General features: G+C 39.3%; 6 protein-coding genes across 13 annotated transcripts in view; 4 read left to right on the top strand and 2 right to left on the bottom strand.

Annotated features, from left to right (window-relative positions):
- The window catches only part of LOC137268252 (neprilysin-like), a 71,416-nt gene extending 39,418 nt beyond the window's left edge, over positions 1 to 31,998 (top strand). The window contains exons 2-22 of one of the 2 annotated variants that reach the window (XM_067802790.1): positions 5,201 to 5,328; positions 10,034 to 10,066; positions 11,292 to 11,453; positions 13,887 to 13,967; positions 14,663 to 14,865; positions 15,191 to 15,370; positions 17,027 to 17,113; positions 17,562 to 17,701; positions 18,195 to 18,288; positions 18,842 to 18,970; positions 19,227 to 19,325; positions 20,407 to 20,484; positions 21,886 to 21,989; positions 23,218 to 23,276; positions 23,549 to 23,600; positions 24,360 to 24,427; positions 24,893 to 25,023; positions 26,978 to 27,043; positions 28,204 to 28,302; positions 28,682 to 28,758; positions 29,128 to 31,998. In XM_067802790.1, coding sequence (XP_067658891.1) covers positions 5,201 to 5,328; positions 10,034 to 10,066; positions 11,292 to 11,453; positions 13,887 to 13,967; positions 14,663 to 14,865; positions 15,191 to 15,370; positions 17,027 to 17,113; positions 17,562 to 17,701; positions 18,195 to 18,288; positions 18,842 to 18,970; positions 19,227 to 19,325; positions 20,407 to 20,484; positions 21,886 to 21,989; positions 23,218 to 23,276; positions 23,549 to 23,600; positions 24,360 to 24,427; positions 24,893 to 25,023; positions 26,978 to 27,043; positions 28,204 to 28,302; positions 28,682 to 28,758; positions 29,128 to 29,227 — 2,170 coding nt within the window. In that variant the 3' untranslated portion in view covers positions 29,228 to 31,998. Of the gene's footprint in view, positions 1 to 5,200; positions 5,329 to 10,033; positions 10,067 to 11,291; positions 11,454 to 13,886; positions 13,968 to 14,662; positions 14,866 to 15,190; positions 15,371 to 17,026; positions 17,114 to 17,561; positions 17,702 to 18,194; positions 18,289 to 18,841; positions 18,971 to 19,226; positions 19,326 to 20,406; positions 20,485 to 21,885; positions 21,990 to 23,217; positions 23,277 to 23,548; positions 23,601 to 24,359; positions 24,583 to 24,892; positions 25,024 to 26,977; positions 27,044 to 28,203; positions 28,303 to 28,681; positions 28,759 to 29,127 lie in introns of those variants that run through there. The other variant, XM_067802791.1, reaches the window with a different exon arrangement.
- Positions 31,999 to 37,882: 5,884 nt separating this feature from the next.
- On the bottom strand, positions 37,883 to 52,197 carry LOC137268255 (cleavage stimulation factor subunit 1-like). Of its 2 annotated transcripts, XR_010955024.1 has the most exons (14): positions 51,893 to 52,193; positions 49,513 to 49,640; positions 48,396 to 48,473; positions 47,273 to 47,365; positions 46,766 to 46,806; positions 45,201 to 45,323; positions 44,645 to 44,767; positions 43,685 to 43,760; positions 42,379 to 42,458; positions 41,164 to 41,319; positions 40,159 to 40,303; positions 39,596 to 39,676; positions 38,407 to 39,337; positions 37,883 to 38,313 (listed from the first exon to the last, which is right to left on the bottom strand). XR_010955024.1 is itself a non-coding variant. In XM_067802794.1 (13 exons), the coding sequence occupies exons 1-13, from the start codon at positions 51,949 to 51,951 to the stop codon at positions 39,225 to 39,227; spliced, it is 1,296 nt and encodes a 431-aa protein (XP_067658895.1). In that variant the 5' UTR covers positions 51,952 to 52,197; the 3' UTR covers positions 37,883 to 39,224. The 2 variants fall into 2 exon arrangements, 1 of the variants encoding a protein (XP_067658895.1); XM_067802794.1 differs by having other exon boundaries at positions 37,883 to 39,337; positions 51,893 to 52,197.
- On the top strand, positions 52,071 to 84,743 carry LOC137268256 (uncharacterized). 5 transcript variants are annotated; one of them, XM_067802795.1, is made up of 6 exons: positions 52,071 to 52,328; positions 73,950 to 74,373; positions 76,258 to 76,358; positions 76,647 to 76,763; positions 80,149 to 80,280; positions 81,002 to 84,743. In XM_067802795.1, exons 2-6 carry the CDS (start codon positions 74,010 to 74,012, stop codon positions 81,308 to 81,310), a joined length of 1,023 nt encoding a protein of 340 aa, XP_067658896.1. In that variant the 5' UTR covers positions 52,071 to 52,328; positions 73,950 to 74,009; the 3' UTR covers positions 81,311 to 84,743. The 5 variants fall into 5 exon arrangements, with proteins under 5 accessions (XP_067658896.1, XP_067658900.1, XP_067658898.1 ...); XM_067802799.1 differs by lacking the exon at positions 52,071 to 52,328 and adding an exon at positions 52,440 to 52,510; XM_067802797.1 differs by lacking the exon at positions 52,071 to 52,328 and adding an exon at positions 52,674 to 52,749.
- Positions 84,744 to 101,452: 16,709 nt separating this feature from the next.
- Positions 101,453 to 124,290, top strand: LOC137268737 (spermine synthase-like). The gene is made up of 11 exons (XM_067803321.1): positions 101,453 to 101,542; positions 111,716 to 111,836; positions 113,213 to 113,309; positions 116,262 to 116,326; positions 116,587 to 116,768; positions 117,903 to 118,058; positions 119,074 to 119,165; positions 119,996 to 120,107; positions 122,055 to 122,140; positions 122,563 to 122,672; positions 124,216 to 124,290. Exons 1-11 carry the CDS (start codon positions 101,476 to 101,478, stop codon positions 124,256 to 124,258), a joined length of 1,131 nt encoding a protein of 376 aa, XP_067659422.1. The 5' UTR covers positions 101,453 to 101,475; the 3' UTR covers positions 124,259 to 124,290.
- A 6,195-nt stretch (positions 124,291 to 130,485) lies between these two features.
- On the top strand, positions 130,486 to 133,520 carry LOC137268259 (uncharacterized). The gene is made up of 3 exons (XM_067802801.1): positions 130,486 to 130,702; positions 131,376 to 131,748; positions 132,081 to 133,520. Exons 1-3 carry the CDS (start codon positions 130,532 to 130,534, stop codon positions 132,170 to 132,172), a joined length of 636 nt encoding a protein of 211 aa, XP_067658902.1. The 5' UTR covers positions 130,486 to 130,531; the 3' UTR covers positions 132,173 to 133,520.
- A 3,735-nt stretch (positions 133,521 to 137,255) lies between these two features.
- Positions 137,256 to 278,211, bottom strand: LOC137268253 (uncharacterized). 2 transcript variants are annotated; one of them, XM_067802792.1, is made up of 7 exons: positions 278,123 to 278,211; positions 217,501 to 217,546; positions 187,046 to 187,702; positions 154,643 to 154,730; positions 146,883 to 147,027; positions 145,334 to 145,540; positions 137,256 to 141,269 (listed from the first exon to the last, which is right to left on the bottom strand). In XM_067802792.1, the coding sequence occupies exons 3-7, from the start codon at positions 187,665 to 187,667 to the stop codon at positions 140,244 to 140,246; spliced, it is 2,088 nt and encodes a 695-aa protein (XP_067658893.1). In that variant the 5' UTR covers positions 187,668 to 187,702; positions 217,501 to 217,546; positions 278,123 to 278,211; the 3' UTR covers positions 137,256 to 140,243. The 2 variants fall into 2 exon arrangements, with proteins under 2 accessions (XP_067658893.1, XP_067658894.1); XM_067802793.1 differs by lacking the exon at positions 278,123 to 278,211 and adding an exon at positions 254,663 to 254,742.
- Between the last annotated feature and the right edge of the window lie 10,147 nt (positions 278,212 to 288,358).

Here is a 288,358-nt window from a genome sequence, read left to right as displayed (position 1 = left end):
ACCCTTCTGTAACCGTACTCAAGACTTTTTTCAGCTGTTCTCACACAACACTGAGCACAGTCTGGACGATATAGGTTAAACTGTTCCTGCGATGACGCTGATGGACCGCCTGTCGTCTCATCCGGATACGGCATCATCAATGCCAACAACAACAATGAGAGCAGCTGTGTCACCAGAGGGCGTGTGTTTACTGCAGCCAGATTCTTCATCTGCTCTTCTTCATGGTGGTGATGGTGATGATGATGATAATGATGATGATGGTGATGATGATGATGGTGGCGATGATGATGATGATGATGATGATGATGATGACTTCATTAACAATGATTCTTACTGAACTTCACGACATCGTCTACATACGCTAATTCTCTGAAAGTATATACACATCATGGAAACAAACAACTCAATCTAAACTGAAATGAGCCCTAGTCAGATGGGAGATTCGGGACCTGAAGGAAATTTGCTAAAAGCGGCGAAAAACTTAACTCGCTCACACATTTAGAGATAGATTTGGCATTAACTGAAATGGTATAATAACAAGACTAAGTTAATCCCGAGCTACTGGATGTGATCGTCAGCTTCGAGGACAGCAGCTGACCAATTTTCGCTGTCCAGTGACAGATTGGAGGGAAACTTACGAAGCTCTGGGCCTGTGAGACTGCTTAATGACACCGCTGGCTGATCACCTGGTTGTCTGATCTAGATTTAATTATCTATAGACCTCCGTCAGAGAGCTGGAAAATTGTGGAGAGCGACGTTAAAAAAACAATCAGACAAGTCCAACTCCCTCTGCTGCAGACGTCGGCCTGGAATTTGATTTTCGGCTTGTTTTAACATTTAACATTACGCGACCGGTTTTCCCGATCAACTCTGCAAGTAACAAATAACTCTTCGTTGAAAATAAGAAAAGTTCTATTTTCTCCCAGGACAAAATTAAAGACGAACAACTCTGTATGTAACTCTGCAAGTAAGGTTGTTGGTTTTATGTCTGTCGCCACACTTTTGCTGCGTGATTGTGGTCTTGAGATATGTCGGTTAGAAACACACAAAGGAACCTTGGAGACCACCTTTAAGCAAGTATGTCATTAAGAATACAAGTAAGCATACACCGGTACGTGAAAATGTTTACGGCAAAATGCCAAAAATAAAAACGCGAAGTCAGGAGAGGTGAAACGTGAATGCGAGCAAGCTTCGTTAGGGCTTAAGAACTCAACAATGTTCAGTCAGGGAAACGTTTTAAGGATTTTAAAACTATATCTTCTGTGATTAAGAAAAAACATTAGGAGTCTGGTATTTGATATAAAATATTTCTTTGGGAAACATAAAGTGTGTCGGTTTTCCCACAAGTAAAATGTGTGTCATTCAGTATTCAGAATATGGTGAAGCAGTTCCTTGTAAAAAATAAGAATTTATTTGTCATCTTAAACATTTGTGTGTCACGAAAAATCCATTCTAGTTTCAGAACATACAACTCTGTGGTGGAATTTGAGCGTGTATTTGTAACAGACAGCCGTGAAAAGGAAAGTATTGCCCCATGTTTGATGGTGGCAACAATAGTGAGTGGGTGAATTTGATTCACGTCGCTTTTAGCAATATTCCTCAACAATAGTGAGTGAGGGAAATATATTCACGCCGCTTTTACCAATATTCCTCAACAATAGTGAGTGAGCTAATTTCATTTACGCCGCTTTTACCAATATTCTTCAACAATAGTGAATGAGCGAATTATATTCACGCCGCTTTTAGCAATATTCCTCAACAATAGTGAGTGAGCGAATTATATTCACGCCGGTTTTGCCAATATTCCTCAACAATAGTGAGTGAGCGAATTATATTCACACCGCTTTTACCAATATTCCTCAACAATAGTGAGTTAGCGAATTATATTCACGCCGGTTTTGCCAATATTCCTCAACAATAGTGAGTTAGCGAAATATATTCACGCCGGTTTTGCCAATATTCCTCAACAATAGTGAGTGAGCTAATTTTATTTACGCCGCTTTTACCAATATTCCTCAACAATAGTGAGTGAATTTGATTCACGCCGCTTTTACCAATATTCCTCAACAATAGTGAGTGAGCGAATTATATTCACGCCGGTTTTGCCAATATTCCTCAACAATAGTGAGTGAGCGAATTATATTCACGCCGCTTTTACCAATATTCCTCATCAATAGCGACAGGAGGAATGGTCTACACACTCTGTAACAATGCTGGGAATGGAACCCGGGTCTTCGGCGTGACGACACGAAGAAATAGAACAAAGAGGAAAATGTTATCCGATGGGAATGTATGTCATAACTGTGTTGTCAGTTTGTGGTGTTTCGGTGACTGGTTTCAGTCCAGAAACGTCTGGTGACAATTCGTAATTTTCAAGTTCGATGAATACTTTTTGGCCTTGGAGTCCGCGCTTACAGTCTTTTCTCTGATTGTTGACCAGTCGGTTCAATATCCCTTTAGCACTTTCAGTTTTACCCCCCTTTTAGCAATATTCCAGCAATATCATGACAGGGACTTCAGAAATGGGCCTCACACATTGTACCTTTGTGGGGAATTCGAACCTTGGGTGCAGTTGTACAAAGCTAGCCGAGCGCTAAGGTGACCGTAACTCCCATACCTTAACATAGACTTATGGTAGTCCTAGCGCTAAGGATATTTAGTACAACGGCATCCTGGTCTTCGGCCTGAGGAGCGAACGTCTTAACCATGAGGCCCCATCGCCCCTATGTCCCTGTAAGGTCTGATAATTAGATTGGTATATACAGGGAGCCGATGTAGAGTATCCCTGGTATATATCGCATTGATCATTCGCTGGAACGTTTGATGTTTATTCACGTGTTCTCACTAATAAACAACCGCTATGGGGAAATGTTGATACCGGTAGGTTCCCGCCAGTGCAGTTCACAGCTGACATATTGTCATAGACTCTGAATATATAATGTGGATAGTAACAAACAAACCCATTTTAACTGAAAAGGAGCCCAAGGGAGATTCAGAACCTAAGGGAATCAGACTTGCTTCATTTAAAGCTTCAGCACTGCAGAGAAGGCTTGGCACTAGGCAAAATAATGTGGTTCAGGGACTGTGAGACAGACTAACATTGCAACACAGGCACTGTTATGATGTGACGGTGCAAAGTAAAATAACCCTAAATTAACTCCGAAATTTAAATTATGTTCTAATTCTGGGCTTCAGTCTGACGTTTAGACAAATTTGGGCCACTGAAGACATTTTTTGTCATAAAAGCATTTTGTCAAGTGAGTGAGCTTTGATCAGAATTTCCAATTAAATCACATCACGTGGGAGGAGAGTATAAAGTTGTGCAAGTCTGTAGGGAATCCCGCGAACACAGTTACTGCGCTGACGGAACAAGAAACAATCTCAACTGGGATTCGAGCCCACGACCATAGATTCTGACATACTCTAGGGACGCAACTCGGCAAAGCGAATTGCTGCGCTTGAGGCGACGGGGCGTACAATTCGTAATGTCACTTTTGTCTGGAATGTCCTTTCTGTGGGAAGTTAAGAAATGATACCCTCCCTCAATATTATCACACATATCCATCTGAAGTGAAATAGGCTCAATTGGCTGCATCAAAGAATACTCATATTATAAATTGTCTTGCAAAGTACCCCGCCCCTCTCTCTCTCGCTATGTTGATCACTGGATTGTTTGGTCTAGACTCAACTTTGAACAGACATGGACCGGGATTTTCGAAGCTCTCTTACGATAGTCGTAAGCTGATATTAATGTATGGCACTTGTGACTATCTTAGCGCTATGGGAGTCTCGAAAATCTAGGCCTTGCCAGAGTGCTGGAAAAGTCAGTGTTAACCAATAAACAAGCAAATTATTGTAGGGGCGACAAAAGACCTCCCCGTGAGCATGTCCTTCTAACACACTTTCTTGAACTGAATTTTTTCCAATGCTGATATATTTGGTATACATATGAAAAACTTGCCAGCAGAACACCAACCAAAGACGTGCAGCTGTTAAAGGGTCCATCATTATTTACAAGTTACTCGTCCTCGTTGCGAAATCATCTGTTAAACATGACTGAATTTGCACATTTAGGATGGGGCTTCAAACAAACTGACTACTTCCATCCTCTTTTACTCACATGAAGCATGTTATCATGCTTACATTTACATGCATGAAGGGTATTATATTCTCGCTGTCAGTGTGACTGATATCTGTCCAATAGAAACCATAACGTCCCAGGGCCCCTTTCACAAAGCTCTCGTAAGCCTAAGGTCTCGTAACTTTTCTCGTAGCATCGTACCTCCTGGGCCCCGTTTCACAAAACTCTCGTAAGCCTAAGATCTCGTAACGTTACTCGTAGCATCCGTAGCTCCTATATTACAGTATAGGAGGTACAATGGCTACGAGAAAACTTACGAGATCTTAGGCTACGAGAGTTTTGTGAAACGGGGCCCTGTACTGTAAAATAGGAAGTAGGAATGCTACAAGAAAAGTTACGAGACCTTAGGCTTACGAAAATTTTGTGAAAGGGGCCCCTGGTCAACACCAACGACCTTCTGGTATTTTACCGAAAGTGCCCTCGACTGAAACATATTGTTAAGACGGGGGAATCACATGAAACATGCCTGATTAGAAAAATGGAGCACAATTTCTTTCAACGACGAAATTTCTCCAAGCTTCTGACAAAAAATCGAGGAAGTTTCAGCCCAGTTGATCAGAAAATTTCCAAATTTAATACCCTTTATCCATATAGCTTGGATTCGGATTAGGTTATGTCTTCAAGCACCAGTTGGTCATGCTCCCTTGATCATCACATCATTTAATGATGCCAATCGGCATTTACTTCCGCATTTGCATTCCTGGTAAGTGAATAAATATCAAAGTTTGGGTCTAGTCAGCAAGTAACGCGACCGGAAGGTCAGACTCGCTGACTTCGTTGATGCATGTCCTCGTACCAAAATTGTGTATGTCGATGCTCATGAGATCAATCACCGGATTTTCTGGTGAAACTCGATCATTTGCAGACCGCCTATAAAATTTGGCAAATTACTGAGTGCGGTGTTAAACAACAAACACTGATTCACCTCTGTGAACATGGCTGACCGACGCCACGTTTCCGTTTCTCAAGATTTCGTGAGACAGCAAAAATGTCGGCACAGTAAAACATTTGTTGACATTGTTTCCTTCTATCACAAGAAATGTTTCTTTTATGTTTCAGATTCACAAAGAGCAAGCGCTCGACTTTAGAGAAATGTTTGATGATCGTTTCCGCCATCTTGCTTCTGGCCGCCATAGCCTTCCTCGTCGCCTTCGTCGTATATTACGAGAAGACGGAAGAACTTCAGAGTAAGTGAACGAACATTTATTCCTCTGTATGGTAGTGTTGGCATATATACTGTAAACTCCATGAGGGGAATGGAACTCGGGTCATCTGCGTGACGAGCGAACGCTTTAGCCACAAACTAACCCACCGCCCCGACAGCTATATGGACGGATGGGGTTCCTGTGGTCCAGATCCCATAGTGTACCGCTGTAATACCAACCAACCAACCAACCAACCACCCAATCAATCAATCAATCAATCAATCAATCGTTTGACCGTGTTCTGAAAAGTTTCAAACATTGAGTCTGGATCTGGGAATTAAAATGCAATGCTGCATTCGCGATATTCACGTCTGGGGAAAGGCGACAAGCGTCAACCCCCGCGGGTAGCCTGACCACAAAGTCCGACCATGTACTGACTACCTTCCTGCACTGGTCTCCTCTAAGGACAAACACGGGTTGCTCCGTGAAGACAAATTCCAATGCAGACCGACTGGTGGGTGATTACAGACGGTGTATGTCCCCCGGGGCCACGGATTGATCTTATACAAACGGTGATTCCCGCGAGAGCTGATTTGTGATAATAAAGCAATTTATCAGCCAAATATATGATAAATAGAGGATATTCGTAATGTCTTGTTGAAAACAACGACTATCGTTAACAGTGAATGATGTTTATTCTTTGATGTACTCTCATAACTTTTCCGATGTTTAGAACGTAGGAACTCCCTACTTAACACCAAGGCAGACGTTAGTGTGGAGTATACATGGGAATTTGACGTACAAGTCGCTCGGGGCTCTAATTATCCTTTCACACAAGAGACACTCACTAGGTCCTTAGAGCCTGTAAATGATCTACGTGTTGCACTCGAAATCTTCCAGGAGTTTCTTCTCTTTGTTGATTTGAACATATTTTATTCACATATGTGAAGGGATTTGGGACAGGTTATCCAACTTAAAATACCCGGTCACTATTATTTACATTCATATATTTTCAATTTAAATACATCTTAGAAAAGGAAAGAAAGACGGGATAGGAAAGTTAAAGAGAGAGTAAGGGACACAACGTATGTGATCGCTCAGAACGTTTTGATTGATGAATAAATGTTTGCATACATTTGAAACTATGTTCTTTCTATTGAGTAGTCATACCAGGAGTTCCAAATAACATTAATGACAATGTGATTGGAGAGTTACGTTTTACAATTTCTCGTTTTACGTTTAACAAACTTATTAGATTTAACATTAGTATCTCAGTTTGAATGTTGTACAGTTAATAGAAGTGATGTTCATTTTCACAAGCATTACCACAGTAACAAGAAGCAAAACCTTTCATGTTGACACGATGCAGATAATAATTTAGTCACTAGACACGTGTCAACTTTGTAAAATATTACATTTTCTAATTCCAAACGAGTAATATAAAGGAGCTACATGTTGCTCAGGCTTCAAGGACGACTTGACACTTTGTGATGAAGGTCGGCTTATTTCTTTTGTTTGATCTACTCGGTATCAATTTTATCATCCTATTGGTTTTGCTGTTTAAGTGCATGGTGGTATTATACTACTGTTGGTTTTACTCTTTACCGATAGTGTATTCTTTCACTAATTGTTTTACCTTTTATCAGTCTTGCTGTATTGTGTTACTGTTTATTGATCTTGCAATATTCTTCTTTTATTTGCTTTACGTTACCAGTATTGCATTTTTCCTGTTCGTTTTACTTTCGATCACTTTTGCAGTATTTTTCTTCTATTAGTTTTATTTATTACCAGTCTTACAGTCAGTGTGTATGAAAAGCTTATTCGCTATCGTTTACCTACTGGTACGCGGTATACCATATTTTAACATACAATGCGGTTATAAATCCGCTATATTATGAGTTATTGGCTCTTGAATCGGTGTGTGACGTGTCAGACAGGGTGATAAATATAGTTTGGTGTTTATCTCGGACTTACAACGACAGGCTTTCCCTGGTGCAGATGAGTTTATACAGTGTAACGGTAATTCATCTATGACGGTTTATCAACATAATAATGATATATTATCTTATATTATGAAAAAAAACACACTTTTAGCTGTGGTTGCAAAGCATGTTTTCTTTTCAAAATTATTACTCTCTTAAACATTGTATTACTATTTATGGCAAATATACCCCAGTGTATAAAATATGATCTTGCGGCAGGAAAGGTTAATTTACCTCCTCAAAATACAATATGTTCGCAAATCATTCCAATTTGCCCGTCGGCTTTATATTTTATTGAATTATAACCTTCCTTCACTGTTTTGTAGATTCTGACTATGCCTTGAAGCAAAATATCATTTTTAAAAAGACGTTTTAACTCCGTGTTATTTCATTCCTGAAACAAGACACCAAAATATACTTAAATACACGCGTTTATCCTGGCTGAATATTGGTGATTGTCGATTGTCCTGGGCATTATATATGTACAATAAAATTTGAAACATGACACTCACATTGTGGGTTAAAAGAGTGATAGGATCATTCTTGTCGTACGACGCACAGCAATGACATGTTGACCCGAGGTCTTTGTGCTCCGATGTGAAAACAAAATTGGCCATAAACCGTGAAAAAAGCGCGAAACGTACCAATCACGTGCAGACAGTCACATGGTCAACTAAGCGATCACAAGAGCACAGGAATGTAAGCAAACGATTGTTAAATTGGAAAATCACAATTGCAAGTTTATTCACACTGTACCCATGTGGGGAATCGAACCCCGGCCTTCGGCGTGACGAGCGAACGCTTTAACCATTAGGTTACCCCACCGCCCCTGATTACTAAGGAGATGACAAAGTATCGGAAAGTACGATAGTGTCCTATGATCGTGGATAGTAATGTACGTAGAGCAGTGGGCAGGCAATGTGACTGGATATCAGCGCCATATGAGCGGACAATTACAGGCATACGTCGGCTCTGTAACAGATTTGTAACAACACCTTCCCCGAGCGGACAGAGCTTCTGACAACCATACACAGCACCTGTCCTGACGTAAGGGTTTGCAGTCGTGCCAGATTTATCCAGAAACCATGGGGCAGTATTGCCTTCATTGATGAGTCACGCTTCTTGACACTGCGACTCGTGAAGATCTCGGTTAGAACTGATCTTCAGTAATCCATGGATGCTTGTAGGCGACTAATGGGAATGGGTTATCAGACTTGTTGACTTGGTTGACAATGTCATTGTATCCCATTTTGTACATTGATGCTCTTGCTGTTGATCACTGGACTGCCGTAACGAGATTAGATTATTTACAGACCGACACCTTATTGCTGGAATATTCCTGCTGCTGCTGCTACTACTACTACTACTACTACTACTACTACTACTACTACTACTACTATTGATCACTGTATTGTCTGGCCCCGACTCGATTATTTACACACCGCCACCATATAGCTTGACTATTGCTGAGTGCGGCGTAAAATTAAGTTATTCGCTCTTCACACCGCGCTTTGCCTGTGTCGTAGCAGCGGGAACGCCACACCCGGAATTGTTTTCACGGTGTCCAACTCCAAGCGGGTGGCGAAATAGTCTGGGAATCATTCTGCCCTCAACTGATTGCCGCCGAGAGGAATGTTACGGTCCCTCCGCCACACGTGCAGCTAAATGATACTGGACCGACAGTTTAACACGAACTAAAGTCGGAAATGATGTCATTAACTCGTCCTCCCGTTTCCCGGACTCTATCGAACACATTCGGGTAGACGAGTGCATGAGCAGGTAAATCAAGCCAAACCTTACAAGCTCTCCTTGATCAATGGCGACTACTTCCGGTTAGCATGTTCCGACAGGTTCTTCCGTCCTCAAATAGACGTTATGGTTCAGCCATGGCCGCCTTTAATTTGACATATTGTGCTGCATAAACAGTTTTATCAAAGTGTAGTTCGCGTGGTAGGGTCATTTATTTTAACAGTAAAATGATGCCTTTCCACTTTTCATCGTCTGTATTGCTACCTGAAGGTCAGCGGCTTGACACAAATTGCAAATATTACTTTCATTGTCATATTCAATTTAACAAGCGTCAGGTATGAAACATGACTGAGTATGTACATGTACATGTAGTATGTATTTATTATGATACATCCCTTTGACCCACCTCTATTACTTCGTTTTGAGCTCTGTTAATATAACCCTCCAATCAGATCACTATCCTGCGCGAGACCATTTCTAAGGAAATTGTGACGTCACATCCGAATCGAAGCTATGGTGACACATATTATGGACAGGTGCATGCTTATTCGGGGATGATTTACCATATAACCTATCACTTCAGTGCAATCAACATTTTGACTGGTATGTTACTGATCACATTAACATTGAATCGCAAATGTGTGAACGTTATGATTTTGTTGTCATTGAACATGTTAATCCATCATTGCAGACGTGTGAAAATTGCGATTGTGTTATTGAACACAATTACTTATGAATGCAATTCAACCATTTCTGTTGCACTTTGTGCTGGATTAGGACAGAATCTGTCCAGGATGACTGAATTAACATGAACATTACCACTGTTGTATTATTGAACATAACATTGCAAATGCGCCAAGATTCTGACTCTGTTGTTATTGCCGATGTTAACTTTTCATTGCAGATGTGTTAGTATTTGATAATTGTGTTATTGAACAAATTAACCATCCCTGCATATGCGTGAACATTGTGACTGAGTGTGTTGTGTCACTGAAACTATCGTCTTGTTATTACAGATGTGTGCACAACAGAGGAATGCGTAATGGCCGGTAAGAGAAACTTTTTGTCTCAGTCCAGCCATAAGCCATGTAGCCAAGGCGGTCTCATGACTGCTTATCTCTTTAAGCACAGTTTCGTTCTGGCTTTATCGATATGTCGAAAGGTAGAGAAATCTTGCATATTGTTTTTCAAATGTTTGACACGGATTCTACCCAACTTTCACCAACACTTTATGATTGAAATAACGTCTTGGGTTGCATAATTTGTATCAGCATCAACAACCTGCTGGACTCAAACTACAAATCAAGCCTTTCCCCAAGTCGAAAAGATGAGTGAGTGAGTGAGTTTAGTTTTACGCCGCACACAGCAATATTCCAGCTATATGGCGGCGGTCTATAAATAATCGAGTCTGGACCAGACAATCCAGTGATCAACAACATGAGCATCGATCTGCGCAATTGGGAACCGATGACATGTGTCAACCAAGTCAGCGAGCCTGACCACCCGATCCCGTTAGTCGCCTCTTAGGACAAGCTGAGTCGCCTTTTATAGCAAGCATGGTTTGCTGAAGGCCTATTCTACCCCGGGTAGACCTTCACGGGTCTCGAAAAGATGATCGAAGTATACTCCCTTATTCTGGTGTATTGTGGTCCTTAACATAAGGTCAACCAATAATTCTATATTTACATTGTCAACACGTTGCCCTTGGAGAATCCTTACAAAATCATCCTCAAGATTTGTTATTGATCGATATCATTCCTCCGTTATACAGTATACCAGTTATCCATTACTAGCATTTATTCGTTTGATTGTTCATATGTGGGAAGAGTTTCCTTTGCAGTCATTTAGTTAACCAGAGTGTATTTATTGAGTACGTTATCGCTGTCCTTATCTTATTTTATCTATTATAATTATATAGTTTTAGTTACGTAATTTCCGTTATTTGTTTACTTAACATAATCTAAATTATTAAAATATACAATTTATGTATTTGTTTCTGTTGATTTTCCTTATTTGTTTACCATAATGTAACAATGACAGCGACGAAAGTGTGACCGTTTATATGTAAATATAATTTGTTATGTCAACAGATATGAGAACAGTGAAACAATTTGCGTTTCTTTTGGAACTGAGTATATTAAAGGAAAATAAATCTCCAAGTGAACTCAGCTTTTTTAAGGCATGAACTTTAAGAATGTACTCACCTTTATGTCTCAGCTAACAAAGCTGACAAAGGCTTGATATAAGGGTCTCATGCCCAAACGCATGTTTCAGCTTCCCGCCTGAGCTCGGTGATGGACGCATCAGTGAACCCGTGTGACAATTTCTACGACTTCGCCTGTGGGTCTTGGATGAAGAAGAACGTCATCCCGGAAGACAGGTCATCGCTCGACATGTTTGGCGTTCTCCAGGATGAAGTCTTGGTCACACTGAAAAGTATGAAAACACGTTGAAACCTCGTGCTGTCTCGAAGGCCTCAGCTCCGCTTCAAAAACGGCTCACTTCCATACAACTGGCTCATTTCCATACAGAACTACCTCAGTTGCATTATTACGATCGCTTCTTTAAACAGTACAACCCGTTTCTCCAATAGACGAATGAATGGATGTTATTTTTTGAGGCCTTTACTAATACATGTCCGGGCGGAGAACACCAGATAGTGACTTACCCATTGTGTCCCTGTAGGAAATGAAACTGACAGTCAAACACTGTTTTGTCGAACTTACGGTTGTCTCGAAGTTGCCCCTTTGTATCCATAACCTACTCATACTATAGCATTAAAGAGTAGGGGATATTCCATTCTGCGAGCATACCGCTAGCCAATGCCATTGCATATGGGAAAAGGTAATATATATTCATACAGATGAAACATTTCCAAAGGAATGGAATAAATTTCCCTTAAATTCGCTTCATCGTCTATTTCCTCCTTGGTTTCATCATCTGTGTTCTATCAATCTTGTAAATCCAATATCCCCTACTTTTTTGAGTAGTATATTTCGGTAGTGACGAACCTCTTTTAACAGAAGTATTTGTTTGGGTCGCTTCAGCCTCGACACAATGTCTCACTGTATGTTCCTATCTGGACCGAGGAGGATGTTTGACCATACTGATCAGGATCACCAGGATATAATCGATCCCGTCGTATTAAACATGGATTTTGAGGTTTTCGGAACATAAAAAATATTAGGGAAAATTCCGAGGGAAATGATGGTTTGTCGTGACATGAGTGATGTTTACAGCACTGTGAAATGTTTTCATGTTAAACAGGCTTTGCTGTACAGTGAATAGACAAAGTGTGCGACTGAGTACGGTTTCATGCTGTTTTCGGAAATATTCCTTCAATATCACTTCGCCGGACACCAGAAATGAGCATCACATGTTGTACCATGTGGGGAATCGAACCTGGGTATTCGGCGTGACAAGCGAATGGTTTCAACACAAGGCCTCCCCAACACCCGCCGTTATAAGAAAAAAACCGTGCTTAAGTGTAATTCGAAAACACAAAGTCTCAGACGACCAAGTTGAAATGTCGGGGTCTCGACTATCGTGTATTTAGGATCATACGGGACAGCCTAATAATTTAAGCTTTCAACCAGGCACCTACTGTCGTAGTTCCTTTGCAAATAGTAGTTCACAACCTGTATTTTGAGAACTGACAGTCGTACCTTCCATAGGTTTCTTCGTTACCCTCTCGCCCAAGCAGACTGTAAAACTGGTCATGTGATCAAAAGAAATGATTTGGCCAATCGGTGACGTCGTACCTGAGGGCTTGAGATGTTGCAACTGGTTCGTCTGATTAAGACGCCATTATTAAAAAGTCGCCGTTATGTACGTGTCTCGAATATTGCTGACCTATTCAAACGTCTTTGATATGTCGTAAACACGCGGCAGCCGTAGACAGTGCTTTAGCAGGCTAACTCTTTGTCACTGAAAATACATGATTTTTACAGAAACGTGTCCGTTTCAATTGAAAAGGAGCCTCAGTAGTTGGGAGATTCAGATCCAGCGCCTGAGGAAATCTAAGCTTGCTTCAATTCGGACTTCGTATCACAGAAAGAGCTGTACAGAGTTTGAAATAATGTAGTTCAGGGACTGTGAGACAGACCAGTGTTTATGAGAGTAGCGAAGTTGCCAAGTCACATTTAGCAAACCTCACTCCTTTCCGTAACTGAGCGAACGATATCGACCGGTCAAAAAGGTGCCCGCTTCTTATGGCTGTGAAACACTTCAGATATCTATTCTCAACAGATATGGATGATGATATATGGATACACAGTGATGCACCTTACTAAGTTACCAGAATCAAACGAAAATTAAGGCAGTGAATGAATGAGCAAGTATGGTTTTATAACGCTTTTACAAGTATACCGGTAATATCATTGGAGAACATACCCGAAACAGGCTTCATACAATGTGGCAATGCAGGGGATCAAACGCTTTAACAACTGGGCTACTCCATCCTCCAGGGGATTAACCGTCATACCGAAGCCGGTTCCACCCCGAACCGACCCGCGAAGGTCCCGGGGTAGAATAGGCCTTCAGCAACCCATGCTTGCCATAAAAGGCGACTATGCTTGTCGTAAGAGGCGACTAACGGGTCAGGCTCGCTGACTTGGTTGACACATATCATCGGTTCCCAATTGCGCAGATCGATGCTCATGTTGTTGGTCACAGGATTGTCTGGTCCAGACTCGATTATTTACAGACCGCCGTCATATAGGTGGAATATTGCTGAGTGCGGCGTAAAACTAAACTCACTCACTCCACTCCGAACCTGGCACCTATAGCTGGATCAACATGCCCGTGGTATCCATAGTGTTAAAGTAAACGCAGTAATTGGTTGTCAATACTCCACCTTGTTGGTTGCAGATCTGCTTGAGACCGAGAGGGAGAATGAAATTGAGTCAGTGAAGAAGGTGAAGGCACTCTACGCTTCTTGTATCAACGAAAGTAAGTATCATGTTCATCATCACCATCGCCATCATTATCGTCGTCGTTTTCATCGTCGTCATGGGTGGTCAATGCGCGTCGTGTTGAGTTACGTTCCTGGGACACGCCTAAAGGTTATGACCATGGTTCGAACAGCCGTTGCCATCTTTTATCTTCATTGCTATTATGCTTTAAATAAATAAATGCAGCAAAAACAGATTCAGGTGATCTTATCTGATTGGACTCAACATTAAGCCAGGGCCCTTGCCCCCTCTACGCGCAGTACAGACAACGAATAGGACTTCTCACGGGAAGTCCTGTCCTGTCGAACCCACCAGTAACTCTCCGGAGAAGATACGACCCGCTGACAGTGTAGCCATCTACTGTCAGTAGGGTTGGGCCACGGGTGGAAGGTCCTGTTCTGCGTCAGTAGGAACCAAACCGAGGACACCAAGAATACTGGAAAGCTTGACGACAGTGTCCTTGGGATGCAAGTTTGACGTTTCAAAAACGAGGTCCGCATATTTATCATTCATGTCCTGAATTTTGCCAATCACATTGCTTTTAGACAGGAAACGCCCTGGTAAAAGAGGAAAACTAACTTCAAAGCTGAACGAAACAAAGCTCACTCAGTTAGCATCATCATCATCATCATGATGAATTATTATCGCCCTCGTGTTCACCGATACGAGCTACATGTTACGTTCTGCCCACAGCGCGGCTGGAGGAAAGAGGTGCTGACCCTGCGGTGCAGTTCCTTGTCACCCTGGGGGGCTGGCCAATGATAAATTCGTCGTGGAGGGAAGACGAATTCGACCTGGAGGGGTTACTCATCCACCTACGGAGGTACAACAACGCCCCTATCATCAGCATGAGCGTCGGCACCGACCTCAAGAACTCTTCTCGACGAATTCTTTACGTAAGGCATGGCTTCAAGAATCATGAACTTGTTTTATATCTCTGATGATATCTGGAGAGATGGTGAACATTACTAACCACATTCTTCTCAGGCACGCACTCAATCGCAAACTCACTCACGATTACACGCACGCACGCACGCAAGCACATACGCACACATATTAAGCGGACATAACTTACCTGACATCCATGGTAAATGCCCTTGAAAGCGTTCAACCAGTCATGAAGTCAAGAACTACCGTACATAACGTAAATGAAACACCGTTAATGCGGCGTAAATCATGCTGCTATTGTTATCACCCGATACTTCTTTGTTTCCGTGACAGGTTGATCAGGCCGACTTCGGAATGCTGGGACAGAAGTACTACCAGCGAGGTCGCAATGACGTCATGTTGTTGGCGTATGAGAAACTCATCATCAACATTGCCTCAGAACTAGGTAATCACACCAACGACGTCACCGCCGACGTGAAGGACATCGTGGACTTCGAGATAATGTTGGCCAACGTGAGTACCACAAACACGGCACCAAATGCCGGATTTTACACTTATGGAACGTAAATTATGCACTAGATTATGCACTAGACCGGATTTACGTAATATGTATGAACTGTCGGAAATAGAAAAAACAATTTCACATTTATCTCTACATTTTATGTAGCTGATATGCAAACGTGTGAAATATGTGCTAAACTAAGTTCGGGCTAAAACAGTTCCAGTGGTAGGGAGACTGGTAACGTAAGAAAAGGACTATATTGTGAAAATATAAGTGCAGAAATGAGCAGTGAGGATTTCTATTTTTCAAAGCCAAAGCGACTTATTTGGAACAGACCATTGCTTTATGCAAGTTATTGTGCGATGACATTGTTTTACAAAGGACACTTTTCAAATGCCCATTTGGGAGGGGGCGTCTCAAAAGCAACAGTAGGACGGATGTAGCAGGCGATGGTTGGGGTCAGGTTGGGGGACAGAGATATCTGTTAATATATGATAATCCCTTTGGGGAATTCAGCTGTGGAAGAACACGTCAAGAAGAATCTACATATAATATCTAGTCCTGTTGACCGTCGGGAGGTCATGTCGCCTATATATTTTGTGACATTTAACACGATGCCTTTCCGTGGGTATCATGTATCACACTCTTTTACATATCTCAACATATACTTTATGACAGAAAGATACATAAGACGTTAATCAATAGATGAGTTATATTTAACCCATGAAAAAGTACAAAATATCTTTGAGATGACCCCTTATGCCCGCGAGTGCATTTCATGCCAGTTGAGTCGTGCGAATCGTGTTGCGATGGTGTCTTGCTGAACTAAATCACCCGTCGTCATACCTGGGTGAGTGAATTAATTGCAATATATAGTTTGATGTATTGTTTCCTTCAGCTAAACTTATCTTTTCTAAGTTTCTAAGTAAACGTGCTTTTCTGGATATCCTCTTACGTATCCCACTGAATGCCTAGTCAGGCCGAAGTGAGTTATTTCCACATGTCCTATTTGCAGTTGTGTAAATTTTAGGGATACAGAGTAACAGCCTAAAACCAGTTTATTTCTTTTTCCGACAATACTTTAACTTCGGGCGTTGATTTCACATGATGCTACGGTTCATTCGAGCTTAACGTCCACACCAAGACAATCCCTCTTCAAGAACTTTACGGTCATAGAACCTGTGAGCACATTGGTTGGAATTGGTATTCCACAACCCATGCTTGCCGTCAGAGACGACAAACGGGATGAGGTGTTCACGTTCGCTGACTTGCAGCTGACTCATGCTTCTCATCGAATCCCAATTGCGGAGGTCGATGCTCATGATATAAATATCTGGATTGCTTGGTCCATACTCGATTATCTACAGTTCATCGTCATAATGCTTGAATACTGCTCCACATTGTATATGGCGTTTAGCAACAAAACAAACGAAGTTAGTTGTTTAAAGCTGCCCTCAGCAGTATCAAAACTATAATACGGAGATCTTTTTCTAATCGAGCCTTCGATAGGACTGGTTTGAGACTGACCTGATCGATATGCGCTGTTGGGCTAAAACAAAGTCAGCAAGCAAGAATAGCCTGATGACTCATTGTAGTCCGGATCTTCATGGATCGAATCCCGTTAGAGCGCGGTTATCAAGTTATCATGATGTTGCTTTCAACTGCAGATCTCAGTACCTGCGGAGGAGCGGCGTGACAGCGAGGATCTCTACAACATGTTCAACATCTCTCAGCTAGCAACCAGCTATCCCAAGGTATGAAATATGTTTTGTTAATTTTAAAACAAATGAGTGAGTGAGCGAGGGAGCAATTGATTGACTGAGAATGGTATAACGCCGTTTTAGCAAGATTCCAGCAATGTCACTGCGTTGAATACCAGAATTGGGAATCGAACCCGAGTGTTCAGCGTGACCCGGGAACGCTGTTACCACTAGGCTAACCAATCGCCCACAACAAGGCGTTAACTAACCAGGTCGTGCTTTGAATAGTTGATGTTTATGGACACTCTACAAAGCTACCAAGTTGTCTAATGGGTGCCCAAAAGACCTGAAGAAGAGTGGAAAGGGCATTTAGGTTACATAATTTCATTTTATGCATCAGTACAATTTGCAGTTTACGCATTTACTGAATATGAAACCTACCAAGATCGTTTTATCTCTGGGCTCTCTGGTATGAAATCGTGAATTTGAAATTCATTTTTAGTTCGACTGGTTGCGGTATTTCCAAGAGCTGATGAACATGACGGAGGTGGAGCTTGAGGTAGAAGAGGGAGAACCAGTCATCAACAGGTCGCCGAGGTACTTCGAGAAACTGATGGTACTGCTTGAGACGACGTCCAACAGGTGAGAGCATCGACGATGTGTTAATGTTCATGAGTGTGAGATCGTGAAAGGAAAACATTGATAGATATCCAGGGACTGGAAGACCCAACGTTACACGTGTTCAACATACGTCACAGTTGATTTCCCCTTCTACATTTGAGATGTAACTTTGTTTATTGTTTAACGCCCCGCTTCGTAATATTACAGCAACGAGTTGGCGGTCTGTAAATAATTGAGTCTGGAGAAGACAATCCAGTGATTAGCATCCTGAGCATCGATCTGCGCAACTGGAATACGATCACATGTGTCAGCTACGTCAGCGAGCCTGATACCGTTAGTCACCTGCACCTGTAGTTTAATTCCAACCCTGATATTCACGGGTCCGAGCTTTTACTACCATCTTTCACCAGTGTGTGTACAAAATGCATAATGATTATCATCGCATTGAGATTATGGTTAACATTTGGTTAATTTAGGTTATCACATATTGTGCATTTATAACGCCTTTTTGCAGGACACTAGCCAACTACATTGTATGGCGTATTATGATGAACAGAGCTCACAATCTGAACGAGAAATACCGAGATTTCTTCCAGGAGTACGACGAGGTACGTTTTTCCATTGAAATGATTCTTTTAAATGCTAAATTACATCACTTCGTTACAGGAAAGTTCTGCCATTAATTTTTGGTCCAAAGTTTGAGTGAAAACTGCCTATGTATCCCAAAACATACATTTCTGATGGAAACAAAGAACTCCATTTAACTGAAAAAAGTTACATTGAGATGTCCGATACATATTCCTGAAATCTAGACTAACGTCATTAACGGCATCTGCAGTTATGTAAGGGCTGGCTGGATGGAAAAGTATTGTGGTTCTTGGACTGCATTTTCGGGAGGGTTTTGGAAGGGTTAACTCCAGCGCTACAGAATACTTGGAACACAATTATGGTTTAACTTCCACATTAAATTAAAACAGTCACTACTTCAGCGGGCGGTGGGGCGACGGTTAAAACGTTCGCCCGTCACGCCGAAGATCCGAGTTCGATTCCCCACATGAGCACAATGTCTTAAGCGCATTCCTCATGTCCCCTGCGGTGATACTGCTGATATATTGCTAAATGTAGCCATGCTCACTCACTCACTCACTCACTATTTCATAGGTTATCTACGGAACGTCAACGTCGAGGGCGAGGTTCCGCACCTGTGCAGCATACGTTGTCAACAACGTTGGCCGGGCTGTGGGCAGAATGTTCGTAGATGCCACGTTCGACGAAGCGTCCAAAACGAACGTTAGTAATACCCGCTGCCTATGAAACAAGCGTTTTGAAGCCGTTTAAAATTGATTTATACGTGAATGTATCGTGTTTACAACAATTCAGTCTCATGCCATGATTTGTTAATAATACACTCAGTGTCTGAGCTCATTTGATCGGTTGTGTGGGAGGACTTAAGGTTATGCCAAGGTTTTCCGCGGAACGGAAGGGATTGAATTAAAACTTCTTGTTTTAGTGTTTATACAATTATATCGAATAAATCTGTCTTCAGGCGGACGAGATGATTGCGAACCTACGAGCCTCCTTCAAATCATTACTGGACGAACTCGACTGGATGGATGAGGATACCAAGGTGGTAGCCAGAGACAAGGTCAGAGTAGGACAAATTGATCACTATATCTCCTTTTCGGCTGTCATGTTTTTTATGGATAATACCGTATTTCCTCTATCAAAGATAAGGTTTCGAATAGGCGTCTGTCAATGGTAAGCTCCACAGTCTAATTTGCACTTCATGTCGTTTCAAGGATGAAACCTAAGGCATAATCAGAGGGCATCGCATATGTATCTTCTTTTCTCCTGTTTTAAAAGAAATACCGTATTTTCTCCATTCATGACAGTCATCGCGTCACACCGAAGTGCTGTGGCTTGCTCAACATGGCGACTCAACAGCTGCCGTTTAACATCTGGTTATTAAAATTTAAGCTATTCTGCAAAACTCTGTTCAAGTACTGTCTTAAAGATCAGGGGAACTTTCAGTCACAGTGAATTAACCTTACGGCTTGTGTATTTTAAAGGTATGACAATATGTATCACTATGCAATATACAAGATTTGGACACGTTTATGTTGTTAATTTCCATGCAGTAATTCTTAAAAGGGGAAAGCAATTATATCAAAACGATAAATAGAATTCACCAAGAGCGAATTCTGTTTATAATGGACAAAAGTAGGGCTTGACAAGTATTAGATGAGCCACGACCTGACAAATGACCCCGATTTGTATATATGGGAACATACCATTTGAAACAAGAGGGAAACAGGTTGCCGTCTAAATATTGAAAAGTTCAATTTCCTCGTGCGAATCGTGTTGCGATGGTGTCTTCCTGAACTAAATCGCTCTAAGAGACACTTGTTAAACAGTAGCGTGATTTCATGCCACGGTCAGCATGTATTGCACGTGCTTAATCGCCAATCTACCTGTAGCAACCAAGCGTACTCGTCCATATTGCTTGCCACGCTTGCTTCCCACAAACGCGTTACCTGCGCTTGCACATCTGCGCTTGATGAATACCTGTGCTCCTTGGTCCACGTAGAGTTATTTCCCTTTCCTGTCAGACGTCATTGTTCGCGCGCTCGAAACCCAGGAAATGCTTTTCTGTAAATAGTGAAAATACTAAAACCATTTCAAAGAGTTAGCACTAAACTGGTGATGAGGCGTTTCTTCTGTTTCAGGCAGATGCCATTAATCCCAAGATTGGCTACCCGAATGATATACTGAACAACACGCTCCTCAATATGCTCTATGAAAATGTAAGTACCACACATCGACTTCCTCTGAAGTTGCACTCTCCAACCCAGAGTTGCATGCGGCGAGCCAGCATAGTATCTCTGCCACAGGCCAGAAAGATGTGACGATTCGTCACATCTTACACAGTTCATTCAGTATAATGTGCACATTTCCTAACTGTTTTATTTTTATGAGTCTACACATCTAATTAAATATCGTTGTTAAAATTGTTCGGTTTCTTTGAGAAATTATCCTAAAACGTGTAACACTATTTCGATTTGCGCAGCGATCCTTTGTTTACATGGGTTGTACGGCTCCACGTGCTGTCATCGAAGCTTTATGGAGAAGAAACGATGTAGCCGGTTTGAAATATAAATACGTAACAGTAACGTAACAGTGTAAAATAATATGAAAACCTCGCCGAATCGCGTTATACCTGTCACAGCTTATTTATGAATATGCGCATTTGTTTACAAACAAGAGAAAATTCCGATCACGTGATATGCAAATTAGCCTGTGGCGGTGATTGTATGCTAAGTCATCGCTGTGCCGGAGCGTGCTTAGGTTGAGTAATCAGCTTCCGACACAATGATGGCGGCATTCATGCTTCAGAGACAGATGGTTATGCAATGATAACCGGAGGTTAGACAGGACCAAGTGCATTGCATGATAAAATAGACAGGCCTTGTCTGAGACAGACGACTATTTCAATCAGAGAAGTAGAACATGCACAAACTATTTTTTTATGAAAAATACCAAACAATTATTTCTCTCTCTCTCTCTCTCTCTCTCTCACACACACACACACACATTCCTACTCAGTATCCCCCCAGCCAGTCGGCACCAATAATCAGATAAGCCTAACCCATCTCCTCCTGTACTGACATAAAATTTAGAAACTCGAGCGTTGTGTAAGGGTACGCAGAACAAGGAAATTAGACTCGAAGTTTTACATAAACGTAGACCTAAATGATTTATTGTTTGGTCACTTTGGACAAAAACAAAATGAAAACCAGACATCAGCATAAAAAAATTGGCATGTGTGCCTTATGAACATTTCATGGAATTGAACCAGGCGCGTAGCCAGCCATTTTTTTCATGTAAGCCCGACAGGTCCCAAGCTTTATCGAGGACTTGCTCAACTTTCATTTTTCTTCACTGAAAGAAAGACATCTTTCAGATTTATGACTCGAAGAATAACATATTTACAGCACAGGCAATAGGATGCACACAGAGATCGCCATGTTTCTAAATTGTACCGAAAACGTGGTTCTAGGTAGACAAGTAGTAAAAACAAAATTTCTCTGCAAGAGGCATTTTTAACAATGTTAGTTACGGCCAGGTGTTCCATAAACTGGGTTGGTACCCTCCGACATGGTCGGTTCCTGCTTAAGTCCTGGAAAGTTGTAACCCTTGTGTTTCAGAACACATACGACCCACTGAAGTACTTCGAGAACGTTCTTCAGAACATCCAGCGGTCAACGATCAATAATCTGAAGACACTACGACAAAGGGTGGACAGAAATGTGTACGTATATAGTGTTCGTGTGCTCCTTGTTCATTAGCGCGGTGTAGAAGCCTGTGGTTAAAGCGTTCAGTAGTCACGCCGAAAACCCGGTTTCGATTCTCCCACACGGGTACTATTAGTGAAGTCCATTTCTGGTGTCCCCGGACGTGATATTAACTCACTCACCAATAAGAACATCCACACCAATCCCAAACGCCTTTCTCGTCATTTCAAGCAGTAGGGCCCCAGTCGTAACTGAGACTTTAAATCTAATGAGTAACCTACATTTTTAGAAAGCCCTCTCGGGAGAGGAAATACGGTATTGTGGGTGCTGTCCGTTTGCTGGTTATCCCCGCACTATATTCAAGTTGGATGGAGGGAGTCTGTAAATAATCGCGACTCCTGCAAACAGTGTGGTGATTGAGCAGCGATCAACGCAACTGCAGATCTGTGACATGTAATCGATTATGTATGTAATTGAGCCTGACCAGTCACCTTGTACCACATACGCTGCGACACTGGGCGATGTTATGCAAAGCGGCTTTATCACTAAGATTGTATATGTTAATGTACCGGAGGTATGGCAACTTAAGGCTGATTTGTACAACGGCGCACAAACCTCATCTTGTCATTCGAATTTAGACAGGTTGGGTCTTTTGTCCCTGTTTAATGTTTTACTCGGGTTTTGAGCAATATTCCAGCAACATCAAGGCGCGGTACACCAGAAGTGAGCTTTACACACTTAAACCATACTGGGATTAAACCCGTTTGAAGGGCGTGACGAGGGAACTCTTTGACCACATCACTCTCAACCGTTCCTTTCAATATGCGTAACCACCCACTGTGAGTGTGTTTTTTGCGCAGCTTTTAGCAATAGTCCAGCAATATCACGGCGGGGGACACCAGAAATGGGCTTCACGCATTGTATCCATGTGGGGGTTCGAACCCGAATATGCGGCGTGACGAGCGAAAACTATAACCACTGGACTAGCCCATCGACCCTCCTAACAACTCAGACACATATTACGCTGGTTTGTCTTAAAGGGCTCAATAACATTTTTAAAAAGGATCAGTTTCATTGCTTTACGGCTTCTTTACAACCACAACATTATGGCCAAGCTACGACGAACGTTTACAAGGTAAAGTTTGTAGATAATGAGCCACATCGGAAGATAAACTGATGAAATTCGGACACAGTGATGCACGTAACACGTGTCCATGGTTAATGTCGCTGCCGATATCGTTGCAGGTGGACCACGGCGCCGTCAACGGTCAACGCCTACTACAACTCGCTCACAAACCAGATCAGTAAGTGAATCGCATAAGTGTGCTGAAGCGCCAGTAAAATATATAGCTTCAGCCTGGATGAGTTTAGTTCTTCGGCAGCGTAATAGTGTTTGCTTGGTTGTTTAACGCACTCAGCAATATTCAAGAAGATCCCTTGACTGATATGAGCATCGATGTAGACAAATGGGGGCACGATTTAGTGTCAACCACGTCAGCAAGACGATTTCTAACTGACATAAAGCATCTTCACGGATTGCGGGATATTGAGTCTAATATATACGGTTCTGTTTCAGTGTTCCCTGCTGGTATCCTGCAACCACCATTCTACAGCAGAACATACCACAAGTAAGTGATGCATTACAGTTTCTTGTAATACTAAAGATAATAATGACAACCACTTATATGATCCAGGCAACCTTAAGAGAAACGGGCAGTGACTGCGAGAGAGCGATCTCATCTAAACGACCTGGGCCTAGATTTTCGAAGCTTTCTTAGCACTAAGATAGTCGTAAGCTAATGATAATGTATGACACTTACGACTATCTTACGAGAGCTTCGAAAATCTAGGCTCAGGGGCTCTTTTCACGAAGCAACCTTTACTAAGGTTAACCTTAACTCACCTTAGTGACTTACGATCACCTTGGTGCTTTGTGAAGGGAGGCCCTAGTAAATGTTAACAGAGATGTCACACACAAGGTCCCTTGCTGAAGATTTGTTTCAGAGGTTAAACGTCTATAATCGATATCTGGATCTGGCTATTTCCAATGATCATCCACATTGATCAACTTCTGGACTGGATTTCTAAATCACTGGTTGGGAGATTTTGTATATTGGATATGAGCCACGACAAAATTTGCTATGCAGAGTTGAATCCCCTCGCCAATCCAGGATCCGCCACCAACGTATTCGAATCCCAGATTTCCTGAATCAGAAGTTTATTGCAAACAATAACTACATCATGGAAATTATATGTGTATATTTGAATATGATTCTAGACACCGGTAATAATTCACATTGGTTGTTTTCATATTGAGTTAATTAAGAAACTCGCCATCCTAGGAAATGTTGATGGTTTCATTTTCATGTGTTTACACATTCTTTAAGGTCCCTGAACTACGGAGGTATAGGTGTGGTGATCGGCCATGAGATAACCCACGGCTTCGACGACAGAGGTGAGACCATTACAGCATAACACTTCACTTCGCTCCCATACTGAACAGCAAAAGAGACGCAAGTTACGAAAAAATAAATCTCACAAATGTAAGCGTTCATGTTTGTGTCTTCTGTTTAAACAAACTTGACAAAATAGAAAAAAAACAGCAAAAAACAGTCGCGATTCTCAGGACGGTAGGGTAGTGGAGCGGTTCGAGCATTCGAACGGGTTCGAAACCCCAAATGTCAAATGTGTGAGATCTGCTGTTCCGTTTCATCCATTCATTGACGAGACCTTTGGCAATATTCCTGAAATGTGGGACACTAGAAGTGGGCGTCACACAATGTATCCATTTCGGGAATCGAACCCTGATCTTTGGAGTGACAAGCACACACTTTAACCTTTACACTCCCTGACAGATTCAGTGGTTCCACAGTTAGTAAGTAAGCTTGTTGTAAAATTTGTCTGCTGTTTTCACCAACAGGGCGCCAGTACGACAAGAACGGTAACTTAGTCCAGTGGTGGAGCGATGACGCCATCGCAAAATTTAAGTCCAAGTCCCAGTGTATAATAGACCAATATTCCCAGTATACAGTGCCAGAGGCGGACATGAAGGCAAGTAGAGTCATTGGGAAACACCAAGTTCACATTTCATAGAACCAGAGACGGCAAAGGTGTTGATAAATATTTTGCTACATGAACTGAAGCTAGAACCAGAGACGGCAAAGGTGTTGATAAGTATTTTGCTACATCAACTGAAGCTAGAACCAGAGACGGCAAAGCTGTTGATAAGTATTTTGCTACAAGAACTAAAGCTAGAACCAGAGACGGCAAAGCTGTTGATAAGTATTTTGCTACAAGAACTAAAGCTAGAACCAGAGACGGCAAAGCTGTTGATAAGTATTTTGCTACAAGAACTAAAGCTAGAACCAGAGACGGCAAAGCTGTTGATAAGTATTTTGCTACAAGAACTGAAGCTAGAACCAGAGACGGCAAAGCTGTTGATAAGTATTTTGCTACAAGAACTAAAGCTAGAACCAGAGACGGCAAAGCTGTTGATAAGTATTTTGCTACAAGAACTGAAGCTAGAACCAGAGACGGCAAAGCTGTTGATAACTATTTTGCTACATGAACTGAAGCTAGAACCAGAGACGGCAAAGCTGTTGATAAGTATTTTGCTACAAGAACTGAAGCTAGAACCAGAGACGGCAAAGCTGTTGATAACTATTTTGCTACATGAACTGAAGCTAGAACCAGAGACGGCAAAGCTGTTGATAAGTATTTTGCTACAAGAACTGAAGCTAGAACCAGAGACGGCAAAGCTGTTGATAAGTATTTTGCTACAAGAACTAAAGCTAGAACCAGAGACGGCAAAGCTGTTGATAAGTATTTTGCTACAAGAACTAAAGCTAGAACCAGAGACGGCAAAGCTGTTGATAAGTATTTTGCTACAAGAACTAAAGCTAGAACCAGAGACGGCAAAGCTGTTGATAAGTATTTTGCTACAAGAACTAAAGCTAGAACCAGAGACGGCAAAGCTGTTGATAAGTATTTTGCTACAAGAACTAAAGCTAGAACCAGAGACGGCAAAGCTGTTGATAAGTATTTTGCTACAAGAACTAAAGCTAGAACCAGAGACGGCAAAGCTGTTGATAAGTATTTTGCTACAAGAACTAAAGCTAGAACCAGAGACGGCAAAGCTGTTGATAAGTATTTTGCTACAAGAACTAAAGCTAGAACCAGAGACGGCAAAGCTGTTGATAAGTATTTTGCTACAAGAACTAAAGCTAGAACCAGAGACGGCAAAGCTGTTGATAAGTATTTTGCTACAAGAACTAAAGCTAGAACCAGAGACGGCAAAGCTGTTGATAAGTATTTTGCTACAAGAACTAAAGCTAGAACCAGAGACGGCAAAGCTGTTGATAAGTATTTTGCTACAAGAACTAAAGCTAGAACCAGAGACGGCAAAGCTGTTGATAAGTATTTTGCTACAAGAACTAAAGCTAGAACCAGAGACGGCAAAGCTGTTGATAAGTATTTTGCTACAAGAACTAAAGCTAGAACCAGAGACGGCAAAGCTGTTGATAAGTATTTTGCTACAAGAATTAAAGCTAGAACCAGAGACGGCAAAGCTGTTGATAAGTATTTTGCTACAAGAATTAAAGCTAGAACCAGAGACGGCAAAGCTGTTGATAAGTATTTTGCTACAAGAATTAAAGCTAGAACCAGAGACGGCAAAGCTGTTGATAAGTATTTTGCTACAAGAATTAAGAGTATAATCGCGGTTTCTTATTCTTGGTCAGTATTTATAAGGCTAAGGCCAAAGTTACACTGGGCTTTCTTTGGGGACGTCTTTACGCACATTCAGTTGCCCGGGGGCTATGTAAGACAGGCCATAGATATCTACAACGGCGGGAAGTGTTGTGATAAGAAAACGAATTATTACAATGTAAATTCAGAGCAACTGAGTGATGGGAATGGCAGAAAAAAATACGGAGTCTGATAGCATTCTTGACAGTGATCATAATGTTTGTTCACAGGCCATTCAATCATTATCTGAACATTTCAGATTAACGGAATAAATACCCAGGGTGAAAACATTGCCGATAATGGCGGAGTTAAACAAAGTTACAGAGTAAGTACTATGCCAGAGTCTGAAGCTTACATACTGCTTGACAAGTATTAGCCGAGCCAAGACCTGACAAGTGACCCAAACCTGCATATATGGGAAGGCCCTCCAGAACATTCCACTTGAAAAATGAGTGAAACAGGTTGTCGCCTACAGCTTCACAAATTCAAATTCCTCGTGCGATTCGTGTCTGCGGGGCACGTGTTAAAAAGAAGCGGCATTGGGGTCAAGCCGCCATCAGCGTCTACTGCACGTGCTTAATTCCCGATCTACCTCACGTACCTGTAGCAAGCCAGTGTATTCATCTACATTTCCTGTCCTGCCTTCTTGTCACAAATGCATTAACTGCGCAGGTTCATCTAATACGTGTCAAGTAGTAACTGTATATGGTATGGGAAGATTGTACTAGTCCGTTATTTTACCTCAGCTTCGCTTTCTTTTACCTACTGAACATGAAAACGCACCGCCTCGGGGTTCTGAAAATTTATTGGCGATGTAAATGCATTTATGAAACTGTGCTCAGTCTCAACTTCCCCAAAATACACTGATAAAAACATTCGTAACTACTCGTCTCTTTCCATGACCAACAAGAAGACTCGTACCCTTCTCGTAAACCATCATTGCCAAGAATCGTGGCAAGCCAATCAAATCGCACGTAGTAAAACGCATTTCAAACCATGAAAATGGCGGGACCGTTGAACTTTGAAACTTCGCTAAACTATAACAAGCATAATTTAAACACAAACTTTGAGATTAAGGATGAACAACTGTCAACACTAAAACATATGTAAAAGTAATGACCGTATTGCTGTTTTGTCCACGGGATGTTTATATATTGTAAGAGCCGTATTTGGAAATTCAGAGTTATCTTTCCTGGAAATTGTACTAGACAATGTTTATCTCCATGCCCGTTTGCGCTTGACAGGACCCAGTCGTAAACATGGTCACGGTTTGCCGGAATGACACGAGTAGTTACGAATGTGATAAATAGTCACGATGCCTTACTTTTTGGTGTCAATATAAATCATAATAAATATACTTCACATGATCTTCAGGGTTTTATGATCCAAATTAGATTCAGAATTAGTACATTTACTACATTTTAGTGGAATCACACATGCTGCTGTTATTACTATGCCACAAAACATCGTTGCTCTGTGATTTAGGCGTATCGGAAGTGGGTAGAAGAGCAGGGCAAGGAGGAGCAATTACTTCCGGGTCTCAAGTACAACAATAATCAGCTGTTCTTTATCAGCTTCGCACAGGTGAGCTACTTGTGTCAGCAGTGTTTACCCTTAACCCTTAAAATCTGCAGGCCCTCAGGACCCAGAACCATAGAAAGATGTGGGTCCTGATCAGAATGTGTAGGCCATGTGTTTTTTTAATATGAGAATAATACCCTTAGTTTGTGGGGATGAAAAAAGATGTCAGCCATAAGGACAAGGACCTGTAGAAACAAAAGCTGTGGGCCCGAATGGATTTGAGTCTGCTTCCATCGACCCAATTTCAGCTCACCTACTCGTTTGAATAGCTGGATCGCATTCACTGTTTGTTTGGGTTTTTTGGGGTTTTTTTTTTGTTTTTTTTTTGTTTTTTTGTTTATTTGAAGCAAAATATGCTCACAAAGTTCTCTTTCCTCCGCAGATCTGGTGTTCTAACATGAGGCGAGAGAACGCGATTAACCGCATCCTTACAGGTGTTCACAGTCCGGGTAGATTCAGGTAATGTCCGTTTCGCGCATTATCTACTAATTCTTACCATCAGGGGCGGCAAGGTGCCCCTTTGGTTAAAGTGTACACTCGTTACGTTGAACACCCGAGTTCTACGCCTCATGTGTTTAGAATGCGTGAACCACATTTCTGCTGTTCTGCTGGAATATTGCTGAAAGCGGTTTAAAGCCATACTCACTGACACTTACTTCTACAACATGTGAGTTTGCGTGCGTGTGGGCGTTTTTATGTGCACGCGCGCACGCACGCACACACCGCCTTGGTCCACCAGTGCTGACACACAGTCGGAAAATGTGATGACTACTATCATGAATATTCCATTTACAATAGTTAATGAAGATTAATATTCTTGTCTTCCAGAGTTATCGGCACTATGCAGAACTCAAAAGAATTTAGTGATGCCTTCGGATGTGCCCGGACGTCGTACATGAACCCCGACAAGAAGTGTCATGTTTGGTAGAGTCTCAGGCTGGCTGGCTGCTTCCTGGACATACACGTGCAGGGAAAACACGTTACCTCATGCAGGTGTTGATGTCAGGTGTCAGTGATTTTCAGGCACAGGTGTTAGTGACAGGTGTCATTGTCACCCCGCTCAGGTGTTGATGTCAGGTGTCATTTTACCCCTTGGGGTGTAAGTGACAGGTGTCATTGTTAGCTTGTAGAGGTGTTAGTGACAGGTGTCATTGTTAGCCTCGTGGAGGTCTTGATGACAGCTGTCATTGTTACCTCGCACGGGTGTTGATGACAGGTTTCATTGTTACTTCGTGGAGGTGTTAGTGACAGGTGCCATTGTTATCTCTTAAAGTGTGACATGTTTTTACTTTTAGGTGGTAGTGACAGGTGTCATGATCATGTGCAGGTAAGAATGACGGGTGTCATTGTTACTTCATGAAAGTGACAGGTGTCACGGTTTCTTCGTGCAGGTGATAGGTGATATTGGCAGGTGTCAGTGTGACATTGTGCAGTGGTGGCAGGTGTCACCATATATCACTGTCACCTCCTGTAGATGTTGATGACAGGTGTCATTGCTACCTTGTGAAGGTGTAGGTGATAGTTGTCATTGTGATAATATGCAGGCGACAGTGCCAGATGTAAATATGACCTATGGCCTAAATATGTAACCATAACGACAGCTGTCATTGTGTCCTCGTGTAAGTTACAACTGACAGGTATCACCGTGACCTCTTACGGGTGGCAATAACAGGTGTCAACGTCACTTAATGCTGGTTTGTAATATAGTTTTCATAATTCTGTAAACTGTTGAAGTAATCATTATAATATGGAGCTTCCTTGACATTAGAATCAGAATCCGGATATTCTGATGGAAAATCGCATGAGTACCCTTCAAAATGAGCTCTTCATATCCACAGAACAACTCTGAATTCAATAACTAAAATGATCTGACATGTTTTGGATGCTCACAAAGGGCAATCAGTGTCGTGTATATTTATTAAGGTATATACTTTATTACTCTGAAAGCCCCACAATAAAAGCGTTTTATAAACATTTACCCATGTGTCCATGAAACCAAACATAATCAAAGGTTTCTGCAAAGGAACTAATTGAATGTTCTATTGTAAATAGATACTATGTACATTGTTTTATTTATAAATGTACAACTATGTAAATATCACTGAATCTTTTAAAGTTTATCTTCAGTTGAATAATTATTTATTCATTCTGTGGTTGTATCATTGTCCTTACTTCATAGGTGTTTACTCAATGTTTATGGCCTAGACTGGTTTGGGGCGGGTAAAAATGTCACCGAGGTCTAATAAGCCCTTGTACCTGCTTCTTGTGAAAATCCTCCTAGATACTGAAGCAGTGTGTTGAAGTAAATTGCCGAAAACCTACGACACGTGAAGAGAGATATTGTCGTTTGGACGATGAAATCAGGTCGATCTTTGGTTCGCATTCATAACTACTCGTGTCATTCCGGCAAGCCTTGAAAGAAACGAGTAGCTACGAATTCATTGGTTCTGTCACAGCCTTGGTTCCCTGGGTGTGTTGCGCATCGCTCACTACCTGGTTTCCTTCCGGTTGGGACGAAGCCTAGTTTTGATTTGTTGGTTAAATCAGTTGAATGTATTCATAGAATCGTAGATGAGGGTCGACTGTCTCCAGATCCAAGAAAATAAATTCTGGAATGAATAAGCAAGTCAAGATTCAGAAATATAGGATCGTTCTGGCCTCCATAATTTCATAAACATTTTTTATATATTAAAAACTATCTGTCTTGGGTGGATGAACAGTATTTTAGATCTCTCATGCACGTATTGCTGAGGTGGTTGTATTTTGAACACTGCAGGATCTTGTGACCGTTGTAACAGTTATCATTGTACTTTGGGGAGATTTTTTCTAAAAACGATGCTATGGTCATACCATCCCATGATCACGTCAGCCAGATCGTCATTGTACTTTTGGGGGGCATACAATTATCTCACATTTTCGCGGAGGCTATTGGAAATAGGGACTGATTATGATAAAGTATTAAGGATGGGATAATGAGGGATAGGTCATCCACATAATGACAAGCATTATGGGAGGGTAAGTTTTTTATGTGCATAATTGCATCAAAGCTTTCTGGTAACCCCCTTTAACAAATAACCCGTCCCTAATGAATCCACTCTTGATGACATCCATGTTTTGATGTCGTTCTCCATATTTGTATGCAAACTATTCTTTCGAGGAAATACTGTTTGAAAAATCCTCTTGTAAGAGCAAATATTTACATGACTGGAGATCCAAATACTTGACACTCGAAGAGCATACTGTCATACCGTTTGGATTGCTCGTCCGTAGTTGCAAGCAACTACTGCTCATAAGATTTATAGTGACCAATATCACTGATCAGTATAGATGTCAAAATACCGGACATGTTACCAGTGTCAACCCCAGAGGAATAACTGATTTCGGTAATTCAATTATACAGTGGAAGCTGTCAAAACCAGCATCTGTCCAATACGGCAAGTTGTCAACAACGGCATAAAATCTCAGTCCCGTCTGTGATTTTTACATTTATCCTCTACAATCCGGCACGTTGTCTAAACCGGATTTTCTCTTCAGCCCTGATGAGTGGTGGTTTAGACAGCTTCCACTGAACATTGTCATATAATTCTAATTTTACTTTTTTGACATTTCATTTTCGTGAATGATGGAAACATTCTTGCTAAACAAATGTGCTAAACGGATTCGTATAGGGGAAAAGCAAATAAAGCTTATTTTTTTAAAGCTGACATATTGTTTTCATATTCCCCAGAAACAAAGCAAATCCAACCTCAATACACAATATATCTTATAGAGCTGTGACGATATATCGTAGTATCAATACTCGTGATTATTTTTTCAGATGATAAATATATCGATACTTTTTCTTATCGTGATATGTATCACTGACCTTAAAATTGTTAATTTTCACTGGAAATTGACGGTTATATGAAACTTTATTCTGTTGCTTGGTATAAAAATATACGTTTTGAGGAAAATAACTAAAAATAGAATATTGTGAAATGCATCCAATCGAATCGTATCGTTCCAAGATATCGCCATACGTATAGTATCGTAAATTTTCTATATCGTCACACCTCTTATATCTAAACAGATTACAAATGTATTCAGATGTATATATTTCCAATGCATGTATTCGATATACTTTCCATGCAAAACAGATAAATGTTTCCCATAGTTAACTAAAGCTCATATTTGCAGAACAAAAATTCATATATTCTCATATATCATTAATGTCAATGCACAATAAACGTCTGTATTCTCATATACCTTATATATCTGTATGCTTGTCAAGCAATAACAGCTATATTCCCACATGATGTTAGTATACATGAATGATGTACAACAGTTTTTCCCCTATACCACTAACGTCCATATTTTGCTTATGTTAACCCTTGTATTCTCGTATGCTTCATATGTATATATCATGATTTATAATGTACATCTATATCACCACATGTCTATTCTGCTGAGTCATGAAATATAGTATAAACAGATATATTCCCATATGCTATTACTGTCTATGGTAAACAGTAAATAATATTACCCTCATATACATTTTTTATCCACATCTCTCTGAACAATATCAAGGTTTGTATTCTCGTTGCATTGTCCGCGAAAGAAGTTTGCCGTTTCATGCTGGTTTCATGTTTTACTGCACTGTTTATCCTAGTTTCAGCATACATGTACTGTCACATTTATCAAAATAGACATTTAAATAAGCATGACTCGAAGAAATCTGAAAAACTGACAACGCTTTTCATTGTAACGTGTTTGTTAAAGGAATGTATTATTCCACCTTGTACATAATGTACTGATAATGTCAGAGGAAATACACTGAAATAAGCTTTAAGAAAACTTCTATTTTTCTTTTTATCAAAGATTCGGTGAACACAAGTCTGGTTTGATGTTTGCAAAACCCGCATCCGAATGTAGACTCAGAGCAACTCTGTGTTATGAGCTAATTTCGATATGTTTTATTTTCAAAGTAAAACCGGAGCGGGGAGAAGTTCTTACAACTTATAAAATCCCTTTCCAAGAATATTTCAGCGCAACTCTGTATCCCATGCTAAGACAACCGGACACGTTATTGAGGACGATTCGTCTTGAAACACTATCTTCCAAATGAACTGCGTTTTCGTATCTTACATACGGTCCGTTTTTTCCTATTCATATGTCCCTGTACTTCGTGTTTTAAACACGTCACATAAAAATGAGCCCCCCGAGATTCGCCGCATACAGTTACGTCCCTCTGTCGTGTCAGAATCCAATAATTCCAGATTCGCACAGACCAGCATCATATACACATCCTGCTTGCAAAATATGTTTGGGTGTTACGTCGATTCATCATTTCCTCAATCCCGATTCAGATCTTGCGTTTGAATCAAAGTAACATGTGAAAAGGAATCCCACTGGCACGTGATAAAATTGAAACTTGAGCTTGAACGCGACTTAAACCCACCTCACACAATCACCTTTGAGTTATTGATATATTTACTATTCTGTTAGACACTGATAACCAGGTATATATAAAGGTATGATCTTCATACGACACATGTTGATAAGCCTTTGTTACAGTTAAGGGGCTGTCACCACCTGCTGCAGTTAAATGTGTTTGTTTGATCTGAAATGCCTGACTGAAGATTCACATTATCTGATGCAAATGTATCATAATTATTATCACCATAGAAGTTATATATCAGCTATGCGCGTACATATCATTATCACATAGTTTGTCTCGGTACAGTGAAACTTTACTAAATGGAAGTCAGTGGGCCTGTCGAGTCAGCGGTCACTCCTCGAAAAGTCCGTTAGCGTGTGCCGCGGCTGACCAGTGCAGTAATGTGAGCAGTGTAGCCAATATGGCGGCAGCTTAGTTTTATGATTGATCCCGGTTTATTTTCAACAGCTGATTACTTTCGCTCAGTGTTGTGATAACTGAAAAACTACATGTAGGAGATAAGTTAACTCTTCAGTCACTTTGTTTTAAGTCAAATAATTGTTATTAGTGTCAGTATTGGTACAGTAGATTTGTTGTAAATTTTCACGCCGGCATACCTTTAGTTGAAACGTGTTTGCAAGTAATAGTGACACTTTTATAACTTTTAAAAACAAAATTAGGGTGTATTTGAGGTGTGTGAACAATGTGACATATCGCCGATCTGATCTGATCCGCCATTCAAATACTGCAGTGCGTTGTTTGAGTGTTTTTAGTCATTGCTCTAAAACTTCTATCACACACACCTTTAATTTTTATGAGAGGAATATACCATCAGGTGAAAGATATTTGTAAGTAATGGTGATATTTCGCAATTTATAAGAAAAATAATTAGGGTGCATTTGAGGTGTGTGAAAAATATGATATATCGCCCATCCATTGATGCTTGTGATGCTTATGAGTTAAAGCTCTAAAACTTCTTTCTTTCTAGTTGATCTTAGTATTTTCAACTGAAAAAATGTTTACAGTTCTTTGTGATAGTTTAAAACTTTCAGTTAACAGGGTCAGTTAACAGTTTGCTAATGGTCATGCCATTCAATAAGATATATGAATTACTAATGTAAAACAAGTCTCAAAGTGGATTCTATAAAAAAAACGAAAACAAAAACAAAAAAAAACACCACGTGTCAGTATATTAAGGATGTGTACGTCATTGTCTTCAATGTGTACGTTATAAATACCATATTATAGTAAACATCTAGTGAAATGTCACTTATCTCAAACCTAACTCAGCCTTGGAGAGGGCGGGCAAAAAAATTGCAATATTGTTCACAAAATGATTTTAAGAATTTAGATAAGTCTGTATTAATTTATGATACAGATTGAGCCGCTTCAGAAAAGAACTTTTAACTATTTTTATAAGGAATGCGCATGGTTAAGGGTATTTTTTTTTTATCACGTCACGTAATTGTCTACGGGAAGTGGCAACTGAGATGAGATAAAAGATTCATGTCGGGCGTGTGATGGAAAATGGAGGAACAAGTAACCGTTTTATTTTATGCTTCAAAAACTTCATGAAGTATGTGTCCTCGTTTGAAGCTTATCTTGTGTCAGCTCTATTGGACTTGATATGTCTCACACTGGATGGGTGGGTTTGATGAACGCAGCATGTGACCAGCACAGTTCAAGTCGGAACAATCACTCCTAATCAACCGTGCTAGGATTCGGTTAGGATTATATGTCTGTTCACACCGAAACAATTTCCATTGCTAATGCGTTTTTTGGAAGGTTGTCGGTACGTTTCTTTCAAGGACACATACTGATAACCGGTTATTGGTCATTACGTTTATGTATAAGTTGGTTTCAGTGAGTTTCAAACGTTCTTTCACCAAGTATGAAATAACACAAGCATATGTTTAGCTGGAGACTGTGTAGAAAAACACTGTAGGTCTGAAAGGTACATTCATGATCTATTCTAAAGTACCCGAATTCAAGGCTTTAATAAGACAATGGAAACCTTATGCATAATGTGAACAAGCAGTATAATATGAGGATCTTTCACACGTGTCAAGTATGTATAGAAATTATCCGTGAAGATACGGATTTGAGTGAGTGAGTGAGTTTGGTTTTACGCCACACTCAGCAATGTTCCAGCTATATGACGGCGGTCTGTAAAAAATCGAGTCTGGACAAGACAATCCAGTGATCAACAGCATGAGCATCGATCCCGTTAGTCGCCTCGTACGACAAGCATTGTCGCCTTTTATGGAAAACATGGGTTGCTGAAGGCCAATTCCACCCAGACATTCACTGGTCAGATCCTTATTACAAATGGTTCTCAGCAAACCATGCTTGCCACAAGCGGTGATTAATCGTATCGGGTGGTCAGACTTACTGACTTGTGATAATGCTTGTCATCGCATCATAATTACATGGATGGATGCTCATAATATCAATCACTGGATTGCCTGGTCCTGACATTATTATTCACTGACCGCTGTCATGTAGCTGTAACTGCACGTTATAACGAAATCCCGTTGTAGCCGTTCCGTTTTTTCTCGCTGTCGGTATGGAGTCATTTTTATTCCTGCCACGTCTCAACAGTTGCATGTCAATACATAACGTCGACGTTGTTTCCCCTTTTATTTTGAAACACGTAGGTTCAGCTCACAATGATGTTGTCATTTCGTTTTTACCTTTGATACATAAAAACTTCATATCTTATTGGAGCCTATATTTGTCATTGTAAATATTTCATGTACCTGTGATAATAATAAATTAATTTAGTTTCATTATACATTGATGCACTGTTTTGATGTTGAATTGTGAAGATTACAAAGGTTCTTTCAGGTCTGAACAACAATGTCTGATTGACTGAGTTTGGTTTTACGCCGCACTCTGCAGCATTACAGCCACATGTCGGCGGTATGTAAATAATCGAGTCTGGACCAGATAATTCAGTGATTAACAGCATGAGCATAAATGTACACAAATGCGATAAGGTGACATTCGTCCACCAAGTCAGCAAGCCTGGCCACCCGATTGCGTGAGTCGTCCCTTACGACTAGCATCGGTTACTGAAGATAAGTTCTAACCAAGTGTGTGTGATGGGGTTGTATAAGACACCAATACAACTCGGGGTACAGTCATCCAATTTTGCCCACTGAACGTTCTCATATTAAAACACTTAGAGTGAAAGGTCAACAAACTCGTTCAAACTAATAACGGAGTTTTATGAATAATGGAATCTGCATTGACAGTGCTTGACATAATAGTGAGTGAGTTTAGTTTTACCCCGCACTCCAGCTATGTTCCAGCTATATGGCGGCGGTGTGTAAATAATCGAGTCTGGACCAGACAATCCAGTGATCAACAGCATGAACATCATTCTGCGAAATTGGGAACCGATGACATGCGTCAGCCAAATCAGCGAGCCTGAACACCCGATCTCGATAGTCGCCTCTTACGACAAGCATAGTCGCCTTTAACGGCAAGCATGGGTTGCTGAAGGCTTATTCTACCCCAGAGCTTCACGGGTATCTTGACATAATAAACATGACGACAATTTATCCACAGATTTGATTTGTGACAGGATGAAATGCATAAACCAAGTCAGCGAGTGATCACCAGACCTAGCTAAGATACATAGCGTTCACTATATGAACAGCGTTCATGTACCTTAGCTACACCAGACCCCGTTGGCCGAAACGACAGAATCCAGCCAATAACATCAAAGCTTCCAATCTACGAATTCCTGAGATGTGTGGTAAGGTAAATTCGTTGTCCATCAAACTTCCACAAGGGCCATAACTGCGTACATCGGCTGATCGGGATTTGAATATATAAACTAACACAGAGGGTACAACCAAGTTAGTGTCTACCAAGTAAGCTGGGGACAAATATATCTTACCTTCAAACCTGTCTTATTGCGGCGGAAGCATGCTTTTGTTAACCGGCAAAAATCCCAGAATGAGGCATACATAACCTTGCAGACGATACGTATATTCCATTCGGAAAACATCGTGAATACACGGAGTAAGGCATTTTACATCGTTAATCAAGAGGTCGGTATGTTGCAAATGTAATGTCAACAGTTCGGCAATTTAGCGAGTGTGTGTGTTTTATATATCCATAAACATCTTGCAACTAACATCAAAGGTCAAGATTTGATTGACATCTCAGATTACACCTTTATTTATACACTGAGGCATAAATTCAATTCACATAACTTTTCTTAACCATAAGGACGAACATTAAGTGCATGAAGTGAATATTATAATTACAACGTAACCTATAATAAAAATAAAAATGGACATCAAGTCAGGAACAGATATTACTTTCAAAATTTGATCCAGACTTTTGACATTAACTCGGAACAATTTTCTCCAAAAAGTTAACAACAGCAAATGTATAAACTTATCAAAAGAGTCAACATTGTGACCCATCTTTACCCAATTATATTACAGCTGTAACATGGCAAAAGGAAAATTCTGATAAACCAGTGGTTGTTCTCATGAGCAACTATCCAGGCTGGTGGGTGTGATTCAGAGATGCTAGCTTCAGTGGACCTTATAAGTAATCTTTTGTACTTTTGTTCAATTGTTCAGGAGAGGTAACACTACCAGTAGCCACCTGTCTGAACACACTAAGATCAATGATTAACAACTTGTGTGTGTCAATAATTGCTGAGTAATGGAATTTATCTACACATGCTGATAACAGCATGGTGATCATCTAGTCCCACTGTTGAGTGATTTGCTCCACTGATGTGTAAATGAGATGCTTAATTCTTATTCACCTGAATGATCTGCGAAACAAAGACAACTGAAATATCTTAGTTTGGGGCTCAAAATCATGATTGGCATCTGTGGTGATGACATGTTCTCAACCAGGGCACAACCACTTTCATGTTTCTTACATGTATTCAAGTTGTACATATGATGTAAACTTGTACCTCCCATGTCACAGAAAGTGGCCAGAGTGAATAAAGTTCAGTTTATTCATATTTCCTGCTCAGTTTTCATTTAGGCTGCCAGAACAAGTTCTGGTCAGTAAGCTGCCAGAACAAGTTCTGGTCAGTAACGGAATCTGCAGGTGTCCCTGATGAAGATTCTGAGAAACTCAGAACCAAGAACACTCCCTTTATAAAAACAATCAATATGTGTCAAACATGACAATGATGAATGTTGACACACTGAGTGCTGGAAATGAAGGATGTTGAATGATTACTAGAGCTGGAAAGTTTGAGAACATTACGATACTTTGTACTACCATACACTGAACCACAGAAAAGCACCAAAATATGTTGTATCATCATACATCAAAGCAAAACAATTTGGTTTGTAATGTTGTATGTACAATGTGGGCATGGTTTATTTAATAATAAGGCCAATATCAGGCTAATGGATTAAAGCCTACAAACAGCTGTCCCGCACAGCTGTATTGAGACAGATGATCATTCCAGCCCAAATGGTGCAGTTGTCCATGACGATGACGCCGATGATGATGTTGTTCAGTCTGTGGAAGCTTTGCGGTACCAGAAGCGGGCTCTGTAGTCATCTGAACACGTGACGAAGGCTGGCCCCGTTGGAGAGTGGACAATACTGCGAACAACACCATTGTGACCTGGAACAGAGACAAACACTTTCATCATGACACCATCAAATAACAACAAACCAGTTATAGTGATATTTGTGAGTTAGTGAGTTTAGTTTTACACAGCAATATTCCGGCTATATGGTGGCTGGCTGTAAATATTTCAATCTGGATCAGACAATCCGGTCATCAAAAGCATAAGCATCGATCTGCGCAAACAGAAACCAACAACCATAGGGCATGAAATGATTTGACCTGTTCAACACTGGAATAAGAGGTTATGCTCACCCAGAGAAAGGAGTTTCTGTCGTTCAGCATTGCGTGAGTCCCAGCAACACAAACTAGTTGTCTTCTCATCAGGGAATAACACTGTAAAACATAATCAGGAAGGAGTCACAAAGGAGATAAGAAACTCAAGTCTGGTACCTGGCTATTTCCATTCTATTAATATTCCACTTTTGGTAAACTTGACATATCACAACTGAAAATCAAAACAACAACATCTATAATGTTTTAACTAAATGACTACATGTTCAAAATCCAGTGATATGTACATCCATACATATACATACAGAACTGGGCCCATTTACATACAGTAATAATTGAAGTAAAAAGATGTAATTAAAGCTATTACAAATTAGCTCCAGACAAGAACAAATTGTCAAACTTAGAGAAAGAAAGAAAAAATTGAAAAAAGAAAAGGGAGGTAAGTCTGCTAAATCTGCCTGACCACAGTTTTCAAACCTTCAGTACGCTGAAGAAAAAAGTGCTGTTTAATATTTCTCAAAACTTTTGGCTTATGCTCTAGATAGAAGACAGAGCGACAGTCACACAGGCACTTGGGGACATACCGTAGTCCTCAGTGTGGTTGAAAACGGCCTGAGTGCGATGTTCCTGCTTCCCTGTGGCTCCAGCACCAGTGTACATGATGAGGCAGCGGTTAGTGGACAGCTCCCACAGCTTGACAAGCGAGTCCTTGCCACTCGACAGGATATACTGTAGTGATACACACAATGATTTACATATGGTAGTCAGGATTTTATGATAAAAAGGATTTGAAAAACTAACAGGTTGGTTGGTTTGTTGTTTTACACCACGCTCAGCAATATTCCAGTTACATGGCGGCAGTTTATTGATAATTGACTACAGACCAAACAATTCAGTGATCAACAGCATGGGCATCAATCAGTGCCACTGGAATGAGATGATGTAAGTCCGAGGCGACCACCTGATCCCGTTAGTTGCATCTTGCAAGCCTGGCTTGCTAAAGACCTATTCTAACCAGGATCTTCACGAGCCAGATGGACATGTACACCATGAAAGGCAGTCAGACATGTGGTACTGTGTTTACAAGGAATACCCCAGAATGCCAGAGTAACAGGCATGAGATTCTCGATTCAGTGGGTGCCCATTAGAGAACTTTAATTCAGCATGCTGGGAAAACACAACATTTACTGGGAAATATTTATTCCCGAGAATGTAAGTGGTACAAGAATGCAACTCCACATTCACTAGGAAACCTTAATTCTATTAGTCTCTATTCCTTGGAAATCCTTTTCTTTCAAACATATGCATGAGGCACTGTTTGCTCGAGAACTGTAATTCAACATTCTGTGGAAACAAGAATGACACACAACATTTCCTGGGAACTATTTATTCCCCAGACTATAAGCGGTACAAGAATGCAATTTCACATTCCTTGGAAATCCAGAGGCACAACCATTGGATTCTGCACTTAAAAATGGGACTCTTTTTCCCTAGATTCCCACTGTGACAGGAAGAAATCACTGAAGTTCCAGGGTAACTTTTACACGCTTGACAGAAGTAACTATGTTTCATGATCTATAAAATCATACCTTGGAATTTCTGGAGAATGTGACTGAGCAGACTTCATGTCCGTCATGGGCGTTCTTGAATGTGTTGATACATCGGTGACTGACTCCGTCCCACACCTTGATGCTTCCATCCTTGGAGCAGGTAGTGAACAGATTTGCATTGGGGCTCCAGTTTACCTGCAAAATAAGCCAGAGACTGACACATACATCAACGATAGCTAAACCTTTAGCTAAATGTTTAGTGTAGGAACCAGCACACGAACACCTTTCAAATTTCTTATGTGTCTGCAAGCCTACTAATTGTGCCGAGTAAATGTACAACTGAAATGATGAACCAAGTGAGTTTAGCTTTATGCTGCGCTCACCAATATTCCTACAATGTGAAAATAATCAAGTCTGACAAGACGATCATTGATCAACAGTATCAGTATCAATCTGCGACTGGGAACCAATGACTTGTGTCAACCAAGTGTGCAAGCCTGACAGCCCGATCATGTTACTCGGCTCTTACAACAAGAGTAGTCGCCTTTGGAATTCAATGATATGTCAGCCAAATCAGCGAGCCTGACCACCCAATCCTTTTAGTTGCCTCTTACGACAAGAATAGTTGCCTTTGGGAATCAATGATATGTCAGCCAATTTAGCGAGCCTGACCACCCAATACCGCATCTTGCGACTAGAATAGTCGCCTTTGGGAAGTGAAATGAAATTAAATGATGGATGTCATCAGTGAAGCGTCTGAACCTAAACACTTTAACTGCTCCACAAAGTGTAACTTGATAGAACTCTCCAAAAATCGTAGTGAAAATGTGCCACTGGAACAAAATTCTGAGGATGTGAAGAAACAGATTTCAAAGGCTGTGAATGAGTTTAAATTTTTGGCTGTTACAAGCAATAGTCCAGTAATATCACAGAATGGGACTTAACACACAGTTCCCATATTGGGAATTGAACCCAGGGCTTTGGCATGACGAGCAAGAACTCTATCCACTTGGCTAACCTACCATCCCTTTGAAAGGCTTTACCAGTGTTATCAGTGGTTGATACAAAGCATACTATGCTAGTGTGGTTTGAATGCAGACTGCATCCTACCACAAAAATGACAGAGGGAACTACAAAGGATTCCAATATCATTCGCATAAAAGAAAGAGATAAGCATAATAAATATGAGTCAGGATGGGGAAAAATCAGGATACTTATTAAAACTGAATCACAACACAGACTAAAGACACTTACAGATGTGACTGGTCCTTCATGCTGTCCACTAGGGTCGTGTGACACAAAACACTGGAATGTATTCACATCATACAGCCGTACTGAAACAATTGATGAAACGAGCCATATTTTCAGATGCTAAGATCAATGCATGTCATTCCTAACACATACTGAATGTAGCAAAACATCATATGCAGCCACCTGCATTTATGTTTGAATTTCACATTCCATTCATCAAAAAACAAAATGGAGAAATGATGGGTAATTCCTGGGTAAAAGAAATGTGACAACCCTTGGCATTAACATGTTTGATTGATTATTTAATGCCACGTACAGAAATATTCCACCTTTAACAGCTCTCTGTCAATTAAGGCTGGTACAGACAATCCAGTGATTGAAATCATGAATTTTGACCTGAGGCCATGGGAGATAATTCTATTGATATCAGGCCTACCATACAAATGGCACACAAATCATCAAAACTGAAGTCATATACACCAAAACAGAACAAAAATCACCCAAAACTGCAACAATATCCTCTTAAACCCCAACAAACCCTCTGTAGCAGAAATCTAATCATTTGAAATGGATACAAAACTCATGCATCAGCTACAACAGCGCCTGAGAATGGTCGGTGAGTCACAGCACCCAAAAACGGCAGCCATTCCATCCCGCAACAGCTTAAATATCATCAATGATGGTGGTGAGGGGAGGCGAACAGGCTTTAGTCAATAATGTTTCAAAATTTGATATCAGGATTAGCTCATCAACTCCCTATTGTATTAAGCTTCAAACCTTGTTCAAACGTCTCAGCATCAGGTTTGCAATTCTGCACAATTGGTTCACTGCTTGATCACCGTTTGTAAGGTAGGCCTGGATATGCAACCTCCATATTTCAGTGAGTGAGTTTTCTTTACATCACATTTAGCTATATTCCAGCAATGTCACAGCAGTTGACTCCAGAAGTGGGGTAACACATTGTACCCATGTGGAGAACTGAACCCAGGTTTTCGGGAAGTGAGCACTTGAACCATAAGGCTATCCCACCATTCCATATTTCAATGAATGTGATGCTGTAGATAGCAACACCACAGTGATGTACAGAGATGTGTATTTGGAACGTTCAACACTATTAATGAGGATACCAAACTGTCTAAAGTTATTGATATGAGCGATTAGGACACAAGGATTTCATTGAGTCAGCAAATCTGACCTCCTGATCCTGTAAGAGTTGCCTGTCATGACAAGCATAGGATGCTACAGGCCAGTTTGAACCCATATCTTCACAGGAAGGCATCACTGCAAGCAAACAGAGTCTTTTACTTACATGTGGGATGCTCAGTGCCGACAAGGACGTAGTCTCCTGAAGGATGGAAGTTGATACATCGGACTTGGGCTGCTTCCTGGAATTGGGGGAGGACACAGGGATGAATGAGTGAGTATGGTTTTATGCCGCTTTTAGCAGTATTTCAGCAAGATCTCAACGGGGTACCAGAAATGGGCTTCACACTTTGCACCAGTGTGGGGATTTGAACCCAGACTTTTGACGTGATGATCTGACACTTTGACCACTTGGCTAACTCACTGCCCCAACATAAGAATGGACACTGTGATGAAGAACTCAGTACATAATCAAACCTGACAAGTCTTCACTTTTCATTTAACAGGAATACTTATTTGGTAAACAAGTACTTTTTTTCAAATAAAATTTATATTTTACGATGACTTACGATGACTTTAAGCAGTCTGGAAATGAGATAATTGCAGGCTTATTTCTATCAGGCAGAGGTAGTATTTGTATCATTCACACAGTGAGTGAGTGAGTGAGTGAGTGAGTGAGTGAGTGAGTGAGTGAGTGAGTGAGTGAGTGAGTGAGTGAGTGAGTGAGTGAGTGAGTGAGTGAGTGAGTGAGTGAGTGAGTGAGTGAGTGAGTGAGTGAGTGAGTGAGTGAGTGAGTGAGTGAGTGAGTGAGTGAGTGAGTGAGTGAGTGAGTGAGTGAGTGATGGCATTTTTAGCACTTTCCAGCAATATCAATGCCAGAAATGGGTTTCACCAATGTGGGAAATAAAACCCAATCTAGCATGGTGAGTGAACACCTTAACCACTAAGCTACCCCATCTCCCCTATATATTCACCTTCAAAAGGTTTACTGTACACAATCACGTAACATCTTAATACATACTGTAAATGACACTGATACAATTTTGTAGAAACCATGCAGCCACAAAAGATTTCCTCCCATGTGATTGCCAGTGTATTTCATTCTGGAATGTGCCACATCCCCTACCTGCATACTCTTGTAGGCTTTCTTCACAGAGGGCTTGGAGAACTCGAAGAATCTGATGCTGAAGTCGGTGCTCCCTGACGCAAGGATCTGGTGGAAAGGATGGAAGTCCAGGCATGTCACCTCCTACAGAAAGAAACCAATGAACCAGTGATCGGGAATGTGTTTATCCCAGATGATCCACAGATAAACAAGGACAGTATGAAGCATGATCGTATGAACAGTCCTATCTCATCAAACACGAACTATCTCAAATATGAACCCCTTTTCCAATATCTGTAAGTCTGAACAGGTTAAATCTGAACACCTTTCTAATTTCAGTGAGTCTGAACAATTTAAATCAAAACCGCTTTCCCCTTTTCAGTGAATCGGATCCTATTAATCTGATCCTGTTCAGTCCATCATAGCTGGATGCTGATAAAGAGCGTGGAGTCATGTGTAAGCTCAGGTATGGTCGTGACAAACAAAACCAAAGTTAATCCTGAACTTAAACCCAGTGATAGGTTTCTGACACACCTAAGGGCAGCAACTCTCCATTTTGATGCATCTGATGTCTTACCCCACTGTGATCATACAGCGTCCTGATGACAGGGTGATTCTCCATCTGCTGTTGGGGTGTTTCCATAGCAATGATTTCGGCAGGTGTGGCACTTTTCGCCAACATTCTCTCCACGTCCAGGATCTACCAGAAACACATTACACACACTCATTTTTCTAATATACATTCAATTTCAACAAAAGAAAAGGCAGATCAAAGATAACAGGAGATAACACAACATAGATCAGCATCAGTACACTGGTCCAGCAGAACCTGTGAAGAACTGGTGGGTAAGAATTGCTCTTCAACAACCCATGCTTGTTGCAGGAGTCAACTAACAGGATCACTGACTTGGTTGTCATCATGTCCCAGTTAAGTAAACCGATGCCCATGTTATTAATCCAGACTCAATTATTTACAGACAACTGCCATATAGCTGAAATATTGCTGATTGAGATGTAAAACTAAACCCACTGACTTCCAGCAGAACAAATTCAGTCAGAATATAAGTTGATATTACTGGAAACAAAAGTTCCTGTTTAACTATTAATCACTTTTCTTGACAAAGGTAACCATTTCCTTTACAAAAATTTTCTTTGCAATAATGATTTTCAATACTGTGTGTATGTGTCTTAAATATTTCAAAAACATATCCTGACAAGGATATGCAAGGATAAGGATATGCCACCCCTTATGACATCATGAGCATTGATCTTTGATGTTGGGACACAATGATATGTATCATACATATCAAGTATAAGAAGAAAGAAAGGGGCATGTGCATCAAATGCAAGCCCCTAATTCTGTTGGTCATATCTTTTGATAAAAATGGTTTGCTGAAGACGGACTGACACAGATCTGCACCAGCCAGTGACTGATGGAAGACATGAGCACTGATCCATGCAACCAGGATGATTGGTATGACTGGATGACATATAATATACCATGTCAGACAGCATGACAAGCCTTCAAGAAATAGTTAGAAATACAAATAAATTTCAGCTGAAAGTCCAGACTACATACTTATGGAGACAGAGACACAACCAGTAGAACCAAACACTTCTCAATAACCTCTCTAAACTAAACACCTCTCTAAATTGAACATCTAACAATCACCTCTCTAAATTGAGCATCTCTTGATAAGCTCTCTTAAACTAAAGCTGTCTCACCGCTGTGTACTGAACATCTAAACTAATCACTTCTGTAAACCTAATTGGACACGATGATAACAATAAGATCCTTTTCACTATCTCATTCCAGATATACAGTGCTGAAAGCAACAGTTGTGTCAGGCAGTATGGATATTGCAACATGTGTCATATTTGGCATTTCACTTTCTTAGCAAAGTACACATTATTGTACCTTTTCTGGTTGAGTCCCGTCCGAGATTCGAACCCGCACCCTCTGAGTCAGGCACCTAATCGCCAGCACACAGTCAACTGCCTAGCCCACTCTGTGAAATCCTAAATATGACAGATGTAGCATTTGACCACTTTCTAAACGGCATTGTGTAATCACAGTGTTGATATTCGTTGTGCAGGTATATGATTCACAGTGAAGAGGTAAAGTAGGAATATTCAATTTACCTTAATGGAAGCATCTTCTGACCCTGTAGCTATCAGCTGACCTGCGAAGGATGCAGAGAAACAGCACATCATATGGATGACTAGCATTATCCAGTTTACTTGGATGGGATTAAGAGAGTAGTGAGTGAGTATGGTTTTACGGCGCTTTTAGCAATATTCCAGCAATATCATGGTGGGGGACACCAGAAAAGGGTTTTCTGTCAGATCTTCGACCTGTCAAGCAAACACTTTCCCCATTAGGCTTCCCCATCACTCCACATATATACAGAATTTCTTCGCTGATTGCATATATCGGCAATCAATAATTGTTTCATATGTATATTTCTTTGATCACTTAGCTGATTATTTAATGAACTGGTCCCCCGTCTGACAGCCTACAGAATTTATCCACTGATTTGCCTGATTGTGTATATCAGCAATCAATAATCGTTTTGTAAGAATATCTTGTTCAACTTTTTAGCTGATTATATAATAAATTGGTCCCTATCTGAAACCATTTTAGCTGACCTGTGTGGTGGAAGGCCCCTGCTCTACATGGCCCCTTGTGAGCTGTTACATAGCATGTCTCGTACAGTGCAGCCTCTGCAGAAATTGTCTGAACTGAAAACAACAGAGAGTGACTTTTAAAACCATGTCAGATTAGAGTCAGAAAACTCCACTGTAAAGCATGCATCGAGGTTTTGTTGCTAAGTATCATAAGATTGGAGAATCCAGTTTGAACCCTTGATGAATGGCAAAGGGAAGCAACTCTTCACAACTTATGCCACATATCTGACCACTACAAAATGCATAAACTATGAAAACATTCAAGCAATTACAATTTTAAGAGTTAGTTTAATAAATACAATACATAATACAGACATTATTGCTTGCCTATATGTTTCTGCTTTGTAATGACACTGGCAGGAACAAACAAGCATTAGGAGGAAATTTATGAAAGTGAAATTCTGTAGCATGACATTTCAACATATATTCTAACTTCTTCATCGAGCAAATGAAAGCTTGAAAGCAGAGATAATATTTTTATGCACATATGACCCCTCATCCTCAATATCTTCAGGGTATACGTTCTGACAATTCTCCACTATACACTGGATGCATCAACGGCTTGGACTGATGATTTTATTACCTCCCTTGGCTGGCTTTCACACAGCGTCCAATCAGGTGTCCATACTGAGAAGTTGAGCGTACCAATCACAGCTCACTTTCGCTTCTTAAATTATCAAAATGATAAAACTTGGCAACATAAATCATGCAGAGATACTCTGAAAGAGGTAGAAGGAATTCTTGGGTATATTTTCCTTATAGTTTCCGACCTGTCATTTTCTCTGTATGATTTCTAATAATCTGAGCTGCACTGCAAACAAACCTTTGTGGCTGCGACCACTATCCTTCGAGACACCAAGCTCACTTGTAACAGCAGCTTAGCTGACTGGCTACTGTTAAAATGCCAGCAAAGGGAGGTAATAAAATTATCAAGCTGTAGATGCATCCAGGGTATAGTTGAGATTTATTGGAACGTATATCCTGCAGATATCAGGGATGTCAACCATTCAACCCCTCTCCCATCTGATCACTTTAACTTCATAAACCTTTTTGTGAACCCACAGAAAAGCACATCATTCCTCACCCTCGGTCTCGAACTCGAGATCAATGCCAGAACCAGGGGCAACCATGTCCGGGTTGAGAGAACGGGATTCATTTTGATCTGGAACAGAACCACGACCATGGTTATCATGTCTGTTAACAAAAAAGTCATCAACATCGCAAAAAAACAATTCATATCTGGGTCTAACACCTAAAAGGCACATCTGGGGATCAAGCTTGAAATATGTACCAAGTTTGATGAAGCTACCATGTATAGTTTAGGAGATCTGTTCTGGGCAAGATGACATTCTCATAGTCACAGCCTAAGTCATGTTTTCATGGAAACTGCAAAACATAAAATTCATTTCTTGCTCTAACCCTCAAAAGGCACATCTATTGATCACACTTGACATGTGCACCAAGTTTGGTTAAGTTATCATGAATAGTTTTGAAGACATGCTTCGGAAAAATCATGGCTGACGCAAGGACGGACGGACGGACGGAACTTGTTTCTATATCCCCTGCAACTTGGTTGTTGCAGGGGATATTTTACAATTTATAGGAACCTGTTTAGATCTGAGTAAGGATTCAACATCTCATGCTAGTTGTAAGAGGCAACAAACAGAATCAGTGGTCAGGCTTGCTGACAAGATAATGCATGATACTGAATGCCAATGGTAGAGATTGATGCTCATGATGAAGATCACTGGTTTGTACCATGTCTGGTAATGAGTTGCTATTTACAGACCACTGTCATACAACTGGAATAGTGCTGAGTGCAGTGTTAAACAATACACTGGGCCGTGGTGGACAAGCTTCTGATCCAGCAAGCCTGGAGGTGCCAGGATTAAACTCACTTGTGGCTGGGTGTAAAACCCTTGGCAGGGGTTCAATTTTGTTTTAAACTGCCACTTGCCACTGGGCAAGTAAGCTTAAGAATGTAACTTGGCCTAACTTGGCCTGACAAAATCATGAACATGACAATATTAAAGAGTAAATCAACAAGGTATTTGATGTTATTTCATCGTGAAATTTAATAGCCCATGGACAAGTAAAGATACCATTATTTGATTGCCCGAAATGAATACTGACTTGTCCCGGGGATGGGGTGATGGGATTTGTTAACCTCTGCTTGGAGTCAACTTTGTGTGCAGACTTACCATCCTCCACTTTGAGTCCCAGCTTCATCAGCTGCAGCAGTCTGTCAGAGGGGGGGCATGCGGGGTGGGGCTTGATGACACTCGCAAATGTTGCTGCGAGTTCCTTGTGCCCATCATAGATAAACTGGCTGAAATCGCACCAACACAGGTGATGAGGTTTAGAGGAAACACAACACTAGATGGTCGCATTAGTAGAGATTGAACTGTGTGGACAACTTTTCCAAAACATGTCAAGAGAGGTATGAATCTTTATCACTACTTCTATGGGGACGTCTTCAAATCGCAATGTAGTAATAGTAATACCACACTCCATCACTGTACACATTGGGACTTTAAAGCCAAGGGAGATAACCTGTCAGGGCTCACTTTCAGAGACATTACCTACTTGCACCATGTGCAACCTAAGATACTGACCAGGCTGCACCAGACTTACAATATAGGGTGGTAAAATGTTTCGGTGAACATAAACAGAGTTCCATGATGCAGTGCCTATGAAAACATAGCAACACAGACACAGCTGAACCCTGTTTACAAGCACGGTCATGCCAAGATGGGTCTATGAATAGCAAGTTTCAGTATAGAAGAAAGACGAGCTGACATATTTATGCTTAGAATGTTATATTTACTGTTGATTTAGTTCTAAAAAAACTGAGAACTTTCGCAAGTTTTACCCATATCTTGGTTGCACTTTGTCATATTGGGTTGCACCAGTGTAACAAAGCAATAAATCAAGCACTGTCTGTGTTGTCTCTTCGCAATATGCTTGAATCTTTGTTGTTTAACGCTGCTTAAGCAATATTCACCTATATGACTTGACAGTCTATTGGTTAATGCCAAGAGTTGGGATGTTATAACATGTCGGACTGACCACTCGATCCTGTGGTCTCTGTATCACTAGTATCAGTATAAAGAACAATAACAAAAAAAAACAGAAATATTTTCATCAGATACAATAAACATGTAAAGCAGAGAAACAATCAGGTTTCACCAAAGATGAATTAAGTTTTAACCTTATTCTCCAGCAATGGAAGTTTGGAATGATCTAATCAGACTCCAAATGCAGGGATCAGACCAGACTTGTTCAGAGAACCATCTTCTACCCCATGGGTTTCCCCAACAAAACTTGTCATAAATGCTACAGTAAGTTATTATCAATACACTGTTTCCAAAATTTATGAAAAGTACATCTAGCTTATTGTGATCTACCACTGATGACGTACCCACTCATCATTATGAAAGTAATCTGAAAGCACAAACCACATATTATGGCTGAAGGAGTTTTGTTGGTATGGGTACCTGCTCAGAAATGATCTAAAAACAGAATACAGAGCTGTAACCTAGGAGAAGTCTGTTCTGCACTGCACTGGTTTCTTGACTGCATAGAAACTACCATACTGCTATGCGAGAGTATACTTCATGCTGCCGCTAGCAATACTCCAGTAATAACACAACAGGGGACACCAGAAATGGGCTTCACATGTTGTACCAATGTGGGAAATCAAACCCAGGCCTTGTGTGACAAGCTGGCACTTTAATTTTAAAACAATTAAGGTTACCAAATTGCACCATTGTACGAGATGCATACCAGCATGTTATACAAAATGAGTGCATTCAATAACATTAACCTATTCCCATTCTTCGTGTTGGACATTTTTTATCCAAAAAGCACTCATGATCAGGTGAGCAGGAATAGCATAATGATTCAGCATGTTTTCAGTTTGGGTTGAGTAATATGGATCAGGGTTTGGGGCACTGTGTGCTATTCTTTATTACAAATTGGGCTAGAATGGAGTTTTCCAGGTGCAGCACCAGTCAACATGCAGAGCAGTTATCTCCACCCATTGGGATCATTAGGGTTAGGCGCCCTTTACGATTTTTGGGGCTAGGGTTAAGCACCCTTTATGATCCTTAGGGTTAGGATTAGGCTTGGGGTTAGGGTCTGGTACCATTTCTGATCTTTAGGGAGTGCTAATTAATCTGAGAAAGTGTGCTTGGTATAGCGCAGTATTCTCCCAATTTCTCTGGTGTACATTTCTGTATGCCGAACTATTTTTTGTTCTCTGTCACAGACATGTCTGTGCTAAACAGGCCAACAACGACCCTTCTGTCTGGACACATCACTGTTTAGCATTCATTAACAACATTGCTATATTCAATAACAATGTTTATAGGCCAGCCCTTTCACTTCCGAATCTCTTTATCTGTTCTTCATAAATTGTTTTGAGTGAAATTGTCGGAAAGATCCCAAGACATAAATAGATGTTTCTGTTGGGGGAATGACCAGCAACCATGCTTTGTGAAAGGGGCTACAAATACACCTTAAATTGGCGGATTGATAAATGCAAATAGTGCGAGTTACTGATCTAACGAAATGTCACACCTGATAATCAGTCTGTACAAGAGGTCTCTTTGTTTAACTTCTAATTCAGCTGTCTTCATGTTGCTCGTGTTGGGGATTCCCTTACGACACACAGACGGAAGTACTCATCGTTGATCAACGCCGTATTTTGTGAACCAGTTTGCTGAACCTGTTTCAGTTTATAAGCACCGGCAACTCTATGCGCATGTAAATGCCTCACAAAACCAACAACAATTACTGCATCGCCAATTTCATATCAATAACAACCAGTATATGCAATATAAAACTTTTCTAGACATGTAAAATTGAATATAGCGGAACTATTTTCTTTATCGTTCAATGCGGACGAATACTGTCACTTTTCTCAGCGTACCGGTTTCTATTTTTAGAATCCATGAGGATTTCCCTGGATCTGGCCAGTGAAGAGCTGACGTGTTTGCCTGAGTTTGCACAACAGGTAAGTTCATCTAATTCATTATTTTAACTCATGTTTCGCATCACTGATGACTCTAGCGGACACATATCAGTACATTATGCAGCTGACACCAAAATCAAAACTAGCTTTTCAAATGAATATTAACAGTTTGTGACCGCGACATCAGGTCAAACGTCATGCATGAATGATCAATAAGATAACAGGTAAGCTCCATCCAGCATAAATTACCGTCACGGTCAACCGCCCACAATGGCGTTGTTTGTAAATTCTTTGATATTTAGGGTGTTATTTTCGATGTGAAGTAGTATGTTTTATGTCCGATAAGGAATGGGGCGGAGATAACCAGTACTGTTACAATCTGCATACATTGAGACAACAGCTGTGCAGGAAATGCAGCTGCACACTTCAAGGCGTATTTTTACACCAGGGGTGATTAGAACAGGTTTGGACAGCTTTAGTGCAAACATGTTAAAACTATTATCAAAAACATTTTATTAATCTTTTATATTTAGATTAATACAGTGACAGAGAGTGAGACACTTAATCAATTGATTTTCAGTCATGGCCGATAAAATCATAATTGTATCAGAGCACACACAGACACATTAAGGTATGTAGGCCTCACTGAAAATCTATCTTGCATAACTTTGGACACTAGTTTTATTTGCAAATTGTTCTAAATGTATAATTATTTTATCAGTTTCCCATATATATACACACACACTGCATTAACACTGTACATATGAAATTGTGAAGATATTTAATTAATTTCTTAATGGCACATATACACCTGTGCTTCATATTTATGTCATTTGATTTGATTGAATCTGAGAATATATCTCATTTCACACACAATTTGTTTGTATTTGTTAGGGGTTTTTTTTGCAGTAGTCGGTAATATGACACCTGAATCACAGCAGTCTCTATTGAGCCTGAAATATGGCATACCAGGAGTCGATAGTGAAAGCTATATTAATGGTACGTGACAGTGGCAAGGTCACAGCTGCATGATGGGATTTCTTGGTCACGCTGGGGTCACTGGCACAGACTGAAGCCTTAGACATTTTAATCCCTTTCCTAGGCTTACATTTAATCTGAGAAATGTTGTTGTCATATTTCAAAATATTTATATGAAAAACGTATTCCAAAGGAGCCTAGAGCAAAGTTTATTTCAACGCCCTAGGGAACCTATACTTAATTATTCTGCACATTTTCCAAATGTATTCCTCAAGGTCTTGGATAGAATAATATCTAGTATTTGAAATGAACATATTTTACAGAAAAACTGTTCATAAAACTAAATCATAAAATGTAATGAAAACTAGCCCAGAGACTTTCTTCTTTTTCAGAAACTTTGGAAATCTAGACTTGCCTCATACTCAAGACTTTGTTGGATTATGAATATATTTGTTGTGTTTTATTTGTTTGTTTTATTGGTGTTATGTTCTGTGGCAAGTCAAACAATGAATCTCATATCTAAAAAAATACTTATGTGCATTCAAGGATTTATCAACTGAATGCATTTCCCAAACAAATTTGGAAATGATGAGAAGTAATCAAAATTATGTTTCTTTTCAAAAAGTCCTTTTTTTAAGTTTGAGAAGTCTTTGTGTACCCCTGTCATAAGTGAAAACTGACATAGACCCCACAAATGAAAGATTTGATTTCACAATGCCATTTAGAAAATGGTCAAATGGAACATATGTTATATTTTCGGATTACACATTCTTAGCAAAATGCAATTCTAAATCGCATTGTGTAATCAGATCCATAAAAACAGTTTTATGCAGTAACATCATGTTGAAATGGGAGATTTTTGATGACATTTGCTTTAGTCATGGGAAATAATATTGGCCTCTGAGCATAATGCACAGTGTTTCTCATTTTCATACCTGTGAAGGTCTTGGTTAGAATACTGACCATCAGTATCCCGTGTTGTAAGAGGCGACTAAGTTAATTGGATGGTCAGGCTTGGTTGACTAATGTCATCAGTTCCCAGTTGTGCAGATCAGTGTTCATGCTGTTGATCACTGGATTGCCTGGTCTGGCCATGATGATTTACAGACTGCCATCATACAGCTGGAATATCTTGCTGAGGGTAGTGTAAAACTAAACTCACTCACTCTCATTTTCAAGTTAAACTCTTTTATCATGAGGACAACTCCTGGCATCCAAGTTCAAATCCCATTGCATTCACAAGTGTCATGGCAGCAATAATTACATCATCAAGCTCTTTGCTTCACATCAGGATTCTATATTCAACATGGATAGGGTGAGGAGTGGCCATTTTAGTTTCCCCTTACTGAACTGTTTGTGATTCAAACAAATTGTCATATATTGAACGACCATGTGTGTCATACCTTTAGAGGATCCAGTTAAACTTTATACATAACTACACTTTTGTCTTTTCAATTTATTGTTTAATCTGTATGCCTGTGAACTAGAGAGCTGGATTCCCTGAACACACTCAAGACTACCGTATCATTTATCCTGGGGCTGTAAACTGCACCCACAAACATTGTTATCCAATTTCCAAATTGAAGCGTTACAATAAATAGCAAAGTTGTCACAAAAAGCTGGCTGCCATTTTACGAAACATCCTCAGTGCAAAGACTGCCGTAAGTCTGAGTTTGGGTTTGTGAGGTGTCGTAATCTTAGCGCTGAGATAAGCTTGTAAAGTGTCACCCAGGTTATTAGTTCTGGAAGTCTTGTCAGGAAAGATATCTGTTCAGTTGTTATGGTAACAAGGTCTTGAGAGTGAGTGAGTGATTGAGTTTAGTTTTACGCCACATTCAGCAATATTCCACCTATATGGCGGCAGCCTGTAAATAATCGAGTCTGGACCAGACAATCCCGTGACCAACAACATGAGCATCGATCTGCGCAATTGGGAACCGATGACATGTGTCAACCAAGTCAGCGAGCCTGACCACCGGATCCTGTTAGTCGCCTCTTACGACAAGCATAGTCGTCTTTTATGGCAAGCATGGGTTGCTGAAGACCTAACCCAGGACCTTCACAGGTCCAAGGCCTTGAGAGAGATCTGTTCATTTGCTTCATTGATTATTATCGTTCTCTGCACCTGTGCTTTGAGACTATCTCCCTTGTGCCATTAGAAGCTCTGGCACAGCTGACATTTCTAAGTCCAGACTTAAAACCCACCATTTCATAGCATGTTGCTTTTAATTTCAGCTGTAAATACTCCTGTTTGTTGTGTTTTGAGCAATGTCTTAGGGTGTGGAATAGGCACATTATATATATGCATTTATTATTCTTATTATTTTTATTATCCTTATTATTGTAACAGCCATGTCATAAGAGAAATCTCCCTGACATGATGGTCTGCTCAAGCGAGGTATCTATTCACTAGTTTCAGAGTCCAGAAATAAGAGTTCTGTTCACTAGTATATGAAGAATTAAGGCCCGTCAAGATGGGCTAGATTTATAGTTTGGTGTAAATTTTAGATGTTCCATACATTTCAGTTAATTCTTTGCATCTGGTTTGGTTAAATTCATTTTGGGCGAGTGACATTTCAAAGTTGCCCAGATGTCTGGCAGCATTTTTCGTTTATTTCATACATTGGTTGATGTGAGAACAATAACCTCAGCACCAACATTGTTTGTACAGCGGCACCTTGGTCATTAGGTCTGACAGTTCTGACAGAAAAGAGGTCTGTTCAGTCAAGGTCCTGAGAGAGATCTGTTCATTTGCTTCAAGAGCCTTATCAGGAGAGAAATCTGTTCATAATCTATGATTGTCTGTTCAGGAAAGGGATCTGTTCACACATTCACATCAGTCCTGCTCTGTTCGCACCAATATGTAAACATATCCTCAACAACAGATGTGGTCAACAAGTCATGTGATCAAAAGCCTCCTGTTTCCATAATGCATCACATGTACGTCTACAATGACCAGTCAATGTGTTCTTTGTTCGCAATTGATTCAGTAGAGTTTCATAATCTCAGATCATTTCTCTCTCGACACATGTATGAATACATTCCATGTTCTCCATCTTCAGCTGGTTTGGAGGTGTGGTAAAACACATTAATCCAAAGTTCAGAGTTAACCCATGGGGCTTTTTCTGGTTAGCCTCCTGATTTTCCCTTAAAGTGTTCAGCTCCATAGCCTCAGTGATAAATGTGACAATTCTGACATAACAAGGGAGCCCTTGCTATTAACACTAGCACGAAAATCATTGCAGCATCGATTCCTTCTGTAATGTATTGAATTTAAAGCCAAAATGATGACAGAGTAATCTCGTTACAGAGTTTAATCTTGTTAAATAAAAGAGATTTACTATTTTACGTGAATGCAGATGGATCAGTAATGATACAAATATTTATTTTGGAATTTTGATTTCCTCATTTGTCAGTAATTGGGGTTGGTCAATATCATAGTCAAATTTAAAAAGCTATCCCAGATTGTGTTAAAAAATTCTGTAAAAATAATATATCAAATCTGAAGTGTATTATTTTCTTCTCCAAAGTGTCTTCAGAATGAATAATGCTTTGAAATAGTCAGTGACGTTTGTAATATTTTTGGTACAATGTTTCAAAGTATTATTTTTGTTGATAAATGTTTGTTTGTCATTACAAAAATTATGATATATAATATTATGGAAACCGCACCAGTAAATACTCTGTTTGAGGTTGTTCGAAGATAAAAAGAAGATAATGGACTCTCTTTTGGCCCTTGGACATGGAGTAGCGTGATTTGATAAACATTTAATGTCTGAAAATGTCATATTGTTATTGTAGTTAAGGTGTCTGCTCATGACACTGAAGACAGTACTGACAGGTTTGATTCCCCACATGAGTACAATGTGTGAAGTCCATTTCTGGTGTCCCCCATCCAGATATTGCTGGAATGATGCTAAAAGCGGCATAAAACCATACTCACTAAAATTGATTATAATTGCTTGCAAGTCTGCCATTTCAGATTTTTGTGGGTATGATTGAAGTTGTAAATTAGCCATGATGGTCTGTAGTGCCAAATTTCAGGTTCAGTTTGTTTTGAGTCTTTTCTTAATTTCATTTCAATTACATTTTGAATTTGAAATGGGTCAGAACATTTAATCATCTATTTTTACAAATTTTCATGCTTCATATGAAAGAGAAAAAATACAACAGGACAACCTTTGCTTCATGTTAAATACAAAGTACGTTCTGTATTTAACACACACACACCCCACCCCCACCGTTCCAGGCATGTATAACGGGGAATATATGAAGTTTTCGCCTTGTCACCAGCCGTTTGTAATCAGTTCGTTCGTGGAGCATAAGTCAAAAAGCGTTCAATATTCTTAAACCAAAATTGGTAGATATAACAAACTAAACCTAGTGTTGTGCCTGTTTCTTTTTACAGACTTTTTGCATTTTTATTTTTCTTGGTTTCCATGGAAACATTTTGGTCTTTGTCCAATGGGAGGGATGGACTTCCGGAGCATAACTCAAAACACATTCAATATTTTTCTGAAAACTTGGTAGATATATCAGAACCTAAAGTGGTGCCTTTTGCTATTTGCAGATTTTTGTGATTTTTTCTTGTTTTCCATGGAAACATTTCAGACAGTCTCAAAAGTGAGAGGCATGCTTTGTTTCTGGAGCCCTACTCGAAAACTTCTTAAGATCTGTGAGGTGGGTAAGTGGGGTGAGTGGGGTGAGGGAGTGGGAGGAGTTTAATTCCAATTACAGCAGGGGACTTCAGAAATATACTGATTTTTGGGAATCAAACCCGGGTCTCCATTGTGATGAGCTAATGTTTCTGATCACTACACCACCCACATCACCAACTCCCTCACACACTGAACTGCTCATACAATCAGCGGGTCAATATACCTTTACTGAAATATGATTTATCAGGGCTCAGTTTGGTGCTTTGTCTGCATTATTGCAACCCAATATTACAAAGTGCAACCAATAGTCATTAGTCAACTAGCACTTGGTGCCAGTCAGTTTTTGAGTGGGTACACTTCTGAATAAAACATCTGAATAACTGCAACTACATATTGCAGTAACAGTGCAACTTCAGCATGGGTGGGGCAACTATGTTTTTATCTTAGGTTGCACCTGGTGCAAGTTGGTTAAATTGAGTGTTGTTTATATTACAGTTTTTGAAGAAAAGGAGAAAATACATTCACACAATGTATGCTCCACTCTTCTTTCTGTTCATGTCTTGATATCACAGCCAATTAATTATGACGAAGAATTTTAGTTTCTCTGCGATTCAGGTAACATGAACTGATTCATTTTACACAGAGAGAGAAGTACATTCCTGTTTCTATGGTGACAGTATCAGACTATTTTATTTATGACATATAATTTTGCAATAGATTTCATTGTGAAAACGTTGAAAATACTTGCAGTCATTCATTTTTTATGAAACGAATATACAAAAATTGATTAACGAATCATTATCTTATGAACTTTCAGATGCATTTCCGTGGCAACAGGCTTCATGTCTATTATTGATGGCTGAGTGTCACTGGTTGTTCTATTTGTCGTGTATATTGAGCTAGTCCTGTCATCTGATATTATTACAATGTTCTGCATTACATGTTGACCTTGAACTTGACTCATCTTGAGCATAATCAAAGAATCCAAACTACAAACATCCCACAAAAGTCACATTAAATACACTGTGCTATTCTGATAATTAAAGGTTTGTTTTGTGGTTTCAATGCCATAGCTCAGCAATTAGCCTCTCTCACAGTCACTGAACCATATGATTTTCCTTGCAGCCTAGCCCTCCTTGCAATGCAAAAGCCCCAAATGAGGCAAGTCTTGATTTCCCCAGGTTCTGAATCTCAGGTCTTTCTTGGGCTTCTTTTCAGGTTAATTGAGTTTATTGTCTTAAGATATATAGTCAGAGACTAAGTTTTAGTCTGCTGAGCAATTTTCCAAAAGTCTGTAAGAAAGCAAGTCTGGACAAGACAATCCACTGATCAACTGCATCAGCATCATGATGGCATGTGTCATGAAGTTGGTGACTCTGACCACCAGATGCTGTTAGTCACCTCTTATTGGTAAAGACCTGTGAAGGTCCCGGGGTAAAATAGGCCTTCAGTAACCCGTGCTTGCCATAAAAAGCAGCTGTGTTTGTCGCAAGAGGCGACTAACGGGATTGGGTGGTCAAACTCGCTGACTTGGTTGACACATGTCATCGGTTTCCAATTGCGCAGATCGATGCTGATGTTGTTGACCACTGGATCGTCTGGTCCAGACTCGATTATTTACAGGTCGCTGCCATATAGGTGGAATATTGCAGCGTAAAACTAAACTAAACTCACTCACTCACTCACTCTTACTGGTAAATGTATGAGTAAATCTATGTTTGGCTGGAAAAGAACTACTTGTACTGAGCCAGTTTCAAAATAAATTATACACCCACTTGATCTCCATCAGTTCCCACTGACACGTTGACTACCTGAAAATCAGGAGAATATACATAATTAATACACTGAAGGGCCATGCATCTGCTATTTGCACTGTTTGCAAGCATCTGCTATAATTTCCAGCTTATATAGTGAGTGCCTGTGACAATAAAATCATGTGATTAAAAATCAATCTCTTAATTAAATTTTGTAAAACATTTATCATCAGTGCTGAACCATATTTATTTCCTTTTCTGACTACCTTACTGTAATTAAAACTCCCCAAATAAAGTCTAGATTTCCTTAGGTTCTAAATGTCCCAAGTCGGTGAGCTGCTCTTAGATTTAATATTAACTATATTTTTGAGGGCACTTGGGTCACCTCGTGGTTAAAGCATTTGCTCGTCAATCATCGTCAGTTGGGTACAATGTGTGCAGCCCATTTCTGGTGTCCAATTTCTAATGTAAAATCCAACTCACTCGACATTCATTTTCAATTTAAATTGTTCTTTGTTTCATCAAAATTTATATATACAGAGACTACATGTAAGTTTTATATTCCTCAACTGACACTCATGGCTGCTGAGACTAAATCCTGTAATCCAACATGGTGTCAATATGTGTCTATACGTGTGTACAGCACAGGGTATTATTTGCTGAATCAGCTCTGTTGTACAATGTAGACATCCATATATACACTATACAACAATGGGTAGCCAGCACCGGGGTTGTATCAATATTTATATCCTGCTGGATATGCAGAGAGTGGGGTCTCCAGGCATTCGCTGAGCGATCCCATAATTAGGCTTTTTTGATATTGATGGACGTCTAGGCCACCTGGTGAAGGAGTTTTTACTTATCACCTCTCTCAGTGCCCAGATTCCAGGTGAAAATAGGTCTTCAGCAACCCAAGATTGTTGTAAGAGGCGACTAATGGGATCAGTTGGTTAGGCTCACTGACTTGGTTTACACTATACATTGTTCAGTCTGGTCGCTCGGGGCCCAAGGGTTGATGTACCTATGATGTTTGTTTATGTTCCTTGAGCCTGAAGGACCAATGAACAATGTATTTATCTTACCAAACACCTGAATATGTTAAATTTGAACTGTTTGAAGCAGAAGTACACAACATTTTGTAGCCATTACTAGATTTTGCAGACGACAAAAAAAAAAAAAGATTCAGAGTCATCTCCCATCCACTGATTTGCATTCGCAGAAAATCAGTAATTTCTGTACATCATGTGATTCAATGTTGTTTGAGATAAAGAATTACTTCAACAAAGTACTTAAAGTGAGTTTAGCATTCCCAGCGGGGTACATGGAAAATGTTCCTTGCTTCTAAGCCTCGTACATTGAAAATACTAGTAGAAGAGCGCTCAGCCTGTCAGAAAGTGACATTTATGTGTGAGGTATGATAAATGTCATTGTATCCCAACTGCATTGATTGATACTGATCACGTCTGTCAGATTGTCTGGCCCAGACTTGATTCTTAAGGTTATTTAGGTGTAAAACTGCAAAGTGTTACATCAGATAACAGCCTTATGTCATGCTATCTATATCGTTCTGTCTATTTTTTATTGTGAATAAGGAAAATACGAACCCTGCCTATTTTTAGGTTGAGGATACAACTGATGGATGTTTAACATGTTTTAGATTAGTTTGTAAAGTTCACTGCTCACTAATGTTATAATGCTATATTCATGATTAGTGTCAATCAGACTGAGGCAGGCAGACTGTCGTGCTGGGTCAATAAAACTATATATTCTGCTTGCTGGCAGGACCAGTGAGGTTTATGGTACTTGCTGTAAATTATTGAATGTGGTGATGGTTCCCACAGTCTAGTCACAAATTAGACATACAGCCCAACATCCTGTCTTCTCATTTTTTTAAGATCACGATCTTTCATGATGATGTCGGAATTTGAGCATGAAATATTATTATAAACTCCTTAGCAAAACTCAGTATTGAAATGCTACATATGATTTTCATATTGGTATAGAGACTTTGAAGATCAGGGTTAGAATTGCAGGTCTTCAGCAAACCACGCTTGTTGTAAGAGGCGACTAACAGGATTGGGTTACCAGGTTAGACTCGCTGGCTTGGCTGACACATGTCATCATATCAGAACTGCATAATATTGCATGTGCTCTGTCTAATTCGTACTAGCTTGGGACTGACTAAAAAGCCCAAATTAGACAGCAGTCTACACCAAAATTTCCAATAAAGAAGGATTACATCGGGACAGTAAGTTCAGTCCAGTAAATACAGCAGACTGAGAAAGACAGAGTCTGAGTAAAATAGACACTCAGTACACTGTAAGTTGATGCTTATGATGTTGATCACTGGATCGTCAAGTCCAAACTCAATTATTTACAGACTGCTGCCATATTACTTGAATATTGCTGAGTGCTGCATTACGCAACAACCAGCCAATCTGAATTCACTGCAGAGCATATCAGTTGAATGATTGATGATATCACTTGGTGCTCAAAGTCAAGTTCTTACATTTTCATTCAGATAACTAAAGACACAAAAAAATGCCTTTTCTCTGAAAATGTATAAATTTGACAGAAACAGTAACAGGCTGCTAATTTGATCTGGCGATATACTCTGTATAGTCCTCCAGTTGAGCTGCTCAGCTCAGTACCTCAGCCCTGAACATGTGTACACCAGCTGCTGCCTTCCAATAAGTGTAGTTCATTACAACAATTTCTATACAACTTTCAGAGTTGATCCAGATGGCTGCTACCATAGTTGTAGTAATAAAGGTCCATGGTATTGGTTACTGGCTTCATGGTTTTCAAGAGATGTATTGATATCAGCAGGTTTCCTTTTAATGTTCTCAATACTTTCAAATCATCAAAACAAGAATATATTTTCTTCCAATTTTTCATCAGAATCATAGTAATATATTATCACTTGCATATAGGTGTAGACATTTCATTTGCAGCAGTGAGGTAGCGTAGTGGTTAAAGCGTTTGCTCATCATGCTGAAAACCTGGGTTCGATTCCCCACATGGGTACAATAAGTGGAAACGTTTTTTGGTGTTCCTGCTGTGATCGTGGTGGAATATTACAAAAAGTAGTGTTAAACCAAACCGCTCGCTCACGAACGAACGAACGAACTCACGAGAATGAAAACAATGGAAGACAAAAGTGAGGGATTATTATGCTGGAAACAGTAAACACTGAAGTTTTATGTTATGACTAGACACTCTTAGATTCAACAGTTCCAGCCAACTGATCTTCAGCATCCCATGCTTGCCAAAAGAGGCAACTAATGGGATCGGGTGGTCAGTCATGCTGACTTTGTTGACACATGTCATTGTGTCCCAGTTGTGTAGACTGATGGTCATGCTATTGATCACAAGATTGTCTGAACCAGACTTGATTATTTAGGCATATTGCTGGAATATTCCTGAGTGCCACGTTAAGCAGCCAAACCAAACTTCAGACATTAAAGACTTGTGCAGTGTTCATTATACTAAATATGGTAAACTGCTTTGAGTAGTTGTGTCATGACTGTGTGTAAATATATACCAATTTCAACTGCAGCTGGATTAACATGTTTAGTTTTTTTTTGTTGTTGTTGGTATCGATACAGAAACTTTATTGAATAATGTTGCAGCATTACAATACACGTTACGGCAGCACCAATAACATCCAAATTAAATGTGAATGAGCATTTATTTGCTTGAATACGGTAAATTGTTTAGTTGTGTTGTCATACATCATGTGTGCGTTTAGTCAGGGTTCTGATAACACTAGCAGCTTAGTTGGAAGATGCATGGGAATATGTCTGTAAAGGTGAATCCCCGAGTCATCAGTTTTCTCCTCGTGCCTTTGTTCATTATTCAGCAGTATTGATGCAGCCCACAAGTAGGTATTGATTCTCATGGTAAATGAGTATCCAGTGTAATAAGTGTACTGCAGTTTGTACGTACCTGGGTGCTCCTTTCTGTGCTGATGAGGGTGATGGTGACACTCACTGGCAGGGTGGTGCAGATGACAGATGGGTGTGCCAGTGTGGTGGGTAGGGGTGTTGTCAGATATGGGTGGGGTGGGGATGGGTTGGTAAAGCAGGTAAGTGATGAGGGGATGGGGATGAAGGTGATGATGGTGGGGGAGCTGGTAGGGGATGGTGTGGTTGGGTGGTGGTGATGATGGGTGGGTGGAAGTGATGGCTGGTCGGGGGTGACATGATGACGGGGAAGGGGTAGAGGTGATGATGGGGGTGGGTGGGGTGGAGGTGATGACTGATGAATGTGGATATGGACGTCATATTGGCATTATTCCAGCCATATAATCACATGATAATTTCCGATTTCATACACATGTTTTAAGATGTTAAATACAAAGAACAAATAAGTTTTATTTTGGAAACATACATAGTCATTACATCATTATTTAAAAACAAATATTCAAAACACCAAATTCAAAAGCAGATGACTTATGGGAGGAGGCAAGGACTGGTGGTTGATGTGACCAATTAAAGGATTGGACAACTGGGTGTTTTAAAAGCAGTCAGTGGCTGTGAGACACACATATGTAGGTGTTGAGTGATAACTATTGATGATGCCTGATAAATGATTAAACAGATTTCATTCCTTAGAGGATGACAAACATTGGAAGGAAAAGCTGAAGTCAACTGCGGTATATCATGCAATGTCAGAGCCATTATCAATATTTCAGAGTGTCTTGTGTCTGTCTGAGCATATTTAACCACAAATATTGTCTGTACAACCATTAGTACAGGGTTTGGTCAATATCTCTATCTGATAACTGTCACAGTTAATTTGGACCGCAGATAAATTTTCCCACATTTCATATTCAGTAATATTAATGCTGGAAATTAGTTCATCTTTCATGGAGTAGTCTGTCACACAGGCCCTGAAAGAAATACATACAAGAAACACCAAGAAAGTCGATAATGTCAAGCAAGCCTCATGTAATATTACTTATATTTGAATATGGAGAATGTCTCTCAGGACCATTTTATAGTACGTCCGTTAAAATCATTTGAGAACTGATTTTTTTTTTAAAGCATCTTCATGTCAGACTAGATGTTAGCCCATTCAGAAAGATAATAAAAAAAACATTCAAATTTATCAAGCATTTGTGACTTACGCACGTCATTGTCAGGCTAAAACAGGGAGTGCATCTCATATTATACATGAACTCCAATCAGTTATCTCCCTTCTCTCATTTCATGAGAAAAGCAAACAACATGCATAAACCAGGTGAAAGGCCCCACCTTAAAACAGTGTAGGCAAATGAATATATATCACAGCAGTTATGCCCCTTTGATCGTGAATAGCTGTCAGAAGACTGTGCATATGAATGTACATGTCTTATGTAGGTTACTGTTTGGACTGGCAATTCTGACTCAACCTCTTGATGTGAAATGTGTACCTCTTCACAAAGATATGTTTTCCTTATCCTCTCGATGTATAAGTCATGTTTAACCATTAACTGATCACATGAATTGTACTGAATAAACATAGTCCATGATAAACATAATAAGTACATGTATGCTGCTGCATAATCATTTGTATATTACCCTGCAAATTTCTTTGTGGGTCATTCTCTTTAACTTTTTGAAGACTGTTCTGTATGACAATGAGTAGTTTGTGCTAATTATAAAAATTAGCAGATTGCAACCATTGGCAGATTGTCCTGTGCAATTACAAGGTGATTGTTTTATATTAACATTAGCAGATTGTCCTTTGCAGCCATAGTAGATTGTCCTATATAATACTTAGCAAATAGTCCTTTACAACAATTAGCAGATTGTCCTTTGCAGCCATAGTAGATTGTCCTATATAATACTTAACAAATAGTTCTTTACAACAATTAGCAGATTGTCCTTTGCAGCCATAGTAGATTGTCCTATATAATACTTAACAAATAGTTCTTTACAACAATTAGCAGATTGTCCTTTGCAGCCATAGTAGATTGTCCTATATAATACTTAGCAAATAGTCCTTTACAACAATTAGCAGATTGTCCTTTGCAGCCATAGTAGATTGTCCTATATAATACTTAACAAATAGTTCTTTACAACAATTAGCAGATTGTCCTTTGCAGCCATAGTAGATTGTCCTATATAATACTTAACAAATAGTTCTTTACAACAATTAGCAGATTGTCCTTTGCAGCCATAGTAGATTGTCCTATATAATACTTAGCAAATAGTCCTTTACAACAATTAGCAGATTGTCCTTTGCAGCCATAGTAGATTGTCCTATATAATACTCAGCAAATAGTCCATAGTAGATTGTCCTATATAATACTTAGCAAATAGTCCTTTACAACAATTAGCAGACTGTCCTTTGCAGACACTGGAAGATTTTCCTACATGCGAATAAGGTGATTGTTTTATACAACAATTTGTACATTGTCTTATGAAGCCATAAGTAGATTGTCCTGTGCACCATCAGTAGATTGTCCTTTGCAGCCATTAGAAGATCTTCCTATATATAACTAAGCAGTTTTTCCTATATGTAGATTGTCCAATGTTGCCACAAGTAGATTGTGCAGTATAAACACTAGCAGATTGTCCTCTGTGACCATTATTAAATTTAAATTATCCAACACAAATAACTTTAGATTATCCTCTGTAACATCAGAAGGATGTCTTATATATTATCTGACTGTCCTGATTAATCATTGGTTAAATGATGAACATGTCAGATAAACAAAGAAATAAATGAAAAACATAGATGAGTCAGTTTATCAACTTGTCATCAGTCAAACCCCAAAACTGTTAGAGTGAAGACATTGCTGTTATATCATCTAATAACCATCTTGGCCCCTTGTTTTAAACCAAAACAAATGGATAATACTGACTTAGCTATTTGCAAAAATTTAGCACTGTTGGAAGGATTTCTCTTATTTTATAACTGAATAAAAATGTTGCACCAGTTTACTGTTTTAATGAGTGACGTGATTTTTAAAACATGAAGGGTATCTAAAAGCGTAGATACAGAAATGAAAATAGAAATCCCCACTTAGTTTCAAATGTATGGGTATCATACAAACATGGCCAAGAGCTTATCTGGAGTTCTGCTTCACTATCTTAGTTTGCATATATTAATGTCATTCAATTCAGTGTTCATTGATACCACCAAAATACTTATCATGGGTGTGAAATTAAGTCATGTTTGTGTATACACTCCTTCACTTCTGGCCTAGAGCAGCTAAATTTAACAAACCGCATTAGGAATCATGAAAAAAAAAAAATCTCTGTTCAGAACGGTGCATGCATACAATGCACATAGTTGGTGGTAGATAGGATTTACACATCAAATCCCCACTGCATACGCTTGCAATAGTAACATGTCTTCCCTCAATGGGTCAGCTTAATTTCCGTTCATCTAACAACTGGCCAAAGTGAATGTTGTAAGATGGTTGTTTATGTGTAAGTGAACTTTCTCCAAGTGTTGACTGAGTGGGATATCCCTGATACTGTTGGAGAGGATATTGACATTTTGTTGACCTGACAGTTCCCTTTTACAACAGCCTTTCACCACTGTAGTTAGCTGTAAGGCTGGGTCAGCTGGTTATTCAGCCGTGAATCTCTTGCCAGTACATGCTCAATGTAGAAGCTGAGTATATGTCATACAGATTTGCTACAACTGACATTGTGTGGGGGAGGGCTTGTGTATGCTTGGCATGTGTACGTGAAGGTATTGCTTTTGGGACAGCTGTGAGTATTAGAATGAGACAAGACAAGAGAGGTGGTAATATCAGATTGTATATAAAGCATGTGACCTGTCTGAATATGTCATCCTGCCCCAAAGGAAAATGTCATAGTTTACACATACAAGCAGGGTTTCACTTTGACTTACAAACATTGTATATAATGTTTTAATGTTTTGTTATTATAGCAGGCAAAAATGTTTATATATTATTGGCAAATTCCTCCCATGAAAAAATCATGGTGGGCAGAGAGCAAAGTTCCTGTGAGCAAAGTTCCATTCAGCAGGTAACCCCCAGTTATTCATTTTGAGGGTTCTTGCAGACAGTATAGGGTTGCCACAGTTTAGTGGTTTCAGATATTGGGTGTTCTGGGTTCTGGGCTCGCTGCTAACTAGTGATGTTGGAGAAGGTGAGGCAGGAATATTTAAGGTGATGTGGGTATACTCCCCGGTGAAATAATGGCGTAGATAACTGTTTTGATCAGTTCTTTAGTGCCCCGAATGAATCATTGATCATGTGGTCTGATGGATCAAATGATGTACGTAACTGCTTTGAAACAACCAACCAAATACTCAGCAAAGTCATAGATGTGTTGTTGGAACACTGTGAATCTCGCAGGACACAGTGAATTTTTCCTCCGTTCATTCTCTACATTTGTGTGGAGTGGATGTACGTTTGCGTATTGAGTATACAAGGAATCTGTTGATGATTGACAGGTTGTGTCGGGAAAAGAAACCTTACCAAATTTCCCTGAGACCTCAGTAGCAGTAAGTGGACAACAGTTAGTGGTTCTGTCTGTACTTCATTGGTTCGAAACAACATTCATAGATTTACTTAACTATCAATACAAAATTCACCGTCCACATGACAACTGCAAACTTAGTGATCCTGATGAATGTTTACTAGTCAAGGACCACAAGACCAGCATAGACTTTGCACTCTGTTGTCTTGAGGGTGCCTGAGTATTGTTTTTACAAAACAACAGCAATTTCTTTCGTAAAAATATTTTCCATATTACTTATGGTATTGAACTTTGGGTCACGTACCAGGTGCTCAGACAGTGGCAGTAATGTTTGTGTTAATGTGTCTGCTGACCGGAGCATTACCCACAATGCTCAGGAATTCGCAAGCTCTATGGACTGACTAATTTCTGAACAGCTGTCTGAGAGCAACATGACACATTATGCTTGTGTTGGTACAACTGGACTTGACAAGACTGATTTTATTTATATCATCATAATTTCTGCTGCCATTTTATAGGTTCTCAGTTTTAGGTCAGAGTCATAATTCATTTTTTAATTTTTATTGTGGTGCAAATATTCATTGATGTGCATTTACATGAAACGATTTTGATGAACTGAAATGTTATGAAAAGATGTTCACACACTATACGATTAACATGATTAAACAATTGATGTGATTAATAGCATTATCATTCCAAGAGGAAACAAATGTCATATGTTGTCCTACAAATATTAGGCACAGTTATCATCTTCATCATGGAACTGACGTCTTGTTTGCGCAGTTTCAAGCAAAAATAAATATTTCAGTACTCTCTCCCTCATATAATCCGAATGGTTGAAAATCATTATTAAATGGGATTGAAATCGGAGAAAGTTTGGAGCACTGTTTGTTTTGTAACATTTATGTTTCGTATAATTGCATCATGTCATTGTCGACAGCATATTTTAGATATTGAGTTTGCCTCAGCAGAAAATCTGCAGAACTGATGCCATGAAAATAGAAGATAAATACAATATGAGATTATATTTGAAAAAGATTCATGGGTATCAAATATCACTTTTGAAATTGCCAAACGTTTAGGAAATGTTGCCATGGTTCGAGTTTGTGTGCAAGGGTTTACCGAGATCTGTGAGGTACTTGAATTTAAAGTTGTCTGATGAAAAGTGTGCAGTTAACCTTCAAAGTCCTGGAATGTTACAGACAGTACATAAAAAGTACCAAATGTAAGAAATATTACCCTTGATATGACAAAATTGCTTCTGACAATTATCATAACGTGAGCTTGACAAGCTGAGTGAGTGAGTGAGTTTAGTTTTATTCTGTTGCTGCAGTATTCCAGCAATATCATGGTGGGGGACAACAGAAATGGATTTCATACATTGTACCATTACGGGGAATTGAACCCAGGTCCTTGACATGATAAGCAAACACTGCAACCACCACCCCTAGGACAAAGTGTTCACTTTTAACTAAGGAAAAGACAGTGTTCATATGTTTTATGTTAATTCCAGTGCTCATTCTATAACTAAATGTATACTGCACAGCAAAAGAAACGCAAGTTTAAAAAAAATCTCATAACAGTAAGTGTTCATATTTATGTCTTTAAGTTAGAATCTTTGCATTTCTTTTGCTGTTCAGTATAGTGTAATTATTACATTTCAATGGATATAAGCAAAAACTGTGTTACATTAATTTTTTGTAGTAAACATTCCTAAAGATAGCTCAGTCTAACAAGTATTTCCTTAAAATATTAGGCATACTTTCTCAGCAGGAAAGAAAGCACCATCAAAGAAAATGATTCCAAATTACATGTCAAGAGGATTATAGAGCCTAGATTTTTTGCTTGAATGAGGATGAATAAACGCTCTGAATAACACGTCTGCCATTAAGCTGCCTGCTTTAACTGTTACCTGAACGGTTACGCCATCAAAATTACACGTTACAGGGTTACAGATCAGCACTTTAAGCAGTGTTTTGTCATAAGCGTTACAGGCAGTGTTACATCATTAGTGCTACATGCAGGAACATGTGAAGGACCAGGATGGAATAGGCCTTCAGCAACCCATGCTTGCCACAAAAGGCGACTACGCCTGTCATAAGAGGTGACTAATGAGATCGGGTGGTTAGGCTAGCTGACTTAGATGACAAATGTAAACAGTTCCCAATTGTGCAGATTGATGCTCATGTTGTTGATCACTGGATTGTCTGGTCCAGATTTGATTATTTACAGATCGCCGCCATATAGCTGGAATATTACTGAGTGCAGTGTAAAACTAAACTCACTCATTCACTCTTTTTATAAATCCTGTACAAAAGATTTCCCATTTACAATACCATCTCCAAATAGCATAAAACTCACTCACTCACTCACTCACTCACTCACTCACTCACTCACTCACTCACTCACTCACTCAGTTTGATTCTGTGTGATATTGATGGATATATATTGTATGGTGTTCTCTATTAAACACTGCTGCTCCAATATTCCCCTGTTATAACGTAGGGCCAGTTTGTGTTGGTTGTCTGGCAGTATTGTAGAAAACACCTGAAGTAAACTGGTTATGATCATGTTCAAAGGAATCATAAGTTGAAGTCCATAACAACTCTTCATTATTCGCCTTTCATCCACATTTCAAATTACACAGCGAGCTGTGTTTGTGAAGTAGTTCATCAAAAAACAAAAAACACCCTCTTGAACTCATTTAAACATGTTGGACAAGAACATTTTTAGCCTGTTCGCTTTGTATCTCAGTGAAAGTAGTTCCCGTGAAGGGACCAAATTTTCATATTTCTCAGATGATGATTTACATATTCATTGTTTTGGATTACCATACTGTTAACGACCCATGAAGGTCCCGGGGTAGCAAAGGCCTTCAGCAACCCATGCTTGCCACAAAAGGCAGCTATGCTTGTCATAAGAGGCGACTAACGGGATCGGGTGGTCAGACTCGCTGACTTGGTTGACACATGTCATCGGTTCCCCAATTACGCAGATCGATGCTCGTGTTGATGACAGTCTAAGGAAACTTATCCTCAGTACTTTTCGTTACACTCCACTTCTGATGTGATTCTTCAAAGGCATTTAGAAGTTGGTAGTAGTAATACAGGACAAATTTTATGGATAGCAACTTCTTGAGTTTATTTTCACGACGTTTCAGGGCTTATCCTAGCCCCCTCATCAGGTTGAGCTGAACTGAACAGTAAGGCTAACTGTTAACTCTGCCCATGACCTCACAATGCTTATGATGTCACAATGCTATGACAACATGATACCAGTAGCTAACAGGAATGCTATGACAACATAATAGAATTAGTAGTGAATGGTTACAACTAACACAATTCATAGAATGAATACATCTTATTTTGTATATATAGTAGTGTTGTTGGATTAAATTAGAAATGACAGATCACTATTATACCAAATTGTAAGTTTGGACATGTACAAAGATTTTTGTTGGTCTCTTTACTACGATCAACAGAGATCTAGGGGTTTACCTCCCTAGTGCCTGGTGCATCACCAAAAAAATCGTAGTAAAGAGACTGACAAGGGCACCCATGGATGAATAATAACTTCTATGTACTATTAACAGTATTACTTTACTTGCTGTACATGCATTACATGTATCAAAAAATCTTTTGTAGAGGATACTAAACTACCTTCTGTGTACTACATAGAGGATACTAAACTACCTTCTGTGTACTACATAGAGGATACTAAACTACCTTCCGTGTAATACATAGAGGATACTAAACTACCTTCTGTGTACTACATAGAGGATACTAAACTACCTTCTGTGTACTACATAGAGGATACTAAACTACCTTCTGTGTACTACATAGAGGATACTAAACTACCTTCTGTGTACTACATAGAGGATACTAAACTACCTTCCGTGTAATACATAGAGGATACTAAACTACCTTCTGTGTACTACATAGAGGATACTAAACTACCTTCCGTGTAATACATAGAGGATACTAAACTACCTTCTGTGTACTACATAGAGGATACTAAACTACCTTCTGTGTACTACATAGAGGATACTAAACTACCTTCTGTGTACTACATAGAGGATACTAAACTACCTTCTGTGTACTACATAGAGGATACTAAACTACCTTCTGTGTACTACATAGAGGATACTAAACTACCTTCTGTGTACTACATAGAGGATACTAAACTACCTTCTGTGTACTACATAGAGGATACTAAACTACCTTCTGTGTACTACATAGAGGATACTAAACTACCTTCCGTTTACTACATAGAGGATACTAAACTACCTTCTGTGTACTACATAGAGGATACTAAACTACCTTCTGTGTACTACATAGAGGATACTAAACTACCTTCTGTGTACTACATAGAGGATACTAAACGACCTTCTGTGTACTACATAGAGGATACTAAACTACCTTCTGTGTACTACATAGAGGATACTAAACTACCTTCTGTGTACTACATAGAGGATACTAAACTACCTTCTGTGTAATACATAGAGGATACTAAACTACCTTCCGTGTAATACATAGAGGATACTAAACTACCTTCTGTGTACTACATAGAGGATACTAAACTACCTTCTGTGTACTACATAGAGGATACTAAACTACCTTCCGTGTAATACATAGAGGATACTAAACTACCTTCCGTGTAATACATAGAGGATACTAAACTACCTTCTGTGTACTACATAGAGGATACTAAACTACCTTCTGTGTACTACATAGAGGATACTAAACTACCTTCTGTGTAATACATAGAGGATACTAAACTACCTTCTGTGTAATACATAGAGGATACTAAACTACCTTCTGTGTACTACATAGAGGATACTAAACTACCTTCTGTGTACTACATAGAGGATACTAAACTACCTTCCGTGTACTACATAGAGGATACTAAACTACCTTCTGTGTACTACATAGAGGATACTAAACTACCTTCTGTGTACTACATAGAGGATACTAAACTACCTTCTGTGTACTACATAGAGGATACTAAACTACCTTCTGTGTACTACATAGAGGATACTAAACTACCTTCTGTGTACTACATAGAGGATACTAAACTACCTTCCGTGTACTACATAGAGGATACTAAACTACCTTCTGTGTACTACATAGAGGATACTAAACTACCTTCTGTGTACTACATAGAGGATACTAAACTACCTTCTGTGTACTACATAGAGGATACTAAACTACCTTCTGTGTACTACATAGAGGATACTAAACTACCTTCCGTGTAATACATAGAGGATACTAAACTACCTTCCGTGTAATACATAGAGGATACTAAACTACCTTCCGTGTAATACATAGAGGATACTAAACGACCTTCCGTGTAATACATAGAGGATACTAAACTACCTTCTGTGTACTACATAGAGGATACTAAACGACCTTCCGTGTAATACATAGAGGATACTAAACGACCTTCCGTGTAATACATAGAGGATACTAAACGACCTTCCGTGTAATACCATTTTTATTAAACGAGTTGATACTAAATCTTTAACGAGTTTAATAAAAATGATATTTCACGGAAGTGTGTTTTGTATTCTGTTTATTACTCGCCAACATAAATTGACAGAAACTGCCGCGAAGTTCCTTACAGCGTGATCACTCTCAGCATTCTGCGAGTCAAGCAAGGGCTAGTAAAATTGCGACATCGGCAATAGCATTGTGACGTCACAACTTTGAACCATTTTGATGTCATACATCCAGCGGTATTACACTAGTGCAATATTGCCTTAAAAATATTACACTGCAGTATCTTTAACGGGCAAGTAATAAAATGATGTATTTTCATTCTTTTCAGGTGATCATCCCATGTGAAGCCATATCCTCACAGGACAAGTCTATTCATTACATTTGAATCATGGAGATGCAAAACATGGACTGGTCCATCATTCTCATCATCGTCATCATCATCTTACTGCTGTACTTCGTCTGCATGCGACGCCGCAGGAGGGTTGTCGCCCAACCTGTTGTCGTGAAAGATGAGGTGACATCCTCTAAGTCAACCCTTATAGAAGAAACTATCACATCGTCGACGTCCTCAAGGACTTATTCAAGTTACAATGATGGGAAGTTTGACAAGGTGGATGGGACACACAAAAACAGAATGCAGGCGTTGCTTCGTACTAAAGACATCAAGAGTGTGTCCGAACAGTTCAAGTCTCTCGGCGAGGTTGGAGACGCCATCAGAGAGGCTGGGCTTGAGAAATGTAACCTGATATTTGGTAAGTCTGTTTGTTTGTTGTGAAGGTTTTGTGATATAGTATTTGTACAGCAACAAAATTAACAGTTTGTCATTTCTTCTTTGTCGCCTTGTAACCATCATAATTGCTGCAAGGCAAAGAATTGGTTGGTTCGTTTTTAAACTCAGGAACTTTCTACCTATGTGACTATAAATAATTGACTCTGAATGAGACAATCCAGTGATCAACATCATGAACATTGATCTACACAACTGGATTACCATGAAACCAACCAAGTCAGCGAACCTGACCACCTGATTATGTTAGTCACTGCTAAATATGTCAAACATGGATTGCTGAAGACCAGTTCTAACCTGGATCTTCACGGGTTTGATATTCAGTATGTGTCTGAATATTTAGCTTAGTTTATCCAGAACCTGTGAAGGAACTCAGTCTTTGAAAATCATTCACACGCATATTTTCTCAAAAGATCAGGATGATGTGTGTTTGTCAAAAGCCAAGGAAGGTAACTCCCAATTACACTTCTTGTTAAGACCAGGTCCATAATATTCCAGGTTTTCAAATATGTTAATAATTTGCTGGGGACGGAAACTACTAATATTCTAACTATTGTATAGTGGTGGTTATATTGCAGGTATATGCAGATTGATTACTGGAGATTAGTAAAAGATCAGTATTCAGTAGTAATTGTAAACCTGACCACAAAATTCTTATGGGCAACAACACTGAATCATAACATTGTGCTGGAGCCACATGCTCCTGTGAATGTTGTTTACATCGGAACCTGACAAATCAGCAAACTACTTTTCATGTTTGTGTCTTGATTTACCAAAAATAACAATAAGAAAAAGTCTTTCTGATGTTTAACTTGATATTTCATACTTTATGAATGTCAATTAGTCTCCCGAGCACATAATTTGATAATCATTGACTCAAGGAAAATCATCCAATTGATTATTCCAGCTATCGCTCCAGTTTTACAACAATGCCCACTGTCACATGACACACACTGTATAGTGTGAAACATCCACTGGCTTGCTGTTACCATGGCTAGTAAATATCTAGTCAGGCTAGTAAATCTCAACAAACAGGGGGTCAGGGGGTCATTTTGTAAATATACCACTCTCTCTTTGACTTGTTGAGTTATAATAACACTTTTAAATTACGCAAGATTATGGTCTGATAAAAATGTTTCTCATATCAGCAGGTTAATTATGAAACACCTGTCATGCTGGCAGTATCTTATTCTCATCCATTTTGTAATGGTTTCTAGATTTAACTTTCAGGCTAATGAATTATCTTGTAACTCTCAAATGTAGCCAGCTGGACTGGCTAAACAAATTTGAAAACTATTTTGCATACTGTATACAGGTACATCATATGGGGAAATGAGGCCTCTTTCTTCAGCATGTTCAGTGTGACATACTAAACGAATCCACCAAAGCTCCACCAGGCTTCATACCTGGCAGGGCTCAATCTAGTGCTTTTTTACTTGCATTTTGACCAAGTGCAGCCTGGTTATGTATCTAACATGCACAAGGTGCAAGTAAATTTTTGAGAAATTAATCAACAACAAATCTAACATTATATGCATAAGTATGTCAGCTCCGTTTTCTTCTAACTTTTGAATAGCTATGGAACTGAAACATTGTTATTCATAGATTCATACACACGTCTTGGCTGTGACAGCTCCTGCAAACTTGGATCACCTGTCTCTGCATTGCATGGTGTTATGAGTATGACATCACGGTAATATGTTACGGTGCATCGAAACCTCTAATGTTTTAACACACCACATTGCAACTGGCTGGTGCAAGTTGGCCTTTATCTTAGGTTGCACCTGGTGCAAGTAGGTTGTCGTCCTTTAAATCAAGCCCTGTTTGATTTGCATTTGTGTTCCTGTAGGCGTGGACTACACAGCCAGCAACTACCAGCAGGGGAAGAAGACTTTCGGGAAGAAGTGTCTGCATGACATCTCTGCTGCTGAACAGAACCCTTACCAGAAGGTAAGAGTGAGTGGGTGGGTGGGTTACTGTGAGTGAGCGAGGGGATGAGTGAGAGAGCGAGTGAGTCTCAGAGGATAAGTGATGAATACCAAGTGGAAGAGACAGAAAGTGAGATTTCAGTGTTTCACAATAAACACTATTCAGTTAAGGTCACTTTGGCTTAATGAGAATATTCATCTTCTAATTGTTCACAATAATATAATATAGATCTACAGCCAATACATACAGCTTCATCATAGCTGAAATTGTCAAAAGCCATACCCATCGTCAAACCTATCTATCATTCAGGTTATTCAAGTTCTTGGCGAGACCCTGGAACCATTCGACAATGAGGGTGTGATGCCGGCGTTCGGCTTTGGGGACATGACGACACGGGACCATGGCATCTTCCCTCTCCGCCCAGATGTAAGTGATGATTGTGTAGGTATTGATGTTGTGTTCATGCTGTTTGTGTTGTGCTTGTCAATGTTCTCTTGATGTCACACGTGTCCCTTGTATGAAGTCTCTCCTCTTCCACCTTGAATAACAGGTTTGAGATAGGTTTACAACATGTTTAAGATATGTTTACAACAGGTTTGAGATATGTTTACAACAGGTTTGAGATAGGTTTACAACAGGTTTGAGATACGTTTACAACAGGTTTGAGATACGTTACAAAAGGCTTCTGCAAAACATGTTCCAGTAAGGTTGGTTCAATATACTTGTTTGTATGAGTCTGTCTACTTTGGTAATTACATTGTTGACAGCTTGTTTCATATTTATTCATAGTGACACTGTGGTTGTAAATAGCTCTAAATAAATAAGAAAGCCCAATTAACACGAAATTCTTTTACCAAATTCCCATATTCTTGTAAACAAAGTCATACGTCCTACCCATGAAACAAAATATTTTTCAAATAAACAGACAGATTATGGAAAATATGATTTTAGTCATGATTAAAACAATGCTTGACTCTGTGTATGCCATTGATTTAAATATCAGTTATATATGTAGGAGTCCAAGCAACTCCTAACATACCCTTTACTGGGAAAAATGTGGTGAAAGAGAGATAATCTAGCAGTGTTACTTTATTGTGATCATTCGTAAATTAGTCAAAGCACCTTAAACAACCCCTCTGTAAATTCTGCCATTTTGCAAAAATGGTGAAAGGGAGATAATCCATGAATGTGACTTATTGTGAACATTTGGAGACTCTAAAAACTGGTTTAAATGGGTGAAGAGGTTGTAAGACTGGTGAAACACATTGGTATGAATGAGAAGGGAAGTTACTCCTTAACAATACTGACCAGTCTAGTAGGTGTAAACTTATTGAGTGAGTGAGTGAGTGAGTTTAGTTTTACCCTGCACTCTGCAATATTCCAGCTATATGGTGGCAGTGTGTAAATAATCGAACATGGACCAGACAATCCAGTGATCAACAGCAGGAGCATCAGTCTGCACAATTGGGAACTCAGATGACATGTGTCAACCAAGTCAGCAAGCCTGACCAGTCGCCTTTTACCACAAGCATAGCTGTCTTTTATGGCAAGCATGGTTTGCTGAAGGCATATTCTACCCCGGACCTAGACTAACAGCTAGTCTCTGAAATGAACATATTTTACTGAAAAATGTTCATACTGAAAAAAAAAATATAATGAAATGGAGCCCTGAGACTTTCTTCATCCTGAAGCTATGGAAATCTAGACTTGACACATTTTTTAGACTTGCGTGGGCTTTCTTGGATATATATACTTCAGGGTCTGTACGACAGACTACCCCGGACCTTCATGGGCCGTATACTTACTAAAGTAACCATAATTTGACTTGATTACCTTAGATGTGGAAGTAATTCTTAGTCTTTCTCTTAGGCCATGTTTTGTGTCTTGTATGTTTGAATTCACTTCTAATGCCAGGGGATGAAGCTGCCACACATTTCAGCCAGATCACAGGGCTGATTAGCTGTAAAACTTCCATCCCTGACCAAAACTTATCTGTTTACAAAACATCTGCCCATGCATGTCTAATTTTTTAGCCAACTGTCGGGCAGGTGAATTTAAGAGTCTGCCAGGGCATGTTGAAAATAACTTGTCCCATGTGGTTGGTCAGGCAGATATTTCGAACACTGTTAATAGATGAACTATCATCTCTCTAAGAATAATAAGGATAAATTTAATATTCCCCAAAATGCCTGCTTAAATAATTATCCACCCATTTAGGAACTTAGTTTGCCATATCGCCAATTTCATAAATGTCATCATAGATGTATTTTAACATGAGGATAAATGTATTTTTGCGTTGATAAGATGGCATGGCAGTGTTATTATTTGTCAGATGTAGCGTATTAATATATGTATTTCTTAGACAAAGGCTGTTCACACTCACACATAACATGCTAAGAAATGCACTGCATAATATGAGTGTATTTACTTGTTGTCTTATCTACTGTTATGATTATTTCAATGTACTCCTTCGAATTATTGATTTGGAATTTTTGTTTTGATTTGTTTAGGAAAAAAATTCACATACTAAGATGGAAAAATGAACGTTCATCTGTGAAATTTTCAGATGTATGTGAATGTTTGTGTCAACTTAACATTGCAAGGGAAATATAGCTGGTCACATCTAGGTATCAGTTTTATTGAAGATTACAACTCTGAAAAATGGTCACTTTTGTGAATTGTTACTCTGTGCATTAAGTCAGTATCAGTGACGTTTCTAGTGTCATGAATATTGCGCTGTACAGCTTTAAATATGTGTTGTCTCTTACTGGGTGTGATTCAGCTTCAAGGATGTATTTTTGTTACAGTGCTCATGGCTGTATAATGTATGTTACAGGGTGTGATATGACTTTGAGGATGTGTAATGTTACAGGGTGTGTGCTACATCTTGCTACAGTTTCATTGATGTGTTATATGTCACAGGGTGTGTGCCATGGCTTCAATGATAAGTCATATGTGACAGTGTGTGTGCAACACCTTCAATGATAAGCTACATGTTACAGGGTATGTTATAGCTTCAATGATGTGTTATGTTACAAGGTGTCTGGTTTGGCTTCAAATGATAGTTTATATGTTACAGGGTGTGTGCAAAAGCTTCAATGATAATCTATATGTTACAGGGTGTGTTACAGCTTCAGTGATGTGTTATATGTTACAGGGTGTGAGCTGCGGCATCAAGGATATGTTATATGTTACAGGGTGTGTTACACCTTCAGTGATGTGTTATATGTTACAGGATGTGTGCTATGGCTTCAAGAATGTCTTTTATCATCAAAAAATGTGTTCCTCAGGAGATACATGTATCATTTGAGTGAGAGCAGACGGTATCTCATAGGAGATATTGTTTTGACAGTAGATTTTGCACAATTGCCCTGACAATGCTTGATAACGTCACAATGCTATGACATCGCTGCAGTACAATCTAATGGCAGTTTCTTTATTCAGAGATGTACATTTTTCATTGAAAACTAATGAATAACAATTTTGAATGATAGAGAGAATTTCACCCTCGTGTCTACTGATATCAGTTATATCAGCACTTGTTGATAAAGTTAAATGTATCATCGGCAAGCCTTGGACATTGGTTACTTTATCAACCGATGTTGATATATTTGACATCAGTAGACACTTCGGTGAGATTCTCTCTATATGTTACAGGGTGTGATATGACTTTAAGGATGTGTTATATGTTACAGGATGTGTGCAAATTGGCTTCAATCATAAGTTATGTATTAAGGGGTGGGTGTATGGCTTCAAGGCTGTGTTACAGGGTGTGTGCTATTAAGCTTCAATGACGTGTTATATGTTACAGGGTGTGTGCTACGGTTTCAAGGATGTGTTAAAAGTATACAATGATATTACTCCTCGAGTTCGTCTTAGTGGACCCACCAACTTTGCCCCACTTATCAAACAGGCTGTTGAAATCGTCAAGTCAACCAAAACAGTAAGTTACCCTACTCGCTTAAGTGTGTTTTGTGGCTTTAGTGTATCTGGGTCAAGATAAGTACCACATACCCTGTTCTTGTTTTAAGTACCCTGTCCCCAGTGCTGGTTGTGAGAACAACCCTGTAGAGAGATAGGTGAGGATAAGTACCAAGTACCCAGTACCAAGAGATGGTTTTTAGAGCAACACTGTTGAGATTTAGGTCAGGATAAGTACCCAGTACCTAGTACCCAGTACCACGAATGGTTGTAAGAGCAACCCTGTAGAGATCTGAGCTGGGATAAGTACCAAGTATCCAGTATTCAGTACTGGTTGTGAGAGATAGGTGAGGGTAAGTACCCAGTACCCAATGCTTGTTGTGAGAGCATCCACAAGCTGAAATGGACCCTTACTGGACAGCTGGAAGTATGAGAAGACAAGGTAGCACCAGCATTTTGTGGTCCCTAAGATTTGCAAAAGGCATGACTATTGACCTCTTGTTGTACAAATCTGCCAGTCATAGTTTTTCAAGAAAAAAAAAAAGAAAAAAAAAATTTTCCCCACTCAAAAATATTGGCAAAAAAATGTTAACTTACAAGAATTGTTTTTATTGTTTTTGCCCCATATACACATATGTATATCATATAAGTAAAATACTTTTAATATTTAGAAGGAATATTTCCTTCACTGATGATCAGTTCACTAAATTTCATGTACTATGTTTCTATAATGATCTTTCCAGTTCCACATTCTGGTAATCGTAGCTGACGGTCAGGTGACAAGTGAGCGAGCAACCACTGACGCCATCGTTGAGGCCTCTCACTACCCTCTGTCCATCATCATGGTGGGGGTCGGAGACGGACCATGGGACGTGATGGATGAGTTTGACCAGAAGATTCCATCCAGATCGTTTGACAACTTCCACTTTGTTGACTACCACAGCGTGACCCAAGATGTGAAGAATCCGTCCGCCTCCTTCGCCCTCCATGCCCTCATGGAGATCCCTGATCAGTATCAGGCCATCAAGAGGCTGGGATTGCTCAGTCTGTAGCCAAGTAACCAAGAGTTGTTTCCCTTGGACCTTTGTCCATTGCATCCCGACAGCTTCACTGGACTCTATTTTTTTGATTGATGAACAAAAATACTTTCAGATTGAAACAGGTGCATGAAATGTGAAGTCTAAAAAAGTATGGCATTGTAGCAAGTATGGTCATCTCATAATGTTAATTTTAAATATAATGTCACGTCGGAAATATGATATTTGCATACATTTTCCAACCCAAACAAGCATAACATGTCACATTGATTTTAGACTGACCAACCAAGAAGCAGGGAAAAATCAGCTTTTGCGCTTCACTTACAGGGCTTGATTTAATGCTTTGTAACTTGCACTGGTGCAACCCAATATTACAACGTGCAACCTAGTTTAACTTCCAGCAAGGACTTAGTAGTCAAGTTTTGAGACTTCAGCTGGAAAACAGAATGAATTGATGAACTGACATAGAAGAGAGACTCCAATGACTGTATGAGCAGTGACTGAAGGACTTACTATTCATGAAAGTTTAGGAAGTGAGATAACTAATCTTATCAGCACCAGATTTCTTATATTATAATATCCCAAACTATCATTATCAAAACTCAAACATCATATTTATGCAAGATTTGCAAACTGTTTTTGTCACATGCAACAAGACTTTTACCTAAGGTTGCACCGGATGCAAGTTGCTTTTATTTCTTTAAATCGCGCCCTGGCTAATTATAAGATACTTGAATTGTTTAGAGGTGGTCTAGTTGTGAAAGAGTTAAGATCTCTTACTGATGATCTGGGTTCAAATCCCCACTGGTAGTTTGGAATGAGTGTCACATGTTGTAGCTATACTGACATCATAATTTCATCCAAAGTGTGAAGGAGTTTGTATAGCTGACAAAATGAGTTTGTTTTGCTGATGCCTGTGTGTAGGTGGCAAATATGACACCATTTTGAATGTTTTAAGGGGAGACAACTCTAGAGGTACAGATCTCACCTGTTGTGTGTGCTGTTATGAAGATAGTAAATCGATATGTTATTACTTTCTGTTTTATCTTCACTGTTGCCTTGTCTTTACACATTCCAGGGGAAAATTATGCTGAACAAATAATCCACTTTTTATGGAACTCTTTTGATATTTGATATGTTCCAAGATCAATATATGTAATGTTTAAAACAAAAGAGTTTTTACATCATGTTGTTTTGACATATTGTCTCTGTTATGTGTCAATGACACATTGTGATCAACATTACTCAAACACTTTCTCAGTTCATGGACCAACCAACAACTTTAGCCAAGAACTTCAATAAACGTTTGACAAAATATTTCAAACCATTTTAAGTGTGCCCTCCAGTTCAATAAATCAGGCTTTGAAACTCCCAAAAATTTCAGCCAGACCACAGGGCTGGTTAGATGTAAACCTTGCCAGCCCTGACCCAAATTTTCCTGCCTGTTATGACCTAATGGGAATTCATTGTTAATTTTTACAAGTGAATTAATAATGCTTTATCATTATGCTGAAATAGAATATCTTCATATACATGTCTAAATTGTAACCAGACTATCAGGCAGGTGAATTCGAGAATTTGGTAGTCAGTAATGAAAACAACCTGTCTCAGACAGTCGGGCAGGCAGGTACTAAATTCAACGCTGAATAAATGTTTAAAAAATCATTGCAAAAATTCATTGTTATTATAAATATACTCAACTGTAAGAATTATTTCAATCATTGCTAATATGTTTTCAAAATATATATGTTAACATTAAAATGAAATGTTGATTGCAAACAGTCTTCACCGTCATCAATTCTTCATAATTTTTTTGCAATCATTTTCAAAGGAATTGCACAAGTTTCTTGTCTGAAACATGTATTCTGCTTCTTTCTGACGCTGACTTTTCTGACATAATATTTATCAAATGTAATGTGATCTGTGGTCTTCAATAAGGAATACAGTTTATACTTTCAAAATGAAATGTATCTATATACATAGCCCAGTTTCACAGCTCTCACAAGCGTAAGATTTCGTAACTGTTCTTGTAGCGTTCATACCTCCTATACTGTACTATATGGAGGTATGAATGCTACGAGGAAGGTAATGAGATCTAATCCTTTGAGACTTTTGTGAAATGGGGCCCAGGAATACATTCTAATGTATTTTAACTGAGAATGTACAAAAGGGGAGATAATTCCAACCTTATTCTGAGAGAGACTTATTTTTAGACTTTTAGATTTTTCAGGTGCTGTTTTTTGAATGTGTGGTTTGAGGTACTTGATAAACATTGTTCAGTCTCTGTTGGGTTACAATGAATTAATTTTTAGATTTTCATAAAAATTTATCCAAATTGTGATTTTTGTTTGTTTGTGAGCTGGGATGCGCTTTAACTTTTATATCTTTTTCAAATACTTTTGAAGGTTTCAGTATGCATTGAGACTGATAATGATCTGTGTATAGATGTGATACACATGTAAGTGTCATGTTTGTTTGTTTGTTTGTTTGTTTGTTTGTTGCTTCATGCACTACTTGGCAATGTTTTAGCTACATGATGGCAGTCTGTGAACAGTCAAGTCTGGACCAGACAATCTAGTGATTGACATCATGAGCATATGATGATGTGTAACAACCAAGTCAGCAAGTCTGACACCCTAAACTCATTGGTCGCCTCTTCCGACAAGCATGGGTTGGTTGACCAATTCTAACCCTGATGTTCACTTGTTAGTGAGTGACTGAATTTAGTTTTAAGCCACACTGGACAATATTCCACCTATATGCCTGAGGTCTGTAAATAATTGAGTCTGGACCAGACAAACCAGTGATGAACAGCATGAGAATGTGTCAACCAAGTCAGCGAGCCTGACCACGCGATACTGTTAGTCACTGCTTACGACAAGCATGGGCTACTGAAGATCAAGTCTAGTTAACACGGATCTTCACAGGTCATGTTCACATGTAAAATGTTTGCAAGGATCGTATATCAAGTGTATCACCAAAACGAACTGGATTTCCAGTGATTGTCTTTGGTACGTGTGGAAGAAATTCATGGTAGTGGGGACAGGCATGACTGAAAATCTAGTAATTAATTTGTTATGGCTGAACTGAACGCTGTAAAATCATGTTGAAATGATGTTGAGGGATATGGTGAATATTACTGTTATTATTTTGAATGCAATAATGAACGGTGGAGAGATTTGTATGTCAACAGAAATACAATATATTTCCTGAATATGTGTAAAAATAAAATTTTTTAGTTTCTTTCTCTTTTAAGTATACCAGGTGCTTTTAACGTACATGTATAATCTCAATGTTGTTTTCTACCTCTTTGTATTCTGTTATTATTGAAATGAATATGCATCATATTTTAATTTTTGTTTATATCTTCATGAATGTAACAGTAGTTGATCTGTGAAATATTTTAAGTAAAATATAATTTTATGGGGAAATTAAAATTGTTCACTCTTATTCAGTCTTCAAATACTTGAAGTTTTTTAACATGTATCTGTATGACATGTATCTGTCACTGTTGATTGAGGATGCACAGAGTTACATCCCTTGGGCATTCCAGGATCTGACCATGGGTTTAAATCAAAGATATTCAGCAATATAACTTAAATACTCCGACTATGAATTACCTTACCACAGGTCTTATGTATATTACCTTCAAGCTCTGCTAAAAGAGATAGACACTCGTTGATTCACCATTATTCTAGAATGGCTGCCTTATGAATCGATGAGTGTATTGGAATGAAAGCTTGGGGTGATATGTGGTGAGGTGAGACCTATGGTAAGGTATGTACTTAAATACCTGAACTATATAGATTTTAATAAGTGTTAGAGACAGAAGCAGTTTCATAAATGAGAATGTGTTCATTGATGTTATTTATTGACATAGAACCATTGATATCTTGACTTAAATGTGACTTAAAAGTGAAATCAGCTGCATGAAAAGAACACCAGCTGCATGAAATAATATGTTAAAACATCATTTTGGATTAAGCATGAATGTGCAGGAGTTGGCCATAATTGAGTCAACATTAGCAAAATTCCTATAGACTTGCATGTTAATTCACTCTTGCAAGAATAATTTTCATGAATTTAGTTTTGACTGAATTGCTTTCAATACTTTCTACCAGCTGGGAAATCATCTCATCTACATACCGGCACACATAATCTCCATTCAATTTTCTGATGATTACAGTGGAAGCTGTCAAAACTGGCATCTGTCCAATCCGGCAAGTTTTCGTCACTGGCACAAAATCTCAGTCCCATCCTCGGCTTGTACATTTATCATCAGCTCTACAATCTGGCACACTGTCTAAACCAGATTATTTCTTCAGTCCCAGTGAGTGCTGGTTTTGACAACTTCCACTGTATTCAGAAAACTGCAACTATTTAAACAACATATATTTATTAGACATACGAGTCAGTTTTGAAATGGCTGTCTGTAGGATAGATTATGATTAAGGTGTACTTAAGGTGCTTATTCGGGTGTCATTCAATAGCTAATCAACGGAAAGATGAAAGAAAATTAGGTGCACATAGCTGAAGATGACTTCCAATATGTCTGCAAAATATCAAAATAGAACAACTCACTTATGGCCAAATAAAGTAGCTATGGCACTTGTCGGTTTGTATTGCGCTCATATCCAGACACATTGCCTGCTCACAATGTACATTACTATTCACAGTCATAGAACACTATTACACTTTTTCAACTCCCTGGGGATCATTACATGCATGCTGCCTGTTAGGCACAATGAAATAAGCACTCACACTGAGAGCACATCCTTATGTGGTCACATTTTACAGCTGGGAGAACTGGGACAATCTGGTTCTAAGTACATGTATCTTGTTTAAAGATATTACACAAATGTGCCCAGCACAGATCTGAACATTGTTGTCTCGACCAGGGATTGAACTTGACCTTCAGCATGCTAAGCAGATGCCTTCGGACTGTACTATCACACCCATATAAAACCATCTGAGTTTTGGGCAATAATACTTCCCTCACAGTCTTTCTTACAGATGCAAAACCTTGACACATACACACGGAAAAATATACTTTCATGAAACATTTTGTAAATCTCATCCTTATTGGTAAGACAGACCGATAGATTTTTGTTGAAACTTTTATATAAAACTGAAATCTGTTTTCTTCATGAGCTGCTTTGTGACCTGTTCATGAACATGCTTATCTGACAATCCCCTCCATTGGTTCACAGGCAAAGTGTAGCGCAAAATGGGTTGCGCAGCAGAACGAAACTGACCAGTCTTCATATATGCTTCGCTAGCATATACTGGACCAGTCATTGTATATGCTTCGCTCGCGTATGCGAAGACTGGTCAATTTCGTTCTGCTGCGCAACCCATTTTGCGCTACACTTTGCCTGTGATTGGTTTGAGTGGTTCTTTCGCGTACCTGATATAAGACAGTCATTTTGGAGATCATTCCGAGCTCTTGTACCAACTGCCCTTGACGTACTGAAGATGAAGCAATATGACGTATTGAAAAAGACATTCTCTTCCCTTCAGATGTTACTTGTCATATCTTCCTACGAGTGTGAGTGAGTGAGTGAGTGAGTGAGTTTATTTTTACGCCGCACTCAGCAATATTCCGGCTATACGGCGGCGGTCTGTACATAATCGAGTCTGGACCAGACAATCCAGTGATCAACAATGTGAGCATCGATCTGCGCTATTGGGAACCGATGACATGTGTCCCGTTAGTCGCCTCTTACGACAAGCATAGTCACCATTTATGGCAAGCATGGGTTGCTGAAGGCCTGTTCTACCCCGGGACCTTCACGGGTCTCCAACCAGTATGAAGGAGGGGGAATCCTTACCCTTTTTCTAGTTGTATTTTAGTGTTTGAATCACACATTACAAATCCTGTATATGATGCACTAATCTAAATGAACCTCGCTTTGCAATGTCATATGTTGACTTCAGCTGATAGTAGTGAAAGTGATTCCATCTGATAATAATTAAATCTTTTATTCCAGATGATAATAATGAAAGTGTTGACTTCAGCTGATCATAACTGAAGTGTTGTTTCCAGTTGATTGTAATTGAAGTACTGGCTTCACTTGATAATAATTGAAGCATTCAAAGCATTTCTGTAGCATTGATGGCTCAGTTACTAAATAGTTGCCTCCCTTGGGCATGCTGGCACTATTATCGTTGGTTTGAATCCTGTTTCTTGGTTTGTCACAATGCTCCTGGATTCCCGCAGTGATACACATCCTGTTGAACTTCAGCTTTTCTCACTCTAAGTTAAAGCTAACAAAGCCACGGTAAAACTGGAATATCGTTAAAAGTAGCATTGTGCCAGCAATGCCATGTCAATGTAATAACTTATGAAGCAATCAGAAACATAATTGCATATTGTTCTAATTCCCAACACCTGTTGTGGTGATTCATTTATATATGAACAACTACATTTCATCTGAAGGCCATAAAGTGTGATAAATGGAATCAAAATATAATATGGAATAATATAGAATGTTCAGGACTCTTGCAATTTGTTCAAGCACTTTCGTTTAAATCAGCAGGTTAATTATGTTACGGTTTAACTAAATTTGATATATATTGGGTGATTCTTTACTTAAATATAGAGGTATATTTATACACTTTCCATATACTATAATTTACTCTTAACCTCTCTCCGAGAACGTGATTATTTGTAACACATGGCATTCATAGCGAGTTTCACCATTGAAAATGTTAATTATGTTATATATTAATATCACACGTTTTTGTGAAAGACTGGCGATATGGCGCAGGCTTATTTGCATATCGGAATCCTGAGCTTCAGTCTACCTGGTGAGTTTCGGAGAGGGGGCTATGGGTTAGCCTTGTGGTGAAAGCGTTTGCTGGTGACGCTGGTGACGCTTCATCAAACTTGGCACATAGATAGGTCTGGCGGTGTACTGATGCCTTTTGGTGTTTTTTTATTTCTGGATAAAATAGCTTTTGCGATTCTAACGTTTGCGACGGTCTAACTTTACAGGTAGCCATCCCGATGGTCTGGTAATATATTCATGTTCCATTCATCTGGGTAAATTCACCATATCTGGTCTGGCTAAACACTTTTGGGGGCTTTAAACATTTTGAAGCTATCTGCCGTGATGTCTGGCTAGAATTTGGCTTGTTTCATTCACTGGATTTATATGTTGTTTCGAGTATCATAACAGACGGAGGCATGCATAGATCTTGCACATGCATCATACACAATATGCGTTCTAGCTTGGGTTCTCTCCAAAAGCAGAGCATACTCTTCTCTTCTCTCCTCAGAAATTTTGTGACAGACTCCAGAAAATCCAAAACACTTCCGCCCGCATCATTTATCGTCTCCCTAAACGCTGCCTATATAATAATTAAGCCAGTACTGAAGGAGCTTCACAGGTTGCCAATCAGAGCCAGGATCGAGCAGGATACTGTGTCCGGCCTACAAAGCCAAGCAGGGTCTTGCTCCCAGTACTTGTCTGACATAATCCAGTTCACGCAATCTTCGTTCCAACAGCCAGGACCTTCTCAATGTGCACAGCTTTAGACTGAAAACTTTCCGACAGCGTTCTTTCACCTATGCAGCCCTACTCTTTGGAACTCTCTTTCTCATGATCTCCAAACTATTGACAATTTTTACTTGTTCAAGTCAAAACTCAAAACACATTTCTTCCAGTAGTATTTCCCTTAATGTGCTCCAGTACCACTTCTGTACATATGTACATACTTGACTCTGTAGCGCCTTGAGCATGTCTGTCGAGGTAGATTGGGCGCACATTTAAATAAACATTATTATTATGTTTTACAGATTACAAAAGAATGCAGCAGAGAGGGTTTGGGTGATCCTGGCACAGTCAGGCTGGTCAAGCTCATCATCAGCTCATGATCAGGGCCATCGCCCCCTCTACACGCAGCCCAGACAGCGAATGGGACTTCTCCCAGGAAACACTGCCTAGTCGAACCCAGCAACTTTTCGGAGAACATGAAGGCTCCCCAACACTGCACCCTTCTGCATTACCCAGATTGTCAGAAGGGCTGTGCTCCCGGTGGAGAACCCGGGCACTCTCCTCATCTGCGCCAAGAGATCAGGAGGTACCAAACCAAGGGCACCGAGAACAAAGGGGAGCCTGACGACAGTGTACTTGGGATGCAAGCGAGACATTTCAAAGGCGAGGTCCTCATATTTATCATGCTTTTCCCGAATCTTGCCAATCACATTGTTTCAAAGGGACAGAAAATTCAATGATATAAATAATTTCTTTGGCTTTATCAAAAAGGACAAGATCAGGTTTGTTAGCTGGAAGTCGTCTCACGCTGTATACTGGCCTATTCCAGAGAAGTTTAAAAGCATCATTTTCCAGGACGCCCTGGACATGTTCAGGGTCGTACCATGGATGGACCTCGGAGTCAAAGCCACAGGCATGAAGGAGACGATAATAAAAGCAGCTAGCCATGCCATCATGTCTTTTAAGATATGATGTTTGTGCCAAGGAAGGGCATCTACTGACCAGGTGTTGGACAGTCTCTGTAAATTCATTGCAAAGACGACATTTCATGTTCACATTTTGATTAAGAATGACATTCTGGCGGTTACGAGTGGGAAGTGACTGGTCCTGAGCAGCAAAAAGGAAGCCCCCAGTTTCACATTTGAGACCAGCCGACTTCATCCTGGTGAAGGTGTCGGTTGGATTGCTGTTCTGTTCCACACACTGTATATACACACGATGCAATGGCTTCTCAGACGGCTTCTCAGACAGCTTCTCCACAAAGGACCGATTCTGGGCAGATTTGGTAAAGGACTTTACCTGGTTTACTCCCATCGCTGTACCGTCCAGCAGTACATCCCCATCAACAAAATCAACTTCAAATTTCAGGACGGCAAGGTAGTGGGGAAAATACTGTGGTTCAGAGACTGTTAGACAGACTATTGTGTATGTAGTGCGTCCTGTTCTCTGAAAGTGTCATTTCGATGCTGAACACATGCATTCTATTTTTTAAATCAAATTTCAAAATCAAATTTGAAATTGAATTGAAATGAATTACAAAGACCAATTATATCATTCTTGTTGGTTGTCTGCAGTGTGCAAAATAGTTCAAATCGATCTACCATTCGTAACTACTCGTCTTTTTCCGTGACCTACACGAAATCCGGCTTAATTGCCGGAATGATACGAGAAGTTTAGAATGTGGAGCTATCTATGCCCAGGCGTCTTATATCTTAGATAGCATTTTATTAGATAGTTTTAAAGGCTTGCCCAACTTTTAGCAACAATCATGCCTGGTCATATTTCTACAATGTTATCCTCGCCCCTATATGCCTGGAAGTTACATGCTGACTACATAATTCAGCAGTCCGAAATTTGAATGAACACACCATTCGTGCGGCCACTCGGGAATACTCGAATCATTCCGTCATACGACAAAATAAAGTGGCCACACAAGCGAACTTACATTTGTTCTCTCTCGAGTCTATCTACTTACGTTAATGAGCTATGTTGTATTGGCCCTTAGCAATAAGTCGAAGCTGCTCTGCGTCCTCGATGGGCTGTCTCTCAAACAACACTCATTTATTTATGAAGTATTACAGTGAAGCTATCGCAATTACATATCCCCCTACCATGGAAGGCAAGAAGACGAACAGCAGGCAGGCACCCTTGTGGATGCATATTATTGTATTACTGGCACGAAATATTCTTTTGTCTCTCCATCTGGTCTGTCTCTCAAACAACACTCATTTATTTATGAAGTATTACAGTGAAGCTATCGCAATTACATATCCCCCTACCATGGAAGGCAAGAAGACGAACAGCAGGCAGGCACCCTTGTGGATGCATATTATTGTATTACTGGCACGAAATATTCTTTTGTCTCCTCCTTCAGCTGAAGTAGCCACGTCGCTCAGTGTTTTAGGGGGCATCTAGATATTTCATTATTAATTTTGAGGGAATGAGGTCCAACGCACACGTTCTGAGTCTTGATTTTCCCATCACCTTGGCGATGTCTTCCACAGTGGCGGTTGAAGTGGAAATCTGAGATCTCCAGGCCATAAGGAATATACTGTGTCACAAGCATCAGTATCCATAGTATCTAATTCTATTTTGCTTTTGGTTATCGTATCCGTAAAATAGTCACGAATGTCTCGTGCTAATGTACCGATGCTGTTGGCTTACGGGAGTTTAGTTTAGAGCTTTCTCCAAGAAAAGATTTCATGCAGTCATGTAAACGACTCGTGGCTCCTTTCACACAGCAGCCTTTACGAAGGTTAACCGTCACATCCTTTAACACCGCACAAAGGTTATCTTAATGACATACGCTCACCTTAGTGCTTTGTGAAAGGACGCCGTGGACAGTTATCAGATAATTCAGTTATCCTATTTTGAAAATAATCTCATTTCGTTTTTCGAAACAGTTTGTTCATCTTGAGAATAGCTTTGGATACTTTCCATACCATCTCCAGTAGAGTTTTGACGAGGATCATTGTTACCTAGCAACAGTATTTTAGTGCATCAAGGCTCACCACTATCATTGTTTCGCTAGTCCTTTAAAAATACTAAGAGTAACATGTTTCGCCAGTGCATTTTAGTGCATCAAGGCTCACCAATATCATTGTTTCGCTAGTCCTTTAAAAATACTAAGAGTAACATGCTTCGCCAGTGCATTTTAGTGCATCAAGGCACACCACTATCATTGTTTCGCTAGTCCTTTAAAATTGGCAAGGGTGACATGCTGCACAAGGCCGACTCTCTAGTGGGGACTTGAAAAAAAAAATTATCCTGATTCTCGGTGAGACAGTATTTCCCCATTTCTAACTGCAGTTCAATGTGACCTAATCCCAATATTATGAATTACTGAAGGCCATGTTATATAATACTAATTACAAAATTAATGATTTACCTTGTCTCACTTACAACAAATAACTGTTATCTATAGTCTCAATATTGATCCTAAAACAGTATTGTCAATTACAGACAGTTAGTATGTAATTACAGTATCATAGCTAAAATGGATAGAATTATCACTAAAACGCCCGCACGTTATCAGAAATGAGCGGGCCTCTGTAACTTGATAATGCCCGCAAAATGCTTGACGACGGGCCATTATCAAGCCCGTTGTTTGGTGACGTCATAATTTAAGTAGCTCAGCTGTTGAAGTTCAGTCACCTTCACCTACGAACTTGAGCTCAATATTGACTTTATATCTGGCTCACATTCGTCACATGTACCTCTTGCTTGTGCCAATCATAACAATTGTACCATAAATTACAACATACAGCAATGAAAATAAAGACTGGAACTCGAACGTTGTTGAGCACTGAAAACAATGGCGGCTAGCAGTATGCGCAAAGGTCAAGGTCAAATGTCGTCATTCTCAATATTGACGTCATCTGTGTTGTTCTATGACGTGTCTACATTTGTAAGATGTGTGTTAGTGACCGACGTCGTTTGTTGCCAGCAGTAAATGCTTCTAAACCGATACCGTTGTTTTTATTCTTATTTTCTTAAAAATTCTATTAATTTTAGCTATAATAACGGTAAGGCTATTTTTCAGGGCATTATCACTTGCAGAGGTCCTCTGTCTTTTCAACTGCCATCCTTTGTCGGGCAGTTAATGAAATACCTCGGGCGAAATAGCCTTACCGTTATAAAAGAAATAGCGTCACCCTTATATTAACATAACAGTTCGTTTAATCTAGTCACAGTATTAAGTCAAGCCACCACACACGCATACACATTTGACTGGAATAGAATATCGGTGACTGTGGCGTTAACTGCATATTTACATAAAGTAATGATTACTTTTTTAAATATGTAAATGAAGTAGCATTAGACGATTCACATTGATCAGAATATATGTATTGCTGTCTGGAAATAATCCGAGTTGAATCCATTGCCATTGAGGACAACACGTCAAAACCCACCCACCAAATGTTCGTGCGACAGTGGACAATCTTAGATTTGGTGATAAAGTCATGCCTTGACTTACGGAGACTCAGACTCAACAATGCGATTGGTCATTTGGAGGCTGGGGAGTCTCAGTCTGCGATTGCAAGGCAACTGGATGTGTCACAGAGTACCATAGCAAGACTTTGGCGTCGCTACCAGCAGCAAGGGTCAACACGTACGTGATCCTCCCAGGTCAAGTCGACCCGTGTCAAGTCGACCACGCCCGCTCTCAACAGGTTTATTCGTCTTCGACATTTGCGGAACGGTTCACGACAACATCCTCCACAACATCTGTAGAACCAGGACCCAGAACAATTTCTGATCAGACGTGAGGCTGGTATTCGTTCCAGAAGACCTTTGCGAGGACCTGTCCTTATATGTCAACATCGACAAGAACGCAAACAGTGGTGTCACCAACATCCCCCATGGCCATTGCCGAAGTGGAGAACTGTTATCTTCAGTGATGCGTCATGTTACATGCTGCGACGTCCCGACGGAAGAGCACGTGTATATCGACGTCGCAACGAACGCTACGCTGCAAAGTGTGTACAGGAAGTGGACCTGGTTTGGGCTGTCATCTCCTACAGTGGATGGACAGATCTCATTCAGGTCCAGGGCAATTTGACATCCCGACGTTACCGTGACGAAATCAGCAGGCCTCATGTCCTTCCTTTCATAAACCACCAGAACGTCATTTGTTCAGCATGATAACGCTCGGCCGCATGCAGCAAGAATAATCAGGGATTTCTTTGCCCAGAACAACGTTCAGGATCTTGATAGGCCCTCACGATCACCGGATCCTAACCCTGTTGAACATTTGTGGGACCAATCGGATCGTCGTGTGCGCCAGCGTGACCCTCATTCCCAGGCATTTCATCCGGAATCTGGTCCAGTCTATGGGACGCCGATGCCAATCAACCATGGTAATGCTAATGGTGGCCACACAAGTTGCTGACTGCTCTGAGACCTTGACCTTGGAACACTAGTAATTTGTGATCTACAGTTTCTTGCAGCACTGGACCGTTAATGTTCATTCAGGTTTTCTTCATGACTGCCCTGTATTATGGAACCGCAAGTGTATAAATTGATGAGTCAGACAATTTTCACTACTCTCTCACTACTCACTCGACCACCAACCTTCTTTCTCACTACTCACTCACCCACCCACCCACCCACCCTATCACTACTCACTCTCCCACCCACCCATTCTATCACTACTCACCCACCCACCCACTCTATCACTACTCACCCCACCCACTCACTCTCTCACTACTCACTCACCCACCCACCCACTCTATCACTACTCACTCACCCACCAACCCACTCTATCACTACTCACTCACCCACCAACCTTCTCTCTCACTACTCACTCACCCACCCACTCACTCTCTCACTACTCACTCTCACGCCCACCCACTCTATCACTACTCACCCACCCACCCACTCACTCACCCACTCTCTCGTCCACTCACTTAATCTACCTGGATCAGCGGCTGATTTTAAAGATCAAGTTCTAAAGATCAAGTCATCAAGTTCAACTTCATGGCTTGATGCCACATACTGACACGTGATGCAACAGATATTTTCTTCGTTATTGTCTTTCTGCACACAGCATCAGAACAAACCAAACCGACTGAACACCTCGTAAAACTAAACCCTCACGACTTATGCTGCTACATTACATGTGATTGATACATGTTGCCGTAGCGCCAGAACTGAATGTACGTATATATGATAAGAACTGTCTCGTATTTCAGGTGTGATCGGGGTTCGTCATATTTGTTCATATTATTCATCTATATCATGAAGAAAAAGCACGAAAAAGACACGTGTTGTGTCTGATGTAATTACAATGAACACTTAGTGCATGGTTGGATCTTTCCTAACAGCTGTTGGCACATTTAATACGTAAAACAATTGCACCGCGGTTATGTGCCAAACTGAACTGACTCATACTACTCAAACTTTGATAAGGGCCACAGTGTCGTGGCACAAGTCACGGAGGTGATCGTAACTCTCATACCTTAACACTGACTTTTGTCAGTCGTAGCGCTATAACGGCATTAGACAGCTGTTCCGGCTCACAATGATTGGGGGACTGGGTGGGTAAGAGGGCTGACTTTGTGTGCTGGCGATTAGGTGGACTCCGAGGGTGTGAGTTCGAATCCCGGATGTGACTGATCCCAATAAAACAAAAAAAGAAAACAAAAAGGTATGCTTTACATTTGACCATATTTGAATGACTTGCTACCTCTTGAGATTGAATGGAGACAAGACTGAAGTGCTGGTGGTAAGGGACCCATGTCGTTCTGAGGAGGTAAGAGGGGATGTCAATAAGGTTTGAGCCTTGAGCATTTTTCATACCCAGGTGTCACAGCCTATGGTACGACATTGAACCTTGGGGTGTAGCTGATGTGATATATAAGTTTTGGTATCCTACTCTCAGAAGTTATTGAACAGCTCACATTGACAGAAAGAGACTCCCCTCACGGCAGTGAAAATGAATAAAATTGAGTATAGAGCAGTAATTAAGTTTTTAGTTCTTGAAGGAAACTCGGCGGAGAAAATTGAAGAAAGGCTTTGAGCAGTTTATGGGGAGTCTTCCCCTTCATCTGCTACCATCAACCGATGGGTCAATGAATTTAAGCATGGTAGAGAGAGTCTTGAAGATGACCCCCTTCCAGGTCGCCCAACAACAAGCACTAGTCAGGAAAACATTGACAGAGTGCATAGACTTGTGCTGAAAAATCGTCGAATCACACTCCACGAGTTAGAGGAGACCACAGGCGTTTCACACGGATCCATAGAGACAATTCTTCATGAACATCTCGTCATGTCTAAAGTGTTCCCAAGATGGGTGCCAAGAATGCTTACAGATGAAGTGAAGCAAACAAGGGTCACCATAAGCAACTCCATGCTAACCAGATACAGCAAGAATCCAGAAGATTTTTACTTTAGGCTAGTAACCTGTGATGAAACCTGGATCCACCACTATGATCCTGAGAGCAAACAAGAATCCATGGAATGGAAACATGTCAGTTCTCCCAGGACCAAAAAGTTCAAAGCCTCCAGATCAGTGCAGAAGGTAATGGCGACAGTCTTCTGGGATAGCAAAGGCGTCATCTACATAGATTACTTACCACAAGGAAGAACAATGAATGGGGAATATTACGCTAACTTGTTGAGGCAAGTGCGACAGTCAATCAAGGAGAAGCACCGGGGCAAGATCAGACGTGGTATTCTTCTACATCAAGACAATGCTCCAGTACACACCTCTCGCGTTGCAGCCGCTGCTGTCCAGGAATGAGGATACGAAATCTTGCTGCATGCCCCCTACTCTCCAGACCTGGCACCAAGTGATTACCATCTGTTCCCAAATCTCAAGAAACACTTGCGTGGTCGTAGATTTCAGGATGATAATGAGCTTATTGCTGCTACTGAGGCTTGGCTTGAGGACCAAAATGGCGCCTTCTACAGAGAAGGCCATCAGCGCCTGGTAGAAAAGATGGAACAAGTGTCATGACTCACAAGAGGATTATGTTGAAAAATAAATGTGGTTCATACCAATATTTTGTGTTTTACTATGCAAGACTCAAAACTTTTTGACATCCCCTCGTATGTGCGTGTGTGTGTGCATGTCAGGCATTGGGGGGGGGGGGGGGATTTTAGGGGAGCTGAGTGGGGTGAGGGGCATGGGAGTGGCCATTCACATTGCACATGCAATTCTATAAAAAATCATCATCACCCCCACCCTCCTAAACCCTAAACTTCTCATTAACAAGCTCCAGACGCATAAGCCATTACAAGGACTTGAACATTTGGGAACATAATCCCAAATCCGTCAACTCCAGCAGGATTCGGTACAAGGTCCTTCTCCTTTTGTTCAAGCTCATGCACCAAGATATTTGCAAATTATATTCAAAGCCATGTCAACCAAAAACCACGACTTCACAAAAAGGTAACTGTTGGAAGCCATCAAATTCCGCCGTCAGAAACATTTGATCAATTGAGACCAAGGATTGTGCATACTTTCGGTCTATGAAGAACTAATCAAACCATAGACTATCTGAGTATTGTGTCTATTTGTTGTTATTACTTAATGATCTCGTGAGTGGCTTCACCCCTGTAGTACTCTTTGTTGTTTTAGTTCCCCATTGGCTTCTTCCAATTATGTACTACTTGTTTATTCTATTACATGCTGTTGTTAATATTAATCCGTTGTTTGTCACAACATACCATGTATATAAAGCTTCTCACTATTTGCTTGTGTTCACATTTAGCTTGATAACGGTGTAAGAATCTACATCGAAACGTCACTGAACGTAATAAACGTTGTAATCCATCAAGTTTCGTGTTTGACCCGCTAACTTCTAGAATGCCCACTAAACATGTTGTACCTGTACATGTGTAGCTGATTACTCCCAGTTTGTGTACTCTTTGAAATAAACCTATAAGGGAGACTCCCAGGGTCTATCTTTAATTAGACCAAGTGATCCTTCATTGTTTGTTTTGATATTTGGATATCTCTATTTGCATTAAAACTTGGAAAGACTACAGTACATGTATATGTTGTTTGTTTTGAAAATTGGACATAATCCTTCCAACCTGCATTCAAACTATCAGCCGTAGCACGCAAAGATATTCTCACTCATTTTCACCGAGTGCGATTATGTCGTGGAATTTATTGCCCGATGGAGTTGTTAACGCTATTTCCCTGAATCAAACAAAATTACAATTACTTTGATTCAAATTTTTTTGGTGGTAGACTTTGTCAAATCATCCATTGTCGCCTCAAACTCGGCTGTAATGATCTAAGCATAGATAGATATAATCGACATATATCGGAAACATGTAAGTGTTCATGTGGTCATTATAACGAAGACGTTATTCACTGCCTTTTTCCATATGGGAACAATCAAAATTTAAGAATAACTGTGTATTTTTCGCTTTGACGAAATAAAAATCTGTTCAAACCATATCAGTGTACCAGAGCTTCACTGACCTTAAGTGAACCACTCCCAATCCGCTCTGAAGTCAGTTTGTGAGCGACTATGCTTGTCGTAAGAAGCGACTAACGGGATCGGGTAGTCAGGCTCGCTGACTTGGTTGACATATGTCATCGGTTCCCAATTGATCACTGGATTGTCTGGACCAGATTCGATTATTTATAGACCGCCGCCATATAGTTGGAATATTGCTCACTCGCTCACTCAGTTTGTGAAATGCAGCTTTTAATACTACATATCCATAAAAACATTAGCAATAACTCAGATCCCCCGATCTGGGATGTTTTAGGCAATAAACGGTGAAGCAAAACAGTAAATCAGAAGATCGTCATTTTTCTTGCATTTGGGATTCAATCTGGTATGTTTCAAATCGAGAAGAAACTTTTGTTAGACACGAGGCTGTCCATTTTCTCTTTCTTTAACCAAGTGTATACATTAAACACCACGCTAGCTTGATGAGACTCACAGGGCTGTGAGGTGGGAGGTCATTTAACATCAGATCAAGGTGCGTGTATATCAGTCTGTGTGTTCCACAGCCAGGCGAGTTGCTCCGCCTGCAGGAATCAATAGCTCAACACGGACCTATATTACATTTAACATTATAACGAGGAACATGGCCATAGGGGAAGTGAGGGAGCCTGTATGGCGGAGTTGTGCGGTGTGTATTTGTGTGTCTGAGTGAGTCTGTGTGTGCATGTGTTTATGTGTGCGTGTGGGCGTTTGTGCGTTCACGTGTTTGCGCGACTGTGTTCATGTGTATGTGTATTAACGCGTGTGTGTGTTTGAGTATATGGGTTCGTGTGCGTGTATGCGTCTTTGTGCGTGTTCATGTGTGTTCGTTTGCGAGTGACTGTCTATGAGAGCATGTTTTTGGTCATGTGTGTGCATGATTGTATATGGGTACGTGCGTGTGAATGTTCAAGTTTTTGTATGTGTAGGCATGAGCGTTCACGTGTGCGTAAGTATGTATGCGTGTGTGCTTGCGTGTGACTGTGGAATGTGTTGGTGTGTACGTATAGGGGTGAATGGGGAGGCATACGCATCATTGAATTGTTTGACCTGCACCACGCTTAAGTGGAGTTTCACACCCAAGTAGGAAATCGAACCTAAGTCTTTTGAAAAGTGGTTGATAAAACTACTAAGGAAAGAGTACCTGAACCATGACAAGCATGCGTTTCCCTACAATGATCAAACGCAAAAAATTTGAATGTGCAGTATTGAACTTCGCTGCATACAATGACCCTAATACTTGTGCAGCCGCGCGGACATAACATGTGATAACGATCGGCTGGTCATCACCGGTCAATATAGCTCACAGTCGTGACCTTGACATTCGAACGTTTAAAGCACAAGGCTGTCCGAACGTCCCTGACTGTCTCAGGCCAACAGGTCCACTGTATTTTACGTGACTAGAATGAGCTTTGTGCGTATGGATGAGTGAGTTTGATTCTCCTTCGCTTTTAGCAACATTTCAGCAATATCAAGGCTGGGGACGCCAGCAATGGGTTTCGCTTTTGGGGAATCGAACAAGGGTCTTTGGCGTGGCGATTCGCGCGTATGACTATCACGGTACACAACCTGGCGCTAATGTGAAACGTGTTTAAATGTACCTGGTTCTGTTTGTGTGTGTTGTGGTAAGTTTTAAAAAAAAACATATTAAAAACACACGAAACTTAACGCGGCTCTTGTTAGAGTGGCTACAAACACGTAGAAATCCACAAGTCACATGGACAGTACTCCGCTACTTTACACCAGTGGGCAGAGAGGTAATCTAGTGTTTAGAGTGTTCTCTTGTTACGCCGAGGGTCCGGGTTCGATTCCCAACGTGGATACGCTTTGTGAGGCAGACGTTTGAATATTTCTATGAGGCGTGAACAAAACCTCACTCATTCACTGACTCATGATCACACGCTCTATCAGCAGAATTAATATTTGTATTACACAGGGGCGAGTTTTATTATATTATGTTTAAGGCCTAATTATCTTTTTAAAACTCCATGTGATCAAGCACTGGTAATTTGCGTCATAAACTAGGTCAAGCTGATGAATATAATTTTTCTCTATCGTGTATCAACATGTAGGCATTGACGCGAACCACTGCACACTCCAAATGAGTTCAACAGTAAAATTACAACTTCATTATTGATTAATTAAATAAAATTATATATGTGTACCCTACACATAAATGTCGCTTTCTGACTGGCTGCGCTCCATTCTGTTATTTTCAATGTACCCTGTATACACGCGAGGTGCCCAAATGGCAATACTACGTGGTTCTACTTCTTTATATCGAATAACATTGACACACGTATGATGTACGGAAATTATCGATGTTATGCGAAATCAAGAAGGGAGATAACTCTAAATCTGTCTTTTTTTCTTGCGATGGTTACGAAAAGATCTGCTTCGCATTCCAAAAAATACATTTTGATAAAACGTTCAAATGCAGTCCCTGTGAAAACTAAGAAGTGCAATTTCATCGCGACAATACCTGCGGGAAAAATAGGAAGATGCAAGATTCGAATCGTTTTACTCACGTTTTACTCAGGTTGGCTGAGCCTGAAGTGTAGATACCCTTGCTAAAACCGTTCAAAGTTAACACTGAGGTGTTCGCTAATATATATACGTTGTTTTCGGTGACTCGTCTTCTCCCAAAGCCTAGCGCTGTTAAGTGTTTGTCAGTGTGTGTTTTGAGAAGTACAAAATCATTGCATTGTGTTTATACTACGGTGTATCTATTATATGGGTTGTCCAGGAATGATATACATTTCAGATTGCGTTGAAATGTCACACTGATTCTTAAAACATCTCAATCTAAGGGCGTGAATCTAAAGGCCCGAATCCTTACACCGAAATCTTTATGTAAGCCAGTACAGAAGATATATGCAATGGCTCGCGCTGCGTATTTGCATTTCGTTCGTTCATCTCGTGTCGTGGCCTTTTGAGTAGGAAGGTTCTTGCATAAAACTATTACTGTGGTAAAACATGCGGACGCACTGGGTACTACATGTTTTTGAACAAGACTGTACTTTTCGATGAAACATGCCTAACGTGATAAAACCTGTATTCACAGGTAAAAGTGGTACTGAATTATGAACGTCCCTGTACTTACCGACAATACATGAAAAAAAACCCAGTACTGCTAGTATTACTGAATTATATATAGCTGGCACTAGGTTGTACAAGCTGGGCAGGTAGTCAACGGCAGTCAACCACCTTCCTCGTCAGCTGAGTCGCGATGGAGTCTCAGACGTTCATGTTGTGGTTTCAGCTGGACCAGGAGAGACTAGCAGATCACGAGAACGGTAGTGTACAGTTAGATGTCCATTTACTCAATAACTTCACATCGATTGTCTTGAACGTTGCTTGGATAGCAAGCCAAGTTGATATGTTATATGTTTGTGTGCTTTCACATAATCGGAAACCTAGACCGTGGTGGTGCTCGGTGATCAGCGGTGGGAGGTAGTGCCTGTGGGAGTCGGGGGTAGGGTGAGGGCGTGTGGGGCAGGTCAGCGGGGGATGTGCGCAGGCAGCGAGTGGAGAGACAGGGGATGTTAGGGTGAGGTACTGTAGAGACTGATACAGATAGGGGTGTGCAAGTTGTAGTTCATGATGGGGTGAGGTAGGGTAGATGGTGACGCAGACAATCACTGAGGAGACTGGGACTGTTAGGGTGAAGTAGTGTAGAGGATGACGCAGATAGTTACCGAGTGAAGAGACAGGGGATGGTAGGGTGAGGTAGTGTACAGGATCACGCAGACAGTTACAGAGTGAAGAGACAGGGACTGTTGGGGTGAGGTTCGGTAGAGACTGGTGCAGATAGGGGTGGGCAAGTTGTAGTTCATGATGGGGTGAGGTAGAGCGGAGGATGACGCAGACAATCACTGAGGAGGCAGGAGCTGTTAGGGTGAAGTAGGGTAGAGGATGACGCAGGCAGAAGATTTTAGGGTGAGGTAGGATAAAGAGTCGGGCAAATGGGCATGCCAAGTTATGCCTCTCAGGGTGAAGTAATGCGAAAGATGATGCAGGCAAAGTTTACCATCATGTTTTCGAGGTTTACTAAGTTGTTGATTCAGGATAAGGCGGGTCCAAATGTAGCTGGCGTCGTGTTGAACTGGCGCAGGTTTGTTAGTCCCCGACAGGTTCACTGGGTTGTGCAGGAGGTAAGATAATGATTTACCGGATTCACACGTATGAGAGGGTTTATCACCAAGGAAAGGCATACACATGTAGAATTCTTAGTCGATACATCTGACAATGGGACACTCATCGCATGATGTTATGACATCCCAGGCAGCTGAAGAAAGTGGGCATGTCGTGATTAAAATCAGACATGAATGTTCCTAGTTCCCTCGCAAGGTCATAGCGTTAACAATTCTTCCGTTACTATTGCATACTTATTTTAAGCTACGTCATATATTTATTCTGTGTCATGTGAGACCACAGAGGAAGATCGCTTTGCTTCTGATAAAAAAATAGATAATTATTTGCATAAATATGATTACCAAAATGACTGATAATAAAACGGCTAGAGTGCAGTTTACCGGGGAACTGCTACCCGGGGACTGCTGAGCGTTTGTTAATGAGCGCGCTGCTGTATCCTTAGCCCTTGGGCACCCCCCTTCTAGATCCTTAGCTCTTGGGCACCCCCCTTCTGGATCCTTAGCCCTTGGGCACCCCCTTCTGGATCCTTAGCCCTTGGGCACCCCCTTCTGGATCCATAGCCCTTGGGCACCCCCCTTCTAGATCCTTAGCCCTTGGGCACCCCCCTTCTAGATCCTTAGCCCTTGGGCACCCCCCTTCTAGATCCTTAGCTCTTGGGCACCCCCATTCTGGATCCTTGGGGTTAGTGGAAAAAGGTTAGGGTTGGCTTACCTCTGGTGCGAGTATATCCATCCGAAAAAAATCGGAAAAAATGCGCCCGGTAAAGTGCACTACTCCCAATAAAACTTAGTTAAGAGTAACTTAATACGGAAGCTAAAGATAGTCATCAAGTTATACTAAAAGACTGGAAGTAACATGGGGGATAAGGAAATAAATAGTTCTCGAGAAGCTCGTGACTCGGGCAGCAACGAATACACTGTGTGGTGAATATGATATGTATCACAAACATTGGGTAATGAATACGAATAATTATTCATAAATAAAATATTGTTCAATATACAATACTGCAGTGACTCATGCGCAATATGGAAACCCCGTGTTGACTGTTAATCTGTCGTAGTAATAACCAGTGTTCTGACAGGACACTCAAATTTGGTATGTTATAAAGTACTAGTTACAGTCCACAGTTCCTCGTGCAGCCTTTGAAAACTGACATGACTTGCACAACTGCAAGGTTATTACATGTTCCATCCTTGCATATCTCACTTTAATAAGGGCTCAAGTAAAACATGCTTTGAAAAAGAAATGCAAATATTCATTCACGTTTGGTTCTGGTGAGCACGGATAACGAATTGTATTCATGAAGGGATTCATCGAATTTGTGAGTGTGTCGTAACAGCCCAACTTGTGACATAAACGTCCCAGTCTCATATTAACAATTTTCTATTCAGAATTGCTTCCCTTGGTCGTGCAAGGATCCGCTGATCCAATCCAACAACCAGCAGTGCTCCGTTGTTCAAAACAACCTTATCTCTAAGGTCAACCTTATCTCTAAGATTTCAACCTTAGACCTTTACTAAGGTTAGCCTCCCGTTGCACGAAACAACCTCAGCTAAGGTTAACCTTAAGTTACGGTTGATAACTAAGGTTGGTTCGATCCAAACTTAGCGTCTTTAGGTTGGAAAGGGAATATGGCGGCTGCTTTTATTTTGAGGAAGCAGAGAGTGTACAGAAATGGGAATGTCAAAAATAGCATATTAATGATCACTGATATCAAGTTTCCATGAAAACCAGTTATGATAATTCTGAAAGGTCGCCCATGAACCAAGAATTGGTTGGGATGTTTTCGAAAATACACTTAGTGCGCTTTCCGCCATATTGGATAGTGTTTACAAAATCACGTTTCGACAAGGCCGATATTGAGACGCCTATTATATGACGTATACTTCATAGTCTGCTGCGACAAATGCATCATTGAATTCTCCACACATCATAGAATCAAATTACAAATGGTCTTTGCCACCAACACCAACAGTCTACATAAAACGAACGAGAACGAACGCAGTGCTCGAAAGACTGTGCGTTTCAAATGTAAACAAAGAAAAAATCCGATTTTACAATACGTGATATTTTCGGAAATTTTCCAGCATGGTTAAGTACGCCTAGAATATTAAGTTGAAGAGTATCGCAGCAAGAAATAGCAAGTTAAAAAAATATACAATGCAATCATGTAATGATTCATAAGCAACTGTCAAAGTTTCCGTGCAACGTGACGCCATGACTGACGCAAAATCAAGCAGAACGACAACGGTACTTATCGGCATTTCTCCCGTCATTTACATTGAAAACGATAAAAACATATAACAAAACACAGATACTCAGAATAATTCTGATTAGTTACATCTCAAATTTATGTTCAAAAGATCCCTGAATCAAGGCAAGAGTCCTCGCAAAATCCGATGTACCCTTGTCAGCAAAGCCGCCATTTTGAAAGAAATCGGTCATGGGTGGTGATGTCACACGTCAACATTGTTGCACATATTAGGCAATTTCTTTGAGGTGAGGGTCGGTTGAACAAGAGTAAACACAATGTTCATATCATTCCGAGTGCACTTTCAGTATTGTGATGTATATTTTGCGTATTTTGACCAGGTGCGAGTTTGTCAAAAACGTTTTGAAACATATTTTGATAGCAACTAGGATATCTAAATCAATATTTATACGAAAACTGCTTACAGGTCATGACTTAATTTGGACAAACCTTACGTACACAATCTAACAGTTCTTACTTTTTACCTTTCATTACATACCTATGAAGAGAAATAACATAATCATAAATGTTTATATCCTAAATGAACAATCATTTACGCTAAATTGATCCACGTGAGCACGTGTTGCATACAAGAAGATACGTGATAAAACCGTCTAATTGTTGATATATTCAGGACACTATTTCGTTTTGTCTAAAGTGTGTTGAATTCTGGCATAGTAGCCGAGACCTTTCACATATTCAATGGAAATTAGGTGAGATATATACAGCAAAGCAGTGTCGTCTTTTTCCGACGTCACAAAATGCACAAAACATGCCATGACGTCAACTAAAATGTTGCATCATTTTCAGTTATGTTATTATATAATGTCATTACATTTGAAGATGTGTCTGTTACTCCGTTAGTAGTGATGTAAAATTAATCAAGATACATCTACACAAACAGGAGAATTTGGAATCTAAGAACTAAATTATCTATTGCCATCCAAATCGATTTCTTATGTAGTACATTGGTATCTTTCCTTATAAACTGTGAAACTACCAAAAAGTCTCCGCTCACATTGGGGAACTTTGTATTGGAATAGGTTTGTTCACTGTGTACAAAACATAACGAAAATATACTGTCCATATTCACAGCAAATTCTCTCCATGTGATCTTAGTTACACTGACCTGATGTAAAGCATAGCGGGGTTATGCCCCCTTATCTTTATGCGTGCATCGTCTCCTTGTGAACGTCATAGAAGAGAATCCATTTTTGACATTTATGGCGGGCCATTTTTAACATTGAGCTTACAATGTTGTGCATTAACACATAAATCCATTTCATATACACTTATGTCGTTCTCACACTTTTCGTAAAGATGATAAAATTAAAAAATCGTAGGCGAGTGCTTTTATTGGTATACGATGAAAGCGGAGAAATTTAATGATTTTTTAACGCACACAAAAGTTTTGGACAACATTTAGCAGTATCTATTTCTCAAATCCCTGAGGTTGTCGCAGTTATATTTATACCAACGGATAGGAAATTAAATATTCTACATTTCTGTGTAATTTTATAGCCGTACACAGATCTAGGACCACGCTAGCGCAATTTTCGCACAACGTTCACTTTTCAAACCTTATGAAAATGTGCGCCTGAATAAAAAATCCACGGGTTAAGGTTGCCCTAAAGTTGTTTTGTGCAACAGGCGTATCTTTTTCTTAAGGTGATCGTAACTCTAACCTTAGTGCTTAAGGTTGATCTTAGCTAAGGTTGTTTTGCAAACTCAAGCATATTTAACTCTTCACATGAAACTGCGGTGACTTTGGCAACTGGGCCATCCGCACGCTATGTAATAATAGTAATATGTGCGTTTATATTATATTATATTATATTATATTATATTATATTGTATTATAACCGTAGAAATCCCAAGCTATCTGTTAGGGGCTAGAAGGTTCTATTCACATGACTTTATCCCACCCTGTACCCATTTTCTGCTGGGTAATCAAGCAATTTTGAACAATTTCACTTGCCTAAGATGAGTCCATCTGTGCTCAATTTACGAGGATGACGTATATAAATGTAAGAAAATGACGTTGTACATGCCCGATGGAGTGGGTGAGTGAGCTTGGGTTCATGCTTTCAGCAACATTCCAGTAATATCACGGCGAGGAACACCAGAAATAGGATTAACTCATTGTACCCATGTGGGGAATCGAACCCGGGTCTTCGGCGGTACAAGCGAAATGCTTTAACCACAAGGCTACCCCATCGCCCCTACGTCGATGGATGCCTGAGCCTGTTATTTCCAATTTCCATAGCCACAAATAGTAACTGGATATATTTCTTTCAAACCATGATACCATTGGCATTGTTGTTCGATTTCCAGGACAAATGAAACCAACAATTTCCTATACGGAATCGAACCCGGATCTTCGGCGTGACATGAGAACCCTTCAACCACCAGAGACTCGTTTCACAAGGCTCTCGTAAGCCTAAGATCTCGCAATTTTTCACGTAGTATTCCTACTTCCTATGTTACAGCATTGAGGGTACGACTGCTACTAGAAAAGTTACGACAACTTAGGCGTACGAGAGCTTTGTGAAACGAGTCCCTGGATGCCGATTTTATTTTTCAGGCGCACATTTTCATAAGGTTTGAAAAGTGAACGCTGTGCAAGAATTGCGCCCGCATGGTCCCGGATCTGCGCCCAACTATGAAATTACACAGAAATGTTGAATGTTTAATTTCCTATCCGTTGGTATAAATATAACTGTGACTGCCTCAGGGGGTTGAGAAATAGACACTGCTAAATTTTGTCCAAAACTTTTGTATGCGTTAAAAAGCAGTAACTTTCTCCTTTCTCTCCCTTACATCAAAAGGACAGTCTGTTACGATTTTTAACATTGTCATTTTTACGAAAAGTGTGAGCGAAGAAAATACAGCCTGATATCTGAACGACAGAAGTGTGTTGAAATGGATTTATGTGCTAAAATGGCCCGCAATAAATGTCAAAAATGGATTTTCTTCTATGACGTCAAACGTCGACAGAGGGGACATGCACGTATAAAGATAAGGGGGCATAACTCCGCTATGCTTCACATTAGGTCAATATTCAACTCTGATCACATGGAGAGAATTTGCTGTGGTTACGGACAGTATATTTAATTTCGTTATGTTTTGTTCACAGTGAACCAAATACAAAGTTCCCCAGTGTGAGCGGATACCTTTTGGTAGTTTCACAATTTATAAGAAATGATACCATTGTACCACATGAGAAAGCACCTAATACCGATTTGGATGGACCTATCCGATACATACGTTAGTTCTTCTATTCTCATGTTCTCCTTCGATTCTCATGTTCTCATTTATAACAGAGTAATAGCCATATCTTCAAACGTATTGAAAACCGAAAATAATACAACATTTTAGCTGACGTCATGGCATGTTTTGTGCATTTTGTGACGTCGGAAAAAGACGACTGGTTTGCTGATTAGTATCTACATAATCTAATTTCCATGGATTGTGTAAAAAGTCTCGGATTCTATGTCTGAATCCAACACTCTACAGACAGAACATAAATGAATGATTTTACCATTGAAATAGTGTCCTAAATATATCTTCAGTTGGACGGTTTTACTGCGTATCTTATTCTGAGCAACACGCGCACCTGTCTGGCATCAATTTAGCTTAAATGAAAAATAATATTTAACAACACCATTCATTGTATAATCACATAAGATATAAACCTGCTTCTCATGATTATATAATTATTTCTTTTCATAAGTATGCAATGAAAGATCGCTTTTTAGTATGGAACTACATGCATTAGAATATGGACGTAAGATTTGTCCAAATTAAGACAAGACCTGGTTTGTATATTTGTAAACATTTTTCGTATAAATATTGTTTCAGTTAGATATCCTGCTATCACAATATGTTTTAATCGAATTTAAATTGATTTGTGTTATCGAAAACAATGATAATGAATCATGAAACGTTTTTGACAAACCCGCACCTGGTCAATCAATTTTCATAATTGTTTTGTCTATAAAACCGACACAAACAAATTCAATGAACAAGACAATTCCTTTTATATGTGCGCCTATACATTTCACAAAATGCATAAATCATTTTCATTAATATTATCAGTTTTACTTATAAGGTTGAATCAAATAGCTGTTTATTAACCTGATCATACGAAACCGCAATATTAGTCCCAACGTATTGAATTTTGTACATCACAGGAACTAAAGCACGTGGCAGTAATGGCTACGTGTGATCTTCTAACAGTTGTGTAGAGGCTGAAAATGTATAGTACACCTGAGTCAATTTTCTATGTAAATATTATTCAAACAATCAACAGCTTTCAAAGAATAAAACCGCATACCCTATATCCACAAATATCGGGTCTATGGGCCAGAGCGATATGTATGTTAGGGTGTGTGTAGTGTAGACCTAGGTTTGGGCACAGGCGCTCGTGTCATTGCGGGGACAAAAGATTATTTTTTAAAAATATAAACATTTAAACTCGCAACGAAAAGGTCACTATGCGTCATAGGGGTGGTCTAGTGGTTAAAGCGTTCGCTCTTCACGCCGAAGACCCGGGTTCGATTCCCCAGATGGGTACAATGTGTGAGGCCCATTTTCTGGTGTCCCCGCCGTGATATCGCTGGAATATTGCTAAAAGCGGCGTAAAACCAAACTCTCTCACTCACTCACTCATTGTCTGGCATCTGCTTCCGTTCTCTCTCTTGATAAAATTCCTTTGTCTTTATCCTTTAATCCATTATCAAAAGGATTCTTTGTAATCGCCGTATCCCGACTGCGTAGATCGATGCTCATGCTGGTGCTCACCGTCAGGACTCAATCAGCCATCATTATCGAACCAGCGAACCTAAATCTTACAAACGTCGCGTTCTCCTCTGTTATGTTGCGAAAACATGCAATCATCCAGAAAACAATGTGTCAGATCCAAGTATTTTTTGCATACTTATTTGACTTCCATGTTATAGAGTTATTGCGAGAACATATGGAGTTGTCAGAACACATGGCGAGGTCACTGATAATTTATGAATCAGTTCATCGGCAGATAATAGATACGGGTTAATTTTGTACTGATGTATTAAGTATATCAACATGATATTGTAAGTAACTGGTAAAGCGTGTGTCAGGTTATGGACTGGTTCGACATCTATTATCCGTCTCCCTGTATATAATAATTCAGTGAAAGAGCGAGTATGTTTTTATCCTGTTTTTTAGCAATGTTGCGCAGTGGAAATAAACATGTGCAGAGCTGTCTAATAAATGAAACTGAAAAATAATCAACTGATTTTTGAAACTTACCTTTGGTCGAAATAAGAAAATAAACGTGACAACTATTACAAGGGAGAAAACTGGGTGACTTACAAGGAACTAAAAGTGATTCTCTTAAAGTGATGAAAATTAACTATGAAATGAAATCCGCCAAATTTCCCTCACTGTCTAACCTCTGACCACTTATACAAGTTCAACAATCTAACAGCCAATTGAACCTATAAAACTGTGTAGGCAATCGTTCCTAATGCCTACGCGCGTTGGGAGCGTATAGCCTCAACGAATGAATAGCAACGAACGAATAGAACACGAATGACCTGTGTATCCTTGACCACCCCAAACTACCTCGCATTTCACATGCACTTCTACCCGTTCCGGGAGTATTCGTGCGGTCACCAGCAGTTTGCACGAGGTGCGTTTGGGCGAGCAATTTTAAGTGACACATAGTATAGATAACAATATCTGATTTGTTTCCCTGTCACTGGTGTGATGCCCTCAGTCTGTGATAGGCAGTGGGGTAGCGAAGTGGATAAAACGTACGCTCGTCACGCCGGCGGTCCGGGTTCGATGATCCACATCGTGTTACGGCTGCGTGAATTCCACCTCCCGCCCTCAATCACGTGACAGCCTAGTGGCTATCTTCAGTATAGTAAGGGCCGTTTTTGATGTATGTAGAATTGCTGTCGCTACGTTTAAAATTATATTTCAATATTATGTTATATTACATCATTCAAATCCTTATTATGTGTATTTTTTTATTGGTGTGCGGTTGGTACACTTAGCTATTACTATTATGAAAATGTTGGAATTTAAAGTGTACCAACCCAGTATTGTATGGCAGTTTGAAGTCAGTTAACTGCACTTTACGCTTGATATGATTTCTTATGTCTATTTTTATGTGCATCATCGTAAAGGGGATGTTGTCAGTTTTATGCACATATATACTTTATATATACTCTGTTATCCTATGGCACCCTATTCCGTAATTATCTTAATTTCAAAAGTACACTTCTCGCTTGTAAAGGGTCAATACCAAAAGACCGAAGTCTCGCTACGACCTGCGAGGTCCGCCAGCGGGCTATAAATAGGGTTAGCCAGAGGTCAGTAAGGCGGGGACCGACCGGAACCGGCATTGGACGACTGAGGTGGCTAGCGAAGGATGGACTCTCCAGGGGATATTTGCTAAGTCGGAGTTGGGATTAGGATTTAGGATAATCCTTTGTTGTTGAGCTTAAGATAGCTTTTTGTGAGAACTGTTTGGTTGAAAACTCGCGCCCAAATCTCCGCTGGCATTTATATTTTTGTTACCCTGGTATTCCTTTATACTTTAAGGTATATCCTATAGTCCAGTCCTTCCTTAAGTTACTGCCGGTCCTCATACTTTAGCCTATTAGGAAATAGGGTGCCATCTATGCATGTTATCCATTGTAAGTAAAACTGTTTATCTATCTTAAGTATAATACAATTCTAAAACTTTTCTTGTTGTGGTTCTTATTTTATCCTTCACTATTTCGGTTAACTGGAACAGGTTGGTTTGCCTAAATGTATTATTATACCCTAGACTTTAATTTGTTTCGAGCCTAGTCACAGTAGAGTGACTCTGTCAGTGTAGTTGTCACCGTAACACATGGACACAATGTGTCAAGCATATTTCTGGTGTCCCCCGCCGTGATATTGCTGGGATATAAAAGCGGCATTATATAAGACGCAACTCTCTCACCCATTCGGTGTGCGAATAATTGCAGTGACGTAAACACGATCTACCTCTGAGAACTATAACATATTTCTGTTTCTTGTCTAGAGATATTATCTCGAGTCAAGGCGCTGCCAGGCTTGTTTTGGACAGGCACGTGGACGACAGCAACCGAACAACACCTCGACGACGGTGGCTTCCTGTACATCGCCGTCAACAGCGATGGGAGGTACGTCAGTTGCAATGTCGTGACTTTAGTTGTGGTAAGTCGACCCTTGCAAGCGTTTAATGGATAGTTTAAGTTGTTAATTTTGTTTCTGCATTTCATGGAATGGTTTTATTGACGTTTCGACATCTGATTCGCGACCACCATTTCCAATTGGTGATTTCCCTGATGGTACATCGCAGACGTCGTGAAGATCCGGGTTAGAATTGGTCTTTGGCAAACCATGCCAGTCGTAAGAAGCGGTGTACGACGATATATGTCAACCAGGGTACTGAGTCTGACACCCCTTTCCCGTTAATCGCCTCTTACGGTTAGCATGGACTGCTGGAGATCAATTCGAACACGGATCACTCGCCACAACAGCCAGACACTCACGCCATTCCACACATCTCTTCGTTCTCGAGAATGTGATAACCCACTACGAGAAAACGGTAACTCAAGACGAGAAAGCGATAACACAAGACGACAACGCGAGAAACCGATAATACAATACGAGAAAGCAATAAAACAAGGCAAGAAAATGATATCACAAGACGAGAAAGCAATAACACAAAATGAAACAGCAATAACACGAGACGAGAAACTGATAACATGGCGAGAAAGCGATAACATAAGGTAAGAAAACAATAACAGATGACGAGAAAGCGATAACACGAGATGAGAAAGTAATAACACTAAATGTGAAAGCGATAACATATTCCTCGTGATCGATCATCCAAATTGTTGTCTCAGTGAATTGAGAAAGCGATAGCTTGAGTCGAGAAAAAAAGGAAGCAATAACAGCAGGCAAGAAAGCGATGAGACGACAAAACGGTAACACAAGTCAATAAAGTGATAAGACGAGAAAGGGATATCTTGGTTAGGCTAAGCGATGTTGACATCTGTGTGTCAAGTTTGTTATTATTTTGTTTGTTTTTATTTCATGCAAACTATGCATTTATTTGGAAAATGACGTCAAATGACATAATTCAAGGAGAGAAAACTATTGCAATACTATTGCAATAGAATGTTGCAATAGACTATCGCTATGGCAATAGGTGTTTTTCTCTCTCAAAAGTCACCCCCTAATATTTTGTGACCGCTGACTGGCGACTTGAATGTTGTTATATAAAACGACCTAAGCGCTATGATTGTCATAGGTCAGTGGTAAGGAAGGGGAGTTCCGCGTAGGATCCTCTTAGCCCTAACACCGCATTGTTTAACGGGACGCAGAACATTAAGCGAAGAAAGTCCTACTGCCGGTTATAAAATTTACGTATCTAATTTGCATACGTATGGGCTTGAGACGTGATGAACATTGAACGTGTGTTTCAAACTTTATAAATAAAAACAACATTTACTTTAAACGATAAATGTTTTATCCATCGCGCATGTTTCAGTCACGCGGTGATGAGGTTGTACCAATCGGGGTTCTTGACACTTGACCTGCAAAGACTAGCCGCAAGACAACTACCCGAAAAGCCACACGGTTCCTCGGTAAGGCAGCGAGGGGGTGAGTGGGTTTAGCCCTGAGGCAGGCTAGTGAGTGAGTTGGTGAATAGGTCGATGAGTGTGGCAGGGTTAGTGAGTGGGCTGGTGAATAAGTTGATGTGCATGACAGGTGTAGTGCGTGAGTGAGTGAGTGAGTGAGTGAAAGTTGAAGGCTTAATAAGTGACTGTGACAGAGATAGTGAGTGAACGTGACAGATAGAGTGAGTGACTTTGGCAGGGTTAGTGAGTGAGTGTGGCAGGCGTGGTAGTGAAGGTATCACTTTTATGCCTGCATATAGGATTTAGCCCTTTTTTTGTTTCTATATCCAGATTGTAAATTAAAAATTAAGTAGCAATATGGAATGGCAAATCATCTCAGCACTGTTGATAGCGATCTAGTATAGCATCCATGCTGCACAGGTGACATCGGATATGGTCTGTTACCCCGTATCTACCCCGGGGAGTAACATTATGCATCATTGACCATGGAATAGTGTATATCCCATGCCTGGACACACCTGTATAAATATTCTGTGAATATTGATTGTATGTACTGGCCGTACTTGTGCAAAGGTCTTCTTAATACTTTTATATATTTATTCTGTAGCGTACAACTAGACATCATTGAACGTAGAATGCAAAAGCGCCCACGCTCGGGTACACAATGCTAATTATTTAGCAATAGCGGTAGATTATATTATCATATAGCCCTGCTGTTTTTGCATACACTCCTGTGCGATGTATAGACAATACTGTACAGGGGCTCTGTCTTAAACTTTTGTACACATACTTGGTAGTATTAAATTAAGCATGTAGGATTGTGGAATGCTATATTTTTGATGCGTGGACACACTTGGATAAATTTTCTACTAAATCGATTGCCTCCACCACCCTGCATATAAGGCATGGACAGTTTTGTTCTACACAACTGAATTGAACTGAATCGAGTGACTGGGAAAGTGACGGATATAGTGAGTGAGTTTAGTTTTACGCCGCACTCAGCAATATTCCAACCACATGGCGGCGGTCTGTAAATAATCAAGTCTGTACCAGACAATCCAGTGATCAACAACATGAGCATCGATTGGGAACCGATGACATGTGTCAAGCAAGTCAGTGAGCCTGACCACCCGATCCCATTAGTCACCTCTTACGACAAGCATAGTCACCTTTTAAGGCAAGCATGGTTTGCTGAAGGCAAATTCTAACCCGGGATCTTCATGGGCTAGTTAGCGAGTGTAGCATGCGTTGTGAGTGAGTGAGAGCGTGACAGAGATAGTGAGTCAGTTTGGCAGGGTTACAGTGAGTGAGCATAGCATGCGGAGTGAGTAAATGAGAGCATGACAGATATAGTGAGTCAGTTTGGCAGGGTTACAGTGAGTGAGTGTGGCATGCGTAGTGAGTGAGTGAGAGCATGACAGAGATAGTGAGTCAGTTTGGCAGGGTTACAGTGAGTGCGTGTAGCATGCGTAGTGAGTGAGTGAGAGCATGACAGAGATAGTGAGTTTGGCAGGGTTATTGAGAATGAGTGAGAGCGTGACACAGATAGTGATTGAGTTGGGCAGAGTTAGTGCATGAGTGGGTTGGTGAGTGGGGCCTACTTTGTGAGAGTGGTACGTGTGAGGTCTTACATGCTAAATATCTTGAGGTTTTACTCAATTTTGTGAAAACACAGAAAAAAGTGTTTCCCAGAATAAACTGAAGTCGATAATAGACCCAAACATAGTAGACAATTTGAGTTTGGACGATAGAATACTTAAGTGGTTAGGGCTTTCATATTTTAATAATTTTAGTTAAAAAGCCAGTCGTTATATGTATATTTTATATGTGATATTTGAATTTACGAATGTTTGCTTTAGGCTCGCATGTGTCAAATAAAGGCGGGTAGTTAATCACCGTTTGTGTGTGTGTGTGTGTGTGTGTGTGTGTGTGTGTGTGTGTGTGTGTGTGTGTATTTGTAACTGTAGTACTTACGATTTGTAAATCGCATTTAAACAACCATTTCGGAGACCTATGTCCTTTGACCTATTTATGAAAATACCGCGACTTCGCTCTCTGAAACTGAAATGAACTGTGGTTATAAAACACTATATATACTGAGGGAAACAAATAAGAAAACACCACATGGAAGTGTTCGTGTATATAATAACAGATTAAAACCCACAGTGCAATACAAAGCTTGCGAAGCATCCTGGATACGAAGAAGAAACATTTGTGTTCCCTTATTTGTTTCCATCAGTATATTTGTCATTGCCGGCGTTGAGAATGAATTACTGGTGTGCTGATCCAGGTCTGAAATTAAAAAAAAATATAAAAAGTCTTAAAATCACGATCAGGTCGTCGTTTTGACACAGTGATCAATTGCAGGGTTTATAATAAAAAGGAGGTTAAATCCCAATTTTAAAAAATATATCTTTTGTTATAGTATTGCAATTAGGGGAAGAGAATGTATGTAAATGTTTGTCAAGCTGTCTTTGGAATACCAAGCACAAGCAAAATACAATGATTTTATGTGTGTAACGAGTATACACCACCGACTTGGCTGTTTGGTAGCCTTACGACACTTCTGGAATGTTGTCTACGCTATATTCACTCACTCATAAATACAGATGAATGTGCGGTGTGGTAGCCTAGTGATTGCACTTTTTGCTCTTCATCCGGGTTCGATTCGCCTCATGGGTGCAATGTGTGAAGCCCGTTTCGGGAATCCTCCGCCGTGACAATGTCGGAACGTTGCCAAAAGCGCCGTAGAACTTCGCAGGGTCTTACTCGGTAATGTGCAGAATATTACCACAAAAGGTTTGTCAGACATCTTTTTTAAAAAAAAGAAAATGCTCCTGGTCTTATTTATTAAAGGTTGTTCAGACATGTGCTTTGCACAGATTAATAGTCTGGTAAACGAAACAGCAAATTAATCTTTTGAAAACTTGAATGGTAAAAGTATATGATTTGCTTCAGGGTACAAAGATCCGGTTGGAGAGGATGAAGAAGCACCTTGGCAAATACTGCCTCCTCGCCAAAAGGTAAATTAAACGTCAACGTCACTGTCTTGGCACAATTCACAAAGAAATCAGCACGAACACTCATTGTTTCAGCACAGACCGTCATTGTTTCAGCACAGACCGTCATTATTTCAGCACAGACCGTCATTGTTTCAGCGACAGTCATTACAGTTCCAGCACAAGCCACCACTGTTTCAGCCCAGACTGTTACTGTTTCCTCACATATTACTTCTGCATTACAAGCCATCAACGTTTCATCCTTGTGTCCCTGTTTGTTGCAGCATACCCCTCCATGTCCAGAGAAGCACGGAGCCGCCATGGCCTTTCATGATGACAGGGGACGAGAGACTGATTGAGAGAGATTTTACGGAACTGGTGTTCGAAACTACCTCCCGATGGCAAAATATTAAAATTTTCAAGTCCAAACAATGCGGCAACGTGCTGTACCTCGACGATGACGTCAGTAAGATATGACCTTGACCTTTACTGATTCAGCACACCCGGGTTAGCACACACGTGGACGTGGCTCTGCTGTACCCAGCTCAGCTTGCACAAAAGTTTCCTAATGCTTCGTTTATTGTAAGTTCACGTTTGAGTTACGATCGTCGTAGCGCTGCGTTAGCTTCATGAGAGTTTACGTTTATGCATTTCTGGGTCCACGGTCTTACCTGTACGATAATCGTACGTTTACATCATCGTATGTCAGTTACGATGGAGCTGCGATAGCTTTGTGAGAGCAGGTTGGACTCCTACATTCATTTCTAGACAAGGGCGGTGGGGTAGCCTAGTGGTTAAAGTGTTCGTGTTCGATTCCCCACGCGGATGCCAAGTGAGACGCCCATTTCTGGTGTTGTAGTGATATTCATGGAATATTGCTAAAGCGGCGTAAAAGCATACTCACGCACTCACTCACTCATTTCTGGACCCGCCCCACAACGCGATCTCATCTCTACGATTATCGTACATTTACGGTTTCGTAAGTGAGTTACGATCGTAGTAGAACTAAGATAGTATTTTGGATGTCTCCCTTGCAGTATTCTATAGATGATTTTTAGGGCCACTTGCGCCAGTGCTAGTCCATTCACTCAAGGTGGCTAACAAACGCACTGACCCACGAAGAACTTCGTAATTTGTATTTGTAACCCGGAAATTCGTATTTTGCTCCAAGGTCGCCATAAACTGATAATAGTGAAGTGATAATCGTTAAGTCTCAAACTAACGTCAAAGTGCGCCTTAAGTGCGCATTTCGGACTTTTGTCTGAATATTGAGAATTATTCCTGGTACCACATAACAAAGTTCGGTAAGGTTAGGTTCGGACCAGGTTCAAATCCCCTCAACGGTAAAATGTGGGTAGCCGCTTGCTGAGTCCATTTCCGTGATATTGCTTAAACATTGCCATAAACAATATGAAATTATATTCAATGAATATTAAAGGATCCAGTCAGTATTTGAGGTAACCAAAGCAATTATTTCAGTAATTAAAGCCCAACCTAAACCAAACCTACAGGCCAAATATTTTCTTTCAGCGTTCATCTGAAACTCTTTTTTGAAAGGTATCGCAAGGTTTACTCACCTTATTTCTCTGTCGTGCTCCAGTGATTGGCGAGAGCGACCTGATCTACACAGAGACGGTTCTGGGTCTAGACAGAAACGACTTCAACGGTAAGACTGTCCTCATCCTTGGTGGAGGAGACGGGGGACTGCTGCACGAGCTCATCACGAGGACCAGACCAGCGTTCGTCACCATGGTGGAGATATCCTTTTAGGGTTCCATTGTTTTACTTGGACCATCCTCTATTGTCTAGGGTTTTACAGTGAACAACGTTTATTCCGAACACGTGTGTAACAAACTGACGAATGTAACGAACTGACAACGTTCTGATGGATGTTACGAACTGTCCCGCCCCTCAGTGCACTTGTATATTTCAATCGAAATATGTATACCAAGCAATATACAATAGCGAACTGAATCCATTTTCCCTGAACCAATTTATGGACACTTTTGAGCCCTATTCGAAAAGCATGGCGTTGTAGTGTTTACCCGTAAACCCGAAAAGCGGCAGGTGCTAAGGACCCAGTACCATAACATGTAGTGGGTCCTGATCGGAATGTGTAGGAATGTTTTAATATGGAAACAGTGCACTTAGCTATTGGGAATGAATAAGCTGTCAGTCATAAGAACCTGCAGAAAACAAATGATGTGAGTCCGAGTGCTTTGCTGTCGGTTCAGGCACTAGGACGCTGGTCACAGCAATCAACGTGATCAACAACATCAGTATTAGATTACTGGTGACGTCACTTCCGTAACGAGCTTTGGTGGCGAACGTTGTGAGGGTGTCTTTCCACTAACCCTATTGTTTCACTGGGATGTGATAATCCCATTTAGTCCTTTATTTTATCTATATTAAAAAAATATTAATTATACATATGAGGTTGATATTTACAGAATAGAAGGGCCTACAAATGCGTATCCTTCGTCGATGATTCGATTCTCACACGCACGAGCGCGAAAATGAAATGAAACGTTACGTTGAACGTTACTGAGAAAGTGTAAAGTTGACATGTATTTGGCGGCTGACCACCAAAGGAATTGTGTCGTCAAAGCTGTGTCAGAAATCTAGTCAACCACCAGTTCCATCTTTGTGGCTGAGTGGGTTAGATAGCTGACTGTAAAATATCTCAACACTTCCTTATGTACTCGTTATAATCTGTTGTTGTCATAGCTATTGCCTCTAACTGCGTCGTGCAAATTTGCCTTAACTTCAACAAATTGATGAAGAGGTTATAAAAGCATGCAGAACGCACATGCGCAGTATATGCGGAAGTGAAATGGACCAATACGAAGGCGAGAATTACAAGGTGAGTTATTGGTACTTATTATGCTACTGAAACAGAAGGTGTGAGGAATGTACGGAAAGAAAACAACAGTACTGTCTTAATGCTGTTCGCCATGCATTGTTTACACTTACTGTTTCAACATATACATGGAGCAGGTGCAGCAGCAGCAGCAGCAGCAGCAGCAGCAGCAGAAGTAGTAGTAATTGTTGTTTTTGTAGTAGTAATAGTTTATTGTAGTGGTAGTAGTAGTAGTAGTAGTAGTGAAGTTTTACGCCGCACTCCGCAATATTCCAGATATATGGTTAGTAGTAGTAGTAATTATAGTATTAATAGTTTATTGTAGTAGTAGTAGTAGTAGTAGCAGCAGCAGCAGCAGCAGTAGTAGTGAATGAGTATGGTACGCCGCACTCAGTATCCCTGCTACATGTTTGTAAATAATGAAACTGGACCAGACAATCCAGTGATGACCTCAGTGATCTACGCACTTGGGTTACTGAAGAGCAATTTTCACCCGTCCTTTCACTGGAGCGGTGGTAGCACTTGCTGTAGTAGTAACAGTAGTTGTCTTGATAATCACATGGACAATTGTAAATCTTGACCTACGTAACACTAACTTGCTAGCATTCGAGTAACTTCAACGTCTGTGTGACCCAAGATACCCCGAATTGGGCGACTGCTGTAGAAGTGGTCAGTAGCCACCGCAGTAGTAGAAGTCGTAAATCAGCCATATAACTGAGGTTTGGTCTGTGTTTCCAGTCACCTCATTTGACTGTGGCGTACAAGTGACTACAACGACTACTGCAACTACCCTTTACGTCCTCCGCCCTTGACGTCGTTGTCTTATGTTGCAGATCGAGATAGGTGACTGTATAGAGTACATGAAACGTGCCTGCAACAGGCATGCAACCTTTGACTATGTCGTTAACGATCTCACAGAATTCAACGTCGACAAGGAAAAATACGGTAATGTATAAGCCTTCAAAGCAGGGATACTCTTGTGTTGTAAATGTGTCTCGTTGCTTTCAACGCAGCTTCTCTATGATGATTCCTAGATACGTCATGCACGGTGTTCCGCGCCTTCATGCACGACCACATATTTCCTTTATACACTGGACTGGCACTGTGGGTTAGCCTAGTGGTCAAAGCGTTTGCTTCTACCGCCGAAGATCCGGGTTCGATTCCCATATTGAGACATCAACACGTGGGAATGGAAAAAGCTCCTTCGGCGTGGTGAAAGCGCCTGCTCGTCACACCCGGGTTCGAATCCCCTAATGGATCCAATGCTGCCCATTGTCTGTTCCCAGTGATACTGACGGAATATTTATAAAAAAGGGGCTTAAAACGCACTCATGTAATGTTCGCATTGCCAGTCATTGTATAATGCATGCCTGCTTTGAGCAAAGTTCCTGCGATACAGCAAGGGGTTGTTGGGGGAGGGGGCAGTGGTGAACCCCGGAAACATTCACATATTGCACTCACCGATCCGAAAACTGGAGACGACCTATTGACACTGACCACATCCAAACTACCAAAGATCGGTCACTAGAACCCTGCACTGAGCTTTTGAACATTTTTTATCGTTAACGTGATTTGTTTATGTGCATCAGGCCATTCATCCTTTAACCATGAGCTCTGTCTTTCACTGAACTTTCAAATGTTCCAAATTATGTTATATTAGCCGAGCAAAAAATAACGGTGAAAGAGTGCGTGACTCATCAACTAGTTTATGATGTACTGAACAATTTGGCACACTCTGCTGTTTAGATTCCTGCTACAATAACATTAATTCATTCCAGTGTTTGTTAATATAACCCAAATAGACGAGGAAATGTCACATGCCATATTTTGTTCTATGTTTTATGATAATTTCGTTTTTACGAATGAAATGGTTGAAGAGCTTTGCACACTTTAGATTGATTTAAAGTAAAGTAAATGATTTAACTTCGACAAGGGTCTTCAAATCAAGTGTTTCCGTTTGACGTGGGTTGAAAAAAACACACATGATCCTGTAATGCTGACTTGGTCGGCGGGGTAGCCCTTTGGTTATAGCGTCTGCTGGACACGCTGAATACCCAGGTTGCATTCCCTACACGGGTACAATATGTGAAGCCTATTTCTGTGTTCCCCCGCCTTGATATTGCTGGAATATTGCTAAAAGCGGTGTAAAGCCATATTCACTCATTCATTTAATTCTGACATATCAAGAAGCACAATGAAGTCTCCAAGTCAAACTGCGGCGTTTTATCGCATCTATCTTTTGATTGTTTAACGCTACCCGCACCATCTATATAACGGTGGTCTGTAAACAATCGACGGAATTCCAATCCAGTGATTAACAACATAACCATGGATCTCCGCAAATGCGATACAATGACGTGTCAACCAAGTCAGCGAGGCTGATCGCCTGATCCTGCTACTCGCCTGATCCTGCTACTCGCCTCATACGACTAGCATGGGTTATTGAAGATCAGTGCCAGTTCTGATCTTCACACGGCGGCCTTGAGGTTATATACTGCATACTAATGTTTGATTGAAATACTAAACATTATGCAGACTTTACTACTAAACTTTAATCAAAAGTCACCGTTAACTTCTAAACATTCGACCTGAATAAAATCAAGAAGGAAGCAACCATTTATTTTCACTGTCTATTTGTTTCTTAACGCCACACTCGGCAATATTCTATCTTAATGGTTGCAGTCTGTATATACTCGAATTTGGACCAGAAAATCAGGTGATCAACATCATCAGCATCAATGTACGCCATTGTGCTGCTATGACATGAGGCAACCAGCCCTGACCATATGACCCGGTAGGTCCTTCATGTGTGAAGATTACTGCATGACGGAAAATGAAACCCGGAAATCAACATGGCAGCAGCATGTCTTATTTCCTGGAGTTATCTTGCAGGGTTTGAGTACGATTTCGTCACATCCAGCGTGATTCTGGAGCTGAGCATCAAAGTTCTCTCTCCTGATGGGAAGTATTTGGCACGGGTGAGTATTTCGTCATTTGTAGAAAATGCCAAGAAAAAAGGACTTCCCTTTGTATTAAGATGGTTACAATGCCCTGAACTATTTAAACTTCCAGAAAAAGGGTTTTGACTGAATTTCTTCTTGTTGTTTGTTGCTAAACGTTACACATATATTCCAGCTACATTCTTGTGGTCTGTAAACAATCGCGTATCAATTTTAACCAACGATTTAGAATCGGTCAGCTTCCTTCTAACGCTCCCAGAACAAGACAAACGTTTGATATTTACGCGTTTTGTCGCTGAGGCTGTTTTGCAGTCTCAAGAATCTCTTTATTTGGAAAGAAATAGTGTGTTTGTATGGATTTTACCGCAGCTACATCAGTCAGCATGTCAGCATATCTTAACGCTTAGTATATAAATATTCATGTTATTGTATTAACACAGGGAAATACGACCAGCTCTACTGAATACGGACGTGAGACCAAGAAGAGTCTTCAACGAATGGGCCTAGAGTTCAACATATTAACAAAATATGTCCCTTCTTTTCAAGAGGTGTATCCTTCAAAACAAAACAGAGCCAGTGTGTGTGATTTGAGCGACATGCGTTATAAACACGTGCAAAATTTATTTAAGTCACAATCAAAGTTTTTGCAGTTGGTTATACTGAGTGAGAAAAACGTTTACTTTGCACTTTTCCAGCTACAGAAAAATCATCATTTCTTCATACGAACTAGTGACTGATGTGAGGGGCATGCACCGATTCATCCAGACCTCGATTCGATCATTTTCGATTCGATTCTATGTACAGGTTCATCAAAGTTTACTTAACTTTCGAAATTGGCTATTTTGGGGTGAAATCAATCGTCAACTTGGCGATGTCTACTAACAGCAATTCTCATTGGATAATAATCAGTAATAATCCTTATTTCAGAGCTCGAAACTACCCGAGTTGGAGTAAAATTTACGTTCTATTAAATAAGTATTCAAATATCGAATAGTAATCGTGGTTATTGAAAATCGAAGCTATGGTGTCAGATTCGAACCGAATCGTTGCAGCCCTAATATATTAACGAGCCCATTATGAATCCTACCAACCGACAGTGACCAACCCCATCCAGTTTAGACCCCAGCGGGACATATCCAATGAGGCAAGTCAAAACATTGATTACACAACAGTCTCGTTCCCAATTTACAGGGTTCCGTCCTATTGCGCAACGTAGTGCGATAACCAGGTCAGATTTTTAGACTAATTCATTTAACTGGATACATAAACATACTGTATATTAATCAGTATGATTTGATACGTCGAAGCACTTGTATATTGCAACACTACACTCCTTCTAGTCCTTGCAAACACGTTGTACGGCGAGCTCTGCCTTACAGCAAACGGAAACCTGGAAATCTTGGAAATCTCAAAACGAGGCTCTGCCGCTAGAAAACTTTGGCTGCCTGGTACAGAAGTGATATCATATCAGTCTCATTGTGCTTTGCAGAACTACACTGAATAAGGGCAAAAAAAACCAAACCCTCAAACAAAACACATAACAGGTGTAACCGGTGAGCCTGATGCATTGTGAATCATTTTACGACCCCATCAAACAGTTGCAGTCTGTGATTTCTTAGTTGTGGTATGCTGCCTACACCTCGACATAAAATATAGAAATTTTTTAACTTAAAGTTCATTTGTAAATACCATTTTCTTATAAAACAAGGAATTGGAATTCAATGTAACATGGGTTGTTTGTAGCGTCTATTTTCACTTTCACACCAGAAAATTCGGATCGGCTGAAAAATTGGTCATTGTCTGAATAAGTTAATGAGACTCATGCTTTGGTTTGCATGTATAAGGTTTCTTTTTTATGACAATGATGCCACAGTATATTTGGGGCTATACAGAGTTGTGCCCCTCTGGCGAGTCACTTGTTCCTCACTTTCTCAGTTATGGGGGAACCGTTATACATTTTAGTTGGTCTTACCAAAGCGGGTTTACGTCAAGGTCCAGTTTCACCATCGGTTTTCTTTCCCCAAGCGGGTAGGCGTTGAGAGACATGAAATTCTGTTGAAACCAATTTTTAAATGCCTTAACTCCACAAACAGGTATTGTTTTATTGAAGCGTGGAAGGAGAAGACGCCATCATAGACAGCGCTGATGTTTTGCTGACATATTCCAGGAAAAGGGCGTCCTTGCAATACAACACACAACGAAGTCCGCAAAACTCCTTTCAACAATCATGACGCTGTTGGGAGTTTGTGCAATACGCGCCAGCACTTCCGGTTATCCCGGCCCTGACTACTGCGCATTGATTGACTCCTGCGCATTATTTGTGCGCAGTGGTGATCCCAAGGGAAACATGGAGGACACTATCGGAATCATTCCTTTCAGAATTACTCTTGTTATTCGTAATTCTGTCTGTTACCGATTGTATTCTTCGGTCAGGTAACGGGCGATTATTTTTTACTCTTTTCTTAGGACGGGGCAGCATTGTCTTTTATCACCTAGCTACCAAAATCAGAAGTTTAAAATTAAATGAAAAAAAAAAGAAAAAAAAAGAAAAACAAAAGAAACGGACGAAATCTTGACTGTAACTTTAGTTTGCATGTTCACGACTATGCTTGTCGTCAGAAGTGACTAACAGGATCGGGTGGCCAGACTCGCTGACTTGGTGGACATATGCCATCAGTTCCCATTGCGCAGATCGATCGATGTTGTTGATCACTGGATTGTCTGTTCCAGACTCGATTATTTACAGACCTCTGCCTTATAGCTGGAATATTGCTGAGTGCGGCGTTAAACTCAACTCACTCACTCACTCACTGTTCACAAGCTGTTATGGGATTTTAAAAGAAGTACAAACCTGTTGGAAAAAACCCGAACATATACTGAACAGCAAATGAAACGCAATTTTCGAAAAAATGAGATCTCATAACAGTCAGCGTCATGTCTTACAAAATATTTGCGTTTCGTTTACTGTTCAGCATGTTTTGTTGGGTTCATTTATTTAGGAAGTAAACATAATATACAGCAAAAATCTCTCTCTATATATAAGTGGATTAATAAATGAAAAACAGAGAAATATGAATAATACCCAGTGCTATATCCTTCTTATGAATTTTCACTTGTCTCATGACTTCGTCTTTCACCTCAGCTCTGACACAGGCAGGAATGCACTAAAGGAACAGTCGGTGGTCGTGAGATCGAGTCAGAGGAAATACTATTTTGGGGCAGGCGGCCAAACTGCAGTCGGTCGGGCGATGAGAACCACAGATAGAAAAAATGTTGCCCTGATATCGAAAATATACTGAGGGGAAAAATAAGTGATCACATGAAAGAACAGGTCTTCCTTTATTTTTCCAAGGTTTCTTCAAAAGCTTTGTATTGCATTACCTGTAAACAAACCTGCACCAAATTAAGGGAACACTTGTGTTTTCACGTGTTCCCTTATTTTTTACCCTCAGTTTATCAATTATATTTAAAGCAACTCAGTTTGATAAGTGTATATGACATAAAGGTCACTCAGCCAAAATCATTCTTCCGTTAAATTCAGTTTGTAAACTGTTATAACCTGTGTCTTGAGTGTAGATGGCATAACTAACTTGCTCCCAATGGAGACAAAAGTGTGACGACAATGTGTGACGTAGTGCACATTGTGATGCAATTTCATTGAGCGGTACCTAATATGCAGTGGTCACTTTTGCATGATGATATCAATTTGATATTTCATGGAGTGAAAAAGCCTATCTAATATTTTGCACCTAAATTTGATTTGTTATTCTACCGTTGCGTTGAAAAATGCCCGGTTCTGGCTAGTTCATTAAGCCTCATGTTTAATGTATTGAACACGAATATTTATGAATATTCACAAAATATTTTTATGCACAGAAATATTTTAAAAGTAATCAGAAAAATGTATGTAATTGGATGCAAATGGAGGCGATGGTACCCGCTTTAAAACATAGTGTTTAAACGTATGTTATATTTGGGATTATATTTTCTCAAAACCCATTGTTCTGTTTTCAGTTGTCCCAAAGTGTCATCTTTCTTTGTCAGGGCGTTGTGGGTATCTTAGTGGGTAAAGCGTTCGGTCGTCACGCCGACGACACGGGTTCGATTCCCCACATGGGCACAAGGTGTAAAGCCGTTTCTGGTGTCCCCTGTCGTGATATCATGAATATTGCTAAAATCTGTGTGAAATAAACTCACTCACTCATTCACTCTTTACTGGTTTCAAACCGGAGTGCGAAACCATATCTACCGGGCGTCCTCGTAAATCTCCAACAAAGCAAGTGGGTTGACCTTTACACACTGAAACACAGCATGGCATTAATAATCGTACAAAGTTACCAATGCTCAAACGAACTTAATAAAATATTCTAGTGCCGACACCAGTCCGAGTTTAAACATCACCTTAAGCGGTTGTCGTTACTCTTAGCAATCTAATTTCTTAAAATATTCTTAGAACCACAGTAACGCCAGGCTGTTAAAATACTAACAACGGGACTTTTTTTCTCCATTCCGAGCTGCCCCACACGCTCATTTTTGAAATACACAAAAACTTATCTAATCGGAATAAAAGAGCTTCCACTTTAAACATTATTACTCCTTTGTTGAATTGTGGTGCTACAGCAACCGTTAGCTGTTAGGTATCTGTTAACACTAGCATTGCGTAAATCGATGCTGATGATGTTGATCACTGGATTGTCTGGTCCAGGCTCGAATATTTACAGACCGCAGCCATAAAGCTGGGATATTGCTGAACGCGGCTTAAAATAAAACTCACTCACTCATGTTAAAACCTTCTCTTGTTCGGAGATATTTCACTGTTATTTGACGACGGCTGCTTCTAGCAGCATTATCGACGGCCATATTGCCTACTGTGATATCAGTTATATATATATATCACGTTTTGTCTACCTTTTCTATATTTCCTTATCATACTTTTTGAACAATAAACAGTTTTCACGTTATTGTCTACATGTTTTATGCTCGGGATCCAAGCCGAAAGGGACCCGTGGAGGTCCCGGGGTAGAATAGGCCTTCAGCAACCCATACTTGCCATAAACACCGACTATGCTTGTTGTAAGAGGCGACTAACGAGATCGGGTGGTCGGGCTTGCTGACTTGGTTGACACAAATCATCGGTTTCCAATTTCGCAGATCGAAGCTCATGCAGTCGCTGGATTGTCTGCTCCATACTCGATTTTTTATCGACCGTCGCCATATAGCTGGAATATAGCTGAGTGCAGCGTAAAACTAAACTAAACTCCCTCACTCACTCACTCACTCCGAACCGAAGACGTTGACGTTGATTTCAAGTTTGCCGAACATGGAGTAATTGAGAAGTTGAGGTGTGGGTTCGCTCATGCGCGCGTGTGTGTGTGTATGTGTCTCTGCACGCATTAGTACTAGTCCCTACTCATGTGGGTTTCATTGTGACGTATTTTATCACGGCTCCATGCTCTGACACAGTGTGCTGACCCCTTGTCCTGCCTTTGCCCTTAACTTGAAGAGACGTGTTCGACGTGTGCTGAATATGTCGTACTGCTACTTTTTATTAAAACAATTAAAGGCTCAATACCAGAAAAATTATCTTCGTGATATCAATTATATCCTTTGTTGTTGAATAGCGTCCAAAGGCAACAACGTATGTAATCCATCCTCTACTTTTATATCTTCATATTGAGATAAATACATTTGGGGTGGTTGTTTCTTTGTCTAATGCCAAACTCTGCGAGCAAATAAGTACGCTTGTCCTTCAAAACAACATACTTTTGTTGGTTTTCTTTCTCTTTGTCCAAATCGAAATTGTTTCAAAGGTTTCTCAGATGCAAATATAAAATATTTTCCACGTTGAAAATGAACTACCATGAAACATGGGGCGGTGACGTAGCCTAGTGGTTAAAGTGTTCGCTCCTCACGCCAAAGACCCGGGTTCGATTCCCCACATAGGTACAATGTGTGAAGCCCATTTCAGGTGTCCCCACCGTGATGTTTCACTGAGTGCAGCGTAAAACTAAACTCACTCAGGCACTCACTCGCATAGCACAAGGATCTGAGTAGTTAAGCAAGAAAGGAATGTAATTGCTTCTATGGTAATAACATAACAAAAATTCTTTCCTTCTTCGAAACGAAGAGGAGTGTCCTGAATCATATGTCAATAGGATACGTATGATAATATTTACACAGCGTAGTGAGTGCCGGTAGATATTTCCAAACCATTGCATATTTTATTTTTTCCGGTGGAGTGTTTTAATACTAAGGGCGTTTCGAGTGTTTCGACCTCCGACACTGAGCGGTAGCGCAGACGCACCAGGCCCAGGGAACTAGACTGTAATGCGTACCAGTTCAAAGATGAGGCCACATTTTAGACATGCTACTTTTGGACCTTATATTTGTTTGTTGGTTCTTTAACGTTGTGCTCAGCAATATTCCAGCTATATGGTCTCTGTAAATTATCGACTCTGGACCAGATAATCCAGTGGCTGCAGAGCAACGATCCATGTGGCTGGGATCTGGTGACGTGTCAACGAAGACAGCCGATCCTGTTAGTCGCCTCTTACAACAAGCATCGGTTGAAGACCAATTCCAACCCGGATCTTTCATGGTACTTGAGCGTAATTATGTGATTAGTCTTATCACGCGGTAGGTCAGTCCCGGACCAGTCCTCCACGGGATACTCGGTATGTACCGGGTAGATCAGACAAGGATCTCGATTTTCATTTGAAAGAGACTTGAACGCATCACTGAAAATATCCCACTTCACTATAAATTCTTTGTCCCGCGGCGATACGCTTGCATGGCGACAAAGAACAATTGACCTGCTGTTATTTGTTTTGCTGTGCGAATACTATGCCACAAGTCCCTTACCTAGAAACACGGATGCTGCTATTACAATAACATGCGATGATGGTGAGATCGACTTTCTCAGAATACACTCAAACTCAGTGCGGCCGACAAATCTCCGTCACGTTTCTTCCGGTGCGTTAGCTATTTGTTCCCTGTGAAATATACACACAAAGAGGATGGGTAACTCCTGAGCAAATGAATGTGGAAACGTATTTGGATTCCACAAATTTCGCGAATAGTTCCTGATATAAAGTTATGTATTAACTTACTTAAAATGTAGGAGGCCTAAAGTATGAAATACACCTCATGTCTCAGAACCACCTGTGTGGACTAGCGGACAATTCTTCCCGAAAAATGAATGAATTTGGTTTTATGCCGCTTTTAGCAATACTCCAGAAATATCAAAGCTGGGACACCAGAAATGGGACACCACGTGGAGAATCGAACCCGGATCTTACGTATGACGAGCGAACGTTTTAACCACTTAGGTACCCCATCGCCTGAAGGGCGGATGGTTGATGGCTCGATCTCCGACCGTTTCATACGAAATGGTGATTTTTGTTACCCTGCCTGGTACTTGGTATTCAGAGTATAAAACAAGTTCAGGTTGGCTTGGAGGATGTAGACTGCGCACGAGTAGAAAGTTCATGGGGAACACGACTGTTCGGTGTGACGATCGAACCACTAGAGTACCCCGCCACCCCTATTCACTCACCATAAGTAATCTGCGCATTAAACCCCAACTTACGGGATTTTCATAAGTGTACGTTAAATGCACGTTCTTCGATTAAACGATAAAGTAACATCGGTGATATTTGCATGTCTTGATTCATAGAAGGCTATAGCATATCGGGGCGGTGGGGTAGCCTAGTGGGTAAAGCGTTCGCTCGTCGCGCCGAAGACCCGTTTCGATTCCCCACATGAGTACAATGTGTGAGGCCCATTTTCTGGTGTCCCCCGCCGTGATATCTCTGGAATATTGCTAAAAGTGGCGTAAAACCAAAGTCACTCACTCACTCACTATAGCATATAGGTGTGTCTAATCGTGCGTGTGTGCGTGCGTGCGTGCGTGTGCTTTCACTGCAAGAGGAGGGGGGATATATACGTCGCAAATACTTTACGATTTTTTTTTTTATATTTCATCCTGTCGAAAACAAAGGCTATGTATGAGCTGTGATTGCCAGAACAAATACATTATTTCGTGATGTTTTACCTTGTCCATTTTATTTTGTTAATTCATTTGTAAACTGTCCATTCTCTACACAGTATATAGTGTATTTACAAAAGAAAAGGCAAGAGGGGCTTTAAGTCAAGTTCTTTCATGATATCAGCATATTTCGCAATCACCCGATTTATCCGGTAATTGACCGCAAACAGGATTTACTTCCAAAATAGGCTCGAAACTTGTCGCGGTCATCGGATATTAAGCATAATATGTTGAAATTTGAAACCAAAATATACTTACTCACCCCGGTCTATTGTGTGCCATGGGTATATATAAGCCTAATGGACAGGATCTACCCAAGTAATACCGAGAAGTTTCTGTCGTATCACTAACATCTCCTTGATATGGGTGTTGTACCTCTAGTAATACTGTTGGTTATCGCTGGTCAGGTGGAAGTCATCCGTTGCCATGGTTACATGTTTGAACCCCCTGCACGTTCTAGTATGTGGCGGCAAAACATCACCGGAGCCGTCGTCAACAACAACGACAACGGCTTGTTTTGCGGTGGGTTTGGGGTAAGTTGTGTTTCTTTAGATTGTCGTCTAGTGGATATGTCTGCCTGTAGAGAAGAAGGTCAATGGTTCGATCCGCAAGTCGCATCATGCAAATGGTGAGCCAGTCAGTTCCGGAAATCTGTTTTATCCTGGAACTTTGGGTGTACAGTCACTGGTCACGGTTGATCCGTTCTACACTGGACAAATATGAGATTCCGACAGGAAGAATTAATCTTTCACCTGTTTCCATTTCCAGATTACCACTGGCTGATTTTGTGCCATGAAGGTATGGAAATTGGCATGACACATAACTTTCTACAAATGGATTGTTTTTATCAGAACTGATCACCGAGTACTTATTGCGACTTGCCTGGATCATAATTTTCCGTAATTTCTTGGCGCTAAACACTCGATACGTTTCGCACTATAGGCAGTGACGTCGTAGATATCAACATTTGCGTCCCTTTGAAACATCAGGAACCTGTAGTTGGGGGCTCGAATCCCATATTCCCTCTGATCCTGTTTATAAGGTTTAACAGCCGTGATATAACGTTGACACACATCCCCACCCCCACCCCACCCCCACCCTCTCTCTCTCACACACACAACACCCCTCTCCACCCCATCCCCCACGCCCTGTTTTTATTAATAAAATACACCTGTAAAAGTATCTGACCTTTGCCATGTGTTCCAGGTACTGTGGAGCGTGAACAACGGCAGATGCGGGGTTTGTGGGGATCGATGGGACAGTCTTCCACGCGATAACGAGGCCGGTGGCAAGTTCGCCAAGGGAATAATCGGACGCCATTACACCGCCGGAAGTAGCGTCACAGTAAAGATTAACCTGACAGCCAACCACAAAGGCTACTTCGAGTTCCGGTTGTGTGAAAACAATGACGTCACCAGGGCAGCCAGCCATGAATGCTTCGACCAACATATACTAAAGATGGCGGACGGAAGAACAAGATATGACCTTACCACGGGTACCGGTGTGAAGGTCGTCCAGGTGTCACTTCCGGTTGGGGTCAGATGTCAACAGTGCATACTGCAGTGGAAGTATAATACAGGTAAAAGATTATTTGCCTCCTTGCAGATTTGTGTGTTATTAAGTAATTAAATTATTTAAATTTGTCCAAAATTTGCATGCTTATAGTCTACTTCAAAGAAATTGATGGCAACACGTTTCTTTTTAAATGTCTTCTCGTCCTTGAAGTCTCTTTCCGTCTCCTGACAGAACAGTACAACCAGAACATTCTTCGATATGCAATAATTATTTCACTGTGCATCATCTTCAAGGTCGCACTTTCGGTTGCGATTACAAGTCAAAGGTATTTTGATATTGTGCAGACTTTCTTTGTTTTTAGCATCAAATTTCACGTAACTTCTTTTTCCTGACCAGGTAACTTTTGGGGGTGCGATGCCGCTGGGTGTGGCCTGGGTCGGGGCAGACAGGAACAGTATTACAACTGCGCCGACATTGCCATCCAATAGTGGCTTTCTGTAACAACACTGGGACAATCTGGAATACATCAACCTCGTGCAGTGACAATCTGTAGTATTTACCAACATCTAATAGTGACTCTATATAGTGTATATCAATATCGAATAGTGACTCTATATAGTGTATATCAATATCGAATAGTGACTCTATATAGTGTATATCAACATCGAATGGTATCAACCCCATATATCGTATAGCGACCGTTTGTATATACAAACATCAAATAATGACACTCTGTAGTGTATATCAACATCGAATGGTATCAACCCCATATATCGTATAGCGACCGTTTGTATATATAAACATCAAATAATGACACTCTGTAGTGTATATCAACATCGAATGGTATCAACCCCATATATCGTATAGCGACCGTTTGTATATACAAACATCAAATAATGACACTCTGTAGTGTATATCAACATCGAATAGTGACTATGTGTTATATCAACATGCTATAGCTACCACAGTGTGTGTATGAACATCGTGTATTCTGGAAAATGTCAACAATGGACAGAGTGGGTGAATGCGTGAGTGAGTGAGTGAGTTTGGTAAAATGTCCCTTTATACAGTATTGTATATTTTATCACAGCGTGACAGTTTATAATTAATGTTGGAGAATACCCCCGAAGTGGTGCAGCCTGGTTCCCGGGTTCTGCAGCGCCTGCGCTAACACTCAGTGTCGGATAGCCAGTCTGGAAGTGATGCAGATCTCGGACCGTTTTGGTTGAGACAATCTGTAGTTGCAATTGGTTGGTTGGCTGGTTGATTGGTTGTTGGGCGCTATATGGCTGTGGTCTGTAAATAATCAGGTCTGCACCAGATAATCCAGTGGCCAACAGCACGGCCATGGATCTACTCAAATGGATTACGTGACATGAGTGAACCACGTCAGCGAGCCCGAGTGAGTCGACTTTACTACAAACATGGGTTGGTAAAGGCCAATTCTAACCCGGATCTTCACGGGTCAACAATGTGTAGAGTCTATCTGGGATATCTGTCAATATCGTACACCCACAACAACATCGTATGAGTATGAGTGAGTGAGTTTTACGACAACACCTCTTTTAACAGCATTTGCGTTAAGCATGTCACTGTGATATGGTAGGACATCCCTAAGTGATACAGATCTAACAGGTTTACTGTTTGGTGAAAGTATTATATAGTGGCCAGCTGATATAAATCTTATGCATCATAGTGACTACCTGGGATATTTACCCACCAAAGTGATAAGTATGTGTGTTGTACCCAAGCTAAAGCTGAAGTGTCATATCGCAAAACATCCTCCGTAATCAGTTGTCGTAACAATTCTCATCAATTAAAACATTGTCCCACAAATGGCTCCGTCTTGTATATTGCATGCATGAAAAGATTAACAGTAAAATCTATATTAAATGTCTGGTTGTGTATTTAAACACTCCAAAACGAGTCTCATTGACACTGACTCTCACTGAGGGATGGTGGGTCAGAGCGTTCGCTCGTCATGCCCAACCGGAAGTCCTTTTTCGGTGTCCTACCGTGATATTCCTTGAATATTGCTCAAAGCGGCGTAAATCCGTACTCACTCACTCACTCACTCACTCACTCACTCACTGACCGAGACGAAACAAGTAACACGTTCTCACGCACAAATTGACGCCGAGGCACGCACTGGATCTGTCGAGGCTTTTCACAAACGGTTGACCTGCACAGCTGTTGTTATTTTTAGGAACCTTTAACGTCAGTCTCCAAACAAGTCTTCATTTGAACTCAAACTGCATGTTAAAGGGATCCACTACCGTTTCCATTACCAATTCAATGGAAAACGGCAGTTTCTTCAAAGTAAACATTCAGCGCAAAGGGCAGTTTTAACGCAACTCAATATAAAATGTACAGTTTCATTTTTCGACGATAATTGAAGAATCACTGAAACAGTAAATCCTGCGCTGTGACTGAAGGCCTAAAGTAACTGCATCTCAGAACTGACACCTAAGTAAAGGCTCGTCTTAAAATGAGGATGTCAAATTTCGTGTTGAAATGAAATGATTTTCTGCGATCGTGTTTCGACAATCAGGAGGTTGTCGTCGCTTAGACGGTAATTGCAATAAAGCATGTTTGCTGCAGACTCGATTACCTACAGACCGCAACCATGTACCTGGAATGTTGCCGAGTATGGCGTTTAACACCAACCAACGACTATCTACACGCTTTCATTACACAGTGTGAATACTGTGTAAACCAATAAACAAACAACCTACATCTAATTTTAAAACATCAATATCCAAGAATAAATAAATAATAACAGACAAACAGGGGTGTGAGACTTTATTCAATGATAATAATAAAGCAAGTTGTGAATTGTCTGCAATGTCAACATGGCATGTACTATGTTACTGAATCTTTACATATCTCGGAACATATTTGCCGCAACCTCTGACAGATACCGGACAGTGACACAGCTATGTATCTAGATTTTATACTATCAGTAAAAAAAATCACGTTTCTTGTGAGAACTAACTCATCAGTATGCTAATTCCTAATTTACAGAAAGGTCATAAATGGGCTTGTTGGCGAATTCCTAACTTACTTCCTCATCCTGAAATGTGTTTGTTGGCGATGACGTGTCTACACTTTCGTTAGCTCTGAGGTACAGATATGTATTTTCATTGTCTGAGCTACCGATATGATAATTTTCTAGTTAAAAAGATCGAGTTTCGTCTTCTGGGATAAGCATTCACTTCGATTTGCTCCTGTTTTACAAATTCGCACAATGTGCAGTTTTACTATTTGTATCTGATCATGAATTGGTTCGTCACAAATTAATGTATATGTTATGGATTCGAAGTACATTTGACCGGTGTGCAAACTGACCGGTGTGCAAATTGTGTAAATCCGGATGCTAACGAGTGCACACAGACTTTACTTTGGTACCCCCACAAACGCAAAAAGATATTGAAATAAATTCAGATTAACAAACAAATCAACAATAACAATAATTTCACTGCATATTTAAGGAAACATTGAAAATGTAGACCACGGGACGAAATCGGTAACATCAATCAGAGCAACAATTCAACGCAAATCCCGCTCGTTCTATAACCAGCCAATCAGGAAACAGTATTGCGATAGTGGGGTCGGCCTAATTTTGTCTAGTTGACCAATGAAAGGTTAAAGAATCGGTTGCAACTTCTCAAATGTCAAATGTCCGAGTTACAAGTAACAATAACACTATATTCTCACACCGACGTGTAGTCATGGTGTTCTTGCAAAAAAGATTCTGTTTAAAGTGACTGTATGTTATACGTGAGTATGGGTCGGGATTGGTTAGGGTGGGTTTGTGCCCTTTACAAAGTAATTTGTTATGTTCAGGCGAAAACACGAATTCGTGTATTTTTAAAGGAATTTAAAATCTGAAAGAAGAATCTTGTAAAATTGACTATAAAGTACATTTTTGCTCCCCTCCCCTTAAAATGCTGACAAAGTCCTTGAAGTGTTTATACAAACAAAATACTGTTAAAAGTAATTAAGACCGCAACAGCTGCATGCGTCCCGAACATGGCTTAATATCGAGGCACACCAGGACCCAAAATAATTCTGCACCTTTTGCACGTGCACATAAGGTCGTCTGATAAGAAGCACATGACGTTTCAAGCCATGCTCCCATGTAGAGCATTTGTCTGAATGGGTATGTATATTTTTGAGCCAGAATACAGTCAAACACTGTTGGGTCGAATTTTGACATCCCGTTGTCTCGAAGTGAAATTGTTTCCTGAATAATTCTTTTAAACATACGGTCGTCCCGAGGCATTGGGGTAGCCTTGTGGTCAAAGCCTTTGCTCTTCACGTACGGGTTCGATTCCCCGCATGGGTACAATGTGTGAAGCCCATTTTGGTGTTACCCGCCGTGATATTGCTGGAATATTAGTTAAAGCGTCGTGAAGCCATACTCACTCACTCACCCACTCCTTCACTTCGGGTTTGTTGAACCTCGGACAACTCGAAATATTTAGTGAGTGAGTGAGTGAGTTTAGTTTTACGCCGCTTTATTCCAGCAATATCACGGCGAGGGACACCAGAAAATGGGCTTCACACATTGTACCCACGAAATATATTTTCGCCATAACAGTGTTCGACTGTTGTATTACCGTACCGACTGATATGACTGAGCAAGAAATTCTAACAGGAATTGCAACTACATGTACTTTAGACTGCTACTTCACAAGTGACATGTTCTTAATGTGGATTTCTTGAGTTCCCCTCCTCGAGATTGCTGGAATATTGTTATAAGCGGCGTAAAACAATACTAACTCACTTCTACTGTAATTCCTCATGTACGTGATGACGCTGAGAGGTTATATTCCTGCTTTGAAATACTATTATCCAATGAGACAGTCAACAACTGGAGGACATAACTGATTTAGCACACATTAAACAATCCGTTTCAACTCGGCAGTCCGAAGACCGGAAAATTTTCACAGGATAGGGATATGTTTGAGTTCATGTATATGTACACGACGCTATGAACAGCGATGCTGTTTGAAATGAGAGGAATGACCGAAGTGAAACAGTGTCTTTTACGAAATACTTGGTAGGGGTATGACGCATACAGGCCTATGAACATAATCAAAACATTAGTTCTGCCTGAGGAACCCACCTCTGTTCCCAACATTAGGATCGACAGTCAGTGAGTTTAGTTTTACGCAGCACTCAGCAAATATTCCAGCTGTATGGCGTCGGTCGGTAAATAATTGATTCTGAACCAGACAAACCAGTGGTCAACGGCATGAGCATCGATCCAAACAAATGGGAACCAATGACGTGTGTCAACCAAGTCAACGAGCCTGATGACTCGATCCCGTCTTGTGGGAGCTGTGGTGATGTTTGTTTGTCATGCCGAAGACCCAGGTTCGATTCACCACATGGACACAATGTGTGAGGCCCATTTCTGATGTCTCTCGTCTTGAAAATGCTAAAAGTGACGTAAAACCCATCACACTCTTCCAAATGAGTATTTTTCTTAAAGAGCAGACAAATTATCCACAGTAACTACCGGAATGGGTATTATTTCTCGCACAAAAGATAAAAAACGTGATGTCATGTAGAGCTGTCAATACGCTCGTGTATTATTCCAATAAGGTCTATTTTACGTAAATCCTCAAGCGACAGAATTAGGAAACAAACAAGTCATCAAAAATAGGAAAAAGACACCTCAACATGAGGTACTTAAGGGATAGACCTATTGTACAAATATGGAGTCGATGCCAACAGGTGCCTCTACTTCGTTCCTGCATATCTCAGTTCAAACAAAATGTCACAAAGCCACAAACAAAACATAAGCAAACTTCCATTAGGGTAATGTATTTTCTCCAGTAGACGCCAATTAGACAAGGACGCCAATTAGACAAGGACGCCAATTCCACGCCGAAAGGAGACCGGGTCGAATAAACCAGTATACAAATTATCCCCAATCAGAGAGCCTATGAAGACTTGCCCCTTCCTTGGGGAAACTCGAAATGAGTCTCGGGTGAAAGGTATCATGGCACAAAGCAATGTCAACGTCAACGGCAGTCCTCGGTATAGAGCACCGGCAGCTCTTGAGTGAGGGAGTCATAGAGCGACGAGACCGAACCTGCACATATTCGGACAATATGGCTGAACTAATGCAGAAGCGAAGAAAAATTTTAACTCACTCACTCGAGAGCTAACGTTGCTTAACACCGGGAACTGTCGGAGTCTTTGTAACTTTCTGGGATTTTAGATCACCTTGCCGATACTTTAGGATCGCTTTGTCCAATGGTACAATGGCACAATGGTCTCCAGTTACGAAGGTGGCGCCTTTCACAGGAAATTCGGAAAATCCGTTTCATCATATTTACCTCTTATTCACAATACACGCTAATTATTCTCTCTTCACCCTGACCTGAAACATTCCCATAAAATCAAAACATTTGGTTTCTCTAAAACATTGGAAGTGGGCGTTTATCAGTCTTGTCTTATGACCTTCATCACCCTGGTCAAGTGGTTTGATACGTATGCATTCGTCATCACTCGTCCCTTTCCGCAACCTTCAAGTTGGTCCCGGAATACCAGGAGTTGGTCACGAATGATGACAGTGTGTGAGCCAGTTTACGTTAATTTCTTCCATTGGGATACAACGTGCGTTACTCATAGATACCACTCCTCAAACCAAGACGCAAGCATATTCTCCAAGGCCACATAAAAAAAGTTTTTAATCACTAAATCACTTAATCACTAAAAAAAATATGGGTAGGGCTTGCAGTTTGTATTTTTACATTTTATTTTATGTCCAAAACCCTTTGATTTCTGTAGAAATTAACTTTTGTTTTCTCCGTTTCTCAAAACCTAGAAGTGTGACAAATCCTGCACATTGGAAAGTAAAAACAGCGTGTTCTCTAATGCAACGAATAACAAAAAATCTGATGGAGTCGGGTCGAATTTTCGGGCTGGTGGGAATGAGAAACGAGGTTATTTTAACACAAGAAGTAAAACTATTCATTTAAATGGCCGCAATCCATGACGACCATGAGGCGGTTCTAACAGAAATTGAAACATGAACCAAAACATACTCGTAGTAACGGTTGAAATGTACATTGGTTTGTTAGCGCAATACTCTTGCATCCTTTTCGAATTTGTTAACGTTTAAGGTGGCGGTGGGGTACTCAAGTGGTTACAGCTTTCGTTCGTCACAGTGAAGGTCAGGGTTCGATTCCCCACATGGGTTCAATGTGTGAAACCACTTTCTGGAGTCCCCCGCCGTGGTATTGCTGGAATATTGCTAAAGGCGGCGTAAAACTAAACTCACTCACTTACTGTTAACTTTGAAGAACTGAGATGACCTTGACACCGGCGAAACAGCGTAAAAGCTTGACTACTCGTTTGTTTTTGTGCCCTGTTCTAGTCTATCTACTCTGCATTCTTGTTTTGATTTAATCATTCCATCACTGACAGTAATTAACCCATCCCACAGATAAACTGATAGTAAGTGAGTGAGTTAAGTTTTACACCGCACACAGCAGTATTCCAGCTGAATGACGGTGGTCGATAAATAATCGACTCTGAACCAGATAATTCTGTGACAACAGCATGATCTACGCAGTTGGGAACCGATGGCATGTGGCAGCCTAGTCAGCGAGTCTGACCACCTGATCCCGTTAGTGAATGAACGAAATGGTGCTTTCCAACTTAAACATTATACATTAACTCAGTGTTCGCGAAAACGCAGAAGCTTGCATTTTTCACGGCAACAAATGACAAAAGAACGCAAAAATATTTGGCGTGCGTGTTCTGAGACTCATCGATTCTGATATACATATTTATAACTATATTTTTGCACGCGCTGTTACATAAAAACTATCGCGAACACTGTAAATACACTGCGCGTTAGCTTCTTTGAGAAAAATACGGGTCAACGACGTCTACTATTTATATACCCGTGAAGGTCCGGGGTTGAATAGGCCTTCAGCAACCCATGCTTGCCATAAAAGGCGACTATGCTTGTCATGAGAGGCGACTGGCGGGATCGGGTGGTCAGGCTCGATGACTTGGTTGACACATGTCATCGGTTCCCAACTGCGCAGATCCATGCTCATGTTGTTGATCACTGGATTGTCTGGTCTGACTCGATTATTTACAGACCGCCGCCATATAGCTGTAATATTGCTGAGTGCGGCGTAAACCTAAACTCACTCACTCACTCAACATTTTGGTGAAGAGTATGGCACAGACAAACCAAGAAACCTCATCAGTATAGAACTGAACTTTGAACTCAAGTGTCTAGCACACCTAGGGGAGACAACTCACCAAAGACGATATGGCCAACCTTGTAACGCTACATTTGGTCTGTTTTTCCTTCTGTTTCACAACCTACACGGATGATAAGTGATGTAAAACCCACAATCCTGATTCACACTGAAATTTCAAATAACGATTCTCTGCAAAAGTATGTACAGCAATCTACGGTTCACCCTTGAGAAGAATTCCCGCTAACGTATCTCATTATAATCAAGACATTCTCTAAAACCATGAAAACAGTAACAAATGACGAAGAATAGAAAAATAATGTCACAAAAACGTTGTTTTCTCCTCTGACGAGTGTTTGGTGATGGTGGCTGGCGGAGTGGCCTCGGTTGATGTTTCTCGAGACAATTCACCACTCGATTGAATATTTGTGTCTTGTCCACAACCAAAGAGCTCACGCTTTGCTTGAGCCGACATTTTCTGTTGAGCAGGAGCAGAGGAAACACAATTTTCCGATTGTTCTGAAGGTTTGGGGCCACTTAGTTGTCCGTGGACTGGAAGATCTGATGCAACGTCGCCAACGACCGAGTTAGTTTTCAACAGTCGTCTTTCCTTCCTTTCCTTTGGTGAGGCGTCTACTAGCGACATGCTTCTCATCATGGTAGCAGGGTGATCTCCCCTTGATGAGGCCGGTTGGGCGCCCGCTGATGCAGTGTTCGCCCCACTTCCGTAATCAAAGGAATTTTCTGAAAAACTGCGAAGGGATGGCATTGGAACGGGATTCAAACGGGGATTTCTGTGAGCGGTATCACTGAAAACCTGGCCGTGGATCATAATTTCTTCGAAATGACTGAGGCCATTGGAATACTCGGTTTGGTTTCCGTAAGCGTAGGCCGGATTGGATGATGACAAACTGGAATCTGATTGGGTCAATCCAAAGTTGGATGCTTCAAATCCAGCATTTTCATTGGTGGTTGGGTCTAATGGGATAAGCATAGTGGCCTCATTGGTTCCTGGGGAAAGTTCAGGTGACTGGACAGGCCCTGTCTGCTCATCGGAAGTTGATTTAGGTGCATTGTTGACGAGGCCGTCCCGAGTTATCCCCCTTTCAGTGTCGGGTGCATTACTAACTTCTTTAACATTTGGACAAGAATCATTTGCAGGGACAGTTCTGGGTCTTTCACTGTCACCATTTACCATTTGTTTATCTACTGGGCCTTTGTTATTGAGTATTGTTTCAATATATCCCTCATCGGATATTTGTCCAATGTCTATGTGATTGTCGTCACTGTTCACCAAAAGGGGACTATTTTCCTTGTCATCTTCGTTGGTAATGGGTGTTTTGACATTCTGAAACATTGACCAAAACACATTATAAAGATGTGTCAGGTAGTTGTGTCATGAATATTATCAGATATATAAATGTTAGTCAATTACACTCTACGTTATGTTGAACAACGTAATTATACGTTTTACACTTGTGTACAGATACATGACAATAAACACATTATGTGAACAAGCGTTTTAGTATTAAAATCTATTTGATATGACAACACCGTATCAACAAGATCTTAGAGTTTTGCAACACAATGTACAACACTGCAATATCAAACAGCACGATTCTTTGGAGCATATTCACTGGCATTTACTCAGTTAACTGAAACTGTATAAAGTGACAATGAGCTGGATTGTCACACACAAAAATCCGATAAAGTCATTGCAATTGTCAAAATGTATTAGCAGTTCCCATTTTCAAAGTGCATTGTTTGACATTCTTTCGCCATTTAGGCTCAAAATTAAGGATATTCCAGTTTGTGTGGTGATTCTGGCATACGACCGTTTTGTTTAATTCCCTCATTGAACACGAACTTTCAGAGAAATATATATTTATCCGAAGATTAAATATTTGTGTGCCACTTTGTAAATATTAGAAAACGGAAAAAGAAACAGTGAAAACACTCCAGTGTAACATCGAACTCAACTGAACAAAATATTGTGCACAAACCGAACAAAACAATAGATGTGACTTAACTGAAAATACATTTCAAGAAGGGTTCTAAAGCTGAAAGGAATATCAAGGTCTCCGTCGCTTGTTGCATATCAAAACCTGTCAATAAGATAATAAACAAATAAACACGTAAGTCGAGTTTTTACACACTTATCAAGCAAGTCAACAGTGGTTGCAGTAATACGAAACTCGTCCGCTGTGATTCTTGTCTAATTTCGTGAGCTAGATTATGATTGGTTAGTTTGTTGTTTAATACTGCTCAGCAGTATTCCAGCTGTATGGCGGCGGCCTGTAAGCACTCGAGTTTGATCAAGACATGCTTGATTATAATGAAGATGATGATGATTTAGGGGATTTTACGAGCGCTGACGGTGTACCTACAGGTCCATTGCTCAATAATTACCGGAAACACATAATACCCCAGTGCAATGGACCAGAGTAACTGGAATTATACCATCAATTCCAAGGCATGTATGCACTCAAAGTGTTGGACGCTTGAAAGTTAAAAGCCACATTCTTCCTACCGGGTACCCATTATTTGTTTTGCAATAATGCCATCAGTGAAATGACGATATATACTTTGAGATAAAAGTTCAGTTTTTGTCTGTTATATTCCCAAACGTCCCTGTTCTGGCTTGGAGGCGACTCACGGGATCGGTGGACAGGATTCGCTGACTTGGCTGACACATGTCATCGTATCCCATTTGCCTAAACCTAAATCATTTTTTACAGATTACTATTTATACATCAAAGTACTGACATAAGAATCGTTTAATGTTGATAGTGTCTCGCTCTGGTTTGGAAATAAGCCCGGGTTAGAATTTATTTCCAGTATCCCATGACTGTCGAAAAAGATGAAACGGATGGGGTCGGGTGGTCAGACTCGCTGACTTGGTTGACACGTATCTCATTTGCGCAGATCTATGTTAATGTTGTTGATCTCTGGATTGTCTGGTCCAGACTCGATTATTTACCGACCGCCACCATATAACTGGAAAATTGCAGAGTGCGGCGTAAAACTAAACTAAGCTCACAATGTTTAGTGCAATATATTGTGTGCTCTAATGGATATGTAATTGAGGGAGTGACCTGGATGAAGTGTGCTGAAACGGATTTTTTTTGTGTTTCAAGACCATGTGATTAATAACATCTAGCCTTTTAGTGTGTTTCGATGATTGTCTTTTAATGCTTGATGTTTTCTGGGCAAGTCACGCATTGCAACAACCACGTAAACTATGGAAGCAACACATTTGATAACATCGTCAAACAAAATGACCAAATTTAGGTAATATATTCGTGAAACGACAAAACTGCCTAAATTTGGTACTAAATTGCCAGACTTTGGTGTTACCTGTAATGCATTGCAAGAAAAATGCACGTACAAATATATGGATCGAACAAACACAAGAAAATTTTGAACTGAAAATGTATAAATGTATAAACCCAATATTCCTTCAGTCCTTATGATAAACTATGATATATCATAACAATGCATAATATAAGCATATAACGTGGATTGAAAACTCACCGAACTGGATAATTTCTTAAGGAAATCAATTCAATCTTTACGTATGAAATTGTATCTTAAATATATATCATCAGTATTAATATGCTTGGTATTAATATAGACAATATCCAATAAATAATGTTATTGAAATACACAACTACAAACATCTACGTGACCATAAATGGCATTGTCATTGAAACCAATATTTCAATATCATACATCTTACACACGTTATGTTTAACATGAAGCATTCTTTCTCTGACAGTGAAAAAGATTTTTTGTGATAAATTTAGAATTTTAAATTGGAAACATATATTTTCAAAATTGTTCAGGGAAGCAAATGAGAAAACCTATAACAACATAACGCCTAACATAAAATTGTCTGCCAAAGCTGAAACCAGTTAAGGCGTAGGCGTTGCTTCATGACATTTTAGAGCTTCGTGAATATACATGACACGCATACACTACGTTCTCATAAAACTACCTTTCAGCTGGAGTCTCAATAGAACATCATAATAACTAGTTTTCACACTGTAGCCCAGGGTTTTATCACACACAGGGACACAGTGTGAAGTCAATTTCAGTATTTCCTGTGCACTGACAGCAAATAATAATTGCTGAACTGTCATTGAGAAGCTCTCATAAAATCTCTGGAAATGCCCCAGCAGGGAAATTCCCTCCTTGCATTACAAGCAGACGTATTTCTGACACATTGAATCCTGTTTTGCTTGAATCAGATGTCTAGCGGCTCAGCTGGGACGTCAGACTTCCTAATTCAGCTTTTGCCTGTCACGTTGGAGCTATAGAGGTGTGTACTTGACCCTCGTCTGATAAGCAGAGGAATGTGACAACACAGCACTGTTTATGTGCTAGACTGTGTAATGGTGGATCGAAATCGAATTATCAATATGAAAATCAGAGATTAATCTCTCCACATTGGCAGACTGGCTCCTAACTGAATCTGTTCTTAGGGGGTAACAGTCTTATACTTTCAGCCTGGCTCTAATCTCATGGAAAAGAACAGCTGAAGTTTTGGAAAATAATTTTTGTTCAGGTGATCCAGTCCTGAATTAAGTGCTAAATGGGATGGTGTTGCAGATGTCATCCCAATGACAGGCCAACTAATCAATGAGAATGGGTGGGAAACATGGCAGCTGAAAACCAGTACCAAAGTTCTGTGTCATACAGTGATATACATGTACATGTCAAGCTAGGACAGCTATAATTCAGTATTAGAGTATGGAGAGAGTGAGTAATGTTTTATGCCTTTTATAGCAATGTGCCAGCAATGTCATGATGGGTGACACAAGAAATGTGGGCTTCACACGTTATGCCAACACAAGAAATCAAACCTGGGTGTTTGGTGACACAAGCAAAGCTTTAATCACAAGGTTACCCTGCCGTCCCTTCTGCACATGAAAGCCATGCTCCTACAGTAGCCTCAACCATGACAAGTCAGGTTGGTCCAGATTTTATAATAACATGACATAGCTAAATTATCGATGAATAACATCTCCCCAGAGTCGCAAAACATTTGCCAAAACTTTACTATGGGCCAGAAACACTGCAACTGTTGAAAGAATTTGTTAAATAATGGGGGTTACTCTAACAAGACGCTTTAATTGCTTTGTGAAATGAACCCAGTGACTCTACCTCAACAAACATACCCTCCTAGCCTCTTATAAAGATATTCTTTATCACTTAAATTCAGACAAAATCTGCTTTCACATACAAAATACATAAATTTAATGAGAACATTTACTATATATCCAAACCCAACACATTAGTTTCAATGACAATATAAACAATATGTGCTACAATCAGCTACAACAGTCAGGAACAGCTACATCTACTACATTTACAACATCGCTGATAATCTGGGAGTCATATGACCAGTACCTTTCTCCTTGAAGGATGGTCTTCAGGACTCTGCAGTGATGCTTGGGACACCGTTGGTGTTGAGGCGTTGGTTGTCTCAGACGGGGATGTCACCACAAGTAATGGAGTTTTATCAGCATATGCTTTTGGAGAATTATTCCTGGAATTTTCACGAGATGACTGGCTGGCAGGATACTGGGTACCTGTGCCTCTACCTGTGAAGTTGCTCTGTGGAAGCAAAGAAAACCATTGCAAGTCGATTCATTCATTTCTAATCTCAGGATGTAATGTTTAAGTAAAAAAACCTTTGATCCCTATGACTCGTGATTTAGGATTGAATGAGCCAGTTTCAGATAAGCTATCCAATCACATTACACTGTTTCACTCTGATTCATTCATGTTTACTCTCAGGATGTAATGTTTCAGTAAAACCCTTGATCCACTACCACTCTTGATTCAGGGTTGAATGAGCCAATTTCAGATAAGCTATCCAATCAAATCACACTGTTCTTTCATGACTGAAACAAGCATTATTGAGGATGTGTTAATTCAAATAAGTGTTTCTTGTTGCATAACAACTTCAATACCAGTGAGTTGAAGGTTTTACACTTTGGATGTATTACTCAGACTGACATCCAGATTCTGAAATGAACATATTTTACAGAAAAAGATAGTTCTTAAATAATCTAGACTGAATATTATAAAATGGAGAAAAGAGGCTTTAAACTGCAGTCATCTAGACTTGCCAAATATTACAGACTTGTATATGCTCTCTTATATTAAGGGTCTCTATGACAGAACACTATGCACAATGACTTTTGAACCTGGAAAGGGTTAACCTGTTTCAAAATGCCACCCACAATGCCAGTATTGGTGAGTTGCTGGTTTGATTCCAAGATTTGCAAATTTAGACCACAATCCTTGCTTTTTAGCACATGTTTCAATGTCCTGTTTTTACTGGAGTGGCTTCACAAACCTGGTTATGAATTTTTAACAGTTGGTTGAGGCCTTACTGCCAATATTCAAGCTGACATGATAACATAAATCTGTTCAGGAGAGTGTTAAATCCAAGTCACTCATTCTGTGACCTGAACACTCTTTGACCTTATTGACATATTCAAGCTGACATACCATTCAGGGCCATGTTAAATCTGTCTCGACAAAGTGGTTGATGTCTAACCATTAAGAACAACTCTTCGCAGACGGTGAACAAACTTTGGCAAATGTTCAAGCTAACATGTTGTTCAGGGCAGTGCTGATCTCAGTTCTTCAAAGACCTGAGCCTTCTTTGGCCACCATTCAAGCTGACATCTCTCAAAGACCTGAACGCTCCTTGGCAAATATTCAAGCTGACATGCCATAACAACTGATAATACTGTTCAGGACAGCGTAAAACTCACCCAGTAAAGACCTAAGCACTCATTGGCCAATATTCAAGCTGAAGCCTCAACAACTCATGTACTGTTTCGGGCAGTGCTGAACCCAACTCACTCTCACACTCACGTGACCGGGGTATTCCAGGCTGGGGTGACCTCGATGACCAGCACTAGAACTACCTAGGTCGACCCACCTGGACTGAGCTGGATTTACTGAGGAGGGAATCCCGGTGGATCTGCTCGTTGGAAGGGGTTGAGTTACGCAAGGCAACACTACAGCTACGGAATGTTGGTCGACTTGCCTGTCTCTGTTGCTGGCGGTACCGCTTGTAGTAGTTCCTGAAAATGGCAATGAATTTTTTTTATTTATTTTTATTATTGGATATTTATACAGCACATATCCACACACTAGTGTATGCTCAAGGTACTAGTACTGTTTACCTTAATCACTGGATATCAATCTCAGTGGCACATTTTATTATCAATCTCAACTCCCTGGGGTTCATATAACACTTGCTGCCACAAGGTGCACCAAGTTATTTTGACTTTCCAATCCTTACGAGGTACCCATTCACAGCTGGGTGAACTGGGACACATAGTCACAGTACTTTGTCAAAGTTTAATGCACGTTGGTGTACCTGCATTAGAGGTAATTTGCACATATTCATGTGGCCTCATCTGGTCATGTAAGAACGGATTCGTGGATTCTTTTAAGGCCACAGGGTTGTTTACTGTATGCTAAGGGCTGTGATAACACAGAGTCTGTACACAAAGATGACTCCAAAGTTTTTACACCTGGTCACAGGTAAACTCAATCCTGGCACCTCAAGCTCGCACGATCAACTAGCCTGGTGCCTCAGCCAGCTCACCCGCCATGCCCCACTCATGATTACATAAGTAACAAAAATCTCTCAAGGCTATAATGACAAGAGGGACTGTTCGAAACTTCCAACAGACAACTTTCTCTTTGTGTTCAGCAATTATCCAACAGCTGGAACCTAAGTTGTTGTTTACATTACATGACATTTTATGGACAATCGAGCCAGCTCTTTTCAGTAACACTCCAAAGAGCATTATGCTACTCATGTTCCGAAATTGTTCAATCAACAGTCAATGGTAAAACATTGAAGACTTCAGTACAGCTTTCAAATTTTTTTAAGGCAGACATAAGAAGAAAATCAGTGACAAAAATGCCCAATGTAGTTCCTTATTTTGACATGAACTAATTTTGTTCAAGACAATATCTGACTTCACTTTTCCTGTGAATACAAAGGGCAGTGGGTCAAGGGGTTAAGGCATTGCTTCATTATGCCAGAGACTTAGGTTCAGTTCCCCAGATGGGTACAATGTATACAATGTCAATGTTATAATTGTATTTCATTGTTTCTCTTTTGCCGTGAAATATTTCACAACACAAAAGGTGGTGTTCAAAGCATGCAGAAACAGCACAACATTTTTACCCATGCTACAGTCACATGACTCATCCCACCAGGTACCCATTTTCTGCTGGTTGGACAGAGGCGATTTGGAACAAACACACTTGCCTAAGGTGAGACTACATGTGTCACATGTGTTTAGTCGTGGTGCAGGACTGGTGTCCTAGAAACTCTCAGGAGTCAAGCTGCCAAACCCAACCAAGGACCTCAGCTGATTTGTGACCTAAGCTCTATTAACAGGAACACACATCACCACAAGATTCAGTTATCAGTACCATATTAGAATATTATAACAAGGAGGCAAGAGTATTCGGGAAGTAAGTTTCTAGAACATCACAGATTAATCCACCTTGGGTTAGAGCCTTTCAGCAAGAGGCGACTAATGGGATTGGGTGGTCAGACTCGCTGACTTGGTTGACTCATGTCATCGGTTCCCAATTGCGCAGATCGATGCTCATGTTGTTGGTTACTGGATTGTCTGGTCCAGACTCAATTATTTACAGACTACCGCCATATAGCTGGAATATGCTGAGTGCGGCATGAAACTAAACTCACTCACTCACATCTACGGAAGCGCTGAAGGGACATGAGTATGAGAATTTTTTAAATATATATTTCGTGCGCACGAGATACTAAAATGTGCGCACGATATAATAAAGCGTGCGCACTATATAACATAGCGTGCGCACAAAATGAAAGGAGACACGTATTTTTAAATGTTAAATCGTGCGCACGAGATACTATATCGTGCGCACGCTTTGTTAAAGCGTGCGCACACTATATCATATCGTGCGCACGCTATGTAAAATCGTGCGCACGCTTTGTTAAATCGTGCGCACACTATACTATACCGTGCGCACGATATAGTATCTCGTGTGCACGATTTAACATTTAAAAATACGTGTCTCCTTTCATTTTGTGCGCACGCTATGTTATATAGTGCGCACGCTTTATTATATCGTGCGCACGCTTTATCATATCGTGCGCACGCTTTGGTATATCGTGCGCACGCTATATTATATCGTGCGCACGTTTTCGTATAACGTGCGCACGCTTTGGTATATCGTGCGCACGCTATATTATATCGTGCGCACGTTTTCGTATAACGTGCGCACGCTTTCGTATATCGTGCGCACGCTATATTATATCGTGCGCACATTTTAGTATCTCGTGCACACGAAATATATATTAAAAAAATTCTCATACTCATGTCCCTTCAGCGCTTCCGTAAAAGTCAGATAAGGATGAACAAACTCTTTATTCAGGTGATACCATGTTTCGATACAGATTCTTGTTTCATTGTCAGCGATAAAAGAATCTGTATCGAAAGTCGTACCTTATCTAAATGAATGTGACTGTTTTGGTGAAGATGCCAGCTTGTTTGATAACTGTGATAGCATCTACACCAAAACATCACATTCATTGTAACAAAGAAGTTGTCTATCCATTAAAAAATCATTCCTGTACATTGTACCAAGTCTGGGTGAATATAATCATCACTGACTTCATTACCATATTTATTTATAGTTCATTTTGTCTCTCAGTTTGAACAACCACTACAATTCCTCTGAGTAATTTGTATTGATTTGTAAACCTAGTACGTTTTAGAATACAATTGTTGCTTTCTTACATCAGTTTCTTTTGTGTACACATACATTTCTGGTTCTGTTGGTTCATATTGATTCAAGTTGTTTCTAGTCAATAATTAAGAAGATGTGATAAACTTGGTATAAGGAACCCAAGGACAAACAAATGAAATCGCCGTGTAGAACTAGTTTCGATCCTAAACATTAATAAAATATCTGCCTAATCTCATTGCTTGAATGAACCTCAATCCAAAACATCCCCAGTACATCTAGGGTGGTGGTGTAGGTCAGTGGTTGAAGTGTTAACTTGTCATGCTAAAACTCTGGGTTTCATTCCCTTCAAGTGTACAGTGTTTTGAAGCCTCATACTCATCCAATTACACTTTAGAAGGTATGGTTTTTCAAGGTTGATTCACTCAACACAAATTATTCGTGTCAGTGAATTAAGTTGTAGGCCACACTTGGCAAAATTCCAGCTATGTTACGGTGGTCAATAAATAATCCAGTTTGGACCAGACAATCCAGTGATCAATAGCATGAGCATCAATCTACGCAAATGGGATACAGGACATGTGTCAACCAAGTCAGTGAGACTGACAACTTGATCTCAATAGTAACCTCTTACGACAAGCATCCAATCCCTACACTGAATGGGTTACTGAAGATCAGTTCAAACTTGGGTCCTCGTGTGCAAACAAAACTTGAATATCAGTGAGTGAGTGAGTGAGTGAGTGAGTGAGTGAGTGAGTGAGTGAGTGAGTGAGTGAGTGAGTGAGTGAGTGAGTGAGTGAGTGAGTGAGTGAGTGAGTGAGTGAGTGAGTGATCTTCACCGGGTCTTCAGCATGATGAGCAAATGTTCTAAGCACTAGCCAATCCCACCACACCAAGTTTTTCAGAATAACATGATAAAGATATTGCCGTTGTGCTTTCCTTTCAGTAAATATCAAATGTTAGAAATAACATTTTATGCATTATGAATCCAACAAGCTCGTGTAATATAATATTTAATGACAACATGTGCTATTTATAACATAATTGCTCTCAGTAAATAATCTCTACTTGTGTAACTCCTTTGATATAGGTAATATTTCAAACAGATTTAATTTAATTTGAAATATTGAATAGCTACATCAGCTTCATAAATCATAATAATAATATCTTTTGCAGTTTAACATTAGGCCTTGTTTTATGGATTTTTGTCCTTGGAAAGCCAAAAGGAAGGAGGGAAATAAAAAATATTACCAATCAGAATAATATTCCTTCACAATACTCAAAGTCTTTTACTTTTGGCAATCAGTGAAGTGTATATTGGGCAAAAAGAAATCCAGAAAATCATTTTCTAGTTAATATACATTTTAGCTAGTAAAAACATTATGATTTTATTTTTTGAGAGGGGAAATTTTATTTCATTTTTTTTCTTCATTTTTAAACAATCTGTAAAAGAAGAAATATAACTGGTCTGGCCTTTAATAAAAAACCCCAAATTTTAGCATAAAAATATGGTCCCATAAAGTATTAAGTAAGAAACTAAATGCTTCAACTCTGATTAGGTGAAGTAAAGAAGTACAGTTTACTCTTCCCCTAAGTGTTGAGGACATCAGGACAGTCTAACGGTTAAAGCGTTTGCTCATCATGCTGAAGACCAGGGTTCAATTCCCCCCCATGCGTGTGAACCCATTTCTGGTGTCCCCTACCATATTACTGGAATATTGCTAAATGAGGTATAAAACTGTACTCACTCACTCATCCAAGTGCAGTGTGATAAAGTTGACATTTGTCCTGAACTATTATGTGCTCATCAAAACAAAAAGGGGAACACATTAAGTACAAGTGTACCTTTGCTCATTTCCAAAATATCTCCCACAGTTCAATTCATACCTCGTGAAGAAACTCGGAAAAGAATAAAGGAACACTTGTACTTTCATATGTTCCTTTATTTGTTTCCATGACTATATTTAAACCATGAGGACATTTCAAATAAAACAAATACATATGATATGCTACTCAAAAGAAACCCCTATTTTAAAAATTATAGTGCCGGCCACATTAAATCATGACTGTCATGGGAATGACAGGAAACAAGAGATATAATTGCAGTTTTATTTTATTTTATTGTCCTGCAAAAAATGAAGACTTAACTGAAATGTAAACGTTTGAAATGAAAATAAAATAATTTGCATATCACTCCCAGTGGTCCGTTGACTCGCCTGACAGATTCGCTGAAGGAATAAGAATAAGCGAGTATGGTGTTATGCTGCTTTAAGCACTATTTCAGAAACATCATGACAAGGAACACCAGAAATGGGCTTCACATATTGCATCCATGTGGGGAAAGAACCTGGACCTTCAGTGTGACGAGCATACGCTTTAACCTCAAGGCTACCACACCGCAGTAGTAACAGGGAAAGAATGAGGTGATCTTTTATTTATTTTGAACAGTATATATTAATTAGGGATTTACATTTTAATAATACAAAAAATGTTTAAAATCTAGTCATAAACTAGAAATTAAAATCCAAATTAAAAAATCCGAAACAGAATTTTTTATGAAACTTAAAGGAACTTGATCAAGATGCCACCAGTTGGCACCAAGAGGGCAGGAGCTAAGGCGAAACAATTTTTCATCAAAGAAAATAATGAACGGTATGAAAAAACTAAATTCTAGGTAATGTCAAGTTGGGATAATCACAGAACAACCTCCTTGCAGATGGCGATTTATTTCTTCAGGAACTTCAAAAGCACAGTGGTAGTATGTGATAGAAATTTCAAGATGGCTCCATGGAATCTGAAGGGGATCTTGATCAGAGGGATGCGTTTGTTTGGACATCGTTCAAATACAAAGTGCTTCATCACCCAACATTCTACTTTGAAGGTTAATTTGCCTTTTTCTAAGAAAAAAAATATTCTGTTCCAGAGAGAAACCAATAAAACAATCTATCCAGAGTACAAAAGCATATTAGTGTCACTGTGTGGCTCAAATATGTTTTCATACATGGGGTTTTAGGTAAGAGAGAACCTAATCTCTTCACATTCTAGTAGTGCTTGAAAACTAGATGAGACAAAAACTGTTCAGCTTTCGATTCAGAAGAAATAACTGTATCTTGCAACCATCCTGCCATTTCTGTTGAGGGACTAAGGGTTTTTGTTTGTTTGTTTGTCTGTTGTGACAAGTAGGGGCTACTGAAGATCAATTCTAATCCGGATCTTCATGGTTCCAGGAAAGTAGGTGAGTGGAAAAGATATCCAGATTTTGAAGACTTGAGTTTGATTCCAAACAGCTCAAACCAATTTCTAGTTAATCCTCCTGTCAGCTGCTATGTTCAAATATCACTAAAATGAACTAAACCTCTATTTGCTTTCTCTCCTACTATTTTCATAAACACATTATTGTAACAGATGTCAATTGCAAGATCAGTGCATGAGTATATCAAATATATTCTCATGGATTATTCTTAGTTTGTTGCTACACACAACCCAGCATTAAGTGAGTGAGTGAGTTTAGTTTTACTCCACACTCAGCAATATTCCAGCTCCATGGCAGCGGTCTGTAAATAATCAAGTCTAGATCAGACAATCCAGTGATCAACAACATGAGCATCGATCTGCATCGAGCAACCGATGACATGTGTCAACCAAGTCAGTGAGCCTGACCACCCAATCCCATTAGTCGCCTCTTACAACAAGCATAGTCGCCTTTTATGGCAGGCATGAGTTGCTGAAGGCCTATTCTATCCCGGGACCTTCATGGGTCAGCGGCGTGTTAAGAATCACAGGATGACAAGGTTGTGAAGGTCAACAATTGTGACTACTAAGCTATCGATGCGTCTCATATGCCTGGTTCACATTTGGCCTGCGATGACTCCAGTGTGTCCGTAAATTTCCATTTAGTCGCTATGCTGCGGAAGGAGGTGGCTGTATGATTGTTGCACTTCGTAGGCACTATGAATTTCTCAGATGCTGAGGCCTGAGACCTGTTTGAAGTTTTATGTTTGAACTTTTGAGTCCTTGGATTTATGGTAACACTATTAATTAACAGACTTGTAGTTTCCATCAATGTTGATTTTCATATGCCAGTATATATGTTTGTGTATATGCCCATGTATACACCCATGTATACACCTATGAATATGCAATATGTACTGAAAGCCATTAAAAACGAGTTGTCGTCAAAGGTGGTGCACCAGGTTGTGGACAAATGCAACATATGCAATATATACTTCCGGTGGTCTGAAAATGTTGTCTGAGTTGACCAACAGTGGATGGATGCACATTACTGTCTGTGCCAGACAGTCATCATGTCTGAAGAAACGCTGCTAAGCACACTGAGAACCTGATTCTTGTCGTCTTGTGGCATTTTCTCAACGTGATTCAGTTTCACATCTCCTTGTGCTTTAATATGGGCCTGGGTGCACATGCACAACATGTTTCATGAATGTGGTTGTGTTTACGAGAAATGTCAAAGGTTCAGTTTTGAGCATCGACAGTCATAAAAGAGGAATGTTCTAGGAATCAAACTTGAAATGGTTAAGAATATCAGCCTTTTATCCCTACATCCTCTGCATTGCAGGTAAAAAACCTTCAATAGAAGTTTTGTAAGTTCCAAGACAACAAATACCAACTGTGTTTTTAATGGCTTTCAGCATTATATGATTCAGTACATGACCATCTACAAAACTATGTATATGCCAGTGTATACGCCCATGTATATGCCTATATGCAACATATCATGGTTTATCCAATGCTTTGTCAAAGACCCCCTTTTAATCCAGATTAAGCAAGGTACCAGCTTGACTGCACATGCCCAACCACCCAGCAGGGGTTCAGTGAGAATTCACTTGCTCACCATCAAGCAAATGAACCTTTCCGAGTCCCATGGAGAGCTACAGAAGCAATGTGATTAACAGTGGATCTGGGTTAATGTTTTGTACCTACCTCACTCGCAGGATCCCTGCAATTAGGAAGAAGGTGCCAATAATGGCGGAACATGTGGATATCACAACCAGCTGTGTCCGACTGATGCCTGAAAAAAAAGAGTAACATTTATGCTGATGTCTTATCAATTGCTAAAGTATATTAGTCCTACTATTATCTGTATTATCTGAAATCCTAAATTGGGACACTTGCCCTGATATCATCTGAAATGCTGACATAAAAAAACTGACCTGATATCATCTGAAATGTTAAGTATAACAGCTCATCTGATATCTGCTAAAATAGTAAAGTGTAAAAGCTGTCCTGATATCTTCTGAAATACAAAAGTATAACAGTTGTCCTGATATCTTTTGAGATGCTAAAGTACAACAGCTGTCCTGATATCTTCTGAAATATTAAAGTGTAACAGCTGTCCTGATATCTTCTGAAGTACTAAAGTATAACAGCTGTCCTAATATCTCCTGAAACGCTAGCGTTAAACAGCTGAAATGATATCTTCAGAGATGCTAAAGTAGAACATCTCTACCAATGTCATCTGAAATGCTACAGTAAGCTATCCTGATATCTTCTGAAATGCAAAAGTATAACAGCTGTCCTAATATCTTCTGAAATGCTAAAGTAGAACATCTTTACCAATGTCTGAGCTGACATATAAGCTGAAAGATATCTTCTGAAATGCTAAAGTTAGAACAGCTATCTTGATATCTTCTGACATGCTAAAGTATAAGCTGACAGATATCTTCTGTTTGCAAACGCAGTGTTCTAGCATTGATCATACTGTTAGGAAACCAATGAAGTAAAAACGTGAAAATCCAGAAGGTGAGCCATGGCATACACACATCATGGAATCTTGATAAATACAGTGTTCACTTTTCTTCAAACTGTAGTTTTGTCTCTAAATATAACCATAGGTTTCACAAAGTGGTGAAGGTCTACAAACCCTTTACTTAAGCCATTCTTCCTGACAACATGGTACTTCAATATATTCTACTCAAAATAAGTTAAAGAACCACATTGTTTTACATGCTACCATGACAGATTAGCTCTCAGTCACCTGAAAAATATGGGTATTGTCTTCATCTGAGTAAAATATCTTAATCAGTCATTTTAATCAAATTTTAATGATATAAATAAAACCTTTTAAAATTCTGTCATGAACACTGTTTTCTTTTTCAAGAAAATTGAACTGCAGATTGTTTTCATTTAATTTCATTTCATATCTATGATTCAGCCACCAAGAGGTCCAAAGATCTGGCAAAGGATCGTTTTTCACGCAACTTAGATAAAGAACACAAACCCAGTTGGCTCCTTTATCACAAGATCTCCGGTTTCATAACCCAAAACTGTGACCAAAGTCAGCTAATTTGGAGAGTAGTGCTCGTCTGATTGATTGATCTAATCAATGTCTGGTCGCTACACCTCCACAATCGATTAATAGGGATGTCTTAGGATTGAGCTGAGTTCAGACAGAGATGAAAGTGCGTAATCTGAATGCTACCTTTATTGTTTGTCAAGACAGTTTATGTTCGTTTGGTGACAAAATAGTAACAAGACTATAGACTTGATCGATAATTAGTCAATTGCAGGGAGTCCTCTAATCAATCATGAATACGATAAAAGTTATTGAAGACAATCACTGGTGGCTGGCTGAATATTACACAAAAGAAATTGTCTTTGATCCTTTCATGCAAGCGGGGTGATGGGTGTATGTATTGTCACTCTGACTGAAGAGCACCTGAGGATTACTAAAGCACACACCATCGCAGTGCATGTGCATGCATACAATTGTGCATGCATGGCGACACGCGTGTATGGTTTGAAGCAGAGAGACAGGTGTGTTTCTATCACAGACCTGAGCTCAAAGAATTTAATTTAATTTAATTTAATTTAATTTAATTTAATTTAATCAAAATGAATTTTTTTCATACGAATTCAATTCAATTCAGTTTAAATTTACAATACAGATACAGAGTGCATTTAATAAAGTGACTGTACAATACAAATATGTTAAATCCAAAGCTTTAACAGAGACTTATGAATCACTTAGAGTCATTATCGCATTGTGAAACAGATGCCAAACTGCCAGGTGTGCAGATTAACTTAATAACGTCATGGCGGTTTGGTAGCCTAGTGGTTAAAGCATTCACTCTTCACACTGAAGACCCTGGTTTGATTCCTGACATGGGTGAACCCAGATAGCAATGGTTTGTTGGGCCAGTGTTGGTATATGATTGGTTGGTTGTTTGCTTGGTCAACAGTTTGAGAACACTGCCCCAACATTATTTGAATGACTTAAAAGCAATTGTGGCAATGGACATGTTGGTCCAACAGTGGGCCAACATTTGAAAAATGTGATCTTACATATGGCCCAACATTGTGAATAAAAGAGTGAGCAGACAACTGTTTTGAAACCATGTTTTCGTATTTTATGAAAGTTGAAATAATCTCATTGAAAAATGAAAGAATATATTTCCTTGTCTTTGAACTATGATGCAGTGAATTTTACAATTTTACGGCATTGTTTTCTCAAAACTGAATACCAAACTTCACTGATAGCTTCACCTGATATTCAAAGAGCAGAAGTCACTACATTTCTTGAGGCCTTCAGTTGGTAAATACGCATTGTTAGTTCTCTGACCTGTGAATATTTTATGAAATACTTGGTTTTAATCATCATTCAACTGAAAAAAAAATATTGAAATGCAGTTGATTGTGTAGATCAGATTTGATTCACTTTGATTCACAGATAGCCTGTTTTAACCTCTTTGATAAATCTTTTTTCATTTTAAATTATTTGAATCTATTGTGTTTACTTTATTAACTTCATGTGCCTGTCAGTTAAACTCATGTTTCCATATGCAACTGTCTCTGTTATTCATCTTTACAACCAACATTGCTTGCTAAACACCATCATACCAGATACATTTGCCACATTTATAGTAATTACGCAGAGGCCATGGATAGTATACTAGTATACCATTGGCCTATGATGTACTAATCTAACCATAGACTCAATCAAAGCATCCTGATGTGTGAAGCCCATTTCTGGCATCCCCACCATCATATTCCTGGAACGTTGCAAAGAGCTTTGTAACACAGGTCTTAGGGTTAATGGATGACCCTCCACACTATAGATAACATACAAGGCCAAGTAAAACTGCATTCTGCTTTTTGTGTATTATGTCCAATCAAAACTATGTTGTGTGAACTATTCCTACAAATTATCAATATGATATACAACTGTCATTTCTCAGTGAAAAAAATTTCACATTGTGCAAAACATATTCCAAATTTAATGAAGCATGCACTCTTTTCACTATTTTACTGCATTTCTGTTGACGATTGTTGTACATTGTTTTATCATCTGATTGACCTAAAAATGGCGCAGACTTGCAAATACACCATTCAGCTTTGGCTATCTCCGACTGGTCAATCCTGGAACTGAGATCTTTAGAAGAGGTCCTCACAATAAATCTGTCAATTTGTCTTGGCTGTGAAAAACATGGTTGTTATAATACAGAATTCCTCATTTACAACGGGTTAAACATGCACAATTGGAAAGGATCCCAAAATAGAAGTGATATGATGGTAAAATGTTAATTACAAACTCTTTCCCCCTACAATCAAGTTAAGTTTCCATGTTTGCTTTAAATGCCCATCATTCACCAGAATATCAAATAAAAGCAATCTTTGTCAAATATTGGTGAAAAACTAGACCCTAATCTTCCATTACCGGATCACCCATCCCTGATTTCAAACCCCATGTTTTAAATGAAAACACTGCATCTCATCCTTGTTCAGTCTTTGAAGGCCTCATGATTGACAGGCTGTGAATAAACGAGTCGTCCTCGCAGTACATCCTGGAATTATTACTAGACAAAACAAACCGCTTTTGACAAAGGCATTCAAATTGAGATTGCAAAAATAAAACGATATCAACTTAACTGTCGATAACGCAGCTGATTAATTTGAGAGGGGCTCCCTTTGATCCTATTTTGATTGTGATGCGTTTCGACATTTCTTTGGCCCAGTCAGTATTGATGGGAGCTGGCAAAGGATCCCAGGAATGTATTTTCATCAATAAAGGATGTGATACTTATCATTTGGATGAATATCATACTAACCAGGCTGAAAGTATATTTAGGCTATTCTGTAATTTGTTGAAATTGTTAAAAAACATCTACGTTGTAGTACAAATGATTTGCAATTGACTCTTGCCTTTCATCTCCATGGTTAGATTTTGGCCAGCAGTAAATCTGTTTTCTCATCTGAATATTATTAAATGTTTTTTTTTTATTTATGTCTTCTGTTAGATGTTTGCTGAATAAATACCATTCCCTTTGATGCTATGCATACATTGACTGCGATGCTATTTTCCTTACAGCTTATTTGAAAAAAATACTCTTCTGTGCTCTCATATTCAAATATTTAGTTTAAACTATAACATCAGGTCTGTAATTTTCCCTCAAAGTTCTCGGGCAACTTTAGAATCTCTGGAAAAATATATTTTTTGGTGAAGAAAAGTTTGTAAATACAATTAGTTTCAAGGACAACAGCACAAAGTGAGGAGGAGTGATAGGGCAGAGATATTTGCTGTGAAGATACATTTACATTGCTGGATCTAAGCTGATCTGGAATAACATAATGGGAATTAGTTTGATAATTCTTGAAAAGAAATCTTCTCATCAAATTTGTTTCTAGTTTATGACATCTGAACATGCTTGATTAAACCCCAAACTAATTTTGTAGTTATCACATTGGAGTATGTTATTTACACATGTATTTCCCTGAAAGGTAATTTTGTTCTAATGTCTTGCACCTGTGAAGATCCAGGTTAGAATTGATCTTCCGTAACCCATGCTTGTTGGGACTGGGTGGTCAAACTGACCGACTTGAATAACACATGTCATCGGTTCCAATTGCTCAGATCGAAAATAGTGGGCTAAAGTCAGCAGTGGAAAATGTCAAGTTGATGTCAGGCTAAGGAAGGAAAATAGACATACCTTATGTAAGAAGAAAATAGTGAGCTCATAAAGCTTATATCACAAAACAAATTTAAGCATGGGTTACTTAAGATCTATATTCTAACACAGACTTTCATAGGTATTTCTCCTTGTACATAAGCACAGTGTTTTACTCCTCTTAAATAAGATCTGTACTTTCCAGTTTTTACAGAATCTCTATGTTTTCCCCTTTTCACAGAATCCATGTATTCTCCCTTTCTCTCAAAGTCCAGTATTTTCCCTTTCTACAGAAGTCCTTTGTTTAGTTCTTCCCATTGTTACATACCCATACTGGAGACAAGAACAGGTTTGAGGCACCATATGGGCACAGTGTGTGGTGTCCCCCACTGGAAAATTGCTGGAATAAAATGGCATAAAACTAAACTCATTCACTCATGCATTCACCTCTTCACCTTTTCACACGAAGCATGGTACTGATGAACAGGAATCTGGGAATCATACAAAGTTTTGGGGACATGTGCCCCTTGAAAGAAGTATGCGAGTCAGACCAGTATTGAATCTTCACATCTGTAATTTTCTTTTGTTTAACACGACAAGTAATAATGAGGTTGACCACTGAATAACTGAGTGTTGACTAGAGATCCAATTTGACTGCCATCCATCCAACACGCACGCACGCATGCACGCACACACGCACGCACATACAAATATAATATTTCACATGGTTCTGAATTATGAAGACTTTATATGAATGTGATTATTTATAGTTTCGATAAAACAAACACCTTTGCACCCTGATGGTAACATTAACGAGAGAACTGTCAAAAATCATCCTGAGGGATCTATTGCTCAGTCCAGCTGTGACAGCATGTGAAGCATAATTTCCCTGCTACAAAATAAAACATGAATTTTGTATGAGTATTGGAATCACGAGCTTCACTCTGAGCCACCCCCAAGGTGGAACTTGTCAAAATTACAGACTTGAAGAGATTCCCATCAAAGCTGTTCAGCGCATGTTGCTCAAATAATGGTGTAGAAATGATACTTGATTAATACGGTTTGGTGCAGTTTGGGAAATTCATTGTGGTTAGCATGTGTTGCTGGTTTCTTATTTTTAAGTACATATTGTTTAGAATATTTAGTCAGGCACATGTTGTTGGTTTCTTTTTTCTTAAGCACATATTGTTTAGAATATTTTTAGTCAGGCACACGTTGCTGGTTTCTTTTTGTTTAGCACATACTGTTTAGAATATTTAGTCAGGCACATGTTGCTGGTTTCTTAATGTTAAACACATATTACTTAGAATATTTTAGTCAGGCACATGTTGCTGGTTTCTTATTGTTAAGCACATGTTGTTTAGAAAATTTGGTCAGGCACATGTTGCTGGTTTCTTAATGTTAAACACATATTGCCTAGAATATTTTTAGTCAGGCACACGTTCCTTTTTTCTTATTGTTAAGCACACATTGTTTCGAATATTTAGTCAGGCACATGTTGCTGGTTTCTTATTGTTAAGCACATGTTGTTTAGAATATTTAGTCAGGCACATGTTGCCTAGCTTCAGTTTGTTTAGAGCATATGTGCCAGTTCATATCGCTCAGCATGTGTTGTGTAATTCAATTTGAATAGAAAGTGTTGTCCAATTCACATTTCCAGGGCATGTTGAACAATTCACATTCTATGATCACAGTAAAGACTTGATTATGACTGGTTAATCATTCAGAGGAATATAATTATACAATATGTATTCATTTTAAATCTTAATAACAGGCTTATGGTAGAATAAATGTACCATGTTATATACCTCTGATCTTTCAACGCATTATGCTTATCTCCTAACTAAATGTTGCACAATTCACTTTGAGCAGGACACGTTCAATTCATGTTAATATGTGGGGAGCTGAACCCGGGGTCATCAGGCATGGTATCAGAACACTACAACCACTATGTTAAAGGCCACAGCTTCATGTCATATATTTACAAAATGTACGGAGAATAATTAAAACATTATTCACAAAACTGCCACTAGATATGGTTAATGTGCCTTGAGTAGTTTCCAAGGTGATGTTGGTCTCATATTACCGGAGAACGGACAATATTCTTACGAGATGGCAGTTGGCAAAAGTATTAGTGATGCTGGTAGTACTTGCAGTTCTGTTTGTGATGCGGTTTCGTTTAACACTGCCGTCTGCCAAAAATTAAATCTGGAGCTGACAATCCAGTGACTGATATAATAAGCAAACATCTGTATCACCAGAGTAAGAGACCTTCAATTAGTGCCCACTACACGACGTGATCATGCTTGGGCTGTTATAAATGCTACACTGTTACATGCCATGTGACTCAATTTCTTGTGTGCAGTGCAGATGGATCCTTGGCAATGAGACCCAACCGGTTACTTTTCCTTTTATCACCAGTGTCGATTGAAGGGTAATAATGCTAACAAAAATTCTAACCTAGGTGATTGTGTGTCATCATTGGATACAGCATCAGTCACCTGATTGTCTGATTCAGCATTTCAGGTTTCTGTAGTGCCAGTTTAAGTAAGCTTAGATTCAGTGTTATTCGTTCATCTGCTATCTAACAAACCCTAATAGAAGATCGGCTTCAGCCAAGCATTTCATCACACCAATCAGAACACAGTTTACCAAATCACAAAAGTTGACATAGTTGTTGAACTTTTACCTCTAAAATGTTTGTACCCGAATGATTTCATGTACTGTTTTCTGTGTGATCACCTCCAAGAGACGTACATGGAGCACATCAAAACAGTGAGTAAACAGTCGCTGAAAACAGTGTTCTTGGCAACAGTCAAGGATTTCTGAGGTTGCGGAAATATTAGCTAATGGTAACAGTGTCATCAGAAAGCCCTAGGTGTATATATTGCAGGTATAATATCTGTGTTTTAAGCAGATTTTTGTTCGTTGAGAGATCAGGGAATTCTGTCCCACCTGACCCTGAAAGGTAGCTGTTATCTGATTGGATAAATCTGTTCAACCTTATCACACCTGATGTGATGCGTCCTTCTGCTAAAGTTTGTTAGACTCACTATGGCAGTGTAATAAATAATACTCAATATTCAGCCTGGTTTACCTAGACTGCTCTAGTGCAGCTCTCCTTACTCACTGCCTAGACTGCTCTAGTGCAGGCTCTCCTTACTCACTGAAACCACTTAGATATTAAAACAACCATCTTGGAACATATATTTTGTGCAGGACAGCTAAACTGCACAACAAATATTTTTAGCAACAAATTATTGATTATTCATTCACATGCAAAAAAATACTTTATAAATGCAACACGTGAATGTGTAAAATACTTTAAAAATGTATTCATTTTCTTTATGCATGCATAGGAGGCCATTATTGACAGCCTTTTCACAGAATCTGTTTAACAAGGGCATGACAGACTATATTCTTTAACTTGTTGTCAGTCTTTTGAAGTTGTCACCGAAAGATTGTCATGGGGCTCTGACACTGAATTACAATTTCCATTTCAGGAAAAAGTAAACGAACAGCAGAAAATTTCAATTGTAAAACACTGTCTCTTGAGAGATGTGTTTTCTGTAGAAATTTAAAGTGACAGATGACTTAAATCTTTCCGAACTGAAACTTCTGAGGGAATAGGATGTGGCATCTAAATGAGTTAATACCGTTTTCCAATGCCACAATGCACAAGCAGTATCATGTTCGGTAAAGCAAAGAACAGATTTCACTGTTTGCGCCCATGAAAGGAGAACTGAACCCTGATTGCTGGCTTTCCAGATGAATGCCATAGCCTACTCAGCCATCTGTGCACCAACATCAGCTTGTGAAGAACTGTGTCAGAGGAGACCCTGAGTAATTCATGTTGGTAATATGGGCTGTCACTTCACAATATTGACCCAAGGGGTGACAACCCCAATGGTTGGTCCAAAGCCAGGCCCAGTGATGATACAGAGTTTGTTATTGTTAACATAATACAGGCTATTTATATATTGCACATATCACACAACTAGTACATTCTCAAGGTGCTGATATATTTTCACCATGATCGTTGGATGTCAAACACAACAGTACATTGTATCAATTCAGAGGTCAAAGTTGCCCAATGCAAAAGACATTTTGTAATTGTGAGGGTAGACTTGTATAAGTCTCCATGGAAGTAATTAATTTTATGTGTTAATTTCTGAATAAATAACTAAACAAGAGACTGGGGGCCTTATATATAAAGACTTATGAAGTCTACATATGCACTGGGACACCCATGTTGATACTGTCATCAAGATGTTTTGTGTTGAGTGACTAATCTGGGAAGTCCTGTGAAGACTCTCAGTTATGTATAATTATGAACACAACCCTTTTAGTCACTGCGTATATAGACTTGCCTGGGTTTAACACTTAGTACAGCCTTAGAGCAACCTGTTTGTGCGGGCTAAAAGTTAGCAGCACTAGTAATCATTATTATATTGTTTTCTCAAACTATAACAAAATTCAAATTATGTAACTGGCAGTGAGTTCAGGGGTCAGAGCTTGTCTGCGCAAACAGATTTTGTAATTTTATAAACAAAATTGTCAGCTCTTGTTATCATTTTCATATTGTTCACCAAAGACATAAATTCATGATATTTTCAGCGATAGTTTTACTCTTAATGCATGCAAGATAACAGTGAAATCTGAAACTAAAATATTATCTCATGATCAGGATCTGTCATGCGCTGGTGTTGTGTTATGTTACATATTTGCATAGTTTGATGCACAGGTTTTTTAAAAACTGGTTTGCCTGCTCCATAGGTAATTTTCACATACTGCGGATTTGTCAGGCTGAGTCCATGTAATAATGCATGACCATTGCTCATACTATCAACCACTTGGTTATACTGGCTCAGATTTTATTATTAATAGGTCATCTTCATATAATGTGAACATTGTTGTGACATTAGCCAACATTTACTCACTCACTCAAATTTGATGCACGAAAATTTTGCCGAATTCAAGATTGTTGTTTCAGATATGCATTTAACAGTATTTATGGTACACTGGGATACCATTGAACAACCAGGGTAGAACTGGACTTCAACAATCCATGCTTGTCGTAATAGGCGTCTACTGAGATCAAGTTGTCAGGCTTGTTGACTTGGTTGACACATGTCATTATAATCGAATTGCTAGATTGATGCTCATGGTGTCAATCACTGGATTGTCCGGTCCAGACCATGCACAGATTATGTACAGACCTCCACCATATAGCTGGAATATTGCTGAGTGCATTGTAAAACTAAACTGACTCACAATATTGGGTCTTTCAGTTAGATCCACGTTAGAATTGGTCTTCATGCACATATGCATGTCTTAGAGTTGTCTGTGAAGAAATGGTCATATTTGCTTAGTATTTTGTATGCCACTGTGAATATGAATGCTGATGATGACATATACACTGCATTGTCTGGTCTATACTCGCATAATGACCTACCACCATTGGCTGAATACTGAGAATGGCACGAACAAAGTGACTGTTGAATGACAGGCAGTGAGAGACAGCCTTGTTCTTACAAGCTGTAACAGTCAGAACTTGACCTTTGGAAATGTTCTCCAGACCATCTTTGAAGTGATACGATACACCACATCAACACATGAGGCAGCAGGGGATTCAGTAAGAAGAAGATGGTTGCTGTGAGATGATCTCTGAACAATACATTATACTCACAAACATGTGTTACAAGAAGGAAAGCACTTTAACAGGGAATCTATTATGGTAAAGAGCAGCAATGTTACTCACAGCACAATAACTCTAACTGCCGCTACATAAGGTCACTTTGTTGCTTCTGCCATCTTAGAATACGACAAGGCTCAGGACTGTCATGACAGATCAAGGCAACCAGGGACGGTGGGGTAGCCAAGCGGTTAAAGCAATCGCTCATCACACAGAACGTCCAAGTTTGATTCCCCACATGGGTACAACGTGTTAAGCCCATTTTTTGTGTTCCCCATCATGATATTGCTTGAATATTGCTAAAATGGTGTAAAAATAAACTGACTCAAGACAACCAACTGTTCTAGATGGACAAGTTTGGCCTTATATTCAGACATGTTATGGATTACTTGATGTTTTCATTATTTAGATGTAAATCTGTAATGTCATAACACAATTTTAGTTTTGTATAATAAATGTCTTTAGTTTCTATACTGAAACTGAAATTAGAAGACTGCTGCACTTAATGTTTTGGCTGATTGTTTTACAATGAGGTAAAAGCATGCCTTATATTCTACTCAGAAACATTACAGATCACAATGCATTCTTTTGTGCCTCTGAAGTTTAAATCTGCCTTGTCATAACATACAGACATTTGTTAAATTCTATATACACCCTTGAAAAAAGTAAGGGATAATCTAATTTGCAATCATACCACTAGCCAATATCAGAAAAAGTAATATATATCCATACAGATGAAACATTTCCAAAGGAATGGAATGAATTGTTTCATTTTCCCTTAATGCCTCTTCATCATCTGGTTCCACTTTGACTTCCTCATTTGCACTTTATCAGCCTTGTAAATCCAAATTCCACTACTTTTTTTTGAATGGTATATATGTTTTTGCACAGATTGTTCTTAGAAAAAAAACAGGTTTCATCTCTGTTCTTTTAAGAATTGGTATAAAACATTTAAACAAATCAATACTTAATCAATATTTTTTTGGTGTATATTTCTTTCATTCATAGCAGAACTAATCAAACTATGTAAACTAAATTCTTGAAAGTGGCTTATAATCTTGGATGCTGAAACATTGATAAATGATTTGGGGGACATTTCTAAATTTACCATTCATATTCAGGGCATTTTCTCAAAGCCCCATGATATTTCAGGCTCCATAATGGGAAACATAATTATCAGACCTATACAAATTAATAAACTGTCAGAGGATTGTGATTGTCAAAGCTTGACTTTATCAACAGTTGGAAACGAATTGAAAACAGTCTTAATATAAAATCAGTAGCTTTCAGCACTGATATATTTCAAAGCAAAATATATTTTGATATTTCATATGAATTAGCTGATCCAGGATGATTGACATTGTATTAGAATTTAGTTGAGAACAAAGGTGAGTAAGTGAGTTAAGATTTGTAGCCACATAGTGACTTAAACAAGCCATACATTGACGATAATGAAGTTATTTTATATAATCTGGAGACAAAGGACAGTAAAATAACAAAATTATCACAGATAGATATTTAAAATAAAAGTAGCACTTAACTTTAAAATTATGCCACTATTCAGGATAATTAAATAAGAAAAAAAGTTTGTAGATCACTAGCAGACCTGTGAATATCTGGGCTAGAATTGGTCTTCAGCAACCCATGCTTGTCATGCTTGCAGACTCAGCGGGATCAGGTGGTCAGGTTCATTAACTCGATTGGCACATGTCAGCGTATCACAGTTGCATTGACCAATGCTCATAATTTGATCACTGGATTGACTCGTTTTGATTATTTACAGACCGCCACCATTCAGATGGAGTGCTGTGTTAAACACCAAGCACACAAAAGATCACCAGCATCTGAATGTAGGTTACTTAATTAGGACCGTGGGGACTTTTGCAGCCTGCTTTGACCCTTGCTGGATTTAGCTGGACCCTAGCTGGACCCTAGCTGGACCCTAGCTGGACAATAGCTATCATTCCTTTAGCTGTTGGCTCTTTTTGCACACATTAGTCAAGCATTTAATGAACATGTGTGCCGTGAATAATATCACAGAGGATGAAAAATACATTGAACAAAGGCCAAGGTGAAATTTGCTGTGTTTATGTAATCCAAGACAGGGCTGTCAGATAATAACAATAAATTTTAAAAAATTCTTATTTTTTTCAGATTGTGGCCTTGAATCTTCTCCATATACAACAAAAACAGTTTCAGAAAGTTATACGAACACACATACCGACGGAAGCGAATAAAGAGCACATGACAGTACAGCACTGTAGGTGAAAATTTTGGAATGATTAAAGGTACATTAATAAGATATCTGCCTAATCTCATTGCTTGAATGATTCCTGAGCATTCCAAAAACATCTGGGGTGGTGGGGTAGCATGGTGGTTAAAGCATTTGTTTGTGATGCCTATTCCTGGGTTCAATTCCCACATGGGCACAATGAGTGAAGCCCATATGTCCCGCCACACTAATGTTACTGGTATATTGTTAAAAGCAGCACAAAACTATATGTACTCAAGCACACACGCATCCATCAGTATATTTTATTATCTTAACTTTGGTTCATTCAGCTCAGTCTCATCATACAAAGAGTGAGTGAGTGGGTTTGGTTTTAGGCCGCTTTTAGCAATATTCCAGCAATATCACGGTGGGGGACACCAGAAAATGGGCCTCACACATTGTGCCCATGTGGGGAATCGAACCCGTGTCTTCGGCATGACGAGCGAACGCTTTAATAGGGTTGCAAGGTATTTAACCAGTATACCGGTATATCACAGTACGATTTTTAAACGATGCGTATTGCAATATTTTTTTTCTGAGAACTGGTATTTTTGGTAAAGAACACATAAGATATTTTTGTGATAATCTTTATGGATTCAATTAAAACATATTCATACTTTCATTCACAACAGACGTTTTCCTTTGTTATTCAATGACAAAACTGTGCACTGTAGTACTATAAATTGTATAAAAAGGAAAACAGTATCCCTGACTATGCAACCTAAATTTTAGATTGTTAGATTGCTTTTATCAGAACCATAACATTTATGTTTGGGGACTTACAATGTAGAAAACTGAGGTGTCACTCACTGCCAAATACTTATGGTCCCAATATATTGCATAATATGTATTGCAATAAGGGGGACTCTTTCACAACATATTGCAATACAATTTTGAGCACCTACCCAGAGGTCTGTGGCAGGCAGATACTAGTCATCCAAATGCCTGTGACTACAAACACCATGCTGCCAGCAACTGCAGCAGCCTTGGGATGGGGATGAACACTGAGCTCTACCCACAAATCCCCACAGAATCCCCTCTTACTTAAGCTAATGGAAAAACCAAATCTCCCACCTACCCCAGCAATCCATCATGCGCCCTCTGCCTGAAAAGCATCTATACATGGAAACTTATTCTGTCAATTTTCATTTGAAAGCCTTAGGTGATAAACTCAAAAATAATTCAATTCTCTGATCTATCTTTGTGAAGGACACTCTTCTTCCATAAAGTTTGTGATGCTAAAACGTGAAGATGTTGACCGCTGATAATGATAAAACATGATGAAAGAGCCAACAACTGTTTTCCCTATATTTTTGTCTTGGATAATTTGTACATTGCAGAAAGGAAACCAAGGGACTATATTGGAAGGCCTGTTATGCGCATAATTGAATAAAACTATTAAAAACATCATTCTTTTACCAGAAAATTTATTTATTTAAAGAACACTTTCAAACAATTTCAGTCAAGGCATCAGATTTTACTTGTTGATATGGCAGATCCATTTACTTGTGAACATATTTGTTTCATAATTTTGGCTGGAGGAAAGTGAAATCCCAAATATGACATATGTTGAATCAATTATACACAAATAAAAATAATGTTTTTAAAACATTTTGCATAAATTATAGAAGAACTTGTTTTCAGTAAACTTTAATAATTTTCATTCTTTCTAATTTGTCCTCTGTCGATATCCAGCAACTGTTTGTAGAAAGAGATTAGATGGATTGGATGATTCAATGTGATGATGTGGATGCCTACCCCAGACCAAAATTATTGGTAATGGTATCACTCACTCGATTGTCTGTTCAACACTATATAAGATATCACCAGGATAAAAGTGCAAAGTGTTCCATTTAACAAAAGAAATATAAACAAGTCCTTTCCCCAAAAATTGGTTGTAAAGTAAAAATATTATGTAAATATTTCCCTCTAGAATTTTTTGGGATTGGCCTGGTTATAAAAATGAAAAGTAATGTTCATTTTTCCATTGCAAAAAAAAATTTAAAAAAAATAATTACAAAATATAATTGGTTTTGCTATGAAAACAAATATAAAATGCCAATTTTTTAGCTTTCTGTTTTGTGTTTAACAAAGCAACACTGAAGGATTAAAGTGAACCAAATCACTTTGTCACACCACAACAAGTTATTTCAAGGCATAAACACATCACATTACCCAGCAATGCTGGCTATCTGGCTTATCTGACAAGGAAAATAACCTACTCAAAATCAGTGTTCCTGAGGATGAATGATAGCGATTCCAGCCGGCCAGCGATATCAACTCTCAGCTTCCAAATGATGCATTTATGTTTGTCTGACAAGTGACTGAGGATCGATATCCGAGACATGTGGTTGGCTTGATGGCACCACATAACAGCTGATTCCGCATTCTAGTGTTTGTGTTGTCTGACAGATGAGTGAGTGAGTGAGTTTGTTTGCAAACTCCAGGGAGAATAGGTCAGCAGCACCTTTTGCTTGTCTTCCAGTATCTTCAGCATCCTGTGCAGCTTCTTGTGTCAGCATGCTGGTTTGGGGGCAGAGTAATTTCTGTATGTCTCCTGATTGACAGACATTGTCTGCCTTGCTCTACATGGTCTGAGACAGTGTCTGTCTTGGTGTACATGGTCTGAGACATTGTCTATCTTGGTCTGCATTGTCTGAGACAGTGTCTGTCTTGGTCAACATGGTCTGAGACAGTGTCTGTCTTGGTCTACATGGTCTGAGACAGTGTCTGCCTTGCTCTACATGGCCTGAGACATTGTCTTGGTGTACATGGTCTGAGACAGTGTCTGTCATGGTCTGCATGGTCTGAGACAGTGTGTGCCTTGGTGTGCATGGTCTGAGACAGTGTCTGTCATGGTCTGCATGGTCTGAGATAGTGTGTGCCTTGGTGTGCATGGTCTGAGACATTGGTTGTCATGGTCTGCATGGTCTGAGACAGTGTCTGTCTTGGTGTACATGGCCTGAGACAGTGTCCATCATGTTCTGCATGGTCTGAGACAGTGTCTGTATTGGTCTACATGGTCTGAGACATTGTCTTGGTGTACATGGTCTGAGACAGTGTCTGTCATGGTCTGCATGGTCTGAGACAGTGTCTATGTTGGTGTACATGGTCTGAGACATTGTCTTGGTGTACATGGTCTGAGATAGTGTCTGTCATGGTCTGCATGGTCTGAGACAGTGTCTATGTTGGTGTACATGGTCTGAGACATTGTCTTGGTGTACATGGTCTAAGACAGTGTCTGTTTTGGTCTCCATGATTGAGACAGTGTCTGTCTTGGTCTACAAGATCTGAGACATTGTCTGTCATGGTCTACATGGTCTGAGACATTGTCTGATTTGGTTTGCATTGTCTGAGACATTGTACACCCTGCTCCACTTTGTCTTTTGTGCACATCATCTGAGACAATTTCTGTCCTTGTACATAGTTGGCCTGGCACCAAGTGTGTCTTTGTTCTGAAATAGCTTGTAAGGGATGAACTGTTTCATTTTGAGACATCCCCAGGTATCATCAACTTCTATATTTACAGACTCCAATATCAGTAACTGACTGACAATGTGAGTTTTGAATCACATTAGCTTGGTCTGTCAAATACCCAAACCATGTCTGCCTTTAAAGGGCACCTGCCTTTTCACTATATGGAGAAAGAAAAGATTATCTGGATATCATGCTCTTTACTAATACGCAACAAAATTAGGAATGATTTTGAAATGCCAGCCAAATGTCAAACATGAAATGACAGGTAATTAGGTAATACATTCACTTGTTTGACATTTGCATCCTTTGCTTGACATTTTTTGATAAAAAAGAAATATGACTGATACCACTTCTCCTGACAGATACATAGATATTTTCATTGAAGAAATTACCATGTAACACACAGAGCTTGGACTTGTTGTCAGTCAAATAGTACTGAATTCAGGTTAAAATGACACTGATGCATTTTCAGGTTTCTTTTCATTTTGAAGTGCATGTTCATGAGCTTCATGATCATATATAAGATTTCTGTTTCCTTATTAGGAAACAAGGGCAACCCAGTTGTCCAAAGTGCCACAATTCTCTCTGGTGAGTTGCTCCCCTTGACCATACCAGGAACCTATCACTGTGTGTTCAAATCTCTGTTTGCACAATGACATTTCTTGGTGTGCTTATTCATTGTATCCTTTAGTTTAAGTTGAGAAGCCAAAGCTAAACTATTGATCTGAAAAGTAATCTTCATTCCTAGACTGTTTGCAAAAACGTTATTTTCTATCTCATGTTTAAAAAAATCCCCTGATAAAGAAAAACTTAAAGTATATATTGGATATTTCAATATGGCAGTTTATGATGTTTTTGTCAGACTTGCAGCCATTCAAATATGAAATAAAAAAACAACAATGTACAGTCAAAGAATATGAATGAGAATAATTTGCAAATATCTGCAACAACCCTTAGCATGAAACGTGACAAAACTTGATACTAGGATATAAGATAACAAGTTTACATTTTCTTAATATTGGGAGAATTTAACATCAACCATTCCTTGCTGTTTCCTATATTATTCATCCAAGCCATGTGCTCAGAAAGGTTTCAGCAAAATTCAAGTTAAACATCCGAAGAGGAATGCCAATACCGAGCCAATCCATAGTTATCACATGATGATAATCCCTGGAAGTTGTTTACTTCATCTCCCATTCAACAACATTTTACAACCAATCAGATTGCAGCATTTGTTCCCATTAATTTCAAAATTCAAAGTAATGGTCAGTTTTAAGTTTGAAAAAGACTTATTGAAAGTTATAATTTTCGTAAATGTTACTGATGCAAATAGTCATATTGCCTAGCATTATATGTATCTTCACTGGAAAATAAACTTTCAGTACCCATGCTGGAAATTCATTTTTAATAAAATATAATAGTAAGACTAGTGTTTTCAAGTTGTACTGAATATCATGTGAGACATGCTGTTTGATTATATGTTGATGGAAATGAATAAGGAAATACATGACAGTATATGTCAGTATATGTGGTTAAAGCATTTGCTCGTCACGCTGATGATCTGGGTTCAATTCCCCAATAGGTACAGTGTGTGAAGCCCATTTCCGGGGTCCCCTGCTATGACATTGCTGGAATATTGCCTGGAATAAAACCATACTCTCACTCACTCACTCACTCACTCACTCACTCACTCACTCACTCACTCACTCACTCACTCACTCACTCACTCACTCACTCACTCACTCACTCACTCACTCACTTCTCTTTTAGACTGTTGCAGGTGCTTTGATGAAAATCTCAGAGCAAACAATGGAATGCTTGTATTTTCATCTGTTATTACAATTTTCAGTGACAGCCCTGCCATTAAAAACATTCATATCATGAGAAAATCTTGCACCAAACATGCACTAAGCTACCTCATGTTAGTTTATGGAAAGAATTCTTATCAATTTAATAACTTCGACCGACAACACATATTATCGTGGTACCCTGGGAATTCTGTTTTGCTGGATTTCTTGTCTGTTTCCAAGATCACATCATGGATATTGTTGCATTATTTCTTTATCATTGGATTAGCATGGTCCATTTTCACACAGACATTGACCAAGTGTTTGATTCACTTGCACCACTCAACCCTTGCATGCTTTCATTCCTCCCTGTATTGCTTCTTCTTGCATCTCCTCATTATTTCATCATCCATGAAGGTTCAGGATAGAATAGGCCTTCAGCAATCCATGCTTGCCATAACAGGCAACTATGCTTGTCATAAAAAGACGACTGATGGGATCAGGTGGTCAGACTCACTGACTTGGTTGACACGTCATCAGTTCCCAATTGAGCAGATTGATGCTCATGCTGTTGATCACTGGATTGTCTGGTCCAAACTTGATTATTTACAGAATGCTGCCATGTAGCTGGAATACTGCTGAGTGTGGAGTAAAACTAATTCACTCATATATGTACCTCTTCACCCATTCCTGCATCCTTTCATCCGGTCCTGCATCCTCTCATCCATCCCTGCATTTCTTCATCAATCCCTGCATTGCTTCATCAATCCTGCATTGTTTCATCGATCCCTGCATTTCTCCATCAATCTCTGCATCCTTTCATCCATCCCTGTACCCTTTCATCCATCCCTGTACCCTTTCATCCATCAGTGCATTGCTTCATCCACCCCTGCATTGTTTCATCCATTCCTGTTTTGCTTCATCCATCCCTGCATTACTTCATCCATCCCTGCATTGTTTCATCCATCCCTGCATTGCTTCATTCATCCCTACATCCTTTCATCCATCCCTGTACCCTTTCATCAATCCCAGCATCCTTTCGTTAATTCATGGGTGGTAGGGGAGCCTGGTGGTTAAAGCATTGACTCATCATGCCAAAGACGCAGGTTCGATTCCCCACATGGTTACAATGTGTGAAGCCCAGTTCTGGTGTCCCCTACCTATTGCTGGAGTATTGCTAAAAGCAGTGTTCTACCATATTCACTCACTCACTCATCAATCCCTTCATTATTCCTGCATTGTCTAATCAGTCCTGCATCCCTCCATCACACCATCCATTCCGTGTCTCTCAGCATCCCTGCACATGCACATACGGTGCCTGGACAGTTATATAAATCCCTGGGAAGATGTACATGTTACACAGAGATAGGTCAACATTGTTTATATTATGTGCTGCTGATCTGCGTCAATACGGTTACACCTGTTTCTGCAGTCAATACCAGAGGTTAGAGGTCAAGGTAGCTGTTTACATGCAGTACATGTATTATCCAACACTGTGTGATAGAAAATGTCAGATGTACAACTGCAGTGTTTATTTATATTCTTGCTTCACCGAGTTCTGAGCACTGTATTGTCAGGTCTAGGAAATACTATAAATGTGCTAAAACTAGCATCTAATGTCTGAAATTAACATGTTTTACACAAAAAATTTTCATTAAATTTTCTTAATAAAATATAGGAGCCAAACGACTTCATTTTCAGAAACTGCATAAAACTAGAGGGCCACATGCCTTGCACTGGTTGATTATTTCTAAAATATATGTACATAACATAATTTAAATTGAAGTCAACAAGAATGAAATAATTATTTCATTGAAGACATTTCCACACATTAGCCCTATTCAGAACAGACAGCACAATGGCTTGATGGTAATATGAAGTGTAATAGATCACCATTATCAGATAAGAATAACTGTAGATGACAGTTGCATCCCAGCAGGTTCATATTGCATAACCTCACATCATTATCTGCCACTTTCATCCAGATTACGCAAGTTAATAAGGAGAGCAGAAAAAACAAATCCCTGATTATGTTATTACTATCACTTTAAAAATCAAATATTTCAACACCATTCTTTGATCAAGTTAAAAAATTGCAAAAAAATTGCCTATCAAGAAATGACTGTCTTGATGATATAAGTGACGTTTTAAACTATTCCATACGGTTCAAGGGACATGAATACGTTTGTGAGAGACCACACTGCATTGTGGGGTAATAAAGACATATTTCATCCTGTTGTATGAAATAACACTCAGGTTGGTGGGTTTAATGGCTAGTATCACACAGAACACTGGCTCCATTTGGGAAAAGCATCCAAACAGCATGATACTCTCAGTGGCATAATATGTGTTGCTTTTACTGCAGGATGCTTGATGTCTGTGTTATTACTAATTGCACCTTGACGAGTTTTATGCGAATTGCCAGCCGTAAATGTAATTCAGGGTGGTATTAATGAAATTATACCGCTGGCAGATATATAGTATCAGTCATTATGGGATATGTTGGGCTTTTATGGCTCAATGTAAATTCAATGGAATCATTGTCTGAATTCTGACCATGGCTGGGATTTCAAAGTTTTAGTCCTGATTTTTGACAGTCCCAATTTTGACAGTGAGCTTAATGGCTGTCTCAATTTTGACAGTCCTTATGTTCTTCTCTCCTTCCTCCTGGGCTAGCCTAGTGGTTAAAGCAATTGCTTGTCATGCCAAAGACCCAGGTTTGATTCCCCACATGGGTACAATGTGTGAAGCCCATTTTTTGCCATCCCCTTGTGATATTGCTGGAATATTGTTGAAACCTGAAAGCTAAACTCACTCACTCACTAAAATTGCACCTGTCTCACCCGTGACAAAATACGATATGAAAATGTGATGCATATTTGGGTATAGATCTTTTGTAAGTAATTAGTAAAGCTGCTTCTCTCATCCTGCACATAATGCAAAATGTTTTAAACATTGCATTTACATGTCTCAACTGATAATGCCACTGTTCCCATCCTGTTCTCTCGGTTGATTGCATTCTCAACCCGTCTTGGCTTTCAGTGTAATTATCTTACACCGACAATTAAGGTAAACAATAACTATTATCGTCCCCAAGTCGTACTAGTGTTCAGGAATGGTACTTGTTCTGTACTTCTTTCCCTGCTAACCCAGTCTTGACAGCAAAACTTCACACCTTAACGGATCACTGTCAAAAATGGGACACTACCATTTCAAAGTATACTATACATTGAACCGATGTGGAGAATTGAACCTGGGTCTTCAACATGACAATCAAATGCTTTAAACACAAGGCTACTCCACCTTCTCTCTTCCAGTTCTGAGTCTCCAATCCATCTGAGGCACCATTTGTTTTTTTGGAGCTATTTGTTTCTCTCAGATACACAGTTTCAGAGAAAAACTAGTCAGTCCACAGTTCCGGAACCCTATTATATCCCCTTCTGGCAAGCCCCTTCTCCAATGCTAAAACCTTAAAGGAAGCAAATCCAGATTTCCTCTGGTTCAGAATCTCCCACCTCACTGGTCTCCTTTTCAATTTAGAAGTGATTGTTTATTGTTATAAAAACTATATACATTCAGAGACTAAGCTTTAGTCTACTTGAATACCTCAGTTCATGGATGAATTTTTCATATTGCTAAACCACAATTATTTATTTCCTTAAACAGGGGTGGATACAGCTTTTTGAGAAAGGGGAGGTGCACATTATTTGAGAAAAGTGTGTGTGTGGGGGGATGCACCCTTCATTTTCACCCGAGTTTCAATGGTCATTTAAAAAAATTTCAGGACAAAACCCCACCCCAACCCAATTCTGTGGATCTGCCTATGATAAGTCATCGTAAGTTATATGAATCAAATGCTGCATGTTTCCACCAGTAAGTCTTCATGCTCCAAACCAACAGGTCTTCATGACTGAAGCAGTAAGTCTTCATGTTCCCACCAATTAGTCTTTATGTCAGAATTTTTAAAATGAACTGACTTCATTTATTTACCAATTCCTTCAGAGTTCTTAGCAATAATACCCTGTTGTGAAGAAGCTATGTTGCAAGACAATCAACAATCTTTAAACACTGTATCAATTATTTATCTCCATTTGGAATTGATTGATTGATTTCTTTCTGAGATACCTACATCAAATATGTTGCACAGAATGCTTTATCACTCGTCCTAACAATTATGAAGCTTTGACAATGACCCACCTTATGCTATCAACAAGAAAGTGTCTTTGATCTTGACAGACAGATACATCACATCAGAAATACAATGTGATGCGATTGTACTGATTTTGTTTCTTGATAAGTGATGTCAAACATGAGTAAGATTGATTTCTAGATTGGCTACTCCATGGTGTTGACAAAGGTCAGAAAATGATGGACTACTTTTCTGATAATGCAAAATATAAGGTGAAAGAAACGGGTTTACTGCACTGAAGACTGTCATATAGTATTTACCTTACAACTCATTTCAAATATGTATCAAACTCTATGACATTTATTGTGCATTTTAACACAAGTTGTAAGATAAATAGTATCAGTCAGTCAGCTTGAAGTAATATCAGTGTAAGAGATGAAATGAGAATAAAATATCTTAATCTTCATCAGGGAGTTATGTCCCTTGGAGAACTGTGTCATGTAAATTGGTGTCCAAGTGTAAAAGCACTAGGATGTGTATGGAAATCATTTTCAACTTAATGAGAAATCATAAAAAGAAACCATAAAAAATGTTGCTTAAAGGTTGTGGAAAATGATATTTGCATGCTCAATAATCATTTCCTGATCGCAAATAAACAATCTACTTAGGCCATATTGTTTGACCGAAATCTGATTTCTCCCAAGAAAATCATGTTAATGCAGGCATTGTAAAATACAAGTTCCTCATGTAAAACCCTCCAGAACCACGAATGCCAGTTAAAAGTTTAATGACAGTAACTTTCAGACAAACAAATTACACTACATTAAACACAGAAATATCAATACTCAGATGTTCATTTCTTCTCTAATGCCTGATAGTTGAAATCTTATTAGAAAGCCAAGAATGCAGTTATCATATTAGGTACAAATATTGACTAGTCTCTTTCATTTCTATTCCAAGATGCTTTGAGCGTATTTATGGAGAAATCATAGCAAACAGAGTCTCGCTGGATGTCACTCATACCCTGAAGACGATTAAGTTGGTTTATTACACAATTATCTTATTTACTGGGAGAAAAGACATCAAATATGACATTTTCAACTGCTGATCATTCATCATTTCTGTGATGACTTTTCACAAGAGACGTTAGGAATCATATCATCGTTACTCAGACTGCACAACAACTTATAGAAGCCGCTGCTTACGTTTTCATCTTAACTGTCTCATTAAATGTTTTTGTCTTTTTAGACATTAATTATCAATGGTTGCATGAATTCAACAATCACTGAAAAACATACCTTGTGACTTAAACTTAATGAACTAGTTTGTTTTTTTTATTTCTCTTGCAACTTGTTAGGAACTCTGTGGCTGACTGCCTCCTTGGTTAAGTGGATAGCATGCTTGCCTGGAGAGTGGAAGTTTAGTGGTTTGAGCCCCAGTAGCATCAAACCAAAAGAAGTTGAAAAATGGCACTTTTTCTTTCCTTGACTAATGGTTTACATATAGGGAACAAAACATTATGACAGGATGGCTTGGAGATGGTTTAGTGTGTCAGTGTCAGGTGTCACAACTTAAAATTTCACCATGATAGCTCACTGGGCTAACACAGTAAGATGGAAAAAAAAGGAGATTTAACCTCCACCTCTTACTTCTGACATAGAGTAGTGGCTATAAAATTTTTGTTTCCATTTTGGGATTTGAACCACAGACCTACTGATGCCTTATCTACAAGACCAAAGAGGTTCTGCTATCTGAAAATCATTCATTCATACTCCTGTCATGTCCAGGGCTGCAATGAAGGATGCAGAGACTTACGTTTAGCTTAAGTTTAAACAAGCATGCTGTACACCATGTTGGGCACCAATGTGGTGACCATGCATGGATTCGATCCACAGACTTTCTGATCTGAGTTTGACACCTTGTCCACATGACCAAACAGGTACACACCATCAGGGATGTCATCCGTACGATGCCTCCATGTCCTACTGCAGAATATCACTCCCTTATGACCTGTGAAGATCCGGGGTAGAATCGGTCTTCAGAAATCCATGGCCTTGTGAAAGGCAACTAATGGGATCAAATGATCAGGCTTGCTGACGTGGTTGATGCATGTCATGATGCACCAATCGCATATGTAGTTGCTGATACTGTTGATCCTAGGATTGTCTAGTCTGGACTGTTTACAGATTTCATCCATACTGGAATATTGCAGGGTTTGCAACCAACCAACCAACCAACCAACCAACCAACCAACCAACCAACCAACCAACCAACCAACCAACCAACCAGCCAACCAGCCAACCAGCCAACCAACCAACCAACCAACCAACCAAACAGTCACATACTTTTGAGTGAACTATGAATGCTTCAGATACATCACAGATGTGTTGGCTCATGGGTCCAGGGTGTATATGAAAATAGAATGGAGGAATAATCCACTGAATATTGAAGGAAGGGAGCCACCTGGCTTCAGTGTTATTTTCCTTATAGCCAAAGTGTTATTTTTGGAGCCACACAATTCTGTTGGATCTATATGACATACTTCCTGTTCTTCTTTCACCCATACAAAGGAAGTGATATTATTACTGACTCTAAACACCATGGCATGTTATCCCGTGGGTATTTGCCAAGTTTTGAAGACCAAATTCCTCCACATTGCCCACTGAAGGGTAATGGAGGCACAAACAGTTTTACACCACCGAACATGTTGTGCTCTGATTCGACCAGCCCTGGCATGTTGCTGTAGTAGTTTTTATACACAAAAAAAAAACAACCATCTAAACAAAGCCACCATGATGGTTCAAACGGAGATTCTGTGTGTTTGCTTTTGATAACGAAACAGAAGGACTACAGTCGCCACAGTATTTTAGACCCTGTTCGGTCTCTGCAGAATAGCACACCAATTCCCCAAACAGTTCCCCAAACATTCAAGTTCTTGGAAGTTTAATATAAGGATAGGATATTTATATAGTGCACACATATCCACGCAGCTAGTATGTGCTCAAGCCACTAGTATTTTTTTCCCTCGATCATTGGATGGCAATCTTAACAGCACATCATATTATGAATCTCAACTCCTCAGGGAGTATACAACTCTTGCAGCCACTAGGAACACTGAGCTATTGGGACACTCTCATCCTAATGAGGTACCCATTCACAACTGGGTGGACTAGGACACATAGTCATTGAGTACTTTGTCCAAGATTTACTGCACGTTGCTGTGACCCACAATTTAAGGTGCTTGCATGTATTCATGTGCCTCAATCTGGTCAAACACCAACAGATTCATGGGTTCTTTCAAGGTTGTACACTAAGGTTGTGACAACACTAAAGAGTCTGCAAACAAAGTTGATTCCAAGGATTTTTACACCTAGTCACAGGTGGGCTCGATCCCGACACCTCAAGCTCACTGGATCACTAGTCTGGAAGCTTAACCAGCGCCCACTGTGCCCTATAGGTCATATATGATTGTCTTTTCTGACTGTAATTCAACACTGTGACAAACCTATTTGGTGATCTAGCTTGGTTGTTAAAGCATTCTCTCATCATGGAGAAGACTTGTATTCAATGTATTCAATTCCCAGCATGGGCAAGAGCCAATTTCTGGTGTCCCCTGCCCTGACGTTGCTGGAATGTTGCCACAAGCAGTGTAAAACTTAACTCACTCACTCAATCAATCACATGGAAGACCGTAAAACCCATTTTTAGTTTCTCTGGCAGTGATATATCTGTTATATTGCTAAAAACACAAAAATACCTAAATCACTCCCTCAAAACAGATTTATTAGGACAGAGGGGAGAGTATATCGTGCAGTACATTTTCAATATATCTGCTTGCACAACATATTAGAGACATCAATATTTTAGACAGATTCATCATTTTGCATTCACTGCACAGTTCTACCCTATAAATGATGGGATGCAGCTGAAAATCAGGCCTCAGATCACAGTTACCCCCTAACATCCCCATTTACCATGGCTCATGGAAGGAAAATAGGAGGACTTTTTTTGCCCCCAATCTGCATATGGGGCCCCAAGTTCAAGGTTGTTTAGCATGTTTAGGCTGGAAACTTTCGGTGATCATCGTTGACAGTAGATACAGCATAATCGAGCAGGTCAGCCGAGGGGGATACTTTGCTGGTTAAGTGACAAGAGGCAGGATGGTCAGCATGGAACTGGAGAACAGCCTTTGATTGATGTTCAGTGTATTACAGTGGAACGGCATGTGACTTTAGATAGCAAAGAAGGAAAATATTTGTGGTTTGAGGCCATTGCAGATGAAAATATCAAATCATCAAACATATTGTGTAAACATAAAGGAAAAGTCAATCAATCCCCCATTTGCAAAGATGAGTGTAAAATTGAGATTAGTCCTGTGACATTCCTGAAACCATGACATGGAAGCATTATCCATTAGAAATAGAAGGAAAAACCTTAAAGCAACCATATTTATCCATTTGCACAATAATTAGCACAGTAACCCATAGAAACCAAACACTTGATGGATGAAAGCAATTATCCGCACAACTAATTTGGGTCAGCTGACAGTTAATAGGACTTCTGTTGAACATGTTCATTGCCAAAATACAGGATTATGTGTGAATGTGATAGAGGTCTGGCATTTGCAGGAATAAGTTCTGCTTACTTAAAGATTACCGTGAGTTTCATCCATCTGTGGTTAGAATACCAGTGCCTATCATAATAAATACTCAGAATAGAGACGAGGAGATCCATTGTCTTCTTTGTCATTTCCACTTGACCTACAACCTTTCACATCTGAATTCCCTGTTGGGATTGTCAGGTCGGAATAGGTGCCTGGCAACATCAATATCAAGTTTAGCTTACCACACTGCTTTAACCATAGCTGTGAACCACCTAAACAAATACATTGTATTTGGGTGTTCTGCAACTGAAGAATGCATTGTGTACTCCCCAGGGAGTTGGGAATCATGTGCACAGTGATCCATTGACCATGAAATTAAGCTATTGTGGCAGAGGGTAATAATGTCACACTCTGAGAATACTTCAGGGTGTGGATTTCGTGCATTATTATTAATATTGAGCTAGGGATGATAGTGGAGCATAGCGATACACATAGAGTTCATGTTTTATGTATATTCATCTATCTTCTATATCAAATCAACCGAGAACAGACATTGATCCTTGATGTTTATTACTTCACACATTCTGTATATCAATGAATTCAGGTGGAGGTCATGATTTATTAAAATAAATGATTTCATGGTTCGTTGGTTTGTTGTTTAACACATCACCAATATTCCAGCTATAAGGCATCGGTCTGTAGATAAAGAAGTCTGGACCAGACTATCCAGTGAATAACAACATAGGTGGATCCAGAGAAGTGGGGGGTGCAGTGTCAATTCTTACCCAGATCTTCACAAGTTGTACTGATAAATGAATTTTGATCATAATAATCAGAACTTTATCTTTACACCACACTAAACACTACTTCAGCTATATGGCAGTGCTCTGTAAATAATCAAGTCTGGACCAGACATTCTAGTGATCAAAAGCATGAGCATTGCTCTAAGCAATTGGGAACCTATGACATGTTTTTACCATGTCAGTGAGTCTGAGTCCATTTCTGTTAGTCGCCTCTTTTGACAAGGATGAGTTTCTGAAGGCCAGTATTCTAACCTGGATCATCACGGGTCACTGTTACCTTGTACTTGAACATGATGAGATGGACACTGAACAAAATCACGGCAAAACAGAGGATGGTGTGTTCAGTCACTCATGTGAAATAACATATTGTTTGCCTGAAGACTTGTGTCTGTTTAGACAACCCCCCTGATGTTCAGGAGGGACTACAGGATCTTGCTCTAAAAACAGAACCAATTTCCTGTTTCCTTCATATTTGTTTAGATGTGCCTTGTAGGAATTATGTGCACTTTTCTTTCAGACAATATAAATGTCAAAGCCTGTGAACAGCTTTTGAAGGTGATGAAATTTTGAAGGGTGGTGTAACCTGTGTTTGCAAAAGTTTAACTTGCTAGTTCAAGCCATCAGGGTCTGCTGCCATCTGCAGGATCACAGCCCTGAATTTTAAACTCAAAGCAATAAAAACTAAATAGTCTACACAGTACACAGTTTCACACTGTTTAATTCTGGCATTATAGCAAGTATATCAATCACTCCCATTGAAAAAAATCCACAGATAATTTACTGAAGGCCAAAAAGGCCCTCTAATATTTACTGATGGAACGATACAACAACAACACTGGATGGAAAACAATGTGTGAAGCCTGTTTCTGCTCTCACTCACTCACTCAAATATTGATGAGAATGTTTCAGGGTATATTCTTATTCCTTCGTCACTGGCATATTTACAAAGTTAAAGTTTCCAAAGAAACTTTCTTTGTATCTATTAATGCCAAAAAAGCTAAATGAGTTCCTGAATATTATCCTCGAAATGATGATCTGTAACCCAAATCCTAGACGCTTCCCCTGAAAATCAAATGGTTGTTCTCTTACAGTTGGCTGGTGATGCATATTGGTATGTAGTGCTTTTGTATAGCTATCAGTCCACCTGACCAGCAACATGTTTGATGTATTTCTAACACTACAGGGAATTATTTCCTCAAGCGGAAGCTGGGGGATTACTTTCGCTGGAGTAACCTCTAACAGGATAGTCTTTCATTTGCTAGTTCTGCGTGATCGATGATAATTATCAATATTTTGTAGCATCAACCATAACTGATTTTAGGGCACTGATAAAAATTTGGAACATTTCGTTTGGCATTAACACCTCAGTCCTTGAGCATTTTTTCATTCTTTCTTCGAGAAAATCCTGAAGTAGAGCAGGAATATGTTTTCAATGGTACTTTTTGGAAATCAGTGATGGTCATGTTGCTGACATACTAAGACATATAATAAAAGGAAAAGGATTTCAACCAAATGTTTTTGCTTTTTACTAACCTCTGGTCATTCGATTAGTGAAGGTCACAGTTAGAACTTACTCTTCATCAACCAATCATTCTTGCAAGAGGTCACTCACGGAATCAGGTGGTGGGGATTTCATATTTTGTAGATTGATACTTATGCCTTTAATGACTGGAACTGTCTGTTCCAGACTCAAATATTTGAAGACTGCTGAAGTTAGCTAGATGCTGCTGTGAGCAATGTTCAGCAACAAATATACAAACTTTTCAAGGTCATGTGACCAGGAATGTTTGCATGATGCAGCCACCCAAACCTCAAGCTGACAAGTATGAAACTGCGCAGATGGTCCAGGGAATAATAATGGTCAGGAATTCAATGCAGTAGTCAGTGGATTCTGACATCACAAAGGGAAAGGGACATAACCTTGAAATTTAAGCACAATGAAGTTTGTTATTGAAAACAGAGTTACATATGACATTCAACATTACGGCAGTTGTATAGCAGATGAGATTGTGTTTTATACCACGCTCGGCAATATTCCAGCTGTATGGCGACAGTCTGTAAACTGGACCTGGACCAGATGATCTAGTGACAAACAGCATCTGCATATGATGATGTGTCAACAAAGTCCGAAGGCTGACACTTTGATCAGTTCTTACCCAGATCTTCACAGCGACATGCATGTGTGCGTGCAGCTGCACATGCAGCTGAACAAGTAGGACTATTTTAATACATCCATGTACACTCATTCTTGTGTTTGTGTATGTCTGCATAGTCAGCTGGGTCTACACACTCCACTAAAATACAGTGCTGAAGTTCGTTACACTGACTCTTTAAGGACCAGTCCTTGTTTTGCATCATGAACGCCAAGTGCCGCATGGAACCATCTTTAAACATTTTTGGCAGGGCATGCACCAGATTTGAACCACTGACTTTCAACTCTCTAGGCAGAGACCATATCCTATACAAGGACAACTGACGGGATTTGTAAATGCCAATCTTCTGGGGAGCTTGACACTGTTAACTGAGATTACAGTCTATAAGGGAAGTCAACCAAATAATTCAAGGTTACGATAGTCAGTGTTCGAAATACTTGCCTGCCTGACCACACAGGACGGGGTATTTTCAATATGGACGGCTCTATTCTCAAACTGATCTGCCCAACAGTCCGGTTAAAATATAGACATGTATATGATCATGAATGAAGATGTTCGTAATATTTCAGGATAATAAATCATTATTAATTCACTCATAAAATATATGATGAATTTCAGCTGGATGATAAACTACGTTGCTTGTGAAACCTAAATTAATTGTGTGCAGGTTTGTTTTGGAGAGAGGTTGCAAGATTTACATCTAACCAGCCCTTTGGTGTGACTGAAGTTTTTGGAAGTGATCTAAATGCTGAAGAAAATGGTGGACAAGTGTTGTGTTGATCGGTTCATTTCTCAAATTTCAGGAGAGCTGTGGAAATGTTTTCATGTGTACTTTGAAAATCATGGTGAAATATTCAATAATATTATTTTTGTGTGATATGTGATATAAATAAGAACATAAATATGGTCTTCTACTTGTACATGATGGGTATCAGCTAGAATTTTAGTTCAAAATTTCATTTAAAAACTAACATAATTTTCTTGTAACTCAGGCAAGTCTGATTAGGATTTTCAGAAAACATAACAGTATTTAACAGAAAGAGGAGGAGCTTCCCAATATGAAATGTTATGTTTTGAGACGGTCACAATAAAACGACTTATTTCCATAACCTTATTCAGCAGTTTTGTTCATCGGGTTATGATCCTAATTTAGAGCTGCAGTTGATGGCAAAATACACAAATCTCATCCTGAATCATAGGATTTTGTTGATGCCAGACCATGATACCTGGTCTCTTGCTTGAATGAAATCATCATCAGCTATTACATGGATTGCAATTGAATATCAGATCTGCACAGGATATTTCTAATTCATTCCTTGCAAGGCCTCCATTATTGAAGTTAAATTTGGAATGCATGAATAAGTAGTGTGAGGGAAATATGCAGCATTTACAGTGGATAGGCTTTGGTACATTGTTTAATGCTGCGCTCAACCATATTCCTGCTATATGGCAGCAGTCTGTACATAATCAAGTCTGGACCAGACAATCCAGTCTGTGCAGTTGGGAACCACTGACATGTGTCAACCAAGTCAGTGAGCCTGGCCACCCTATCCCATTAGCTGCTTCTTATGACAAGCATGGGGTGCTGAAGACCTATTCTTCCTCGGATTTTCATGGGTCAAGAATGGATGAATCTGACCAATGTAAATAGCATGGAAACGATGTGAAAGGTGAAAGGCAAGTAACATACCATCTGAACTGTAACAGTGTGCTTCAGGGTAACAATGTAACATAAAGTAACAATGTGGTGACATAGATAACAATGATAACATGGTAACAAAGCAACCATGTAGGGTAGTAATATAAGATGATATTGGCCATGATGCCAAGGAAATATTCACAAGAAATTTAGTTTTGAGTCAGTTCTGTGATTCTGTCTGATTCACGATTATGTGTTTATGAATCTGTGTCAAATAGTGATGGCACCAGGTACTCACAATTATGTGTTTATGAATCTGTGTCAAATAGTGATGGCACCAGGTACTCACAATTATGTGTTTATGAATCTCTGTCAAATAGTGATGGCACCAGGTACTCACAAAACACAAGTGTAACCTTTCCAGCATGTGGTACCTGCCCCCATACACTTTACACATGAAGATATCTTGCATATCCATGCAAAAGAAAAATACAAATTTATAAGAAATCTCAGTCAGTTGCTATGATTCTGACTGTGGAGGTCAGGTAGTCTAGTGGTTAAAGCATTTGCTCATCATGCCAAAGACCCAAGTTCAAATCTCCACATGGGTACAATGTGTAAAACCAACTTTTGGTGTCACCCTTTGCAATATTGCTGAAATATTGCTAAAAGTGTTGTAAAACCACAGTTGCTCACTCACCCAAAATCACACCCACCCATCACACCATCACACCATCACACCAGCTAATCATAGATAAAACTAAAATAGTTATAGACGCAAGAGTTCATGCACTAAAATTTGTAAACCCTTGGTTTAATGCAATGCTAAGATCTGTTCTTGAACTTCATCAAAGTTACGTGTGCACTGAACTCAAAATTCTTACCTGTGATTGCTCCTTCTGCATTTTCAGAGTCGCTGTTACTATGAGCACCAACGATGACGCTGGCGACAGTGTTATTATATTCCGATCCCGATGCACTGCGAGATGCATTCGCAACATCCTGCTGCCTCAGAAGCGAATGGGAATCCATCATCACAACTTTAGATTCCGAATGACACCTCACTTTATGTTGGGAACCACTTTGCTCCTTAAGTGAATTATCCAAATTTGAATCGGGAGATAACTCTCTTGAACTTTTCACACTATCATCTAAATTATCTCCCCAATGGGAACTCTCCTGGAAATAAAGATAAACTCCAATGGTGCGAACATTCGCTGTTTCATCCACATGCAACACTTCACGTGTAATTTTCTCAAATTTTATACATGAATGGGGCAGGAGATTAATCTTCTCCAACGCTTCAATCACAGAATTGTAGAAATGCTCCGCAGACTGACTGCTCGATACAACCTTCGTGGTATTCCCTCTTCTATTGTCTGTGTCGGGGAACCACAGTGCTGACTGCTTAGCAGTGCTCTCCGGGAGCTCGTTGATTTCCGTTGGTTTAGCTGCTGATGCTATGACTAGCATCAAGATGGGCAGTTCATATAGTAGCCTCCTCATTCTTAGGGCTTGGAATCGCCATTCGATCTCACTACCTGAAAACACAGTAATTAAAGGCTGTCGGATAGTGTGGCTACTGTTGTCATGCTAGTTGGACATTTCAGCTGTGGTTAATATGCTCAGATCATGGAGGTGGAATAAAATGGTACATGTTACTGTACATTTGTCAATTTCATCATCTGAGCATAGTACACTAACACACCCAGATGAGCTTTCCCTCGTCCACCAGAAGAGAAAATCATCAGTGTGATGCAGTAGTACAGTATTGACTCAGGGAGATGGCAGCTAGTGTGGGATGGTGGTTATCATTATTGATGAAGTAATGGAGAAAAGCCTCCATGGAAAACACACCATTACCAGTGTTTGTGAAGCAGTTAGCTGATATATATCTCCCTCTAAACCAACTGTGACATTCCATTGCTCCATGTTATTTACCTCAAGGTTAAACATCACTATCTGTTATTATCCCCACCGTTAAACAATATAAACTACATGTTATATTCTGGTATACCTGTTAAATATGGCTATATGTTTTTGTCCCCTAAGTGTTAAAGATGGTTACATGTTATTGTTTCAATTGTTCAACATGGCTACATGTTATATTCCTCAGGGTTCAACATGGCTATATGTTATATTCCTCAGGGTTAAACATGGCTATATGTTATATTCCTCAGGGTTAAATATGGCTATATGTTATATTCCCCAGGGTTAAACATGGCTATATGTTATATTCCTCAGGGTTAAACAAATTATATTCCCCAGAGTTAAATATGGCTATATGTTATGTTCCCAGAGTTACACATGGCTATATGTTATTGTTCCCAGGATTAAACATGGCTATATTATGTTATATTCCTCAGGGTTAAACATGGCTATATGTCATATTCCTTGACGTTAAACATGGCTATATGATATATTCCCCAGGGTTATACATGGCTATATGTTATATTCCTCAGGGTTAAACATGGCTATATGTTATATTCCTTGACGTTAAACATGGCTATATGATATATTCCTCAGGGTTAAACATGGCCATATGTTATTTTTCCAGGGTTAAACATGGCTATTTGTTATTATCCCCAGGATGAAACATAGCTTTGTAAGCACATTTCCTGTAATAAGCACCAAGCCTCCTAGTCTCTCTACTATGCACTGGGGGCAAAGTAGTTGTTTAAGGAATAAGTGCCAGGCCTCTTATAAGTACAGGGTTTGGAAGTCTGTTGAAAAAATGAGAACCTGGGTGTTTACTAGAAGAAATAGGGTGTATGATATTTTACCAAAGGTTAAATATAGCTATGTTTGGTTTTCCCAAGATTAAACATGATTATGTGTGTTTTTACCAAATTTTAAACATAATGATTTGTCATATTCCTAGTATTGACAATGGCTAATTGGTATTTTCCTCAAAGTTAACACTTGCAATAATGCAATGATAGAACAATAACATTCTCAACACACAAAATACACACACAGACTCATACAGACACACAGAGACATGCACATGCATGCATGTACAAGCACAGAGACTGATGCATCAAAACTGTTCAACCATTAACAAGTATATGGTTGATAATGGTCTTACAGTCTAAACAAAACCATCGATTGGAAACACCTCTTTTTCCAACCATTTCAATGCAAAGTCAAATGATGCTGATAAGCCTTAATTATTCATGAATAATTCCCTTATAAATTAGAGAAAAATTCAATTCAGCCTCTCAAACAGCTTATATGCAGTTTTGCCAAGACAATTTTCTACATGATATGGTCCCTAGCTATATTGCATCTTCTTTTGGCACTTTTAGTGAAACGCTTACTGAACATATCTGACACACATCACAATAATGTCTTCTTTTGAACGTTTTTACCTTCACTGAATCGCTGACAGCATATTCTCTTTGAAAAAGGCTTAAACAAAATGGATCATGTTAACGATTCATGTTCATAGATTAAAGACAATGAACCTTAAATGATGCTCACTAACATACATTGACATTTTATCAGATCTTCATAATGAGTCGATGTCTGGAATACTGATCACAGTCAATATGTAAAAACTCACTAACTTGCTTAAAATGCTATTTTCCAGTGTACTTGTACTGACTATTAAGATCTGAGTCATGAGTTGGTTTTTGAACCACATACTTAATTTGAAGTCAGACTGTCCACATGTCCAAAAATGTCAGCAAGCTTACAAGGTAAGGATGTCATCTGATGGATAACTTGAAATCCTGCAGCATACTCTTCTAGCTATCAACAGAAGGTTTCTCCCAGGACAGATAGTAAGGTGCAGAAACGTATTTTGCTAAAATTTTTATCAGGGTGCTCAGCCACACAATGGGCATCAGTGTAGCAGTTATAAAATCTGAGTCCCTGAACGGATTCAAACAATGGGCCTTCTGTCCCAAAGTTGGATGCTTTCTCCACATGACCAAAGATTATAACCAAGTTGACAAGGTGAGCTAACATTTTAGGTGAGATCGTGCAAATTTTCCCTGCTGAATTAAAATTGCTTAGATCCTTTGCCTTTGACAGTGAAGATGAGAACTGACAGAATGATGCCCATGTTAGAAGAACTACCTACAGAACTATTTCCATATGATAATGTTTCCTGATCATACCCATCAATAAGAAAATACATCCTCATCCTGACATTTCAATGAAGAGGAAAAGGATTCAAGTACCAGTTTCAGAATCTAAACATGACAGATGAGATAAATTTTCACAATGCCTCATTCAGGTTTTGTTTTTTTTGCAGCATCCTCAAAGGGGTAAAGATGTATCCCAGCAATCTCTCTTCCTCACAAGACACTTGTCAAAGAAATGAAGGTGAGTGTTATCTCCCCTTGTTAGGTACTAATATCTGCCACATATGTGAGTGAATATAGTTTTTAGCAATTTTAGCACTTTTAGCAATATTGCAGTAATATTATACCCATGTGTAGAATCGAACCCTGGTCTTTGGCATAATGAGCAAATGCTTTCACCATTAGGCCACCTGTTTGTGTCTCTTTCTCTCCGTTTTTCTCTTCATCTCTCCATCTCTCCTTCACTTCTCTTCAGTCCACCGTAACATCAGCCAAGAGTTGATTCCACAAGTCAAGTAATTCCTGTATAAGTCTCCTCATTATACATTCTGTCCATAAAGACGCACTTCACACCTGAATGATATAATGATTTCCTCGAGACCCAGTTGCCTAACCCCCAACAATCAATAACACACTGGACATGGTCTACTTAAAGCCATTGATCTTACTGATAGGACAGACTCGAGTCTGCCATTTCTATCAATACAGACCGTGAAAATATGACTAATTAATCTCCCAAACCCTACAGCAAAATACCAAGCTAATCAACGCTTGTTCATCTGGTTATGAGAAGATTTGACACGCTCTAATACATTGGAACACTGTGCTGCTTCAAGCGACGAATGCAGAGGCAAACGACCATGTTGATAAAGATGACAAACCTCTTTAGCTTTAAGACTGTATAAGTGGTTTAAAGGAGGCTAAGCTGCCTCGTACATATCAAATTCAGCCCATGCACCAATGACTGTTAATACTTTGATAATAATGAAAGGACTATTGAAGCTAATTCCGTACTGAGAAGGAAATAAAGTAGATTGTAAGGAAACATTTTCGCCTAATGTGTTCTATGCTATCCAATTTTTCATGGGGATTATGGTTCTATGTAGTGTGAAATAATCATCCAGCAGCACCAATCAGACTGGCTCGGTAGATAATGTTCCACTTTAGATTTTAGTTGCCAGTTGTTTTCACCTCACGAAATAGACAGAGATAGTGGAGAAAGAAAAATTGTCTCGAAGTTTCTAAAAAGCTGTAATCTGTTTATTTGTTATGTAGCAAACACACAGCAATATTCCAGCTATATGGCAGCTGTCTGTAAATAATCAAGTCCGCACCAGATGATTCAGTGATTAATATCATGAGCATCGATCTATGCTGTTCGAATACAATGACCCTTGTCTACTTAATAACTGATTATCCGATCCTGTTTGTCATCTTTCACAACAAGCATGGAGACCAATTCATACCCAGATACCGCGAGTGACTGCAATGTTGATTAAAGTCAATGTGACGTGATTCTTCTGCTTGATAGCCAGTAGAAAGAAAGGATACAATGTCAATGTGACCCATTGATGCCGCACCAGAAAAGTTGTTTTGCTAGTATAATATGTTGGCTTTAGAACATGCAATATTATTATTTCATGTTGGCAGTGTTATTTTTTACAATCTAATTAGTCATTGAATATATACAATTATAATGGAAATAAAATTAAATTGCTTTTAAATTGAATAGGAGCTCCAGTACAATGGGAGATTCACAACCCTAACAGGAGGATATCTGGACTTGCTATCGCTAGGGCTTCAGCATTGCAGAAAAGACAGGATTGAAGGGAGTCTTGCATGTAACTAAACAACACTGCATTTGACCCAAGGTGGACCTTAGCTGGGATACAAGTTTATTTATATGAAATAGGCAGAAGGTAACAAAATGCAGTTCTTTTTTCACAAAATTCTTTTTAAGATAAGGGAGAGAAAGAGACATAAAACATATAAAACTACATATAAAACTCATATAGACCTCCAATAGTTTCTTTTCTTTTCGCCCACAAGAAAAATTACACCCCACAGGCAACTGGACAGGTGCTCAGGTGGAACTGATATCTTCCTCAAATGTTGTCACATAAGTAGTATATCACTGACCTTCATTCATAACTGACAAATTTTATGCTTTCCTTACATTTGAAATAAACACAAATTCCCATGTACACTGTTGATTTGTGTATTCAAATGGTATAGTATCGTTAACAAATGTTGAGCAGTATATTAAGCTAAAAGATTACGTCACTGAAACAAAATCCCTAAGAACTGCAACTGACGATCATGTAGCTCTATGGACTTTTGATGTAATGGATGTCAAAGGCGAAAATGGATCAGATCGAGGTCTTAAAATAGCAGCAGTATCGGCAATTTAAAGAGAATGAGTTGCTAATCCCCCTAGCAAATATGGTGATATCAACTTCAGCTTCAACAAACCCCAATTGAATAATGTTTTCTATTGCAAAACCAGATTGAATCTTATGCTTGGTTAATTAATGCTGTAGTTATCCTCATTAAGTATAGTTAAGTCACATCAACGTTATACTGCTTCGTATTGATGTCCAAATATTCTCATGGCCTTACACGAGTGTTGCTGACTATTCAGTACTTCCATCTGTTTAATCAGAATAATTTTTAAGCTCCCTGGGATCATACAAAATGAAACCTTCTTGTTCAGTGAGGAAGCTCCCATTCCAAAAATACTCTTGGTACCCATATACTGCTGGCTGATGACCTACCCCATCCTTCTGAGGATACATACACTCCTGGTCACTGAGGTACCCCAGACACCCAGATACCCATATACTGCTGGCTGAGGAGGTACCTCATCCTCCCAGGTACCCATATACTACTGGCCAAACTGAGGTTGTTATCATATTATTATTAAGATTGACATTCAAGATTAAACGTGAGTATTCCAGCCTCATAAAAACTAATCAGCAAAGAAAACACCATGTTTGAATGAAGACATGTCATATAGGATTTATACAGCATGTTTGAATAACATCGGCACAGATTTGACTTCAGTCGAGTGACATGTTATCTAAATTCCATGTAATCAAAAACAGGAAATTAGATCAGGTCACCATCTAAACCAGCGAAGCATCATTACACGAGCTAGCACAAAACTTGGTTTAATGTTAATAACATTAACAGTGGTTTTACTAGATCAGTTTGTCACATAGCTTAGCAGCGTTTGAATTGTTTGTAATTACAAGCTTATTCCACAAGGTTACCAAGAACAAAGGCGGCGCCGTACTGGATCCACAACTGTCATTACAAGCTTAATCAACTTGTATAACAAACTGACCATACTTGACCTTGACCTTTCTGAGAAGTACTAAATATAGCACTCAGTTCTTTGATTTTTGTCAGCTTTGTTTCACAGTGAACCTGATAAGGCATTACATTCTGAAAGATCCAGATAACAACTTAACACTCCATTAATGCAAAACAAAGGATATTTACATATTTAGCATAAATTTCATTTACTGCAATGGAAATTTAAGGAGTTGTTTTGCTGGTGACAATGAATTGCGATGTGGTCCATTAGAATGAGTGAGTGAGTTTATTTTTACGCCGCTTTTTAGCAATATTCCAGCAATATCACAGAGAGGGACACCAGAAAATGGGCTTCACACATCCATTATAATGAATCATGTTATAACACCCAGAAGCAATTTAATTAGTTTCATAACTCAGGTAAAGAACAAACTGTTGATGTGAAGAACTGATGACGGCTCACAGGTACAAAATAATCACCACGAGGATGTCACTGCAATTACTGTCATTCGATAAACACTGTATCATACAAAATGAAACCTTCTTGTTCAGTGAGGAAGCTCCCATTCCAAAAATACTTTATCCTCTTTGGTACCCATATACTGCTGGCTGATGACCTACCCCATCCTTCTGAGGATACATACACCCCTGGTCAGTGAGGTACATGGGATGGACTCATCCCAAAAAGGCCATCACATTAACACAATCAATTTCTGACTGTGTAATAAGAGTTTCTTGCAGTTTATATAATAACTAATATATTCAGTAGAATGAGATATGTTCTGAGACAGTATTCCATTGGAGGAACAGTTTAGTGCAGTGTTCCAAATACCTACCTGCCCAGCCACCCGGGATGGTAAGATTTAAATCAGTATTATTTTCAAAGTTTTGATTTCATGATACTAAGTTAATTATTATTTTTTGTGGTCAAGTGATTGGCTGAAGTATGCGACCCTTCTTGATAGCAACCACTAGCTTGCTCGGCACACATTTGGTTACTCATGCATAACATATTGAATATCGGTGACAGTGAATAAACAAAATCATTGTTTTTATTTAGCCAGTGTAAAATACAGAATTCTTCGCACAGTGATCAACAAGAAACAAAAAGCCTGTGATTAATCATTAAAATCACTGATGGTATTGAAACAAAGCATTTTCTCATTCATCATATTAAAGGCGATGTATTTGTTGTTGGAAGTCCACTCAGCAAAACTCCACCTATGTGATGTCAATCGGTAAATAATTAAGTCACAACTAGACTATCCAGTGACTTTACAATTGGGATATGGTAACATTCAGCAAAGAAATCTGTTTTTGTTCACAATACACCTTGTAATTAAGGCCAAATTTTACCTTTTAACAGGGCAGTGGGGTAGCCTTGTGGTTAAAGCATTTGCTCATCACATGGAATGTCTTGTACATGGGTACAATGTGTGAGGCCCATTTTTGGTGTCCCTTGCTGTGACGTTGCTAGAATATTGCTACCAGCAGCCTAAGACTATACTCAGTCTCTCTTACCTTTTGTGTGTTCAACAAATGGTAAGACTTTGGCTCAGTCTTTTCAAGCCTTGTTGCCAGATGGACTGCTCCATATTATATGACACCTTTTTTTTAAATGCCAGACATACAAATCAATACAAAAACAATCAAAAGCATTTTTTTCCTCTGCTTGGTCAAGTGACACTCAACTCTTGTAATGTTTGCAATATAGGAAAGGAATTGACCCTAGTGCCCAAGAATATCTTTACCTATCATGTTATGTTTTTGCATTGGATACATTGGGTGATCATTGTAGAATGTTTATTGCTTGACCACTAAGTCTGCTCGTTAACGAAAAATTTAAACAATAGAAGTTTTAATCTCAGTCTACCCTTGTTTATTGTTACTCTTTCTTGTATTGCTGGAATTAGGGCTCTCGCGGGTACTCGGGTACACAGGGACCGAGTCGGGTAAAGGAGGACTCGAGTCCAACTGAATGGACATGAGGACTCGTAGGGGAGATAACTCTAAACATCTCACACAATCAAGATGGATGAATGGATGACAGTGTGAATAACTGATCTGGACTTTCTTATCCTTCACATTTCAACAATCGACACACACATATAAATTCCGAATAACATTCACACTTGGAGACATAAATCGTGAAGTAGCTAAAGTTTTAATCACAATTCATACTTTTGATGTGATCTCCCTTCAGTAAGAGTTTCGGAAGAAGAGCTTCAGTGTAGTGTTACTCAATATCTGCTTAGTTGTCAGTTTAAAACCAAAACGTATTCACTGTAATAAGTCAAAAAGAACATCAATCCTGATTTAAATATCTAACCATGATCAAGGTTCATTGACTAATTGACGTATCGTCTGTAGTCCGTTTGCAGTGAAAACATACTGATGAATTCACTTTAAACAAAAAAAAGGTAAATCGAACAAACTGAAATTAAGAATTCAAATTCTCATAATTTTACCTTGCCAATTGTACATTATATTTCAGAACTGTATTTACCTCAAGACAAAAGTGTTTTACCAATGATCATGGTTTCAGATCGCTGTTATTGGTCTGTATTACAAGGGGTTATTAATATTAAATGAAACACAGAAAACAAGTAGAGTTGGTCGATGGTAACGCTCATCACATACTGTGCGTGCATTTGTTTCACTGTTCTAACTACTGCACTTCCCCCTTGTAATACAAACCAAAGCCATCGATTTGAGTCTATGGTCGTTTGTTAAACAACTTTATACTAAGTTGAATATAATTCAGCCTTCACATGCTTTTTGCAATAGTGTAGAGGTGATAGATACTCTCACTGACAATGAATATTATTTGTTTATTCAATAACATTTAAATTCACATATACAGGTTTCATTATTCATAGATTGGAATGTGGAACAGCCATGTCAATGCTTGAATGTTGGTTTTAGATAAGCAACCAGATTGCTGGGTACTCGGGCCCGAGTCGGGTCTGACCCCTTGAGTACTTGAATCCCAAATTTTGGACTCTTGGGAGCCCTAGCTGGAATCTTACTAAATCTCACTCACTCACTCACTCACTCACTCACTCACTCACTCACTCACTCACTCACTCACTCACACACTCACACACTCACACACTCACACACTCACACACTCACTCATTTGATGAATGATGACAAGAATTAGCTACATTCAGCTTCATGACATGCTTTTACGAAACCTAGGTTTCAGACTAGTGCTTATAGTCTACATGATGCATTCTATGGGGATCATGAACATGTGGGGGTTATGCTTTTGTTGGCAATAGTTTCCTTAAACATTTAGGTATTCTTACTTCAATGTACTAATGATCGCATTCCTTACAAACAAAACCACTTATATCCACAAGGCCATACATTCCCTTGGCCTTGACCTCTGACCCTGACCTTGACCTTTAATCATCAAGGAAGTCATTTATCTCAGTAAAGGTTTCAGCATGAAGTATCCTTCAGGTAAAATCCTTGTAACAAAGTTTTCAGGAAAATAGTACATAAATGAAACAACCGACAATTACAATAAATAACCACATTATCTTTCTCCGTCACTAAGCCTCAAAACCGTGAATGCCCATCCAACATCTCCAATAAACTTCACATTTAACACCTCGATAGCATTATCATAAAAACTTTATACGCAAACAATAGCGCCAAAAGCTTTTAAACTATTTAGGCAGGATAATACAGTGTCAACATAGTGATCCTCACCAGTCCACAATATTACCCAGCATTCCTTGCAGAATGTCACTCATGATATTAACGGGAGAGCGCCTGTTTAAGACAAACACAATCTGATTGGTTGAACAACACTGCTAAATTGGATTTGAGTCCCAATAATCTTTCCAGAGCAAGTAAGTACAGGTTAGAGCTTAAGGACCTGTTGTCTCACCATTGAAATGGTTGGTTAGACTGTTCACAGCGAAGAGTGCAATTTCTAATATAACACCAGTGTTTGATTGATCTAAACTATATAAACTATGACCAACATGCAAAGAGTGAGTGACTTTAATTTTGTGCCACTTTTAGCAATATTTTGGCAACTTCATGGCGGTGGGCATCTGAAATGGGTTTTACACAATGTACCCATGTAGGAAAGTAAAATGGGCTTTTGTGTGACCCCACCATTCCCCAACATTCAAAGAACCTACAATTTTGTAATGGCATGGTTTTCATTGAAACTTGTTGATATGGAAATGCAACAAAATAATTTATTCAGAATTCAAAAACTACAAAAGACACCAGTACACCACTAGACCTATCTGAACAGTTTTAAAGTTCTGCTCCGGAAAGATGAGTGTGCACGGATGCACAGTCAGATGTAACGCATTATAATACCCTCTGCAAAATTCGCTGCAGTAAATAATAATAGTTAAAATTGAATTGGCATTGAAAGTTTTGGGATTTAAGTACCCTCTCAGGGACAATAATCAGGCAAAACAGAAAGTCATCAGTTAAGCATGAAATATTTTAATATCTGAGAGTCATTACTTTGAGTTTTCAAACCAACTCAAGCTGGAACACCCTAATTCAAATGAAACATTGTTGAAATTGGTATCTAACCAAACGCACTCACTGTCAAGGAGTCACATCTCTTGATGGATGGTCTTCACAGAAAGAAGCATTGTGAAATTGAAAGTCCAAATAATTTATCTACAGTTTACAATAAATTTGTCATGATTGTTGTATTATTGATTGTCTTTATTTGTGTAAGTGTTTTGAGGTCATATTCCTTATCTTAGTGATGCACATGAAGCAAAATATTTTTGATCAGTTCTCCGTGTCTTGGAACTTCTGTCACCATTATCTAATCAATCCAATGTGACAAGCAAGTGCTGTGAGTCAAGGTTCAGTTATACAAGCGAAAACATAAGTGCTGAAAATCCTAGGACCGGAGGGCACCCAGTTCTACACAAATACATTTCATCACATTACCTATTAATTGGAGAAATGGTTGCCATGGAACCAAACTAATAAGGACAATATCAATAAATACCAGCGCGGAATGCAACTGGATCATTCTTGTGAAATGTCAGCCTTGGTGGCCATATTGGATGACAGATAAGAAAAGACCAAAATTACTGCAGTGTTTCAGTTAAGAAGAAATCAAAACGTGAGAGATTTTCATCCTCGACAGATGACTTGCCTTGACATCAGCAGACATTGATACAAGACTGAACTGGTGGATATAGGGAGGATGCCATGATTACAACAAATTTTTCAGCGTTACAAATATCATGTCATCCATCACAAGACGGGGGTTCATCTCACAAAGCAACCTTTACTAAGGTTAACCTTATCTCCCATTCCTTCACACTGGACTCAAGTTACCCTACTGACTTACAAGGTCGTATAATCACCATAGTAACTGTAACATATTTTAGGATGAAAACTGTTATAATTCCATAAAATGTTATCAAATCTGCATTCCAGTAAAATATTAGCATAGGCAATGGTATCAACATCTTGAACACTCTTGTATAACATGGAACAATGATTGATTTGTTGTTAAATCCTGCAATATTACAAATATATGGCAGCAGTCTGTAAATAATCAAGTCTGGATCAGACAATCCTGTGATCAACAGCATGAACATTGATCTATGCATTGGGATATGATGACATGTGTCAACCAAGTCAACAAACCTGACCACCCGATCCTGTTCGGTGGGTGACAAGCATCCGCACTTGCTGAAGACCAAATCTAACCAGGATCTTCCTGGGTCTGTGCTGAGTTCTACATTAAATATTAAGTTTGTCCACAGAATTCCTAGCCTTATCACTCTGTTACCTGGCTGAATATAGTTACTGAGAGAAAACAGTGCTATGATCCATGCATCAAAATCACCACTACATGACCGTTTCTGGCGTGTTTCTTCTTGGACGTTCTTGAGTAATGTGAAAACCAAGTTTTGAAACACTTTGATGAACACCATTCTGCTATTAATCATTGTAATAATCCAATAGCTTAGCTGGCATCACAGCTAAGATTCATTAGGATTTCAACACGAGGTCCCTTCTTTGTCAGCTGAACCTAATTAGTTGTATGGGTGATAGTTTTCATCACCATTCACAAGGTGTGAAAAGCTCAATTCTTTCTAATTGTCAGACATCCAACCAGATGCAGATAATTGGGGAACATGAGTGGAAATACTACTGATGTAACAGAGGTGTCATCATCAGACTTAGTAACAATGATAACTGGTCTTATACCACTGGCAAGAATGCAAGTAAGTGCAATGAAATGCAGCACCTCAATCAGCTCAGTACCGCCTGTGTCCCTTCACTGATCTGGAGGTTTAAACAACATCAAACATATGGGTCATTACAGGATTCTTTTGGTTTGAGAATTCATTGATTAAGTTTCCCACCCTGGGGTTCGAATGTCCAGATGAGCCCAATGTCAAAACATTTCACAAGGATCAAGGAGCTGTCTTTGCAAGTTAATGTATAGTTATGTGTCATTTGGAAAATCTTGTCATCCTCAAAGTTCTTGAGGAATACTTCTTTTTGAGGGCAAAAAGAATAATCCATTTTAACAATCACTCCAAAGGGTCCTGTGATTCAACACAACACCCATTGCAACCCCAGGACCATTTTTTATTATATAAATGTACATTATTTTGATTTGCAGCTGCCATTTTGAGTGATTCCCCCCCTGCAGTGACTGTTCAACATGATATCCTTGAGCATCGATGTCTTGACATTTCAGTGATGGACGAAAAAGCGATATATAAGATGCGATTGTTATGGTTGACATAATGAGGTTGAATGGAACAGTTGGTGTTTATTTAGTGTTAGACCTGACAATCAAAGGAGACACAGATGCAACATGGCTGAAGAGGTTTGGGCAAATAGCCTTCAAAGTCTTCAATATATGTCCCTCAGGTTTAGAAGATTTTCCTTTGCTCAAGTCATTCATCAGATCAAGTAGATCCTCAATGTCACAAAACATTCCTGAGATATAGTGAACCATTCATGGCTGAAGTCATACCTAAGACCTTGAAAGCTCAAGTCAATCTAGATCTAAGATCTAGTGGACAATTCATAACCCAAGTCATTCCTGAGATCAGCTGATTGAAGGCCCAAGCCATTCCTAAGATCTAGTAGACCATTCAAGACTGGAGTCACCCATACGAGCAAGTAGACACCCCACATCTCATTAGTACGATCTAGTATATACACATGCCCCAAGTCATCTTTCAGATAACCTATGATCTTTCTCATTACTCAAATTCATGCATTGTAATCAGAAAGAGCACATGAAATTTAACTACAGAAGTGCCAAACTATAGTATGTTCTTCAACATATTTTGATCAGTATGTATGCAGCGTCTGGGAGCCATATCACCTCCTAATATCTAGGTCACATTTTCTCTAAGTTGACCCAAATTTGCAGTGTCTGAAACAATGGTTACTTCAGGCTGCATATACATGGTAACATACTTTGACATAGCATCATGTTCCAACAAGCAATTGTACTTTGCGCCCAATAGATATGGGTGACCTGAGAAGTGATCCCTATATTCCCTGACCTCGGTGTGAAACCTCATCCACTCATGTGCTTGCTGCAACCTCCCCAACAGGTTATTCCTAAACCAATATCGCAAACATCACTTTCATTTCTGAACTTGATATATTCACGAACTCATCCACTGGTTTCAGTGACTGGCATTTCCACAATGTGGCTTTTTGTTTTTGTCCTTGCTGCTTTTTTTATCTGTGTCTACATTAACATCTGAATAATGCATGGATTTGTTAGTTTGGAGAATCAATAAAACTTCAAAGTGTTAACGACCTCAGCTCTTGACCCACATATGACTATTCATTTCCTCAAGGGGTACTAATGTTAGACTCTTTGTCATTTCACACCAAGAGTTAATCCTAAAACAGTCCTTTCACCCCTCAACATCCATCAACCAAATAATTAAAGAGTTTTATTCAAAGGATCTGCCAAATGTTTTCCACTAAATTTGTCATCCGATTTAGACAGGAAATCAATTTCGTCCCGTAAAAATTGTCCCTAAAACTAACAATCAACAAATCGCAATCAACATGTGTTCACTGCCATCAATTTCAATGACATAACATTGATGCTATTATACTCACATAAAGCTCTTGGCACTCATCTCCCGCTGGGGTGATAAATTGACAACATGTAGCCATCACCTCATTTAAACACCACGTCAGAAATCTCCAAAATCCTATTGTTGGTATCGGCCGGAGTAACAGCAGTTGTATGGCCAGCAGTATATGAGCGGCTGAGTGAGGGACGGCACCAATCAATAGTCATGTGAAACTCTGCTTATTGTGCTACAGATACTTCATGCATCTCAATTGTGGCAGGGCAAATAGTAGGTTTCTAGTGTTTTTGTCTGTATGGAAAATATTTGACAGTATCAGAATGCTGATTTGGGAATAATGATCTGATTTGTACAGTTATCAAAATGGCTTGCACAGCCATAGTGTGGTCTTGAGATGAGGTTTTTAGGAAATCTGGTATATTGTGAAGTCTAACTTCATGATTAATGATGATGTTGGTTAGCTGGATGATGATGATGATGATGATGATGATGATGATGATGATGATGATGATGATGATGATATTGAAGGTTGTAATGTTTTGAATTTATAATTCCCTGCAATAGACCTGTATTCAAGCCAACAAACCTGACCTTGCCAGGTTTTTTTTTAAGATATCTATTGAAATCATTTTATACAACTGAATTTCCCATCCCTTCCATCCCTTCCATCCCTTCTGACAGTATTTTGATTGAAGAAAAGCATGGCAAGCATGCAGACCTTGCCAATGAAATGTCATTCTTGAATCCTATGAACAAAATTGTCTGACACTTGATTGTTCTTGGTGCCTTAGGTTCGGTACCTCCCAGTCTGTTGACTGACAATGGGAGAGTGCCAGTGTTTGCTGCCAGGGTCTTCTGGCATTGGGGGTAATATAGATGGCTGCAGTGTGGGGGCTTCCTCTGGGATGTGAGTAAAGCTGACAAGACCCGGAGCAGATGATGTTTCTTCACCAGCCAGGATCACACTAGCCCTCTTGATAACAACAAAATTACAAGAGAATTCTTTGAATGTGTTGTTTTGTTAGCACCTGAAGCCATAAAGCTTAAGTACTGTGTCCCTTGAGTCTTGGTAATGACTTCTCGACACCTGTGGCAACATTTTCTACCCAACACCTCCTGCAAATGACAGGGAAACAGGGACACATGCTTCCTGAAGAGCTTGGCGCCATTGCTGCTGCTTCAGTTTGACACTGACTTACATCTCTGTCTTGTTGGTCCCACAGAATCTCAATTGGGTGGAGATCTGGCGACCTTCATGCTCTTGGCAGTGTGTTCTAAGCTTTCAGGAAATTACTGCAGTCACATGCTGTGAGAACTGTCACCCTGAGAAATAGGGCAAGGTGCTGGCAGGACCTTTTCATAATGTGGACATAAGATCTTGACACAATGATGAGCACCTGTTTTTCGATGTCTGAAAAGAATAAGAATCTGTTCACAAGTTCCTATCCTACATCATGACACTTCCTCCAACAATACACATGTACTCATAGCTGAAATGAGCTTCATACTTTGTACCAATGTAGTAAATTAAACACAATCCTTTGGTAAGCACCACATGGGTACAATGTGTGAGGCCCATTTTCTGGTGTCCCCCGCCGTGATATCGCTGGAATATTGCTAAAAGCGGCGTAAAACCAAACTCACTCACTCACTTTGGTAAGCTGTGCAAATACTTTGACTATCAGATGATATTCAGATCAGATGACTACATGGCTATCAGATGATATTCATACCCATAAGTTTTTCAAGTTTTCTGCAACTAAGAAGAGAATTTTAAACTTCCAGAAGGCACAAAAAGCCATATACTACCTCATCCTAGCTTCAGCCATTCCCTGTTCTTTTTCACTCTGTATGTGTCAGTGACTATTTTGTTCACAGTGTCTGAACAAGTGTTCAGTGTTCAGGACACTGACCTGATGTATGGTCAGAGTGTTATTTATAAACATTTCCCAGTCGTAATGTAAACAACCCACAATACACTTAACAGATCATATTCTCTTCCAGGAGTAATGAAGTAGTTCTATGCCACATGCAGGACTTAAATCACTACTTCAGTAAGGGGAGCAAGTTCCTGCTTCCATCTTGATCCACAAATGTAGTTTCAGTAAATGTGCATTTGCAAGCCTTGTGATAAAAATGACCTTGAAAAGGTCACTGATGACACTTCTGAAGGTCATTCTTGCCAAGGTCATTCTTGGTTTGGGTCCTTCATTATTTGGTATGGCTATGTGAAGGCAACTTGTAAATAAATGGTGCTGTCAATTTGCATTTCTTGCACCCTTGCAGACTAAAATTTGGAGACTTGGGACAAGGAATGAATGCCAAGTGGATATATTGTATGGATACACAATGCCATAAAGTGATCAAATGTAACATATGTTATATTTGGGAATACACTTTTTCTTTCAAGTACTTTGGTTGGTTTGAGTCCCATCTGGGATTTGAATCCTCACCCTCAGGTCACCGAATTGCCTGTACACAAAGTCAGTGAGGCAGTTGAGTTGGTTTTGTATTTCTGAGAGATTAAAGATTATCTGATGGAAATGAAATTCTTGCATTCTGACAGCAAGACATGACGAGGTAAATTGAAGGTAAGAATGCCATGCTTGACGTTAAGAATACCATCTTCTGAAAGAAGATCCAATCTTGAAAGAATTTTACGCAATATTCCAGTAATATGAACACCAGAAATGGGTTTCACACATTGCAGCCATGTGGGGAAGCAAACCCAGCACTTTGGCATAACAAGCAAATGTTGAAACCACTGGACTACACCACTGCATCTCTGCCCAAAGAGCCTGTGTAGCTGTAAAGAAAGGTGTAGGCAGGGTCATGTGAGGTGGTGGAAAGTGGTGCAAGGCAGGGTGAGGTGAGGTGAGGTGAGGTGAGGTGAGGTGAGGTGAGGTGAGGTGAGGTGAGGTGAGGTGAGGTGAGGTGAGGTGAGGTGAGGTGAGGTGAGGTGAGGTGAGGTGAGGTGAGGTGAGGTGAGGTGAGGTGAGGTGAGGTGAGGTCACACTGCCTTGCACCTTCACACCTTATACCAATGTGGGGAGTCGAACCTAGACCTTCCATATGATAAGTGAGCACTTCAGTCACAAGGGTACGTAAGCATTTCAAATAACGAATAAATATAAAGTGCAATGGTGAGAGTTCTCTGGATATACAAGTTCTTTATTATTAATATCAGCAATGTTTTCTTGTAGCTACTAACACTGTTATCAAGCAAGTCGTCAAAAATAAGTTGTATATCCATAGAACTCACCCTGTTAGTCATCATACCAATTTCCTGATGCCACTTAAAGTAAATATACATACCATTTCCCACAAAAACAATGCTGAGGCGAGTCATCAAACACACATCCTTTTGTGAAAATGGTAAGAAAAACATCTAAACAATCTGAAAACTAACAAACTGCATGCACAATATTAAATGACACTTAATGGATACATTGCAAAGAAAACATCCATTTGAGCATATAATTTGTTAAATTGTGAAGCTAATCTTTAGAGAATGATTTTGTTAATATGTGTCGGGTTTTGATACAAGCACTACAAGTGTCGCATCAAAGTGTCGAAATTGGATTATATGTTTTGGATCTCGTTGTTCCATTGACCTAATTTCTACATGCTGTGCCACAGACAAATTACCCACAGGCATTTCTATTGAAGCAGTTCATCTGATCCTTTACAAAGTCATAGAATGTGACTTCAAGTTGATGACTAGAAGTAGGTTTTTGATACTCAGAAGTTATTCTGCTTCACTAGCTCCCTGTTTCCTGTTTGGGTCAGTTGAGTCTCCAACACTATGGACCTGTGAAGGTCCCAGGGTTCAATAGGCCTTCATCAATCCATGCTTGCCATAAAATGCAACTGTGTTTGTCATAAGAGGCGACTAATGGGACACATGTCATCCGTTCCCAGGCTCGTTAACTTGGTTCACACCCACACATGTCATTGGTTCCCAATTGTGCAGATCGATGCTCATGTTGTTGATCACTGGATTGTCTGGTCCCGGCTTGATTATTTACAGACTGCCGCCATATAGCTGGAATATTGATGAGTGTGGCATAAAAGTAAACTCACTCACTCACTCACTCCAACACTGTGTTGCAATGAGAATTCGGTGAACAAGGATTGGGTGGTCACAATGCAAGAAGATTCCAGATGTCAAGTACCCATGTTGTTTCACTAGCTCTCTTTAAAGCAACTGACCTTCACCTTAGTGTAAGAATGATCTGTATAGGGACTGGGTTGTCACCAATGAGGAAGATTGTAGATGCCAGGTAGTCATATTGTTTCACTAGCTCTCTGTCTCACCGGTGGGTATTTAAAGCAAGGTAGGTGGGTCTCTAGAACAGTGTTGTCTGAATGATGATTGTGTGGTCACAATGGAGAAAGAATGTTGATGCCAAGTATTCAGTCTGTCTCACTGGTTGACCCTGTATCCTTGAAGGCTATGCAAGAGAACTAGGTCTCCATTATAGTGCTGGAATCAACTGAATGGGGATTATGTGGTCACAATGGAGGAAGATGAAGATTCTTCATGCCCAAAAGACATTCTGTTTCACCAGCTCGCTGTCTCCCTGTAGGCTGCTCAGAGCAGGTCGGTCTCTGCAGTAGAACAGTGTTGGAATGTGAGTTGGGTGGTCACAATGGAGGAAGACTCTTGAAGCCCTGTAGTCATTCTGTTTCACAAGTCCTTTGTCTCCCTGGTGAGCATTTACAGCAACTAGGCCTTTAGCTCAGTGTAAGAGTCATCTGAATGAGTACTGTCGGTTATCTTACCTCTTCCCTTCTGCTTCCTGAACAATTGAGCCAAGACACTTACATCCTTTTCAAATTCAAGTTGCTACTGGCAAACTTAGTCGGCTTAGTCATGCAGTAGCTCAGCTCCTTCATAATGGCCCATGATAATTTGCAAATGGTCGCTTTTGTCATGAAATGATATTTTACAGCCAAATTGCTACCAAATCAGCACGTAAAGGGAGATAATTGAAGATTGAGACGACATGCTCATTTCCTTAAAAAATTCTTGATACGGTTTCAGTTTCCAGTAGAATTCACCAGGCAAGAAATGTAGGCTTGCAATTGTGTCTAAGGAGAATGAAGCATCAGAGGGAAGGAGAATTCGTCAGAGGGAAATTTGCTGCAGGCACTCAGAAAGAATTCACTTGAGATATCTTTCAAATGATTATCCATGAAAAAATGGACCGGAAATGGACTAATCCACTGAAAGATTTAGTGCTGAAGGTGGATGCAATCTTTTCTAAATGGTAGAATTAAGATCTGCCAAAAAGACCTTCATCGTATTTACCCATGAGCTGAAATGTCGATTTTCTGTTTTGAAAACTCCTAATTCTGTTCAACATCATTCATCAAATTGCGTGTCTATTTCCGTTAAATATTTTATAAACATTTTCTAAATATTTTCCTTCAGAATTTAATGTGCCATTCTAAGCACTCTCATTGAGAGGAGACACTATTCTGGCACTTAACAAATTGAAATATTGCATGTCAGATCTGCTACTTGGAAAAAGGAGATCTTAAAAATGTTTATAAATGTAATTTTCATGAATCATCTGGCTTCAAGAAAGGGCATGATGGAAAATGGATATTGGAAAGGTTTTATTTGTTTAAATATTCAGTAGAAATGTGTAATGTCAACCGGTCCTGTTCAAAAGTAAACTATAAATAATTCAATCTTAATTCTTTTTTTAATTATTTTTTTCCTGATATTAATATTATTGGAATGCGTGAGTTAGTGGAATGGGTTTTATAACACACTTTCCTTGTATTTGGTGAGTTGCTGAATTCATGAGTTCACGAGTGAGTGAATTCATGAATCCATGAGATTTATCACCACTTTCAACAGTAGTTTTAAAACTAATTCTATGATTTTAATACTTTTTTAGTGTATATGCTGATAAGATCTTCTATTTTTGTGAAACTAGATTAAAACACTGAATGTGATACTGGATTCAAATTCTGAGTATGAAACTGGATTTGAACCCTGAATGTGAAACCAGATTGGAACCCTTAATTTGAAACTGGATTTAAACCGCCAGCAACCCATGCTTGTTGTAAGCTCAGCTGACAGGACTGAGTGGTCAGACTCACTAACTTGGTTCATCCCAACTGCATGAATAGATGCTCATGATGTTGATCACTGGATTGTCTGGTCCAGACTCAATTATTTACAGACAGCTGCCATATAGAAGGAACATTGCTAAAGTGTGGTATTAAGCAACAACAATTAAGCAATATTTTGTAAGGGTGCAATTCAATTTCTTGTAAATCCATACAATAAAATATACCCTCATAGCAGCAAGAAAGTCAAGAGGATCATATTTTTTAAAGTTTTTCATATCAGAAATGTCATCCAAGATGTCATTGTTGACACTTTGGAAAACTTGATGCTCCTTATGGTGCCTGATAATCTTATTTAATCATATTCTGTTTCACATATTCTGAAAGAAAGGAGAAAAACATATTTCAGCTTCTCAAAAGTGCCATACAAGATCACTGAACTGAACTGTCACAAGAGCCCGTGGACAACCTTGAACTACATCCAGTCAACATCATTTACAGAAACTTTAATCTCCATGGGCTTTGATCTTCCTGAGAAAAAAATGTTTTAAATCTGATTAAAAAAAATATTTTGTTTTTATTTTGATGTTTTATAATTCTTATGTGTCAAACCCATTTCAATATCTGTGTTTTAAAGAGCTGAAAGCGAAGAAACCTTTCTAACCTTGTAGTCTGATGAGGATCTTGAGACTATACTCATTATTATTCAACACTCACACATCCCCAAGCTCATCTCAATCACCCTATAAAAAGTAGAGGAGCAGTGGGGTAGCCAGGTTGTTAAAGCATTCGCTCGTCATGCTGAGGGTGCCATCCCCACAAGGGTACAATGTGTGAAGATCATTTCTGGTGTACCCTACTGTTATATTGCTGGAATATTGCTAAAAACAGTGTAGAAGTAAACTTTCTTATAAAAAGTGCACAACTAACATGTTCGAGAGCATTTTTTCACTTAATAATTAGCTAAACATTGAAAAAATTAACAAATAGGAGTGGTGGGGTAACCTAGTGGTTAAAGCATTCGCATTGCATATATGGCCACAATTATTGCACATATGGGCACAATTATTGCACATATGGGCACATATGGGCACAATGTGTGATGCCCATTTCTGCTGTCCCCTACCTTGATATTTCTGGAATACTGCTGCAAGCGTCATAAAAACACTCACTCAATTAATAAATAAACAATAATAGAAATAAATTGGTTTTGACTCAAGATTAAGATGAAGACACCTTATGCGTGCACTTGCACACTCATGCCCAGACAGACACTTTAAGACACACATATATGCCCCGACACATGCACACACACACCCATGCCCAGACACACACAGACACACATGTCCACACAAACACAGACACACACATGCCCAGACGCATGCAGTCACACACATCCACAGACACAAACACAGACACACACATGCCCAGACACAAACACAGACACACACATGCCCAGACACAAACACAGAAACACACATGCCCAGACGCATGCAGTCACACACATGACCAGACACAAGCACCGACACACACATGCCCAGACACACACACACACACACACACCAACACACTACACCATTTGAAGACATTTACCGCTTTACTAAATGCTTCAACTTCCAGTAAGGTGTTGATAATATTTTACTTATTGTCAGAGGGAATGACACACAATCATAAGATTCAGCCATCCCCAAGGGACACGGCTCTGCACCAGAGTCACCACAACCTGGGTCATACAACTACAAATGTAATGAATTGTGGTATCATCTTAAATGGATCGTTTTATCCAGAGAGGGTATTGCTTACCTTAGCTAAGTGTCCCAGTTGACATGTATAAACCATGAAGTCATTACATCAGTTATTGGAATAAAACATGCCCTGTGAACATAAAAAGGAAGCTCTACTCCCTCATATAATGCTTGAAATGGAGTTTCATCTGATGTGACATTCATCATTGTGTCATAACTTGTCACAATCTGGATCATATTTCACAAAGTGAAAGTGGCACTAGAGTGATTGTGATGCTTTAATGTACACTGTTACTGTGACAGCTTGTGATGGCTTTGTGGAACTGGTCACACAGATAGAAGGGTGTTCAGCAACCCATGCAGGGGTTCAAAAATCCCATTGCCCGACGCCCGCGACAAGTCAATTTTCATTTTGGGCAATCAAATAATGGTATCTTACTTGTTTGTGGACTACTACATCATTTCCACTTATAGTTTCAAATTGGAAATAAACTTGGATTTCGTTTCATATCTGCTCATAGTGTAGCAATTACGTTTCTCAATATAAGTAATTTTGAGCTATCGTTCTTTGAATTTTGTCACTCTTCGATAAAAAGTCCAGGAAACATTAACATCAAACAATGTGTCTTAAAATCAGGGCAAGTGGAAAATTAGTCCGGACAAGTTACTTTCTTGAAGTCTCTTGCCCTGTGGCAAGTCGCTTTTAAAAAAAAATATAAACCCCTGCCATGCTTGTTATCAGAGGTGATTAATAGGATCATCTGGATAGTCTCTCTGATATGTTCGCTGACTTGTCACACACCATTGTATCCCAATTACGTATATTGATGCTCATGCTGTTGATCACTGGATTGTCTGGTCCAGATATGATTATTTACAGACTGCTGCCATAATGACTTCATGGAATATTGCTGAATGTGGCCTGAAACTTAAACTCAGTCACTCAACTGAGACAAATATCAGACACTCACTTTGCAGTTTTGAGGTTGCCCTTAAGCAAACTTTAGTTGTATCAGAGAATGGCTAGTCAGTGTATGTTTTTTGTCTATTTTCAATGCAAGCTTCAGTTTTTATGCCATAAATCAATAGCGGTATAAAAATAGTTAGTTTGGAATCGGCACTTTTGAAACAGTTGTTCAAAATGTTTGTTCACTACATCCGTAGTCATCAGAAGTTTATTCTTCTGAAACCTGTTCCAAGAAAGTAAAATTGTTTTTACCAACTTTAATGCTTAACTTTCTTCACTATTTTTATCTTTTGTAAATCTGTCAAAAACTCTTCAGATCTTTCATTCAGCAATAAAAATCCTTTTTTGCATTTGAATCCTATTGGTAAATCAAAGGGATGAGAGATAAACAAGGGATTTTCAGCTGAAAAGGAAAACTTCAAATAACAATCATACCGTTTTTCCTAAGTTGTGACAAGTATTTACTTAAGAAGCTCATGTGTTTTTCATTTCTTTAAATGTACAATGAAGGTATTTGAAAAACAGAATTCAAACTTTTGGAAGTATCATGGATCTCTTTTTACTTCTTTTAACCCTTCAACTTCACACAATTTCACACTTTTAACTTTACGCTGTGTGAGCCCTCTTATTTAAACTTCTTGTTGCACTTTTTTTCTTGGCCTGTGCAAAGAAGCAGCTCTGTTCTTTGCTAACAGACCCTGCACTTCCCCACAGACCCTGCCATTTGTTAACAGTTGTGCCCTGCCCAAGAGAACCTTCATCAGACATCCTAGTCAACAAAAGACCCTGTCCTAACCAACAGAGCCCCGCCTATAAATAAAAGAGATGATGCTGTCCTCACCAACAGACTGGCTCCAGTTTCACTAGACCTGGATCAAGTCAACAGATCCACCCACTTTCAGCCAACCATGTCTTTCCAACAAACTGGCTCCAGTTTCACTAGACCTGGATCAAGTCAACAGACTCAACCACTTTCAGCCAACCATGCACTATCAATCAGACCAACTAAATTTTCACTAGACTCGGATCAAGTCAACAGACCCACCCACTTTCAGCCAACCATGCACTATCAATCAGACCAACTAAATTTTCACTAGACCCAGTTCAAGTGAACAGACCCACCCACTTTCAGCCAACCATGTCTTTCCAACAAACTGGCTCCAGTTTCACTAGACTTGGATCAAGTCAACAGACCCACCCACTTTCAGCCAACCATGTCTTTCCAACAAACTGGCTCCAGTTTCACTAGACCTGGATCAAGTCAACAGACTCAACCACTTTCAGCCAACCATGCACTATCAATCAGACCAACTAAATTTTCACTAGACCCGGATCAAGTCAACAGACCCACCCACTTTCAGCCAACCATGCACTATCAATCAAACCAGCTAAAGTTTTACTAGACCCGGATCAAGTCAACAGACCCACCCACTTTCAGCCAACCATGTCTTTCCAACAAACTGACTCCAGTTTCACTAGACCTGGATCAAGTCAACAGACCCACCCACTTTCAGCCAACCATGCTCTATCATTCAGACCAACTAAATTTTCACTAGACTCGGATCAAGTCAACAGACCCACCCACTTTCAGCCAACCATGTCTTTCCAACAAACTGGCTCCAGTTTCACTAGACCTGGATCAAGTCAACAGACTCAACCACTTTCAGCCAACCATGCAAAATCAATCAGATCAACTAAATTTTCACTAGACCCGGATCAAGTCAACAGACTCAACCACTTTCAGCCAACCATGCACTATCAATCAAACCAGCTAAAGTTTTACTAGACCCGGATCAAGTCAACAGACCCACCCACTTCAGCCAACCATGTCTTTCCAACAAACTGGCTCCAGTTTCACTAGACCTAGAGCAAGTCAACAGACCCACCCACTTTCAGCCAACCATGCACTATCAATCAGACCAACTAAACTTTCACTAGACCCGGATCAAGTCAACAGACCCACCCACTTTCAGCCAACCATGCACTATCAATCAGACCAGCTAAATTTTTACTAGACCTGGATCAAGTCAACAGACCCACCCACTTTCAGCCAATCATGCACTATCAATCAAACCAGCTGCAGTTTCACTAGACTTGGATCAAGTCAACAGACCCATCCACCTTAATCAGTTTTTATCATAAAGTTTGTTTGGTAGAAGGCTCAAGAGCCAGTTTAATTCAACATTGCATTAATTCATTCAAACTATTTTTTATTTCAAACTGTAATCTCACTCTGTAATTTTTTCAGTTTAACTTATATTGGAGCTTTGCTGGGGGCCTATAGTTAGTATTAAAGACATTGTGTCTTTAACATTTGGGTGAGAAGTTGGCAACACCCTGGGTAATAAAAGTTAAAACAGTGGTATGCCACAGTTAGAAGATACGAGCGACATATTTGTATCAAGTTGCTTGATGTACATAAACTCCCTTTAAACATTTAGCCATGTGAATCGTTAACAGACTTTAACAAAAAATTATTATTCTAAATGAGAAGCACAGACAGAATTATTACAAAGAAACAACTCATTTAGAGTTAAAACCAAATTATATTTACTTTTTGCTGTGTATTTATTTTCTGGACTGAAAGGTTTTGAAATAATTCTTCAAAAGCGATGAACAATAATTGCTTTTTGTTGCATCTTAAAAGACTTTTAACTGTATTCAGAGAATCTAATGAGCCAATGATTTAACACTGCATTAGCAATCACTGAACCAAGCTTGGAGACAGTTGGCTCAGTTGAATGTGTTTCTTGTGACTGAAGATTAAAAGTTTCACTAAGCCTGAAGAGTATTACAGGAAGTGTTCAGCCTCATCCACTGTTTGCTAAATTCTCTTCAGATTGACTTGAAATACCTAATTTCATTTACCCCTCTTGTTGGTATCTCAGGATGTAGTTCTTTGAGTGGCCATTGATGACTCCTGGTGTCAAATGAGTGTCTCATGTCCAAAAGTTTGTGTCATGTCTCTATTGGTGTGGTCATGTGACAATTTCACTCACTGGAATTGGTTGTTTCTGAACAAAACATGTTTGACAACACTTCACACATCAAACTTGAATTTCACAAACCGAAAAGTTTGATGGAAAAGTTGGTGAGAATGGATACCAAGGACTAGATTTTCTGAAGCTCTCTTAGCGCTAAGATAGTTGTATGTGTCATACATTAACATTAACTTATGACTATCTTAGCGCTAAGAGAGCTTCGAAAATCTAGACCCAATCCTATATATCAACAACAATTTAACAGCTACATTTGGTGTTGGTGGCGAGTTGTTTGGATATTCACACTCTAAAATTTGTGTTTGCTGTGTTGAGGCTGCTTTTCAGTCCCCTTCTCCAACCAGACACAGGTTCGGTATATTTTTTACATATTTGATTCCAAGAACCCCATTCATATGTCTCGAAACCAGGCCTTTGGTGTGACAGGCAAGTGCATTAACCACAATGCTACCCCACTTGGCAACCTTGTCATGAAACAACAAATTCACGTGACGAGAATTCTTTTACTACTAATTGGTATGATCAGATATATATTATCACACACGTAAGACTATCCAATTTGTGTGAAATGTTGAAATGGCAGCATGATGTCAGATGTTAGTGAGAGTAGTGAGAGATACTGTATGGTGATATAACTGACTGTGTACTAAGATCACTCTGTGGAACAACCATTACTTCACTTGAAAATAACTTCAGAAATTCTCATTATTTTGAAAATTAATCAAAATAAAAGCAAACAATCATAAGAATAAAATCCTTCCAGAGTTCTTGATTTTTTTTATAAACATCTGTTGAACAGGTTGTCATTCATGTATGGTGGAATATTTTTTAACATTTTGTAACCTTTACATTATAGAATTTCATTGGGCTTCTTGGTCAATATGGCTGCAAATCACTTCTTCTGAGATCTGATTACCATGCCAACAAGAAGTGCTGATCTGGTCTATCAGAACTTCTATTTCATAAGGCAAAAAATGAGGCGCTTCAAACTTAAAAGTCTACACCAAATTGGTAAATGTGTCTCTCACAGAGTGTATACACACTCCCCAGATTGGAAACCTAATATTGGCAGCTGAGTAGAGACCATCACGGTCCCTTAACGATGTGGCTTCTTTGACAGACAGGGTGATCGATTCCCAGACAGCCGTTTCATTAAGTGTGATACATTTCAGAGGATTCTGTGGTCACCAGTAAGGAGATTCACAACAAAATACATGTCAGTACCCTTTGTAAAATAGACATTGACAATTTGAATTGAAAACCACTGAAACAGCATTTGAAACAACCCCAAAAGGATTTTTTTTGGCATGCATCAACGCCATAACCTTGGTAAAAGATGGCTTTGAAAGTGCCACCTTACAAGACTGTTAATTTCTTTTCTTCCGGTTTGGGAAGCACCAAGATTATAAGGGTTTTCTTTCCTTAATATCCTAAATTTCAATTGCCCTTGAAATGGTGGATTGTCTGTTGTACTCTCAGTGAGTTGTGTTCTGCTTTTCGTTAGGGGCGGTGGGGTAGTCTAGTGGTTAAGCCATATGCTTGTCATCTCAAAGACCCCCAGTTTGATTTCCAAATGGGTACAATGCATGAAGCCCATTTCTGGTGCCCCCCCTACCATGATATTGCTGGAATACTCTAAAAAGCATGGTGAAACTAAACTCACAGCTTTTCATCACCAGTTGCAGACTGAAGACAAAATTTTTGAAACTGTTTTAGTCAGAGGATGTGAAATTAGAGGTTATGGGATGGTACCAATTTCAAATGTTTTTCTGGATTTTTTAAAATTTAAATTTGTAAAGTTACATATAAAGACACATAATTAATAACAATAACTGATGGTTGTTTCATGTCAGTGATGGTCATAGTTGCTCAATGAGATGCTCACATATATGTAAGGAGCAAGAATTTTAATAACTGACTTCCATGTGATGACTTGGGTAAGAATTGGTCTTCAGCAACCAATGCTTGTCTTCAAGGGCAGCCAACAGATCAGGTAGTGAGATTCACTGACCTAGTTGACACATGTCATCGTATCTCAAATGCATACATTGATGCTTATTATATCCATCACATCAATCACTGGATTGTCTGGTCAAGCCTCAATTATTAATTTAACTGCTGTTGCCATAGAGATGGAATATTGTAATATTGTGTGGTCTTAAACAATGAATAATACAAAGAACAGATTTCTTCAAAGAAAATCATACAAATTTAGTACATTAAGTAATTCATGTTTAATTTATATAATTATGTCAGATTAATTATAAATTCATTTAGAGATACACTGAAAACAATAGAATAATCTTGGTATCCCTAGTTACTGGTTTTCAACTACGTTTAAGTTTTGAGTTGAGTTTTCCTTCAGTCCTCTAGATTTGCTGGAATAATTCTAAAGGAAAGTGTGGTAATTTTGAAAAATCGCTCCCCACATTTTTTTGTGAACTTGAAAAAAATAGAGCCAATTTCAAGAAGAAATCAATCTGTATTTGCACAAAAAGGCATCGATGGCCATGCTGTCACCTATCCCATCCTAGAATTATTCTGTATGTATGATACTCATGTCCACTTGAGTTAATTGATTGGAGTCTGGTGCTGACATCCTGTAAACATCCTGTAAAATTGAGAACCAGTCATAAGATCGAAACTGCAGCTACCATCTGAGCATCACCATCCAAGTTGAAACTCCTTGAAACAGTTTGCATTTCATGCCATATTTTATTCCAGAGAGCCCATACATATCTCTTCTTGGTATTTCATGACACATTGGTGCCAAAAATGTATTTTTTACCATATTTGGCCCCAAGAACACCATATTCCAGAGCAATACTGATATTTCATGGCATTTTGGTCCAAGGAACCCTATATATATCGCTCAATGGTATTTTATAGATATTTGGTTACAAGGACCCAAAAACATATGACTTTTTCGTAGTTTGTGACATATTTGATACCAAGAACTCCCAATCATTTATCTTTTTGGTATTTCATGACATATTTGTTCCCAGAACACCATATTCTGGGGTATTGTTGGTATTTCATGACATATTGGTCCGAGGAGCCCTACATATATCACTCACTGGTATTTGTTACATATTTGGTCCCAAGAACTCCCAAACATATTTTTTGTTGGTATTTCATGACATATTTGGTGCCGAGAACCTTCAATATGTCTCTTGTTGGTATTTCATGACATATATGGTCCCAAGAAGCCCATACATATATCTTGGAATTTCTTGACATATATGGTCCTAAGAAGCCTATACATATATCTTGGAATTTCTTGACATATATGGTCCAAAGAAGCCTATACATATATCTTGGAATTTCTTGACATATATGGTCCTAAGAAGCCTATACATATATCTTGGAATTTCTTGACATATATGGTCCTAAGAAGCCTATACATATATCTTGGAATTTCTTGACATATATGGTCCTAAGAAGCCTATACATATATCTTGGAATTTCTTGACATATATGGTCCTAAGAAGCCTATACGTATCTCTCCTTGGTACTACATGACACATTTGGTTCCCAAAACCTCATACATATCTCTGGTTGGTATTTCATGACACATTTGGTCCTAAGAAGCCCAGACATATATCTTGTTGGTATTCAAACAAAGTTGGTCCAAAGAACCCTATCATCCAAGTCAAAATTTCCTGAAACATTCCATTACTGACAAAAGGATATAATGCTTCTTTTTTATTGTCACACGCAACAGACAACAATTTGACAGTTTTAGCTATAACAGTGTGGCCAGTCAAACTATTGTTGAAAGCATGAACACCGCCTCAAGCTGAATGAGGCAATGCCTTATAGTCATGTTGATATGTATTAGTTGTGTTTTTAGCTGAAAACGAATATGCTGTCAGTTTTTTTTATACATTTTGGGTAAAATTAAGCAGAATGAGTAAAAAGTTTAGTTGTTTTGATTTTGGTTGTAGTGTGTTATTATTTTGGGCTACCACAGAAACAGATGGTGGAGCATTGTTTATAATGACCAGAAAGTGAGCTGAGTGAATTTTTGTTAACTTACATGAATCGTTACAAGATCACTTCATGTTGTGCCAGTAGCAGCTGTCCTGAAACAGAGGAGACAAATACATGAACAACAATGTCAATTATTGTCTCCATGGTGGCACGAGTGAGTGAGTGAGTGAGTGAGTGAGTGAGTGAGTGAGTGAGTGAGTGAGTGAGTGAGTGAGTGGATGAACAGGTAATGAGTGAATGACTGATGAAGTAAGTTGGCAAATGGTTGAGTAAGTGAAACGTTTCCAAATATTTCAGCCAACTACACATACAATGTGTACATTTATGTACAATAGTATGGTTATGAATAAAATCTTGCAAGATATTATCCTTGCAATGTTTATAAAGCATTATCACAAACATCTGATGAGGGCCATAAAATGTATGAGTGAGTTCATGAGCGAGTTCATGAGTAAGTTCATGGCAGAGTTCATGAATGAGTTCATGGTTGAGTTCATTATCAAGTTCATGAATGAGTTCATGAGTGAGTTCATGAGTGAGTTCATGAATGAGTGAGTGAGTGAGGAAGGGACCATGTGATGGGGAGAAAAGGATTGAATGAATGGAAGAGTGAAGGAGGGAGTGAAGTAGTGGACCATGTGATGAGGAGAAGAGGAATGAATGGGAGAGTGTGATGGAGGGAGTGAAGTAGTGGACCATGTGATGGGGAGAAGAGGAATGAATGAATGGAAGAGAGTGAAGGAGGGACCATGTGATGGGGAGAAGAGGAATGAATGAATGGAAGAGAGTGAAGGAGGGACCATGTGATGGGGAGAAGAGGAATGAATGAATGGGAGAGTGTGAAGGAGGGAGTGAAGTAGTGGACCATGTGATGGGGAGAAGAGGAATGAATGAATGGAAGAGAGTGAAGGAGGGAGTGAAGTAGTGGACCATGTGATGGGGAGAAGAGGAATGAATGGAAGATAGTGAAGGAGGGAGTGAAATAGTGGACCATGTGATGGGGAGAAGAGGAATGAATGAATGGGAGAGTGTGACGGAGGGAGTGAAGTAGTGGACCATGTGATGGAGAGAAGAGGAATGAATGAATGGGAGAGTGTGACGGGGGGAGTGAAGTAGTGGACCATGTGATAGGGAGAAGAGGAATGAATGAATGGAAGAGAGTGAAGGAGGGAGTGAAGTAGTGGACCATGTGATGGGGAGAAGAGGAATGAATGAATGGAAGAGAGTGAAGGAGGGAGTGAAGTAGTGGAAGTAGCAGTAAAGGTGGAGGGGAATTGTTCAACTTACAAGACAGAATATTGGTTTGACATGGAAGTAAGACAAATGAATGGAGCAAATAGATGCTTGTGAAGGATCATAACTGGGGTCAGTGTGAATTTAAACCACTAGCTTGGACATCCATACAGCTAAGGGACACAACTCTGTGGTGATGGTCAGTGTTTACAATAGGCCCTGGCCTGCCAACTAGTGGCTAGCAAATATCCACAGTCACTGGTTGGCTAGTGAATTTCCATGAGGTAATTATGTAAATATATCACTCTCTCTGACTTGTTAAGTTATAATACACTTTTAAATCATGCAAAATTTCGGCAAATCTTGATATTAGCAGCTTAATGATGAAACATGTGTCTGCAGTCAAATGTCACGTGAATAATGTCGTGGCTAGTAATAGCCAGACATAGCTAGCCTTACTGGTTAGCAACATTTGGAAACTATTTACCACACTGTTGATGCTTGTGATTAAAACACATTTTTAATGATACATAAATCATTGCCATGTATCCTCAAAACATTAAATTATGACCCAGATAAACAATACTCATATCACAGAATAACTTTAAGTACACACGAACCTCTTTGTCCAGGTGTTGGTGAGAAGCACCTCCTTGGAAGCCTGACATGTATAAAGTGATTACTTCCACCAAATTTTGTGATTGATACATTTTTATCCAGTCGGCTGGGACAATTACTTACATGTATTGCACAAAAAAAAATTCTGTTATCTGACACATGTGCCACAAATACCTAACCTTATTGGAATCAATATGTCTCCATTCTGACACAATGTATGTCTTACCTCTCCATATATATTGTTAGTTGTGTGGATAATAGTACTGAAACTACACATGTGACAGATGTGTCTGGGATGATGACAGTGATGGACACTACATAATGAGATCTTGTAATGCTTATTGTGTTACACCGTCTTGAGGAAGACTGGGAGTGTGGATTTAGCTTTCCGGAAAAGGAAGGTGCATTTCGCAATCACAGCCCGTGAAGCAATTTGTGAATACAAATTTGTGAATACAAAAACACATTAGAAGCTTCCATAGAAATGTTTATATTGTAACAAATAGAGTCACAAGTTTATAAACAAGTAGCAGAAGAATTCTGATGACAATATGTTTTATGCCTTATGACACTGCTCTGTGGACAGATCTGATCTCACCTCTGATACCAAAGCCAGGGAAGGTCTTATCAGCTTCAATGCCTTTTTCTGGCAATTCTGATTTTTGAAAAACAAAACCCTCTCAGGACCCAAATATCTCACTATGGTATAAGATCCATGAAGTTCTGGGTTAGAAATCATCTTCAGTAACCCATGCTTGTCATAAGAGGCAACTAATGGAACCAGGTGGTCAGTAAGACAATACGTTGAACTATGGCAGTTGGGTAGCCCATTGGTTAAAGTGATCACTCCTCAGGATAAAGACCTGAGTTTGACTCCCCTGGTGGATACATTGTCTTGAGTGCATTCCTACTGTCTCCTGCCTTAACACTCACTCACTCACTCACTCACTCACTCAAATTATTGCTCTCAACATCTATGAACTGTGGAAATTTGCAAGAATTGTGTAATCAGCAAGTTTTAAATGTCCTTGAAATGTTGCTGAAATATTGCTAGAAGTTGCATACAACTATACTCATTTACAGGGGTTTACGGGACACATATTTTTGCATCCTATAAGCTTACAAATTGACAACAAATGCAAGAAAATTTAACAGTGCATCCATAAGGATGCGGAAAATGTCAAAACATTTTTTGTAAAATTTCAAACATATAGCAATAGGTTATCATTGAGTTTGCGACTACCTGGGTTATGTTATCATGCACAATTTCATAACTTGACAATGTGATGGTCACTGAAACACATTGAAACACATCTTCCCTACACAGATCATTGCGGAAGGTAAGCTGTAGAACCTATAGCTCGTACCATGTTCTATATCCTTCAAAGGATGGATCCATCACTTCAGACTGTCACAAATTCTACATAAAACAGAACTTGCAAGCTTCTTCTGTCCCCTCAAAGATCAGGGGAATTAGAAAATGAGTCTAAATGCCTGTTTTTCAAACAGTCAAACTGTTTTGTTTAAGAAAACAAATTATCTCAACAGCCAAACAGGTTCCACAACGTGTGAATCAGACGTTTTTTGTGCAGTTTTGAAGATTGCTTTTTGATGTATCTGCCATTGCTGGAATACAAAATGTCAAGGCATGCAGGCTTCCAGGAGATAGCTGTGTCAGTCTCACAGTTTGAAACACCAAAGTTCTGACCCATTAAAGGTCTTAGTGTAAAGATTATCATACGTCTGTGTCAAAATGTGGGACGTGCACCAGTGGGACAGTGGCAGCATGAATATTACTTCTGGAGCAAGGTCATGGAGATTCTGTTCCTGCAATGACATCTTTGACGGGCGGAATTAGAATGAGTGTGTGAATGAGTGTGTAATGTTTTGAGAGTTTGCCGATTTAGTAAAACCATTGCAAACATACATGCGGTTGTGAATAGACTGTTAGTGTCAGGTTTAGGTTCGCTCTGGTGTCAGATGTTTGTTTGTTTGTTTGTTGAACCCCATATTCAGCAGAATTCCATGTGCATGACTGCTGTCTTCAGTTATATCTGGCCTTGGCCATACAATCCAGTGACTGATATCATGAGCATTGATGTACTCATTTGATGTATGATCATATGCATCATTTATGACATGCTTAATAAAAAGATAAAAGGAAAGTAGTACTGGTATGTTCAAGAAACCATGACAGAAACCACAACATAACCTTGATGACTGATTTTTTTATCCAAAGTGACTGTGGGATACCCTAGGGAATAAAGTGTGGAGTCGCTCAGGTTCAATTCCCCAGATAGTGTTCCCTGTTATGATGAAGCTATAGTATTGATAAAGTGGTGTAAAACTCCACTCACTCACTCACTCACCCTCTCTCTCTCCCCTCTCTCTCTCTGTCTCTTTCTCTCTATCTATCTCTCTCCCTCTCTCTCTCCTTCTCTCTCTCTCTATCTATCTCTCTCCCTCCTCTCTCCCTCTCTCTCTCCTTCTCTCTCTCTATCTATCTCTCTCCCTCCTCTCTCCCTCTCTCTCTCCTTCTCTCTCTCTATCTATCTCTCTCCCTCCTCTCTCCCTCTCTCTCTCCTTCTCTCTCTCTCTCACCTCAAAGTATTCCTTCCATGCCAAGCAAAAAGTAAGTTCACCAAGAGCTATAAAAAGTGTATTTTCCATATTTCCTGATTTTGGCAGTTATATTATGTAATTAAGATGTTAAAAAATGAAAATTATCATATTTCAAACCAGCAGACATGACTGATCTGTAATCATAACCCACATATTATTTATCCAGGCATAAAAGACATATATTCTTGCATATCACTGCAGTTGATGTCACGATATGTCAGATTAACGAGAGTAATATATAAGAATCGAGTGATCCTTCACTTCATGGAGTAGTATATAAAACCTATTTTATGTTCGTCATTTAGGCAGAAATGGGTCTTTCAAATGCTGTCTCAAACAACGATTGCCGTAAATATTTTGAGTCGTCTATACGCTTTATGTTGTTCACTCACATGTGAATGATATGTTCAGTCAATTCTCCTTGGCCCAGAATTGTTCCGGTTTCCAAAATCAATAGAATTAACCTGTATTTTACATACACATTTCACATGGGAGACATCTGTCTGGATTTGCTGGGCCCCGTTTCACAAAACTCTCGTAAGCCTAAGGTCTCGTAACTTTTCTCGTAGCATTTGTACCTGGCATACTGTAACATAGGAGGTGCAAAGGCTACGGGAAAAGTTACGAGACCTTAGGCTTACGAGAGTTTTGTGAAACGGGGCCCTGGTCCATATAAAAAGCGACTTTCAATGCAGCGAGGTATACTAAGAAACAGCCTTGACTTAATAGTGCGAGTGACGATCTCTTAAATAGTGAAGCAATACAATAAAATCCACGTCAAAGTTTTTCATGATGGATGACCAATTTTCTTGTGTGAAGTGGGACTGTTCCTTGTGGCCAGTCTGTCCATTATCTGCAGAAAAGGATATTTGTGTTTTAGGCTCCGAAATTATGATCCTGAGTCCTGGATACATATATCCCACTGTTATAAATAATGGTTGTGAGGAAAATCCTAGTTTGAGCCTGTGGAAAAAATTTCTATGATAGGTAGCCAAATGGTTCATCTGTAGGGGGACTGTTCCTTGTGGCCATTCTGTCTGTTAACTGCTGAAAAGGATGTCTGTGTTTTAGGGTCCCAAATTATGGTCCCGAGTTGGGTATCCCACTGTTATAGGTCATGACTGTGGGGAAAATCCTAGTTTGAACCTGTGGAAAAATTTTCTACAATAGATAGCCAAATGGCTCATCTGAAGGGGGACTGTTCCTTGTGGCCATTCTGTCCATTACCTGCAGAGGAAGATATCTATGTTTTAGTCACAAATTATGGTTCTTAGTTCCAGAAATCCCACTTTCACATGGTCAGGATTGTGGGAAATATCCTAGTTTGAAACAACTGGGGTAATAGGGATGATCCTCATTTGAACCCGACCTACTTATACTATAAAACCTATCCTGAAATACAATGCTTGCATTTGTTTTGCCATATTTTCATAGTAGTTTGGCCATTGTGTGTTTTTGTGGTTTCCACACTGGGTTTCATACCAATAAAAGATAGCTTCCAGCTGATGCAAAAACACTTGATCAGTCTTACACAGATTGAAAAGCTTTTATAAGCATAATTTTGTTATGTTTGTCTCTGGGCTTTGATGTTCTGCACGGAACAATTAAACATATCCAGTACTGTATGTAAACCATCTAAGAAGGGTAATGGGTGTTATATCAGAAAATGGGTACCTGGTAGGATAAGTCATGACTATTAACCTTCTAGCTCCTCACAGTCATCCTGATTTATCAAAGGTAATAGTGTCCAACATGTATGCACTTATAGCCATGAGTTTCTTAATTCCAAAAGCTGAGAATGGGATGAGCGGTGGAATGGTGATGTTTGTTTTATTAAATATTCACTTTGAGTCTGTAAGAGAGATGAAATTAGTGCACACCGGGAAGGTTTTGCTGACGCACCTGACATACTGATTGCACATCTCTATGTCCAATCTCTATAACCATCTCTAAATCATTACATCAATGCGTGATGGTAAGAATGTTTTATGTCAAATAATATATATCTTCTTGTTGTGGAATCTTTTTAAAACATCCACAGCATATATGAAATATTTCAGTTTTTGAAAATACCTGTCATAAAATGCTGAATATGGTCACATGACATGATGGTTATAATACTGAAAATGTCATCCTGAAAGAAGGACATTGTTTTTCAATCCACTTCACCTTTGAAGACTGAATAAGAATTAGTCTTCAGCCACCCATGTTTGTGGATCTGGTGGTCAGACTTGGTTGACACATGACGTCATTGTATCCCAGTTGCATAGATCAGTGTTAATGCTGTTGACCACTGGTTTGTCGGGTCTCAAATATTTACAGACTACTGCCATCTTGTAGGTGCATTGATAGGTTTGGCATTAAAGAAACACCTAACAAACAAATCAGTTCAGCAATGGTCCTTGCTTACACTGTGTTATTTCAAGATTCCTGAACTCTTTCACAGACAGTTTACATCCTATGTTTGATTGCTGTTGGGGAATGTTTGAAAGAAACTCTCCAAGTTTAAAAGCTCATACTAATTGCCTCAGTTCTTCAAAGGTAGTTTGAGGTATGAAAGCAAGCTGATATTGGCATGTTCTCCATCAGAACCCTTCCCCTAAGTCAACAAAACCTAAAACTACTTTAAGCTTTAAAACATAATTTGGAAATATTTACCAAAGATTCTTATCAACCCTTGCTGGCTTCACCAGACAGACATTCAGGGGCTGTGTTATAGCAGAAACATTAAACACTGTGACACTATCAGGGATCTTTAATCAGAGCTCCCTCTGTGAAAACACAGAGGTGGGGGACGTTGATATTGAGCTGATAAGGTCAAACCAGATTGATATTGATAGGACCAATGAGGTGACCAGAAATATGTTGATAGGACCGATGAGGTGACAAGAAAGATATGAAAGGACCATCAAAGTGATCAGAAAGATATGAAAGGACCATTGAGGTGACCAGAAAGATATTGATAGGACCATTGAGGTGACCAAAAAGATGTTGAAAGGATCAATGAGGTGACACAAAAGATGTCTGATAGGACCAGTGAGGTGACCAGAACAATATTGACAGGTCCAATGAGGTTACCAGAAAGATATTGATAGGACCATTGAGGTGACCAAAACGATGTTGATAGGATCAATGAGGTGACATGAAAGATATTGATAGGACCATTGTGGTGACCAGAAAGATACCAATAGGACCAATGAGGTGACCAGAACAATATTGACAGGTCCAATGGAGTGACCAGAAAGATGTTGATAGGGCCACTGAGGTGACCAGAACAATATTGACAGGTCCAGTGTTGATGCATTGTGGATTAGGTCACACCAGAAAAATATTGATAGGACCAGTGTCCAGGAAAATGTTGACATAGAACAAATGAGGTGACTAGAAAGATGATGACATAGCACAAATGAGCAAGTGAGTGAGTTTAGTTTTTAGCACTTTTAAAAATATTCCAGCATTATGTCATGGCAGAAATTGTGCTTCACACATTGCACCCATTTGGGTAATAGAACCTGTGTTTTTGTCATGATGAATGAGTGCTTTACCACTAGGCTACCCCACCACCCTGACAGCACAGATGAGGCGACTAGGGAAATTATGACAGTACAAATGAAGTGACCAGAAAGATGATGATAAGACTGACCAACACATACATGGCGAACATGTACCCATCCTCAGTAAGCAATGGATTACTTTGCATTTACTCTGTAGCTAACATTCTTGCTCCTCAGTAATATTCTTCTGGACTTCTATGACCTTATATGTCCTTTACTTTTTTCATGAGACACAGTGACTACAGAAACCCATGAAATCACAGAAAAAGACTTTGGGAAATGTTGGTGCAGTTATGTCCTGTTGCCTACAGCAGACAGTACCTACCCCTGGTATCATCTTACCATTGGGGAAGGTGGGGAAGCCTAGCTGTTATAGCATATGTCCATCTAGCTCCAGGCCTGGGTTCAATTCCCAACATGGGCACAATGTGTGAAGCTCATGTGTGGTGTCCCCTGCTATAATATTTCCAAAAGCGTGTTAAAATCATGCTCACTCACTCATCTTATCATTGAATCAAGGCAAGCATTAGACTAAAGCTTTCTTTTCTAATGCAGGAGAGAAGTGTAGCCAGTATGTGTTGAAGCTACATATATTTGGAGCTACAACACAATGGTTGAACAATTACAAATCTTCAGTAGTGGATCAATAATTCAACACCATCTTCACTCAGGAAGCCCAATACAACCAAACCTGATTCGGTAACACGATCTTCCCATTGTTTACAACAGAGCCACAAACACAATTTTCCCATAATGCTCCATTTATTCGCCCATATCCATTGACCAACAAATCCTGTAAGAACTTCCTGATGTTGGTTCCACGCCCTAATATGGTAAACTTAATTTGCTGTTCATCTCATAATGAAATTACACAGGCTAGCTAGCAGTGCTTTCACCTTCTCAAAGATCCTCCTTGTTATTTAATCATATAATCAGCATGCAATATTTTATTTTATTATTCTGCCATATTGAATTTTGCTTTTGATTGCCATGGCTTGTAGTTTTGTCAAAGGCATCTTATGGTTCTAACGACCTTTAATCACAGAACAGACTCATGAAAGTAATGGTAACCAAACTTTGGTCCAAAATTTGGAAAGGGACTTTTTTCAAATAAATATTATTTTAATATTTATGAATATTCAAAGAGGCAACTAGTTAATGGGATCGGGTGGTCAGAAAGGACATTATTTACAACATGCATGAAATAGAGAGCAAATATTTTTTCAAACATATTCAGACAGATTCTTTTAAAAGTGTTTGTTAACACTTAAACCTAATTCACATAATATGAAAAATGACAAGTGGGATAAATACGACTTTTAATGTTTTTAAACATGTGACACATCTGGTCTCACCTTGCCTCTGTTCACCCAGCAGACAATGGGTACCCACTGGGAAAAGTCATGTGACTGTTGACCTTCTGGCACCTCACAGGAAGCTTATGTCATCTGGGGTAGTAATAATAGCACTTTCAGCATATCCCTGTTATAAGGAAAAGTGCTATTGAAAATGCTTATTAAGGTTTAGCGTGAAGAGACGGATAAATTATCAGGCTCTGTCCGTCAATATGTATGTACATATGAAATGCAATATCTTAAGAACTGTGGACTAAAATCTTTTCATATTTGATACGCAGGTTCATCACAGTATAAGAAAGGTCCAAGTCAGGTGTGGTGACCTTGACCTTCATTTCAAGGTCACTTTAACATTTTACCCTTTTCAGCAAGATATCTCAAGAGTCACATCCACCATTTTTTCTTCATATTCAACACCAAGCTTTGTGTGGGGAAGACATAGGGCTCAGTCAATTTTGGTGACATTTACTTAATTTCCTAGGTTATGGCAACACTTTTAAAATTTTAGTTTGTTAGCCTGGATATAAAGTTTGTTAGTGAAGAACCATTCACAGGACTTTATTCATTTTGACACCATGGTCCATCCAGGCAAGGTGCAAAGTCTAGTCACTTTTGGTGACCTTGACAAAATTTTCAAGGTCATGGTGACACTGAAGATTTCAACATGTTAAACTGCATTCTAAGACTGTCAGTGAGATATCTCAAGAACAGTTCAATAGATATTCTAGGCTTCCCTTGAATGTTTTTCAAGAAGAAATTATCTTATTACTATTATTGCAAATATAATACACTAAAATATTCATGTCAAGGTCAAAGTGAGTCTTGACAATAATTGAGCTTTTGAACAACGACAGAGCAAGATATTGAGGTTGACTGGTCATGTTTTTGTTGACATTTAGCTTAATCTTAAATTAGAATCAAGTTGATTTGATAATTTGCGATGGGGGATTACGACATCTTAGCGACAATGTTTGTTATTATTTTTCTTTTTTTAAAATGTCAGTTTGTACACAGCATAGGTAAGAGGATGACTACAAGAGATCAAAATAGATACCTGAAATATCCAATTCCATATATTTCATCTGATTTCCTCGAAATGTTCAGTAAAAAGAAAACAAGCATAATATGGTCAGGAATTTCAATGTTTTAATGTTGGCATTCTGAATATTTATATTTGTATGCATTATGTATGGACAATTATGGACAATAATGCATTTTCCTTTAAAAAATATTTAAGGTAAGCTAAGTTTTAAACAGAAGTTTTGTACTGAGGTGGAAGGAAGGAAACGTGCATTTATAACTTTGATGTAACCCTAAGTCAGCTGTTTTGTGTTGAGGACAGTGGGGTAGCCTAGTGGTTGAAGTGTATGCTTGTCATGCCAAAGGTCTGGGTTTGATTCCCTACACTGGTACAATGTATGAAGCCCATTTGTGGTGTCCATTTGTCGTGATGTTGCAGGGATTTTGATAAAAACAGCATAGATATCTTGGACAGAACAATCCCCCGAAACCTATTTAAATCTACTGTTAATCCAGCCCATACCAAACAATCAAGTGATTGCTATCACGAGCATCAGTCAACACATTCCTGTCATCGATGAATATTTTCAGAACTTAACCAAAATGGATTAAGAAACAATATTCTATCATGTAATTTTCTCAAGCCCATTTTGTTTCTCAGAAAACTCCATCACTTCTGGAAGATAACATGGTTACGCGTTCTTCTGACAGATGGTTCCAGGAAATAACTGTGATCACATTCAGATATACAGTGTCTTTTTAATCAAACGGTATTGCTTGCTCCATCTCCCAGTAGACAGGCGATGATGTTTTTTCCCTTCATTTGTCTTTTTTTCTGACAGAATGGTACACCGTGTAAATTGAGCAACATTGCTCAACTCTAGACAATTCGTGACCTTGAGGCCGTGTAAACCAGTGCAACAACTGTGATACCTGCATCCAGCTTGAAAATGTTCAGATCAATATGCTTGCCTGTTAATTCTGTGAACCCTTTGAAGTGGTCTTTGAGTGAGTGATGTTTTTTGTTGTTTAGTTGTCTGTGTTACAAGTGATAATGGTCATTTATAAAGCCAGTGGTTGATGTTATGAGCATGGATTAACTGAGTTGCAGTGTGACAGTATGGATGGAGAATATAATGATTATTTTCTGCTAGAAGATCAAATTTCAATCTGCTCATGAAGAAGCTTTAGGGGGACCCTTCAGCTCACATCTACCATCCCTTCCAGCTATTCTTGTAAACTTCCATATAGCAAATCGCTGGAATACTGCTAAAAGTGGTGTAAAACCAAACTCACTCACTCACTCCATACAGCAATGTCCTCATTTTATACCTTTTCAGCTACATCCTTCCAGTGTCCCCTTCTTAACCTTTAGTAACCCTACTCTTACAACCAATTCATGCTATCTCCTAACTGCTACCCGGTTGTATTACCCTCTCCCAATGCCAATACCTGCTATTCTTTCCATCTGTCTCCCAGTTGGTACCCTCCAGCACAACCCCACTTCTTCTATATTCCTATCAATGTCTCCCTCCAGCTATCCTTCCTGTGCAGCTGTTCCAGCAAGATTTCCCACTCTCACACACCCCACTGCAGTCAATGACTGTTGTTATCCACCCTGCTACCCAAGCAATTTCTACCTATCTTCCGTAGCCCTACCAATATCCCTCCAGTTATCCCCTCATGTGCAGGAATTCCAGAAAGGTTAACCATCCTCACACACCCCACTCCAGTCAACGAACCCATCCAATCCTACCACCATGTCCATCTCTTACCCTCCACATCTGGCTCCATACCATTGTCTCCCCAAAGCTATCCCCTCCTGTACAGGAAGCTTCTACCCTCTCACCCCAAATCCATCAACTAACTGTCCCCATCCACCCCTTCTACCCGATCCACCTCTGCCCATCTTGTGTCTCTCTACCATTGTCTCCCTTCAACTATCTTCAACTGTGTAGCTCTTCCCGAAACGTTCCCCACCCTTGACCCTATTCAGAGACTGATTCTATCCATTCCTGCTACCCCACTCCCCCCACCCCATCCTCCATGTTCAGATCTACACCTTTGCCCCCCTCCAGCATTACCCTCCCATGCATATCTTCATCAAAGGTCCCACCCTTACTCCCCAGGTATGACACAGTCAATGACTGTCCTAGACAGAACAGTACCACCATATCACCTGCTCCTGCTCCACACAATAGCAGTCTGCTGTCAAATGACTTGCACCCAAGGATATCTAATCAATGTATAAAAAATAAAAACTCCAGCCAAGCAATCAGCCCCTTCCCAAAAGCATCAATTTGAGCTTAATCAATTCACCGAACCCTTGGCGATATTCTTTCATTACTGAAAATGCCAATGCTTAACTTATTTATCTTCTTTCATTACCTAAGTGTTACAAACCAACATGTCCATCATCTTCCTGCGTAACGTGACTGCCCTCGGCAAGCTGCTTTAATCAGGCAGTGATAGTACGATAGGAGCTCATAACACTCTGAAGGGCAGGATCTTGAAATATCAACCTGCTCCACGAGGGTTCCAGTTACAGGTGCATTACATCAATCATTACTGTGTTTATTCTCCTAACAGATTTGGGATAAATACTGAACAAGAAAAGTAAGGCAACATGATCTATGGGTAGTGTTTGTTGGAAGGACTGAACACACATTTTCGTTTGCTGTAACGACCAATCATACAATATTTGCTAAACAGATTTGGGATATATACTGAATGAGAAAAATAAGATATTATGATTTATTGTGGGATGGGGAGTGGGGGCTGGTGTTGTTTGAGCAACACTTTCTGTCAACTTTTTAAATATACTGAAGAAGGAAAGTAACACACCACGAGATATTGTGGGTATTTTTCGTAGTAAGACATTTGTAATATATACTGAACAAAAAAGTTATGAGGCATGATTTATTAGTTGAGGGGGTGAGTATTTTTTGTAGTGATGGCTGAATGCACAATTTTTATTATCTGCCCAAGTTGGGATATATTCTGAACAAATAAAGTAAGGAATCGAGAATAATGGGAGCATTCTCTAACTAAGGACAAGTAACATCTGTAGTATGGGAAAAATTCTGAAAAAAAGTAAGGAATCACAAGTTATTGGTAATATTTTTATAAATGAAGACTGAACACTATAAGTTATGACATCGTGTCGAGTGAAATACAGGGTTTTATCAGTCCTGAGTAAAGTTGCATTCCCTTACAAGGGAATGATAAAACCCCGTATTTCCCTAGACATGATGTGATAGCGCATTTATCTCGCTGAATCACAAGTTATTGGCAATATTTTTATACATGAAGACTGAGCACACATTGCTGTCACTCAACGGTTCACAATGTAAAGACACATTCATCAAAGAAAGTTCATTTGTCAGTAAAGTACAGGAACCTCTTGCTGGTGGTGTGAATGATACAAATCAGAAACAAAGCCATCTTAGTTGATTCATTCCTGCTTTCTCCAAGTGTGGGAAGAAGTGGAAATGTTCCATGCTAGCAATTATTGTGGATGTTCAAAGCAACACTGCAGTCATGACAATAACAGACGTGCTGTTGTAATGTCCCCACTTTTTTTTACCAGAATCAGAATCCTTGGAATGCAGTGTAATGAAACTATTGTCATGCCCTCTTCATTCCACATTATGTTCTCAGTTCTCTCATAGCTACATATCCTGGCACAGCTGAGTGAGACAGCACCAGAACAAGCTCCAGGTCTTTGTATCTTGAGAACTGTTTTACACTGTCCTGTACTTCTTCTGAATACTTTATAATCCATGCAGTATATGCTCAACTCACTTGAAGTCACACTGCTCGAGATACTTCATTTCTGACCTTTCTCTATATTCTTCATCTCTTCAATTCCTCAGTATACTAAATCTGTGCATTTTCTCTACATACTTAATCTCTGACCTTCTCATATATTCTATATTTCTGCCTTTTTCAATGTGCCACATCTTTACACTCATCCACCATACTTCGTCTCTAACCTTCTCCTTTTTATTTGTACTAGGCGATATCCTCACTGTGCATGACATTTGTCATTATCATGTTGATCTGGGCATGTCCACAAAACTTAAGATCATAAATGTTTCGTCTACATGGTGCCAGATTCTGTTTGTTCAACCTTTCGTAAACTTGGTTCCTGGTACACAGATTATTTTCTTCAAAGAGGTTACATAAGTCGGATCAACGGACTCTTTTGAACTCATAATCTTGGCAAAATAAATGTATCTAAAGTGATCCTGGCTCAACAAGTCTGCTCACAAAACCTAGTGTCAGATGAAAAGACCCATAATCCCCTAGCCATGACGGACAGCCATTCAGAAGTTTGACGAGGGCTGCTGATTCTGGAATTGATGTGTTTTCAACACCAGCAAACTTACAACCCAGCATTATCTTGCTCAGCAATGTATTTGGGGATGGTGATGAAATGGATGTGAAGTACAACAACCGAAGCATTGGTCTTGGGATTTGAACCATGTCACATGTCATGCAGATCCTCATCTGCGTAACTGAAGATGTTCCATCTTCTCTGACATGGAAACCTCTCAACCAGAGGTTGAGTCACAGCACTCAGTGACTGAATGGGGATAAATACACTTTTTGCCAATACTACAACTGTGTTGAACGTGTTCTTCAGTAATGGGAACGAGCGGTAGCCTTGTGGTTACAGTGCTTGCTTGTCTCACCAAAGACCTGGGTTTAATTCGTCACATAGGTACAATATGTAAAACCCATGGTGAGTCCCATAGAAATATTGCAAAAAAAACCCATAAAACTAAACTGACTGACTGACTGACTGACTGACTCAGTCACTCACTGACTCACTGACTCACTGACTCACTCACTCACTGACTCACTCACTCACTCACTCACTCACTCTTCAGTCTGGTGGCCCAAACAGTTAACAGTTTTGTGTTGGAATATGCAGACAACAAAATATTCCATTTCACTGCTTTAGAAAGACTACTGATGCTCTGGGAGAAGTGCATATTGGAATGATTGAAAGTGGCTAAACTGAAATATGTGCCACTGACACATATTTACATACTATTCAATAAGTTAGATTTTGATGAAAATCTGTGTAGATCTAGGTTGGAATGGATCTTCAGCAACCATGCTTGTTGTATGAGGTGAATAACAGGATCAGGTGGTCAGGCTTGCTGACTTGGTGGACACATGTCAGTGTATACAATTGCATAGATCGATTCTCGTGTCATTGATTGTCTGGTCCAGATGGCAGTCTTATTTCCAGACTGCCATCTTTTAGTTGGAATATTGCTATGTGAGACATTAAACAACAAACTGACTGGACTAAAAAAATAAAAATAAAGACCTTATACGAAGTTTTCATTGTAAGTACTAGAGTCTGTATTATTGGGCTACTGCGCTGAGATACCATGCTACAGTTAAACAAGGAACAATCTCAGACATAGCACACTGACTCTGAGCTTCAAAAGCCTTATTTGACGCCCTCAATGACTTGTACAAGACAAGGATAACAAGGTTTGGTGCTGGCAAACTGGCTATCACACACATGACAAATCTGGGAATCAAATCCTGGTGCTACAAAGGGAAGGGACTCTAATCATTAAACCAAGAACGGTTGATGTCATATTACTTTGCTTACCACACTGAATATCTGGGTTCAATTCCCCACATGAGTACAATGTGTGAAATCCATTTCCGGTGTCCCCTACCCCCCATGATATTGTTGGACTATCAGTAACAAAAAGTAAACATACAAGTAACATATAAAACTAAACTCATTCATATTACTTTATCCTTCATTATTATCAACATATCAGTTTTCAAAACTTACAATGTTGAACAATGTTGCAAGCAAGATTACTCTTTGACTAGTAGATAATTCTGATATCCAACTGCTCAAAGATACAGCACAAGAAACTGATACACGCAACTCTGTGATCTGAGAAATGTGCCCAGTTCATTTGTCTGTAGCAGCAAGAAACAAGATAGATTTCAATTTCATTGTTCAGTGACATCCTTGTCTGTGCAGAAGGGAATTACATGAAATATGGTTCCCTGGCATGGAATCACCTCTGAGCTTTAACTCAACAAGCAATAATTTGGAATCTTGACACAGTTACGTGTAAAAGTATGCCAGTTTTCATTGTATTGTATTATGTTTTGTCATGACTGGTCTTTTTGGTCAGTAGTTTGGGGAGGTATTGGAATGGATGAAGTATTAAACACCAGACACTGTTGTCTGTCATCGTTATTAATGATGTCTTGTTGGCGCCGAATGAAATCAGTCTCAGACCATCCTCATCACCAGCTATCCTGATTACAGCATCGTGGCTGGGTTGAGAATTAATCAATGCATGGCCATATTGCTTACCCGCAAGAAATGAGCAATAATCTATTATCACCTGAGACATAGTGTATTTCAATGTGTATTATAAGAATGGCTGGGCAGTGGGATGCCAAGAGTGTTTGATCATCATGCTGAAGAACTGGGTTTGATTCCCTTCATGGATACAATGTGTAAAGCCCACGGCCATTTCTGGTGTCCCTTGCCATGATAGTGCTAAAATATTGTTTATTAATGGTTTACTTCATGCAATTTTTATGGAGTGATTTTCAAGTGACCACTGAGTGATTTTCAAGTGACCATTTAGTGAGTGAGTGAGTGAGTGAGTGAGTGAGTGAGTGAGTGAGTGAGTGAGTGAGTGAGTGAGTGAGTGAGTGAGTGAGTGAGTGAGTGAGTGAGTGAGTGAGTGAGTGAGTGAGTGAGTGAGTGAGTGAGTGAGTGAGTGAGTGAGTGAGTATTGTTGTACACCACAAGACTCCCCTGATGTCTGGTTGAAGCAGAACAAAGAAATACTTTTAAAATGATAATGCCTTCCCCTCATATTTTGTACAAGATAATGACTTTACTAGAAAAACATCACTGCCAGCAAAATTTGAAAAGAGTGTTCCATTTCTTTTTGAAAATGTTCCATATTTACACTTTCTGAAAAATATCTACATCCACTTATACAAAATGCACAGACTTTCAAATATGTCCAAACACTCAGAAAAAGTGTCCACCATTTTTCGTAACATATACCCATATTTCATGAAAAATGTACAAGCACTTAAAAAAACAGACCTTTTGAAGAAGTGTGCACTTGCATTTCCCAAAAGCTGAATCCCACTTTTAGGACCACCATGATACCTAAACAAAAATGGCTGCTGTAGACAAGAATAAGGTAAAATCACTGAAGCTAACATCATATTACACCTGTTTTCTTCAGTGAAATTAATCAATATATATACTAAGCTTAAATTGAATTATTGTGTATATTGGTTTCCCTGTTTCAGTTTAGCATACAGCAACATCAGCAGTATCACTAATTCTAAAAAATATCAATGAAAATGGTATTATCACTTTTTTACCCCAACCAGCTAATGAAAAACAGGATAATAAATAAATAATACCTTTGAAAACTTTATGTAATCTTCCCTACCACTTGCATATGGAACAGACAATCTTGTTCTTGGAGTCTGATATGGCCTCTCATTGATGTTTATGTTGTCTGCCGACAAATGTTATTGGTATCGATTCCAAAGTTTCTCTCCAGCTTTCAATAAAGTTTCAAAAACCACATTCCAATATGAATGTTTTCACAGATGAACAAGTAAAGTCTAACTTCATGTGAAATTCATCTATCTATTTGAAATTGAAAAGGCAAGAACGGTTAGAATATTAAATCATATTTTGATACTTCATAAATCCTTCATATAAGCCCCAGGCGCTGTCTTTTCAGAGGACACCAATCTCTGTCATTTTGACTGGTTTGATTACCAAGACACAAAATATAATATAAACCAATATCAAATCAAGTTTGCCCTAAGTATAAAGTATCAAAATCATCTGCATCGAGAACTTTTCTTAAAAATATGTTGCTTAACACAACAAGAGAAAAAACATGTACTTCTTCACTTTGTCCTCAGAAATCTCTGCTTGAAATCTTTGAATGTTTCTCATAATTCCAAAGTCACGTCCATGACAGAAGAACGCAGTTTAATCTCCCAAGGAGTCTGATGTTGACAAAGACAACTGACCTTGACAAAGACAACTGACCTTGACAAAGACAACTGACCTTGACAGTAACATGAAAGTGTCTTTTTCATGGAAACCATTTGTGACAAATGTGCTTATGCTGCACTAGGGAAGGTTAGTTTGTTTACTCATGTCAAAATGACATCACACCTGACCATGAAAACTGACAATTGACCAAGCTGTCCAGCTCAAGCAAAGTTCACTTGAGGCTGTGTCCACTGCAAAATGCTAACCCGTTCACATTCTTTGATGAGAGAAAATGTACATTGCCACAGAATGTACTTGTAGCATATGTACAGTGGAAGCTGTCAAAACCAGCATCTGTGGTGTCCAATCCAGCAAGTTGTGAACACCAGCACAAAATCTCAGTCCTATCCATGGCTTCCACATTTATCATCAGCTCTACAATCCTACACATTGTCTAAACCAGATAATTTCTTCAGTCCCAATGAATGGTGGTTTTGACAGCTTCCACTGTACAAAACAATTATGCTTCAGAACAAATGTACAAATAAAATGATACCATCTGCCACTAAAAGTTGACTGATGCAAGTTGTTTGCTTTTAAATTCAAAGAATATGTGGTTTTGCAGTAAGAACCAAAACAATAGTTATATGCAACTGATTACAACATCCAATCCCCAAGGACCCTTGAAGATCCGGGGGTAGAGTAGGTCTTCAGCAACCCATACTTGCCACAACAGGTGACTAAGCTTGTAGTAAGAAGCAACTGACAGGATCGGGAGGTCAGGTTCTCTGACTTGTTGACACATGTTATTGGCTCCCAGTTGTGCAGATCGATGCTGTTGATCACTGGATTGTCTGGTCCAGACTTGATTATTTACAGACTGCTGCCAATTAGCTGGAATATTGCTGAAAGCAGGGTTAAACTAACCTAACTCATTCCAATCCCCTAGTGTTGTGGACATCATGATTGAAGCTCAGCTGCAGTACTGCTATACCAGCATATGGTCTAGATATTATTTATTTATTTATTTTCTTCGCTTTTGCCAATCTGAAAGAAATCTGACATTTACCATTTGTCTTCCACCTTGCTTTTGATTACTGTATGTGTTAACTACAAGACAACCATTACACAGTCGATTCTATTTGCATACCCCATTAGTCAGAATAATCATGTTCAGCTGTTGTTACTCCAATGACTTACTTAGCTTGGAAACTGATGATATGCGCATGTTTACCATAAATTTGCTCATTGCAGATTTATATGCATGTTTTGAGCATATAAAGGTGTGCGGCAAAAAAGTTAATTTTTTTTTTGTGCAAAATATTCTGGAGGTTCATTGTGATGTGGAAACAGATTAATTAACACCATTTGCCAGTTAGTGAAACATGTAACTCTAATGGAGGAGGAATACATTGGTGATCTCATAGAAAACTAGCATGTTGTTTCCAAACACCATCACATTTAACCCTATCCATGGTTTTAATCCCCCAAATTTCAGTCCTAAGCTATATTGTTTGACAGCGCTTTAGCCCAATGTAATGTCTGCAGTTGACCTCAATAAAAACATTAACTCACAATGTCAGTGCTTAATTCTGATATGAACACTTTGCTTAAACAATGTTGACACTTAACCCACAATAGTGTCAACACCTATCCCTGACAACACCACTTAACCCACCTCAGTTATGATCCTTAACCATAACAACACTTAACCCTGATAACAGCACTAAACCACCTCAGTTATGATCCTTAACCATAACAACACTTAACCCTGACAACACCACTTAACCCACCTCAGTTATGATCCTTAACCATAACAACACTTAACCCTGACAACACCACTTAACCCACCTCAGTTATGATCCTTAACCATAACAACACTTAACCCTGACAACACCACTTAACCCACCTCAGTTATGATCCTTAACCATAACAACACTTAACCCTGATAACAGCACTAAACCACCTCAGTTATGATCCTTAACCATAACAACACTTAACCCTGACAACACCACTTAACCCACCTCAGTTATGATCCTTAACCATAACAACACTTAACCCTGACAACACCACTTAACCCACCTCAGTTATGATCCTTAACCATAACAACACTTAACCCTGACAACAGCACTTAACCCACCTCAGTTATGATCCTTAACCATAACAACACTTAACCCTGATAACACCACTTAACCCACCTCAGTTATGACACTTAACCCTGATAACAGCACTTAACCCACCTCAGTTATGATCCTTAACCATAACAACACTTAACCCTGACAACACCACTTAACCCACCTCAGTTATGATCCTTAACCATAACAACACTTAACCCTGACAACACCACTTAACCCACCTCAGTTATGATCCTTAACCATAACAACACTTAACCCTGACAACACCACTTAACCCACCTCAGTTATGATCCTTAACCATAACAACACTTAACCCTGATAACACCACTTAACCCACCTCAGTTATGATCCTTAACCATAACAACACTTAACCCTGATAACACCACTTAACCCACCTCAGTTATGATCCTTAACCATAACAGCACTTAACCCTGATAACACCACTTAACCCAACAATATCAACACCTAACTCCATAGTATCTGAACACTTAACCCTGAAAATGCATAACGCAACAGTATTAACACTCAACCTTGATAACAACACATTATCCAACAGTACCAACGCTTAACCCTGATAACAGCATAACCCAACAGTATCAACACTTAACCCCAATAACAGCACTTAACCCAATAGAACCAACACTTAACCCTGCTAATAACAGTTAACCCTGAAAATGCATAACCCAACAGTATCAACACTCAACCTTGATATCAACACATTATCCAACAGTATCAGCACTAAACTTCAATAACAGCACTTAACCCCAACAACAACAATTAACCTAATAGAATCAACACTTAACCCTGCTAACAACAGTTAACCCACCAGTATCTGCACTTAACCCTGATAACAGTACTGTTACAACACTTTACCCCAAACTGTCAACAGTTTATGTCTCTGGCAATACTGACAGAATCAAATGTCCCATGGGATGCTGTATATTGATGAGACTGAGAACATCAACCCTGCATTATGAAGCTTGACAAGTCCACTGAAAGAGTGCAGTGGGGCAGAAAACTGAAGCAAAGAATTTAATGCTGTCCACAGAAACTGGCACTGAAGTGTCAGTAACAATCAATTGTAATTCTTTCTAATCACTGGGGCAGAGAACCATACTTTGCAGAGCTCAGCAAAGAAAATGTCTGAAGAAGCCTTCAAACAAATCATTCTAAATCTCTTTACAGCTGTCCTTGATCAACTTCTAAAACCCAAGACTTGTACATTTTCCTCACACAAAGCATACAGAAGCAAAATGGAACCTTTCGAGCCAAAGTTGGAGCATAGGTGGAATTTCCTTCTGAGAATCAATATTGCAGTTCAAGGATATTGATCTCTGCCTGGAACCCTCATTCTTCCTAGATAGCACCCTGATACAAAGTGCAATACGTCTTTCATCTCGTTTCACAGAAAACACTCTTTAGCATCACTTGCCACCATTGTTGTGTTAATCAGTTCTAAGAGACGTCGACCATGCAGCTGTGTGTTGTCAACTCAACTGAAGTGCTGCAGTTCAGCATTAACCACATTTCAAAGTGCAGTTTTTATTGGTTTTAAAAGCCTCATAAATAACTAATTTTCTGATTTTGTGTAGCTGCAAATGTTTTCCTTTTGATAAAACACAGCATGTGAAAATATGAGAGTTTGACGGCAAAGCAGTAAAAGGTTCCTCTGACACATTTTACTCAGGGGGTAAGGAGGGATGAACACTTTCTTTTTCGCCCACCAAGAAAACAAGAAACGATTCAGTGCATGTTGAACTTTGGTCTTTAGAAAAATGCCATGGATAACAGATCACCTTCTTCAGGTGACAATCTTCAGGAAATTATTATAGAAAGAGTGATATTTTCTGGAAAATGATTTTAAGTGGATTTAAAGTGACACCCATGCCCCAGAAACATTTGTCTGTTTTCCTTACAAATATTTTTATGCATTTCAGGTATTGGAGGGATTGCTGTGAGAACTTAATGACATTTTCAGATTAGCAAAGTGGCAGATTGTGATGTTCTTTCATTATGCTCAAGAAATAGCATTTATTGATCATTTCAAAAGTCACAGGTTATAAAAAAGTGTCATTTTTCGCTTGTGTTTTTTCAGATGATAAGACCCGTGAAGATCAGGAGTAAAATAGGCCTGCAGCAACCCATGGTTGCCATAACAGTTGACTATGGCTGTCATAAGAGGCGACTAATGGGATTGGGTGAACTGAGGCTCACTGACTTGGTTGACACATGTCATCGATTCCCAAATGCGCAGATCGATGCTCATGTTGTTGATCACTGGATTTGTCTGGTCCAGACTCAGTTATTTACAGACCACAGTCATATAGCTGGAATATTGCTGAGTGCGGCATAAAACACAACTCAACTCAAATCATTTTGAGGATCATAGGTCATTTTGGGGGTAAATTATTACTTTGAAGAAATCATCAATTTACTGTAAGGAAGTGTTTCTAGTAACACAATGTAGTCAGTAGCATCAGTTGAACCTATTCAATGGGGCGGTGGATTAGCTTAGTGGTTAAAACATTTGCTCATCATGCTGAAGACCATGGTTCGATTCCCAAAATGGATAAAATCTGTGAAGCCCATTTCCCTTTATTCCCTGCCATGACATTGCTGGAATATTGCTAAGAAAGGCGAAAAACTATACTCACTCACCTATTCAATGATAGTAATTAGGATAGGTTTTAACATGTATGACAGTGATAATATTGATGATGTGTATCACGTTCTTCTCATTTGTCCCCAGCATAGAGAACCCCTGGAACCATTATATCCCATCTTAGAATGTGTCCCACTTTTTAAAAATTCTGTATGCTAATGTCGACCTAAAATGCCCAGCTTCTTCCACATTTATACACCATGTTCTGTTAAAACGTTTTCTTTCTTGTACCACTCACCCATAATAACCGTTTTTACCTGTACTATGGACCTCTGGCCTACAATCCAGAAAATACATACTGGAATAAGTTCCACTGCAATAAGTTCTATTGGACAAGTTTTTCTGGAGTCAAAGTGTCATCCATAAAGACTGAGTTTAGTTTTATGTTGCTTTTGGCAATATTCCATCAATATCATGGCACAAGACCCCTCAAATGGACTTCACACAATGTGCCCATGTGGGAACATCCACTCAGAATTTGAATAGATTTTCTTGTGTATAGGGCACACCTTTTACCAAGAAACAGAAGTGCTCCAACATTTACAAAGAAAAGCTTAAGAGGATATCAGTGGCACAGGTACTTTGGGTCTACAGACTTTCTTGCCATGTGGTGGGACATGACAAGCCTGTTTGTACAGAGAACAAACATTCTCACACCACAACCCTCAGAAGGTCATTTGTTAAACTATACCTCAATTTCCTTGTCAGATGATGAGCAGATCAGAAGATTATGACCTGAAGGTCATGTGAAGGTTGTGTCTTGATCTGGCCAGTTGAAGACATCTGACCACCACGGTTGATGATCAGATGGTTGCTAAATATACCAGCATCTTTCATCTCCTCATCTGTACTGTGTGAAGTTCCCAATCAGGGCCAATCAGTGTTGGTGTGGCAAGCTGTTGATCTACTTTGGAACCTGGTGCTGATGTTAGAAATCACTGCTAGTTTCATGATTGTCATCGGTTTCTCAGAGAGACTTGTTGCAACAATGCACACAAGAGGAAAGTACCTCTGGCATGGTGCTATATACAAGAGAGTATCTTGGGCATGATTCCATAATCTTGAGAATGGTCTTGTATATAATAGACCATTTTTGAGAAAATGAGACCTTCTTGCACCAGGTGCAACCTTAGGTAATAATCTTAGTGTTAGACCTGACAAAAAACAGGTACCCCATTTCAGGAGTTCCTCCATAGTGGTATTGCACTCACTCACTCAAAACCTATCCAAACCAAACTGTAAACATCAACAGCAACAGTCACTAAACAAATAAAGGTGCCCCTGCAAGGAATCATGGCCAATGCATCACTTTCCAGACCAGTGATGGATGAGAATAATACTAGCTACAGGCCCTCTGTGATTAAGCAATTACTTCACTTTGACAGGGGAAACAAAATCTCTTTAGTGTATATCTATGAAGCTGAGGGCTATTGCCGGCAAACGAACAATCTGATAATCTTTCTCTAGAGTGATCTTCCATTTAGCAGAATTTTCACGATTCACACACTCATGATTACCTCAATTTCCATCCATCCATGTTGTGACTATGCATGCAGAATGGCCTTAAGCTTTTGTTGATGGTTAGAATTATACTAATACAGCAGATTTTTCTGAGCAGTCGTTTGAGGCGAAATTGGCCCCAAATTTTGCTTATTTTGATACTGTTGAATGTTTCAATGGATCAAAGGATATATTATAAAAGCTAAGGTCTGGCTGACAAAGCAGTTGTTTTATAAAGGAGCCATTACTTGCTGTGGAGAGTTGCATCCCTTGACTGTTGGGCATACGAGAACTTTAGATTATGGTTTGAATCTAAGGCTGCTCTGATGATGCTAGTGGGTTTGTTGGAACCATATGTATGGTGGTAGGTTTCCCTAAGGTGGTAAAACATCTGAGTCCTGCATTACCTTGAGTCTTTCTTTGACCAAATGCTTCCTGGACTACTGGTCAAACTGATTTTTAACTATATTCACTCACTCACTATACTCACTCACTACACTAATACCTCTCATTGATATTCCACCAATTGAACAAGCACTGCATTAGCTAGGTGAACCAACATGGTGAACTATACTAGTGAACCAATTAAATGAACCAGCAAAGTGAACCAACCAAATTATAGAAGCTAGTTTTCTTGAACATATCTAGTGAACCAATCAAGTGAACCAGCAAAGTGAATCAACCAAATGATGAAAGCTAAGTCACTTACTGAACCAATCAACAGAACCAGTCTAGTGAACCATCAAAGTGACCAAACAAATGACAAAAGCGAAGTCAACAAACACAGTACACTAACTTCTTGAACCAGTCTAGTTGAACAACAAAGTGAATCAACCAAATGACAAAGCTAAGTCAACAATCTCATAAACTTCCAACCAACCAACTGAACCATTAAGTGAACCAATAAGTGAAGCAATCCAGGTGAACGAACCTGGTGGAGTAATTTAGTGAACCAATGTCGTGAACCATCCAAGTGAACAAAATTTGTCAACTAGCCAACCAGTGAGTATGTAAACTCTGTCAGTGAAGACAGGTTGTGGATGAAGGGCTCCTGAGCACTCTCTGTAGGCTTCCATGAGGCTACTATTTCAAATGCATATTTAAAAGGAACTCAGTTCAGTACACAATATGTTAGAAATGGACTCCCATTGTGGTGGTTCAGGCACACTTCTTTCTTGGTGCTTCTGCTTTGGATATAGGAGAAACTTTGCAATCTGTATCAAAATGTCACATCATCCAAAAAGAAGTTGTTCATCCATAAAGTTTGTCCTTATCTGATTCACCAACTTCTAAACTTGCCACTTAAAGTAGTAATCTATGACACAGCCTCTCCTTTGTATTTGTCTAAATATATCATCAGTTTGTTTCAGCACCCATCCAGTTGTGGGTGAATTGTTGCTAAACAATCTAACTCAACCCTCCAGGATTGTAGATGATAACCCCAAGACAGCCAAAACCAGTTACAGACAGTTAAAGACACCCATGACCATACCATGCTATCAGCACAGTTATTAGCATTCAGGTTTGAAATCTCATTAAATAAAACCCAGGTGACTTTATTAGGAAATATCCCTTCCTAGATTGTAGATAATAACCCCCAAATGATCCTAGACTGATCCAGACAGTTCCAAGACACCCAAGACAGTATCACCCCATTAGTACAGTTATTAGCATTGAGTTTCGAAATCCCATCAAACAGAACCCATCTGACTTGATTGTCAAATATCAGTTTCTAGATCATAGATAATAACCCCCAGACAGTCAAAGACAGTTCCAGACAGTTCCAAGACAGAAGTACACCATCAGGACAGTTATAATCATGACAGAAAACTTTGTATCTGTCAGCTGAAACTGTGGCATTTGAAATGTCTGATAGAGAAATGCAGGGGTTATTTACTGCCTCATGACACAGATGACAAGCCCAGCAATGATGAGAAATGTCAGGAGTTATAGGATTTCGTCAGCGCCGATGGCGACACTGACACAAGTAGCGCCGATCAATAGGAAATTGATATAGTCAATAGCTAATTCCCTATTTCCCCTGCAGGTACGAACTGGTAATACTGGAAGCTCAGCTAGGTGACAACACAGCAACAGTTAGATTAAGCAGCCATTGTTGCGTGTGTGAATAAGCTGTAAATTATCCAGATGGTGAAGAATATGAACAAAAGTTTATCATATTTGATTGATGTGATGGTGATTTTAATCTACATACAATCCACACCAAGAGATGTGTTAAGGACAATTTCTCTGATATATATATGGCACCTTTTAGTATTCCTATCCCGTATTAATTATCTTTTGAAGCATGTTTGTTTCTATCAATACTATGACATGTAGAAATAAAAGTAACTTGATTACTTGAAGAAATGGTTTTGAATTGTTTTCAACCCTTTCACCAGCATCCCATGGTCGTTTGCAATGTATGACCATCTAATTTCAGTGTAACAGTATTTCATTCACATCATGGCATGTCTGTGGTAGGATCATCTCTGAACTACCCCTCTGATCGTCCCTCCTCGATCCCCACTAGATCACCCTCCCTGATTCCTATAGCACCACCCTCCTTGATTCCCACAAGAACACCCTCCTTGATTTCCTGGTGACCAGACCACGCTCCCTGATTCTCGATTCCCACTGGACCACCCTCCCCAATTGCCACTAGACCATCCTCCCAAACTGCCACCACCCTCCCCATTTCCGACTAGATCACCCTTCCCAGTTGCCACTGGACCACTCTCCCTAGTTCCCACCCCTCCCCAGTTCCCACTGGACACCCTTCCAAATTCCCACAGGATCACCCCTTCCTTGATGTCTCTCTATAATGTCATCACAGATGCTATTCCAGGTAATTCTTTTTGGTCCACCCTCTCAGTTCTCTCTAAACCACCCTTCCAGACATAGTGACCAGTCCCTTTCAGCATGAAACTAGCAATATCTCCAATTCACTAACTGCAACAGACAAAAAGTATCTTTTCCCAATGAGCAACGTGATACCTCCAAAGGTCAACTCACAGAACTTACTCAACACAATGATTGAGATAAAGATTATATTGGACCTGCTCCAGCATGGACTCGCCTTTCATCCAGATCCCAGGTGTTCAATCAGACAAGCCTTAACAACCAGGTCGGTTTCAGTTGCATCAGTTCCATCAATTCACTCTCTATCTTTAACGCTAAGTATAGGCATGAAGCTTTAAGCTGGTGTGCTTCTGCAATATACCCTCTACCTGTAGGACTAAGTATGGTCAAGAAGATTTAAACTGGTGTGTGCTTTTCCAATACTCTCTCTACCTATAGTAATAAGTACAGGGAAGAAGCTAAAGACCGCAGTGTACCTGGTTATCACAGCCCAGCAGGTGGAATCACATTGATCACAAATCCATGAGCTGAAGCCCCACAGCCAGTATTTAACCTGTTGCTCTGTTCGCAACCTGGATAAAGTATAATCTCATCAGGCGTGGTCAATGCAACTAACATGCGGTACCTTAGGGGGGTATCCTTTAATGATTTAGTGGTTTCGTGATGTGAGCAGGCTGTACTTTAAAGTTTTATAACTTGTAATAACCTATTTTGAAGAATATAAACATTTAGGTAGAAATTAAAAGCTTTAAACATAAAATGTGTCTTGGACACATGTGAAATCAATAAATGATGTTCATTGTTGTTTTGCATCAAAACATGCTTGAGCCCAAGACAGCTGAATTATAACACATTGTATTGGGAATATGAAGCCACATCACACTGTATTGGGAATTTGGAACCATACCACACTGTCTTGAGAATTGGAGCCTTACCATCAGGGAACAGAGGGCACTGTACTTAACTGTATTGAAAACAAAGAGCCATCAGGAAAATTGAGCCATACCACTGTCCTTCATGAAAGGTGAAGTAATAGCACATGTAATGTGGGAACAGGCATCATACCCAACTGTATGGGAACAGGTGTCATACACAACTGTATGGGAACAGGTGTCATACACAACTGTGTGGGAACAGGTGTCATACACAACTGTATGGGAACAGGAGTCATACACAACTGTATGGGAACAGGTGTCATACACAACTGTATGGGAACAGGTGTCATACACAACTGTATGGGAACAGGTGTCATACACAACTGTATGGGGGCAGGCATCATACCCAGCTGTGTGGACAATTTGGGACAATAATAGACACAAAGGAATATAGAGCTGTACCGCACTACAAGCCTTTATGACTTCACTGCAAAGGGATCAGAAGTTATACACAAATAGATAGGAAATATGGAGCCATACTACACTTTGGAATATGGAGCCCTGTCCAGATATATGACAAAACCACTACCCAATTGTATCAATGTTTTACTCCTACATAGCAGCAGGGGAAATAGAGCCATTCTTAACAAGTGTGCAACATAATGGGAAATACAGAAACACATCTCACGGTGATGAAATATGAAAGGAACATATTACTGATGAATTTATACTATGGAGATAAAATTATTTTGATAATCATACCTTTTCATAGTAAATGAAGAGTATTCTCCATCATAATGAAATGTTATGTGACAGTGCAACAGTGATTAAGTATGCTCCAGAACACTCTGCCTGTGTCTGTTACCTCCAAGACAAGGGGTTGGCAGGATAAGCAACCTTCTGTCCCAGGCAATTACAGAGGGCAGCCATCTCTCAGCATGAGCCAGACATATCCAGATGCAGTGTTGATGTATGAGCTGACTATGCACATGCTGTTATACAGGTGCACACAGACTCCCTCTGTTCATCACGCAGGTTAATTGTGTAGGGTTTGCTGCCAGGTTTTGGGACTTATGTGTTTCTGTAAATATGTAATTTTGACAAAAACAAATTACTCCAATTAAATTGATAATCAGATCAGTTAAAGGGGAAATTATGTGCTTTCAAAAGTTATAGACTTGCACCAGTTTTTGCTTTTTTTGTTAGAGTCAAGGATGGACTGAAGCAAAATACAAATGGCTCCTCCTGAAAATGAGAGCAAAAAAATAGGAAATTCTGTACCTGCGTAAATTCTAGCAGTGTTTGTTGTCTTTTTTTATGTGATAGTGAAAGATGAGCAGAAGAAAAAGACAAATGGCTCCATTCAAATTGAAAATGAGGCCAATTGAATAGATTTCCTCCAGAAATTCTAGACTTGCTTCATTTCTTGCTTTTCATGTTACAGTGAACTCTGGGTGGATGAAAAATATACATAGCTCTATCTAAATTGAAAATGAGACTTGGTTCATATAGGGTTTTCATTAGACTCATAACTGGACAGAAAGCAAATACTATGATTCAGGGACTGTGAGACAGACTCCTTGATTATAAGTGCAGTTACTTGAAGCCGGTATGTCACGAAATGTTTTATTAGCTTGATCAATGTGAATTCCAGAATGAACATTTTAAAAGTACCACAAGACCAGTCCAAATTTGTTTCAACAGGTTTTATTTACTGATTGTTGTCCTCAGGAAACTTTAAGGCAGGAGTTGATAAAAAACAATTTAAAAATCACCAATTAAAGTAATATTTCTTCTAAGTGCAAAAAAGTGTTTTACTTTGGGCAATTTAGAAAGTGTACATGGGGTAGAAAATGATCTAAAAACAATTCTTGCAAGTTTACATCTGTTGCTAATAAAAACATAAGAGTTTTATTTTCTGAGCAAGGAAAATTAAATGTTATTATTATCCTCGTTCTTGAAAAAAAAAAAAAAATTCTAATACATATTAACTTGTTGGTTTATCTGTTGAATGATAAAATGAAAGGATGCAACTGCACGAGACAGGACAGAAAGCAGTGAATGAGATGTACACTGCTTTTCAGCAATATCATAGTGGGAGATACAAGAAATGGGATTTAAACATTGTACCTGTGTGGGCGACAAAACCTGGGTCTTTGGTGTGAGAAGAGACATTAGAATATCTTCAAACCCACAGCAGCTTTCTAAATTATTTGTTATCGAATACAGAGTATTTGAAAATGCTGTCCATTAGAGTTATGTAATGAAAACCTGAACAACACATGCTGCTGAAATGTTTGAGACTGCCTGCAGTTTTGAAACTAACCATTTTTCGTCATTGGGCAGCTGTTCACAGTCTTTTCTCATTTGGCAGTTGTTCAAAATTAGCCATGTTCCCTCAGTTGTGAACTGTTTAGCAGGAACCATTCTCCTCCAATATCAAACGAAACCATTTCCCCTCCTTTGGCAACTGTTTAGCAGGAACAATTTCCCCTCATTTGGCAACTGTTTAGCAGGAACCATTTCCCCTCATTTGGTAACTGTTCAAAAGGAACCATTTTCCCTCCTTTGGCAACTGTTTAGCAGGAACAATTTCCCCTCATTTGGCAACTGTTCAAAAGGACACTGTCAAGTAGAAGACAAATATAGAACTCACAAAATCTGCCTCTTCATTATTTCTGAAATAAGTCAGTTAAAAACCCAGGGTGTTCAATGCTTGTAAATTGTCTTCAGTATCTATCTCCATAATCACCTCCGATTGATCAGTGATGACTTAATCCACATAAACAACTTCGGTAATCTTCAGTATCACATTGATTGTGGCAACTATTTTGGGATCCTGTACATGACACTGACCAACAAAGAGGTTCTTTATAGACTGATCTTTTCAATGAACATCATTTAACCTGTGTTTTAACCAAATGACAAAAGAATACTGTAGAGCCATTCAGTCATACATAAGTGCACATTTCCATGTAAAGATATGTGTTATTTCAAGATGAAGCTGGTTATTGCTTGACTGTGAGTGTTCCACATGAAGTTGCGTACATGCAAGAAAACAATGACTACATATGTCAAGATTAAAAAATGTGATTTTAATAAATGAAAAGATCTGACATTCACCAAACATAAGTTCATGTAACCATCATTCAGTGAAGACTTCAAAGCATACAGGGTGAGTGAGTATGGTTTTATGCTACTGTTAGCAATATTCCAGCAATATTGCAGTTGAGGGAATGGGCTTCACATATAGTACACATGTGGGAAATTAGAACCCAGGTCCTTGTTGTGATGACTGAACACTTTCACCGCTGGGCTATCCCACTGCCCCCTAAAATCATATGAACTTTGTGAAAGTCAATTCTACAACAAAGACAAACATCAAAGTTATTACCATTGTTATACTGTTTTCAATAATGAACGTTGTCACAGCAGGAAAGAACTGCAAACATATGCTTGAAATGGTCTCAAAGCAAAAGCAGGTATTTTTGTTGATCAACAAAAATATGTAAGGAGACACATTTCTTTAAGTACCTTCACACATTGTCAACCACTTGCATCATGAGATCAATGATCTCACAGCTCGTGTTTCCATCATTAGACAGTCAGTATCAACGACCTGATCAGGGAGGGTCACTCACCTGCCACATCTCGTCTAGATGCTGATGTAACACTGAGGTGTCCACACTCAATCCAGCCTCTCTTTACAGTGTTTATTTTAAACTAAGAGCTGGACATCAGGGCCCACTGCTGCCTGTACATTGTCAACCACTTGCATCATGAGATCAATGATCTCACAGCTTGTGTTTCCATCATTAGACAGTCAGTAGCAACGACCTGATCAGGGAGGGTCACTCACCTGCCACATCTCATCTAGATGCTGATGTAACACTGAGGTGTCCACACTCAAGCCAGCCTCTCTTTACAGTGTTTATTTTAAACTGAGAGCTGGACATCAGTGGACATCACTGCTGCCTGTATGCTTTAAAATCCAGGCCTGCCATACAAATGGTGAAACCAAAACAGAACAAAAATCAACAGAAACTGCCATGACATCCTCTAAAAATGAAACAACCCCCTGTAACAGAAAACTAATCATTTGAAATGAAAACAAAACTCGTGTATCAGCTACAACAGAGCCCGAGACTGGTCACTGAGTGCACAAAACGGCAGTCACAGCATCCGAAAACATCAACCATAGCATCCTAAAATGGCATAAATATCATCAAAGATGGCGGCAAGGGGAGATGAACAGGCTGTAGTCGATAATGTTTTTTTGTCGTCATGAGTCTAATCTTGAATGTCTGGCATCAGGATGTAGCGCTTCAAATTAAGTTTCAAACCTATGTTCATACTTCCCAGTGTCAGACTTGCGATTCTGCATAATTCGGTTGATGATTTGTTCACTGTTTGTATGCTAGGCCTGAAATCTACAGGCCCTGAATGATATCTGTAAGCCCTGAATGATATCTACAGGCCCTGAATGATATCTACAGGCCCTGAATGATATCTGTAAGCCCTGAATGATATCTGCAAGCCTTGAATGATATCTGCAGGCCCTGAATGATATCTGCAAGCCTTGAATGATATCTGCAGGCCCTGAATGATATCTGCAGGCTCTGAATGATATCTGCAAGCCCTGAATGATATCTGCAAGCCCTGAATGATATCTGCAGGCCCAAGTCAAACCAATAAAAACCAAATAGACTACACCGTAACTATTTTTCTCTGTTTCTACAGTCAGTACAGCCATTCCTACATGCAAAGCACTGAAATATGTGGAAGTGAAACTGTACGTTATCTTAACATGATAGTTGATGGGAATAGGTGGTCAGGTTGACTTGGTTACCACATGTCATTGTACAATGATTGAATAAGTTTGGTACTAACCATGCTGTCAGTTGCACAGACTGTTGATTACGCTTGTATCTTTCACCAACAGGGTGCCATAAAACATTATAGATGCTATAAAAGTTACTGGTAATGCATTTGCCTGTTTGAGAGGCATTCTGGAAGTAAATAATAGGAATAACAAGTCTTTATATATGATCAACTTCATTGTGTAATAGGGACATTTTGGTAAGATACTTATTCCATTTTCAAACATGAAAATGGTAGAAGTATCTATGCTGAAATGTTGCTACACAGAATGTTCATTGTTATCGGTTTTTTATATGTCATATTTTTTCCATTTGACTTTTAAACCATGATTCTCGGAGCACTTCATATTTACAGTAGATTAATTGATAACAAAGAGCTGTTGAAAATTTAATACTCTTTATGGATGTGAACTCATCTTTTCCTGAATACATCATGCCAAAGATTATTTTATTTATTTTCTTATTTTTTGTCACAACATTTCAGTGCATCTCCTTGCTCTTTCATAAGGAGAATACATAGTGCAGAGATTAATATACAAAAATGATTTTTCCAGTGCGTCTTAATAATGATGACTGTGAGTATCCCTGAGCATCAACAACTTAAATATCTAAATACAATGGCGTTTCTAATGACGATTATCAGTTATTAAATATGAACACAATTTCTAATAATGCTTAAATGCCTTCAACATGTTGGGTTCGAGGGAAGATTTTGACTGTTCACTATTTTGTTATATATTTATTAGGTACTTATGTTTAGGATGATTATGCTATCAAATTTGTATATAACAAGTCTCTTGAGGGTTTGGGGTTCAGCTAAACCCTTTCGTCAGAAGATGATAATTTTGTGAACAATATAGGGCAGTGTGGTAGCCTTGTGGTTCAAGGTTCACTTATCACACAGAAGACCTGGGTTTGATTCAAAGCATGGGTCCAATGTGTGAGACCCGTTTCTGGTGTCCGCACTGATATTGCTGAAATATTATAAACTAGAAGTGGTGTTAAAACTCACTTGTGAAACAAGACACAGAATGGTTTCCTAGAGACAGTGATTATTATTATGATTATTATTATTATAATTACATCATTATAATCTATTTATGTTAACACCTGCTTGAGTTCCAGTCAGGCTGCTCAGAGGCACTTTGTTTTTCACTCAATCTTAGGACGACAATCTCATTTCCAGTTGATATTATCAATATCAACTCCCTGGGGAGTATACAACTCTTGCATCCACAAGGCACACCAAGTTAATATGTCTTTCCCATCCTCATGAGGTACCCATTCACAGCTACTTGGACTGGAACACATTATAATAGTCACAGTACTTTGTCCAAGTTCACCTTTTCTGTACCTGCGACCAGGTGATTGCACGTATTCATGTTACCAACATCTGGTCATGTAACACTTGATTCAAGGGTTATTTCAACTGCACAAGGTTGTGACTATGTCATTTGTGACTCATACATTCAGCAAACATGTATGTCAAAATTGGGGTTAATGTTGCTTTCAGAATTCTTGCATTTCTATATCGATGTACATGCTTTTGTGTATATAGCTGCTTGTAGTCAAGACTTCAGCTGGTATTATAGAGTGAGTGAGTGAGTTTAGGTTTACTCTGGTCTAGCAATATTCCAGCAATATCACAGTGGGAAACACCAGATGCACTTCACATGATGTACCCATGCAGGAAAGGTATTATAGAGCCAGTCTACTATAATACCACACCACAGTTTAACATTGATACCCACTCACAAATACATAATAATGACTATGAGGTGCTTGTACTAGCCCAGAATTAAGTTGGTATTAAAGACCTACCCCACAGAGCTATCACACCACAGTTAATCATTGATATCCACTTATACTCAATATAATGACTCTGAGGTGCTTGTAGTAGTCAGCATCATAGAGTTACACTACAGAGATACCACCCCAAAGTTTGGTATCAATGCCCTACTCATACACAGTGTAATGACTCTGAGGTGCTTGGACTAGCCCAGACTTAAGCTGGAATTAAAGCGCTACCATACAGAGATACCACCCCAAAGTTTGGTATCAATGCCCTACTCATACACAGTGTAATGACTCTGAGGTGCTTGGACTAGCTCAGACTTAAGTTGGAATTAAAGCGCTACCATACAGAGATACCACCCCAAAGTTTGGTATCAATGCCCTACTCATACACAGTGTAATGACTCTGAGGTGCTTGGACTAGCCCAGACTTAAGTTGGAATTAAAGCGCTACCATACAGAGATACCACCCCAAAGGTTGGTATCAATGCCCTACTCATACAGTGTGTAATGACTCTGAGGTGCTTGGACTAGCCCAGACTTAAGTTGGAATTAAAGCGCTACCATACAGAGATACCACCCCAAAGTTTGGTATCAATGCCCTACTCATACACAGTGTAATGACTCTGAGGTGCTTGGACTAGCCCAGACTTAAGTTGGAATTAAAGCGCTACCATACAGAGATACCACCCCAAAGTTTGGTATCAATGCCCTACTCATACACAGTGTAATGACTCTGAGGTGCTTGGACTAGCCCAGACTTAAGTTGGAATTAAAGCGCTACCATACAGAGATACCACCCCAAAGTTTGGTATCAATGCCCTACTCATACACAGTGTAATGACTCCGAGGTGCTTGGACTAGCCCAGACTTAAGTTGGAATAAAAGCGCTACCATACAGAGATACCACCCCAAAGTTTGGTATCAATGCCCTACTCATACAGTGTGTAATGACTCCGAGGTGCTTGGACTAGCCCAGACTTAAGTTGGAATTAAAGCGCTACCATACAGAGATACCACCCCAAAGTTTGGTATCAATGCCCTACTCATACACAGTGTAATGACTCCGAGGTGCTTGGACTAGCCCAGACTTAAGTTGGAATTAAAGCGCTACCATACAGAGATACCACCCCAAAGTTTGGTATCAATGCCCTACTCATACACAGTGTAATGACTCCGAGGTGCTTGGACTAGCCCAGACTTAAGTTGGAATTAAAGCGCTACCATACAGAGATACCACCCCAAAGTTTGGTATCAATGCCCTACTCATACAGTGTGTAATGACTCCGAGGTGCTTGGACTAGCCCAGACTGAAGTTGGAATTAAAGCGCTACCATACAGAGATACCACCCCAAAGTTTGGTATCAATGCCCTACTCATACAGTGTGTAATGACTCCGAGGTGCTTGGACTAGCCCAGACTTAAGTTGGAATTAAAGCGCTACCATACAGAGATACCACCCCAAAGTTTGGTATCAATGCCCTACTCATACAGTGTGTAATGACTCTGAGGTGCTTGGACTAGCCCAGATTTAAGTTGGAATTAAAGCGCTACCATACAGAGATACCACCCCAAAGTTTGGTATCAATGCCCTACTCATACAGTGTGTAATGACTCCGAGGTGCTTGGACTAGCCCAGACTTAAGTTGGAATTAAAGCGCTACCATACAGAGATACCACCCCCAAAGTTTGGTATCAATGCCCTACTCATACAGTGTGTAATGACTCTGAGGTGCTTGGACTAGCCCAGACTTAAGTTGGAATTAAAGCGCTACCATACAGAGATACCACCCCAAAGTTTGGTATCAATGCCCTACTCATACAGTGTGTAATGACTCTGAGGTGCTTGGACTAGCCCAGACTTAAGTTGGAATTAAAGCGCTACCATACAGAGATACCACACCAGAGTTTAGCATTGGTACCTTACTCATACTCAGTATAATGACTATATGCCAACCAATCCACATTTTGACCATCATCGAAGCACCAGGTCTGTAAAGTACCATTATTAAAACAGATTTTGGTATAACTGGTTTGGGTATCAAAGAACTGACCTTCCACTTTCTGGGCAGCCAAGATCCACAAAACCACAGAGGTGGTCTTGGATGTGTAGGAAACCTCTGCTGACGGAAACACATGTAGCCTCTAACACCCATAGCCTCTAACACCAGCTTGACTTAATTGTGCAGGTTGTGATTTATGCTTGTGTTTACCTACCATGTGGCAGGAGAAATTAAGCCCTTTCTTTATTACCAGCTTACACCATGTTATGGCCAGCGGTATTCAAGGTATTTCTTTCTAATTGCTATGTTTTCTCTGCCACTGAACTGTGGAATAACATGAATAGCATGAAAACACTCCATGTCTTTGTGCATATAGATCTGACAGCAGCCTAAAACTGTTCTTGCTAATGACACTTTGACATGTTAGCTTACTATTTTTACTTGGATGTGATTGAACTGAGTTTTGGTGTATTTTTAACATGATTTCAATGTTGTTTTGTCACAGCAGCTATGTCCTAAGTCATGCAGGCGACTGATAGGTACAACAGTGTTGAGAACCAGGACTAATACTGCTTCAAGTTTTGGTAACTTTCGCTTTGAAATATACTCTAAAAAAAGTAGGTTATCTTCAATTAGTTTTATCTACTATTAAAAATATTTATGCGATATATCGGAGTCAATCAATGTTGATATGATGTTATTGAATGTTTTGAGAGTGCATCACCATTTTCACTTCCTTACAACCATAGTTATTTGGAATGTAGTCATAAGACATCTGTCCTTGAAACGTTGGTTAACGTTTACACTTCCCATCCAAATTGAAAGTTCATTACCCCTTACTTTTTTTGAAGAGTATATTTCCAGTGTAGAAGATCTGATACCACGTCCATAGGGAAGTGAGTGAGTGTGGTTACTTCATGCAATATTATAGCCATATCACAGCCAGGATACCATAAGTTGGTTTCACATATTGTCCCTTTGAGTAGAATCAAACCCAAGTCTTCAGCATGAAGAATGAATGCTTTGACCACTAGGCTACCCTACCACCCCTCCAGATTGGGTGTTGTGTACCAGTCATTAAGATGCCAATAGGAGTAGACAGTGTAAACAATGTACTTAGTATCATCATCGAGGTAAATCATGACTTCAATCAGTGGCGTGCAGATCATGCAACAGCTAAGGGACACTACTCTGTATGATTAACTGTGGCATCCTGTCCCAGTAAGATCACATAACAATTAAAATCAATAAGCCATTATCAAGCACTCTCATTACATGATAAATAGAAACCAAATGAGTCATATCTATAACATGTAATATCTCTGATTCATGCCTGGATTTTCCTGCCACAAAAAACACAAAAATTATCCAGATCATTTCCACTTGGTAAAAAACTAGTTTCACCACCCTAATTCAATAAGAGAACATCTCTCTGTTCTGTATTCAAGACTTGGGATGCAATCAGACTTGACAGGTCATTAAGCAGACTACTAGCAATACTAGTTTCCTGGAGGTTTCTATGATGTTGAAATGGTGGGGAATCAGGAGCACTAAGAGGACAACTCTGACAACAAGAGTGATGGAGCCACGAACACCAGGAAAGAGGGTTTTAGGTGCTTAATGATCAGTCAGAAGTTAAAACACATGGTATGGATGGTCGTTTATGTCATAATCTTAGTGTTTTAGATTGATGACTGTGTGAGTAGGGGCACATAGGGCAAAGTGTGGGCAGGTGAAGGAGTAGAACAGTTGAGAGCTGGGGAAGAAGGGTGAGGGGATAGGGGATATGTTATGCAGAGACCTTTCTCCTGAAACACTATCTGAAGACAAGCATCAGGTAACTGGACATATTCTATCCTGAAACCATGTGGGAAGATAAGCCTCAAGGGTTAGGACATTCATTAATACACAAGATAAACATGAGGTTTTGTCTTGTCAGTTTCTGATTCTGTGGTAGTGGTAGTGGTAGTGGTAGTGGTAGTGGTAGTGGCAGTGGTAGTGGTAGTGGTAGTGGTAGTGGTAGTGGTAGTGGTAGTGGTAGTGGTAGTGGCAGTGGTAGTGGTAGTGGTAGTGGTAGTGGTAGTGGTAGTGGTAGTGGTAGTGGTAGTGGTAGTGGTAGTGGTAATAAATCACATATGAGGTACAGAAATTACCAATGTTTTGCAAACCCAAATTGATGGAAGGGACGTAACTCTAGATCTGTTTCTTTTTGTCTGCAAAATCTAGCCATCATGCTACAGAAAGATTTATACCCATGCTTCAAGCAATTCAAACTTAACATTGAGGTATTTGGTTAGAAAAAATTGTTGTTCACTGGTCCCTCGGGGCTCATGGGTTGATGTACCCTTGATAACTGTTTATGTTCCCTGAGACAAACATTAAGGGTGCATCAACTCATGTCCCCCTCGTGACCAGTGAATAACTTACAATGTACATCCTGGAATCACAGAGAAAGATGTGTGAGAGTCAAATAACAAACATACCAAATTAAACAAGATGAAGTCATGTCTGCTAGTCAGATCCAGTGGAAATAATGGTGCTGTTTACCCCCTTGTAGTGACACCTAACATTTTAACTGCCCTTTTAGCCAAGTCACTTCGTGACACCCCAAACCTTTTGAAAATCTCAGATCTGTCTCTTACGGACAAGTCATGATGACTGTTATCAATCTGTCTGAAATAACACTTCAACCATTCTTCCCCATTTGGATCAAAACCATGCACCCTGAACCATTCCACTGTCACACGGACATATTCCTGACATCAGTATGACACCTAGGAGCATCAGCATCCTGCAAGTCACAATATGTTATGAAGAGAATCCCCAGAGCAATGAAGAAATCTGTGATTGGCAGAACCAAAACAACTAATCCTGGGCCACTGACACCCAGTTCCAGTCACGTCATTGAAGTGCTTAGCTGGCATCGTTGCTGCATCCAATTGACATCAATGGCACTACACAAGACAAATTCTGTCAGATTTCTGAGAGTCAATATTTGACACACGAGGAGCGACCAGGCCTCCAAATACTGAAACCTTGTTAGACGTCTTGCGGTAATTTGCGAGTGCGCTCAAATCGGTAATACTTTCAATCTGGTTAGTTCGTGATTGGGTTAGGTCTGCTAATCCTCTGCTTAATGTTACCTAATAAAGGACCTTAAGCCCCTAGTTCATCTTTGATGATGCCATTGAAATTTAAGTTGCTGGCTCTAATTTGTTCAAACTTCATTTTGTTTTGGAATCACTGTTACTGTGAATGAGCCCTATGTGAGTATCAGTGCCTCATTTGGGATGTGAGCATTGCTGGAAATAGCCTTCAACCTTGCCAACTTACACTGACTTGTAAATTGGGCAGGTAACATTATGGTAGACTGGCCAATCAAGAGTTTAGACTGACAAGAAAATGTTCACTATATGTTATGTATCTACATATATGGCTACGTCGAAGATGAACATATGGAACTAACTGCAAACCTTATGCAAATAAATCGTATGAGGATCATGCATCAAACTGCTGTAAAGCATGCACAAATAACATGCATGTGAAGAACTAAATGCTTGGTGATAAGGTTTGTTAAGAATTCGTCAAATTTTACTGTTTCATAATTCATTCAACTCAAAACAATAATCTTTTCAACTGTACATATTTGTTTTACAATACATCAGTTAACATGTAAATGTTTAAAGTGTGGAATATTTTGCAAAATCTAGTTTAGAGCAGCTGACTGATTCTAAGTAAGTGGCTACACTGAATCTAAACTATTCATGTGACCAAAAATTCATTCCCACATTCATATACAACGAGCAAAATAGTTGGTACATGTGCAAGTATTTATGAATGACTGTTAAATGAGCAATGATAGGAGGTGTACTGCACCTTAGAAAATTCAGGTTAAAATTGATCTTTAGTCAATGGACATACATAATTAACCATTTTTATTGCAGTTTTAAGCTTGTCAGAATATGTTTCATTGATCTTAAAAATCCAGTTGACAATATTTTGTTTACATGTGATATAGTTAAAAGTGCTGTTCAAAACATTTAACATGGCATTAAGACCATATTACCCTTGAGAGAAGCATACAACTTATAAAAAATAAACAGCCAGGTTTTCATGAAAAGGCAAGCATATCCTGATACACTCAGGACACATGAAATTACATGGCTTTTAACGAATATGAGCTTAAATGTAATATCTTTGATGGACATTAAACATTATCTCATTATAATACTATTATGATATTTTCTATTGCTTTTATTGTCTTAGCATTAGGACAGGGACAGACAATGTATGGAATTCTTGGCGTCTAAAACCAATTATTGACAATAATGAGATCTTTAATTGACAGTTATTGGAAGTGACAAGCTCCAATGTAAGTTGAGAAACTGTGAAAGATCAAAGACATGCAGACAGTGAGAATCATCTGAGAACTCAAACAAGCTGACAGATTTCCTTATTCCTATTATGCGTGAAAAATGTCTACATTTTGCCCTTAAATAGTTTTTCAAAGCTGCTCATCAAATGCTAACAACACAAGTTCTCTTTATAAGTGTTTAGATTTTATTTTGGAGGTAGATTATTATTTTTTGCATATCGGCATTAAAAAATGTTACCGTACACAGATATGAGGTTGCACTAAAATTCTGCAACAACATTTTTGTGTTTATATTTTTTAATGTTATATGTATATCAGTATATCTAAGGTCCCCAGCAGCCTTTGTCCAAAGAGGCATTTGAGTGGATCAAGTGTGGTCTGTCGTACAGACCCTGAAGCAAATATATCCACGAAAGCCCACCCAAGTCTTAGCAGAAACTGTGGCAAGTCTAGATTCCCTTAGCCTCTGAGAATGATGAAAGTCTCAGGGCTCCATTTCATTATATTTTTTTTTCACTGTGATCTTTTTTTCAGTAATATATGTTCATTTCAGAGACTAGTTGTTAGTCAAGATCAAGTGGTAAGGGTATCCGAGTTAATGGAATGCATCTTACCCCATTCACACGGATGAAGCTCATGGTGTCAATCACTGAATAGTCTGGCCCAAAAAAAGTCTTATTGCTATATTTTTTCTTTGTTTGGTATTAAACAAAACTGTACAAATATACTATCACAGACAGTTAAAAAATACTTTCCTGTTCTTCATGCCCAGTGAAATGTGTGACAGGATATTTAATGCTGGATTTTCTCTGGAATTGATGTTTATATTCAGATAATGTACCTGTAATGTATGACTGCTTGATCTTCAGCATGAAGAGTAAATGTATTAATTAATCATTATCAGACCTCTGGAGATCCTGACTATTACAGGTCTTGACAGCAACATGTATGATAGTGCTGATTTGTGTGAAGCATGTCATCATATCCTAATTTCATAGACTGATGCCTATGATGTCAGTCACTGGATTGCCTGGTCGAGACTCAATCATTTACAGTCTGATGTCATACAGCTGGAAAATTACTGAGGGTGGTGTTATGCAGAACAAAACATTCATCAGCGACTTTCCTTCCCAACATATGTCCCTGATGAACAACATTTGCCACGCTGGTGAAATCTGTGAACTGATATTGTGCTGAGAGATGAAGAGGCTTCACCCAACCCTAAACTTGCACAAGTCTCTAAGGTAATAATTAGCAGTTTCAATGATAATTTCTACAAAACAATAATAAATATCAGCCTGTACTGTCCACTTATCTAGACCTGAACCTTCAAAGGATGTCATTACTTTTCATCTATGGGCTTAGCATCAGCACAGCCTTAGAGCAAGGCTAGTCTCCACAACCAACAGCAACTTGATGGAGGAGAAAAGTCCATAGCAATCTCAGACATGCACCACTTGCTGACAGAGTGAAGATAATAATCAGAGACAAGATTGATTGGAATTCCTTGAACAGTCAGGTATAACTCTGCATTTCCGAGTCTCCCATCAGCTCTCCATGGACATGAAGAACAATAAAATTTTCTTATCTAATCTAAAACCAAACCTCACAATGTAAACAATTACAATCGAAACAGCTTTTGCTGCAGGCCAACAAGATAAAACTGGCATGATGCTTGCATTTAAACTTGAACTTTGTTGGACGTCTAAAAAGTTAAAGATTCTTGTTTTTTGTTCTTTGGAACCATCTTTCTTAAATGCCCACGGGGTTGGAGAAATGTTCTTCCAAAGCCTCTAGCTCTTAGATGCACACATGTTCGTGCAGCTTCATTATGTCCGGAATTCTTTTGACATTACCCAGAATGCCTCTGGAAAGTTACGTTTATATTTTTTGGGCCAAAAATGGCAGTGGGACCAAATGTATTAATACTGACTGAAGAAAATAGAAAAGGAAGGACAGAACACTGTAGGGATTAATAAAATATCGAGACGATAAAAACAAATCCAGTGAACAACAGTAAATATGTGACTTATGGTGATGGGTTTAAGATTGTGATCAAGTAGAAGAAAACAGTTCATTTGTTTGGTTCGGCAACAAGGTTTTCATCAGACGAGGGACTGAGACAATATTAGATTAGAATAACAAACTGCATGTCTATTCCAGAATAAATAGACTTACTGCAGGCTTGCAGATGGTATCATGCAAGCTTAGAATCAGTTGATATGGCATTTCGATCTATCACTTTACCGGCAGTGCTCTCTGGCATTTAAGCATCTGTACAATACAAGGCCCTGGGTGTATTCTTCTCATAGCTTTGTTGAAAATGATTTAAAAAGTCTCGCATCTTTTTATCTTGACAAATGTCATACATTACTGTAGATTTCTCAGAACACATTAGTGAGTGAGGAGGGTTTAAGGCAGCTTTGGGCAGTATTTTAGTGGTACCATGACTGTCAGATTTATGTGTGAGGAAACACATAAAAGATGCAGGACCTAGATTTTTTAAGCTCTCCTAGAGCTTTGATAGTTGTAACTTTTTGTTAATGTATGGCAGTTACGACTAACTTAGTGCTAACAGAGCTTTAAAAATCTATGGCCTGGTCTTTAATGGATGTCACTGTGATGGAACTTATGGGTAAGACCAGGATTTACCTCGAGTCCTGTATTTGAGGGTCCCTGGGACTCATACATCTTCAGGTGTCCTGCACTACAAAGTGAGTGAGTGAGTGAGTGAGTGAGTGAGTGAGTGAGTGAGTGAGTGAGTGAGTGAGTGAGTGAGTGAGTGAGTGAGTGAGTGAGTGCGTGCGTGCGTGCGTGAGTGAGTGAGTGAGTGAGTGAGTGAGTCACTCTTCAGTGACTTTCAGTTGTTTATATTCCAGTCGATAGGGTAGATCATTTGGGAAGGGAAGCTACTGTAATTCCAAAGAAAACAAAATTTGTGCCAAGTCTTCTATAAAACTCTCTTCTGTGTATCAAGTTTTACACACAAAATGTTTGCTAGCCTGTTCTAGCTGCCCTAACAAAATGAGATGAAAAATAATTTTCTTCTGTAGCTCTGAATCTATGATTGAAAACAATGATGAAATATTCTGGTTCTGACAAAAATATCAGAATTATAGAACATGAATTTGTTCATCCCATAAATTGTGCAAGTTCATTGCAATGTCATACTATTTGTTTGACAACAATTCCAAGTCATCAGTCATATGACTCTCAGGAGAATCAACTATCTAACAACAGAACTTCGTTATGACTTGAAATGAGGATGAAGCAACGTCATGTTACTGTTATGAATGAAAACATATCATTCACGCCATTTTTTTAATGGACTTGTGAACACAGGAGCTTCTTTACCTGAAATGACAGCTGGTTTCAGACAAGTTATTTTAACTTGGGATGAACTTGAATTAGAATACAGAATACTATTTGCATGACAACCTATTCAAGTAATAAGAGACATTCAGTATCTACATGGATAATCTAAATATTATTTTATAAATAAGACAGAATACCATCTGCATCACAACCTGTCCAAGCAGTCAGAAACTTTCAGTCACTTCCTGTGGAATCCAACTATCCTCTAAAACTTTTAGAGATGTAATCTGAAACTTTTTCAATATCCTGCAAATATTTATGATCTGCAGGAAACAATATATCGTTCATAATTATCCAGAGTCCAACTTTTGTAGGATACATGGGGCAATTATGTCTTCCACATCCAACTTTTGCAACAACCCCTGTCTACTTCTGAATCGTGTCGCCATTGCTCATGTAATTGGTCATATACTTGTTATATATGGACAGTTTTGTGACCTTTGGGGTTAATTTCTTTGTTTGCCAGACAGATGACAAAAAACAGGACATCGTTATGAGGAATTGCACTTGCAATGAACAATGAAAGCTGGTGCAATTACAGAAAAGATGCATTATTTTACGCAGATATTTACTGTAATGATCCTTTTCCCTCTCTAACTGTGAACAAATGAGGAGTATTGATTGGCCAAAATATAAAAAAATGCGTCTTTCAGTTGAAATGATTAAGAATCGGGTTTAACATAGCATTGAGGTTTACATCATTTAAAGAACAGCATGTAAGCACTACACAGTGCGTCTGCTGTTTGACCTCATCATGACTACTTGGGGTGTTATGCTTCTTCTACCTCCACATAGCTAAGGCTGAATAAAACACGTGAAATGTTTCTCGGGCATTGGCGCGGCACTTTGATTTGTGCGTGTAACAATTTTTATTGCCATGAAAAAAAATATTTTTGACTTGGCCGCATCCCATCGTATATTTGTCCACCATAAGAATGAGTCTGTAAGAACGAGTGTGACCAAATCTACAACTCATTAACACATGCTAAACTTCCCAAGCTGTATTTCTCAGAGAAAAAAATATAAATGTGTTCCTCCCTCATCACATTTTGCTGCTAAATTTTTGTCACTTTTGAAAAAATGTGCTCGATAAATATTTAATGTTTTTATGCAGCCCAATACAGTTTCACATGAATACTGAACCACTGAGGCACAGGTTGGTTTGTTGATATTAGTGCCACACACAGCAATATTCCAGCTTTATATGTAAATAGTCAATTCTGGACAAGACAATCCAGTGATCAACAACATGAGCATCGTCTGTATAATTGGGATACAATGACATGTGTCAACCTAGTAATCAAGCCTGACTATCCGATTAGTTACCTCTTGGGACATCCTTGGGGTTGCTGAAGATCAATTCTAACCCAAATCTTCATGGATTGCTGTGCACCAAACCTGAACCTTGACCTGTATTAATACCAGGCAGATAACATTAAGTAGCACACAGTGAAAGGAACAAACCTCTGGCCTCCAGCTCTTGTTTCTCTGGCATCCTGGCATACACAAGGAAGGGAACTCAAACAGACTTGGCTCTGAGTTGCCATTTAGCCATTACTGGTTAGCTAGCACTTACTGAAAATGTCACATCAGCCTTAATTCCATGAATAACAACTTTTTATGTTAAAAAGTCTGATTCGCTCTAGGTGCCAGAATTAACATTGCAGACACAATTGGATATATTTTATTTGCGGCAGACACATTTGGGTATATTTTACTTGTGGCAGACACATTTGGGTATATTTTACTTGTGGCAGACACATTTGGGTATATTTTATTTGCGGCAGACACATTTGGGTACATTTTACTTGCGGCAGACACATTTGGGTATATTTTACTTGCGGCAGACACATTTGGGTATATTTTACTTGCGGCAGACACATTTGGGTATATTTTACTTGTGGCAGACACATTTGGGTATATTTTACTTGCGGCAGACACATTTGGGTACATTTTACTTGCGGCAGACACATTTGGATGTGTGTTCCATTTGTTCAAGAAAATATTAATGTTCTGTATATTCAGTTGGAAAACCAAAATTGACAATGCCATAATTCTTGTACGCATTGAGCTCATGAAATGATTTTTAATAGAAAAGGTGCAGGTACACAAGACACAACCATGTCCACTTGTGTTATATGGATGTGTTGTGTTTCAATAACTTTGGTTTTTGTGTCAGGCATGATGGATTGTTTAATTCAGGCTTCTTTCAGAATAGGCAATATTCAGTTATTAAACATATATCACATCGTATTTATAAGAAATGAACATCATTCAACTTTATTGCATTTTGGTTTTCTTTTTGCTTTTGTAATATTTGTAGGAACAAAACTGAAATTTGTATGGCTTAACATCTTATGAGTTTCAGTTTATTGAAATAATATTATTCAGTTGATTACATTGTGACTACAAAACACACATTGTCACCACAAACTCACAATGCGACCACCAGCCCATATCGTCACTCATGAAGATCATGGCTAACGATGGTTTTCAGTAATCCATGCTTGTCATAAGAGGCGACTTACAGGATTGGGTGGTCAAGCTTGCTGACTTCAATGGTTGACACGTCATCATATCCCATTTGCATAGATCAGTGTTGTTGATCACTGGATTGTCTGGTCACGACTTATTACAGACCTTTACCACACAGCTGGAACAGTGCTGAGTGTGGTGTTAAACAAGATTCTAAGATGTCTCTCCACTTGATCTGGGTTTCAAGTTTCTTGTCAGTCAGTGAAATTACTTCAACTTGTTTTCATTTCATATAAACTATACATTCATTTGGGAAATGACTTCAAATGAGACAATCCAAGGAGAACAGAACTATTGCAATAGTATTGCAATAGATGGTCGCAACAGACTATTGTAATAACATCATCATATCGAAAAAGCGTAGATCATTCTTTTGTCTGGTCCAGACTATTTATAAACCATAACCACAAAGCTGGAATATTGCTGAGGGTAGTGTTAAACAAGATTTCAAGATGTTTCCCTATAAGATCAAAGGCTATAATAGTTAAGGGCAAAACTGTACTAAACTACACTATACCTGGGGATGGAGTGAACTGTGATTCTTAAGTCAAGCTAACCAATCAGTCCATATTGTCACCACAGTGTAACCAACCAGCCCATATTGTCTCCACAAAACCAGTGTAACCAACCAGTCCATATTGTCTCCACAAAACCACAGTGTAACCAACCAGGCCATATTGTCTCCACAAAACCACAGTATAACCAACCAGGCCATATTGTCTCCACAAAACCACAGTGTAACCAACCAGCCCATATTGTCTCCACAAAACCACACTGTCACCAGTAACTGACATTATGGTCACCATTTGGTTACAATGTAACAGGCTTTTCCACCAACCATAGCTGTGGTTCGTCCAACCTGGAATGTGTGACAGACATGAAATTTAACTACCAGCCATCAACCATGAAGGCAATTAAATATTTACACCTTGAGAACACAATTGTGATGCATCAGCTTTAAAACTATTTTCTCTTGATGGACTGTTATTTAACTTTATTTGATCAAAACAAGGCAACAAATGTTCACTATGGTGCACAATGCACTCCACAGCTGCATCTCATGAATAGGACTACTATTGAAATGACACATATAACTTTCCATAGGGATCATTTGTGGGTGGGTAAATGTATGGTGGGAGAGGGATGGTCAGGCTGAGGATGGGTTTGTATGCAAGTGAGGAAGTTTGTTTTAGTTTTATGCTGCATTTAGCAATATTCCAGCAATAACATGATGGAGCACACCAGACATGGGATTCACACATTGTTCCCATGTGGGGAATCGAACCTAGGTCTTTCTGTGTGACGAGTGAATGCTTTTAACGTTGCCCTCGGCAATATTACAAGGTCAAGTTCATGACACATGTCATTGTACCTGGATGTTGGGTGAGTGAGTGGTTGAAGAGGGTAAGTTAGTGAGTGAGTGAAGTGTTGAGTGAGTAGGTCAGTGAGTGATTGAAGAGCATAAGTTGTTGAGTGAATTGTTGGGTGAGTGAGTGAATGAGTGGTTGGAGGGGGTAAGTTGTTGAGTGAGTAAACTGAGTGAATTGTTGAGTGAGTGAGTGAGTTCTTAAGTAAGCGGGTGAGTGAGAGAGTGAGGAAGCAAGTGGGGGAAGGATAGAGTTGACTCTAATATCATGAGGGAGAGACTTCATAGAGGTCAGCTTCTCAGATCTGACCCCTTCATCAAGTGAAAGACCGAAAGCTTGGATGTGGAGAGTGTATTCATGAGAACAACCAAGGTAATAAGGTGATAATGGCGGACACAGGACAAGGGAAGTTCGTTGTTGTAGATGCTGTAATTGGCATTAGCAATACATAAGTGGAAGCCACAGGTATTCATTTCATACTGACAGTACTAAGTACAAGATGTACTAATGTACAAAAGGAAGGCATGGGTACACATCACCCAGTGGTAATGTTCCTTTTATTAATGACATTTACATCCAGCAATTCACTCCTTTGCGATATTATCACTTCTAAATGCCATTAAACATCATGACATTAATATCTGCCCATCAGAATATACATTTCACAAACACAAAAGCATATTCAAGTTTCAATAAATGATTACCAGAATAAATTCTCAGATACCACATTAACTCATTTACATGGAGAAGCTGTAAACAAGATTAGTGATATCAGTCAGCAAAATAATGGAATCATAAGCCTTGTCCACTTTATTATCAACCATTTACAAAATAGTGAGTGAGTTCTGTTTTATGTCGCACTTAGCAATAATCTTGAAATATTGTGATGGTCTATAAATAATCAAGCCTTGTGATCAACAACACAAGCATTGATCTACACAATTGGGACATGATGACATGTGTTAACCAATTTAACTGTCAGCGAGCCTCGCACCACCCATCCTTCTTGCGACAAGCATGGGTTTCTGAATATCAATTTATACACGGGCGGGGCGGGGCAGGGCAGGGCAGGGATATGATGACATGTGTTAACAAGTCAGCGAACCTCAGACCACCCATCCCTCTTATGACAAGCATGGGCAGGGCAGGGCAGGGCAGGGCAGGGCAGGGCAGGGCAGGGCAAGGCAGGGCAGGGCAGGGCAGGGCAGGGCAGGGCAGGGCAGGGCAGGGCAGGGCAGGGCAGGGCAGGGCAGGGCAGGGCAGGGCAGGGCAGGAGGGCAGGGCAACATTTCTGGAATGTTTATGTTTGTAATGTATTCCTAGTATTGAGACAAAAGTTGTTGTATAAGACTTTGGTCAGAGAGTTAAGATCTCACCAATGGTTCAGCATGGCTTTGGTTTGGTGCTTCAGTTCCAGGCTACCTTCAATATTCTGCTGACTCAGCACACTCATACTTTTGAATATGTGTGTTATTAAATATGGCATGACTGTCACCTCAAACCTGCTATGTCATCAACACTTAGACATGACAAATTATATGTGCATATTGATTAAAATATTTATGGCTGTACTCCAAAAGCAAATTGAGCCAGACTCTCAGGCACGGACTGAATTCTATCTCACATCTGCTTGTTTCCTTGGAGACATAGTCTCCTTGAAAAAGGTTAGGTTCCTTTTACCACATATTTCCATATAAAATGACCATAGCTTGTGAAATTTTGTCCACTATTAAGTTTTTGATGAAAAACATTTGTTTTGGTTTTCAAAATGACATTATCATGTTAACATACTGAAGCTGAAATCGTTTACATAATCACATGCTTTGTAACTTTTCCACAGCAAGAGATATTTGACTTCGTTTTCAATTGCTATGTCTACTTCTTCGCATCATGTGATGATGACTCAAACTTTGACTGACATTCTTGCGTAGATTTCAAGAAACATATTGTCCTTGTTAACTTTTGCACAGGTATCACACCTGCTTGTACAAAAGTAAACACCAATGTAGATGTTTTAAAACTATACGCTGATGGACTGGAAACAGTTAATCAGAGGAATAGATATTGGATTTTTTATCTATGTTACCATCTGACCATGCTATCAGAAGAAAAGAAGTAAACTGAACTATGTGCAAACTGTTTTTAAAGCAATTTTGATAAAACTTTGTTGAATATTATACCATTAAAAAGTAGAGGATATTGGATATACAAGATTGATAATATACAAATGATGATACCAAGGAGGAGACAGGTGATGAGACATTAAGGGAATATGTAACAATTTATTCCATTCCTTTGGAAATGTTTCATCTGTATGAGCATAAATTACTTTTTCTCCAATATATTGGTATTGACTAGTGGTATGCTCACAAAATGGAATATCCCAACTTTTTTTTAATGGAATATCAGACAGCTTGCCCTCATCTTGAAATATCTACCAGGATAGCTATGGGTTACCTACCATCTGAAACGATATTTTTTACATCAAAGACCTCATAGTCCACACTATTATACTAAAACAAAAATTTGTGGAGGAAAAAACACACCATTCACATATTATACTGCTAAGAAAAAGTAGTGGAAATTGGATTTACAAGGCTGATAAAGTGCAAATGAGGAAGTCAAGGTGGAACCAGATGATGAAGAGGCATTAAGGGAAAATGAAACAATTCATTCCATTCCTTTGGAAATGTTTCATCTGTATGGATATATATTACTTTGTCTCATATACATAGGCATTGGCTTGTGGTGTGCTCACAAAATGGAATATCCCCTACTATTTTTAATGGAATATTTCACAATGATTGGGATGTACATGTATGTGTCCTCTTGTCATTGGAACATACATACAACAAATATATCCAAGAAAGGCAGTGGAAGTCTAAATTTTGTGGCAAGACTACAATTCCACAATTTTAGGATGAAGAAAGTCTCTAGGCTCCTCTTTATCATGTTTCATGATCATGATTCGGGAACTGTGTTTTCTGTAAAATACAGTGTTCCCAGAAATTATTGAGAAAATCTTTGGTTTTTTTCTAATGATGCTAAGATTGGAAAAAGGGCTTTCACTATGCACTAAGCATACTAAATAAGGGAGACAACTCTTGAAGGCTTAGAAGGCAGCTCATTATGTCAAGAGTTATCTCCCTTGTCTGAGCAGACGGCTTCCTGTGTTGACATGGCAGAATTTACAGCAAGAGAGAAAGGAAAGCTCATTCTAGATGATTTTGAAAGGGGTGAGGCTGATGCTAAAGTGTTAGCTTGTATACAGAACTTTGAAGAATATTCAAACAGGAACCGGGATAGAGCACAAAGCAGGGGCAGGTTGGCGTAGGAAATTCAGTGTTGTGGATCGCCGAAGACTTGGGCAGATTGTGAGTAGGGGCAAATTGAAAAGTGTTGAGAACGTCAGAAATGAAATGATTAGCAGAGGAAGTCCTCAGGTATGCAATGAAACAGTTAGGCAGGAATTACAGAGACTTAATTGGGTGAAAAAACGTGGAATTCCCTCGCCGTTGATGAAAGATGCACAAAAGGAAAAACGTTTAAACTGGTGTTGGGCTCATGAAAATCAAGATTGGGATAATGTTTTCTTTTCGGATGAAAGTTCTGTTTGGCTTTTCCCTAATTGTGTGAAAATTTGGAACAAAGATACTGTCAAACCTATCTACCAGCGACCAAAACATAGCCCGAAGTTTCACATGTGGGGTGGCATATCGGCTTGCGGAGTGACGCCATTGTGTGTTTTCACGGGAAACTTGACAAAAGAAAGATACGTTGACATTCTAAATGGTCACCTTCTTCCGACAGCACAAACATTGTATGAAGATGATTGGATTTTCCAGCATCATAATGACCCAAAACACACTGCGTGCTACACAAAACAGTGGTTGTCGGGCGAAAATGTTCAAGTTTTAGACTGGCCCAGTTACAGCCCAGACCTACACCCAATTGAGAATGTGTGGGGAGTCATGAAGGACAGAATAAACCAAAAGGGACTGAGAAATATTGAAGATATGAAGGCCGAGGTGGTCCAAAATTGGGATACCCTGTCACACGATTACCTACAAACTTTGATGGGTAGTGTGCCTAGGCGTATTCAGGCATGCGTTGCTGAGCGAGGAGGTCTAACAAAGTACTAAAACAAGACTGAGACTGTAAAAGGATGATGTTTTAACATGTTTATGTAAGTAAAACGCCAGAAGTTAATAAACGTAATGAGTTACATAACGCAACATGATTCTCATTAATTTCTGGGAATACTATATGTTAATTTCAGAGACAATATGTTAGTCAAGGCCTTGTGTACTATTTCAGTCCAATGGAAACAGTCTGGTGCCGGTCTGATGGTATGATCCCACAGCTCAGCTTGGATGGCTCCACTCAGATACATTGTATTGACTCCGTCTGATCTTGTTTCAGACCCTTAGTACTGAATGTCAAGTATGGTTACAACATATGTCATAATTTGTAGTCTTTCTGAATGAATCGGCTTGACTATCAACTAGTCTGTCTCTAAGAGCCACATTGTTTTCATTTCCACTCGGCCCTTTCTGCAAAGACCCAAATAAAGCCAGTCTACCTTTTCCTCAGATTCTGAATCTCATCTCGGACTTCTTCTCAATGTGTATGGAGTTGTTTGTTTCTTTCATAATTATTCAGGGTGGTGGGTGTAGCCTAATGGTAAAAGCGTTTGCAAGTCATGCCAAAGACACACATTTAATTCATAACATGGGTACAATGTGTGAAGCCCATTTCAGGTGTTGCCTGCCATGACATTGCTGAAATATTGCTGAAATATCGCTAAAAGTAGCTTAAAACCATACTCAGTCAGTCATAATCATTCATTTTCTGAGGCTAAACATTAGTCCAGCTCTAAGCTAATTGTCTCCTTCTATTCATATGTTATCACAACCTGTAGATTACAGCCTCTGGTATATTCCAGCTTGAACAATGTGCCAGGTAGACACATAAAGACAGTGCCCTGGAGCACAAGGTATGAATGGAATTTCAGGGAAATAGGACACTAGGTTTCTTTCAAGCACGTAGCAAGTCATTTTTTTCAGGTAAGCCAGATAGGTTGCAAAGTTTTATATTCAGACAGTACTGAGGGCTTGTACAACCTTTTAGCAACAAAAAGACTTATGCAATGGTAGGTACGCCACTGCCTTAGTCATCTAGGGCACTGTAATTCAAATGTGTCCCTTAGACATGCCATAGACTTTGTGAGTTTGAATCTAAGTCCACTGTGGTTGTTTCTAGGAATTGTCGCCAAGTTTGTCTCACACTTGCATCATCTCCAACTTTCAGTCCACGTGCAGCTGATGTGTGACAACATGAAGGTAATAGTGTGAAAAACAATCAAACCCAACTAACTCATTCATAAAGACATACACTCATATCTGAGAATGTTTCCTTCGGGAAAATTATAATGTTCCATAACTAATTCTTCTTTCAAAAGTGGGTGGTGGGGCAGATTAGTGGTGAAAGTGTTCACTTGTCAAGCCAAAGACCTGGGTTTGATTCCCAATTTTCTGGTGTTCCCCACCATGATGCTGCTGGAATATTGCTAAAAGTGGCATAAAAGTAAACTCACTCACTCACTCACTCACTCACTCGGGTTTGATTCAGAACATGGGTACAATGTCTGAAGCCCATATGTAGTGTTCCCCACTGTTATATTGTTGTAATACTGCTAAAGCTAAACTCACACACTTTTTCGGTTCAAACACGGTACAAAATTTAAATTTTGTGATTTTACTGACACTGCAGCAAAGTAGACCAACCAGAGAGCACCGTACCATGTATTGTACATATTTCCAAGGTCCATATGACAGACTGGGCTTTTTCTAAAACAACCTGACAACTGTGCATTGAGATGGATGAATCACATCAGTCTCATCTGATCGAGGTAATGGTTTCTATCAACTTTCAAGAAATATTTCCTTCATGAAATGTAATTCTTCTTCTGTGTCACTGGTGAAAGTTTTCATTGAACTGAAAATACAATGCCTGTAGGTTGGGTTCAGCTCTATCCATTGCCAGGCTAATCGGAAATGTCTACTGGGAAATGGTCAGGACAATGACAGTTCATAGTCTCCATTCTCAATAAATCACACAGAAATGTAAAATTACCTCAGGAAGAAATTGGACATAATCCTACAACCGGCTTTCATTCTGGATTTGGTCAGCTGGGGTAACCAGCGTCAAGTGCTCAATTCCAAGCTACTCACACAAAGCAGACAGACATCCTGACTCAGTTATAGTACCTTGAGGTCAAATTGGGTTGTTTAACAAAGCCACCATCTTCTGATCATGAGTATGAATCCCAAATATTAAGGAAGAGTTGGGTGGTAAAGTTGACCAGGTCAGGATCTGCTGGTCCTGGGTTTAAATCCATGGTACTAGGAAGACATATTGTATCGATCTACACAACTGGGATACGATGACACCCAATAGTCCCCTCTTATAACAAGCATGGTTTACTGAGGATCAGTTCTAACCCTGATCTTCAAAGGTCTCCGCAATATTCAAGCTACATGGCGACAGTCTGTAAATAATCGAGTCTGGACCTGACAATCTAGTGATCAACAGTATGAGCATTTTTTTTAAAATATTGATTCTCGTTTATTTGGAGTATAATTGTTTTATGATTTTTTTCTTTTTTATTTCCATCTTTTGAATTTGTGTATTTGTATTTGTGTGAATTGTCATTGATCAAATGTGCATCAGAAGATATTCTTATGCTACTGTATGTATAGATTATAATATAATGTGTATAATATATCGAATTTGTAATGTATGCCTACCTACAAAAATATATGCACACAAACACATGTCATATACATACATACGTACGTACGTACGTACGTACGTACATACATACATACATACATACATACATACATACATACATACATACATACATACATACATACATACATACATACATACATACATACATACATACATACATACATACATACATACATACATACATACATACACAGTTTTTAAGCAATAAATGAGAAGAAGACCAGAAGGCAAGAAAACGTGGAAAGTTGCAATTTGAATATGCAATAAATTCAGAGATTTCATAATATAACAGCATGAGCATTGATCTACAAAATTGGGAACCTGTGACAAGTGTCAACTAAGTCAGTAAGTCCACCAAATCCTGTAAGTCCGCCAAATCCTGTAAGTCCGCCAAATCCTGTTAGCCACCTCTTATGACAAGCGTAGGTTGCTGAAGATCAATTCTAACCTGGATCTTCCCCATCAAATGGACATTCTGCACAATAACTAAATTTCAGTTCAAAGTAGCAATAAACAAAATTATTTAATGCATGCTTTGGACAATATGTGTACAGACCTTGTTCTTATGTGGATACAAAGAAGCAAACAAACCAAAAAAAGAACAAAACAAACAGAAAGTAACCATTAGAGACCACCAAAATCTATACATCAGTTTGGATTCTTTACTAATTTCACTGAAATCAATGCTTCATCCATCAATATCAGACATGTTCAGACTTATATCCTAACAATCCATCACCTAAGTACCCATGAAATAATCGATACCATTTGGACATCAATTCAGTTGGCCCTCCAGCTGTCGCAAATGACCAGACAAGCCAAGACATAGACGACCGCTCACAGTCCCCGCCCTAACATATGCCCTGTAATGCAAGGTCAAATGACTAATGTGCAATTCGATTACATTCATCTTGGTTTATCAGGTCTCAACAGAGTAGTCCCTCCCTTTGTCCTGGAGTCATTGACTATGTGATTTACATCTCAAGGTTCTGCTAATCAGACTGTCTTCCTAATCATAATGACCAGTTTTGCAAAAAGGATTTTGTTTAAATTAAGCCTGATATCCCTAATGTAGATCTAAGATTTGGTTTGAAGGGAGCACCCTTGTGATGACCCAAATCATGAAATTTAGTGGCATTCTGCTCTTTTCCATTACAGCCACATGCTACACTGGTAATGGCTACATGTGTGTTCCTGTCTACCAGTGCTATTAGGATAAGTGAGGACATGGAGATTACAACTACCTATTATTTATGTTTAGTATGATATCATAATGGGATTATTTTTAGTATGATATCATCATTTAAAGTTTAGCATCACTGTGATTAATTGACATCATAGAATTTGATCTCATCAGATATGAGAGGTACAAAATAATTTCTGAAGAAAATTATTCCTCTTGGTCAGAGGGTGGTCCAGCACACTAAAATGACCAGAGTTGTCTCCTGTAGCTATGCCAGGATGTTCTGAATGGTCATGTCTTGGATTGCAACAAAGTCTTTAACTTCTTTAAGCCTGAAGTTCACAAATCTTAACATTAATTTTCCACAACTAAGTTCAAAACACCAAACACCTAACACCAAACACATTCACTCCAAATCTATGACACACGTTTGTACACAAGAAATCAATAGCACATAGTATCTATGGTATAAGCTCTGCATCTCATTGCTGAGTAATCAATTTTACTTGTTCCATAAAAGTTTTTTCAAAATTACCTAATATCTAGAGTTATCTTGAATGCAATGAAGAGAAAATGGATTTTGATATTATTTTCAAATTTAGGCTCAATGAGATGAGGAACTTGGGAGGAAGTCTCCCAGTGGAACACTGATTCTTGTAGCATTGTATTTGTGAGGCATTCGTCATGCATTTTACACCCAGTTGACTTGAACATAACAAAATTTGCATATGCAGAAGAGTCTCATTAACCTGCATCACATTTCTGAAACCTGCATTTAATTGAGGTCTCAGACTGGAGAAACGTACATGATTGTTACATTAGCCTATCCCAAGACAGTTCCAGAACAGAATAAGATTTTGGTTCAGTACATGAAAAGTGAAAAATGCATGTTTTAACCCCTTGGCAACTCATGATCAATCAGTGAGAGCTGAGGGAGTCAGGGAGACAATGATAGTTTTACAAATTCAAATTTAAATTCAAATTCAAATTCAAATTCAAATTCAAATTCAAATTCAAATTGCATACAACACAGTACAGGGCCATTTTAAAAACAGATTCACATTTCATTTCAATCAGTTTCTACTCTTGAAGGCGTATTAGAGTGAGTGAGTGAGTGAGTTAAGTTTTACGTCGCTTTTAGCAATATTCCAGCAATATCACGGCGGGGACACCAGAAAATGGGCTTCACACATTGTACCCATGTGGGGAATCGAACCCGGGTCTTCGGCCTTAACCACTTAACGCCTTAACCACTACGCTACCCCACCACCCCTTGAAGGCGTATTAGAAATATAACACAACAGATTTTAAATCCTGATAGTTAATGGTTGCATAACTTGTACTAAAGTATGAATAAAGTATTTATTCGGTATGTATTGCTTTTGAATGTTTCTTTAAGGATAGATATATAAGGGTATACTGGTACAAATCTTCGACATTGTTTAAGGTGTACATATTCTTTCAGATTTTGTGATTTATGATGTCTCTTGGGATTAATATTTAGCCATGTACTTCCACCTCAAGCAAAGATGGTACGACTGTAAACCAAGGTTGAGTCTAATAAATATTTCCCTGATTTAAAGGTAATCTTAAAACTTGCACAACATTCATACCTATAGCTAGAAGTTAATGTATTTGTCTATTCTTGGATGTGCATTATCTTTCTGTCTGGTTTGAAAATGTTAAAGAGAGTCAGCGAGGTGAAGGAAGATTGGGTGTAATGTTGCCTTTGAGAATCTGGTAATGTTATTATTGTGTGCATGGGTTATGTTGGATTGTTAGTTGTAGGGTGGAGGTGTAGATAGTAGGGTGTCGATTTTGTGTGGTGTGTGATGTGTGGTGTGGTTTGTGGAGGGTGGGGGATGTAATGTGGGATGAGGATTGTGGATTGTGGATTGTGAAGTGTTGGGTGTGTAGTGTGGCATGTGGATTGTGGGATGTGAGGTGTGGATTCTGTGGCATGGATTGTGGATTGTTGGGTGTGGATTTTTGGGTGTGGAGTGTAGAATGTGGGATGTGGGATGTGGGGTGTGGATTGTGGATTAAGGGATGTAGGTGTGGATTGTGGGATGTGGATTGTGGATTTAATTGTGTTATATGGGGTGGGGTGTGACATTTATGGCAAGCAATCACTTCAACCATTCAAATATCTCATACTCTGAGTGACACACAAACTGCATGTTTCATGATGGTGCTCTATTCTGTTTGAGTATCCATGGATCCCAACACAATTTACATCAGGAATTCATGAGTGTTTTAGGAGTCCAAAGCTATCACATTTAACATTGCCATGGGAATATCACTGAAAACTCATCATACCGAAATGCATGCAATTTTATCATTAAAAACTGGATTAATCAAGCACTACACTTTTGAATGGGAACCCAGACTGTACTCAATGGGATCTCTGAAATCAATGCATCAGAAATTTGCTATTCACATGAACAATGACATTAATTACAACTGCTTTGGGTTAGCACTGAATTTGCTACAGCCAACTTTACCTTATATCAGAAACCGTTATATCCTGAGATGGTGGTCCCCAATCAACAGAAGGCAATCGTTTGTGCTGTGATTACACTAGCATTATTTGGAGTGAGTGAGTGAGTGAGTGAGTGAGTGAGTGAGTGAGTGAGTGAGTGAGTGAGTGAGTGAGTGAGATCTCGCATCTTTTTATCTTGACAAATGTCATACATTACTGTAGATTTCTCAGAACACATTAGTGAGTGAGGAGGGTTTAAGGCAGCTTTGGGCATTAATTTAGTGGTACCATGACTGTCAGATTTATGTGTGAGGAAACACATAAAGGATGCAGGACCTAGATTTTTTAAGCTCTCTTAGAGCTTTGATAGTTGTAACATTTTGTTAATGTATAGCAGTTACGACTAACTTAGTGCTAAGAGATGGATGTCACTGTGATGGAACTTGTGGGTAACCTCGAGTCCTGTATTTGAGGGTCCCTGGGACTCATACATCTTCAGGTGTCATGCACTACAGAGTGAGTGAGTGAGTGAGTGAAGACAGTTCCCCCACAAGAGACAATCACAGAGGACAATCATATCACAAGAGACTATCACATATGACAATCATGTCACATGAGTGAGTGAGTGAGTGAGTGAGTGAGTGAGTGAGTAAGTGAGATCACAACATCACATGACATCACTATGTGACATAACTATACAGTATGACATTGCTCTTTGTGACATTACAAGATTGAATGACATCACTTTGTGTGACATCACAATACTGCATGACATCACTTTATCTGACTTTACAGTACTGAATGGCATCACTGTGACTATATGACATCTCAGTATTGCATGACATCACAATCCTGCTTGACATCACTCCATGTGACATCAGAATACTGCAAGACATCTCTCTAAGTGACAATATGACAACACTTTGTACAACATTCAGTGACTGAATGACATCACTCTATGTGACATCACAATACTGCATGACGTCACTCTGTCAATGCAACATTCCAAAACTTCATTACTCAGATCTGATGCTACCTGTCCATAAGTCTTTACCAATATTTCACCAGTGAAACCAATGCCAAACACATCAAGCACCAAAGTCTTCATCATCACTTAAAATGCACAAACAAGACAAGGCAAGCCCGATGAAAAAAGAACAAAAACTAATATCTAAAAAATAATATTTAAACAATAATATCTCATAAATCCAACCCAAATGATGCATCCACCTTCAAGAACATGATGAAAACAAGACCTATCATTTATGATCAAATCATTTTGATCACCTGTTTTGAATTTCCATCAGCTTCAGTTTTGACAAAGCCAAAAGACCTTTCATAAATGTCACACTCGGATTGTACAATATTTCTGTCTTACCATCAAAGTTGTCACAGATGATGATTCATTCCGACTTATCTATCTCAGCGATGAGTTTCTCCGTGATCCGACTTCTCTATCAAATGGAAATGTCTGGAAGGAGAAACAGATCCGATTTCGATTACACAGTATAAACTGTCCAACATGATATATGAGGCTAAGTTGAGACTTATGTATGTCTGGGTATGGCAGCATGATGTTCATGAAAGCTTGGAGAGCTTGACTCTCTCTAATCAGACAGAGAGTCCAGTGACTGGTTTGATCAACTGATTTAATTATATTAATCAACAAATTTATTACTCCTTTTGGGTTTAAACATATTTTATTAAAAAAATATATGGATCAATAAACAGGCTTGTGTGAATTGTGCCTTTCCATTAAAGTTTTTGGAACTGGTTCTAATTAAACATATTGAATCATTACGAGAAAACTGTATAGGTTCCACTGAATATTAAACAGTCAGATTTCCTGTTCATCATTACTGAAAATCCATTTAATCAGTTGAATTGTAATGGTGCAAATCTGATTGATTTTGAAATGAATAAGTTGACAATTTTGAAATGAATAAGTTGACACAGATTTCAAAATTGAAATGAAATGAAATTGAAAGTTTCATCAGTGTTACCAATGGGAAGCAGGTTTATATCAAACTGTTTTAAATAATAATAATATACTCATGGAAACAAATTAGAGAACATATGAAAGTACAAGTGTTCCTTTATTCTTTATCTTCACAAGGTATGCTTTGCACTGTGGGTGAAATTCTGGAAATTACTAAAGAAACACATTTACTTTCATGTATTTCTCTATTTGTTTCTATGAGTATATTATTGCCTTCTTAATGAATTATACTTTGGACATATGAAAAAGTATAGCCTGTCTCAAAGTCCCTGAAGCCCATAATGAAGCAAGTCTAGATTTCTTCTTGTTCTCATATCTTTCTAAGGCTCCTTTTCATTTGAAACATCACCCGTAAAGATCTGGGTAAGAATTGATCTTCAATAACCCATGCTTGTCGTAAGAGCTGACTAATGGCATTGGTAGTCAGACTTGCTGATGAGGTTGACATATGTCATCAGTTCCAAATAGTGTAGATCAATTCTCATGATGTTGATCACTGGATTGTCTAGTCTAGATTTGATTATTTCACGGCTGCCACCATATTAGCTAGAATACTCTGAGTGTGGCGTAAAACAATACTCACTCAATTCAAATTGTGTTATTTGATGTTGCCAAAATTCTGCATATTCTAAGCCTAAGCCTTAGCCTGGAAGAAATAGTGTAGCAATCCACAAGAACAAGAAACCATCCATCATTTCCTGGACAGAAAAATATTAATGTTCAATTAATCTTTCTATCACATACAAATGAAATTATTTCTATTGACTGGCTTACCAACAAGTAACCATTAGTTCAGCAGCCACTACTTTGACTAATATTGTATAGCTACTCTTTTATAATGTAAGGTCAGGTGGTCGATGTACTCTGTCCTATTGCTTAAAACCACTATATCACCTCACACCACCACCCTCACCATCGGCACCCCCACCTTACTTTACCCGTCCCCATCTCATCTACCTCTTCCTGCCACCATCACCAATTTGCCATACATCACCTTGTCCACCCTTTGTGGATTGTGTATTAAAATGATTGTCACTGGATTGTCTGGTGCAGACTCAATGAACAATTATTTACAGACTTATGGGACAACTATAACAAGTGGATCAATTTCAATCAAATCAGGTATGGAATGCAAACAAAATGCAGTGGTTTGCATCCTGTAAACTCCAAGACATTGGAATAAGCCTTTATGGTGTTTCAACAATATGCCAGCAATATCATGGTTGGGGCACCAGAAATGGGCTTTACCAATTGTACCCATGTGGAGAATCAAACTGGGTCTTTGGGCAATTGCTTTAACCACTGGGCTACCCAAAAATCCTTCATACAGCTGAAACTGAGTGGGGTGTCAACAAACAAACACAAGCTGACAATATAGGTGAATCTTTTGTCATAAGAGATGTTGGAGATCAGTTTTGTCGCTCTTTCTTGATACATGGTTAGCGATTCTGGACATATTCCATCCCAAGAGTCAGATATTGCTCAGTATCGCATCTCACCAAAGAGAATAAATCATGAAAAACTCAAGGGAATAATCAGAGGTCATAATATATTGATGGAAGTGAAGGACGATATGTGTATTGACCTCAAGAGGTTTTGCCAACTGTTGTTACAGTTCATTGCCTGTGGCTGTGGCTCTGGCTCTGTGTGTGTCTGTGTTTCTGATGTCTGTTTCTGTGATGTCTGTGTCTGTGGCTGAGGCTGAGACTGAAGCTGAGGCTGAGGCTGAGGCTGAGGTCCAATTCAAAGCTCTGTGTCTGGGATGAAGCACCAAATATCCCACATAGGACGATATAGGCTGTATGGTATCCTCAAGGCACATATAAATGGCACTGTTTCACCCTAGTGACTTCAGAGCGACTGGTCTTCAATTATTCATGTCACAGTCCCTCAAAGACAAACGCTGGTAATAAGGCATATATATGCAGAGATGTCATACAGATGGTACAATAAAGATCACCATCAACTGACGATTCCTTCATGCCATTTTTGTCTCTGGCATAAATGATCTTTACGTATGGAGTCATGTGTATGTAGGTTACATGAACTGTTACAAATCATGGTTTTATGGGATTATGAGAACTCTGTTGCCATGGCAACTAAATTTCTCGATGCTTATGGGGGGATATTAATTCAACCACTTGCTACTGCGTGATGTTGTATATTGTGGTTCATTATTAGAAGTTAACTGAAGAATACAGTGGACTATGCTTTCTTGGTTTCCTTGGCAACCAGACTGCAATAATTTATAATAACCTTGGCTTGGTTTCCTTGGGAACAAGTGAGTAGATATTAGTAGAATATTATAACATCTTTTCTATATCATGAATCCAACAGGTAATTTTCACTTTCATCAACTCCGTTATGTTTTCTATGCTTCTCAACAAAAGTTAAGGAACACTTGATTTCTTTTGTCACAGAGATTCAATGGTCAGTATATCATGCCATGACAGATTAAGCAGATGAAAAATTGTTGGTATTCCACTTCTTTAAAAGTTTATAATCATTTCTTGACCTTGACCTTGACCTTTATGACAGGGTTAAAAAAAAAGAATGCCAAGGGATAGACGGGGGGAAGTCTGTTGAAGAATAATCTAGATTGTCAATAATCTTTGTGTAGTTGACATTGGAACAATCACCAGAGGCAACAGAAAATATACTGAATATTGAAAACAGTCCAGTTTCCAGCAGCTTATAAAACATCTACTGCAATTTATTCTTTTAAAATATTGATGCAATCCTTATCATTAATTTATTGTTGCTGCAGATTGCATTTTTGTGATGCTATCAGTACTTACCAATACATATGGGCTTTATTGTGTAAAATGTTGTATATATTTCATTGCGGCTACATGGGCATGTTAACAATAACTGGAAATAATACTATGCAACAAGGACTGGTCATAAATGTGCAGACAGTGTTTTATGATGATATTTCAGTTATGTTACAGATCTGTGAAGAAATTGTCCTGTTCAAAGATTATAATCAGCAGGAACAACAATCAACACATTTAAATCACAATTAAATCAGAGCTTTAATTTTGTCCCATTTGTTTTATTTTGATATTGAAACTGTACTAATAATGAAGGCTGGATCAGTCTGTAGATGCTATCAGTCACTACCAATATGTATGGGCTTTATTTACTTTGCAAAATGGTGTGTACCTATGTTTCATAACAGCTGCAGGTGCATATGGACAATGGCTGAAAATAATACTCTGCATCAAGGTCTGGTTATGAAAGTGGAAATAATGTTTTATGGTGATGTTTCAATTATGCTATGGATCAGACAGGAAATTGTGGTGTAATCACCAGGGACAACAATCACATGTGACAAATTATTTTAAAAAGTTCTGAGTTATCTTACTCCAGTACCATTTTTATTTTCATATTTTTTAAAATGAAATGATAAATATCTAAAAAATGAAATTCGGGTTATTTTCTTATTACCTCTGACTATCCACCCTATAACCAGTCGTTTCAAATAGTACCAGTCGAATTCATATGACAATTGCATAGAATGATGCTCATGCTGTTGATCACTGGATTTACTTGTCTTGACTCGGTTATCTAAAGATCGCCATCATATAGCTGGAATATTGCTGAGTGATGCATAAAACAAACCAAACCACTTTAATGATGTTATTTAAATCACTAAATGTCATTGATAGTTGCGGAAAAAATACAGCTTGGTGTCTTCAAACCATTAGTTAGATCAAGAGGGATCCTGTTTCAAGATCAACAGCACAAATAATTGGGTTATGGGTAAAGCAGTTTATATCCAACCCATCAATATCATTATACACCAAGCAGCTATTTGATATGGAGAATAATCACAACCTCTGTAGCCTTGGGACTTCTAGGCAGAACTTGTGATGGAATCTGTGGACATGGGATAGCACTGAGTGGGTCCCTGTGACCAGTGTATGACCTTGCATATTCACTGGTCAATACTGAAATGTGTGAGTGATGGACAAAAGCCTCTATGTATCGACTGATAAATGCAACTTGTGGTTCTGTGCTCAGAAGTCTTGTAATTATATGCAATTTATCATGTAATTAGCATTAAGGGGTGCGGAAGGCGAGCTGGCTAAGGCACTAGGCTAGTAATCCAGTGAGGTTGAGGTGTTGGGATAGAACACACCTGTGACCAGGTCTTAAAGCCTTGGAGGATTCATTAAACACTATTTTACCATCAGATTTCACTTTTGAATGCTTAAACATGGCAGTATGCCTCAATCGGATTTGAGGGTGGAGATGTTTAATATTTTGTTAAATGGCGCATTTAGAAATATTAAACAATATGATGCAACCATGGGAATCAGTTAAAACTGGACAAAACAATCCAGTGATTGATACTATGAGCATCGTCCTATGTCATTGGGGAAAATCAGCAATCAGCCAAGGGTGCTGAATCTGACCCCAACCCTAACCCTGACCTTGACCCCAACCCTTCCATTTCACATAGTAACCACTGGTGACAAGCATAAGTTGATTGGGACCAGCTTTAAAATGGAAAGTCTTTCGGGGTCACGTTTCCTGAAACCAATCATCCTGTGGATTTTGCTGAAATGCCAAGAATTATAAGGAGACTGGATCTTGGATTTAAAGCCATGGCCTGAATCCTGGCAGGGCTTTCAAGGATGCTACTTTGCACAATCAATATTCTTAACACTACCATGATGTTTTCCCAAGAGAGCAACTTGATCGTATTTAAACGTAATGAAAATTTAGTTTTAAAAACGCTGGTAGTTCTTTTCAAGAGAGCAGCAATTTCAGGATTTCCAGAACGAATTATCACTGTTTTTTTGCTGTTCTGTAATTTAGTAATGATTTCCCTTTTGTGTTATTTTATCACCCTGCAAGATAAATTTTAGCCAATACATGGCTAGGCTGCTAATTTTATGACTCTGAGTGTGGAGTTCTCCCATATTAAGACCTATAAAGTTTTAAGACATTAATCTGAAAACAGTGGGGCCTATGGGGTAGCTCAGTGGTTAAAGTGTTTGCTAGTCACACTGAAGTCCTGAGTTCAATCCCCCACATGGTAACCAAAGTATGAAACCTATTTTTGGTGTACCCTGTCATGATATTGCTTGAATATTGCTAAAAGCAGAGTAAAACTCAACTCACTCACTGACTGTAGGACTAGTGTGTGAGTGAGTTAACATTGTACTGGCTTCACAGTAATTTGGTGACAAGAAAAGACACGACTACAAGTTCAAACATTCCTAAATGTCCAGCAGTCCTGGGAAAAGGCTCAGTTATGCTTCGAATCAATATGATTTGGCCACAGAAAGGAAATTAGGCAACTATAGTTACTGTGATTCCAAAGGGACCACTAAGTTTAGTTTGCAATAACTGTAGCTAAATGTGTGCAATTTCTCCAAAATTTACAACCTACAGTATAGATATTAATTTGTTGTATCTGTCAGGTTGTTACAAACGTGTTCGTTAAAAATTTGGTTTACTGTATACACAGCCTGTTTAGATCAGTGAGCGGGTTCGGTTTGCTTTTCTGAACAATTATCAGCATGCAAATTTCACAGGCCTCTGTTTAGCTCCTGACAGCTAGTGATGGCCATCCTCACAAACAATTTACATGAGGTGGTGGGGTAGTCTTGTAGTTAAAGCAATTGCATACCATGCCATAGTCCTGGGTTCAATTCTCCACATGGGTACGATGTATGAAGCCCAATTATGGTGTCCCCTGCCATGATGTTTCTGGAATATTGCTAAAAGGGACATAAAACCATACTACTCACTCAGTCACTACAAGAGAGGGTCATAATTCTGAACAAGCTTTTTTGTTTTTTTTCACCGTAAATATAAAAACTGACAGCAAATGTGATCAGAGATGGTCTTTTTCAGTCAGGACCAGCTACATCTGAGGACAGGTAATATTAAAACTCATCTTCAACACACCCAAACCCATTCGGATTAGAATTGCTCTTCTGCAACCTATGCTTGTTGTAACAGGTGACTAATGGGATCAAGAGGTCAGGCTTACTGAGTTGACTGACACCCTTAGTCATTGTCTTCAAGTCCACTAGATTTTCTGGCCCAGACTTGATTATTAACAGACCAGCACATAGCAGCACTCTTGCAACATTGCACAAAAAATACCCCAAAAATCATCTTCAACAAAAGTGAATTTTGATGGATGATACGTTGCCAGGATGATAACTTGATGAAGGACCAATGCCTGAAGTGCTGCAGGTCTTAAGTGAAACCCACGGTCAAAGAAACAATCCCAGGTAATCAGGTTTAATCTGGGATTAGAACTCAGTATAATAGGATCTGGCAAATGAAGGGAGACAACTTTGCTGAGCATTTTGTGACACTTGTGACAACTTGGCTTTTCTGGTCTTTCAAATGTATTTGTCTGAAAGAAAATAGGCTCAAGTAGTCAGCTATAATGCTTGTAAATGGACAATAAAACTGTGGGTTTGAATTTCAAATGAGCACTATTATTTAAATAAAATGTTTCTTGGCAGCATACTTACTTTTTGTGCAGATTAAGCTTAAATTCTTAAGGTGGATGATTATTTTGTAAAGGGAATTGAGAATGAAAAAAGTGATTGAACATCAAGCTTAATCTGATCTTTTTGTGTGAATAATCAATGGACCTCAACAAGCATGGCTGAACGCTGCTATTGATTGTATTTTCATTTTGAGGCTTTCTTGTATATATTCATGCACAGATTTTATTTGATATAGGAATCTGCTAATTTTCCAAATATGAAAAATGAAAAACCACAAACAAACCAAAACCACTCTGAATAATGCATCGATGAACCAGTTGTCCAACAAATCATTGAACATGATTTTAGTAATGTACAGTATATTTAATACCTACTGAAAATCATAAGAGTTCATGCCCAAAGTTAAATTTCCTACCTACTTACATATTTAGAAAGGTAATATTTAAAAGCAATATCTTGTGGTGAAATATTATGTGAGTTTAATGTGCCAGGTACTTGTCAGGGTCAGCCTCTCTCACTTGTGGATAAGGCATCAGACATTGGATCAGAAAGTCCAAACCCAAAAGTTCAAATCTCAGCACACAACATAGGACTGAGAACATTAAATGTCAGCAAAATAAGTCTCAGTTCTGTCTATCTGGTCAGGGAAGTGTCTTTTGTCACTATATAGCAGGACATCCCTAATCTTGTAAACTTGCTAACTGGGCACTCATGTCAAGTAGTCACCCGACTTTTGGTTTTATTAGAGCCAGTTATCTATCTATGCTCTTTTATGATGAAAATGTTTTGCTATAATTTGCACTGAGCAGATTTATAAATACGTCTCACCTTCCGTTCATGAAAATGATTTTTATTTGTTTTCAGTTATACAGACTACCCAGTCAAGACCCTCATTGGTCTTGCTTTTAGCCACTGAAATGAACATGTTTTACGGAAAAAAAGTTTATCATTTATGTTAATTTAAAAGCCCAGAGATTTTCTTCATTTTCAGAGACAGTGGTAATCAAGACTTGCCACAGTCTAGATTTGCATAGACTGCATTGGGTATATTTGTTTCAGGGTCTCTCTGATGGTCAAGTCTTGAGGTTGGGTTCTTACTATTGCAAATACTGTTCTGTGGATCATAATCTAATGGTACCTTCATTCTCCATGTTAGCTCAGACTTGTGAAAGTCAAGGTTAGGATGTAAAAACAGTAAAACATGCTTGTTATGAGTAGTAGGGTCAACTGGTCGGCCTCACTGACTTGGTAGGCTCGTGTCACAAGTTCCCAATCATGCATATCATTGCTCTTGATGTTGATCACTGGATTGTGAGGTCCAGACTCAATTATTTACAGACTGCCACCATGTAGCTGGAATATTGCTGAGGCCGGCATAAAACTAAACTCACTCATCCATGTTAGCTAGTCTTTGATGAGTCTCCTAGCTACAGTAGCCACAGACTAGACCAGCCCAAAACCACTGTCTTTCATCTCTGCCTTGAGACTGAATCCATTTCAATAGTCTGAATGACTACAAAAAACCCTGACCACTCAAACTGATGAAGACATTTATCAATGGATGGCCTTGAATCAGTAGCACACATAGTTTCAAGGGTGTTGATGGCGTGTAAATTGTGGGAGCCCTGCAACCATGACACATCAATTAAAGTCCCAGCTCTGTCATTCAACCTACTGAAAACTGATTTGCATGGGGAGGTTGTAATATGCTTCTATTCTAGACAGACGATCCTTGGGTTTTAAGTTTGTCTGTCTGAGATTAAGTTGTCCAAAACTTCATTGTCCACAGTCGCTCCTGAACTCCTCAAGAAATGAAATTTATGTGTACCAGACAAGCATGCCTAATTATCTCAGTAAATCTGCTGAGCATGAGAGAGCTCCAGATGCCTGCAGTTAATGATATTGACTGAATGAGAAGAGTACTGCATGAAATCCAGATTGTCCAGACACCTGCAGATTAGCAACCACAATTGTGGTTGTTTTACTGGACACGCTCATTAAATGTTTCCTTTCATTGTTCAAGAGGTGCTGGTAGCTTTTTCATGTAACTCAAAGGGCTGAGATGCTGGTCCAATCTGGTCCAATCTGGTATATCCTGATTTGGTATTGCTGGAACAATGCTGAAAGCAAGTAGGATACTGGAGACATTTTTTCATGGAGAACAGGTTCAGTGGTACTGTGCACCAATTCTACCCTATCATGAAACTCTAAACAGTTGGTTGATTTGTTGCACTCAGCAATGTTCCACCTATATGGTGAGTGTAAATAATGGAGTCTGGATCAGACAATCCAGTGATCAACATCATGAGCATCAATCTACACAACAGGGATACAATAACATGAGTCAACCAAGTAAACGAGCCTGACCACCTTATCCTGTTTGTCACCCTGAGACCATCATGGGCTGCTGAATATCAGTTGTAACCTGAATCTTCATGGATCTCTAAAACAAGTAGAGATGTTATATCATATTCACTTTCATATTGATTGCATTTTTGCGAAACTGTTAAACTACATAAAACAACATCTCAAACATTAAATTTGCACCTTCTCCTGGATTTAACACTAAAATCGTTCATCCCTAAGATATGTGATTTGGTTGAAAGGTGGAATATAGCCAAAAGTGAAAAGAAATATGTTCCTAATATGTGCAAACATGTCTTCACAGGAAGTAATGGCCTCAATGAAGACATAAAAAGGAGACAATCACTTCACAGAAGACAGTGTGCCACAGGTGGTGTTCAAAGAGGACAATCACCACACACGAGACACTCACTGAAGACAATCCCCAGACAGGAGACAACCATCCCACATAATACAGTCCACTCACTGAAGACAGTTCCCCCATAAGAGACAATCACAGAGGACAATCATATCACAAGAGACTATCACATATGACAATCATGTCACAAGTGAGTGAGTGAGTCACCAAGTCAGCAAGCCTGACCACCCGATCCCGTATGTCGCCTCTTATGACAAGCATAGTCACCTTTTATGGCAAGCATGGGTCTCTGAAGGCCTATACTACTCTTGGACCTTCACGGGTGTATATCACAAGAAACACTGACAGAAGACAATCACACCACAAACAACTATCACTGAAAACATTCACCCCACAAGAGATAATCAC

Source organism: Haliotis asinina, chromosome 16 (assembly GCF_037392515.1).
Source record: "Haliotis asinina isolate JCU_RB_2024 chromosome 16, JCU_Hal_asi_v2, whole genome shotgun sequence".
Classification (NCBI taxonomy): domain Eukaryota; kingdom Metazoa; phylum Mollusca; class Gastropoda; order Lepetellida; family Haliotidae; genus Haliotis; species Haliotis asinina.
Note: the sequence above shows the minus strand (reverse complement) of the source record. Positions and strands in the feature narration are given on the sequence as shown.

Coding starts and splice junctions, on each gene's coding strand:
- LOC137268255 (XM_067802794.1), bottom strand. CDS start 51,951: ATGAAGACAGCTGAATTAGAAGTTAAACAAAGAGACCTCTTGTACAGA. Junction 41,320..42,378: donor ATGAAGGACCAGTCACATCT/GTAAGTGTCTTT, acceptor CTTATTTTGCAG/GTAAACTGGAGCCCCAATGC. Junction 40,304..41,163: donor CATTCTCCAGAAATTCCAAG/GTATGATTTTAT, acceptor GTATCACTACAG/TATATCCTGTCGAGTGGCAA.
- LOC137268259 (XM_067802801.1), top strand. CDS start 130,532: ATGGGTGTTGTACCTCTAGTAATACTGTTGGTTATCGCTGGTCAGGTG. Junction 130,703..131,375: donor TGTTTTGCGGTGGGTTTGGG/GTAAGTTGTGTT, acceptor CATGTGTTCCAG/GTACTGTGGAGCGTGAACAA. Junction 131,749..132,080: donor GCAGTGGAAGTATAATACAG/GTAAAAGATTAT, acceptor TTTCCTGACCAG/GTAACTTTTGGGGGTGCGAT.
- LOC137268737 (XM_067803321.1), top strand. CDS start 101,476: ATGGAGTCTCAGACGTTCATGTTGTGGTTTCAGCTGGACCAGGAGAGA. Junction 113,310..116,261: donor AAAAGCCACACGGTTCCTCG/GTAAGGCAGCGA, acceptor GATTTGCTTCAG/GGTACAAAGATCCGGTTGGA. Junction 119,166..119,995: donor ACGAAGGCGAGAATTACAAG/GTGAGTTATTGG, acceptor CTTATGTTGCAG/ATCGAGATAGGTGACTGTAT.
- LOC137268256 (XM_067802795.1), top strand. CDS start 74,010: ATGGAGATGCAAAACATGGACTGGTCCATCATTCTCATCATCGTCATC. Junction 74,374..76,257: donor GAAATGTAACCTGATATTTG/GTAAGTCTGTTT, acceptor GTGTTCCTGTAG/GCGTGGACTACACAGCCAGC. Junction 76,359..76,646: donor AACAGAACCCTTACCAGAAG/GTAAGAGTGAGT, acceptor TCTATCATTCAG/GTTATTCAAGTTCTTGGCGA.
- LOC137268253 (XM_067802792.1), bottom strand. CDS start 187,667: ATGAGGAGGCTACTATATGAACTGCCCATCTTGATGCTAGTCATAGCA. Junction 154,731..187,045: donor TGCAGAAGGAGCAATCACAG/GTAAGAATTTTG, acceptor CTTTTTTTTCAG/GCATCAGTCGGACACAGCTG. Junction 145,541..146,882: donor GTAAATCCAGCTCAGTCCAG/GTGGGTCGACCT, acceptor TTGCTTCCACAG/AGCAACTTCACAGGTAGAGG.